The following is a 272,686-nucleotide window of genomic DNA, read 5'->3' as shown; positions in this document are numbered from 1 at the left end:
ACTGAGATAGATAGAAATTAGACATTTTCACAGCTGGTTTCTAAATAGTGAAATGAATGATCTGGGCTCTTAGCACCTCTTACAAATCAAGCCTTAAATGCAGATTCATTTAAAACATGTCACTGGTGATGATTTTCTTCAGGTTGCACTTTGTCTAGGGTCTTGCTGTCTGGCAGTTCTGTCCATTGTACACTCCAGTCCAATTTGGTACTGAATATGCAAGTACTTGTGGGGATTTAGGTTTTGAGAAGTCTAACTGCCTGTAACACAAAGATTTTGACCAAGAACAGGAAGAAGATCCATACAGGCTATGAGGAAAGTTGTACAGATGATCATATGCAGCTTGCTTGTGCTTGGCAGCATGATAGAGTCTGACAGCCTCCTCAATCCCCATAAGGAGGAGTTGCTAATAATAACTTCCAGTATAAAATGTAGTTTTAGCACCCATTATATCTGCATAAATAACAGAAACACTCTTGTTGCCACAGTGATGGATTTCCTGTTTTCAAGGCAAGACCCCTATTCCTTTAGTGCATTTTTGGGGTGGACATCTGATTATCTAATATATGAATGAGGCCCTTGCTGTCATTTGGCTCACAAAACTGTGCGACGCCATTACACAAAACTTAAAGTAATAGAGATATATGATTAAACATTTAGCAGCACTTTGCCTCTGCTTTTCTGGACTCTGTTGATAAGTTCTTGGCATTTTGTGCAGTGTAGTACCATAACAAATTCTAGTACTTTCTGAATTCTTTTCAGAAACACAATATTTTCTGTACTTTTTTTTTCTTTCAAATTAGTGATATTTTATTTTGTCAAAATTTATACCCTTCAGGTCCAGTAGAAAAAAGTTGTGTGGTTCTCACAGAATTATATTGAAGTTGTGTTTTATAACATTCTTTAATTTTACATCAGTTCATTTTCAAATTTCCAGTAATTGCTACTAAACTCTCTTTAAACTCTCTTTTGGAACACATTTTATTTACAGGAAAGCAGGGTTTCCCACACAACATTTGTTTACTCCAGAAGAACATTAGATGTGAAACTGAAGAAGTGAACAATACTGAAATATTCATAGTCAGCCTAAGGCTGTTGAGTGATGCAATTTATATAATCAATTAAACAACTTTGTAAAGCCACTTTTTTTTTTTTTTTTTTAATGTTTTCTTTCATGTTGTGCTGGAAAAAGCCCTGCTGGGTCACCCTGTTGTGGAACAAATTACATTGTTGGATCCAATTGAGTTTGAGTGGCACATCAAACCTTTGAGTAGTCATCTTTGCAGAGGAACCTGGTGTCTTGAGTAGACATCTTGTCTCTTTATCTGATTCTCAGGAGGAGTTAGGACTCAGTGCAGTCCAAGATACCACAACTTCAGGTGACACCCAGCTCACTTTTGAGGCAAAGAGATGCTTGAAGCTGATGTCTGAGGCAAGTAGCAATACATGGGCAAAGCTTTGTCATGTTCTAGCTTGTCATTTTGCGGGATTCTCTGTCAGCTAAAATTCACTGCCAGGAATCTCAACAAAATTAGGTGCTTCTTCTGAAGACGTGAAAACTGTTCTTGGGCTGTGTAGGCTAACGAAGCAATTTCTGTCAACTCATACTCAAAATTCTCAGATAGGGCACCACAGAAAAATGGCAGCAATGGCATTGCTTTCTTCTGAAACATGGTCGAAGCAGCAGCCACACTGGCATTTGAGAAAGAGCACTCACTTGTGATGAGTGAGACCTGCTCAAATGCATTGATTGTTTTTATGTAGCTCCAAATCATAGAATCATAGAATCATAGCATACCACATCACCTACCGTCTCAAAGTTTGAAATCAAATTTATGTGCAAAATATTTAACACAACATTTATCTGGTTGAAGACAAAGAGCAAAAAAAAAAAAAAAAGCCCAGCCCAATATTGCACAGATTTGGACCTGTCTTTGGTGGGAAATGTGTTCTTATTTTGGTTCAAATAACTTTTTAAGATGCTGAATGCACCAGTGAACTTTATACTGCTCTGCACTCTGGAATATTTCTGTCTGGGAGAAAGACACTGGACTATTGAGGAAATCACACACTTAGCTCCAGAGGTTTCAGCTTTGCCGTAACAGCCAATCTACTGTATGAGGCAGAGACCTGGCACCCATGTTTATGCATGCATTTGAACTTCAGGAGTTTGTGTGTATTTATTTTCAGTTAAATGGGAAGGGAGGGAACTGTTATGGCACTGAAGCAATGTGCCTCACACCAAGTTCTTGGGGCGGAAGGCAAAAATCCTCTCCTGACAAATGCAAAAGGGAGGTAGAGGGTCATACTGACTTCCTCATTATTCAAATTACCTTGGATATATTCTGATAAGTCTATGCTAAGTCTTAAAAAAACAGCTGCCAGGTATGTGCCAGTCTCTATACTTTACATGGGGATGAAAAATTAGACAGCAGTTAAAAATCGTGAGGTAGTTTTCTCCAGATTCTGAAGACATGTTTTCAATCCACCATTGACTCAATTCTCTGGAATAATTTAATTTCAAGTTTATTCGGACACAGCATTGAGCTTCATTTTCTGTAGTGTGTGCAACCTTTCAAAACATAACATATGCTCTCTAATACATCTTATTATCTGTGAGAAGTTACAGATGTACCTGTATGCATGTATTGCATATTTCACTTTCTGCTCTGCAGTGTTCCTTCATGATTTTAGTATTAATAATGTAGGCTAAAATAATTCATCCTTATACTCAGAACTGGATAAATAAAATGGTGTTCACTTATGGGCAGCCTTAAGTGCTTTGTGATGGTTTCACTGCAGATAATTTATGCTAATGATAATCTTTTAGGGCTGTTTTTTTAAACGCTATGCAGTACATTTTCCTATAGAATGTGAAACATCTCTTGCAATAAGAGATGTGCTCGATGCTTGTGGCCAGTTGGAGACAATCTGGGAAACAAATCCATCTCAGACTCCATTTAGAAATGCAAGTGATTATCTAGAGAATTGTAATGCTGACTTTTACAATTTACTTACAATTAGATATGGAAAGTACCTACAATATTTTCACTTAGAAAATGGAGTCAGCTTTTACAGGGTCAGAAAAGTGCCTAGAAAAAATGGTACATACAGTTGTCAGCACCATCTTGTTCTGGGTAAAATGAAAGCTGCTAGAATGGCTGTGTTTCAAAGGAGAGGCTAAAAAATGGCTTATATTTGTCCTAATTTTTGTTGTTGGCTTATGTCATTATTTGAAACTACCATTAAAAAAAATAAAAAAAAAATTAAAAAAAAAGAATTAATCCCATTTACCCCAAATGAGCTTTCTGTGCATCTGGAGTAATACATACCTGCAATTTTACCCTAGCTCTACATCTACAAGTGAATTAGAATCTCATAACTGCATGACATTCAGATTAGGCTGCATATCTTTACCAGATTAATTTCTAAATTCACTAGTGACTGTAGAGTAGATATGTGCCAAACCCGAACTAACAAAAAAAGGGGAAATTTACCTTAAGTGAAAACAGGAGAAGAAAGCCAAACCTTCCTGGATGCTTGTAATGGAGATGTTTACATGCGGAGGTAATAGCAAGCTAAGAATTATATAAAATCCACTAGAAACATTGGTAATGAAAGTGCCATTTGCCAAAACTGGCAGCTGTTGCATGTATTCAGCTTACTCCTTTGCAAATCTGGGTGCTCTAGCTCCATCCCACCAGCTCTGCATCCTCAGAACCACAGTGACAATATCACTTGTAACCTGTGTCACTCCTGCCTAGGCAGACATTAACTCACTAGATTAAAGATGTCACAGCTGGTAGAGGACTATTGTTCCTGAAGTTGAAAATGATGAATTTTTAATTACCTTGTTTATAATTATCATATAATTATGATTCTACTCTTTGAGGGAAGAGGGAATGTTTGTTAGCTCTCCAAACACCAAAACCTGTCACAAGCGACAGGATGAACTGAAACCTAAAAAAAAATAAGACTTACACATCTCTTGGGGCCGCCCAGTTTGTCTTCCTGTAGCTGTTTGCTGTGTATTTGATGACAATCCATTCTCACAGATGGAGCAGTTGCCAGACTCATTCCTCCCTAAGGGAGGGAGAATAGGAGGAGCATCAGAAGCACTACAGACTGCAGTGAGCATATCTCATGCAAAAGGCAGAAGAGAAGAAAAGAGGGACGTTTAGGAGAGGGAACAAGAAAATGCTGTTTGAGGAAGAAACAGTATAACCTGACACATACGTCAAGCTTTACACAAGCAACATGTCACGGCCTCCAGGAAGAAAGCAGGACAGCCACAAAATAGTAAGATGTTTTTGCTGTGTGCAACTGCAATTGTGCATGGAGAAGGAATGAGCTATTATTGTATTGATGTGTTTTGTACATATTATTTGTGAACAGCTTGAAAGTACAGAAAGGATGGGGATGAGTTTTCCAGTATTAGAGCAGAGGCTTGCTGCCTGAAATACAATGTACTGTTCTTGTTGCTAGGATCAGAAGGGTGGTCCTTTTGTACCTCACTGGAGACAGTAAGTCTAGGGAGTCCTTGCCAGACATCCCTCATATTCTTAATTGCTTCTAGCCACAGCATTTGCCAAAAGTGAGCTGATCCTCCAAGCTCTCAGATGAGGCTTTCTATACCTTAGATTATAATCAGAATGTGTCTCCACATCAGGAACAGTTGATCTAAATGTCCTATGGATTCATTATAGCAGATATTACGTAAGGTGAGGCTTACTTTTGCTATAGATCAGGCAGTCAGTTAGGAAATCCTATGTCCTAGGAGTGTGTGTAGAAAGAAAATAATTCTTGTGGAGAACTTAGGGGCTTGTGGTTGTTAAACACTGCAAGCACTAAGTTTCCTCAGAATTTCTATTGTTGAAAATTTATAACTATTTAGAAATATTTTACCACAAATAATCCTTCAGCCCCTTTGCCCACCCAGCCAACAAACAAACAAAACCAGCAAGAACAAAAACCAACAACAGAGCAATGCATAAATAACCGTTTTGTGTCTTGAAGAGAAAATGTGCCTAGAGATGTTATTGTGACACACCTGTATGACAAACTAAAGAGATGAGGTTGCTGATAAGTAATTTTTTACAAAGTTACTGTCTTACTTAGCACTTGACTTTTCTTTTTTTTTTTTTTTTTTTTTTTTTTTTTTTTTTTTTTTTTTTTTTTAAAGATCCTTAATACTGAAGATCTAAATAGGCTTAGAAAAACATGGACACAAAGTTTCTGCCATCTGGAGTATATTCGGAAGCAGAAGACTAAGTACTTTAGAGAGCATCAGTCAAAAATAGAAATGTCAGATGAGTTTATGTGCCTCTGTGTTTACATAGTCATTAAATTAAGTGCAAAATGAAATCTGTTTTGTGTTTGAATGTTCAATTCTACCCACATCTTTCTTCAGGAACCTAGAGCCTCAGGGCTTTCTGGGTGGTTAATGATGAGTTTTGATGTATTAGGGCAGTGGAAAAATTCCAGAAGCCTCCAAGAGATTATTGTAGCTATTCCTGAAAAGAGAAGAATTAGCGGATGGTGATGATAACGGTCTCCACTGGGAAAAAAAAAAATAAATTAAACAACAACAACAACAACAACAACGACAACAACAACAACAACAAAAACGTTAGTTCATGGGAAAAAAAAGTCAAATAAAAAGATTATTTCTTCAATAGACTGAAAGAGTGGCTAATAATGTCAATTATGATGTTGTGCTGTGCTTATGATTCTCTAAGGCATTTTTCTTATTGCAACACTGACCTGTTGAGACTAGAACAATACAGAATCTGTATAATGTCCACTTAATGCCTTAAAAAATTGTTCATGAGAATTTGCCAAAGTGTGTAATGCTATTGTAAACAGGAGTTATCACCAAGGTGACCTTAAGATACGGTTCCACACTACTTGACATTTTGACAAGTGACATTAAAATGGAAATATTTATTAAACTTCAAGTTGTTGATGCAGTGGGAGCAGGAAAAGGTTTTTCTGCCAAGCAGTTCTTCCTGTTCCATTGTTTTCATTGGCATTTACTATTATTTTTTTCCACTGACTATAAATAAAAAGCACTTCTTATATGCTCACATGCCACAGGCTTGTGGCACCTTTATGGATTAATTTCTGTCCAAGAATTTAATTACAATCAACCTAATCTCTCAGGCCTACAGACCAACTACTACTCCAACTAGATACAGTCAGTTCAGCAGTGTGCTATAGATGTGATCCTGTAGGATCATGACCTAGGGGAGAAGGGAAGATAACTTTATTCCAGATCTGTGAAAACTAAGGATCCCAGTGCTTCCAGTGCTTTCTATACTCCTTTGATAGGTGACTGGAATCCTTGTCCATCTCCATGGTCTTGCTCACGAGACAGAGCCATACTAACTACATCTTCTGTAGTGAGAAACTTAGACGCTGTCTTTTCATAATGGTTACCCATGCTTTAGCCAATCTTGCTAAATCATTCACACCAAGCACAGGATTTGTTTTGTTTAATGTTAGCCACCTAAATTTTAGGTGACTACTTTCAATTGCCTACTTTCTCATTACAAATTAAGGAGAGGAATGTTGTGAGGAGACAGGTAAACCAAATGTCAATCCAGTATACTCAGTTACCCTGTGGAGCCACTTTAAAAAGAGAATATTTGGCATGCCTTTACTGAGGAAAGCAAGCCATAGGCCAATATTTCATCTGACTTGGCCGTGAAACTCATTCCTGCCAATGTGATTTATATTTTCCTTTAAATTGCATTTACTTTTCAGAGCATCACATTGTTTTTCCTTCATTTTGCTGTTCATTTGAAAAAAAAAAAAAAAGTCACAATTTTCTGGTAGCAGCTGAGTGATGGAGCAGTTGATGTAATTGTTCTGCTGTTAACATCAACTGTAAGTAATGTCCAGCAGTGTGTTGGAAACAATTCAGATAATTTTGATGACAGTATGTTTAGTCACTCTGACCAGTCACAGAATCACAGAATTGTAGGGGCTGGAAGGGACCTCTAGAGATCATCTAGTCCAACCCCATTGCAAAAGCAGGCTCCCTAGACCAGATTGTACAGGTAGGTGTCCAAGTGGGTCTTGAATATCTCCAGAGAAGGAGACTCCACAGCCACTCTAGGTAGCCTGCTCCAGTGCTCTATCACTCTTACTGTGAAGAAGTTCCTACACATATTTGCGAGGAAATTTCTATGCTTTGTGGCCATTTCCCCTTGTCCTATCACCACACAATGCTGAAACAAATCTGGCTTCATCCCTTTGCCTCCTGCATCTTAAATATTTATAGACATTGATCAGATCTCTCTCAGTCTTCTTTTCTCAAGGCTGAACAGACCCAGGTCTCTCAGCCTTTCTTGTGAGAGACGTGTTCCAGGCTCTTTATCATCTTTGTGGCCCTTTGCTGGACTTTTTCCAAGAGATTCCTCTCTTTTTTGTACTGGGGAGCCCAGAACCGGACACACCATTCCAGCCAGCACACCCATGCCAACCATATCTGCCTGCAGAGAAACTGCATAAGAAAATGATGGCCATAAATCTGGGCCAGAAAAGATTGCCTAAGTCTACTTTGGAAAAGGGGGCTAACTTGTTAAATGAAGGGGAAAACATAAATCTGTATATGTATCAAATATAGGTTGAAATTAATTTAGTTATGATGTTAGATAACTGATATTACATTTCCTAATGCAGATAAATCCTCTAAAAGAAATCACTGTGTCCAAATCTAGGTAATCAAGTCTTTTTCAGAAATTATAGGCTTTTACCCTCTGTTTAACAGGATATGAAACTTCAAAAGCAGGCCACATTAGCAGCAATGCCTATTTGCTTGCTTATATGTGATGGAAATATCATCACAATGAATCTGTCTGGGTATTTGGAGAGCTGGTATTGAGAATAAGTTAAAGTGGCTCTGTGTAGAGTCAGAAGTTGCATTCTGTCGTCCTTGTGGATCCCTTCCAGCTTCGGGTGTTCTATGATTACATGTAAAGACTTGTAAAGAAGAAGAAATGTCAACAGTACTGATTCTTTTCTCTTTTGTTTATTGTTATTCTTTATACTTGTGCTGAATTATAGAAATTTTCCATTATCCATTATCCTATTATACTTTTTGTATTTGCTTATTTTTTGCAAAGAAATCAGCTGATGATCTGAGTCAGATTATATTACATTTATACAATTATATTTTTGTGGAAGAACTGCAATTTACTGTACACATTTTTTTAATTATAAAAGGACTAATATCTCAATTCCTTGTATATTCTTCCTGCAATTAAATGCTTGTTGTTATGTTTGAATGGCATTTGACAACATTTATCAATCCAACATTTATATGTGCTGCAGAATGCAAAAATGTATCTGATGAAATTAGCTATATCCCAACAAACGCTTTTTCTGACGAACAAAATCCCTGTACAGGCTCAAGTGATGATCAAGTCAGGCTCTGCCACACTTAAATCACAGATATCTGTGATTACATGTCAGTGGACAGAAGCTTCTTTATTAACGTAAATTGTATTTTTGCTTGCTTTTAATAGAGAAAAAAGAAAAAAAAAGTGAGGAATTTGATCATAATTTGTTTCATTTTCAATTTCTAACTTTATCTTGCAGAGCAGAGAACTTTTTGTTCTCACATATGGGGCTTTGGTAGCCCAGCTGTGTAAGGACTATGAAAAAGATGAAGATGTCAACAGCTGTTTAGACAAAATGTAAGTAGTGCGTTAAATGTTCAGCCTCGTTGATAAGGCAATTTGACCACCTGTATATGATCATTCAGCTATATGTCTTCTGTCTTGTGGGTTCCAGCACTGTCAAGGATTATGGACAACGTGGGGGTAAGGTTAAGTATTCTGACAACAGGAATAATTTATTTGTGAATTATGGTGAGAAATTATCTTTAAATTTCAGAAGAAAAGCGTGAGGATTTTTTTGATTGTTTACATGTTCTTTGTTAACTCTTTGATAGCTAATTAATGAAACAGACTTCTAAATTTCATCTATTTCCATGTACTAATTTTCAACTTCCATATTAACTCTTCTTTTCTACTCCTTCACATCCACATCATTTCAAACTACTCAAGCTTTTTGCTTTTCACACGTGTTTCCAAGTTAACATAGAATCATAGGCTTGAACTGGAAGAAATCTAAAAGATCATTTAGTTTCAATCCCCTGCTGACAGGGCTGTTAGCCACTAAATCAGGCACCAGATCAGGTTGTCCAGGTCATCCAACCCGGCCTTGAACACATCCAGGGGTGGGACATCAGCAAGTCTCTGGCTGCCTGTTAAACAATGCATTTATGTATCCACTGTTCATACAGCCTTCCTTTGGCTTCCCCTTACCTAGGCTGCACTGTGGTTTTCCGACTTGGACACTAAAAAGTAGTCATACAGCAAGGTGTTAGAAATGTTTCAAGTCAATAGACAGCCTCCTTCTTTAGTCATTATACCCTTCCTCGAGGGTATAATTCAGATCTCTCAGTTGTGTGCTCTATTAGATTATGAATGCTTTACTCATAATCTAAAAGCTTACAATGAGGCTTTAGTCCAATAGTTGTCCATGGAAGTTAGCAAAAAATCATTGATCCGATAAAGAAAAGGAATTTATTCACAGACTGAAGAGACAGCATCCCTCAAATTGTAATTTGACTTTAATCCCTCATTCAGCTCTAACAGAAATCATACATTAAAAAAAGAAGAATAAACAAGCAAAGAAACAAAACCACAAAAGCAGACTTATTTCTGATGCTATAGTAGAAATTAGGAAAGGGTATTTTTGAAAGATGCAGAGATATGTATTGCTCCTCATGGTTGTGTTCTTACACCTATTTCTATAAAATCTTCTTGTTTTTCTCATTAAACGGGAAGACTTGATAAAATATTGACAGGTTTCATTACTGCAATATGAGCACTTTTACTACTGTGACAGTAGAAACAGCCCCGCTTTGCAAAGAAATATTGTAGAACAGCAAATCCGTAACAGATGGGAAAAGTATTCTGATCTCTCCCTCTGTATAAATGCACATACACAATCTGTAGTGAGATGAAGGTTTTTCAGTGTATAGTTGCCAAGTAGCTGCTTGTGAATTCATTATGCTTGTAACTTTCCAAAGCTAATGCATAAAATTTGAAAATAGGCTTGTGCATCACTAATGTACACCTTGCTAACTGCTGATTACTTATTTACCAACTTTATTGATATTGATACTTAAGTGATAAAAATTTCATCATTTTCTGATGCATAACATACTGCAATTTTGAACCTCATGCTGCCAAATCCACATTCTGTCTTGTCATCACATTGCACATCAGATCACTCTTTGGCTTGTCAAAGATGTGTTACAAAACCAGTAAGAAGCTCCACTGACTGCAGCCTGCCTTGCTGAAGGTATAAGGTCTCCGGCATATAGGAAGAAACTGAAAATATCCACATGCATGAACACGTGAAAACCCCTAAGATCATTTATGAGTTTGTTGAGATTTTTTTGTAACATTTTTGTCAATTGCATAAACTTTTGGTTTTGTTCCAAAAAATGATTGAAGTGATAATATTTATTATTCACTCTGTGTAACTACTGCCTTCTGTTAACATGTAAGAGCTAGAAATGAATATTTTTTTAATGGAAAATTTCATTAACTTCTGTCCTTTTTTACTTAGTTTCTCTGAACTTGCAGTATTTTAAATACAAAATAAAGATAGGGTGCACTGAAACTGTATACTGAATATCCACTTCTGGATTAATTCTGCAATTATTAGATGAAGAGAGAAAACATGTTAGAGAAAAAAAGGGGATCGTGAAGGAAGAATGAAGACAGAGATTAAAGGATAAGAGGATAAAGGAAGTAGATATTTGCTGAAGTCCATGCCAGTGCAGGCACAAGAACTGTGACTGAAAGGGGCAATTGCTTTGTTCTTCTTCATAGGGGTGCTGTGAGATGAACTCTGAGGATTGTGCAGGAATGGAGAAATCCTGTCCTATGTTATCCTTTAGTGACAAAAATCAGCCTTCATTTGCATATTATTTATGTATTTATATATATTACACTCACATATACAGTTTCTTATATATGTAAATACACATATATGCATGAATATGTAGACAACATTCACATTATGCTTTGCTTGCTGGGGATATCATGCTTAAATGCTTGTTCCCCATACAACTACATGAACTACATCCTACTGTGCTGTAAAATACGGCAGAAAGAAGAATCCAGACTACAAAATCTGATGTCCTTAAAGCCATTCATTTAGAAGTATGCTTTATTATTATTATTATTTTTCTAATGGAGAAAGCACATGAAACATATTCAGAGGATGATAGGTGGGAAAGCTATCCCGTTTTGAATGTTAACTCTCTTTGTTCTCTTCTTAGGGGATATGGCATTGGCATAAGGCTGATAGATGATTTTTTAGCTCACTCAGATGTAAAACGGTGTCGCAGTTATTCTGAAACGGCAGACATGATTGCACAGGTAATTAAGACTTATGTTCTTTAGAGCTTTGTTATCCTCAGTTGTCTTAGCTTTTCCTTCTCCATCAGTTTGCTCCAGAACAATGTTACTTACATTTTCTGCTATATGGAGAATTGTATTATCTCTACAGTCAAACCCATGCTTCACTTGAGTGAAATATAGCTTTTATCTACACTTTCACTTAAGCTAGTAGCTCACAGAGTTTCTTCTTGAGAGAAGATAGCAGTCCCCAAAGCACCAAAACATAGCACAAAAATTGTGATGCTGAATGAGATAAGAATTTTGCAGTTGGTTATGATAATGGTAAGTTTGCTACTGGGTCATCAGAACTGCTGAACTGATTCATGTCGGTAGTAGCACTGTATCTGAGTTGAGGACAGAGATGTCACCAAAATCCAGATACAAAGCTCTCAAAACCAAATGATAGTTTAGAAAGCTGACATTGCTTTATTGCAGCTCTGGGTACCTGGGGATCTCTTTTCTGGCATGTGTACACAGGAGCTAAAGCACACTTATTACATTCAACATATCAGTATTCAGACACTTGCCATGAAGATCCCACCCATTGCAAGAATTCCAATACATATGTTAATACATTGCAAAAACTTGCAACATCTGGTTTCAGTACTTCAGTCAGCAGATAGTGTTTATCCCAGCCAGCAAAGGCAGGGTGTAAATATGCATTCTGCTTATTGTTACCCACATTATTCTGTAGCATGCACAACAGACTCTCTAAACCCTTTTATCCTGTCCTTGCCCAGACTCTCTTATCTTTTCTTGTTTAGGCACACTTATCTTGTCTGCTACAAAGTTTCACACAAAGGAAGCCTATCCTTTCTGTTCTTTACATGCCAACTAAATTGTCTTTGGTATCAGAGACTGTGGGATACAAGCTGTGAGAGGTTGCTGATCCCTAACCTTAACTGACCTTAAAGTCATTCATTAAGCAATAGCTTAATATAAGCTTATATAAGTTCAGAAGCTAATATTAAGTCCTTCTATGAATCCAATCTTTTCTACAAGCCTATAAGGTGTTTTCCATTAGAACAGTGTAATGTTTTCTTTTGTTTGCTGCTGCTTAAGCTGATTTCTTCTGCTCTTTCCACAGAATCTGATAAACAACAAAAAAAATCAGTTTTACTAGCTTCAAACTGTATATTTCCCTCAATTTTTATTTTCTAGGAACTTATATGGGTCAATCAACTCATAACACTTCTTAAAATTTGGTATTCTTATTCTTGCCACATGAACCACTCAGCATATCCATAGTTTGCTCAGATATTTTTTAACCGTAGAATGGTAATATTATGAAGAAGCTGATCAATTTTCTGCAAAATAAAGACTCAACGGCAGAAGAGTCACAGATCTAATGATAAAACAAGCAAACAAACAAACCAGTATAGGTACTTCTACCCTCTGATAGAAATTTCCCTCTTATTGAGTAACCTTTCACACTACTGGCAGATGAGAAGATATAGGAGAAAACTGCATAGTAATAGGGAGGTTTCTTAAGATACAGCTTTGACACTAGGGTAAGTCCTGGGGAAGCTTGAAGAGAAACCCGTAGGATGTCTTGCCCTCCTATAATGCAGAGTCACTGCAAAGGAGGTGGTAGTTCACAGAAATGGAGTTGGCTCAGACCTAAACATGCTCAGATCACTGGTCATGGTTCCTTTTGCCTTTAATGATTTTCAGTGTTGTCAGTGAAGATATGCCTGAGCTTTCCCAGTCAGAAAAATTAATCCCCCTTTATAATGAAGAACTGTTAGCTCAGTGGTCATTTGCTGAAGTGGGGAGAGCATGAACTAATTGAACTGAGATTCATTTCCACTGACTTGTTTTGGGAGATGGAAGTATGTCTGACATACTTGTTGAGAATAATTGAATGTTACCATCAGCTAAATGTGATGTTGAATGCAGAGCTGTGAAACACCAGGCTGTCTACACAGTGAACATGTGCATGCTAGTAGCTTAGACATTTCTTATATCAAAGTGCATTTGGATAGTACTCGGTGGTATGTGATTCTGCTCACATTCATGTGAAACCATGACACAACATGTCGGAAATACCCAAGTTACCTCTGTAATGGAGGGAGAGAATTTGTATTATCATTCCAGATTGCTTTTTTTTGGGAATTCCAGATTGCAGTTTTATGGGAACTGACAGCTATGACAAAAATATAGGACACCTCTGCTGTTCTAATACGACTGTAAAATTAGTTCACTGTACATGCACACATGCATAACATACACACACACCAGATGTGCCAAAGTTTAAAGCAAAAGCAGGTGACACTACTAAAATCCAGTTACCTAGTGGAATTTAGGGGACACTAAATTTTGTCCTGAAGTAAAGTGTGTCTTGGAGTCTCAAATGAAGATGATATACAACAAAGGTCATTTCTAGGCAAAGCTGAGCCATAGTAGAGGATTCATTGGAGGTTGAATGAAAAATGTAAGGCAAGCAACATTACAATCATAATGCCAAAACATGCTGTCATTAGAAGAATGATGCCAGCCTGCAAAATCACATTTTTGTTCACTTTTATTTCTTTCTTTATCTGGAGCATGTTCTTTGTTGCCTCTGTGTGCTCATATACATGGTAGATATCTGGTTTGCTGATTCTTGCATTTCCTTGTTGCTTCCTTTTGTAAATTGCTGTAGTATAACTGAATCATCATTGTCCAGTACAGGAGATTCGGAAACAAAATATGGTGAGAAATTAAGGAAAAATACACTGTTACCCTTTTGGTACTTCAAAGGATGCTTATTTTGCTCAGAAAGATTGGAACAAACTTTAAAGCTCAAAGTCTCCTGAAAATTTATTTTTAGCAAACTGAAAGAGGAGTTCTGTGGAAAGAGTATATCCCTTCTGAGGCAAAAGAGGAGATGGAAAATACACATTTATTTGGCAAAACATTTTTGAACCAACAATCAAGTGCATTTGTCTGACACTCATACCAGCAAAACACTTGCAAGTGATCCAGAAAATAACTGTTAAAGTTGCTGGTTCAAAATTGCATAGCTTTTTACATGTTCTCTTTAAGTCTTCAGTAATGGCAAGGAAAAAAATGCTGAAATATTTAACTCCACTAATTCTTGAGAATGAATGTGTAGGGTAAAAACAGTTAAAAGGTTAAAGTAAGGTTAAGCAGTTAAAGTACTTAAAACCAAACTTTTGTAAACATAGCTGCTATCCTGCAGTCCTTTGAAGAAAAAAGAAGTCTGTAAGGTCACGTCATGGGTATTCACTGCATAAAGTTTCCAAGAGATGAAACAAAAGAGAAAGCATACAGTGAGGAATACAAAGCCAGCCTGCCATACTAGTCAATAAATAGTGAAGGAAAGGTACACCTAAAGCATTCATTTTCTGTGACTAGGGGCTTGAAGCTTTGTACAGTGATTCAGACTGCAGAATCTGGGATTTAGTGTTATTTTATGCAGGACTGGAGGAAGGCCAACATGGGTTGGCAGTCAACCAAACTAAGTCTTTCCACATGAATTCACATGGTCCTCATTGGCTCCTTGTATTGATGCTGTGACTTTGCATAAACCAAACAGGCCACCTAAAGCCAGTCTTCATGCTCACTGGCAAATTGGAATTGAGGAATAATACTACGAGCAAAGCTCAGCTGAAGATGTAACATCTAACACTGGATTCAGAATTTGTGTCTAAGTATAACTGAGGGTAGCTTTTGAAACAGGGATGATAATTTTTCTCTATAATCATATAAAGTTTGCCTCATCCTTTCTCAGAACTCTAGCATCATTGATGTCTTTGAAAAAAGATGTAAAGAGTAAAGAACTCAATGTTCAGATCTGATCTAGGAATTATGTCACCTCCTATGGCACGGGGCCACCAGGGCTGCGACTCCAACCATGTCATCCTCCAAAGCCAGAACTGTAGAGAAATAGATGAGATTCCCTTTCCCACTGGAGTTGTGCTGCACAAGACCACTCTATATTGGCAAATGAATAGCAGAATGACTTGGATTGAAAGAGTTAGAAAAGATCATGTAGTTTTAGTCCCCTGCAACCCCATTGCCATGGGCATGGCTGCCAGCCACCAGATCAGGCTGCCCAGGCCCCCATCCAATCTGGTCTTGGACACCTCCAGGAACAGAGCATCCACAGCTTCTCTGGGCAGCCTGTGCCAGTACCTCACCAACCTCACGTTTAACCTAAATCTTCTCTCTTTTAGTTTAAAGACATTCCCCCTTCTCCCGTCACTTTTATATATGGTAAAAAGTCAGTCTCCCTCCTGATTATAAGCTCACTTTAAGTACCGGAAGGCCTCAATGAAGTCTCCTCAGCACAAGATACCATTGCTTTTTTCAGGCTTCAAGAGCATACTAATGACTTATGTCCAGCTTTTCATCTATCAGGATCCCCAAGTCCTGCTCTCAATGAGATCTCACAGTCTGCACACATAACAAGGATCCAAGTTGCAATCCAAGTGCAATACCTTGCACTTTGCACTATGCCAGCAAAAAGTTACTTTGGTTGTCTTTTCCCTTCTAAGTAGATCAATTAATGTTCTTGATTAATCTTTTTGATATGTCATCTGATTTTATGGTTTTGGTTTTTAAGAGTGTGTTATCACTTACTTCGCAACACTACTTATGCATACAAGGCTTTGTAGAGTTGTAGGGAGGAGTCTCCAATAGTATCAGGAGTAGGGAAGTTAGTGGCCTCCTAACTGCTTTTCATAGCTCTACACTGCTTCTGTGCACTATCAAAATTTGACTGAGCTTTAGACATGCTGCTGAAGAAAGATGGGCTGCAGTATGAGAACCTGAAAAAAGGTTGGGGTACACTTTAAATGCTGACTGCATAAATTCCTTGTTTAATGTTAAGTCCATATAAGCCCAAAGAGTCACATTTTCAAAAGACAGTTCTGCTTGTTTTTCTTCATATGGGTTCAGTGATGATGAACATATAGGCTCATAGATGACGAGCCGATATATTCATCTAAACATATATTCTTTTTAATTTTATTTCATTTCATACAGATGACAATGAGGCAAATTTATAAATGTAGCTCTTGAAATGGTTTATTTATTTCACTTCACTCAATTTTGGAGTCCCAAAGAAAGACTGAGAGGCCTTTGTTCTACCACAAGGGAAGCTGCACATGGTAGTTTTAAAGGAACTTCTCTCCAGTCAGAGCCTGGCTTCAAAAAAACCCACCAAAAACAAAGAACAAAATAAACAAAAAAACCCACCTAATTTCCTATATATTTCTTGAATTACTTATGTATGCACATAAATTACTTGTACTACTGAGACATTTAAAAAATTTGCACTACATAGTTTTCAATTTTGCCTTAATTTTGTGCTCTATTGCACTGCAAACCAGCCACTGGATTTGCACAGTTTCCATGTAAGTTGTCTTTTATACCAGAAATTATAACAATAGAATTTTGAAAGATTTGTCATACCTTAACTCAAAGCCCAGGTGAAACTAAATCAAAAGCATGTGAGGGCCTAGCACATTCAACTAGTCTTGTTCTTGTTCTTCTGGTGTAAGCAAGACTTAGAATTTGAGCAGCAGATAGCAGAAAAAGAGGTAAGACAAATGAATTGAGAAAAGTGGGTTCTCACTGATGGGAAGAAGTGAGTAAATTGAGGTACAGAATGTGGAATAGAAAAAGACCAGATGCTGTCTGTTTGTTTGTGGACTCATTTGACAGGCATCAGACTTAATGCAAAATCTAAGTTTTCTGAGAGAAAATGTCAATTCTTTTTTTTTTTTTTGTCACTTTTTTTGATAATATTGAAAATGATCTTCTGTGGTGGCTGCTGAACTTTAATTCGGTGACAGTGTTGATATAAAACAGCTTTTTGTAATAGCTGCTTTAGGAATGGAGTTAAATTTGCCAAAATCAGATTCTAGCTGGAAAAATAGGTCAAACTGTATTTTATTTTTGTCTGTTTTGATAGAAGTATTCCAAGAACCACATGGCAATTGCATTAAATCACAGACATTTTGGAAATACAGCAGAGCTAGAATAACACAGCCCTGGAAACAAAGTTCAGTGAGGTACTGAGGCTCCAACCAGGCATATGTTGTAGTACTGAGGATTCAGCAGATACTCTTCCAAGGTAGAGACCATGCTATGAGGCACAGAGAAAAAAGGGAATGCAGAAGAAGCAGCCCCCTGCAGCTGGCTGGCCAAAACCACCAGATCTTTCATGCCATAGGGCTGTTAAGTGCAGCCGGTTCTCAGCAGACCAGGATAGAGGACTGAGAGCTGCAGCCAGCATCTCCTTACACTCTTAATACCAATCACCTATGAGCATGCAGCAAAGTGCTCCGCTTCCACCTCCTGTGGAAGAAAAGATTGTCCAAACTGGAGGTGGGACTACATGGTCCTCTTACCTTTCCCTCCTCTTCTGCACATGCTTTAAATTTTGTGTCCCGGATCTTACTGAACAGTAGAGAACTCATTGTTATGTCAACCCAGCTTGTTTCTTATATTCACATATCAGTTCGTTAATCTACATAGTGCACTCCCCGTTTCTTCCTTGCTTGCTCTGGGTTTCTGTGGTGTTGGTGAGGTGAACAGACAGCTTTGGGAAGTGAAATTTAGCAGAACAGTAGAAATAATTTTTCATTCATTAGGCATGAAGTAGAAGCCTGCATTTGATTCTTTTGGAAGGACTGAAAGAAGTTTTGTCTCTCCTTTTAAACTGTGTATAATAAAGACCTTCATCTTCTGCAGGATATAAATCCTACAGGATCAGTAGGAGACTGATTGCATGAATGTCAGAAGAAAATAAGTAAAGAGAACAAATCAAAGGGAATCACAGAATCATAGAATAGCTTACGTTAGAAGGGATCTTAAAGATCATCTAGTTCCAACCCCCTTCCATTACACAAATAAAGCTTAGTTTGTGAACAGTTTTCTGAGTGAGATCAGAAGACCTACGATATGGGCTTGTACAAACAGCATCCTTCCTGTCTGCTGTAATCACACATTCCATTACATACTCAGAGCTTCGTTCATACTCTGGTTGTTTCCTGCCATTAATTTACTGAAGTGAAAGGCTGTGATTCTGTGATAAGCTGCAGGTCTGTCGTACTCTTGCCAGACGTGCCTGCTATTGTGACTTTCATTTTGGCAGGCTTGCCTCTAGGCTTTTAGCTGTAGCACATACACTGAGGTGAGTAACATGGTCTAAGTCTGCTGCAAAGTGTAGCAGCTGGGATAAAAAAAAAAACAGTAAAACTTTTTCTCAATGATCACAAGATCTTCTGAATATGCAGAAAAAAATCTAAGCAGATAGTGGAATTATCTACATTAAAAAAGTAATGGTCTGTAAATGCAGGTAGATTTTTGTTTTCTTCTTAAGAAACACAGTGTGTATGTGAAGAGCTGGGTGGTATATATTGTTTTGTTGATAAGAGCCTGATTAAGAGCCAAAACTATGATTCTTTGCAGACTCAGGGAGACTGGCAGTAAAATTGTGCATAAAAGCCCACCAGGCTTTCATTCCAGGGAGAGGAACTTGGCAGAAAAGTGATGCCTCCTTTATATAGCATCTGCAAAGGCTCAGACACCCTATGTTGTACGTGTTGTACAATTATACATATGTGAGATGAAGCAAAAGTCTGTGGAGTAAGAGGCCTTATCCACAGCAGGGACTGTGCCCCACCTGCCTAGCCTGCTTGCATCTCTGGCTCCAGATACATTCTACATTTCCTATGATGTCAAAAAAAATATAAAAATTAGCCCTCTGCAAAAGTATTTTCTCATCTTAAAACATGGAACTTTCTTCTAAGCCCTCTGCCACATGCTGGCTGCAGGTCTAGTATTCATTGATGGTTCTATGCAGCATCAGAAACGCCCTTCAAAATTATTGGTACCTAAAATTTTGACTGTAAGATTTGTCCCAGTAATTACCTGGCATCTCACTGTTAAGTGAAATCACTACTCTATGTTCCCCACAGACATCCCAGGGATAAGGAGGACCAGTTATCAAGGAGACCATCTGTGGTGTTCTATGTGTAACAGGAGACCAAAGATACTGAGATGCCCCAAGTAGCCAAATGTTTCTGTGCCTCAAAATCTCCTGTAACTGGAGATGATCTGGTAGCAAAACTTTTACTTTCAGTGGACTGTCAGAAAGCAACACACTTCTATTATATTACACAACAATTTCAAATTGCATTGCTTTATAATACCCTTTTGATTTATAAAGGACAGGTGTGCTATAGCACCTTTTACATAGGATATGTCCAAACACTCTCAAAAGTCATTAGGCAATCCTTTTTGCTGTTGTTACTTGATCCAAAGCCAATGATATCAGCATGGCACGAGCCTGAAGTGCTAGTGAATACTGCAGTCTTTTCGCTGTTGTAGAAAAGTAATTTCATTTTATAAAACAAAAAAATGCAAGTGTGAAACTGGGAGGGAATGTGATCATGAATAAAAGGGCCACTGTGAAAAAAAATACAGATAAAAGAAGCTAGAAGTATGCTATATTAGCACAGCAGAGAAAGGCTGAAGTTATATGTGATCTATGGTATTTCCCTTCTGTCTAAGAGGTCATATGTTGTCTCTCTTTCCTCACTGACTTCTTTCTGCCCTTCTTCAACTAGCCTGTGAATTGTGCTATAATGCTGTTTGCTACTGCTGAGAGTGTAGAGCTGGGAAGCATCTTCCCATGCCTGAAAAGCTGGCAGGGGCATAACTTCTGGCTTTCTTTTCTCAAAGAAACACTTCAGGTTTCGCTCGCTCAGCTTGGTGGCATACAGCTGGAAGGTCTGCTCCAGTTGCTCCTTTTCCTTCTCAGCATACACCTTCCAGAACATCAGCTGGAGATGGCTGATTTTCGACTGGCAGCTGGCACAGCAAGTGGTTAGCAGGGAGAAAAGAGCCATAGCCACTATCACACACCAACCTAAAATCTGGGAAAACAAAAGAAAAAGACCTCAGGTTAAAGTCAAAACACTAAGAATGTTTGTCCATATGTTTTTAAAATATTGTTTTTCAGAAGCCCTTCACTCTTTTGCAATTTGGAGAATGAACCTATCTGTTCCCATGTTATACCCTGAGTCATTGGTCTTTCACTGTTTCCTGTGGTGCATACAACTTCAAGTCTTAAGACCCATTTGTTTTTTCTTTCTAGAACTCTCAATTAAATTGCTTTTCCTGCACTGTAGTCTTTGCCTGCATTCTGGTCCTATTTGCCTGAGGAAATGAAAATAAAAACAGCGCTTGGGTAGGAAACAGTTCCAGATGAATACAGTCAACTAACAAAGACTTACAGGCTCCACAGAATGCTTCCTGACATATGCTGACTATCGTCTTTCCATCATTTTCTATAGCACTTTTTTCTCCTTTCCTTCATTTTGGCTTTTTATCTCTAAGTTTCTTTACATTACAAGACAATGAAAACAACTGTAATGCACAAGTATAGCAGAATGTAATCTCAGCCTTGCATTCTCTGGTTTTATTTTAGTGTTTCTTTCTTCTTTCAAGCAGGGCAAAAAGATGCTTTCATCTGCCATCATAAACTTGAGAAATGCAAACAGAAACAAGTTATCTAGACAGTGAGTCACAAATCTAATTTTTCGGTATTTTCATACTGCTAATGATCTAGATTTCCTTACGGTATATATAGTGATATAAAAATAGGAGATGATTGTTATACGGATTTGCAGTGTAAATAACCCATCAGATAGGGTGACCTCTGTTGATTTGGTTTCCTAAACCAAAGACCGGTGCTGGTTTTTTTTTTCTTCAGAGCTCTCTTCTTTCAGAAAGACAGCTTTAAACTATCTGACTTTACTAATCCTTATTACAGTGGAATCCTCCCCCAACCTCAAGACAGGTCATCATTCAAACTGAATTAAAATAATATCAATTACTGAATTTGGCAGGGCTGCATCATAAGAAAACCTTATGTTAAGCCAATGGTTTTGTTTTAGCACCTTCCATAGATGATTCACAGCAGTATTACAAAGTTTAATATCCTCCCACTTGTTTTTCTTACCTGGGAGTGTGCCTGCAGTGTTAGCTTGAGTTCCTCACTCTCTGAAAAGGGCATGGTGCTTTTGCCACAGGACACCTTGTGCAGCTCCTCAAAGCACTTCACAGATTTGTTGTGGCAAATTGCATCTAAGTAGGCAGGATTTCTCAAGCCACTCATGGCACATTCATAAAAAGTCCCGTTGAGCAAAGCCACAGAAAGCCACATCACTGGGGCTACCAGGGCATTTAATGTGATTTGTCCAAAGATAATGAAGAAATGGCAGATATTCCCTTTGGGGAATATTTTTCTGGGGTTCACCCAGCAGCCTGTGAAGAGCTTCCAGGTCTTATTATTCAGGAAATATCCAAAAACAAGTAAAACAAAAGCTGGAGAGAAAAGAAAAACCAAACCATACTTGAAGTTTTCATTGCTGCAGGGGCATCTGAAAGCAACAAGAGAAAATGCACGTTCACTTCCCAGTGTCAGCAGAGCCATAAAGCTGTAGCCAATAGCAGTTCTTCGGTTTATAAAGAATTTCAGGATTGTTCGGAAACCTTCCATGTCTGATACTCACCAAAGAGGTGAAAAAAAAACAACAACACTTATCTTCAACTGGAGCAGCTTGTGGCTGTGTGTTACGGGAGAGCTCTCCACAGACAGAACAACTGCTGTGAACCTGGTGCCTCAGCACCGCCTGGTTCGCACAGTGATCTCACTAAAAATGCATGCATATGGGACCTCTCCACCAGCAGAGCAGATGCTGCATATTTAAAGTAATACTAACCAGTAGAGGCAGAGAAGCAAACCCCACCCTGTTATCAAATACATCCCACTAGTTTTACTCTTTCTTCTTTTGTTTCAGTTGTAGCTTTGTTTATTTATTTATTTGTTTGTTTGTTTTGGCTGCACATGGAGAACTGAGTAAACGCACTCACAAGTTGCAGGAGTTCCTGAGAAGTGATTATCAAAGTTGCTGGCAATGTAGGGCAACACAGAGGCCAGTATAGAGCTAATGGCCCCAGAAGAGCATAACGACACTGAGCGAAAGCATGAGGGATTACAATACAACTGTTTTTTTATGGGGCTGTAAATGCAGGAACATCAAAGAGAGAACAAGCAGCCTTACAGTGTACTTCTCTGGAGTATCACATAGCTCCAAATTTGTGAATACAATGGAACACAAAAGAGACAAATCTAGTATGATCTCAAGACTACTTGTTCCTTACCCTTACTTTCCTGGAGCAAAACTAGTATGTAGGATGTTGCATCCTAAAGTTTCTGCTCTGGTTTGTGCCCATCAGATGTCAAGTGGCTGACTATCCTCCTTTTGCAGGTGGCTTTCAAAATGTACTTGGGGGTCACCCCCAGTGTGAACTGCAGTAGTGCTGCAGGAAATGAATTCTCCTTAATCCTGGACAAAAACCCATTAGTGGACTTTGTGGAGGAGCTGCCAGTGGAACGAGCATCCCTTTGCTATTGCAACCTCCTCTGTGGAGTGATTCGAGGTGCCTTGGAAATGGTAAGGAAGCACACATCCATTTTCTCCATTTTTTGTTCATGTGCAGAGGTGCAGGAATGCTACACATCTTGCTCAAGGAAGCTTACTAGTATTAAATTTCTTTCAGATTTAATGTCTAAACTGTAATTGAAAGGGTCAGGCTGATCCTGAGATAAAGAAGCACACAGGCTGGCTCGCTAAGCACAGTCTCAGCTGGGCTCCTTTGAGGGCTTGTGGGAAAAGGACCCAGCTGACAAAGAACAGGGGGAGCCAAGGTCCTGTTCTGGGCTTGTCATCTGCTCCTTAATCCTATTTCAGTTTTTCTGCATAGATTTTATTGTTAAAAGCATCCCTGATTCTTTCCATCCTTGATGTACGAGGATCAATAAAATTTTCTCATGTCACAGCAATACAACTGCAGCATCATGCGAAAGAGAGAATGTGGATGCAGAGAACTTAAAAACCAAATAATCAGAACTATACTGGATGACATTCCAAATCATTTAAGGCTTTTACAAAAGAACACGCAAAGGCCATAATCTGAATGTCACTGAGCTGTAGAGCTTCTGTCTCATTTTCTGGAAGATAACATTTGGGCTGCATTGTTTTTTTAATGAGTATCTGATTTGTCATATGTCTTACGTTTCAAGAAAGTAAAAGTTGTGTAAGTTTTATTTCTATAAATCAGTCTCAGAATCATAACGTGTGATACATATATGATATCTGACCAATTAACAACAGTGTTAATAACTTAAGTATGTGATCAGGAAATTTTGTGATTACAAAATCAAGTACACATCTTCAGTTCTCGGAACAAAGCAAAGCACTAGACTGATGATTAACATATGCTATTTCTAGTATGTAGGCTTTCTTTCTATTAATTTGGTTTGGAAATATATTTTTTAAAATGTGGAAATCTGTTTTTTACAAAACTTGTAAAAGGGGGTCCCCTTGTGGTAAGAGAGAGATAAGAATACTGTTAACCAGAGGAAGGAGATGAACTGAGTGCTTCTTTGCTTCTTCCTAGGTTCACTTGGCAGCAGAAGTGACCTTTCTGCAAGACAAGCTGAAGGGTGATGCTGTGACAGAAATAGGAATTACGTTTTTAAGGAAGGCTGAAGACAAGAAAGCAAAAAAGAAATAAATGAAAGAAATATTGAGATAAAGCTTTGTTATGTGATGTTCTAGACCTTTTGTTTCTGAAGATGAAATGCAGGGTAGAAATGTTTCCTTGATTCATCTGCACCACTCAGATGTTGGTAGGGTGAAGAAATCTAGAAAGCACAGCTGAGGTCAGAGTAAAAATCTTAATCCTCATGGCACAGGTATGAGTACAAGAGACCAACATGTCTTTGTTCTTGCTTTTCACATAGCCATACTCTTGAACAAAATGGATGCTTTATTTCAGTATTCAGTGCATGCTGGGTGCAAAATATTCATTCAGACACCTAATGTTTTCAGTGTTTTCAGGTGAACATGACTTTATTTTTCCTTTTTTTTGGGGGGGGAGAGGGGAAGTGAAGTTTAAAAGCATGATTGGTAAGATATGCTTTGTTTCCCTATCTGATTGTAGTTAAGAATAATAAATCCTACAATATGCAGTTTCTCACTGTGAGGTGTCTGCTTTGGTATGCAATGGTTTGCCACTCACTCACTGTCCTTTACACTGGACATCCTTCTGCTTTTCACTGAATCACAGAACCATAGAATCATAGAATCCCTAGAGTTGGAAAGAACCTTTCAAGGTCACAAATCCGCAGCAGTGAACAAGGACACCACAGCTAGATCAGGTTGCCCAGGGCCTGATCCAGCCTCTCCTTGAAAGTCACCAGGGATGGGACATCAACCACATCTCTGGGCAACCTGTTCCAGTGCCTCACCATCCTCACCTAAAGTAAAGTAAAAGATCTTTTCCTTATATCCAACCTAAATCTACCCTCTTTATGCTTGAAGCCATTTCCCCTTGTTCTGTCACCACAGACTCTGCTAAAGAGTCTGTCCCCTTCTTTCCTGTATCTCCTCTTTAGATACTGAAAGGCCACTATCAGGTCACTTCACAGCCTTCTCTTCTCCAGGCTAAACAGCCCCAACTCTCTCAGCCTGTCCTCATAGGAAAGGTGTTCCATCCCTTGGACCATTTTTGTGGCCCTCTTCTGGATGCGCTCCAACATGTCTGTATCTCTCCTGTACTGAGGACCCCACATCTGGATGCAGTACTCCAGGTGGGGCCTCACCAGCACAGAGTAGAGGAGCAGGACCTGCTGGCCACGGATGCAGCCTGGGATACAATTGGCCTTCTGGGCTGTGAGGGCACATTCCTGGTTCATGTCCAGCTTGCCATCCACCAGTACTCCCAGGTATTTTTGGCTCAATCCTTTAATCCTCCAGGCTGCATTGGTAGTGAAGGTTGTTTAGAAGTGTTCCAGCTGAGCTGGAGTGCCTTGTGCGAGTGTCAAGTGCTCAAGTGAGCTCAGAGATGTCAGTGTCAGATCTTCCTTTGATTGACAAACAGGTACAATCTCACGGCAACAGCTTTTAGACATCTCTCTTTTAGATGTGGGGAAGTTCTGAAGGTTGCTGCTGAAGAGGAGGGTGGCATCATCCTACAGATGTGTTTGGGAGTAGAAAATGGCAAAAGCCCAACTGGTAAATCTGAGAGGATGAACACAATTCCAGACAGCATTTTCACTGGACTTTCTCATCAGGGGTAGAAAAAAGGCATAACCTTTCTCCAGATGCTTTCAGTTTACCCTGAACAATTTTACTGTGTCTCTATGGCAAAGCCTGGCTCCACCGAGTCAAGAAACATCTTGCTGCTAATTTCAGGGCCATTGTTACCTTCCAATTTACAATACTCCAGAGCAGATTTATTGCCTCCTAGATGTCAGTGAACAATTGAGTTCTTTAATAGGAGAGGTGAACTGAAACATTTTAAGCATAATTGTGCTTCCTGGAGGTACAAATAACAAATTGAACACTTGTTACTGTCATGACCCAACTCCAAACTACCCTGGGAAACACAGTTGTTGCAAGGTTTGGGATACCTTTTGAGTACATGAAGGTGAAATTATACCAAGCAGATAAATGTTTATTCAGTTAAAATGATACCAGTCAGTTAAATGTTATTACATATTGTATGTAATCACATAGTACTGGCTGACATCTTTGCTGTGGATGCTTACTGTTTCACATATGACTTTTTCTTAATGATCACTGACATAAAAAAGAAATAATCCCTTTATGAACCACACGCTTATTTAAATGTACTTAAGCAAAATTATGAAGTTTATTTTTAAAAAGTCTCCCGGGGTTTACAGTATCAGCCTTTAACATACAATTCTCATTGATTTCAGTAAGAGCACAGTATAAAGCTTCTTTTAGATCAGTAAGGTTAAAAGATTACCAGTGTTACAAACTGTTTTTTTTTTTACTAAAACCCTTGCTCATTTACGTGCTTCGTCTACAAACCCTTAAACCATAGGAAATTTGATCTCCTTCACTGAGTGTACTGATTTTGCCTCTGTTTGCATTAATGTATTTGTGTATCACGCTGTAATACTGATCATTCTTACTGAATGCATATGGGAGTGAAATCTTCTGTCAGTCTTCATTGCTGGGAGTCTGAGATGGCGGTGGGTTGGTGGCTTCAAAAATGTAATTCATTTTTCTTTCGGCCAGCTGAGCTGCATGTTCTTTAGCCTTGGTTTCGAAGTGCTCTTGTTCCTTTTCCGAATAAATTTTCCAGAACTTTAGCTGAAAATAGCTACCTGGGGAGCAACAGCGGCTGATACATTTTAAAACGACTGCCACAGTAATGACGATGACTATCAGCAACCATCCTAGAATCTTGAAAAATAAATAAATGTGTTACTAGTGTTTTCACATGGCCCTGTGCGAGAGTATAGAACAAAACATTGAATCAGACATGGAAGCAATGCTTCATAGGCAGAACAAGGATTTGGCTATCAAATAAGAAATCTTTCCTATTTTGTATAGAATCCACACCACTTTTTGGCTCCTAATTTTGCTGAAAGTAGGTCAGATGCAAGAAATGAAGTATATGATCTCATATGTCTTCCATTTGTGTTAGATCAGTCTGTTTCTTTCCGATTTCACTGAAAAATCAATAACAATCTATCTTCCTCAATTTTGCTCCTTTCTGCACTTTTTCAGCTTTTTCTTGAAGAAGCCATATGCTAAATATCTAACAAATTTAAACACTTTGTGTGTGTAATTATTATCTCCTGCAAACTTAACTACATTAATCAGTATTAATGATTTTCCTGAAGAACTGATAATAAATTAACTTTCTTCTGGAGTCAAGAGGAACAAGCACAGAAACAAAACTGGAGTGCTGCCAAATCACTTTGGTTTTGTTTCACTCCAAATGGAAAAAAATCTACTCAGAAGAGCTATTTTTTATTACGCAGCTTGCCTTCAGCACAAGAAGGAGACTGTAACAAGATGCACATATATTCTAACTGTTCACCTACACTATTAGTGTGAAATTAATAATAGAATCAAGCTTTTAGGTTCATGATCAAACAAGTTGCCCTTCTTTGTTTCACTTGTTAGCTCACCCTTTTGCAGTGAGATGTTGGCTTCCTCTATGCTAATGACTTCAGCTTCCTCTCAACTAATGCATATTTACATAAGTCTGAGATTTTTGAAAGGGTAACAGACAAAAGCTTGCACCAGGCATAATCTGAACAAGAAGAAAAGCTGCAGTGGAAGTGCTGATATCTAGGCTGGTCTACTGCCCAGCACTGACAAATGCTTTGCCATTGCCAGTGCCAAGAGATTACTATGCAAACACCAAAAAGAGAAGCTAGCACAAACTAGCCTCTTTTTGCCTTTCTATGTTAGTTTTTTGACCAAAGAATTTTTTGCTAACCATGTGCTTTTGCTAGCAGGTACGAGTGTGTGTGAAGCAGGCAAGGCAGGAATCCTTGGGGGAAGAGCAGAGCATAGAGGTCTTACCTGAGACTGTGCTTGAAAGCTGACAAGTTTACCTTTAGAAGTTAAATTCAGCTTATTCAGACCTCTGACAGCGTTCTCATCACAGGGTATTTTCTCCAGCAGCTCCCAGCATGCTTCAGGCTTGTCCATATCCCTGCACATCTGGTTCCTGATGAAGCTGCTCCCGCTGGCTGCGCACTCGTAGAAGTTTGCACTGAGCAGGGCCACTGCAATCCAGGTGAGGGGGGCCACCAAGATGCTGGCTGTCACTGGTGCCAGCACTTTCAGGTAGAAGTGACCTTTTCTCCAAGAGCCACAGCAGTGTTTCTTCTCCTGAGGGCAGCTGTATCTAAGCAGGAGACAAGTCCTGACATTCACCATGCAGCCAAGCAGAAAGAGAAGGATGGCTGGCGCTAGAAGGAAGACACAGCCATACAGAGTATTCAAATTGTTGCAGGGACACCTGAAGGCCACCAAGGAAAAGATTTGCTCGCTGGCAATTGTCAGCAGCGACACGATGCTGTAACCCAGAGTCTTTTGGTGGTGGATACAAATATTCATTGCTGTGCGCAGTTTTTCCATTTTCTGCTGAAGGCTACAGTGGCCTCACTCTGTTTTGAGGGCAGCGCAGCCAGTAAAAGAAAAGAAAAAAATGTAGTTCCACAAAGCCCACAGCTTTTAAAGACTTTCACAGAGCTTTCACTTTCTTATTCTGCTCTTATTCTGTTTCACTTTCTGTTAGCAATTTTGAAGCAGTTAAAGGAAGCATAGAAGTGCATGAACTCACTGCACTGTGTAACAGTCAAGTAAAAACTCACCACAGTTGAGATCAGCACCAGAACAGCACTGAAATGTCCTTTTCTCCAAGACAATAGCTTATATTTGTCCTTTATAACTAGCAGTGGCTTAAGTTTCAAATTCTTCTCAGGGAAGTTTTTGCATGAGGCATCAGTATTAACAAAACGTGAGAAAACCACTCTCAGTTGTGTTCACTGTCATCTTTCTGCCACAACAATTTACCCAGGATTTTTGGTTCAAATTTATCTGCTCTCACATGAACCAGGAACCTTCTAAGCTATTTCGTTGTGCCAGTGTGATGAATTCATTCTGAATAGAATCTGAATGCTGTTATCTACACAGCACTGTTTCTTAGGGGCATTATCATGGCACGTAGGTTAACCACAAAACCCAGGGTGTGCACTCACAGCCCAACTGGATTTTCATAGAGACTATTTCAAGAAAATTCACCAGGTGTGATGTGGCGGTGGCTGTAACCTTCCAAAGTCTTCTATCTTATGGTTTGACAGATGGTCCTCAAAAGCAAAGTGATAAAGTAGCACAGGGCTTTTTGGGTTGTTACTCTTGCTACAATATTTCTGTGAATGCAAACGGACTGTCATGGTTTTATGATTTTTGGTTATCAGTATTCTACACCATAACATCATGTAATGCACTGGGGGGTTTGGCTTCTGATGCTTGAGTTCCGAATGTTTGTCCAACGGAGAACTACGTTTCCCCAGGAGGCTTTGAGGTCAGCGAGGAGATATAACTCTGTGCAAGGTCACCTGATTCCTTCTTCTCCATCTGCTCTTCGCCGTCTGTGCTTCGCCATCTGCTTTTCTTCATCCGCTTAACTGGACTGCACTTCTCACCTCAGCATTGTGGTGAGGCCTATCTACCATTCAGGCACACTCTCTCTCTGACTGTACTTTGCTAATACTATGTTTAGTAAATTAGTTTGTTCCACCTCAGATTATTGCCGCTGTTTTCAATTATTTTGGGGTCCCCTGTTTCCCTTTTCTGGAGGTGCGGATCCGCAGATCGCTCCGCCCCGCTGGTCACGGAACCGGGCCGAACCAGCCCATAAACCTGTGAGAATCCTTCTTTGTTTTTTGGCTCATAGCTTGCTTCCTGAGGTATTTCTTGTGATAAGACTCTGAATGATTTGTTGAGGAGGCAACTAATGGGTGCTAACTGTGTGACAATCGATATCGCTTTGGGAACATTTGAAAGCCCCTTCCCCCAGAGCTGCTTGCTCTGTAGAAGAGCGGATGAGAATGCTCAGGAGTGTTTACTGGCGGAAGATCTGGCCTGTGACTAAACAGCTCCAGCTAGTTGTGGGAAAATTGGGGAACGATACCATCGTGTTCTGTGAAAAACAGGATGCAGATGGGCATCCCTGCACCCTCTTATCTGCTGGCAAGGCCCGGAAGATGGGAACAAAGGAGTTTCTGCTGAGATCCCAGATCCAGAAGCTGCCACTCAAAGGAGAGCTGACTCAACCACTTTGGATTTGAGCTGTCACTCCAAAGACAGCTGACTCGACCACTTTGAAAGCATTGAAAAGGGGCCATCATCGCCATGGTCGTTGTCGTGCCTCGACGTCCTTCGTTGTCAATAGAACAACAGTGCCCGACGACCCACCGCTACTGAAGATCAAAGACTGAACTATGAACCTCGCTGGATCCATGGTGGTGACTATGTCCCTCTTGCTGCCTATAAAGACTCCTTGCCTCTTCTTTCCTATCTTTTCTATCGCCCTCCTTCCCTTCCCCATTACCCTAATTCATAATAGTGTTCGTCCTCCCCTTCCCCATTTCCCTAATTAAGATTTGTAATAAACTGGTCGGACCAGCATTTGAACTGTTGCTTCTTAATCTCACGCCGGGTATATAGATAATAAAAGAACCTCCTCTCCCTCCTATAAATTGGAGCGAGACAAAACCGTTGACATATTTTGGTGGAGAATGAGGGCAGCAGTTGCTTTCTAGCTGTTTAGAACAAATCTCTCTCTGCTCTCAGAGAGCTTCATTGGGAAAGCTTATCTGATTCACCGCTACTCTCTGAAAACATGACCTTGAAAACTCCAGGCAGACTGCCAGTATCCTAGGATATTTGTAAACCCTGAACTTTGCTATCTTGCCTCTGTAAAAAAAAAGAAAAAAGAAAAAAAAAAAGCTTTCTGTTGTGAAACTGACTTTTAAGAGACTGCATGCCACTGTTTCTTCTTTCCTAATGCTCAAAACATACTGGGCGTTAATTAAGCTTGCCACTTTGCTCTGTGGAGCAATAGGCATATACAATCCATTGAAAACACAGGTGGAAATATGGACCTGGTATGTTCATACAGTGTGGCATACAGTTCTGGAGACAGCTGCTGATTTTACAGGACTGGGGATTTTTAAGCAGGCTACCAGTCTCTCCTTTCAATCTTTTATGCAGTTCTTGAATGATCACCGAGTCGCATTGTTAATCTCCCTGAATGTATTGCTCATCATTTCACTCAGTATTAGTATTTATTGTATTTTGAGGATGTCCTCCCCAAAACCAGAGAATACTGAGTGGCGGGGAGTGTGGAGAGGTCTGGGAGAGACTTTAGATAGATGGAAATCTTCAGTGTCGTGGAACTTCACTCCAGAGCACCTGAAAGACCCCGGGAGCTTAAACAGCTATTTGAGGCAGGAACGTTGCGGCTCGGGCAGATCTGAGGAGGCACAAATGATTTGGGGCCTGGCTAATGCTTATCGGGCCTTATTCAGTACTATTCTGGAGAGGGAGAGAGCTTGTGAAATTGAAAGGGAGAGTCTCAGGGAAACAGTACAAAATGAGCAAGAGAGTCTCCTGCTCCAGAGAAAAGACCTCCAATCTGAGAGAGATGCCCTCCGAATTGAGAGAGACTCCCTGCAATCCAAACTCGACGATCTTCAATCTCAACAAGACACCCTCCAATCTGAGCTAGATAGTGTCATAATCAAACGAGACCGGCTCCAAGCTGAGCTGTAGGATGAGAGCACTGGAACTGACCAACCTGATCAACCGCAGGAGGCACCACAATTGATGTCAGTTGCCCCTGAAAGAGGACGGAAAACGAAACGAATCTCGACTCAGAAGAGAAGAAAGAGGAGGAAAAAGGTCCAGAGGAGTGGCTCTGAGGTCCAAGAGAAGCACCTCTGAGTCCAGGGGAGGGGCCCTCAGTAAGACCACGGTCACCAACGCCTGTGAGGGCAAGAAGTCCTGGAAGAGGAAGAGGTGAGCAAGATATCATTACCTTTGTTGATCGATCTCTGAACATGAATGAAATTCGAAGTCTGAGAAAAGACTTCTCACGTCACCCAAATGAGCCTATTGCTACTTGGTTACTTCAATGCTGGGACAATGGGGCCAACAGTGTGTGGCTAGATAGTAGAGAAGCTCGCCAACTGGGTGGCATTTCTGGGGACTCAGCCATTGACAGAGGTATTAGTACATGCCAGAACCAGGCCTTCACCCTCTGGAAGCAGATGTTGTTAGCTGTAAAAGAAAGATACCCTTTCAAAGACAATCTGATGCCTGAGAAAAAGAAATGGGCTGATGTGGAAGAAGGCATCTGTTATTTGAGGGATGTTCAGTGTTTACCACAAGGGAATTTAGTGCTGGGGGAGTGCAGTCTGTAATCCCACGTGTTAAGCATGATGTAGTGATGTAGAATAAGGGGTGGAATGTCATGGTTTTATGATTTTTGGTCATCAGTATTCCACACCATAACATCATGTAATGCACTGGGGGTGGGGTTTGATATCTGCTGAATGTTAGTCAAACGGAGAAGAACTGCATTTCCCCAGGAGGCTTTGCGGTCAAGAGGGGATATAACTCCATGCAAGGTCACCTGATTTCTCTTCTTCGCCTGCTCTTCGCTGTCTGCTCTTTGCTGTCTGCGCTTCACCGCCTGCACTTCGCCATCTTCTCTTTGCCATCTGTACTTCAGTCACTCAACTGGACTGCACTTCTCACCCCAGCATTGTGGTGAGGTCTATACAATTCAAACAGACTCTCTCTCTCTCTCATTGTATTTTACTAATACTATATTTAGTAAAATCATTTGTTCCACCTCAGATTAGTGCTGTTGTTTTCAAGTATTTTGGGGTCCCCTGCTTCCCCTTTCCCAGAGGCGTGGATCCGCAGATCCCTCCGCCCTGCTGGTCATGGAACTGGGCCGGACCAGCCCATAAACCGTTGACACAGTGAAAACACCAGAATTAGATACTTTCATTTTACAATTTATATTAATATCAATATTCAAACTTCTAGGGAAAAAAAACAAAACAAAACAAAACAAAACAGGCTGTTTTTTCACAACCTCTTACCAGACAAGAGGAGTAGGATGAGGAAGTTTCAAAATTTTAGAAAGCATGACACAGAATAAGTTCTTCTTTCTTTTTTCTTCAATTTGAAGAACTGCCCTATTTTTCAAACTCAAGATAAAAATCCTCTACACAAACTATGAGAAATAATGTCTGTCCCTACATTGATAATGTGCGATTTAGTAGATGCTTATAGTAGGAGGCAATGATTATTGGACATTGAAACTAGAATTCTTCATGTCTGGACTGGTGCTGGGATGAAAGAGAATAGTGCAAGCTCTGGATTTGCTTCTCCATGCACTGAAAGTGATATGCTTATACTGCTCAAGTCACATCTGCAATCACTTTAATCACTAATCACAGCAAAACAAAATCACAGTCACATGTAATCAGACAGATGGCCAGCTGAACAACATTACCAGCAAAAATGTACCTCTCATCACTTCTTATACAGAATTTCTTAAAGTAAAAAGCAGAAGCTGTGTCTGAGAACCACCAGCAGTACAAGGGATCCTGATGACTAGGAGCAGATAATATCCACACAGTGGAAAGACAGCAGCAAAAGGACCCCACAACTTCATTGAGGTGCATTAAAAAGAGCACGGCCAGCATGTCAAGGGAAGTGATCCTCCCTCTCTCCTCTGCCCTGGTCAGGCCACATCTGGAGCACTGTGTCCAGTTCTGGACTCCTTAATTTAAAAAAGTCAGGGAACTTCTGGAGAGAGTCCAGGGGAGGGCCACAAAGATGATAAAGGGCCTGTAGTCTCTCTTGTAAGGAGTAGCTGAGAGACCTGGAGCTGTTCAGCCTGGAGAAGAGATGACTGAGGGGAGATTTTATCAATGCTTATAAATACCTAAAGAGCATTAGTTAGGTGGATGGAGCCAGGCTCTTTTCAATGGAGCCTAGTGTCAGAACAAGGACCAATGGGCACAAATTGGAACACAGAAAATTCCACACAAGTATGAGGAAAAACTTCACTGTGAGGGTGACAGAGCACTGGTACAGGATGCCCAGAGAGGTTGTAGAGACTCCTTCCCTGAAGATATTCAAGACCCACCTGGATGCTTTTCTCTGCAACTTACTCTACAGAACCTGCTTTAGCAGGTTGAACTTGATGATCTTGAGGTCCCCTACTATTCTCCAACCCCTACAATTCTATGATTCTGTGATTCACCTGAGACTACTTTTAGCATTCTTTTACTTCTCTTTAATAAGATATATGATTTCAGGGAAAAGCTACATCTAGAAAGGGAAGGAAGCTCTCTTTGAAAAAGGATTAATCCTCCCCTCTGAGCAAATACATTTTCAGTAAATACTAGAGATGTGGGTTAAGGAGAAGAGGCCACTGGCTGGAAGGAGGGGAATGCTTGTGCCATGGGTTAGGCTGAGGGGCAGCCTTGAAGAACTAGGGGTCTGGAGATGGAAAGGCAGAGGAATTGCAGAGCTGCAAGACCATGCTGCTGTGAGCTTCCTATTCACCTCTGTACATTGTTCTCTCAGGACAGTTATCTCCTGCTCATTGAATTAACACTTCTATCTCCACAGTAGCTGCCAAGCATTAACTGGAAGTGTTCAGAAAAATGGTTCTCTATTAAAGAAACCAGAATTCCAATTTAATGGGTGTTTTTGCATTTATTCACGTTAAATTTTTGTGCCTTCCAAGTGGGATAAAAATAATGCCATGGTGAAAACAGAGAGAAGTTAAAAAAAAAAAAAAAGAAAAAAAAAGGTGATTTTGTTAATTTGAAATATCCTTTTATTTTGAAGTATGCTTTACTGAAGTGAAAAAATCAGCTCAAAACAAATCAACTTATTCAAAGTTTCAAGAAGTTTCTCTTTAATGTTTTAAATTCTATCCCTTCTTTTGCAGCTGAGTGAATCTTGCATACTTTTTGGGAGGAAATAGCTCTAGTCCAACTAGTTATACTGTTATACCAAACGTGTGATACTGTTCTTGAATGCAGCATGTGTGTGTGCATGTTCACTGCAGGATTTGTCAGTAAATATTGAGAGGATCTTGTTTTATGTTACATCATTTTTTGCAAACCATTCTTTTTCTAGCTGTTTCTATGAAAGTTCATTGTGTCTTAAATTTCTGTCATTAGTTTTATCAAGCTCAAATTCATCTTCACTTTATTAACCCAAAAGCCATGGGCAGAATGGATCTTGAGCTCTTCAGTGCTGCCAATGGGTTTTATTTTTATAACAACTGGACTTGTTTCTTCAAGTGAAAGAGTTGTAAGCTGTATTTTCAGTGCCCAATTAAGAAAGAAAGAATAGTCTTCCTGCCCTAGGAAAATTCTTGTAACAGTTTTTGTCTCTGTAAAGCTTTACTATTGGGAACTTTGTCTGCACACAGACCCACACGTTCCCTCCAGGTGGACAGACCTCCCCCGGAGGCCTATTACCTCAGCTTGTGAAACGAAGGAAGTTATTCTGGCTTTATGACTGAACCAGCTCCACATGTTTGTGAAGTGTCACACATCCCGGTAGCACCATGTAAATCATTAGTAGCACTAATACTTAGCAGAGCAGCAGGTGGAGAAGTAGCACTGTGGCTGTGCGTTGTACAAGCTTACAAGTATTGGGGTACATTATTATGGCATTTTAAGACATTGTATTTATTAGGTTTAGAATGAAAATCAGTTTTAGTAGGTAGAAAGGAACCAGAACATCAAAACAAAGCACAGCTCTGAAGGAGGCTCTGCTGGTGGGATCTGGTCCTCAGTATGACACTACAGAGATGTTTTTGATTTAATGTGTTCATAATTGCAGAAGAAGTTTTAATGCCATACCATTTCACATACTAGAGGAAAAAGACCGAGCTTTGTTTTCTTGAAAGTTACTAATTGGCTGCTCAGGGCAAATTACCTGACTACAGATGAATTAATTCTATTATCTGCCTCACCAGCACTTCTTGATTTCTTCATAAAACCTGACAACTTGTACTTTTCTAATCCTACGAAAATAGCATATATTTTCTTATAAGCTCTGCAAATATGCCACAGATCACAGCCAGTGCTTAAAGAACCATGCAGACTTCCTTACAGCACACATATAGACTATAGTTGAATGTAGGTTGAGCAGTAAAGCCCTCTGACAGCTGTAGGCCATTTGGTTACACGAAGCCCACTACTGCTGGTGTGAAAAGCAGCAGGGAAAAACAGCAAGAGAAAACTGGTGCAATGGCTTCTATATTCTCTCTTTTTTTTTTTAATATATGGGAATGCAGAAGAATGTGGCTAGCTTCACATTATGACACCATATCTTGCTGTTTTGATTGTCAAATAGCTTAGATTTCATGCTATTCTCCCATGTCTGTGTCCTAATGCTTTCTCTTTATATGCTACTTCTATTAATATGCTAAAATATCTTCTGTACCTTTTCACTCCATTAATTCTTTCCCACTTTTTAAAGCTTGAACAAATTAACCATTCTATCTAATTGGGATAGTGGGGATATGCCACTTTTCCACTCTTTACAGTTTGCCAACTTAGATTCTTTAGCTGTTTGAATTTTGATACCTAAGGAGTCATTTTTCTAACAGGAAAGCAGTGTAAGAGCTGAGACCTTATCCCTTTCAAAGCTTCCCACGTGTACCTGTCTGTCTTAGTTATGCCGGTAGGTTCAGAAATCAATGCATGAAATCAAGTGAGAAGGTTATGAATGAAAAAAAGGAAACTGAATTCCTAACTTGGGCAATTTACTGTTTGACTATTTCAAATCTGTGGATTCAACACAGAACTAAAAAATTTAAATTTGCACCAATTCTGTCTTTCTGCACAGATCTGAACTTCAGGCACAATCTACAAGGGAAAGTCTTGGGTCTGTGCTATCTGTAAATTTCCAAAATGGCTTGCAGCCATGAGAAGTTGCAAGTATAAAAGAAATGGCACAACTGATGTGGGCTGTAGCCATACATTTGTTCAAGATTGCTATGTGCATACATCAGAGACAATTGGAATCAAATCTTTGAATCTTTTACTTTTGGAAAGAAGTGACTGTGCTCCACTTGAAGTGGATTTGGGTATTAATGGATCTTTGGCCAAAGTATGACAACTTTGTAGACAGATGCTTGGCTTTGCTCCTAAGGGAGCTACCTGTTTTCTGGTACATCAGGAGACATTTCAACTTTTTTTGAACTCTGGAAAAAAAGTGTCCACTCCTGAACATATGCAGCAATCCCTGGCTAAAGGGGATAAAAAAAAAAAAAGCAAAAAAAAAAGCAAGGAGTTAGATGAGTTAGACCATTTTGTTGTTGTTGTTGTTGCTTGTTTGTTTATTTTTCTGGATTGCTTCACCCCAAAAGCATCTCCATTCTAAGCACACTTAAACCTCATGGTCTAGAAGCATCTACATAAATCTACATCCCAGTAAAAGGGGAGTTCTGGGAAATTTAAGTATTTTCTAGAGTGAATACCGAGCAAATCTGAAAGAATGTCACTTTTGAATGACATGTGGAATGCAGGGCTGTGAATTAACCGTGAGAAAATTATTATTAGCTTAGTGTAAACAGCTGCTTTTTTGGACGAAGAGGTAGTTTTCCACTCAACTGAAAAGCAAGATGCATTTTACATTTTGGGTTAAGAAATTGCTACATATCTTTCATAAGGCAGAAAACAAGTGTTTAACAGACTCATCTGGTCTTTAGAATACACAGAGGAACAACCCCCTCTGTTCCCATAAAGAGAGCATTTGATCTTCTTTTTCAGGGAAGCAAGTCATTTCTTAATATGTTCAGACTACTAGAAAACCAGCTATTCATATGGAAGAAACTGCTAGAAAGCTCTGGCAAATTTGAGCTAGCAACTGAACATCAGATTCCTTAACATTTGTTTTAGAACCAATTAGAACTTGATATAAGAAAGAAATAGGAGATAAATCTTGGAATAAGGATAAAATCCCTGTCATCAATAATAAATCCATTCCTTGCTTTCCTTGGAATGGAAATTTCATTCACATTTCTTCCAAGGAGAGTTTACCAGAGGCATATGCATATAGGACATCATGAAGGTGACAGTCATGGGAGAATTCACATCTGAGAAACTGTAATTCTGTAGAAGACTTGTGTTTTCCTTTCTAGGGAAGAATCAGAGAGTAGGCTCTGAAACACAGAGATGAATGACTTTCATCAGGAGGCATGGTTCAAGACTTCCTTACTTGACATGGACTTCTGTTTGACTGCAGTGTACCCCATTCTTGCATATGTTTCTTCCTCCGTTTTGATTCTCTGAAGTACAAAGACCTCAGAATAACTAAGTCATAATTTTTGTAATTGTTTTTCTGGTCCTCACAGCAACAAGCATGGCTTGTTACCACATAATCTGGTTTTAGTGCTTCACATCTGATTCCCAGAGGGACAGCAAAAATGAAGAGGCTGATGCAATGTAGGAGGGATGAATCACAGCTCGTTTAGTAAACACATCTCTGTTGGTGGGACAGAGAGCTTGGAGTGAAGTGTAGAGGGAAATGAGCAGCTGCAGGTCCTTTTAGACCTCTTCAGCAAAAAGACTTGTTCCGACTTTAACATAGGATTTTTCATTAAGCACTTGAACTGAAGTAATGCTCTTAATTGCAGCTTTTTCAGTTGGCAATGCCATCTGCTGGGAGAACTTTTACACTGTCACAGGAGACAGGCATTTAAGTGAGATGTGCACCTTCAAGGGAGCATGAAAAGCGAAGGTCATTCCCCTACAGCCAACTTGACAACAGAATTCAAAAGGATTCTGCTGTGGGGTCAGAGCAGGGGCATTCTTCCTCTCTATTGTTCCATGGTCAGGAAGGAATGAAACCAGGACCACTGTGGTATGGGAGCTTCTGTCTTCACTGAGTCATATGGTCATGCCACAGTTCATTGCTTACAATAGATACATGAAGAAAAAGTAAGTGGCCTCTGCTAAGGTGGCAATGCCCAACTTTTGGGGTGGGGCATACTATCTGTCTTAGAGTACATCTGTACTGGGTTCTTTCCTGTCAAATAACTGAATGTGACACAATTCATACATAGTAGGATAGACACATGCCACAGGTGCCAACCTTACTGCCCATATGCTATGCACACAGATATAAATACACTGCTGCCTGCACACTTGTTAAAGAGGTTTCTAGAGAGGGAAGGTGGATGTAGACTGTCACCACTGTGATGAGTCACAGAAACCCTGCTGGACCAATGTCTTTCCTTAGGGTCTCTCACAAGCAGACACAGCAGGCTACCAGCCAGCCAGGTGGTGGTGACAGACCATTCCTCATGGCTATACTCCTTAGAGACCCCACAGTGCTTTTCTTTCTGTGACTGGGGGATATCTATAGTCCAGATAGATAAGACCACATATCAGAAAACCCTGAGTTAGCCAATGAGCTTTTGACAATGAGCTGAAGAGGTTTGAAGTCACCTTACAGCAAAATAAGTCAGAACTCACCTGAGAACAGTTGAGAAACATACAACTTTCTCAGCACCAAGGCCAAAGAGATATTTGTCTGTCAGTATACAGAGGGTTCCCACAATAATTCTAGATTTGGTGCAGGCATTCTTGTAGAGAGCATGGATATATACCTGACAACAGCATCTCCCCCTGCTTTTTTTCTGCCTTTTGGAGATGTGAATGATCACATCTATGGAAATTAGCTGCATAATTCCATTACTACACCTGGTTGATTTACATTGTTTCCTTCATACTTTTGTTAATGTGAATTAAAGCTGGGAGGATATGGTCTTGTCTGTATGGATTCACACACTCCTTATCTCATGGCTACTGCAGTTATGTTCAGTTTCATTGAAGATGAAATCTGAATTCTCATGAAATTAATTGTTTTGCTGTTTATTAGAGTAGCAAACCAGGCAAGTATGAAGTTAAAGTAATCACTCATCTTCATTAGTTATTATCAGGAGAAAAACTGATGTTAGTTTTTATACTCTTTGAAGTGCTTTGTTTCAAGGTTGAACTTGTTTAGAAAACAGGTCAAGCGCTGAGGACCATATGGATACATCCAGCACTGGATCACACAGGCCTCCTGCCACAGAGTTCTCCTGGAGTCAACAAAGAAAGAACAGAAAATAAAATCTGGCCTCTATTAGCTGAGTCTGACTTAATAGCTTAAAGTTATCCTTCTGAATTATAACAGAGTAGCCAGACAAAAAGAATTAAAGTTAGACAAAAGTGTATATGATCAGAAGTAAGATTTTCAGAGACCCAATAAATACGCTCGTAATGACCTGGTACAAAAATCTATTTTCCAGACAATATATACTTTCAAAAACTAAGAAAAAAAATTAATCACTGGAAAATATGTAGGTAACAGAAGAATTTGATACATTTCAGACATACAGTATTTCAGAATCAACTTTAATCTTTGAAGATTTAAGAAATGAGGTAATCCACTCCATTCCATTGGCTTCCCATGACATTGGCAGTCATAATGATGTATATAACATACACACTGAGTTTTTAGATAATCTCAAAAATCACTTACAAATCTAAGAACCAGATTCCACCTTCAAACATTCACATAGCTACCAATGAGATGAATTCCCAATGACTCTGCTCAGAATGCACTGAACTAGGTTCAGCTTAATTTAGACTGCAGCCCTGAAACAAACTTGCATGAAAAAAAATCAAGTTCTGAACAGAAGTTGAGAGAAGCCAATTGTAGAATATTTTCCTGTGGCTAGAGATGCAGAACATGAACATTTTCAGAAAGCAGAAAGAGGCAGACTAAGAATAGGATCAGAGGCATTTGCCAGAAACACTTTGTAGGGTGACTCCATTTTAAATAGAAGACTAAAGATAACTTTGTTAATGGATATCATATAATGACATTTTGTGGTTCAGTATACCCAGATGAGATAAAACTGGTGTGCCTCTGCCATAGACACACATGGTACTGTGATTGCTGCTCTTTATTTTGAACTAATGACCCAAAGCCAAGAACAGTATGCTCTCTTATGCCAACAGGCATTAAGGACTCCAATCAGCCACTAGAGCTAGCTGAGCTGATGTCATGTTCTTGCTCTTCCTCACTGCACTTCCTAGGAAAACCTAGGTAGATTCTTCAGGGTGCGTTGCCATCTGAAGGCTTGAATTATTTCTTCCTGGCTTTTAACACAGACACTTCTGGCCCATGGCCTAAGGTGCTAATTTCAGACATCAAGGATATGTTTGCTCTTTGCTCCACTTGCTTCAGATTCTGTTGGAAAAGATGAGGGGCCATAACCTGCTGGTGAGATGCTCTGCAGAGAAAGACCTGGGGGTCCTGGTGGATGACAGGTAGGCCATGACCCAGCAGTGTGCTCTGGCAGCCAGGACGGCCAATGGCATCCTGGGGTGCATTAAAAGAAGTGTGGTCAGCAGATCAAGTAGGTGATCTTCCCCCTCTACTCTGTCCTGGTCAGGCCTCACCTGAGTATTGTATCCAGTTCTGGACTCCCCAGTACAAAAAGACAGGGATCTCCTGGAGAGAGTCCAGTGGAGGGCCACAAAGATGATAAAGCGCCTTGAGCATCTCCCCTATGAGGAAAGGCTGAGTGAACTGGGTCTATTCAGCCTTGAGAAAAGAAGGCTCAGAGGTGATCTTATTAATGATTATATTCATCTTCAGTGTGGGAGTCAAAGGGACATGGCCAACTTCTTTTCAGCAATCTGTGGGGACAGGACAAAGGGAAATGGCCATACACTTGAGCACAGGAAATTCTGAACCAATATGCGAAGAAACTTCTTCACAGTAATGGTGACAGAGCACTGGAACAGGCTGCCCAGGGTTGTTGTGGATTTTCCTTCTCTGGAGATTTTCAAGACTCACCTGGACACCTACATGTGCAGTCTGCTGTAGGGGACCTGCTTGCAGAGGCATTGGACTTAAAGAAAAAAAAAAGACTTCTAAAAGGCAACGGTGTAGAAAAGAATAAGTAAAGAAGTACATGAGATTATTTTCATTTCCCTTCACCCCATCACTGGAGGTACACTCACACCACATTTATGTAAAGACAATGCTGATTGTCTTTACAAGCTGCTCTAAGACCTGGCTCTGAGCACAGGGATCTCTTGTACCCACCTTTTCGATTTCACATTGCTACAACGATGCAGAGAAGCATCATGTAAACAAGAGTTAATGTCCATAACCATATCTTACTTTCCATAATTCTGCAGTTTCTTTGCACACACATACTAATCCTGTACTAGAATCTGGATGGCACACTGTATACAGTCAGCCAAGAAACACAGGTACTTCTCAAAATCTTTTTGAACTAGAGTGATGAGAGTTTACCTTTCCATGGCTGACTGTCCAACAAAGCAATGGTGACCTGACATAAAGAAAACATACACAACTGTCAATTGCAGTGAAAGATTTGTATAAATGCCACTGATTACGTTAGTCTAGTAAAGGCTTCAGGTCATCACACTTCTCCATTTTTCTAAAGGCTCAGCAATCTCCAAAGAGGACAAGGATACACAAGTATCTAATACTAAAAAAAAAAAACCAAAAACCAACAGCTGTTTCTCCATATCTTCTTGTTATCCCTGTGCAAAGCCAGAAAGGAAATGTGTACTGATACACAGCTTCTCACAATCTAGACATACTTACACTGTAAGTAACATCATGCAACCAATCAGCTTCCTTTGCCTAGACTAAACGTGTCAAATCTTACTGGTTATATCCAGGCATCAAAGATTGTAGCAGAGCTTCTGTATGTGAACACAGTGCGGATATGGCTCAGTATTTGAAACCTAATGAAAATATTCTGATCCATTCACTAAAAATGTTTAGGCAAGAAAAGCTCAGTATATTTCAGTGCATAATCTCCAGAAGGCTTAAAAATAGCAATGTAGATAACATACCTAAGTGGGTATAAGGAAAAGGAAACAAAGTTTTATGGTTTGAACAAAGAGCTGATGAACATAATTACTGTACCAATAGGAAAAATATTCTAAACAAAGAGAAACATTTTTTTTTTCCGCAGAGAAAATAATATTTTTATTTAACAAATATACTGGAAAAATTATTTTCCCATAAAGACATACAGATATGCCCCATAAATTTTCCATTCTCTCACATAGCTATGATTTCTTGAAATCAGTTTAATGAACAGAAGGGGATATATGTGGAGATGTCAAACTTATTTTTGCTGTAAACCACATGACTCCATTTACCTCTAATCCCCAGATAACTGATCAAGGGGCCACGAAGAGCTTGCAGAACCCTTCCTGGTGCTTTATAGAGAACAGATCGTTCACATTATTTTCACTGTCCTCTGCTTCTAGCCATGTGAAAAGAAAAAAAGACACTAAATACTTCCATAATACCTCTTCTTCCCTACTGGCAATTGTTGAGGTTACCACAGGATTGCTTTGGCTTTTGTATTTTTACAAGTGCATGTAGACGAATATTATTTCTCTACTAAGATGCACTTCAAACAATAGAAAACTTTCGTGAAACCCAGTCTTGAAAAACTGAGAACAGACTCCACAACATTCATCTTTCTGCAGTCAACTCTTGTCTGAAAAAAGTTTATTTTGTTGTTTTGGTTTTTGTTTTCTTTCTTTATTTATTTATTTATTTTTTTTCCTGAGAATTGTCTTCCTTTGTACTTTAAACCAGCTCCTTTTTCTCCTCCTCCTGCCTACTAAACATTGTGATGCTCACTGGTAGGTACTGACAGGACTGACACCTCCAACCATGCCAGACTGTAAAGCATGGGAGAGATGACATGATGGAAGTGTCTGAAATAATTATACAGGAGTGTCCCACAATTAAATATTCTTTGGTTTGGCAGAGAGAAATGGCATCTGCTGCTAAGATCTGCCCTGCATACTTGTGAGTGAATAACCTTTCCTTAAGAGAATGTCCACAAACATTCACAGCAGCCTGGAAATGAAAAGTCACTACATGTAAATCCAATTCCGTATTAAAAAAAAACAAACCCTTCGAAACACAAACCTTAAGAGGGCTCTTCTCACAAAAAAAATTAATTAATTACAGCTTTGCATTACCAAACTCTGAAGAACAATGCATAATGTTTCCTCAGACGTGAGGCCCAACTCAAAATTCAAAGGAGGAGTACTTACTAAGTACTTAGTTTTCTGAGAAATTCATTGCCTGCCTGATTTGTCAATTCTTTCTGGTCTGAAACCAGTATTTCCCCAGCTGTTTTTGGAATGTTTCAGAAAGAAAAGAACATAAACTTTGGCCCTATTAGGGTTAATGCTTTTGCATAGACATATATGACCATAAATTGGTCAACTAGTAGAGCTCTTCTGCTAACATTGTGACTGAGAACAGGAAGAATACAGCCACAATAATATACAGCTATCTACTAAAAGTATTGCATACAGACATCTTTGGCCATGCAGTCTCTTGGCCTTCTGAAAGTATGTGAGCTGCATTGCTAACATGACAAAAAAAATAGCAATGTTGAGAATTAGAAAGAGGCGAGTATAAGAAGCTGATATTGATGGGGCACTACTTCGAGTGGTTGCCACCAACTGTGCCAGCCCTGATCGGCCCTTGATTGAAACTCCAGTTTTGTGCTTCACGTAAGTGATATCTGCAAAATCCAGAAGATCTTTCATTTCCTCATCTTCGTCAACAGGCAACTCTTTTTGTGCTTGAGTCTGTGCCTTCTGTCGCACTTTTCTTTCATTTACCTCAATTTGTGCAAAAATGTCAGGAACAGCATCAATGAATTTGTAACCTTTGGATAATTTTCTATTTTTCTTTGCTCTTCCACGCTGCTGCTGCTGCCTCTGTGAGATTGCAAATATTCTATCAATGGCCTCTTCTGTCTGTCTCTTATCTGAAAACCTCAACAGGCGTTCAGCAGTCTTCCTAAAGCTAGCTGTGTTTCGTACACGAGACAAGATCTGCTTTTCAAGCTGCTGGAAAACAGGCTTAAAATGCTGCAGGTTCCTCTCCACAATCCCAATGTAGTCCTTCACTTCTGGCACTGCAAAGTTCCTAATGGCAGACGTTCGGTCAAAGACAATTTTCTGACGGCCTGCAGTAACCTGTGCAAAGGCAGAACGAGGCCCATCCTCCACCGTCCACAGGTAAACTGCATAGGAGTGCTCATTGGTGGTGACAAAAACATCCAGCTGCCGAGAGTCGGCACGGACAGTGAAGCTTTGCACATCAATGGAGGGCCCAATGAACAAGTAAATGGCTCTGGTGATGGGGTGCCGCAGGAGGGTCGTTACATTCACATAGTTTGTTCCATTATAAGGGTAGCCCCGGGGATACATTCTTGAGGCAATGGTAGCTTTCTCGCTGTGGCCAGTGTCATCCATCCAGTACATCTTATATATTCCATCACGATGTCTAATGAATGCCCCATGAATCTCATCAACAACTGTTTCTTCAAAAGGCACATCCACATTGTGGAAGAAACTGGTTGCTGCCTCCAGAGGGCTGTCATCTTCTAGGTGAATTTGGTCCACCAGCAACAAAAGTTGAGGATGAAGAAGTATGAGGTTTCTTTGCAATTTTCTCAGCTTCAGTTTAGGATTGTATGCCCCCACTCCTTCTCCCCTGATAAAAACCACACCGCTTCTCTCCATGGCAGCAACCACTCGTCCCTGGCAGTCACCAGCCAAATCATGTTTATATTTAAGCCATTTCGAAGAACAGTCCTCTGTAATCTGCCCTTCCCATGGGGAGAAGCAGCTCTTGGACACAGCAGGGGAAAACATCAATACATTATTAAAAAAAGTATATTTTGGCCCATACAGAGCTTCTGTAATGAAAGGTACGCCATTGGGAGCAAAAGTAAAGGAGTTCTGGTCTGGGTGTTCATGGCCAGCGTTAAAGTTCCTCCATCCCTTGATCCACTCTTTGTACTTGTTCTTATGAACAATATCATATATTGCACGTCCTCCCAGCTTTCCTGACTTGAAGGAAAGGAAAGGCCTGTTGATTTCAGCTGGCAAAGCACTTCCGTAGGTTACCACTCCCCAGTCCTCAAAGTAATGCAGCTTTGGAACCCCAAAGTCTGGCGGAGGGATGGAGCGCAAACTTGCATCATACCTGCCAAAATGATGAGGGAAATTGTTTAAAAATCACTTGACTCATTTCACTATCAGCACCTACACAAAATTCAAAAAACAATTCATTACTCGTATCAAAGAACAACCTAACAATATAAAGCCCACCAATGTCATTCCTGAGAAAAAAAACTACATGAAACAAAGTCCAACATTGTTTTTAAGTAAGCAAAACCATTATTCAACTCAATAGCATTTTATTAGATGGTCTCTCATCAGAATTATTTTCTACAGTTAACGAGGAGCCCCATCAAGCCTTTAGCCAACCTCAGCTCATGTGTGGCAAAGGCTTCACAGTAGAGCTCAGGCCTTTATTCTGTAGTTAGCGTTCTTTGAGGGAGATCCTCCTAAAAGCAGACCTTTTTTCCTAAGACTCCAATGCAAGTGGATGTGCTCATCAAAGGAGCAATAATGCAGCACAAGGAAAAGGTAGTTGTTGCGATATTCAGAGTTTTTTTAGTGTGGGATTTTTTTTTTAATTGTGTGTGTATGTTTGGTTTTTTGTCTTTTTTGTTTTGTTTTGACCCACATGCTCTTAAAAATGTCTTTCCTTTTAGCATCAGGAAGAAATTGTAAGTATAAATTTCCAAGATTTCCACAGACAAACAAGAAAAGAAAATGTATGACAGTGGTCACAAAGGAAAGACTCTCTATTTTGCAAATAACAAGCTGAAATGTGCTATGAGTCTGGAAAAAAAATTAATATGCATAACATAAACATAAACTAATACATTCAATGATATTTCTCTTCTAAGAAAGAGAAATAGAGCTATACTGAATCCTCAGGAATGTGTTTTTTCTATGAACTGAGAGAATTTATATGTACATCTGTATGTACAACTTGGATCATACTTCTTACATTCCGTAGAGTGACACAGAAGTTAGAAGAGGTGTAAATAACATGGAAAATATGGATCTAGTAATGCATCATTTTTTTTTTTCTAAATTTGGCCTGCAAATTAGTGTGGTCACACAACTAATAATAACACTATCTTTTACATTACTTCAGCTTTTCAAACAACATTTATATTAGGACTTAGAGTTTTTAAAACACAACTACACTTTAAATATCTGCCTAATTAATCACTAAAAAAAAATAATGGAATTAAACATCAGAATAGAGCAGATAAACCAAAGAATATATGGAGGGATGTTTCCTTTTATAACTGCAACAGACAACGGGAGGAAAACACAAAAGCACGCACAGATAAGACTAAGGCATAATCTGTAGCAATGCGCACTGAACATCTAATGCTAAGAAGTTCTTCTGAGCCTAAAAACTCTGTCCTACACATGGCCAGAATAACATAATCTCTGCCTCTGCAGAACAAACCAAAAAATAACATCTTATCACAAATGGCAAGCAGCCATCCAGTCCTTTTTGAGCCCACACATTTCCTTTCATACCAGAGAAATTCAGTGTGGAGAGTGCACCACCTCTGCCCTTTGGATGGAGTCCCCGGGCCCTCCACCACCCGATTCCTCCTGATCTGGTCTGCCAACCAGTTCCCGCTGCCATTGCGCATGACGAATTTGTCGAGAAACACCAGCTGGCTCTCTGGCCCATAGAACCAGTTGTAATTGGAGTCTGCAATGGCCACAGTCCTCTGAAACCCTTGGGAAAAAGTTAAAAGGAATGTGAGAAAGAACAAATAAACACAGATATGTTTGTAGAGCATGAAGATGAAGCCAAGCAGTACAAACAGACACAAACAGAAGCTGCCTTTTATGATGTTTATACTCATAAATGAGCCATAAGTTACACAGGAGCTGTTTGCTTCTGCTGTAGATAACTTGAATAGTCACCTTTCTTCTTTGGCTATAGGCAACAATCAGTCAAAATGCTACAAAAATATAAAAGGCAATGTCCCATCCACTTCTCACTCAGATCTTGCAACTTTCACTCCTCCTATGTCAATCCAAACTCTTCAAATCCAAACAAAAGAAAGGTTCTCCCAGTAAAAAAAAACAAACCAAACCAAAAACCCCAACCCAACTTTCATCCTGAAATAACTACAATGAGTTTCCTTTGCTCTTTAGGAACCTCTTCCCAGTATATGGTATAGCCTGGATTCAGTGCAGTTCCTTATCTGCGCTGGCATGCTAAAGCAGCAATCATTGTCCTCACAAAATTTTTAATACATATTAAGTTATCATATTATATTTTTAAAGAGGAGTTTAAACAATATAAGCTCCCAAAGAATTGTGCTATGAATAAACAGCACAAAATCATCACTGAGAACTTTCAAGGCTACCCAAAACTGAATCCTATCTGAAAGTTACAAGGAGCTGTGAATATTTATTAGATTATACTGTTTGCATATTTATAGATCTCCATCTTTTAGTCAAAATTAGGATTTCCTATCAGAGATGCTGAACACACTGTGTGACAGTGGATTCAGCAGAAACAGTCTGCAAAACTGACCCACCAGAGGTGCCCAGTATTTGTTTCTCACACTGACAAAAGAAAATAGTTCATACGCCCGACTGATCTGAGAAACCCACGAGTTGAGTCAATTACATTTTCTGTATGAAAAAGATCTTGAAAAAAGAAAAGGTTATAAAAGTGGATTTCAACATATTGTGGGAAACTGTGCGCTATTCAGTAAATAAAGGGGACCTACAGGAAAAAGGGGACAGACCTTTAGGAGGGTCGCTTGGGATAGGACAAGGGGAAATGATTTCAAAATAAAAAAGGACACATTTAGGCTGGATACAAGGAAAAAGTCTTTTACAGTGAGGTTTAGTGAGGCACTGGAACAGATTATCCAGAAGCGGTGGATGCCCTGTCTCTGGAGACATTCAAGGTCAGCTGGACCAGGCTATGAGCAACCTGACCTAGCTGTTGGTGTCCCTGTTCAGTGCAGGGGAGCTGAACTAGACAACACTTAAAGGTCCCTTCCAACTCTAAGGATTCTATGATCCTATGTAAAAATTCTCTGCACTTCCTTGATACTTTCAACTTAGCTTCATGATTTGTTGTTCATTTCATCTAATATTTTTGTGTGATTGCTTTTCCTTTTGGCAAAGAAAAAAAAAATCAGTAAGAATCTCAGTGAGTATTATTTATCTAACAGAAAGCCCCAGAACCAGCTCTATGTCAAACTCTGAAAACCAGAAATCAAGTTCTAAAGCACTGCTTTTTCTCTCAAGTGACATTCTTGTGTTCCGCCTGGTTCTAAAAAAACAGTTTAATGAACAACAGTGTTTAATAAGCAGTGATAAACAATAATGTCATTGTTTCCATGGATGATGAAAGTAGAAGTGAGAGAAGAAGGTTATTTCAAATGTTCAAGTACAAGGTTACTTGAAAATGGCGCACTTCAAGTATAAAATTGCTTCAAGAACTGGAAGATGGATTTTCATTGGTCCAAAAGACCTACCTGGCAGGACAGTCCTGTACATAAATGCAAAGTGCTGCTTGAGCCAGGGGTGGTTGAAGTGATTGATATCAAAGTGCCTTTGGACAAGAAACATGTACTGAAACAGTGACCTGGTTGTGTAGCTGCCATAAGCCACCCCTTCATAGAGGGAGCCATCTGTGACCTCCTGCAGCAGGACTACTGACTTTTCCATGATTGCCAATACTTGCTTGGTCCATAAGTAAGCTTCCTGAAGGTAGCCTGAAAGAAAAGAGGTGTTAGATAGTCTGGTCACAATACTGTAAATCATAGATGACATCACTTGTATTCACACAGTGAGATCCTTCATAGCAATGAATCCATAAGGAAAGCAGCTAGATCTCTAAAATATGACCCATCACTGCAGCATCCCTGTGGTTCTAGGGTAAAAGATAAAATGCTACACTTAAACACAGTAGAGCAAAGTTACCTGAGTAGACAGAAAACTATCAAGACACCTTTTTACTTTTGTGAGATTATGTGATCCACCCTGATGGAAAAAAGTACTTAATGCATTAGAACATGTAAAAACAGAAGAGTCAGAACAACACCATTTATTGCATTTCAAATTAGTATGAAAACAATTTTACAGCCCCCACTAGAGGGCTCTAATAAAGCAAGTATTCTTATCAGTCATTTTTCACCAGTACAATCACCAGTGCAGTGAAAGATTCTCAAGAGTTTATAAAAAGCTGACACTTGAACTGCAGTTAACCAATATTCTACTACAATATGATCTATTTTAAGATATGCTATATTCCACTTATGTTTTCAATGTCTAAAGAGTTATCCAAAATAGAAGTTCCTTCGGAAAAAATTTGCATGGTTTATTACGAATGCAGATTCTTCATTTCTTTAACTTCCGACTAAGTTCCAGCCTTCATATATACAAGCTCTAAACAGTTATATTTCTTCTAAGGAAAGACTTCTAGAGATCTTACTATTTTGATTTGCTCCACACAAAATACGAGTTGGGAAGAGGTTGTCTGAAGTCCTTCTCAGGACTTAACTGCCTTCACCATGGAGCATCTACAGGCATGAGATCCCTAGCAGTGCCTGTATAGACTGCAGAAGGAAGGCAGTGTGTGGATCCCAGCAGACAAAAGACTGCATGCTTTCTCTTATTCTCTTCTAGATCCACTAACAACAGAGGCAGGACTAAAAAGAAAACAATTACCTTGTATGTCTGTATGGCTACCTAGTGTCTGTACAGCTCAGAGTGTCTGGGCATAGATTTAACCCGAATTCTTTCCACTGTATAGTAGAGCTGAACTTTAGGTCAGCTGGCATGCATTACATCCCACATTACTTGGTGAAACAGTGCCTGCTGAACGAAGTGCATGTGCCAGGCTGAGGGAGTATGAGCTACATTCAAACCTGCTACCAAGAATGTTTTGCTTTATTGCCACAAATACTGTATTTATGCTCAGCAGAGTGATGAGCAATTCAGACTTCCTACCAGTCAAGGCTGCCAAATCCTACTCAGTTAACAGAGAGGAAAAAATTGTGAAATCTAAATTAAACAGACAACCTGATTTAGGCTGAAGAAAGAAACATGACCAGGATGGCCTGAGCAGGAGGAGCGGGCTGCACTACTGAGTTCTACCTCCTTGCTCACAGCTGGTGTGACACTGCTTCCTCACACTGATAGAGCAGGGCACCACAGCAGTCCATCCAAACACAACCCCAACTACTTCCACCCTCATTTTTCATTGTGACATTACAGCCATACCAGTTAGTTTTGGACACTGCCCTAACAAGAATGGTGTTTTCCATGGCTCAATGTAGTGCATTCACTGTTGCGCATTAGCACATATGTTCTGTTAACTGACGTAATATTGATGCTATAAATCTACTCACATATGTACCTTAATGATATAATGACACATTTGAATAATAAAAAACGGAAGAAACACTCTGTCAGGCTACACAAAAAAAACCCTCCAGAATAAATCTCACATGTAATGAACAGCAAGTATGTCAAATTAAGCCTTACTCACGTCTCTTTATGGAGTATCTGGGCGTATTTTAATTGAAAGACTGTATGTGGGTACCTAGAAATTATTCCACTTAGTTTCATTTTTCTGTCCTATGAAAATGTTTACATGACTTTATGGTGGCTATTTAGTCTCTGCGTACTTCATTAGCTGAACACCATGTTTAAGATTTTTAAGTGAAGTTTAAACCTTTCAGAATGCTTACACTGGGATACACTATTTGCAATTGCTTCCAATCTGATACAGGTAGAATTTGTTTATTCCATCCTTCACCTTTTTTTTCCCCTTCAGAAAAAGTCTTTCATGTCAGAATGAGAATTTTTTTTTTCCTTTTTTTGTTAAATGAAGTTGCTCTGCATTGAGATCAATTAAACTTTCAGTTAGAAACACACAGTCTGGATGTATTGAGTGATTTTCATTTGAAATATTCACAGTACTTGCTCAACTGTTGCTTATTTTGCTTTTTTTTTTTTTTTTTTTTTTTCCAAAAAAGATATGAAGTTTGCTGAAAGAAATATTACCCAACTGTGTTTGTGATGTTACCATTGTTTGGCACAAAGCATACTTCTGGTCCATACTCTAATGAAAAGCAGAGTCCTCTTGCAAACTGCCAGCTTTCTACAACAACGGAGGATTAGGGAAGGATGGAATTGTGAGGAATTTAGCAAAACCCACTGAATAAACATGGTCTTAGTCTTTAATTTGTGGAAGGCATAGTACGAGGAAGGGGAATAGTTTCCATGCATACCCTTGCTGGTTTTGAGCATATGCACATTAGTGAACACACTTGCTATGACAAGCTCAAGAAAAAATTGACCCCCAAACACAGCAAGTGTCACATTTTTCTAGCACGCATTCTTTGGATGTCTGAAAGTTCCAACTATGTGCAGATGTGCCCTTGCTTCGCAGGATTAAACAGCTCAGTAAACTAGATTTTTTTCTTGACTTGTGGCACTGAGATTTCAAAATATGTCTAGCACATTTTAAATAAGATCTTGATAAAATACTCACACAGTTTTATAAGCTAGAGCTGGCTACATGACCTCCACTTCTCAGCCTAAGTACTATAGGAGTTTACTATAGGATTGCTTTGCCTGCTCTTTCCATGACTTGCACTCTCTTTCAGAGTGGACATAGCTCAAAGGGAAAAAGGTAAAGATTTGCTCATCTCCTTAGCAAAAGATGCTGAAAAGATAGGTCCTGAGCTGTCGCCCATAGGTGGATCAAGTTCCAGCTTGGCAGTCCTCTCAGGGAAACAAGACTGAAGTGCTGTAGCCTAGCTGAAAGTTTGGGGCCCAGGGCATTTCTGACTGCTGACCTTGATGCAGACCAATGCCGGACTGTCTGCAGGCATTAGAACAAGCCCCAAACTGATAATCTACCCTAAAAGACTGCCTGCAAATCTGAATTGGTACTAGTATACATGAGGGAACTGTCAATTCTTAGTAACGGTGAGGCAGAAATATAAAACTAGTTAGGCAGCTACTTATATATTTATCATATATATATACTTATATGATCAGGGGACTGGAGCACCTCCCCTATGAAGACAGGCTGAGGGAGCTGGGCTTGTTCAGCCTGGAGAAAAGAAGGCTGCAGGGTGACCTTGTTGCAGCCTTTCAGTACCTAAGGGGAATCTATAAACAGGAGGGGACCAATTCCTTGAAAGGACAGATAACAGCAGGACAAGGGGAAATGGTTTCAAGCTGAGGGAGGGAAGATTTAGGTTGGATGCCAGGGGGAAGTTCTTTACTATGAGAGTGGTGAGGTGCTGGAACAGGCTGCCCAGAGAGGTTGTGGATGCCCCATCCCTGGAGGTGTTCAAGGCCAGGTTGGATGGTGCCCTGAGCAACCTGGTCTGGTATTAAATGGGAAGGTTCGTGGCCCTGCCTGTGGCAGAGAGGTTGGAGATTCATGATCCTCGAGATCCCTTCCAATCCAGGCCATTCTGTGATTCTGTGATTATATATTCTCCGATATAGCGCATACATATCATAACCTGTACATCTGCCCACAGATTATTGTTCTATTCAATAAATACATTTTTTCTAAGCAGCATAAGAGCAAACCCAATGCAATGGAGGTCTCAAAACACACAAAGCACAACACCTTTGCAGCTGGCTGCCATATAGGCAGAGTACTTAATGTGGAAAACCGCAGAAAAAACATTTATATCAGATCCTGCATGTTACTCCATAAATGGGCAATTGAGCTGATATGCTGTAGAAAAGCATTCCTATGGTTTAGCACATACCTTGATTCATCAGAACCAGGCTTCCAGCCAGCAGGGCCACACAGTTGGTAGGCTGGTGGTTATGGAGATACTGGAAACCCCATCCTCGTCTGTATGATGTTTCGTACATATATCCCGAAGCATTGGCAATTACCTCAAGAAATCTCTCCTGTTGAGTCTTGCTAAGATAGCTGTACAAGAAGTCATAAGCTGTGGCAAAGCCAACTAAGGAGTGAGCCAGAGGGACCTCATCCCATGGGGCATCCTTCACCAGCCTGTCAAAAAAAAAAGATACCAATTAATTGAGTTTCATCTACTCATTTTTCTCTATGAATATATTTAAAGGTGTGTATAACTTAACATCTCCAAAGTTAGTCAACGGATGCTGAATTTAATGTGGTACTAAAATACTTACCAAGTCTTTGAGAGCGTTCTATACTGTCCTAAGTATGGATAATATTAACCTTCAAATCTCATTAATTTTACTAGAAAGATTAAATCCTTAAGTATTAAAGCAGCGTTTGTGATATTTCTAGGATTTGCTAGGAAAAACAAATAATGCAGAATGTTGATTGTACAGAAAAATAATCTACTTGCCTGAGGCAAGATTTAAAGCATTTTTCTAAGAAAGTAATATCTCATAGTTTACACTCTTCCAAAGAATCTGCAATAATCTTTTTCCTCCAAATGAGTCAAATGTTAATAAGTTCATAATGGTGGCTATTGGATTGAAGTTGTCTTTAAAGCAAAATAATTATTAGCAAAATTCAAGAAAATTCATAATGGAAAAAAGAGGTAGCCCAGAACAAATACTTCCTTTAAATCAAGCATATATTGGCTAAAAAAGACCTTACTTTTTTTTTATACAGAGCATATTTTCAGGCCACAGTCACAAAAAAAAAAAAAAAAAAAAAAAAAAAAAAAAAAAAAAGGAATTCATAGTGGGAAGAATCTTTTAAAAGGCTAACAGTCATTAGTAGCTTTCATAATTGTTCTTTTTTTCACTTATTCTGCAAGACTTTTTTACTAAAGAAATGAATTTTAAATTGTTAAGATAGTACCCTACTGTAATTAGTGAGATTTGTGCTGTGCTCCTGAAGATGTGCACCTTCCAGTTTCATCTATTCCGTGATTCTTTAAATACAATTTCATTTTCGATTTGCATAAGCGGTAATATGAAAAGATTATAAAAGTATATGAAATGAACAAGATTATAAGCATATGTATATTCATTCTGCTTTAGGAGCATTTATTTGCATTCAAAATGCATGAACGAAGAGCTGAGAAATTAAGACTATCAGATCAGAGTAGTGCAGCTATGGTAAATCACAAGGTTTGCAAGCAAGGAAAATGATGTTCAATTTTTATTTCAGTACATTTAACTTCATTGGAAGAACTCAAATGGCCTTGACACATTCATACCTTTATAAAAGGGAAACCTCAGAGGGTTTTTTGATTAGTTGAATTTCCAACATTTTAAGCATTTACTTTCTCCCGACTTTAATCCCATTTTATCCTGAGTGAAGTTATAATTTTTTTACTTTTCTTAAATGAATTCATTATTTCAAGGATGTTAAGTTAAATACAAGAATGTATTCAACAAATAATTAAACCTTGTTATGAACCAGAGTTTTTATTGGGCTAGATTAATTTGTTTGTAGATTGTTATTTCTTTTTCGTCAACAGGCAGGCACTGACAGAAAAAAAACTGTGAACAATATTAGCACAGAAAGCTAAAAGTGTGGTAAATAATAACAGCCAAAGAATCAGGAATGAAAGTTCTTAAAACGTACAACTTGTCTTCTCCATATCTTCATGAAACTCTTTGGTGGCCACTGTATGGGACTTTTGTCTGTTGCTTTGCTTCAGGTTCAAACTCATCAGAAAAGTTTCTGGCCAGATATAGTGAAATTTCTTATTTCGGTTTGTGTTAATCGTTGTGGGAAAAGTTACAGATCTGTAGGTCAAAACATTTAAATGCTTTATGTAGGTGCTTATTATTTCCATACTTCCTGATAAACTATAAGAAAATGTAAGTTAACGAGGCAAGCAACGCTTCCCAGTCTCCAGATACAGTTATACTGCATCACAGAGCCAGAAAAACTAAAAATCTCAGTGAAGTGGTCATTTGTCAATCTATTTCTGTTTCTATTCTGCTTTTTCATCTTCAGTTAGCACTGGAAAAACTCTGAAATTGTAATAGGCCATGTATGTAAAAATAAATTTGCATGCTATGCTAGTTATAGGGAACACCCTGTCACTTTGTTTGCTGCCAGGAATCCCTTCAAACATGCATAACTTTGATAAGCTGTATCACAAATCCATATTTCCAACATATTTTTTTTGTTTGTTTGTGTTTTTTTTTTTTTTCTTTTTTGCCAAATCTTTGTACACTCAAAGATCAGAGTTCATATGGGGACAGGAAATATCACTTCAAAGACTGTAGTCTGGAATAATTAACAAGTGTTTGAGGCTAAGCTATAGATTAGTGAGGGGGAAAGAATAATGAGAGAATTAAATATAAGGAATTAATTTAAAACATTTAATTCAAATTTCAGTATCCTTATAAAAACATACAAATTGCTGATTAGAGTGCATTAAAAACTATTGAATGTTCATTATCTGACTTCATCTTAAGGGGGATTTGACAATGGAACCAATGTAATTCATATTTCTTTGTTAAGATATTTGGTTTGATATTAGCTAAGTTTGTATTTGGTTTCAAGAGCAACACAGTATCAAACTCCATAGCAAAATGCTACAAATTAATCTCTGTGGCAACACTTCTGATAAAATAGGAAAAGATCTACACAGGAAGTGCTAAGCTGATTAGTTATGACTGCATTTAAGCTGACTTTTTAAGAAAAAATAAATAATAACAAAGCTTTCAATATAAAAAAGTTTATGTTAGGCTTCCTGGGGCTACACATTGTCATGGTCAACTCCTTCTGTTTAGATAAGACAGTTCTGTAATTATTTCCCTCAAATGTTAATTCTGGGTAGTGGGTCCTATATGGGGTTTAACAGAAGAGGTACACACAAGTAACAGAAACAAAACAAAACAAAACAAGGACAACTGTTTAAAGACCCTTGTTTCTAAACATACAAAAATCACAGCCAACATTTGTTCTTAAAATGAGCTTTCCTTCTGAGAAGTAACTATTTAGCTGATATAAATCAGTGCATCTCCATTAAATGAATCTCAGTGGAATCAAGTAACATGCGTCAAACAATGTGTAAAGTGATACACAAGAAGAATGGTCAGGTAGAAAGCATTAAACGCTTTTTGTATCTAAATTGTGCTCTCATTTTTCAAATAGGTCTCCAGCGTCAGATGTGGTAAACAGCCTGGCTGATAAGCCGTGGGAAAGCATGGGACCACAGGCCTGCACTTACCATGGTCTGTGAATAAAGAGTTTTCAAGGCTATTACAAACTACTTTGCTCTAAAATTTAAAAAAAAAAAAAAAAAAAAAAGTTGTTTGTATTTATTCAAATAAAAATGGGTAAAAACATGCTGGAGAACAGCTATTTTCTAATCCTCTCCAGAGTAAAACATCAGACAATATGAACCACAGCTTAACAGCTGCGTTTGAAAGCAGCAAGTAACTTTTATTGTAGCACTGTAGTAGCCTCTCTTGTCTTTCAAAGGTATCAGACACTACAAAAGAGGAATTCAGAGTAAATAACGTCTACAATGTACAATCTTAGTACAGAACAACCACTTTCAAACAAACACATGCCTGAGATGCTCTTTTAGGTTCTCTTCATCTTTGCTATTTAAAATACTCCTTCTTACTTTATTTTAAACACTGACATAGATCCTCCATAAGGAAATCACAGAGAAACAAAGAGATTGTGGATAACGTAAACAGCTTATTTTTCCTACGTGTTTTGAGAACTCTAGTGTAGTGCAACATGGTTTCTGTCTTAGATTTGCCACCTTCTGCAATGAACAATGAAACCTGGAAGGGGTTATAGCTCAATTCTGTAGACATCACCTTAAGATGCCAAGCACCACCACGCAGGCACCACACTGTCCCAAACTAACAGTGTACACATTACCTTCACTGAATGGGATCCCACGCTCTAGAAAACAACATAAACTGCATAAAAATTTGTATGGGAAGTAACAAACCAATATTGTGTCTCTTTGAAACAAAACCAAGAAAAATCGTGATAAGACTACCCTAACCTCCCCACTTCTTGGCAATACATACAACACTGCTAATGTCCCTTCTTTCAGAAACTGTTAATGCATTTTTCCCCTAATTTCTATATAAATTCCTCATTTCTCATAAATTCCACCTTATCAAAATCCAAACCATTATCATTTCTCTAACAGGTGAAAGCCAAAGAGAAATAAACACTGTCTGCTCTGTTCAAGGCAGGATTTGAACCAAGTAAAATTCTCTCGCTTAAGTGAGATCCCTGATCCTGGCCTACAGGATATTTAGAACCTCCCTTCCTTCACTTCACCCAATTTGTAAAAACAAATTGAAGCAAATAAGAACATAACATACTAACTTAAGAAACAGTGGGCAGTGTGATACCTGACTTCCAACCTCAGTATCTAAAGATAATATGGCATCACTGCATCCAAACTGAAGCATTAAACATGCCCTGACACATGCATTACAAATGTAGACCACATCCTGATTCTTAATGCTTCAAACCTCCTCATGACAAATCGCTTACTGAAGAATAACTTAGAGGTTGAGGGCACATTAAGCTAATGATTGCAAGAAGCATGGCAGAAATCACTCTTCATTAGTGAAACACTCCTTCACATTAGGTTGATGCAAATGCAATGAATCAGGGCCCTATTCACAAGACTTTCAGTTGGAAATTATTCCAAGGACACTGCCTCTGTGCATTTAGGTGTAATCCATCTTAGACATGGTAGCCAGGTAACAGCATGGTTGAGCTTAATGCATGTTAAATGCCAGTGGTGATGCAAATACTGCATGTAATAGGGCCAATTGAGCTCTTAGTCCTGTACCCAACTGCGTAATTCTACAGACAACATCAGTGCCCTGGCACCCCAAATATCCTTGCTATTGTTTGGGAGCAGGAGATACAGCTTTCAACTCACCAGGCAAAGGTGACAAATGTTCTCCCTGATCAGAAGAAGCATATGTACCAAGGGAGAGAATACACACCACGATGAAATGGGAAAATGAGACCACCAGCATTTATTTTATAAACTAGACCCAATGCCCAATATTCTTCTTTCACAGTCTCCAAAATGAAATATTTTCCTGTGCTCAAATTGAATACGTTGTTCACTGACAGAACAATATCTTCCAATTTTTGTTTTGAAGAGAAAAATGAAAATCCTTAAAAAATTCTGATCAATTCAAAACAATCTCCCAACTTTCACCCTTTCAACATTTTTCTGTTTGCCACCAAAGCAAAAATTCCATAATCTGCAAAATGCAAGTACTCAGCCTTTCGCAAAAAGAAATACATTGAGTTTGTTTTTTAAGACCTTGAAAAACTGATGATTTGTATTTCTAGTGTGTGTCTAAGGTAAAACAACACAAGTTTGTTCGTATTCATTTCAGCTCAGTTCATAAGAAGAGAGACAAAGGAGTGCTTAAATATATAAGGCTGAAGTCATAACAAAAAAAAAAAAAAAAAAAGACAACAGACAATGTATTTTTCAGAAGTTTAAGAGCATATCATACAAGTAGGGCCCTACTGCTTAATATGCTGAGGAGACAACTGAAGCTTTACTCCTTCGGAAAATTATTTTCCATTCTTTTTCTCTTAGTTTCCCTATGGGCTTGTAACCATCATTCTACTGATTCTCAAATTGCTTTTATATTCTTTTCTTCCAATTTTGCCTTTGATCATAGGAGAGTCCCTTTCAAATTTTACTCTTTCTTAATATTAATCATGACCCTTCTATACTGACATATTAATCAAATCTGTTTTAGTAACTCTCAGTAGTATATAAAGCAGGCAAAGAAATGTGGTTATGTTAACCCTAACTCTTTATTGTAAGTTTCAGGTTATAGCAAATTTTGGACTAGGAAGGTAAGCTCCCTATAGTCACCACTGAACTTGAGTGCTGATTTATCTCCAGAAAACCAGGCTAGAATCCTATTTTAAAAGAGAAGATATAGAAGAAACTCTTAACACTTCAGCTGCAGTTTAATTTCAGAGTCATGCACAATTTCCACTTTTAAATTCTACATATGAAAATGATAAGAACTCAAGGGTTTGATATTTCACTCACTAACATAATGTATATTCCAGATACTGAATTCATCCTCCTACCATTCTTTTTCTTTCTCGCTCTAGGAGACTACCCTGACAGCATCCTCCAACCTTTTTACATACTAATGCAATGTGCAAAAAACTCAGCAGTCTTACAAAACCCTCCTCAGTATTCTTTGAATGTGCCAGACGGTTGATTTTTGGGAGTTAAAAATAAATGCTGAATCCGTGTTGTCAGCACAGTCTTCAATTCAGCACATGAACTTATTCTATTTCTACATTTAAATATTTGTATTCATGCATTTTTATTGTACAATTCATATTGTCCAACACTGAGCAATATCTGTACGCTAACAGCAGACTTCACCATACTCCAATACTTTCAATAAGCATAGGCTAACAGAGGGCTATGGGATTGCCAGATAATAAGGAATACCAGGAGGGTCACAGATTTGTTATATTGAAGACACCTGTTAGTTTCTGTTTACTTGCTGCTATTTCTTTGGAATGTCTGCACATGTTTGACAGCAATTATTTCCAATATGAAACCATGAAGTCAGGCTTGCTGTCAAATCCCATACCTTATCATACACTGGTAGCATATTTCTGTTAAAAAATAGTGCATGAACTGTGTGTCAAAAAGAACAGTACAGAAATCCCTTGTCTGGCAATTCTAGGCAGGGAAATCTTTCCAACTGTGAAAAGGGTGCAGAAATTGTGATCTTCTGTTTGTAGAGAAGACTTTGTATAAAAAAATAACAACAACAACAAACCACCACAACCTTTTCTAACTGCTTTGTCCAAACAAAATCTGACTGGGCTCTTATTTCTGCACGGTGTTTGACTCCAATTACATCACTTCACTCTGTTCTGAAAGAGGCCGAGACAGCATACGGAAAGAATCACTAGTGCAGATCCCTCAGCCAACAACGCACGTCTGGTAAGGGAGTGTGCGAGGTGACTCGGAGATAAAATGCCAGAAAAATGATCTATATCCTCTGCTCTCTGTAATATAAGATGCCTTACATAAGGACAAACTTTCCCTATGGTTTTAGGCGGCATTTAGATTGAATTCCAGGAAGATCAAGAAAGTTATTTAACAACAGCTTTTAATTTTTACAGGCAAAACAGTAGAAGTTCGTCTATTTTTATGAAAACATTAATCTACTACATCTCCCTCCTCCTGCTAGGCTCCAAAACGTTGTCTGTTCCCATATTATTTTGATTATAATTATAGCTAGCTATTAGCCACTGACCCTTTGTTTAATCTAAATGTAAACCTACTCCAGGATGTAGCAATTACGGATGCTCTGTTATGAGCAGCATGCCTCTCAGGAGCGGTTGTTATGACAAACAGCTCAAGCTGTGTTAGCCTACACAAATGGGAATTCAATTAAGGGTGCCTTTTATTATGTGATACAAAATGACTACTCTAATGGTTGAGGAAAGACACAAGTGCTTAACTACATGCCATTTCCAAGCATGTATCAATTACCAGTAGACTTTATCATAACTATGCCTTGATATGTTGAACTGTATTTGGACTACAGAGGATTCTCACTAATGTAAAGATGAATTTTTAAAATGTTAGTCAGCTTGGGGGGTTGGACTCGATGGTCTCTGGAGGTCCCTTCCAACCCCTACAATTCTGTGATTAATGTCTTGAGATTCTGAACAATTAATCAGTGATGCTGGAAAGTTGATATATTCTATCCAACTACTGCCCACACTACCAAAATACACTTTTACTTACAGTCACTACAAAAATTAGAGGCAAACTACCCAACTCAAGTTTTTTTTTGTTTGTTTTTTAATTCTAGAGTTACTTTAGAGTCCATGTCATTTAAGTGAAAGTCAAAAGAAATCTAGACTATACTCTTGAAAGAATTCAGCTGCCAAAAAGTAATTCATATGATAGCCAGATCTAACTTGCCAATACATGTTGACTACCATCAGAGATAAAAAGACAATTTAGGGCAAATTACATGCCATTCTAGGTACTTACATAAGAGAATAAGTTTAAGGAGAGAAGTTTCTCTAGATTTGCTTTACTTACTAATACATCTTTGTACAAGCCTTCTTTACTCTGACATAAGCAGTTTTGACACATAAGTCTCATAACATTCAAAGTCCTAAACTTGAGTACCACCAAAAACCTTCTTTCTTCCCATTCTCCTGTGAAGAGCGTCTACCCTCGAATTAGTAAATAAGGATAATATTCTTAATTTAGCAGTCAGAATAATATTTTCCTCAAAGTCTGACAGAAACTAAACACGATTAAACAGACTGAACAATATTGTTTTTTTAATAGTTCCATTACTGTGACACTGCAAGAATTGTTCATAACCAGTCTTATTTAGGTAGGGCTTATCTCCAGAACATCTAAATATCTACTAGTAGCAATCAGACAAGAACTGTTGTACATGCCATCTTTCCTCTCCTAGTCTAATCCTAAGTGGAGAATTGTGTGCAGTAACACATTTTGCACGCACTTTTTAATTATATTTCTCAGATTTACGAAATCTAACTGTTCAGAAGCTGTAGGAGTGAACATGTTGACCGATTTGAGCAAAGTCAGACAAAGTAATACATGCCCCAGGGGTGGTAGATTGCTACAGCCTTCCATAAAGCCACTGCTGGATGAGGGAGAGAACTTACAGAGCTACAGAGTGAACTTCACGTTGAAAGCATGGAGGAAAAAAAAGGGAAATAATCAGGTATGAAAAACAAAGGAGTGTGAAGATTGTGCTTCAACAATCAAACAGTGTCTTAATGCAGCCTGATTGAGTGGGTGGCAGCCCTGCCTACCGCAGGGAGTTGGAACTAGATGACCTCAAGGTCCCCTCCAACCTAACTCATTCTATGTTTCTATGATTCTATCTTAGAGTTCCAATCAGTAAATTCACTCAACAGTGAAAACACTAACTTCTGCCCCTGTAAAAAAAAAAAAAAAAAAAAAGTGTGGCACAGTGAGGACAGAATAATGCATATGACAACTCATATCCAAATGAAGTTAATGCAGGTCATCAAAATGCTAGACACTTCAACAGCTGCAGTAAAACACTTCAAAAAAACAATTATTTTTTCATGACCTACAATGTCTTTAAGGGAAGCCTGGGAAATGCACAGCAATGTGGAGTTGCAAGCCTTAACTAAAGCTCAGACAGATGTTAGAGCATTCATAAAACACTTGTTTGAGGAAACTCTGAGTGTCACTTGTACCTAAATCCTACAGACACCGTTTCACAGGGCAGTCTTTTCTGAATTCTTCCTAAGGAAACATTACCCAAAGGAAATGTGCTAGTCTGGAAAAAGAGTGGAAAAAGTTAACACTACATTCTCACTAAAAATCAGATGGTAAACCCTGACTTCTGATGTGTGGTGGTGGTTTAGGATTTTTTTTTTTTTTTTTTTTTTTTTTTTTTTTTTTTTTTTTTACTTTAGAGTGAAACTTCAGACACGAAGGGTCCTGCCTCTTCTCTTCGCATTAATTTACAATAGGGTAGATACAGTGAAGGTAAAAAGCTATGTGGCACTGCTGGTTCAGATGAGGGTAAATGCGTTTGGCAAGTTAGTTACTGTCAAAAAGAATGTTAAAACAACTGAAACAATTCAAGTAATTTACTAATCTAACTCACTTTTCCAGCTGCAGGCAGTTTATACAATAATGACAACTTTAAAAAAAAAAAAGATAAAAATCTACCAACTAGGCTGAGCTGCCATCCTCTCCATGTAATCCTTGGCCATGCCAATGGCTTCAGTGTTGTCAGGATAGAGAACACAGAACATTGCCAAGGCCCCCAAGTTGTTGCCGTAAATCTCATTCCACCGAGCGCTGAACTCCTTTGGATCCCATGGCGGGAGGTACTCCAGGGGGTTTGACAGCATTGTCTGCACTGCCTCCATCAGCCGAGCCGTGATGTGTCGGTGTGTGGTTGCTGCCTGGAGACGCAGACCCTCCACGTCACCCTTGGAAAAGTAGAGCATGGGATAACTGTCGTAGTTGGCATTGACAAAAGGAACCATGGCATCCACGTCCTCCCTGATGCCGCAAGCGAAGGCGAAGCACATCACATGTATGAAAAACACACTTGGGGCTCCCCGGGTGTGAGTCCTCATTGTGGCATCAGATCTCCAAGTCCCAGTGGGAGCCAAATCATCTTTGAAATATCCTATGGCAGACAGATGTAAAAGAGTTAGAAAAACAATCCGTAAGGCAATATAATCAAGGATGCTTTTGAGGAAATATGACTCCAACGAGACTTAAGACATGTGGCTTTCAAATCATTTCTCCACAAATCATTCAGACTGAGCAACCCATCCTAAAGAAAAACCTACCTGCTTTGAAACCTATATACTACTATCAGGAGCTGATACAAGGAGAATGAACACACTGACAGTTCAAGTATTTGGGACTCACTGAAGTTTCAATTCACTGCAATAGTGCCTAACTCAAAGCACTGCTGTCTTACTGGGAAATAGATGAGGGAGAGAGAGGGAAGGAAGGAGGAGTGGGGACTGCCATTGAGATGGTGCTAGCAGCAGCCAAGCCTGTGTGCTGCAGTGGCTGATGTTAACAGCTGGAGAACGAAGGATGTGGAATGCTAGAGTTTGCGTAGAGGTCATTTTATACTGTGCTCTGACACGTCCTCATTTTCAAAAAAAAGACGGAACGAATAAAGAGAACAAGGAACAGGCAGAGCCTTAGAAAGGCAGCTGAAATACCCAGCCTTTAGGGCATTTAGGTATTTTGTATCTTTTTTTTTCCCCTAAGCGGCTCTCCATCTTGCATTTGGAGATTTACTGCCAGCTACCAAGGAGGCTGAAGGTTAAAGTAAAGTACATATTTTCCTACATACACAACTTCTCAAAATGTGCCCAAATGGCAAATCTATACTGAGGTTAAATGGAAGTATTTAAACATAGTAAGCTACTTAGTAGAAAACACCAACTATCTAGCCTTAAGTCTCAGATAAAACATGGCCAGGATCCCCCTGAGGAAAGCCAACAAATTCCTCAAATTCTTCACAGGGGAAAGGTTACAGAAAGCAGACTGAAGAGAGACAGCTTTATGTAAATAATGAACAGTAGTTTTCAATTATTGAAAAAGAAATAGACAGGAGGAAAGAAAACCTAAAAACAAATATGAAATATTTTTTTCCATGGAAAACCTGTTTCATAGGATTCAGTAATAAAACTCATAAGAGACTGAAGTACAAAGCAACCTTTTATTTCTCCCCACAGTTCCCTATGTATAGATGCCAACATTTCCTAGCAGAAACTTAGGCTGCTAAAACCATGTTTAGAGACCCACATCCTGATTCCACAATGTCATTACTGCATGCACAGTGAGGCAATCTCATTGGACTGCGACCCTCAACAACTACTGGGTACACAGACCCTCAGTCATTTGTGTTCTGTCAATTTAGAAGAAAGTAATTACGGCCAAGAAGTACATGTCCTTTTTTGCATTCCTCCTTAGGGTAAAAATAATGTTGTACTCTGTAACTGTCTGCATTTATGCATTACAGAGCATAACACAATTGCTTTAACAGAGAGTAATGGAAAATGACATTTTCATAGTACTCTAACACATTTTGCAGGTAAGTTTTGCCATTTTTGGGATGTAAACCAATCATTACAGGACACATTACACAGATCAAAGTGTGGTTTAGTTGGTAATACTTGTACTATGTCTACAGATTTGCTCACCACATACACAAACACGCACTATAGTTTATCCAAACACACTCAATTCTGTTGGTATCCTCACCTATAAATAATGAATACATACAGGAATATATTTTGAAAGGAAGGGTAAATATATTTTAAATAAAAGTTGAAAAAAGCCTTTTGAAATGCAGTGTTTTTTTTTTTTTAAAAAAAAAAAAAAAAAAGCTCAACAAGAACTGTTGAGAACTGCTTTATCATGACCAAAAAAAAAAAAAAATTACCACATCGCTTAAAAAAACATTTTATGATCCTTTAGAAGTGGTGAGAAAAGGAAAAAAAAAAATCCCACATAGCAGAAAGGACTCCATGCATTCCTTGCCTTGGTTTGATTCCTGTAAGGACTCTCGCACATCAGTGAGAAATTAAACATACTTGAATTTAGGGATGATTTTAAAGTCTCCCTAAATTACAGTCTTTCTGACCAGGGTATATACTGCAAAGTTTCCCATGACATCCCCCTTTGAAAATTTGGACACGTTTCCCAGCACTAAACCAAAAACAAACACCTCCTGTGTTGTCTAAAATCTATAGTTCATATTTTATGAATTCAATAACCTCCCTCCCCATCTTTTCCTGGTTTGGCAGAAAGTCAACAGGCAGTGACAAAAACAGGACTACAAAGCCACTAATTTGTGATCAAATTGCATGAGTACAGAGTGACCTTCCTCTCCACATGCACCTCTGCGGAGGCCCTAGCCACAACCACAGAGGGGGACTGGGACAGCGTGAGCATGGCCAAAGCGATGCTACAGGAGGAAAGAAATGTGTTTAGGTGTTCTGTGTTGTCTCAGTTGCAGTGCCCTTAAGAGCAGGACTAACAAAACTGATAACAAAAAGTCACAGCCGTGGACAGGCAGCCTACAGACATGCAGTAGGCAGTATCAGCCAGAGAGGAAATACGGACTAGGTGGTTACAGACAGAGCCCTGACATACCAGCTCCACAGGGGCTTCAAGTAGCTGAGCTGCCTTGAACCACATGCAGAACTGAGGCCTTCCCAGACTAGGATGGGCTTGACCACATTTTACTCATTTACTGATCTCTCTCAGTAATACCACAGGGCTCTGAGGTGTCAGCGCTCTTCCTCGCTGCAGTTGGTTAGAAACTAAACTGGCTTGTAAGGTATCTACAAAACCACTTCAAAAATTATCAGACATGAGATGTAACAGGCTCCAGAAGAACCAATTCACCCTTGACAAGAGAACCCGGCCAAAAATAATAACTTTTAGAGACTATTTAAAATTCCATACAATGGTACAAATATCCTTAGGGAGGAAGGGATGACAATCATTAACTATTGAAGCATAACGCATAAGCGTTAGATGTTGAACTCCATATTCTGATGTTTCTTTAGCTAACTTACTTGCCTACTGAAACCTAAAGAAACATACTGCACTGTTGGAAACATGCATCTGAAACCCAATTATCTCCATAACTTAGGTGAAATCAAACATGGACAGACAATTGGCCACATAAACCCCAACTTAACAGTTGTGGGTGAACCTGCAACAAGTTTGCTCAATACACAGGGTGAAATGAAAAGGAGCCTGGCTTTCTGATTGCTTAAATCTCACTCACAATACTACTTTTTAAAGTAAAAAGAATTCCTTAATATCATATTACACTACATCATCACCAACCACATCTTCCAAGAAAAACTTTATCGTGCAATTCAACCTTTTCTGAAAACAGTTTTTTTATTCTGTTTGGAAACCATAACCTGATAAAGTATTAAAAGTAAGGAGAGTAAAGGATGCTTACCCTCTGAAGAAAATGTTAATATACCATATACTTTGAAGGGTTGTCACTCAGTCCTAGACTGAAAAAGCATTTGCCATGATTTCCACTCCACTGCCAGCAGAAACAAAACAATAGAGGAACACCATTTATTCTAGGGGGAAAAAAAAAGAATAAATTTTAACTATTTTCATTCTCCTCATCCACAATAAACACTGGATATTCTACTGGGGAAAAAAAAATATTATAAAACTGATGCCACTAACTGAATTGGACATTGTTATACACAGTAGGTCCACCAAATAAACACTGTCTAAAGGAAAACAGAGGCCCTGTTAACTCCAGCTGCTTGTGCATTGAAAGACAGCTCCAGCAGAGAGAGCAAAGGAGCAGGAAGGGGGGGGGGGTGAAGGGCTGTGAGGAAAGGACAGCACTGGTTGGATCAGCAATACTTGAAGCACCCTGACATTATGGATTATTAAAAAAAAAAAAAAAACAAAAAAAAAAAACAAAAAAAAAACACAAAACATTTAGAGACTAGTGACTTCAGTTCTGAAGAGGCACTTTGGGGACGATTTTTGCTGGAACAGCTCTTGTATCTTCTCTTAGAAAAAAGAAATAGTGAGCATCTCTGGTAGCATCTTCAAGACTCACCCATGTCTCACCTCTGACATGATATCTCATCAGTATGTACATCTATGACCAGCAAAGCTGGCACTTAGGATTTCTGGTGATTAAAGTTTCCACCAGAACAGCATGGATTCTTCAGGTTACTGAATGAGAGGCTCCCACCATGGTTGAGGGTTGCGGCACACACAAACCAGCCCTGCCCACCCAGTTTCACCAGGAGTGACTGTCTCAGCACACAGCTCTTGCCTATGCTTGCTGAGGCTATGGGCCCTCCTCCTCACGGTGGAGAATCAGCTTCTATAAAACCAAGTTTATCATTTGGAAACAGTGATGTTTTAAAACCATGAGCATGTTAACTGGAAAGTTATTTTATAGAAGAATATCAGCTTTAGCACTGATTGAGTATTTTGCAAACAAAAACAGGAATGTAATCGAGTCATCTAACTGAAACTAGTTGCATTTAAGGACAAAATAATGCAGCTAGAGTCCATGGAAACAGATGAAAAAGTCAATAGAGACTAATCCCCATATATTGCCATTCAGTTCCTATACTGACTCATGGATCTATCTGAGGGCAAAATTAGGCAACACAGTGGGACCAAGAAAAGTACAAACTTATCTGCACACTGTAGTAACCACAACAAATCCAGTGTCTAAACTCTCAAGCCTAATGGCTAGAGTGCTAATGTTCCACATCAGCAGGTACTACCTAGATCCTTTCAGAGCTGCAAGGCTAGACAAGAGTACAGGAGATTGACATGCAGCTGAGAGTCCTTCCTCCAAACTCAGTGATTGATTATCTGTCCCTCCAGTAACAATGCTGGGAAGGTGGAGTACCACTGCTCACAACTTGAGTAAAGCCTATTACAACCTTAACCACCAGGGGACATTACTTTGCTTCTTCCTCTCATTTTTCCATTGTGAGAAAAATGCTACACCGTAAGTATGTGATCTGAAAAGTATTTAAAAGCTTAAATATTGAAATGCAAAACATAACTCAGAAATCATCTGCAATAAAGAAAGTACCACTCAGGTACCTGTGTGTTTGTTTTGCACTTGTTCTAATATGATCTAAAATAACCTTAAAGGAGGCTTTGCATCAGCTTGCATGTCTGAGCGATTGCTGTAACTCTGAAAACCATGAAGGCAACCAGAAGGAAGTAGTTCCTAAACTAATTACCCATCTATGACATCATGTCAGCAGTCAAGATTTAAACTTGTGCCTATCCTTTGATCTATGCACAAAATTCAATGGATCTATTTAGTACAGCATGCAGCTGTATGGCTATCATGATGGGTTGCACTCAATTCTGCACTATGCTGCAGACAGAGCAGGAGTTCACTGTAGAACGTGTAAGTTATCAGCCATGGAAGCCCTGCCTGCACTTAGCCTTTCTATTTAAAATCGTATTTGTTGTTTTTACCACCATATTTAGAAATCAGCATGGCCTACACACACCCAATGCATAACCTTTTCTCTGCCTCAAGCAAAAACAGGATTTAAATTTTCTGCATGCCCAAACCATAGCCTGGGAATTTGGAATTTTCTTCTATTTTATAAGTTATTCCAGTACACAAATGCTTTCTCAATTTTTCAGTTGTACAAACATTACTACTCTTAACTCTCGCTGGGATCCTTTAATCTATACTTCGCTGTCTAGAATGAATAAGAAAATAATTTTGATATGCAGCACCATAAAGGCAGTAATTCCCAACCAGTTTGGACATGCCTGCTAAGGCATTCAGTGAATAGAAGCTTAGTCACTTCTACCATCACAGACTACATGACTATGAACCTCCACAGAAAGATCTCTTTGAGAGCTCCAGAACTTTTTATTTTATCCTAAGCTGAAAAAAAATTTAAAAGGCCTTTTATATAATTAGAAATAATTATTTTTCACAGAAGCTAGCACTAACAAAGGCAACTAGAAAGTATTAACTGCTTTTGTCCATTCCACTGATGTCCTAGAGGTCAACCTGCAAACCACTTGTCCATCCATTACACAGTTCTAACATGTAGGAAACTTCTGGGGACTAGAACTATCATCATAGCAGTGCAGAAACTCAGAACAGAGGAACCTGTAACAGTTCAGGTTATTTTTTTTGCAACTGCTAAGAAGCATAGCTTTTTCTGACCCGTTCAGCAGGCCTGGAAGTGTGTGAACAGTTGGACTTGGGGTATCAGGAACTACACAGAAGGTTTCCTGTGAAAGCAGCCTCCTGGCCAGAAGAGAAACTGTGTCTCACCACGGGAAGTAAGCAAAGGAAGAGATTATTTGAGGTTACCCAGAGCGTGATCTGTGCACGGATCAAGCAACAGAAGTACAGTGCACAGGAAAAGCTGCAACACACTATGTGACTGCAATGCCCAGGAGGTGCAAATAGAGGACAGAAAAAATTAATCATACATGTAAAAGGGGAAAGGCAATTTTACTGCCGTCAAAACAAAAATCCTCCTTGTGCCTAATCCAACCTGATCAGACTGCTGCGTGTGGAGCTTCCCTTCCTGCTTCAGCAGGCCAGTTATCAGAAACTTCTGACACTGGTGTTTCCATCTCACAATTTAGTTCCTATTCCCTTTTCCAATTAATATCTTTTTATTAGCCTTCTTCTTTACTCCTTCTTTTATTTGTAAATGTTTCAAGTCCCCTGGCTGGTTGTTCACCTCTACTATGTATAATTGACAGCTTTAAACTTTCCTGCTTATTGTTTTAATTGCCCTCCAAGATGAATGGAGACAAATGCCTCAGCTGGTGTTCTACAAACTCAGCTTTTTCTCCAAGTATATCTGTGCCTATTTACAAACTTCAGCAGTTGAAGATATCAAGTATTTATTTTTGTTAGCATTTCCACAGAATGTCATATCAACAGATGGGAATGCATCATATCCTTTGCTTGCTATGCGATCAAAGTGCATTTTAACTGTCTCCCATATCCTATTAATGACTCAGTTTTGCATACAAAGCTATCCTACAACTTTATTTATATTATGCTGACATGTAAAGAACATTGGTAAAAACCAAAGTAGTCTATGCTAGTCAATTCATGAATCTAAAAAGATTATCATCTGACTTAAATCAACGCTTGGTTTTATATTATTTACATCTACTTTTAAGACATGCATACTCACATAGAACTACTCTTTCATTTGCTATAATACAAACATCTCTATGTTTATTGACTTCAGTTGCACCACCTCACCTGACAGCCCCTTCTCACCTCTACTCAATATACAGTTCATAATTATTGGTACAACTCTGTCATTACCTGTGCTACATTCATATTTCATTGCTATACATCTCTATCTCCAGTTTCTATACATAATAATGTATAGAGAGCACATAGCTTCTCTATCTATATAATATGTATGTACCAGATGCACCCAATGTTTTTCAGGGTACAAACTTGGAGAGAACATAAAACATATTGCTCCTTTGAGATTGTGCTCCTTTGAGATTACTGCTATCTTCACAGCCGTGATAAGACGAGCCAGTTATATTTACATGGAAAGAAGCTTCCAATACAGACACAGCTCAAAGTTTCACTACTCCTGCAAAGTTTAGCAGCTCATGTTTGGCATAACCAATTTTCTTGAGTAGGCTTCAACATTACCATTAAATTACAGGTTAATCTTTAAATTTAGAATTGCAAATACTAATTTTTCTGGCTTTGAGCTGTGCAGGCATGGCTCTCGCAGCTCAACCAAAACATTGCGTAGCACTTCAGCAAAAAATGTGGTATACCACAGTTACAAGGATCTGATCAAAAAGCTTTAAAGTAACTTGGCATCCACAGAAACATCCTTAGAGAATTTCTGAAATACTTCCATAGCTATAGCAAATATTTCATTGAAAACTTACGATGGCAAACATGGTTTCTATCAAACATTCAGCATACTTATCATCTCTGATAAAAACAAACAAATGAAAACAAACAAGAACATAAAGAAAACTGTGGTGGAAGAATCTCTAATGTTAAAATTAAGTTTATCTGCTACTGAAACACAATACCTAACTGAGAAAACTGACCAGAATCCCTGAAGTCCATTGTCTGCTCTAAACAAGGCTATTGCCAATCCCTATGATACTCTTCCTGAGTCTGAGCTAGGAGGAGAAAAAAGAAAAGAGGACCAAACAGAAGTAATTTCAGACCATGTAAAAATAACGGCCTCACTGCGACTGAGTTTTAACACCTGACTGCATCCCAACGGCAGTGAAAAAGTGATGTCAGCATCTGATGGGAGAAGCTATTCCCAGTGCTCTGTCCTTCATGTCATTCCCAAAATGACCAGACCTCATAGGTCAGGTCCGTGTTACCAACACCTTGCTTCTGCTGAACTTCTGCTGGCCAAGCATTTGTGAGAAAGGACCCACATGACATCAGCAATATTTCCTATTTCCTGGCAGGATTTAATCCCCTTCCCTGCTCCATTCCCATCCTGAGCAAAAATCGAGTCTGGAAAAAGCGCAGTGCACAAGGGTCTGGGGCTTTTGCTAATGAAGCTGTCACACCTCATCATGTCCCCACCATGATTAGCTGTGCCAACAGACACATAACACGGGTCTCACATGAGAAAACGTTGAATCTGTGGAGTGAATAAATCCTGATATTTGCATAAGGTGAGCAGGATCTGGCCCTCTGTATCGCAGTGAAGAAGAGCTGCACCTTGTGCATATCTGGAATGTCATCCCTGGGTCATGGTCCATGCTTTGGCACAAAGCACACCCACCCAAACAGGGAACAGTTCAAGGGATGGGCTTTCAACCAAATATTAAGCCCAAGTATAATAAAGACATGACTACAGCTGTGAACACAAACTGGCACTGCGCTGTAGCAGCTTTGGGAGTACAACACTGTAACCAAACTCCTTTATCTAAACCAGCTGAAAGGAAGTGCAAACAGGCAGGACAAGCTTGCTGCTGAGATATCCTATTTGCCAATTAAATGCAGCTCACTAAGAAAAAGCCGTATCTTTTACTATCCTCACACTTGGATTACCAAGTCTAAACCAGGAAACAAAAGTTACAGAAAGTTGTTTCCTTGTTTATACTTCTAATCTCTGCAAAAAAATAAAAATAAAAAGGGGAAAACAAACCTTATTTCTTGCAAAATATCCAGGAACAATAGCAGTAGTAACTGAATCACTTTCTGCTCATTGCTGGAGTATGATGGGGGTTCCAGATGTTCAAATTTCCAAACACAGCCGTAGGAATGTGACTCAGTTCTAACTAAACTAGTGTGATTGCAATTAGTGAGAACTGAGTCACATTCCTGTGCAGACACTGCTGCTGCATGGCCTCACTTACAGCCTCACTTCACCCCACTCTCATGGCCACTGACAGATGGGATCATTTCTTCACCTGCAAATAAGATGGTGATGCTCATTTGCAAACCACCAGCTGCCTGCTGGGGGCAATAATTTCCTACCATCACTGACCCAGGTTTGAAAAACTTTAATCTTTTCTTTCTTAATTTTTTTTTTTTTTTTTTTAAGTGCCAGAAGAAGGCACTGAGTCACTGCTCATAAAGAAGTAGCTGAAAGCTAGCTTCAATTTTATTACAACTGTATGCAACCTATGAAAACAACTTCTAACACTTAGCCAGGTAATTAAATGCACTTCTTTCTCCACTGTAATGTAGAAATTTACTAAATACCTCATTAGAACAATTAAAATAAACTGTGATGACATTTGAGCTCACTTGAGTGACTAGAAACTATCAGCTTTTACCACAGGTAACCAATCTGCCTAGCTCTTCCTTTGCAGCACATACTTTCTATGACCTAAGTGCTGGGGTTAGAAGTGGCTGTACAGGGATACAGTGACAGAGCCACTGACCTCAGTGTCTTCTGAGGTCAGCATCCACACAGGATGCAGATACAATTATAAATGTATCTTGTTCTTATATTAAATAATACCTTTTTTTTTTTTGTTTCATGGCAATACCAATCAGTGCTAAGTATCCCAATACTTCCAGCAATAAAAGCAAACTTATTCTGAATAACAAGAAAACATTTTGTTAAAGCACTGGCAGTCCTTCCCCAGTGAGACAGCCTATTAGAAATATATTGTAGCTTTGTTTGCCAGCAAAATTTACAGTCAAGAAAATTCCAATCCAGAACTGGCACTTTGTTGCCTTCCATTAAAAACTTCAGCTAATGTAGGTCACAAAAGAAACCCATAGGAGCAGTGCCACACAATGCAAGAACCCCCAGCTGGAGTAACACTTAGCGCTTCTGTTGAAAAATGCACCCAGGGATCTCTGAGCAGTTATGAACTCAATTAATTAATTAGGGCTCTCAGCACCTCCATGACGCAGCGGGCACATTTATCTGCTTTATGAGTAGGGGAAGCAGAGGCACAGCGAGGTGGGGCATGCTGCCCGAGGCTGCCCAGCGAGAGACTTTCAGAGCAATGAACAGAATCTGAGTTATTGATTCCCACTGCTGCCCTTCGCTGTATTGTTCCTTTTCCCAAACCCCGTGCTGAGTTATGATCATTGTTGGCGTGATAACCATCGCGTGGCAATGCTCAGCCGAGATTTGCTTGCTCTTTGTTTGGGCCGTATTAAAACTTGAGTGTTATTTAAACTGCAATAGATCTTCTCGGGCTGAGCAAACCCTGCAGCTACTCGAGCAATAATTCCTGCATTTAATTCCCAGCTACATTCGCTTCCTACGTTGTCACTGTCCAAAAAGGCGACTTGGGGAGCAGCACAGCTTTACGTTGTTTGGAGAAGGGATGTCATAAAGAGGCGCAGCGCGGCTGCTCCCGGCGCCGTCGGGCCGCACTCGCGGGGCGTGCAGGAGGCACGGAGCGGCCCGAGGGCCGCCGGCATAGCGGGAGGTGGCAGCCGCGCTCCCAAGCTCACTCCGACTTTTCCAACAACCACCACCAAAAATCAAAACGGCAGGAAGTTGCATCGGGCAGATCTCCCTTTTCCTGTCTCTGGGCTCCCCTAGGCGCACGATGAGGATGCTCCCACTTACCTCTCACACGGGCACGTCTGCGAGGCTCCACTCAGCGCCTGCGGACGGCTCCGGCGCTGCTGCGGGGGTGGGGTACAGACCTAAGCACCTCCAGTGCGCGGGGCCCGACCCGCGCCCCGTCGGCACCCGCAGCGCCGCCGAGAGGAGCCCCCGGGCCCGCCGCGCCCAGCGGAAAGACGGGACGGGACGCGGAGACGCGACGGTGCGGGGGCGCGCACTTTCTGCCGGCGGCCCCTGCTCGGCGCAGCCTCGCAATTCCTCGAACCGCGAGTTTCTGCCGAGCAGCCCCGGGGCACGGAGCGGGGGGGCCGTTTTTCTACTCAGGAAGAAAGCGGCTGCCCCCTCCCGCTCCACCCCCTCCTCCCCGCCCTCCTTCCTTACCTCTCCCCGTCCTCCGTCGCCTCCTCCCCCTCCCCGCCCCAGCCCCTCACGCCATGGCGGCGGCGCGGTCCCGCTCCGCCTGCCGCCCCCACGGCAGCCCCCGGCCCCGCTGCCGTTCCCGCACGGAAGCAGCGCGGCCGCCCCTTGTAGCGGGGTGCGCTTGTTGGAGCGCCGGCCGCAAAACAAGGAAATGCGCACCCGGCCCCAACCCCGAATGTCGGAATTGCGGGTTCTGCACGGCTCTGCACGGAGTGTGGAGATGAAAGCAGCCAGGGGGAACTCACTCGGTGTCCATCTCACCGTGCTGCATAATCATAGGATTATAGAATATTCCGAGTTGGAAGGGAATCTTAAGGATCATCAAGTCTGACTGTCAGTCTATCACCACCGCATCCACTAACCAGATTCCTCAGCATCTAAACATTTCTAGAACACTTCTAGGGACAGTGACTCCACCACCTAACTGGTCAGCCCGTTCTAGCACCTGATCACTCTTCTGAGAATCAATTTTTTCCCAATATCCAACCCAAACATCCTCTGGAGCAACTTAAGGCCATTACCTCTCATCCTGTCCTTGGTTATATGGGAGAAGAGGCCAACTTCCCCCACTCCACAACCTCCATTCAGGTAACTGTAGAAAGTGACAAGGTCTCCCCTGAGCCTCCTCTTCTCCAGATCAAACAATCCCAGTTCCCTCAGCTGCTTCCAATAACACTTGTGCTCCAGGCCCTTCACAGGTATGTGACATGCTTCTCTGAACACGCTCCAGGACTTCCATGTCCTTCTGGTAGTGAGAGGCCCAATGGAACATCTCACCCAAATGTCCCCTCAGAGTTCTTTTTCCCCACAATGACACAAAATGTCAATTTGTCCACGTGCTCTTTGAAATGTGATGTGACTATATTTAAGCTTACACAAGTAAAAATGTGAAATATCAGCAGCATCCACACCAATCATCCTGACTTTTATGCAGCCACTCAAATGAAGATGCTTGGGAAGGTAACGGAAAATGGGACAACATAATCGATCCTTGGGAACAGCTGTCTTTGTCACTGATAACCAGGAAAAAGTGAAAACGAAGATTTTCAAATGTTTGTTGGCTATACAAAGCTGAGTACGTTTCATCATCTTGAGACTATGGCTGGGATCCAAACAAAAACATTTACATGCAATAGCTCAGGATGCTGTACAGTCTCCTGGGGTTTCAATTTCCCAAAGCTTTTTCTTAACCATCACTTTAGTAGCGTTACTGAATCACTGCCTGGGCTGTAAGTGTACATACAATACAAAACTGTTTTTCTGAGGATAATTCTAAGCAAGCTTCATGGTTTATGGCAGTGTGATTTCCCTCTGTTCTACAAAGACTAATAAGCTTTAAGTAATAAGTAATAAGTAGAAACTAGGAAAAAACTAGAAACTCTACATTTATTTTTAATCCTTCCCTTTTGAGGTATTTCTCTGCCTATTGACAACCTTACCGGAATCCACCAAACTCAGAATAGTGCCAGAGCCTGGAAAGAAGCCTTGTTCTGTACTGGTAGTGACATGCTGACAAGAAAGGAGTGCTTCATTTTTAGTCATGCAAACACCAGATTAAGCGTTAGAAGATGTGTTTCTAAACACCTATTTGAATGGTATTGGACTATACTGCACTGATAATGCAGTTGTAAAATATTGGTGTTGTAACATGAATGAGCAAGAGAAAAGCTGCATCCACCGCCAACCAGACATGGAGCAGAGGGAAAGTGCATGAGAATTCCCAGAACTGTTGGGATGCCTGAAGTGATCAGCAGGGAGATGTCCACGTACTGGTCATATGTTAGCATCACATTAGTAGGTATTTAAATATATTGAGTCTAAGTAACACAGCATTGTTAACTTGCAGTTCTGAACAGCGTAACTCAAAACCTCATTTCTTGGTAGTACCTATCTGTGTTTCAGATAAACTGCACTATAGTGCTTTGAATACCTGGGCAAGACATGCTGTGATCCCATAGAGCCTATGCACTCAGGTTCCTTTCTCAGAGGATGAGTTGAGATGTGCTTGGGTATTGCTCTGACATCAGTAGTGGTGAAGAGCCACAAAGCCCCTGTGCTTTATGTCTTCTTGTATAAAATGGGACTCATTTTACTGCTCAGTAACGCATAAAGTGCTTGTCAGGCTAAATAAATACAATGAAATTTATATGCAGTCATTCAGAAAAGCCCGACAGGCAAGAAATTTCCATTCTAGTTTAATTTCAGCTTTATGACTAATCGTTTTGTTTTTGCATCCTGAATGCGCTGCTTACTTCACAGTCCTCCCAAAATCAAGAAAGGCTTTTTCCAGAATTTCTGCAGAATTCTTAAGTTTTTCATTCATTTGTGTGTAAACAGAATAATTACATATCAGGCTCAGAAAAAAATCCTTCCACCATAAGCAAATAAGTCCTCAGATGGACTGCTGTGGCCTGCTTCAGCCACTACATCATTTAAAATTGGAGAGATGACAAAAATGAGAAAGACCCCAGTAGTAGACATTATGTGGATGGGGAAATGGAAAAAATTATCTCAAGGAGGAGAGGACTGGAGGAAGATATGACAACAGCCTCCAGCTACATAAAAGATGGTGAAAAGAAGAGAATAATCTCTTATCCACATCCACTGGGAGCAGCCTGCAAGTTGCTGTAAGAGAATTTTAAGCTAAGTAGGAAAAAAGTATTTTTAGGGGTAAATAAACTAGCAGAAGTAAATGGCATCTCTGTCCCTGAGGGCTTTTAAGAACAGTTAATCATACATTTACGAGGAACAGTTCAGATCTAGGAAGTCTCATGGTGCTTGCCCTTAGAGTGAGGGCTGCCTTGCTTATGCCCACACGACCTGTCCAGTCCTCTTAATATGGTTAAGTTCCAAGTGTGGCTTGCCATACCTTGCAAACCATTTCCAATCCAGTCACATAGGGTCCCTTTATAAATGCAGAGAGACTAAGTACTTTCAGAACAGAATTCATCTGACCTGTTTTAGACATCTTCTTGAGGAGATGATGAATCATGCCCCAGAGCTGTCTGTTCTTGCCACCAACACCGGGGCTGGTTTAAATGACCAACATGTCATTGTACAATTTCCAGTGCAGTGGTGCCTCTGTCCCTGAGATCTTTCACTTCCTCTCTGCTCCCGAGAGTCAGGAGCCCTTTTTATTTGTTTCTTTTATTTTATTGTAAACTCCCATTGAGATTAGTAAATTCTGTAAATAAAATTTTCTTAAGTTACATCATTCAACACTGAGATATATAGCACATTGACCTTTTGGGTGGCATTGCTCCAGAACAGACTGAGGAGAGGAATTAAATTTACCTATTGGAGCTGAAGACCATTGGCTCAGTCATTGGGAAGAGCATGTTCCATGGAAATTGTCTGAAAACTACTCAGGTCAGAAACAACTCAACTTGTATGTCACACACTATTTATATTTCCTCGGCCTTTCTGGTAATGACAGCATTACCAGCAACATGAAAATCCTGGTGCCTTTGTGCCTAAGAAAAATGTATGACACCAGCAGGTTTTAGTGTGCACAGAGGAGTCACTGCACAATGACACAATGGACAATGAAGACAGTGAGGTAGGGCTCATCATTTCTGGAGGAGATACAAAATGCCACCTAATGCTTCATACATGTTAAAGCTCTTGGTTCTTACTTAGCGTGAAAATGTGGGAAAGATTCATTTGTTTAGGACTGGAGATGCTAGCTTACAGAGAGAAGCTGTATGTCATTCTTTCTGTTTCACACACATGGTCTTGGTCATTTTTTGTCTTTCTTCCTCCCAAGTCAATGTAACAGTAATTTTTCTCCTTTTATTTTTCCTCTGTGATTTTTTTTCAAGCTTCACCCTCTCACTGCAGACCTATTATGTGTGATGTGTTCAGTCTCTAATTTCCATGCAGGGGCACTTCTACTTTGCCCATTAAGTAACAAAACTCTTCAAACGAAAAGAGAGAAAAGTACCAAATTCTCCAGATTCTTTCACTAATTCTCCAAAACAATTGATTTCCTTATGACTGTAATCCTTATTTTCTCTTCATCTCTTGTGCCCAGCTGTGATGATTTCTGATCTTAGCTCTGTGAACTGACATCCTCAGGATAAGGGCATTGGGGCAGCCTCTTCTTGTCACAGCAGAGTCACAGATCCACGTGCTTGCACAATGCTCATCTTGCCCTCCTCGCTCTGGGCTGCTCTGTCTGGTGGTTCCCTCATTACTGCATTAACATCACATGAAGGGAGCCCTAATTTTCACAATTTATCCTAATTCCATGTGGGGGAATGTTGGATATGGCCTCTTTTCCAGGCAGGGTGTGGACCAGACAGTGTCCTAACTCAGTTGTTACTGCTATGTCCTTCAAGTTTATGAGAGTATTGCATGATTCATACCATTTACTACTTGGGGATTTTGGGGCCTGGCTCGCAGCACAGGCAATGGGCAGAAACAGTCACAGCTCCAAAGCCAAGTAATTGAAGGAGTGGCTGAAAACAGCCCTGAGAATCAGAAGGAACTGGAGATCTGGAACTCTTTCCTAACTAGCTCAGACACCTTCCAGGATCTTGACACACCGTGTGGCAAAGAACAATTTCTCTCTCAGGAACATCTGGCCTGATGTTCCTATGGGTCTGTCAGGTACCAGGCACATTTACAGACCAGCACAATGCCTTAGTGCAACAAAGGCTTCTCTTTCCTTTGTCTTCTGCTACATCTACACATGTGGGCATGGTGCTGTCTGTCCCACAGATGGCTTTTGCTCCTTCATAGACAAAGTACTGGTAGGCAGCTGGAAGGGGAAGGCACCAGCGGTGTTTCCTAAACAGTACTTTTTTATATGTAAATGGAACATCTTTCTCTGCTTTACATTTCCTTTCCTTCCCTCTCTCTGGCTCTCACCATGTGTTCAGTCTGGTTTAGCCTGAGGCCAACAGACAAAGTCAGACCAGAAGAAATTCCTGCAGATTTCACAGTGAGTGAGTAACTGTGAGAGGAACCTCAGCAAGGATGGAAAAGGCAGTGAGTGGGGACATTCGTGCTCCTCAGACACCTCCAGAGGGAAGCAGCCATAATGCAGGTACAAAGTTGGATATCTTGATAAACAGAAGAAAGACGTGGCTCTGATAAAAAATGCCATGTATTCTCTGGTCTCTGCCAGGGTGCATTAAGAAGTAGAAGGACAGTATTGTTATTGCTTTTGCATCTCTGTACATGGGCTGTGTTTAGGAGTACCTCTGCCCAGCAGCTGCCACATTGCCCTGCTACCAGCTCCTTCAGCGCTCAGCCCTTGCTTTTTCTGAGGGTGATCAGAGCAGGCTGGGGGTCCCAGAACCATATGGCTGCAGAACTTGCTGTTACTGAATGTTCTCAGATGTGAGATCTTTCTCAACATGTCAATATCTCTCCTTCCAAATTTCTGCAGTGTTACAAATCAAGCACTGTCCTCAGGAGAACAAAGCATCAACGCTCGTTCCCAGAGAAACCTTCAGATGGGCCCCATCAGCACTGCCTCGCAGTCGCCTGCCACGTTCTCCTTCTCTGGATGCCAGATATGTCGCAATAATGTTTTCCATTTGTAACATGGTGTTTTCAATGAATAGAATCCACCTATTTTATGATATGTGGAAAGCCAAGCAGACAACTACACAACTGCTGGAATTTGTGAAAATATTTAAACGTCACCTACTTAGACTCCTTCCCTCTCCGTACTTGTATTTCATGCTCCCATTTCTCTCTTCTCCTTAGCTAGAGATGTCAGTGCAAAAGGTGTGGCCCAGAGATTGCCTTTGGGCATGTCGCTGCCTCTCTTTTCCTCTTCAGAGCCCTCTCACCCTGATTTGCTGTGCTCCAGTTCCAGCTGAGACTCAAAGGTGGGACTTTCAATCAAACACAGGCACAGGCATTGGAGACTCATTTCTATGTAACGCTTGCATGAGCAGCATCATGGTATACCACAGTAATCAGTTCTGTACACTTGATTCTGAAGAGCCCAGCAACAATATATGTAGAAATATATATACATGCATACATACAAATGCTATAAACAGCAATTTTAATAATACTTTCCTAACTACTGTCATATTAATGGTTGTTATCAAATCCATTTTCTTAAACTCATACAGTTGTCTTTTTTTTTTTTCCTTGCAACTACTAATCTAGAAGTTCTTCTGCTTCCTGCCTGACTGAAACATAAAAACAAAAACACCCACAAAACCAACTTCCTATGAAATGCGGATCGTTCCCTCATTCCCTCTGTCTCTGCATTCTCAGGTCATGGGATCCTTGCCCTTAATTGCTGCCAGTTTATGTGTATATATGAGTGGACATTACCACCTTGTCCCTGGCAACTTTGAGGGAGGAAACAGAGACGAAAGTTCACTGCTGCCATCACTCTCCAGTATTGCAGCAGCTGTGATTCTGTGATTCTGCTCCAGCAGCAGCCCTCCAGTAGTTGTTTCAGAAGTGTTTTGTTGGTGTAAGATAAAGAATTTCTGTCATTCCATTTCACAACATAACATTTCTTTTCAGGAAGCTTGAAGTGCCATCTCCTTTCTTGGGATTATCACAATATGCAGATTGCTCAGCAGCTAGGGGCATCCACTGAAATTCTCAGAAGGGGCCTGAGGTCCCAGGGAATGACATTGCAGGAAAACTGGTTTCTCAGGTTTTATTTTGAGATAAGGCAAGTATAGAGTTATTTACCTATTTACTTTTATTCCTCAGGGTTGGTAGAGCCTTTAAAAGTTGATCATCTAATAGAATTTTATTAGGCCCATGGAGTCACAGTTTTCAGAGTTCCATTTGTGTTGTTACAGAACAAGACCTACCAAACATTAATGGTCTTTTTTCCCTAAAAGATATCCTCAAAATAACACTTGCATGTTTTGGACAGGACAATCTAATTTTTGTTTGTATCATATACAGAGTTTAAGATATTTTATGATTGTTTTCTTCACTCTTAAAAAGAAGCCAAGTTCTTCAGACTTTTGAGAGGAAAAGATCTGTTTCTTATCTGTGGCTGGTGCCATGTGGTTCCATTCTGCCCTTGTGTGGCCCCATCTGGAGCACTGTGTCGAGGCCTGGGGCCCTCAACACAAGAAGGATGCAGAGCTGTTAGAGCAGATCCAGAGGAGGGCCATGAAAATGATCAAAAGGCTGGAACACCTCTCCTACGAAGAAATACTCTGTCTGCTGGACTTGTTCAGCTTGGAGAAAACAACGCTTGAGGAAGACCTCATTGTGGACTTTCAGTATTTAAAATGAGCCTGTAAACAGGAAGGGGGACCAACTTTTTGCACAGTCTGATAGTGATGGGACAAGAGGAAATGGTTTTAAACTGAAAAAGAGGAGATTTAGAGTAGATGTCAAGGGGAAATTTTTCATGGAGAGGATGGTGAGGCACTGGCACAGGCTGCCAGAAGAAGAAGCTGTGGATGCCCCATCCCTGGAGGTGCTCAAGGCCAGGCTGGATGGGGACCCAGGCAGCTGAGCTGATGGGTGGCAGTGGCAGGGGGTTGGGACTCGATGGTCTTTGAGTTCCTTTCCAACCCAAAACATTCTATGATCCTATGATTCAATATTCTTTGATTCTATGATTCACTTGTGCCACTGTCATTTTGTGCCTCACATCCTCTAATTTGCAGAAGGATGGAAGCCATAATGTGGTTTTGAAGTTGCTAGGTTGGTTTCTCCCCCCAGTGCAATATTTAAAAGTTGTTATAACCATGTGTGAGAGACCAGTGCATGAGCCCTGGTAGTGCAAGTGGGAAGCACACAGGGTTTTTAGCAGCTCTGATTAAGTCAGGTTAGCTCTGGTGGGGGCAGAAGTTAAGGTGTGGTGCTTCGGATGTTCACCCTTCCGTGGACTGTGACATCTGGTCAGCTGCAAACCTGCTGTGGTCTTGCCATGCTGTTAGAGAGCTGTTGTGGGCATTCAGTTCATCCTGAAAGGTTTCCCTTAGGTTTTTATCCTACATTTAGGAAAATGACCACTCAACCTGACCACAGCACTATTTCATTGGCCTGCATACAGGAATCCCCATTTTGCCCTGTAGAGTTGTTGGCAAACATTCCCAAGTCTGTTTAACTTCCTGGATTCCATTTTATTTTGGCCCTAATCCATGCTCAGTTTTCAAGTAGGCATTTCTATTTATAGTGCTTACAGAAAAGCAAGATTTGTTCCTTGCAATGGAATCTTTCCAAAAACTTTTTTTTTTTATTTTTTTAATAATTTTTTCTTTCTTGTGACCTCCTAAGGAAGTTTGATGTTCCACTCACTCAGAACTGAACAAACACGGTTACAGGAGATGGGGCTGATTAGGGGATCGAGCCTTTTCCAGGAAGCTCTATGCCAGCTAGATGGAGGTGGTTTTGTACAGTTAACACACATCTTATGGCTCTATCATTATCACTGTTGTACCATTACAACTGGTGCTCTGCAGAGGTAAGGTTTCTGTAGCTTAGCCAAGTGCTTGCCCTTCTAACTGTGATGAACTACTCTTCAGATGAACTACTATCTGCCACAAAGCACGTGTATGAAAGAATATTTTGTTTTAAAAGTTGATTGTATAAGTGTACAAGGTGCAAATAGCTACTTTATACCTGCCAGAAAACCTCATACCCTTTCACCATAGAATTTTGAAGACAATCAAGATCAAGGCAAAACCCTGGTCAAGCAACATCTCTGTACCAGATCCCTTGTTCCACATGCTAGTGTGTGACTTTCATCTTTTTGTACAGGACTTTATTTCTAAACCTTATTCTCTGAGAAACTATCTCTACTATAAAATATCAACATTGTGTACAAAAGTGTATTTTAGACTTACAGTGTTCTTGTCCTCTGTGGTGACAAAAGAATAAATGGAATGTTGAAGGTCAGTCATCATATTCTGATTTTTGACACCTTCATACTAATCTATATGTCTTTACGCTCTGCTGCAATTTACCTTGATATGATTTAATGTACATGTGGACTCGGGAGGAAAGGTTTAAGGTACAATATTTACTCAGTATATGATTGAACAAGTCATGGCCAAACACTTTTCAAACAAAACCACCTTGAGGAATGTAAAGTCACATCTCTACTGATGGTAAGTAAGGATAATTACCAATTGCATATCATCCCACACAGCTAGAAAACATGACTGTGCAACCACAGGAAAGAGAATGACTCCAAGGGCACGTTGGAAACCATTTTTTTTTTTTTTTAATAGGGCAATAAGTGTTGGACCTACCTGACTCCTCCCTCAGGTTAGATTAGGACTCCTGGAATAAAGAGAATTGTGGTTTCTACAGGAGCGTGACTGTTTGGCAGGAAAATACAGGTGAACAGTTTTGAATTAGAGCAATCTCAGTTGTGATCTGCAGTAACTCAGCCTTTACTGGAAGTTACATGGACCTGGCTGCAGCCAGATCTGACGAAGCATGCCATGAGTCTTTTCATATCCTCAGAGACCTACTGATTGCATAGTTGTATCAGAATCCACCTTGTCATGTTACCATGCCCCTCTTTAATAGGTGGTATTTCTCCTGGCAGGTTAGGTTTCCAGCTGTTATGCCAGCCAGGACAACAGCTAGCTGTTACCTGTAGGCTTAGACCAGTTTTAGGATTGCTGGTTTCTGGTGCCTATCACTAGCATGGTTATCTCAAAGTATTGCTTATTCTATATATTCTATATACATATATATACATTCTATATTCTATATATTCTATATAACAAGCAGATTTTCCTGGGAATTCCCTCAGGAACTGAGCCAGCACTGGTGTCCCACCACACCTTGGATTCTGGGCAGCTGTGGGACCCAAGCAAGGCAAGGAGCCTCCTTTCTGCAGCCTCAGGTAGTGCTGGCCTCAGCAAGGCCCTGCCTGCCAGTCTACCGCAGATAAGTTATCTGTATTTGTTTGACTTTTACTCTCAGGGGACTGGGAAGCCTTTACTTTCCAGGAACAAGTCCTATTCAGGAAACACACAGGACTCTGCTCATTGTCTATGCTGATTTTCCTATAAGTATTAAAGGTATTAATTTATTAAAAGTGTTAGTTTATATTGTGTTTTGGTTGATTCACGCGCTTGTTACTTGGAGTAGGTCAAGTTTTGCTTTATTGGAGGTTGCATCACTAACCTCTCCTTGCACTGATTTGGGATGACATAGTTCCCCCTTTTTTGCTGTTCATCTATAAAGTAAATTCAGATATATATATATATATTTTAAGAAATTCTTTTTATTTTAAAAGTAAAACACATATATTTGGTATCAAAGAGGATGACAAAAGAGACTTGTCGGTCAAGTTTTATGCCAAACTGCGGCTTTCAGGACTATGTAAACAGACATGTTGATTTTAGTGACTCTTTTCTTTATGTCTCCCTGCGGATACTTAAGATAGTTTTCAGAGATCACGGAATCACAGAATTGTAGGGGTTGGAAGGGAATGCCAGAGATTATCAAGTTCAACCTCCTTGCCAAAGCAGGCTCCCTAGACTGGGTTGCATAGGTATGTGTCCAGATGGGTCTTGAATATCTCCAGAGAAGGAGAACTCTACAACCTCTTTGGGCAGCCTGTTCGAATGCTCTGTCACCCTCACCATTAAGAAGTTCTTTCGCATATTGGTGCGGAACTTCCTATGCTCCAGTTTATGGCCATTTTCCCTTGTCCTGTCCCTGCAGACTGATGAAAAGAGGTTGGCCATGTCCCTTTGTCTCCCACACTGAAGATCTTTCTAAACATTAATTTTGCAGGCATTTCAGTGACCTTTCTGTCAGTGGTCCAAGAAATCCAAGAAATATCTGAGATTTCCAAAAGTTCAAATAATCAGGGAGAAAAAAAACACAACAAAGATCGTGTCTTTACAGTGCCTTGTTCAATAGGGGCTAGCCCCATAAATTTTCTTCCATCCGCATTTCTTCTCCCTCATCCCCATGACATCTCCATTTCCAAGGGCCATCCTGTCCACCTCCCAAAGGTCCTCCATTGCCAACCTTCACTCCAGCAGCCTCTCTCAGCAATGCTGACCACATGGTGAATCCTCAGGCTGGTGGTCAAATCAAAATACACTAGGACAACAGATCTTTTTGGGAAGGTAAGAACAATTGTCTGAGATTATGAAACCATTCAACCTTAACTAAATGTTCCATTTCATTTTGGAGGGCTTTGTAATAAGACTTGTAATATCTTCAGAGGTTCTTTAATAAGAATAGTCATTATGAGGGTCTTTATGTACTGATTTCACGGGAACTCTGTTTTTAATTATCCTGCAAATGCTTCAACTATTTTTCCAATATCTTCATGCAGCCACAGACATGGGGAGTCACACTTCCAGTAGCATTTGTGTTCAGGCCATTCTTAGAATTTGTCACCTTTCCATTAAAAAAAAAAACATGCTGATACCAGGAACCAGGGTCTTAGAAGACTTCATTTTCATTAGGCATTATATTTTAATTTTCTTTAAGAACAACACGGAACAAAACCAAGAAAACCACCTCAAAGTGGTCACCTACATAAATAAAATAAAGGTAGGAAAAAGCATGAAACAAAGACTGTTATTTCTGAAATGAGGTGGAATGGCGTTTGCCTCTGCTTCTGAGACAAAATATTGTAATCAGTGAAACTGTAATACAGACGTGTCAGGAATAGCAGAAGTCAAATCCATTCTGAGAATTTCACCATTGGTTGGACACTTGCAGGAATAAAAAGCATGTAGCCAAGGCTCCCAGGACTATAATTCTGTGTTTTGCTGACTAAATTTTGTTCACGTCTCTTTTTGGCTATGATGTATCTTTCTCTTTGTGCCTCAGTATTTCCATTTCTCCAAGAACAATTGCTCTCTGCTTTGTTTAGACAGCAAAAGAATAACTTCCTCATGGCTTGCAGAACACTGATCTCCTGTTGTAACTTGAGCTGCCAAGGTAACTCTTAATGGAGTAGGCTGAGTCTTTCATGTCTTTCCTGGGTTTTGCAGCAGCAAAGGCACCACCATAAGCAGAGATAGTACTGAAAATGTCCTCGAAAATTTACTATGTAAGTTGAGATGAATTGTTAACAGTACATTTCTCTTAAAGTATCTGGGCAGTGCACGGAAAAAGCCAGTTACTGTGTGAAATGTAGTCCTGATAAGGAGATTTACAAACTATGCAATGCTCACCTGTCCCATCTGGACTAGAGAAACAAGGGAAATAAATCTACACAGGAGTCTGCTTTAATTCATCATTCTATTTTATGAAGCATCAAACAGCATTTTCACCAATTAGCATTTAACAGCAGTTAAGAAAGGATCACAGGGTTATTGAAGGAAAAGCCAAAAACCTATTTCATAGTCACTGATTCCTCACTTGGCAGCAATGCTCTTGGAGGGCTTGGGTAGTACCCAGCAGTTGCCGAGCTATTTGAGGAAAATCGTGTAAATCTATAATCCAGCGGTAAATCTGAAAGACAGAAATATACCACATCTGATTAGCAGCACAGTCCATATCACATAAAAAATAAGCCTGTGGTGAATAGCAGTACTTCTTAAGCCCTTGAGCTGTTTGCTTACTGGCATTAGAAACTCAATCGGATTGCATGATTACATATTTATTTGACATCTTCAGCTGTCCAAGGAATTGACTTTCAGAGTTTATTCAACTGCAGTAAAGGATATTCAGTTCCTTGATTGCTGAAATAATGCTAGTCATAGAGAATGACTAGATGAATACTAAATAATCAAACAAAAATCTTTTTCAAGCCTAGGTGGAATTTTCCAACTAGAACAGATTCAGGTTCTTTGAGCTGACACTCTTTTATCTCAGCAATCAACTGATGAGAGCCCCATTTAAAACAAATAAGTCCTTTTTATATTTTTGGGATTGTTGTAGCAAGATTCCCAAAATGAACCCACTTTGGGACTTTTTTGAAGTTCAGTGTTAACACCATCATTTTGTATGAAGCCTTCTTGGAAATTTGCACTCGTAACTTGGCACACCCATTGCATCCACTCTGTTAAGGACACTGAATACATTTAAATAGGTCTGAACAGTCAAAGCTTTCTTTCCTTTCATTCTTTTAAAAAGACTTCACAAGCAGCAGTGCCTCCTTCTACAGGAAACTGATACTTCTCATACTTACTTCTTATTCAAAGTTCAAGAAATCAAATAAAATAAACTCCATACATATAAAATTTTATTCAACAATCCTATTAAGTGGGGAGGCGGGGGCGGGGAGGAGCAGAGAGGGGGGGAGCTCAGATCCTACCTAGTTTTCTGTTTAGAACCAAAGCAAAACAAAAACTAAACTCATCTGAACCTTTTTTGGGGGGGCGGGGGGAGGGAAGGATTTGAAATATATTTGGGCTGATATTTAGATACTACAGGCTATAAAACTTTTTGCATTCAGCTCCTTTAGTGAAACAGAAAAACACAGTCTTAGCTGTTTCAGATCTGAACAACTGGAAATTCAGGTCTATCTCAGCAGCAACTCTTATGCAGAACAGCAGAGCAGCATCCAAGCCTGCAGCTTTAAGACCACATAAAACACAGCTGAAGCAAACAAATCAGAATCTAGATCCAGTTGAGAAATCAGATAAAGACTGGAATAAAGAAGTAATGGGAGGATACTTGATTGCAAGTGAATTACGCTCTATTAAGTGGATTACTTCAACTTGTCAAAGAAGCACATTTTCTCATTCTGTCTTAGCCAAAGGGATTCTCTAGGGCTCTTTCTGAGCACAACAGAGCAGGCAGATGTTTTCTACTCTACTGAGCAAAGAAGCAAAGATTCCGAATATCACTGTAAACTATAAAATTTACATGCCTTTTTTTATCTAAAAGCTTTCTTTAGCTTTTTATTCTAGTAGACTGGAGTCTCCCAGGAGCAGTTTAACCAAAAAGCAGCAGCATAAGTGATGCAGACTTGCTGTGGATTTCCTTATCTTGAAGAAATGAACAGTTACATCAAAATGGCAATTCTGTTGATATTTCATGGTAAACTAGCTTTAAACAATCATCTTAGATGCCGAACCAATTTTGAATACAAAGTACAGAGGACTCCAACAGAGAATAATCTATTTTTACATATTCAAAATCCAATCTGCCCATTTAAATATTGCTTTTGTCTGAGCAAGTTGACTGGATGAACAGAAGGTATCCATATGTAAAAATGTTGTGTAAGGCATCACAGAAAGTTACATGAAGCAGCTACTATTCATCACCTACAATGCTGATTTTATGTCACAAATATAGAAAAAAATCTTCCTGTATTTTCAGGTTTGTTTTCATCAGTGATTTCATTTGCTGCATCTGCCCTGCTTGGAGTTGGGAACACTTCACACTAATTTATTTCAGTGTGATATATTTATGTGAAAGCCCTGCACTGATCCAGAAATACGTAATTGGAATCCTAGCAGCTACATATAAATCAGAGTGAAGACGAAGGGTAATTATTCAAAGAAAGAAAAATGAAGATTGTTATTGAGGGGGGATACACAATTATGAAAAAATGGAAATCCAGAAAACATCAGAGAGGAAGTGTGCTGTAAGTTCTTTTAAACTTAGCTCTTCTGAAAACTCTGAAACATCACACAAATTGCAGTTGCCTTGGATGGCGAAGAATTCATGTTAACTGGACACCAAAACTCAGTCCAACTTCTCTGGATGCAGATGGCAATGGTATCAGCAGTGCTGGCTCATCAGCAAAGAACTATGGTAGAGGTCTTAAGTTTGCCTCCTGGACACAGCAGCAATTGATTTTGCACTTGGTCTTATTTTCTACTGTCACTGGTGGCATAGAAGAGAAATGAACACTGCTTGCTTTAAAAAAAAAATTATAAAATAATAAGAGATTCATAATTTGATAATAAAGCAAGCCTCAGTTAGGAAAGAAATGAGTGCTCATTTCCAAAATGATTGTTTCCTAGTATTTTTACCAATAAATATCTTTAGGCTCTTCTACCACACACGTTCACAGCTGCTGCTGTCTTGGCAGAGCTTTACATCTGGGCATTCTCTTCTCACCCAGCCCTGATGGAGAACTGTAGATTAGAGGGGGGCACATACACAGCTCTTTCTTACCTACAGTGGGGGTCTGATCAGTGCTGATCAGCCTACAGTGACAATGGATTCAACACAAACCTCATCTCATATTGCCACTCACCTAAGAAATAAAACAACAACAAAAAAACAAGCACAAAAGAACCCCATACAAACTAAATAGATTTGGGTTGGAAGAAAGATCTAGCTGGCTTTACCCAATGAGAATCTGTAGGGACCTAAATTCTGGGAATTTTCTATGGTATACGGGTAATTCCACCAAGACTCATCTTGTTCCCAGCATTCACTTTCAGTGCCTAGCCTCCTAAAAGTCAAACATGGAGTGCCTCTATATCCCTTTCTAGATCTACAGAAATTCTAATTGCCAGATGTAGCCTTGGGAATATTCTTGCTTCCAAAGCAGAGCCTCAGTGTTGGTGAGTGATAAAAGCCAGCTCCCTTCACAGTAGCTGTTCAGGCAGAGTATCCTGGTGCTTCTCAATGGCTCAGCTGGTGCTCAGGGCTGCGAGCTACTGATCACAGAAGGTCCCCAAGGTACCCTGCCCAGCCCAACCTCAGTTGCAGTGCTTGAGCAGCTCTAGTTTAAATAAAATGGTGAATGTGATGTCTGAACAGTAACCACTGCCAGGTTTATTCCAGTCACTAAGGTGCTGTGTTCCAGCTGCTAAGATCCAGCTGTTAAGTGATATAAATTATAATGCTGTGCTCTGATGCTTTGGCATATCCATATTCATACATGTAGGTGATAAAGATGGATTTATTTTGTACTTATTACTTGACTACGTCCCAGTTACTACTCCGTTATTATAAGCCAATAAATGAAAGCCAAAAGCTCTTATTGGGAAAAAAAAAACACAAGAGTTGTAGCCACAGGGTAGGAAGGGAAAACCACAAGAAGAAGGGAAAACATAGTATTTTAGATGAGTAATCAGGAAAATATTTGAGTAACTGAATGAAAGTCAGTTATAATCTAATCCTGACAATAGCCTTGCTTGATAAACAATTCTCATATTTAATCTTTCTCTGAGATTTCCTTGAACAAATCAATACATGAAACAATTATAATCTTAACTAAGGTCTTTAGGTGGAAGATATTTCTCCAATTAAAAGCACAGTCCAAGCCTAACGCAGATTTCTCTCAAAAAGCACAGAAGAAAAATCACAAAGAATTTTGCAATAGTGACCACAAAAAGGAGAACAACATTCTTTTGCAGTGACAGCACAGCAGCATGCTGGTGATGCATGAGAAGCCCACAGACGAAGGATTTCCCACTCCTGGAGGCAACAGGGCTGCAGAAACCTTGTAGTAAAGAGAAGGGCAGGACTGACTGAACCCATGTGTGAGCTTCTGATTGCTATCAAGGGACATGAGGGTGTGGGGGAGAAGCAAAAAGCTCTTCAGCAATATGATTCAATTTTGAAAACCTTCAAACTGCTTAATTGTAGCAAATATCAAAACACAACAATCTATCACGTGGCTCAGCATGCAGGTAGCATAGCTATATGGATAATCATCACCCAATATTAATTATGTTGTTTTTACAGGAATTCCAGTAATTTACTGTAGCTTAGGAGCTTTGCCATAGAACTTTGCTTCTACTGAAAAGTTGTTGTTGAAGAAAAAGGAAAATATTAATTAATATTAACAATTTCTAAAATAATTTCTTAACAGAAGAGTAAGCACACTTTTGGCTGCGCTGCCAAGAGAACTACACTGTGGCCTGCCAACCTACAGGTAAACAGTACTGAGTGTTTTTGGAAATATGCAATATTTTTATCTTCTGACCTAGTTCTTTTTTATAAAAATCACAACAGCTCTTGCAGCAAGAGCTCGGAATGTAAAGGAATGCACTAGTAGCAAAAACAAAAAACCCCAGCGATGCAATTAGATTTATCTGATAGCAGTTATTTTTAGCAAGACATCTCAGGCAGATTTTCCTAAACACGAGATCAAATGTTTTCTGTATTAGCTCAAAGCTCTTGAAATACTTAAATGAGCATTCCTTCTACCAGTTACATGAAAGTCACTGCTGCTGTTTGCAGGCTCTGCAGCTGAACAGAAAGAGGAGGAGGATACACATCTGTGTGGGTGTTTGTTTGAATTGAGAGGATCAGCAGCAGCAGGGGGTCTAGAGAAGGAAGGTGATAAAGCTTCTCAGCTTGGATGTAACTGGCACTCGCAATGTGCTGTTTCAGCCAGCGCAGTTTATGCATCCATAGATAAAGACTAATATTGCTTTCAGTGAAACTGCAGAATTTCTGCTTTAATAGCAATCCTTTAACAGCTTTTCCCATTGTGGCTGCACTGTTTGGAGAAAATGCCTGCTGCTCCGCCACACAGAATCATAGAATTTTTTGAGTTGGAAGGGATCTTTAAAGGTCATCTACTCCAACTCATCTGCAACGAACAGAGACACCTACAGCTAGATCAGCTTGCTCAAAGGCACATTCAGCCTAAACTTGAGTGTCTCCAAGGAAGGAATACTTGTAATACACCCCTGGCAGAAGAGCTATCCTGGCACCTAGCCATTTCCAGTTGCTGTTCTGCAAGTGATCAAACTGTTATGCTATAATACTGTCAAATATTTACATAAAGACAATGTAAAAAAAAAAAATTTCTAAGACAAGATCCTAATGGCATATATTAGCCTTTCAGGGATCACTCAATTAATGTGTTTGAGTGACTCATCATGAGTGTGAGGACAAAGCCTGCCTTGCTTTTTTTTTTTTTTTCATGCATTACCATCTTAATCCAAAGGGAATATGTTAGACACCAGACTACATGAAGGTACCACCAACTTTTTTTTTTTTTTTATATATATAAGATTGCAAGTTATATAAAATTTGATCTAGTTAAAGAAGTATTTCCAATAGTTGGTGGCTTATCTACTTGCACTTCTTTCCACAATCAGAAATTATCAACATGTTATATTACCATCAGTGTTTTCAAATAAGAAACCTAAACCCACCCCACAAGCATGCGATCTAGTCAAAACCCAATTACAGCTTTAATTGCAGCCTGCAAATGAAATTATGCTGCTTGAGTTGAAGGATAACTTTAAAGTAGAAATGACTGAGTGGTTCCACCTTTCTTAATGAGTTGCTCATGAGTGCTCCCTTTAATCTTTTAGAGGTAGCTGTGCTTTGACATTTCACGGAGTAGAACAGGGATTGCAGGAACATTTCTGTCAGCTATTGGCTAGGAAGTAATTTTTTGGGTTCTGCATGACTTGACGCAGCCTTCAGGGGCACAAGTCAACACACCTTTCTGGAGGAGCAGTGAAAGGCAGACCAAAACATTGCGAATCATCCGTTTTATGTCCAAAATTACTAACAAGATATTTGATTAAATCTTTTGGAAAAGTTTTTCTCATACCCTTTGGCCAATACCGGGTCCTGAAGACTATTTACAAGTATTTGTGGTTAATAATATTTTTTTATGGTTAAGATGCAGTTTCTTGTCAGTTTCAGTTGTATTTTGCAGCTGAAAAAATAAATACATTCTATTTGTCTGTTGCATTGAGTGCATTGCTCTGTCTCTCAAATTCCGAGCACTGAAACTAGTTTCCTGGAACAGTTAAATCAGATTTAAATTATCTAACATTTTTCAATTTACACAGAGTCGGAGGAAGATGCTGCTAAGACAACCTGAGCACATCTCCAGTAAACTAACTTTGCTACCAGTTTCTTTGTACCATAATAAAAGAACCAGAAAGAGGTTCAGAAACCACATTGTATTATATATATATATATATATATATATAATAAAAAAAAATATGCATTTCTTTCAAAAAAGGTTTGTTATAAAAATGATCTCTAGGGTCTTTTAATAACAAATGCTTTTTACAGCAGCTAAGCCCACAAGGAAGTCAGAATTGCCCAAGCATTTTGTTAAACTGAAATCTCTAGAATGTATCTGTGAAGATACATTCTTACATTGGAAGTGTTAAGTAAAAGCATGGTTGTAAAGCTTTACATTTTAATGTTTACTACTATTAAAAAGTAATTTATAATATACATACTTCTATATGTGTAAGTTATGTTATATCATTATTACATTATTTGAATAAGGAAAGCGTTTGTTATTATCTCTCTGGTTACAGGAAAGTCCAATTTAATTTTAATAGGAGCTAGATTTGACTATATATAACATAATTTCAATGAAAAATCATAGAACAAATGTATTAAAATATGGTGGTTCATTTTTTTTCTGTTGTTTCACTCTAGTAATAATTACACATGATAATGCTCAGGATATAGAAATTATATATCGCCACATGCTTAGTTAAATTCATGACTTCCACAGTAATAATAAATTCCTCATGGACATTCACGTTTAAAACACATGTTGAATGCAATTTGCAACCAGTGTATGGTGGGCAGACCCGTGTATCTGTGACACACACTTTGCTAGCTCCAGTGTCCCAGCCACAGCTGCCTTCTGCTTTCCATTGTGCAGACAATTTGCAACTCTAAGCAGAAACATGAACTCCTTTGCTACGGTTCACTGGCAATTTCAGCATTATATTTATACAGCAAGCAGACCGACGACTCAAACTCCTGCAGAAAGAGGCATGAAGAAAAACTTATGTACTCTTATGGGCAAAGCATGGCAAGATTTCATATAGCTCACAAGCTTTAAAGAAACACATGATCCTCATGTGCAACATAAGTTTGGTTATTACCACATCTCCAAAATGTGAAATAAACTGTACCCATAAAATACTTTTGCACTAATCCTTTGTGTGCAAGTGCTTGGAGCTGACACATTGCTCATTTTGCCTGCAGCATCTTTTTAAATGGCAAACCTCACCATTCAGAGGTTATGAGACAAGTTCAGGAGCCCAGATTAACAACCACGACGTTTTATAAAGTTTTATTTGGGTTATCTGTATTAGGATTTAAGGCCCACTTTCTCAAGCTTTTTTGTTGTTGTTGTTTTTTTGTTTTGTTTTGTTTTGTTTTTGTTAATGCAACAAAGCGAAGAAACTTACCAGAATTCTCCAAGAATTCTCCCATAAGCTTTGAAATGAAAGAGTTACTTATCATGGAATTTTTTGAAGTGTTACTTTCATAAAAAAAATATTAACTATGATAAGATTCAAAGTAAAAGCCTGAAATATGTGCAGAATTTTTTTTGGATCATAGAACTGGCAATCAACGGTCGGCAATTTCACTGACTTCTGCAAAAGCTTGCTCAGTAGCTAAAATATGATCTGTATTTGATATTTTTGTAAATGAGGGAGATCTGCCAGTTACTGTTGGAATATCTGCATGATGCAGGGCCTATCATTACTCACACAAACATCTGGTAATTCGATGGGAATGCCACAGAGTATCAGTCAAGTACTTGACGGTACCATTCAGGTTATGCAGGTATGATAGATAAGCACATCTGCCTCTGCTTGTCACAAATCAGACTTTCTGAAATTGAAAACCATATAGTCGAGACTGTGGTTTATGCAAAATGCCATTTTTTTTCAGACTGGTCCCTACACCTTTTAATTTCTATGTGTGAACTAGAATGTAACATTCCCACGGTAATGGATCCTGCTTTGTAAAATCTGGCTTACAATATCATTGTGCTTGAAAATGGTCAAGAACTGTGAGGGAGCTGTAAATGAGGAGAGATTTAATAGCAGAAAAGTGAAGAAACAGATGGACTTGTGAATGAGGCATTGAGAACAGGAGTAGGAGTGTTGGCTTCTAATATTTTATTAACCATGTGCATGTCAGTATAATTGTGAATCTTCAGCGTTCAAATTCTTGAGAAAAGTCTTCCTGCTCACTGAAACAGGAAAGGAAAACTATCTCGTAAATGAACTTTGAACTGTTTAGAAAACTTTCAGCTTAACTCATTTCCTCTTAATATTACAAAGATACAGACTTACTACTTTGCAGTTAAACTTTTAAAAATATCATCTTAATGTCAAAGTAATAATATCTTAAATGAAGAGTTTTATTTTACCCCTTTGTGATTTCCTCTCCAGAGGAAAGTATATAGAATTTATTACAGAAGACACTTTCTGTCCTTTGGGTGATTTTAATGATAAAGAAAATGTTCTTTTTAATGCCCAAGGAAAATGTCAATTCCTCTTAAGAGACTGCCAAGGGAATTGAGATGACAAGCTGTGGCGTAGTAATCTACAATCTCACTAATACTTTGTTTGCTACAGATGTGATTAGAATTCAAAATTTCTGATGCATCTTTGAATGCAAAACCTTTTTGGGTCAGATACTGAACTTTCAACTAAAGATGGGGACAAAAGTGTAGAACAACTACATTCATTCAGCACAGAAAGGTAGTGAAAAATGAATTGGGCTGTTTTTTAAACAAGCTGTGATTTTGCTAATTAGACATACAGTTTGTGTATATGCCCTGTTATTTTATACTTTGAATGGAGAAAATCTGCAACAGCAGCGTTCCCTGTGAAGCCCTTTCCTACAATGCTCTTTGGTGAGTATCAAGTTGTTCCCTAAATTTAGGTATATGTTTAAATTCTTTACGTGAAACCATTAGAAGGCATCTGCACCAAACCCGCAAGAGGTTGGTGAAAAAAGAGAACTGTCAAAGTTGTCTCTATTCCAACTTTTCAATCCAGAGCTAAGACCTTCATTCTTCTTTTTTTTTTTAAAACACATTTCATGCATTAAAAAAACTGAAACGAGCTCAAAGACTTTTATTAACTTCCCCCCCAGACTTCTGATAACTCTTTCATAACAATTCTCATATGAATTTTGCTTAAACATTGGTGCTTTTTGTGAAACACCACTAGTATTTACTTCTGTTGAATCATGTTGAATAATTTTTTTTTAATAATATTTTTCAATGACAAATGAGTCTGGAGAATTAAATCAGGCTGTTCATTATGTACATTTTGCAGCCAAACAAGAAGAGTTAAGTGTATTTAAAATTAGCCTAGCAGCAGTTGTTTGGATCTCACCAAAGATTTTTGCAGATCACAATCTGTTAGGGCATTTATTCGTATGTGGTACTGCTTATTGCTCACACAGACATCCTAAACTGAAGCTGGTCATGGCTAACAGTGGTTAGTGGTTGAGCTCAGAGCTCAAACAAGGTTGCCTATCAACTCCAGGACCATGTCAGCTGCTCATAGAGCGCTTGCCATATGGTCAGCAAAGTGCAACTCTGAGGAGCTTGAGGAAGAGTCTGTTTGTGCAGCTTGGCTGAGGGAAGTCCTCTGCTGGTGATTAAAATGCATGAATAGGAAAGGAAAAACTGGAGCGCATCAAACTCACATAATCTGTTTGAATCTCTTCTAGTGAGTTATACCAAAATAGCTGCAGCTATTAAGCTATTTAATCTATGGCTTCAAACTGCAGCCAAAAACTTCAGGGCTTGGTGAAGTGAGGGCTCACAAGTTAAACAAGGTATTCTAGAGGAGTAAGGAATGCCTTAACCTCCGTAATAATGAACATCTGTGTTTAGCACAAACAAACAAGACCAACTTCTCTCATTAAGAAACCATAGATTGCTGTACGTTCAGCTTTGAGGCTACTGTTCAGGCACACAGCTGCAAGTTAAAAAATGTTAGTTCTCCACTTGCTGTCCTTTAGCTGTGCGGGGATGCACACAGCATCCTTCCTGATGGAGGCACAGGGTTTGCAAGGGCTCCACAGCTGATAAACTGAGAAAGAACAGACAGCTATACTGCTCCTGCACTTCAAGCAATAATTTATGCATACATAACTTGACTGTTCTCACCCCTTCATCTGTAGCTGGAAAATTCCTGATAAGTTTGCGGTCTACAGCATTTGCTAGCTGTGCAGAGCAAGCTGTGGTTTGGGGAACTGGTGGGATGGAAGATGTTCACAGAACATGGCTGACCCTGCCAGCCTCTAGGCCAACACTTTCAAAGCAAACCACAGAATAATGCTGGAAGAAGTATTAGAAGGGACTTTTACAGAAGTTACCTCTGTCTTGGCAACTTTCCTTGTTATACACAGGCCCTGTACTTCTAGGCTGAACTACAGACTGCAACGCAGTAAATATAGGAAGCGTAAATAGATTTTGCTGCTGTATCAATTTTCAACTCTGAGATATCCTTATCATATACATTGGTTCGTAGAATTTGGTTGCAAAGAGAAGGTCTACAATGTGTTCTGCCAAAGAAATAGCTGGCATATCTGAAATATCCCTCAGAAGAACTTTATTCATTAGTCTTCTGCATGAAGTAAGCCACAGATGCTGAGCAGAGGGGTTAGTAACTAATCGCTGTGGTCTTTGTAGAGCCAAATACATAATTCATTTAATATTTTGTTTATTCCCTTAGATATTGTGTATCAAAGTTCAGTAAGGAGAAATGACAAATAGAGACTACCTAGATAGAGGATCTTCACCACCACTGCATAATCAACTGATATGTACAGCAGCTGCAAAGCTTTTGCAGTATCAGTGCTACAGCTATTGCTACCAACCACACAAACCAAAGCATGGTCCTTCCAGAGATAAAGACTAGTTAAATGAAAATAAGATCTGTCATGATTGTATCTCTGGCACAGCTCTGATGGAAAAAAACATAGAAAGTCTGAGTAATTTCTCAGTTGGATGAATTTTTGGAGAACAAGACACTGCTTGTTAGGCTTCTTTTTCCCAGATAAGGAGTAAATTTTAGGCTCAATTTGTGTCCATGATGGTGCAGTTTCAAAAGGAATGAGAGAGAGAAAGAGAGAAAAGCACAGTTCTAAGCGTTCTTGGCTTCAATACATTCTTGTGTTTGTTCATCTTCATTTCAACTGTAATGGCATAAGCGAACTGATAAGATAATGAACTAGATCAAAGGGGAACACATTTTGAAATCTTAAGAAAGCTCCAGTAATCTTGCATGCATTTGTTTCCTAACATAACTCACCACCAAAAGCAGAAAGAGCAAGATAGTGTGGGGAAGACCTGAACTCCTGAAATGTTGCATCCTGTTTCTAACATGGGGCAAATGAAGCACCTAATCTTTGCAGACACAAACAAGAAACTAGCACAGCAAACACTACAAAAAACATAAACATTAGGTGCTGTGTGATAGGAACAGAATATTTTGAGATATATTTTGGATACATGGAATCTCAAAAATAAATCTGTGGCATGACAAAATTACTATGAGTACTGTAAGTTCATGAAGGTAAAAAAAGCCCCTTTCTTACCTGCAATTGCTTCAAGACTAGGGATTGCAATAGTGCTGTAAGTACTAATGCATTTACAGGACCATGTACGAACTAAAGTTTCCTCTGCATTTTCCAGACCTGGTAGTCTGTCCACGAAGAAAGAACCCCACTGCTCAGATACAGAGTAGGGAATTTTGGGCTGATATCCCTGAAATAAAAATGAGAAAACATGTAAGCTTTCAAAAAATATCTTTATGCTTTATGCAACCACAAGTATTAGTTTAAGAAGTCTGTAGTGTTTTTCTCATTTTCTGGGAAAACTCTATTTCATCTCAGGAACAATGTGACTTAAAAATACTGCAAAAAAGAATAATAATCATACTCTGATAAGGCCCCTAACTTTGATTTAAACAATTTCCCTTGGGTGAAAAAGTTGCCTTTAACCTTTTCCCCAAATACATCTGTCTGTAATTCTATTTCAGATAGCAGGACCAGCTTGCTGACTTTCTCTGCCACAGCATCTGAGCAGCACGACGCAGCCGGGAGTTCTTCCTACCAGACAGAAGTAACTCCACCAGATGCTGAGCTGAAAAGGATGTAGCGTTTCACCTGTGCTACTTTATCTGCTTCTCAGCTGATGAAGGAGAACAGAAACATGGAAACCTCAGAGAGCCACTCAGTTGCCTAACAAATATGAAAAAAATTTTTTTTTCCATGTTTGTTTTTCAGTCAACGATATACAAACTCATTAAAGCAGTATTGGGAAAACTGATCTTTATTTTCTGCAGTTCATCTTGAAACCTGCTATATATTGCCACGAGCAGCCAGAAAAAGCTCTATGAGGCCTTTGCAGAAAGATTAGAAAATGTAAACCAAAATTGCAAACTACATTGCAGAAAATCTGTTAAAGTCATTTGTGTGCAAAGAACATTTTCAGACTAACAGAGCACAGAACAGACATCCTAGCGGGTGCCTCCAGATTAGTAAACTTTTGTACTCTATTTTCCATTTAACTCCTTTCTTAATAGTTTTGAGAAAGTGCCAAAATAATTTATGTTTATGACAGAGATCCATGGCTTTCGACCGCAACAAAGCTGTTGAACCAGCCAAACAAACCCCATCAGTAAACACAGAGCAATTGTTTCAGTGGTTCTGAGTAACAGTTCTTTCTCTGAGTGCAGCTGGGGGACGGGGCAGGAGCTAATTCGGATAAATACAGACATTGATTTCTGTCTTCTGATGTAAACAGGTTGGAAAAAAACCTATATTTAGTATCAAAAATAGCAGTTCAGCTGCTGTTCAGGAGCTGCATTTTCCCCTCCCTCTCACACAGGAGCAACATCTTAGTATTTTTTGTCTTCCCATGCACATCCTGGGACTTTACATCATTTTTAATTAAGTGTAGGTAATGAATTAAACTCCATTTGCCAGCTGAATGCAGAAAACTCTTAAGGCCTTTCTAGCTATTCAGGTGATTAATCAAAAAGCTCCATCAAAAGTACTGGACCACATAAACATTTAAACGAAGACAAGGCCTTGTTTATTGACAAGTGAAACAAATCTGAAGCTCATGCTTTTTAAGATGTGTCTTTGTAGTAAGAGGAATTGCTTTGTTCTTTTTCAGAGATCTGATTCAGAGATCTGATCTTGTGGGAAATTCTTAATTGTTAAGGAGGAAGAAGATAAATTCAAGATTTATAGCCCAAGCCCTTAATAAAACCAAACTCAGACATAAATATTGTCATCCAGTCATCTGGAAGTGGACTCCTGATGTTTTGCTGCTGGCTTACCTCCACATCACAAGTGCAGTTTGTAGAAGGCATTATCCTCATCCCAAATGTGAAACAAAAGCTGTAAAATGTTGCCCACGTATTTAAGAGGCATCTGCTGCCACTCCATGTATCATTCCTAACCACTGCCTACAAGATGTCTGTATCTCACCTGAAGCGTACATAGCCCACAGTGAAGGTAGGACGCTATGCCACAAAGCCTACACATTTTCCTACATACCTGGAGATGTGTTTAACACATGAGCGCTGTGAGTTCCTCCAGCCACCCCTGTAGTAACATCTCCTTGCATGGCTACAAATCCTGCCAAGTGCTTCGCACCCTCTTCTTTGGTATGTAACACCTCCCCCTCCCCACCCTGAGGGGTGGTTTTGCTCTCAGGCATGCCAAGCAGACAGCAGGAGGAGGTTGCATATTGACGGTAACAGATCAGGGCACAAAGCCTTACAGACTACATCTAGACAGCAGGGAGAAATGATTGTACAACTGTGCTCCAACACTCAAAGCTTTCCACTAAATCAAAGCACCTGGGATGCTTATTATCTCCCTTACTTTATTAACTGCAGATAAATAGGGCTGGCTAACAGACCAGACAGGTTTAGTTAATGGGACCCTTGGGAAACAATGATTTGCTGGCTTACAAATTGCCTGTAGAAAACTGAAATGAACAGGGAGCTGAGCTCTGAAGTTCTACCCTGTTTGGTAAACAGGAGAAAGAAAAAAGGATGGAAGGGAGACGAGTGAAAAGTAAAACTGTAAAGCATTGTACATTTTTTAAAGGCATTATTGAAATGAGGGTTTGCCATCTAAGCCATTGTCTTTGTACTGAGCAGGGGTTACTACAATTGCTTCACTGTATACCGTATCCTGTGACACTGATGGCCATATGCCTCATGCCAAAGCAATAAAACCACCACTGACTCTTAGAGCTTATAAAAACAATGCTAAGAATACAGTTCTGCCTGTGTAACAGCAGGTTTTTGAGGTACTTCCACCAGCAGAACAGTGCTGGTAAGGGACACAATGAACTGATGTACCTGAACAAAACAGCCACGCCATGTTAAGGATATTGCTTTAAGGATATCCCTCTAACTGGCTGGGCTTCACAGCAGCCCATCAGGTTGTTCCTGGAAGTACCATTAGATTTGTGTTGAAGATAGTAGGAATACAGAGAGAAACAGAGCCAAGAGGCCTGGAGCAATCAGCTATTGGCTGAGGTCACTCAGAGTCCTGGAAAGACAAGCCTCAAGGGCTTGACCTCCTGAATAGCCACTAGGCAATACTGTGAAAACCAGTTTTCCTTCTAACTGCAGAAATATCAGAAATATTGTCTATATCTGCCAATGGCTTCTTCCCTTTTTACTCCATTCACTCCTGCAACCTTGTTTTTTATATGCTGACTAGCTCCTCCATAATGATTTCCCTTGAAATCCTAGGATGAAATCCAGCTTTTCCTAGAGATTTCACTGATGAAATTGATCACATATTTAAAGAACAGAAGAAAAAAACAAACCTCCAGCCAAGCAAACAGACCCCTGAATCTGAGGGGAATCTAATTTCAACACAATACTTGCTTTTTTTTTTGTTTGCTTCTTTTTATCTTTTCTTTCCTTGTATGCTGCCATTCACTTAATAGCTGAGTAATTGCATAAATAGTTTTGCTCTTCCCTTGCTCATTTGCTTATGACTCATACACTCAAAAGAACTGCAGTTGTTTCCATAATTTCGCAGTTCTGTGTATCTGGCTTATATCAGGCATTTAACTGAAGTGGAAAAGACAAAAACTGTTAATGAAAATAGAAATTACTTCCAGTTAGAGTGTGAGGAGGGTTTCTTTCCCTCTCTCTGTTAGTGGTGAAATATCATGTAATGCGACTGAAAACAGTTTTTGTTATTTCAAAATTTGCAATTGCAATTTAGAGGCAGTATTTCATTTATTTAATAATATTTAGTGAAGATTGATAGAAGGGAGGATTGTGTCTTGAATTAAATTTTCACTCCCTCTTTGCACACCCAGCATGGCATGCAAAATCTGCAACTGTATTTCTGGGAAATGAATGAATGGGAAGGCAAATGAATAATACCAAGTCTTGTTTGCTAGTGTCTAATTTTCCTAGAACATCTGACTTTGTGCAGTCCTCTGAGTTGGCTTTCCTCCACTCATAACCAGAGGGTTAATGGGAGAAGTTGATTAGGGGAATAAAAATAAAACTTCCATGGGCTTGTAAAGGGAATCTCTTTGAACTAGTCCTGTTAAGTCAGTGGTGTCCAGTCAACTGCAGAGATATGGATGTGACCTGTTGTTCAGACTCCAGTGAGCAGCATGGTAATGAAATAACACCACTGACCTACATGGCCCTCTTGGTTCTGATTCCTTTAATCAACACAATTCATTTCTCCCTTGCTTACTTGCTGTCACTGGTAGCGGATGTAAAAGGAACAGGGGTTTTCTGTGGCAGAGGTGTTATCTCCTTGAGTCTATCATGACTGCTACAGCTTTAGTGAAATGTCAGACACCTGTATAAAAGTCTCACTTTCCTACTTGATAACTGCAGTGATAGAGAAGATACTTCGACGAGATGTATTGCAACAAGATAAAAAAATAAATCATTATCAAGGGCTTAGAAACACATCACTCAGTAACTCGTCTTTTGTACTTCTAGAAAAAGAAACATGTTCTGGCTGCTTGTTTAAATACACCGGCTTCAGAAGCATACATTGAGCACGCTTCAGAACCAATGGCTGAGATAAAAAAAAAATCTTAGGGAGATGTGTGTTCAAAGGAGCAATGAGTCTCCAATCAGAGGGACTCCAAGATTTATGGAGGATAATAACTTATTTTTACAGTTAATTACATCAAATTTTATTAACCTATGTAACTCCTCACATTTCCTTTATTCTTAGTTCTCTTTTTTTTTTTTACTGAGGAGCACATTTATCTTGATAGGAGACTGCACTTTGTTTGCTTTTTTTTCTTTTTTTCCCTACGCTTCAGGAAAAAGCCCAAACATTAATGACTACATTTCCTTCTTTATTTCACTGAGTGAAATGTCCTAGTCTGACCTCAGTTTAGAAATCAAGACAATGGGGGAAAACATTAGATAGAAATATTAAAAAAGCAGAGAATTACTAAGAGGATGAATTTCCTTCTTCTTGCTATCTGGTTGCAGAGTTCCCTTGCTGAAACTGGACTGTAGTTCCTCAGCATGGCACACTGGAGGTACAACTATACCATCTAAGTGTTGTTCCTTACCTACTTAGTTCTTCAGCAGTGGAGAGAAAGAAAAACTGTAGTAAAATTTCACCCTGAGGAGCACTTAGAATGGTACTAATGTTAAGGGCCTGCTTCCCAACTGCGATCAACGTGAAAATTTTACAGTTTTTCTGAGGTAACAATCAGTGGTTCACATCTGACCATTCTTAGAAACAGTTCCTCCTATCTGAGTGCAACAGTCATCAAAACAAACAGCCTCTGCGGGAAGCAGCAAATGAAAAGTTCTCTGTATATAAGGAAAACACAAGCAAAGCATATTTCAGAGAGAGAAAAAGAACTTTAAAACAACCTCATAAAAACTATGGCCATGCATGCAGGGAATTGTCATGAACTCAGCGAAACTCAGGTGCTGGACCTGATAAGCTTCTGTGAAACTTCTTGCAGGACACAGAACAGGTTCTCGTTACTAGAAAGGAGAAGACTGTGTTAAGAACAAGGGACTCTTTTTCTGAGTTATCTCAGGGTAATGAAGGCTCTGTGATGCCCATGCAATGCCAACCTGGGACAGAATGGTGTGGTCCTGATGTCACCAGGAGTGTACGTCTGTGAGGCTTGGAGCCAGCAGCCTAGTGAGATAAACAGGCTCATGCTCAGCACAGGTGGCAGGAGGGAGGCTTTTCTGCAGCTTACTTTCTTCTCTTCTAGGAAATATTGGCAAGGAACCCTTACCTCATATTTTCCTTTCTTCTCCAAGGGCTCAGATTCAGTCTCTGTAGGCACCATAACTTTGTCCCCTAGAAGCTCCTCCAAGATGAAGACAGTTTCCCAGTTGCTATAGTGACGAGCTGGGAAAATATCTGAGTGCATGCTGTCACCAAAATAAACAACCTATGAGGGAAGCAGTGAATTAAAAGTTCTTTGTATTGGAGGAAAACACAAGCAAACTGTATTTTGCAGAGAGAGAAAAAGAGCTTTAAAACAACCTAATAAAAATTCCTCTGTGTTTACAGTTGGCCACAACACACACAAATCTTATTAATGTTTGGGCTTTTATCTTCAAACAGTTCAGTAAGGAAAAGGCTGCTCCACATCCCCTCCTTGCTCTGATTCTCTCGGGGCACTGCCTGGGAATGCCCACGTAGGACTGGCACACATGATGGCAACTGAGATCTCTGACTGACAGAAATAGTTTGCCAGGAAGCAGTGGAAAAGACTTAAAAGAAAACGCACAGACCAACTGGAATGCTTGGAACAACTTTGGAAATGGGAAAACACAGAATATCTTGAGGATTCAGAACTCTTCTCTACCCAGGTGGTAGTCAACCCATTACAGAAAAAATACTACCACCTTCAAGTAGCCTTTTCATCCATGCTGAGTTGTCATTAAAGTTATCCTAATTTTCACTGATGTCACCCTTTCACCTATTTGATTTATTTCCTCAGGGAGATGGATTTTCTGATGATTATCTGATTCTACATGCAACTTCAGAAATGCATAACAAAGCACCCAGAATAAAACATCTTAGCTAGACAGTTTAAATATTCTAACAACAAAAAGACATATACACTCTTTCCAGTTCTGGACTGCAGTTTTGAAACTTGCATCCACCAGGAATGGTACAACATTTTAGATTCTAGAACAGGCCCATAATTGCTAAATAAATTATAAATAGTTGGTTACTGGAAGACAGTGAAGGAGCAGGCAACTTTAGCTGTATTTTGTCATTCCTGATGCAGCTTTTGTCATACATCCGAAGAAGTAGTAACTGCATGCCCTGCCTTCCTTTTAGAGCAGGGAGTGTGCACAGACCTTTTCACAAAGAGCAAGATAGGAAATACTGTGTGTTGGAAAAGATATGGAGTAAGCTAACAAAGGTGAGTCTATCACTTTGTGCATTGATAGGTCATTTCACTAAACACCAGCAACAAAAATGGATGCAATAGTCAAATTTGATACGTAATGGAATTGTTCTACCCCAAAGCAGTGTATACAGAACAAAAATTAATGATTTATCACATCATCAACTGTAATGCAAGATCATCTGATGATATTTATACGGAAACAGAATGTCTTTACAAAGATTTAATTCCACTTTTAACATACCTTGGGGTCCAACTTTCCAGTCATCTTCTTCAGTAGTTCATAAAGATGGATAGCATTACCTTGGGAATACCAGCCGGGCTTGTCCAGTGATAACAGAGCCTCTTGCTCTTCATCATTTTCTGGAACCACCAAGCAAAATTGCCTGCTGTTAGTAAGAGCAGCACAGGCTCCTGTATTTGTAAGACTTGTGAGAAGCTGCCTGCACACTGCTTAGAGAATGTAGTCTAGCATGACATGAAAACAACGCCAGGGTCTGGCAAGAGGTTCAAGTCCTGGTACTGACTGTGGGTTCAGTCAGATGTTTAGTAGCTGGGGACAACTTGGATATAAAGTCACAGTTAAGATATGATCTTATACACTATCTTGTTCAGCAAGCAGGAAATAAAAAGAAGTTGGAGTAGGCTGACATCTGTGAGGAAAGCAGCAGTTGAGCCTGATCTGCAAGGGCTACAGAAGAGCTAAGGAATCAAAGCCATGAGCTTTGCCTCCTAAGGAAAGCAAGAAAGGTAGAAAATCACACTGCAGACTGATGGAGGAGATGCTATAAATCTAAGGCGAAACTCTGAGAGAGGGCAGACTGTAAGAATGTGTTCCTTTCCCAGAATTAGCCGCCACTTTCAAACACTGATATAAATGCAATGAAACAGGCTGAGGTAGTTCTTTCAGACATTAGCCACCCTCAGCACATGCAATGAACAGTTTCAGCCATGATCCAGTTTTGGGCAATTTACAAGATGGCTTTATGTTTAAGAGCACTAAAGACGTGCATGGCAAAGTTAATTGATCCTTCTGAAAGAGGAAAAAAGAAGAACAAAAAAGGGAAGGAGATACATAGAGAAAGACAGCAAATAATCTTTTAATATTATACATCTAAGAATTTGAATAAACACAAGATTTATTCTCAGACAAAACAGTTGTATATTAAGGATATCTTATAAAGTATGAAGAAATAAGGAAATTCAAAGTTGATGCTAACAGTTCATGTAGAATGTGTGAAAATGTCTTTTCCTTCGTTCTGTTTGAGAAAATTGATATTAAGTAAAATAACGGCCATTAAAAATTCTCCTTCATTTTACAGTTCTTATTTTTAAATTACATTTGACCAAACAAATTTTCATCAAATGGAAGCTGTCAGATTCCAGCAAATCTGCTTTATTTACTATGCATTTTCAGACTTTTCTGTTAGGCTGGCTGAATGAGTAGACACAATTTTCAAACAACATGGATGCAGAAAAAGAGCATTTCTCAAAGCAACTCTTTTGAACTGCCACCAAAGGTTTCTATAGCTATCACTATCTATGACAATGATCTCTCCATTTAGTCAGTCAAGAAAATAGAAGACAAAAACAGAGATATTGATGTGAACTTTTTAGAATAACTGCAATAGTGAATTTACAGATATAAGCTCTATGAATTGCAGCAGCACCAGGTGGCTCTGGAAAAAGGCTCTGCTTTACTGATTCTATGGGAAGACATGGGCAGCATGGGCTGAAAAAATTGACTCTAATTACAAGGTAGATCTCTCACTCTCTGAGACCCATTACTGTCACTGTTAGCTATGGGATTCATCTCACTTAACTTGATGCATCCTGAAGTCAGACTTTAATTTATAGTTACAGTTTAAACTAGTTGGCCAGGCTTCCTTGGTAAGCAAAAGAGTGCAATAAGCACTTTCTAGAGGTGCCAGCTCTGTAGAAGTAAAATGCTTAATTAAACTAGAACTTCACTTTTAGACAGTGAAATTAGGGGAAATTACAAGGCTTGGTTTCCTCAGTTTGTGGAGGCAGCAAACAACATCTATGTTTAATTCATTACAGGAAAAATCTTGATTTTGGAAAGAGCTTTAGAAAGCTGAGAAATTACTATAATGTATTTGAACAGGCAGACCTTGCATCTTGAACAATGTCTGCTTGTGCTCAGACAACTAGCTCAAATATGCAGCAACTGCATCAATTGTACTTCTGTAATCCAAAAGGAGAAGAAATGCACACTTTAAAGGTGTTTCAGCAGCAGCAAGTCACTAATGAGAACGGTTTCTAATCCAGTTCCACTTTCCCTGTGGCAAAATATAGTCAGGAAAATTATTCTTTAGCACTGGCTGTTAAGGCCTCTTGTGGTAGTTCTGCCACGTGAAAATATACAATAGCTTAAAAACCATTAATGACACAACTGACTCTGGCATTGTATTATTTCCATGCAACAGCAGCTCCATGACAGTGCTTAAGAAATTTATATACTTCCTGCAGAAGTGCAGCATAAACGTGATTATGATAGTTCCAAATTTATACATCTCAGATATTCCCAGTGTAACTTTGGCTGAAGTTAGACAAGAGGAAATCTGCTGCTGACCTTTCTTCTATCTTGCTGTTATTGATTCTTAAAAGTTCATTCAAAGGTCAGAACACTGCTATGAGTATTACTGCAACAGGAAGCCACACACACATAGGCGGGGATGCTAATGCTTCAGGTCTTAGAAGTTGGGCGGAAAGGGAGATGTCCTGACAATTTCAAACAGACTGGATAACCAAAAAGAATTTCTTAGATGATTTAGATAGAGCAACTTGCTTCCTTCTGAAGTCTAATATATCACTGCAGCCTGGATTCCTGGCTCTGGCTGCAGACTAAAAGCATGCCACAACAAGAAATGGAAAAGCATCAAGAAGGTAAAATTAAAATTATTAAAACCAGAAAATTATTCTAGTAATACACTCACCCAAACTTCAACAATGATTCAGAGCAATTTTCCTGAAGGGCAGATAATGTTCCTTTTTTAACAACGGCAACAAAAGCTTTACTTATGCTGGAGCTATATTAACATTGCAGGAATGGCAATTTGAATATTGCTGGGTCTCACCTTGGGAAATATATTTTGATTCAGAAATGTAACTCAGTCACCATAAGCAGATACGGTTCTTCAGATACACCAACTCACTAATATGACTCAGTAAACTACTTTTCTGATTTTCTTAAACACACACTGGAAGTTTATAACATGGGCTGAGGAACATCTGGTTCCATTCTAAACAAATATGCAAAAAGTAATCACTGAAGCTTATTCCCACTTAAATGACAACTGTCGGTAATTTACTTTGGCGCAGAACGGCTTCCTTGGAACGACTGCTCATGTTTGCTCCCTGCAGCATGCTCTCTGTTTATTGGCCCTACCTGCCCAGATGGGTGCCTGAACACATGAGGTCTTGAGGTTATGTCCACAATGAATGTGAACTCAGGGTGTGGGCCTGCATTGTGGTGGATTCCCACCAGCTCACCTGCAGGGCCACCCCCACACTGCTGCTTGAGCTGGAGGCCACACGGTGTGTATCAGTCACAGCCGGACAACAACCTTCCAGAGAGTTGCCAGGGAGCCCATGGATACTTGCATTCTGGATCGTGATGCCAGCCTCAGCTGTGCTGAGGTTTAACTGCAGTCTGTGGTGCAGCTCCCTGACAGCCTGTTCCTCTGCCTTCTTGTCTTTCTCCTGATACTCATAATTGGGAGTTTCTGTACAAACTTTGTTAAGCTCATTAAGCTACTGATATTTTTTGTTCCTTCGAACTGTGCAATGGAATGAAAATGTCAGTGGGCTCTGTTGCCTCTCATGTATATGCTTGACCTGCCTTCTCCTTATGAGGAGCAACTCTCACAGGCTCTCACTACACACAGGCACTTAGCACAGATGCGTTTACCAAGGCTCTGGTTACAACTGCAAGGGACTCTTATAAAAAATGCATATTATGACCCACCACTGTCACATGTCCCTCTGCAAGTTAAAACAATGTCATTCTGAGCCTTGAGGATATTAATATAAGAGCCTAATTATGTTCCAGCTTGGCTTTCTGGCACAGCCTAATCCTGGATGGCATTTTGAGTTCACTTAAGAAGTACAAGGCCTCCTTTTCAGCAGGTATCTCAGAGCAGAAAACCACATCACAGACAAGACACGGCTAAGTAAAATCCCTCTGGTGGCTTCTTCCAGCTCTAAAGGCAATGAGATGGGATGAGATAAACTGTAGACTTTCCCTACAGACCACATCCTCCATGAAGAATGCTGGTACAACTTCATCCCCGAGGGACACCATGGGTGATGGACAGTGCAACAGCACCTGAGTAGTCCTTACCAAACCTGCTAAGGATTCAATTATATGGCCCGATAACATGAAAGTAAAAGAAAATATGCACTTTCAAATTGTCCTGGGCATTTAAGAACCACAGGCTCCATAGAGAAATGAAACACATATATAAAATGCTTTACATTTCCAGTTTCAAGACAGTATTTTTATTTTTTGATTGAAATCTGCATTGGTGCCAAAGATTAACTGTGCTAAACATTACAATATGAAGAGACAAGATTGAAGTTTTCCTTGCTTGTAAGAAAATCATTATTTCCTTTATAGCAAGTAAGTTTCTTTTGAAAAAAAAAAAAAAAGATTATTGTGCTACAGGAACTGAAAATGTATCACTACAGATTTAGCAATTTATTTTCAAATCTGTCAAAGCATTAATTTTATAGCCAGAAATAGTCTGGCTAATGAACAAAGCATTTCTATTTAAAACATTGATATGATGAAGTACAAGCAAGGCCTTTTTCCCTTATTTCTGGAAAGCGATTCATCTGCAAGTTCATTTCTAATTATAGCTCAGGCAAAGATTTGCTGAAGCCTTTTCATAGTTTTATGAATTGTACTTATAACTCAGAGAACTTTGTTTGGAAAGATAAGAGAGAAATAAATGCATAATTCAATTAACTAAATAGGGATTTTTGGAGAGGTGCCAAATGGCAAGATAAGAAATAAATTTCCACCCCAGAATTGTTGTATTCTGAAATCCTACATCTCATTAGTTTTGTAAGAAGATTCCCGAGATTCGTACATGAGAAACTTGGAACTCTCAATATCTGGATAAATGTCCTCAAATGTCCCTATCAATATTATTATTGTAGTTCTCCTGCAGATCCCTACATAATTATGGAGAGAGACAAGATTTTCCAGGAAGTATTCCAAATTCAAATAAGCTAGGAGAGATATTGTAATTGAGAAAACAAAACAAAACAAAGCACGCAATAATTTAAAGAACATACAGTTTAGTTCAAGCAACTGACTATAATCTTTCTTGCTAGAATGTACTTTACAAAAAAAGTTGGCATTTTTTTACCAAAAAATCACCCAAAATTTGGCATTTGCAAAATATCCTTTCTTCTGCTGAAATATTGGGTGTCCATGTTACAATCAATATGAACTAAATTAATTCTCAGGAAATGGGATTTCAGTAATGACTCATTTTCTACCATGTTCATGTTCAGAAAGAATCTGCTTCAGCCACGGAAAATTTGCAGGCTGTATTGCTCTCTGAGGAAGGGCTGCTCCAGGATGCTGCAGGCATAAAGAAAAGTAAAGACAAAGGACCCTTGGCCCAGTTCGGATGCTAAGAGGTGTATTTGGGAATATTTTCAAAAGAAGTTCTTTACTTTTGAAACCACGCTAATCTAAACCGGAGTGGCTTAACCAGAGCATTGTGAGAAGACTGATTTAGGCTATTTTGGACTGTGTCCACAAGCGTGGAGTTGGGCGGCTGTGGAGAATCATCATTCTTCTCAGGCTGATGTTGTGGCTGACAGTATTAGATTTTGGCTAAGCAATATGGGAAAACTCAGTTTTTAGGGTAAGATGGCCAAGAAAAGCATTCCTTGAAGTTTTCAGGAAAACTGGAGGGAAGCACCAATGACAAGATGAGGCCCATCAGCCAGACATTCTGATCTGCAAATACACACAATGTATCTTCCTTGCAGACTGCAATCATGGAGGCTATCATAACCCTGTAAGTCCCTCTAGCAGCATCTAATAAAATATGGCATGCTGGGATTTGACTTTGGAGCATACTTTTCTACACAAAAAATTGACGCTGCAGTGTGATGGGGAAAGGTTTCCTGCCCTACATTTATTTGGGCCACAGACATTAAAAGAAGAAGGAAAACTATTAATAAAAAGACCAGCAGTTCTTTAATCCTCAATTTCAGCAAAAATATTTTTTTCCCCTATATTTTAATATTTCAGGTATAAACTATATCAGATAAAGTAAATAGACAGTTTGATTCTGAAGAAGCATATCTCCATACAGCATACAGCAATATAGAAACTGCTGCAAGGGCTTTTGATTTTTATTCCTTCAAAATCTCTAAAATATCTGCTTTTAAAGAGAATAATTATTGAAGTTGAGCAGCTATACATAAATACTGTTATTAACGCATAAGTATGTGCAAAAAAGAGGAGCAGATGGGATACAAACTACTACCTTCTTTAGTTTATACTCCAAGTAGCTAGTAAAAAGTTGGAAGGAAGACCTGCAGACACATCGTATGCCTGTACAGCTTATTTCAGTGTGAAAAGATAACTAGATCTATACAAATTGGGAAACATGAAAGAAGGTATATAACTGACATACAGAAAATGAAGGCAAATTCCTCATCACAAACATAGTCATTTTCTATTGCCCCTGCTTTTGTGAAAACTTATATTACTTGTATTAACTCTTTTTTTACCTCCTGCTGAACTTCTTACCTAGAAGTCATAAACTGTATGCAAAAAGCAAAACAATTGATAGATCTTGAAATAAATAAATCTGCCTGTTAATATCTGCTGAAGCATATGATGGCTACAGACAGTGGTTATTAGAACCTGACTCAGGCTGTCCCTCTGCCTCAGCAATTACAAAGAGAGCAACCCCACCCAAACCCATGGCAGTTTCCTCCGTGGCTGTCAAGGACAGCTGCCAACAACAGTGACCTTCCTGCACCCTTATGGGCAGGACGTGACTGACAGTAAGGTCAGTTCTGAGGTCTGGAGACAATGTTATGGCCTTGTGGACATATGTGACTGGATGAATTCACAAGAGAGGCAAAGAAGGTGGCAAGGTTATAACAACTGACAGAGATTTCAAAAGCTTGTTAAGGCATGCTCCACAGCCAGATGTGTGTCTTCAACAACAGGGAACATTAGGATGATAAAAAATGAGAAACTCTGTTCCTAAAAACTGTATTAAACCTACTGAGATACAGTGTAACTTATAATTTAATAAACTAAATGAAAAAAAAAAACCCAAACATTAGGAAACTGATGTTCTAAGAGGTGAACTTGTATTGAAGAATCAATAGATTGAAGAATTGAACTTGTATTGAAGAATCTGTAAATCTCAGAACAACATAACAGAGTTGGAGATGATAAGGAACAAAGGAAACTACTACTTTCTGGCAAAGTAAGTTTAGGCACGCCAGTGGGAAGACTGACATGAAAAATTTGTAGTAATGATTTTTTTTGAAGATGTGAAAGAGAAATGATTCCCATGGCACTTCCTATAATTCTGCAGTTCCTTGTCTGTGCACTTTGTGTGGTTTGCAAAACCACCCTGTGTCTATATGAGCATGCGATTTACCTTGTTTCTCAGAATCAAGAGCACTGTGCCAGATCTCCGTATGCAGGAATTTCACAGATAAAATCACCCGCTACTATTAGTGCCGAAAAAATAATCATCTTGGAATGCTCAGCATTAGTCTGGCAATATCACAGAGACACCTGGAATCTGTGGACAGTAACAATATGTAAATTCCTTTTGCAGCAGATAAGAATCAGTTCAGAATGAATACATTTACTGACGAAGAGAAAAAGTCCTGGGATTGCTAACCCTACCTGGAAAGACATGCAGTATACACATGTAAGTTTAAGATGTCTGGACTCCTACATGAGCAATAGAGAAAAACTGAAGAGCAAAGAGGGTGAAGAAGAATATGGTACAACACTTTTACCTTTTCCTGAGCTTTCAGCTCTGTGTTCTCCAATATTCTATTTCTCCTATACAAGGAGGTAGAAGCAGAGCTACTACACAGCTAGTCAGTTCTCTACCCACCTAAATTTTCCCCAATGTACAGTAAATCCATACCTGCTATTTATTGCAGTTTTTACCTCTTTGCAGTTGTCCCACGCCCTTCATAAACATTAAGTAAGCCTCAGGAATTAGAAGTTGGAAACTGGGGCAGAGATTCAGTGTCATATCAGAAGATGATATAACATATGAAGATGATATGACATACAGTATGACATATGATATATGAAGATGTTCAGGGGGCTGAAGCACCACTGCTACAAAGGCAGGCTGAAGGAGCTGGGTTTGTTCAGTCTGGAGAAGAGTGCAGAGATACCTCATTATAGCCTTCCAGTATTTAAAGGGAGATTATAAACAAGAGAGAAATCAACTTTTTATATGGGTAGTGATAGGACAAGGGGGAATGGTTTTAAACTTAAGGAGGGGAGATTCAGATTAAATGTTGGGAAAGTTTTTCACTGAGAGTGTAGTGAGGTTCTGGAACAAACTGTCCAGAGAGGTTGTGGATGCGCTGCCTCCGAAGGTGTTCAAGGCCAGGCTGGATGGAGCCCTGGGCAATCTGATTTAGTACTAGAGTACTAGAGGCTGATGACTCTGCCTGCGGCAGGCGGGCTGGAACTTATGATTCTTGAGGTCGCTTCCAACCCAACTACTCTATGATTCTATGATATCAAAGCAGACCAGATCTCAGGCTAGGCTTTCCTCATGATTCACCTTAGTGCTCTCACTAAACTTCCAGGTCTTCTAACTAGCTTCTTTCACTGTTTGCTTCCAATAGCAGATCTGATGCCTGCAGTACAAAAAGCAACATGTGCTTTCCGTGAAAAACAATTCTACAAACTAACCTTAATAAAAGCTTCAAATTTTGGAAAAACACATAAGAGAACTCTAAAGCTTCTTAATGAAAACCAGCACCTTCATGGAAACTACGCTGAAAGGAAGCTTTCTGCAGTGGTTGCCAGTCCCCATCTGCCAGGAATGTACAATACACAAACTTCTATTTTTGCTCTACTTCAAGCTGCCTCAATCCCAATTTCCAAACTGATGAAAAATCAAACCACAAGGTAACTTTGAAGTTTTCTGTCTAAGAAGAAAACAAAGAGAGAGAGAGAAAAAATAATATAAAACCTATTTCATCAGTTTTGTCTTACACATATGTAATCTATGCCAAATAATTATTTTCCCCTGTTAAGTCATATTGGTCAATCTACCCATGATGCAAGGAATCATCTGAAAATTAACTGTGGAATTCCAGTGGCTTAGGGACTATTATGTGAAGGTTAAGCTAAAAGTCCACCAACCAAACTCACACATTTCCTCTGAGTCTTAAAGCAATGGTAAATTTTACAATTCTGCAGGCATGAGAGTAGGCTTGCACAGATCACAACTTTCTATTCAGCTTTGAACTCTCTGGTTCAATTCAGTTGCTAAACTACTGGTATCTAGTGGGATTTGAGACGCTCTGTTGTGCCCTAAGATCTTAATCCACTTGTAAACTTAAAAGACATGGTTCTTACATATAGCCTGTGCCACTTCTGCAAGACTTGTCTTTGGGTTCCTTGGGACTTTCAGTCAGCCCTGGAGGCCTATGCTCAGGACACAGTGCCCCATAGCTTGGATTCCGCTCCAGATGCAGAGACACAGCATAAAGGGTCTACAACAAGAAGCACAGCCACTGCAGACTGCATCATTAAGTCACGTATGGGACTAATGTACCCTACAGTGTTGGAATTTCCATTTGGGCAATTTGTACAGCTCTCCACTCAGTGTTAGTTCTTCATTGTCAAGTTAAGTAATGTAAAAAAAATGATGGACAGCTGGGTTAGTTTCCATGTATACTGGTTTCTATATCCATTCCTAGTATTGATTGATTTGTCTGTTCTTTCCTCCCCAGAATAGATCTCTGTGATTTTTAGCCTAGGGAATCACCATTTCAGTGTAGTTATCTGACAATTTTTGCTTAAGGGGGAAGCTTGCAACTGAATGGCAAAAAAATCTGAAAACTACCCATCTCTCAGTTACAGGTTTGGCAAGAAGAGAAGCCAACTAATACATCAAGGGCATAATATTTAATTTGTAAAGTGAAGTAGAATCTGTGTGAGGCAAGCTTTCCACTTGGACCTTTTCTATTCTGTGGACAAAATAAAACATGTTTGTTCGACCAACTTATCAGAAATGCACAGAAGAGCTCAGAAGGAAACACATATTCTCCTAATCCCAAAATAGCAACTGATTTACATATGTTTTGTTTTCCTAATGTTCCTTTCAACCCTTTGAACTTTCTAACTTAGCTCTGACTTTGCTGCCCAGTTCTGGATGGATGCTCTTATGCATGCTAGGAAGTAGAATGAATATGAAAATAAATATTTCATATAACCAGAAGGAATATTTTAAAAAATAATAATTGTTCTATTCTAGAATTCCTACTCTGAGAACTGGGTGGTGTCTGTATACATAATCCATACACTTTCTTCAAATATTTTGTTATTTTAGCATGAGCCCCTGTGTATCTGATGTAAAGGGGCCACAAGCTACTTGATCATTAATAATACATCATAATATTCTCTTCAGTAAACTAAACTGAATGAGCTTACATTTCAAACCTTCAGTATTTCTATGGAACTGTAAGAATAAGTACTGACAAGGCTGTTTCAGAAAATGTCCAACTAATGTTGCAGAAAGAGTTAGTTATGCAAAGCCCACTACGCTACAGAATGCATTGTGTCTTCACAATCAGTAAGGAGTTCTCATAAATCCCAGGTCTTTTTCATCATCATATATTGTTAGACTACAACCACAGTACATATGTGCTTTAAGTTGAGTAGAATCATCAAATCCTTAGAGTTGGAAGAGACCTCTGATGGCCATCTAGTCCAACTCCCCTGCAATGAACAGGGACACCACAGCTAGACCATGTTGCCCAAGGTCTGTTCCAGCCTTGCCTTGAATGTTTCCAGGGACAGGGCAACAGCAACATCACAAGGCACTGGAGCACTGACAAGTATTAGAGTACTGACTACTTTGATTCTAAATCTTGCATGTGAGTACTTTTTCTCAGATACCATGGAATAAAAAATTGTCTCCTCTTAATAAATCTATTCAGGTGTTGGAGAACAATTTATTTAATGCACAGAAGTCTGTTTGCTGAGCATAGTTGTGTTTGAAATATGAACTGGTCATTAAGGTATTTTTGGTTTTGGCTTTGAAAATGCAGACTTAGTTATGATCAAGTTCTGTGGGGATTCAATATCTAAAGAGAACAGGGCTGACAGGCCCTTAGTAGCTCATCTTGCTGTAAAAAATACCTTGAATTTTTTTGGATGAATTGGGTTTCCTATGCATGAGAACTTTTGTACCTTATCTCCCTAGTACTAATGGTACAGTCCAGATGGGACTGTATCACAGTTCCATTCTCTGATAAAATTTTGAAATAGAAGAAAATAGAAAATGAGTTCAAAATTATGATTGAGAATTTTTCTATTGATTCTGATTTCTAACAACCTTCCTACCACATGTTTTATGCGTTGAAATATCATTATATACATATATTTCATTCCATTTGTAGTTTACATCATCACTGTATGTTATTGTTAAAACAATCCTTCTAATTGCTTCTTCTAAATACTGATATCACCTCTTTATCAACCACATTTAAAGCATCATTATGAGTTAAAGACTGCAAGATAATTCCTAGAAGTTTGGTAAACTTTTCTAAATATACAAGCTTGGGAGACTTCATTCATAAAATCAGGAATATAGTTGTCACACTTCTCTACGAAGACAGTTACTTCCACTAAAATTAAACCTAAACATGACTTGATAACCAATATCCAATTTTAAGAAATCAGGGATTTGGAACTGTCTTCCAAAACAAAATGGTACTCTAGTCTACTGCTTTCAGTAACTTGAAATAATTACTAAATAATTATTGCATTGTTTGAAAAAGTCAGTATAGAACACAGCAAGTTAATAGTACCAATTCCTTAAACTTATAAGGATATATCACTGAACCATAAAAAGTAAATCCACCAGAATTAATTGCAATTCTATTCTATCTTATTTCACCATTCTGAATCTTGGAAAGGGCTAAAAGGATTTTCACAGTCAGGACTCTGATGAAGTTCTTATGCAAAAAATTTACAGTTCTTCACTGCTTCTGGATTAGGACATTAGATATTCAGATCTGCCAGAGATATGATTATGGGTAAGTCATTCAATCTTTTTGAGTTTCAGTTCCTTGGCACTAACAGAAAAGCTTGTACTTTTTTTTCAGCCATCTGTTTATATGCCCTGCCCGTGGACTCCATGAAGACAGAGGCTGGCTCTTATCAGGTGTTTGCACAGTACCTTAAAGAATAGGGTTTTGAGTTTTTTTCAGGCCTTGAATATGATATAATATAATCAATAACTAGCATTTTGCAGTAGTGCTAATCACTGCAGCTCCTTTTGAAAAATGAAAACACACTTTTCACAGACAAAGAACTCTGTTTTTTGAGTACTTGGCAACTATGCTAAACATGTTTTCCATATTTAACAAAAGGAATATTGTTTATATCCAGCTTTTGAAAACAGGAGCTTTAGCTTTCTTTGAAATAGCTTTCAGTAATATTCTTATCAGTTTAGTGCCAAACATAGTATTTATTATCAAAAGTAATCAGCTAAAGCAACCCCTGCTGCTACAGAAGCACTTTGCAGCTTTCAAACAAAAATCAGTGTTCTGATTTTTGGATGAATAACTTTTTATTCCTTTTATCTTCTGAGCTGCTTTGAAGACTCTACAAATATATGAAGAATTTGGCTTGACACATTTACTCTATTTTTTCTTTTAGAGAAGAACAGGCATTGGAGAATGTATCTTACAATTCAGCATTTATCTTCATATTCAGAAACAACAACAAAAAAAGCGCCTTATTTCAAAGAATATTTATTAAAAAAAAATTAAATAAAGAACGTGTTGTTTGTGAACTGTGGTAGAAATAATGGGGCCTATTTTCCTCTGAAATTATGTCTTGCAGTTGAATTCACTGAATGCCAATGGGGTACAATGTCTCATGGATGCATTTACACTAGATGGGTCATCTGTCGCTAGGCTCTCCTGTGTGACCTCTGCTGTCTAATAAGGAATAAGTTTACACTGCAGTCTTTCCCTGAGCTGGGACTGACTGACCAGTTCTTTCCTTTCTGGTATGTAGTGTCTGAGAATACTATATATCCAGCCTAAAACTCCGTGAATGTTAAGCCATACTCAAACGTGCTAGAGATTGCATTGTTCACAGAGCTCTGCAGGACAGACAGGACAGAAATTCCTACTGCCATGGGATTGCATAAGTCTCAGTCTAGGGAAACAGACTAAATGTTGAAGAATTAGCCTGGTAGCTCTTCTGGCTAGTACAGTAGGGTTATCAGACAAAGATGCTTGAGAGACAGCATCCAATCCCCTATCCAAAAGCTGAGACAGCTGATAGCCATGCATGACCCATGTTAGAAGGGGACATCAGCTGACATTCCAGCATGATTTAAGCTCCAAATGTACAGCCTTAGTTAGGGCAGCGCAGTGCTGTCCTTGTAGAACTGTAGAAACAGAAACTAAACTTGGCCACAAAATTGGCAGGTATGTATAAACAGCTCAGTGACAATCTGGCCTCCCACTACTTCTGAGGCAAATATTAGTAAAGCCCATTCCCGAAAAAATTTAAACCAAATCCCTCCATTCCTTCCCTCAGCAGAAAGGAATGGTTCAGATTACCATGAAAGGGAGTACTGTCATGGAAAATTTGGCTTCCTTGTTTCTTTGGCTATCATCCACTACTACTCAATGGCATTTTACAGGAATTACATAGGTTTAACTATGTCATTGTAATAGTGGTTACATATACAAACAGTGCAAACTGCAGCATTGCCCCTTGCATCATTTTATAACCACAGCTATACTGACAGGAGTCCTTAGGAATTGGATGCAGTGACCCTTGTCCATTCCAACTGATCCTTTCCAACTTGAGATATTCTGTGATTCTATTACATCCTTCCAAGTAGCAACAAAAATTACTTCCTCAATTTCCCACTAACCTGATATCCCTACCATGGAATCAAAATGTTCTGAACACTTGTTTTTCTGAGGCAACAACCGCCAAAACTTTGAAACTACCAATCTGGCATTGATCAAGCTGCAAAGAGGGACTTCAGCTGAAGGCATCGTCTTTATGAGGTACTGCCACAATCTCTTCTGGTTTTCAGAATAAAAACCAAAAACTGTCAGAATGTATAACTGATTATGAAGATCTCATTATTTAAAGCCTTTCATCATTTATTTAGGCAACCAAATAGTTGTCTAAAAACACATTCTTCTTTCTACAGAAATGATGGATAAAATATAAATCTCCAGTCAAGAAAAGAGTAGGAAATTACTTCTTACTGGTGTCTTGGGTATAGAACCAGATATTTCATCTCTTAAAATAGCTGACCCCCTTCTGCCAGCAAGATACAGGGTGTGTTTCTGGTATTAGAGAATTAGGAGAGGCTCAATCTTCATATCATATTGTCAAAAGGTATAAAAAGATCTAAATTTGAAAATCAGAGATTAAAAATAGGTTATAAGTCAGTTACAAGTGCCCTTTTCCTTTACAAAATACCCAGAAAATATGTGGTGAACAGTGGCAATGCACTACATAGAACTTCTAAATGAGACCTGCATGAAAAGAATTTTATTACTTTCATGAACTATGTAAGTGAATGATGCTAGAATATTTGAAAGCTATATTCCTTTATAAAGGTGCAATACCATCTGTTTCAAAATTTCCACATTTTTAATGGTTTAATTTAGTTTTACTAAAAGTACTGAAAATTATTTACTGGGTAGTATTTTGCTATTCTCCTGCCTTTAAAGAAAGAAGTCTCAAATAAAAAGAATGACATGAAAAATAATATGGCTTACACATTTAACATCCAGGGAAATTAAGCCACTTCCTTCCAGATTCCGCTACTCGGGCCTGAAATGCCTTGCAATATAAATACATAAAAATAGCTGTACAGGCTCAATCCTGACTCTCCACCCACTTCTGCATCCCACCTTTGGCAGTAATCAAGCCCAGATGTTGCAGAAGAAAGCTTAAAATGCAGACATGGAACCATGTATTTCTTATGAAGTCTTGCAGGCCATAATAATTAGACTGTCTTCCCCCTACAAGTATGCCATTTTATATCCTGCCCCTTATTTTTTTTTTCTAATTTATCTTTTCAGTTCTTAGCATTTTCCTATATTTTTAGAAGGATTGAGAAGAATTACTGAAGGAAGCAGCTGAATTGTTAAAATGGCAGTTACAAACAAGAGAATTGGAAAAAAATAGAGGACTAACAGACTTTGCTAAGTTGGGGGCTACATCATGTACAAGAAGGAACATAAACAGGACAGGAATTCAAGTGCAGGAATAAGGTAGCCAGGTTAGAACTGTAACTGAAAGTGGGCTATGAAAACCTAAGACTCCCTGCAGGAAGGAGGAGAGTTGGTTTGCTTCTCTGGGCACTGGAGAAAGGCACACAACCTCAAAAATATATTGCAACCACTGCTACTCCATATGCAGGATTTTTTTTTGCCTAGCATGTTTATGCACATATATATATGAAGATATATCGTCAAATACACTCCAAAATATTCATTGTACAGTCAAACACTGAACATATAACAATACCAGCAACACAACCTTAGCTGATCAAAAAACCTGACCAAAAGACAGTAACTGTTTCTGAGCTGGAAATAAAGAATATAAATATTCTATTCAGGATCAAGTGAGAACACCCTGTACTTACAGACGGTTTTCAGTGAAGTTAGGGCTATCTTTAGCATTTCCATTTTAACTCTGCATTCCAAACAATATATCTGGCAATATCAGAACTGGCCATCAGGACAGTAATTTAACATTCGTTAGCAAGCGATAGACAGAAAGCTCTGCTGTCAAACGTTACAGAAATCTTGATGTTTTGCAGTATCTCAGATGATCCACAGCTATATTTGCTATTTGTATTCCTTCAAGCCCACCACGGAATTTTATATTATTTTTAAGACAGATGTAGTAATTGAAAGTAAAGATAGAAAGTTCTGCACTCTCAGTGTGGGATTTACACAAACATTACCAACCAGATTCTTAGATTTAATAGCTCAAGATGTTACTAGTACTTCCATGACTCAATTAAATAATTTCTCTCTGTAGAAGAAAAAGCAATCTTCTGAATAACAAGTACCTCGGATAAATTATGGAGTATTTGCATTATGGGAACAATTTATTTACATAATACTGTTCTCCCAAACTATGTGCTTAAGACACACCTAAGTATAAAAACTGTTTTTCCAGGAAAAACTAAATGTAGCTGTTAAGAAAGCTAGAAAGATATGTATAAGCTGTTCCTTCATTTAACAGAATGGTGCAGTGAAAGATAACTATGCTAAACAAATAATGAAATACTGTGCTTTTCAGTGCCTCGCTTTAACAAAAAGTAGTCACATGATTTTTTTAAGACTTCAAACTGGCGCGTGTCTTGAAACTCAGATGAAGTAGTGATGCATTTTTAATTGCACAGTTAAAATCATTTTCGTTGTTCTAAACGGATTAGTTTTAAAATGATTTGCCAACTGAAAAACAACAACAACAACAACATTTCTGTGCAACAGTTATCCGATCTCACATCTCTAGACAATGACTACTTTGTCACATTGTCCGGCTTCTTGTCCTCCTTCAAATGTTTACTGAACACAGTCACCTGTTTGAAATCATTCACAGCAAAGAATTTACTCTCTTCTGTAAGCTTCAAAGACTTCCTCTTAATAAATCTGCAGCAAAAATCCTTTGATGGATGAATGAAATTCATCTCCAGTTCACAATGCAACACTTGAGGTGTTTGAAATTAAAAAACACATTCCATATTTTTTGCCTTAAGTACATTTATAACATTTGACCTTGTAATAGACGGGCAAATCAAAGGGGTGAAATTATCAGTGCCTGCCCTGAAGCTGTATGTTCATTGTGAGGAACACAAAAGGAGGGAAGCAAAAGATACGTTATAAAAGTGTATTATTATTTTGGACATTTCCTCACATAATTATTCTATTCATTAAACTTCACGTAGTCTTAAACAAGCATTCTGCTGTTTTAAACCGTGTCTCTAACAGCTTGTTCTAAAGTATAATTCTTTGCTTTAAATGCTCAGGTTCATTTTTCAGAAGAAGCCATTTACTGTCCATAAAATACAAATTTATTAAAAATAAGTCCACTCACAGCTTATTATTTATCTGATGGCTTTATATACCTTTGTGCCACTTATCTATTAGTATAGTGATACATTTTAATGAGTGAGCAACCCTCACTTAAGCATCTTTGCAATGCCAGAACATAGTGAATGAAAACTAGTGAGTCAGCAAGAGGGTTCCAGGGAATGCTACTTCTGTCTGAATGCAGGAGAAAGAATTCATGGCTTCATGAAAATTGGTACTTACAGTCACACAATGTGATTAAGCTAATTCTACACAATATTTCTCAAAGGAGACAGAAATGCAAAGTCTTTTTCCCCTCTTCTGACCTTGTTGCAAAGAAAAATTTTTGCCTGTCTGTTGAATTTACTGAAACTGACCAAAAGGTTCAAACGTTGCTAGCTGGATTACCGACAGCAACACAGCAGGACTTCCTTAGGAAATGAGGCTAATAAGATTGTTTAAAATATCCAAAGTGGATTATATTTTATTTTCAGTTTGCATTATATGAAGTTAAATAAAATGTTTACAGAAATCAGCTTTTTTTTACCCTTTATATTTTTTTTATTTTCCTCATTCCATAGTAACAGTTCTCTAAGTATATTTTTTCTAGAATTGTCAACTTGCAATTTCCTAGTTGTATTAAACCTTTAAAGATTTCATTTAACATCTTTATTACTAACTTTCCTATGTGGATAGAAGAAACATTTAAATGCAGCTTTAACATATATTTCCACTGCTAGTTTTAGTTTTACCATAAAAGTTCCACAGTCAGTTTTTCTTTTGGTCTACAACAGCTGATTTTCCTGTCATAAAATGCTAAAATGTATGCTGGTGTATCCTATTTTGGATACAAAGGTTAATTCTTAAGCAGCTTTTAATCATTTTGATGTTGAAGAGAATATGGAAAAATTAACTGGCTTCAGCCATGTTTCTGTTCTTACTTACAAACACTGTTTGTCAAACTTTTTTTTACAACCTTAATTACCTAATGGCTCTTAATTAGGTTGTCAAAAGTGCTAAATGTTTCAGAACGTTTTGACTGAATTGAGTACAGTAGCACTTCCATTTGCCTACTGTGTTGTGATTTAACCAAAGTACACACATTTAATACTGTCAGATTTCCATCATAAATAATTTCCTCTAACCTTGTAATTTTATTTGTAACATTCTTAAATCTTTAAATATTTCTGTTATATTATGCTCAGCAAAGAATAAGATTCTTAGTTTTTTATTAATGATGCACTATCTGAGCATCAATACCATTTTTAATTGCTGTCACAGATTTGCCTTTTCACTCTAAATCTTAATTTCTCAGCGCTCCTCAGTCTCAACAGAATTTTTTACTAATATCTTTAGAAGAGTCTTGTGTAGAATCCATTTTATGTATTAAGCTACATTTTCAAAATATGTTGTTCAGACTATTTGTTCGGTTCAGTCTTCTCATATGTTTTTCTTTATAACAGATGTAAGAAGGTGAGAAGGAAGTCATGGCTGCAACTTACCAAGAGTTCGGAAAGGTCTTTGGTTTGGAGTATGGGAGAAAAAGCCAGGTTTCAAAGCATTTGTGATCACAACATCAAAATATTCTTCAAAATCATTTCTGGAAAGCAAAGGAAATTAAATTCAGTGTTCACACTTCAGGATTTGACAAACTAGTACAACACTTCACTAAAGCATCCTCTTCTGTTGTGGTTGTTTTTTTTTTCTGTATAGAAAAGTGTGATTATTATTATTTGTTATTAAAATATTTAAATATTTACTAAATATTTAAATAATTATTATTTAATTATTATTAAATTCTCACTGCTGATTTTAGGTGGACAGCAATTTCTTTGCAAAAGGGGAACTTTTTCAAGAAACTGAAAATACGTTAAGAATAATATCCTTATCTTCAAATTGCTAAGTGGTGAAAACTTCACACATATCTCCACTTTTCATCTTTTTTTTTTTTTAAATGTACTATTAATTAACTGAAAAGAAATATTGAAAAAAGGAAAATGAAGCAATTCACAAGGGTTGATGTAAAAAAATAAAATGCAGTTAACCTGGCAAAATTAAGGTTAAGAGAACAGATAGTATATATGAACCTAGACTGTATTCTAGTGGTACAAAAAGCAGCTAGTGAAAGTAGAGATTCATCATTTGATACAGGAGGCATGGAGTAGATAAGAGTAAGAGAGTGTTTAGAATTACTTTCAAGACAAAAAAATACTTCAGTAAGATCTAATGGACAGTGAAGTACTTATTACTCCAGAAGATGTCTGTGAAGCCATTTTTGATCAGTCACTGGAAAAGATGATTTTAGAATATCATATACTCATGAGAAAAGAGACAAAGTGATCCAGTATTCTTCTAGAAGAGTATCTCTTCTGTCTTTTGAGAGGCACCCAATCTTCTCTATCATGTTTCAAGTAGGATCTCTACTGCTGCCTTCAGAGCACTGGAACAGGCTACCCAGAGTGTCTGCAGAATCTCCTCTGGAGATATTAACAACCTGCCTGGATGCCTTCCTGTGCAACCTACTGTAGAGAATCTGTTTTAGTGGGTAGGGGGTTGGTCTGGATGATTTCCAGAGGTTCCTTCCAACCCCTTTGATTCTGTGAAAACTGCTGAAACATATTTCACCAAAGAAAAAAGCCAAAATCATTATATGTAGCTAATGATTTTAGTTTTATACCAAATTTTTGTTCAGAAAACCACTAGACAGATCTACATTAAAAAGTTAATTCACAAACAGCTTTCTCAATAGAAGAATTTTTTTTTTTTTTTGCAAGGAGGTGGGTTTACCTCATCAGATGACAATGCACAATATTCATACAAAGCAGTGAGAACTGGTACAGCTGATGCTTCATTTAGCCCATAGAGAACAATAGACAAGTGATACTGGTGGGACTGGTTTTGGGAGGTTGCTCTGGTTTCCAGTTTACCTGTTTTTTGTTTTTTTTTTTTAAAACTGTGCTGCTGTATTCACTTTGCTGCTTCCTTGCATATCCAGATAGTCAAGATTGGCTCACATTGTACTACTTTTGTTTCTTCGATTCACTAGTTTCACCATGTCACCTGCCTAACCATCACTGATTAATTCCTTTCTGGAGGTGTAAGTTCTGCTTCATTTCACTGAATGTGACTTGACCAGTTGTGTTAAAAAAAATACAGGTAAAAAATAGCTATTGTCAGCAGCTGCAAATCTCAACCGACTGCCAAGTGCAATCAACTACCTGTTTTATCTTTTGTGCTGTGATCTGCAAATGCACATTCCTCATGCACAGACATCTTGTGGAAGCTATTATGAGGAAGAAGTATTTGTTTTTCCGTGCAGATTTAATGTGAAAAGAAGAGAAATATAACTACTGCTGGCACTTATGATGAGAGAGGCACAGATAACGTTGTAAAAATGGATGGTATTCAGATGTTGCCTTCCATTAGGTGTTGGCCTGAAGATATTTCTTGATGTCTTTAAATCCATCATGATGCCCAGAAAAGATGTAAGATATTTATGCTGTGGGCCAGATGAAGCTCACAAACTAATAAATGAACTACTTTGTCTTGAGTACCTTGCTACTAGAGATAGACCTACCAGAAACTTAAGTTAAAAATAATTTATAACAAATAAAGAAAGGAAAATTAACCTTCCTGTAGCTCAGGCTTATTTCCATTTGGCATCTGGAAATATTATTTGAAATGGACACTGCACTTACCCAAGAATATATTCACACAGGAGCCTGCAATAGTCACTGTGAGAACTGGTAATTAATAGCAGAATCTTCCCAGCACTCTTCAGTTGTTTCAGCCACTTTTTTACAGAATTGGGACATCTTCGTAAGTATTTTTCTGGATGATTTTTCACTTCTGGGAAATATGTCCCACAGTCCTCTAAAAATTAAAACAAAATAATATATTAGCCAACCCTAGTCACAAACCACTTAATCTGCACAACAAATATCCTTTCATGTGCAAACAATAAAATTTAAAAAAGGCAAAACAAAGTTTAAAGATTTCCCTGGGTTGTAACTCAATATAAACAAAAAACAATGATGCGTTGTAGCAGAAATAATTTTCAGTTATTGTATTTGATGCTCTTTTACTCATGAGAGTAAATAATGCATATGTTACAGGTTATAGTCTTACACAACAAGTAACGGCTTCCATTGCCTTTGCTCAAATTTCGGATACTGTTTGTGATTTAAAAATGAGTTTAATGTTCAGAAAATTGTAAGAGCATGAAACTCTCAAGAACATTGTTCAGTTACTTCTTATGTCTTATGTTAGTACTGTCTGATGAGTAATGCTCATCTTAATATTTCTGCTGTTTCACAACTAGCATTTTATGTGCAAAGAGCTGATCAGACAAGGTGGCAAAGCTCACAGGTATGTGGAATACTAGGAACAGATACAAAAAACAACCAAAGTTCCAACATCAATAATGCTGTTTTTTCTGAACACTGCAGCAACAAAATTTTGTAAATACACTTGAAATGCAAGATTTTAAGAAGTACAGAATTACATAAAGTTAGCAATAAAATGTATCTATTAATTAATATCATATCAAGTAAATAAAGATATACCTTGATATAACCCATAACCACTGTACCAAGACATCAACATAATACGAAAGTTAACGTTTTTGCATCATCTCTATGACTTAAGCTTACATATTTCCTCTCTGATCAAATCCTCTATACCTAAAAATGTCAAGCTAGTTAAAGGTCTAAAAAGAAATAGCAATGCATAAACAGAAACAATACCAAGTGTTTGGTTTTCTGTCTGTGTGTGTGTTATAGTATTATGAACATTGCCAACATGAGATTATTTTTCTTCCAGCATTTGTTCTATATGCAACTGTCTGTGGTCAACTTTGCTGAATGATTTAATAAATCCCAGACATTACTTAGCTTTCTGGTATGTGAATAACGCTATTTTCATGTAAGAAAAAATAAGTTTTAAACCACTTGAACTTTAGCTATTTAATGAAAGAGAACATGTACAGTTGAAACAGTAGTATCAAAGAAAGACTGAAAGATACATACTGAGTGCTAAACATAATACCATTTTGTGAGTTAACATATTCAAGCATCTACAGATGGTAGGAGAAAAGTCCTCCATAAGGAGTCCCAAATTAAATGCCATCACTGCAGCTAGCCAAGAGACAAAAATCTCTTATTCTGTACTGTAACTTGACAGATACCTGTCCAAAAGCTACAGAGTGGACTGCTATATCTCAGGAAAACCCCTTAAACAAAACCTATCAGCTTCTAATCAAGTCACAATTTTACTCCATAGTATTTAGGTCAAGACATGTAACAGCCTTCACCAGAGGAATATAAGCATGTTCCTGCAGCTAGCTCAATGGGATACCACAATGTTTGTCTTGAGAGCCAGCCAAGAGCATTGGCTTTTTTGATTAAACAAAGCAGATCTACCAAGGAAGGTTTCCTGTGGAAAATGTTTTTACCCCGTTTCCTGGAACACGAATACTGTTTGGGATCAGCAATAAAGTTTTTAGTAGCAGAAGATGCCTTTCCTCTTCAGAATAGCTGTATTTCATGAACTATGCTATGACAAGTTTTCTTCTTTCGTTCTCTCCCCCTCCCTCCAGAAAATACATATTAACACAAACAAATGGAGACACAAGCAAAGCAGTTTTGACACTAGCTCCCACAGGTTCAAATAATCAAAGAAAGATGGTAAAGTTCATTTAAATATACAGTGATTTTTTATTATTATTATTATTTTTTTTTTACCCTGAGGGAAGAAGGAAAAAACATATGAACTTCAGTGCTGGACATATTTCATTGTCTGTTTTCCCTACCAAACGTCTCCCACTCTCATTCTTTGATGTGTAACCAATGTAAAGCCTTTAAGTAAATTTAAATATCACTGTTCTCTTCCCCCATACACTGTGAAGTAAGTGCTGCATAATAAATCTGTGATACCTCATCTTTTAGTTTCATCTTAAATGGAAAAGGTCAACAAGGCTGTATTCAACATATGAGCTGAAAGAGTCTTATTTTACTTTTCTGTCCAGACCCTTAAGCCCAATTGTTAATTGCAGGCAGGCAATAAATCAGTTCTCAACACTGGGATCTGGAATTTGCCTCTGGGCTGCTTGCTGTTAGGCAGTGATACCTTGGAATAACCCTCATTAACACACACTGTACTGTAAATAGACAAACATGGCTCAGAAAAAGTAGAGTTTAACTTTATTCCTAACATAGTATTGAATCTGGTGAAAACACGTTCCTTGAATATATACTCTTAATAGAGAAGTCTAATCACAAAAGCTTGCAAGACTTTATTGAAATCCAGGTAAAACAAAAGCTGAAAAACTTGTTCATTATCCCAGGCCAAGGGCAAGTACTGAGGAAGGCAGCAGAGCCATAGACACCTTGCTGGCAGAGTTGAGAAAATTTAATTATGTGATGAAGAAATTAGCATCATGTTAAGCCATCACAGTCAATTGAAATGTTTTGATGGTGAGAAATGAAGCATTTTTTTCCAAGTACTTCTTATCACTATACCACACATCATACTTTATTTTTCTTTAGAAAAACCTTAAAAGAATAAAAAATTATAATAAAACTCTGTTGAACAAAGAGTCAGTAAGCAATCAGAAAATAATTGATTTTATTGGTGCTAACACACGAGAGGAGAAAGTAAGCTAATTATCATAAATGGTTTTCTGCTACTATCATGCAACTCTCTTCCTGAAAAGCAGAAAAATAATTACTAGACAAGAACCATCCTTGAGAAGTAATGTTAGCCTGCAGTAACTCTTGTGGAGCATCCAAGTTTCAAAATTCTCTTAAAAAAAAACAAACCTATGAACATGGAACTATGAACATCCTTTAGAGAATCATTGGTGGTCCTCAAATTCACTGTCATAATGGAGGACTAATGGTGACCACTAGATCTACAACTGACCTCTTGCTACTTGCACATGGCCTAAAATAAAGTCTCCAAAATTTTATCCATTTTATAGACATCACTGAACATGGGGCTGTATGGATACTGACATGTATTAATATGCATGCAAAAATTAATGAAAAGAAACAACTTTTACCTCAAATGTCTCTATACAGTTAGCAGATTTGTATCCATGCAAAAGCCCATGCTAATAACCACACTTTGACAGTGTGAAGACTTTCTCAAAATATAAAGTGGAATCAAGAGGACTGTAATTATCAATGTAATAATCAACATATTTACCCTCCTACGACTTAATAAAAGAATTTATTCCAGTTATATGGAGTAGGAAACAAACCTCTGTAGACTGTATGCATGACTTTGTAATTTATTGCTGCTGCTCTGCAATGCAAGGGAATGAATGCCATTTTTCAACTTCCATTCTTGTTTCTGAACAGCTTCGTGAATTCTCTGGAATACAGCCTAAGATAATGCATAGGCAATTAACCTCTGCAGGACTTTATAATCATCTGCCAAATACCCTTTCAAAAATAGTAACAGGCTTCTCAGTTCATTAAGTATCTTTTCAGAAAATATGTTTTCAAGTAGAAGATAGAAATATAACCAATTAAAAGGTTGTCTAGAACTGCCACATCATAAAATGCTGCCAGAAACTGCTTCAGACTCTCTCAACAGATCTACTTAATGTCATGTTTTCTAAGTAACATAATTTCCTCTACGTATATTACCAAAACTTCCTCTAGCATCTAGTTCAGGGTTTGTTTTTTCTTGTCTAATCTGATCTTGATGATTGATCAAGATGTCCTTTGCAATTCTTGCCATGTAAGTTAACTGCTTGTAATACAGCTGTTATAATAAGCATGACAGGAAATCTATATATCCGGAATGTGAAATCCTCAGACCAAACTCAGAAAGAACAGTGCTTGTAGGGACGGGCAGAAGTCCTTAAGCACAGACAAAACAATCCAGGCTTTAATTCAATCACCCTCCTCTAATACAGTCACAAAGTTATGATATTCAAATATACTATTTGATGTTCCAATACAATACATTAAGAACTGTGTTTCCCCACATTACGTTCTCTTGTGCTCTTCACTATAGCACTTTCCTTTGGCAGGGTCAGTTTGCACCCCACTAGTTCTAGATTATTTTGGGCTCAAAGGCTGTAATCTGCATTGCTGGGACAATGTAGTTTTTATCTCTTAACTGTCATTTGGGTTATTAAAAAAAAAAAAATATTGAGGAGGTGCATTTCTGGCAAGGCTTCATTCCAGAACTAAAACACAGAAATATAGCACATTTTTCAAGATTGTTACTAATTCTAAGGGGCAGCTACTTGACTGAATATAAAAGAATTTAAGCACTATTTATATGGTTTAGCTAAGCAGAGAGGTATGAGACTGAAAATATCCTTACTATTCAGCCAAGAAAAATAAACTTTCAGCTGCCAATTTGTAGCTTGTATTTAGTGGCTTTATAACTAATCATTCTTACAAAGGAAGTAGTATTTGGTATGTGACTTTACTCTGTTTTAAATTCAAAGGCAACTTGATAGCTTAGCTATCAATACCAATTGCTAGATTCTCTGCAACCCTGAAGTGAGGAAAGGTTTATACCTCTTTCCCAATTTTAGTCTGAATGCTGGCTTGTACATAACAGTCATTTATTTGATAAACAGAGAGGAGTTGAAGTAAAGTCTTACTGTAGATAAATGATGAGGCAGACAAGGCAAACAACTATGTTCACTGTATACTGCTTTCCACTATATTGTGTATTGCTTTTCTAGCATCTTATGGCACCTCAGGATATCAGAGTGAACACAAAGACAATTCTTTCACTATTGATGTTGGCTTCTTTTCTTGTCTAAACATTTCCAACATCTAACATGAGCATTCAACATATACACAAGAAAACTGCCTTCACTACAAAATAATTTGCAAGATAATTTACTTTCCTGCTAATGAAAGGAAGTATAGGAGAAAGAGCATGCTTGCTAAATCTGCATTAGCCAAGTCATCTTCATCTCCTTTCCTTTAAGATGGAGTAGGAGGAATAGCAGAAGCAGGATGAGAGGCAGAGAGAAAGAAATGTTAGCATAAAGTAAGATAAGAAGAGTTAAGTGCAAAGCAAGGATGATGGGGTAAAATGTTATATTCTGGAGGCTAGGCCTCAGGCAGGTATCAGAAACAGAGAACAGCAGGAAGCAATAAATCATCCTTCTCTTTCCCCCAGAAGACAGAGATGTTTAAAAACAGTGAAAGGATGCAAGTTCAGCAAGACAGGAGTTATAAAGAAAATGGCATAGGAGCAAAAAAGAAACAGACAAAATATTCTATATTTTTATGTTTTCTGCAATTGTCTCAATTCCTTATCTGAGACTGTGCAGTTCTTTAACAGACCAAAGGTTTAGACACCCTGGCCTAGGAAGAATACTAGCTATTTACACCTCTTAGTTAACTAGAAGCAGACATAAAAAGAGCATATTGAGTTTGGAGGTAATGGAAATATTATTATTACAATACCAAATCTGTTTTTCAAATGAGAAAAAGAGAGAGAAAAAGTGTTTCAAGGACAGAAGGGAAAAAGAATTATGTCTAGGCTGACCATCAGAGACCACAGACTCCAAATGACACCCAGGCAGGTCACTGCCCACCATGAAAGTGAACTTGGAGTATGATGATCTTCTGCTTGTCAAAGTTAAGAACTGTGTTCCTGGATATATGAGAAGCTGCCAAAAAATAAAAATAAAAAAAATAGTATCTTGTATCTTTCAAATGACACTTGAATGAGGGAGGACAAGACTGAGGGAAAAAAAGACAGACTACAGAGAATCTAGGAAAATAGAAAGAGAAACAAAAAATGATAAGTTGTAGTTTATTAATAATATGTTTCCGAAAACCTCTATTGGCATATGCCTGACTCTAGTCAGGCAGAAATGGAATAGTAATAAATAAAATATGTTATTTGCTAAAATAATAAACTATTTTCCAGTGGTGACAAGTGCATATGTTCACCTTGATTAATTTTGAGGGGGTGACTATAAGGGAGGAATCTGTGGTAGGCTAGAGAAAACACAACTATTTGGATTAACAGTGACTGCAGAGCTATATAAATATTTAATATATTGAGCAAAACACTTCAGTAGAACTCACACAAAACACCACTTCTTCAAACATTTCATGGTTACTTTCTCTTCTACTTTTTTCTACTCCTATGGCCTACGAGAAGCATACTACAAAAATTTAAATGCTCTGGGATCTGAAGATAGTTTTCAAACTAAAAGAAGGCTGAATGCCTAGATATTCTCTAAAGGAAGCCAAGAGCAGCTGTTGTTGCTCTTGGGCTGATTGAAATGTTGGTACATATTTGATGTCTTTCAGACCATAACTTGGGTCAACTCACGCACTGTTAAATATATTTCCCTAGTAAAAAAAGAAACAATTTAGGACAGAAGGAGGAAATTGTTTTGTTTAACAGACAAGTGCAGGAGAATACAGAGAAGAAGCTGGGAAATGAATGCTGCGGTGGTCAGAAAGAAATGCTGGCACCTAATTTGACAGGAATTCAAATATAGAGTACAGTATTTACTTATATAGCTGATGAGGCTTACTTGAGTGTGCTGGCTTGGCTGAGACATGCTGCTACACTTGATGTTGAAGTGAAATGCGTAATAAAGAAATAAAGTACACATCATATATATTTTATAATAAAAGCACAATTTGCTGACAAATCTAAACAAACTAGAAGTCCTACTCAGCAGTCCTGCTCTACCAACAGGACATTACAGGTTACTCTGTAGATCTCGAATGAAAAAGGCTCCAGAGATGAAAAGACAGGTACTATGAGGCACTTATTACAGTAAGAATGAAGTTAAATTTCTCATAAATATCCTTCCTGGAAGCATTAGCAGTTTACTGCAAGCAGTAGTAGTTTATAGTCTTCTCTAAGAAGCTTGCACAGCTGCAGGAAGAAAAACCTACTTCTGCACGTAATTGTTTACCATACAAACAGTTAATCCACATGCTACTGAAGAGAGAGACCAGCTTCACTGACTGAAAACTCCTCCCTTCAGGCGTTATTTCTCAGTTCCACTGTGCAGCTGATGCCATCTAGCGACAGGGGATACCGCCCACCAGGAACTCGCCCGGCCCAGGGATATAGGAGGGCTGCTGGCTGGGTTCCATCTCCCCTAGATGTAAGGCAGCCCCTCTGCTGCCAGAATGACCGAGACAGGGTTGTCCCACCCAGAGGCAAAGATCCACAACGGCCAGAAGTCACAGCACATGCATGCAGAAGGCTCGGCTCCTGGCCATCTGGAAAAGACTGGATGATTTGTCTGCTTAAAGATAAAGCCAAATAAAAAATAATGCCAGTCTTCAAGCACATAAAAAGCTGCTTAGAGAGGTAAAAAAAGAAAAAGGGAATAATGTCCCCCTAAGACGAAAGTCAATGAGTCAAGAAGCATTGAGCTTGTGCCTCCAAAAGCAAGATAAGAATTTTTCCAATTTCAAGGGTATTGATGCACTGGAAAAGTTGCCTCAGAGGTTCTATAGGACCCATAGGTATAGGTCTTTAAAAAGAGTCTGGACAGCTACCTGCCAGAGAGAGAATACCTAACCCATCCCTTTAGTACTGGTGAGGCAAAACCAAGATAACTTCTATAGTTACTTAAAATAATATGATTACGTATTACAGATGAATTTGCAGCCTGTTTTCCACTTGTTCTTTAATAAATAGGGCAAGAGTTCATATTCAACCCCCTCATCTATGGATAATGATGCCTAGGATTATGTTCAAAACAAAGTTTGCTTGTAGATTGGTGAAGGGAATGAATGCAGCAAGCAGCAGAAATATAGCTTTTGACTTGTTGCTGTTAATAACATAGTTTTCATCAAAATGAACAATACACAAACTAAGGGACCACACAGTTATACCGAAATCGCTGTTGGAAACCCCAAGCCCATCTACAAGCATTTTGGAGGTTAGAGGCTAGGGGAAATCTGTATTTTAAAGTTAAGAAAAACTTTCCATGTGTTCCACCTGTGATCCTGCAATGTTTTTTCTCCTAGCTTGAATTTTCTCTTTTAGCGTTATCTAAACAAGGGCCACAAGATAAAAAGTAAACCTGTAAATATCACTTAATGTAAAATAGGTCCCTAGTGAGCAGAGTCTGGTTGAAATTAATACCAAGAGTGAGCATGAGGAAAATGGTTTCTGTAAGCAGAATTGTGAAAGAATCTTATTTTTATCTCCTAGGTTTCTCTAGGATTCCAGAATGAGGAAAATTCTACAAACCCCTAAAAAAAAAAAAAAAAAAAAAAAAGAAAGGAATAAAGGAGAAACACTCGTGTGCACATGCACACAAACTGGCAGTCGCTTACTGTCACAAGCCTATTTTGCAAGCCAGGCAGAAGCACTGTCTCTGCCTTGTTGGAACATGGTTCCAGTCTGCTGAATCCTGGTGCTGACATGATTTTGTTTTTGTGCTTTAATCTCACTTATCTGACCCTCGCCACTTCATATAGCAACAGAGACTCAAACTTTACAATAGCTCTGCATACAGGCATCCTAAGCATTAAACCTGGAATTAATATTTGGTTCTGTATTTCAAGCTCCTCCACTGGAAATCTCAGACCAAAATTACAATCTCAATCTGGCAAAAAAAAAAGCAATCACAAATCTGTGCCCCATAAATGCTTGAAGAAGGATACTTGCTATGTTTAATCTCTCCTTTTCTGTTATTTTGATTGGAAATGAATTGTTAATGCAAAATCATGCACTCTCATGGTCAAGCTCCACTGCCATATACTTGTAAGAAATATCTCAATTTTTATTCAGATTTCGTTCCTATGAAGGAGCTGAATTGATTCTAGCAAGGGTAATTCAAGCTAATAGCAATCTAACATGCAAATATCAAGAAACACATATTAAAGTGGCTACAATTGCAATTAGAATATTGAAATTCAAGCTTCTGGAAGCCACATTTGGATGTGTGCTCAAAGGCACTCTGGCTTTAAGAGACTTCTTGCAAGAAGCAGATGGTAACATGCTTGAGATAGATCATATGCATCTGGACAGACATTTTTGTCATTTCTGGCCACTTACAGCCTCTAGCAAGTGAGAACTCTTGGCTTTCTGGGGCCATATCTGTATGGATTTTTGCAGCTAGTAGCAGGAAGACCTGGAAATGTAAAGCAACCTATATTCTTGATAAAAAATATGTAAGTTACTACAGAATTTCTCTTACAGTATGGTTGAAATTTGCTGTTGCTACTACTGTTAATGCAAACTTCACAGAGCTCAATCTCTCAGATTTCTTTAAGTCATATAGTAACTTCTCATCAACTGAAAATCCATGTCTTTATTCACTTCCCAAATGAATCTGCCTGTGGTTCATCTGCTGCAACAGCATACAAAACAAGTTTTTTTTGTTGGAAATGATTCTCTCTTGCAAGCCAACAATCCCAAACTGTTTACATCTGAAAACCTCAATTACAAAGGATGTGAACTAGCATATGTTTGGAAAATATGTCTATTAATCGGAGAGCTTTAAAAGCATCAAGAAATGTATGGTGCCCTCAGACCAGTAAACTACAGCTGTTTCATCCCACCTTCAGTGTATGCTGACAATGCCTTAAAGCTCACCACTGCACTGCCATGACGTGGGTGACTCACACCACTCACTAAGCAGTGCCATTCTGGACATCCTCCTGCTGGGCTCCTTGCAAGCAAACTGCAGAGGGAGCTGCCATGGGCCTTCACCAACAGTCCAATTCACGCCCCCTCCTGTTACATCCTCAGCAAAACGCTTCTTTGGTGAGGAAAAAAACCAAAAAATAGAAGTTATGCCTCCAGTCCTCACTGGGCTGCAAGAAGAAAGTCCTGCTGCTTATATCCCATGGGCACAGGGCTTCATCTGTGTGACCTGGGATTTATGGAAGGGAAACACTATGGTAGCAATTTACATTTACAAATATGGCATGCTCAAAGCATTGGTAGACACATTTTCCACAGAGCAACAAGACTCTTCACTGAATATTAGGAAGAAACTAGGTGCCACACAAACAGCTCTTGCTTTCCAGGCAGCCAGACTAAATACTAAGTCCCAAAAAAACAGACAGGTAAGGAGAGCTTATTTCAGCTTCCGGATTTAAATCCCTGTTCATGTTGAAGGCAAAGACATGTGGACAGTAAAGTTTGCTTGCAGCTCTATACCTTCTCCAATAAGTAGAGTTAGCATTTTTTTTTTTTTTTTTAAATCCTTCTTTACTTTTTTTTTTTACTGCCATTATATGAACACATGAAATACTTGTGCTTATATCATGTATTAAGGTCTTTCTTTTATTACCTCCTTCCTACTAGAAGATACAAACTAAGCGTGAAAAAAAAAAAAATCACTACAGTGATAATGGGGTACAAAGTATAGACCTCTTCTTTTATCATTATAATGCTTCAATGAGGATAAATCACAAATTGCATCAGCACCAGCAGTTCTGTTGCAATTGCTTTTTAAAAGAACTTTTCCTACTGCATAAGAACTTGGGAAAAGCAAAAAGAAATAAGCAGAAATAAGGTTTTCTTTTATCTTTAAAAGGGTGGAAATTTTCAAGCATCAAAAAACATTTGAGCTTCAAGTATATAACTCTGTCTAATAATACTAGATCAGCTATCCTTACATGCAGATCTTTCAGGAAATTAGCCCTATGTGCATTCACTGGTAAAGGCTGTTAAGTAGCAAAACTGTGTGAGTGTAAGATCATTTGCACAGAGAGATAAATACACTTGTAAGGAAAATGTCATTATATCAGTATAAATACAAGTTTATGGGCAAGTAATAGACTTCATCACTATCTCAAAGAAATTCAAAATTATTAGGTCTCTGTATACAACACTTTTACCAGTCTTTAGAAAAACTACTATAAATTATTATGTCCTCATGTAATTTCTAGATACTTAAGGCCTTTTCATACGTAAAATTTCCAAGAAAAAGTATTATTATTGCTAAAGAAAAAAAAAATAATACAGAAAACAGAACCTTGGAGACAAAAATATGTTTAGTAAATTTAGTTGTATATTAAGATAACTGTAACATTGAAGTGTTGCTGAAGAAAATTTCAAGTCCGTATAGGCAACAAAGAGTTACTATAATAAAAGGCATTAAAGGATACCCATATAAGAACATATGAGAGACATTTAAGAACACTGCCATAAGATGGACAGCTTAGTGCAGACAGAGTCAGACCAAGAGATAAGAAGCACATTTTGGAATGCCACAGGTATGTAAGCATATTGGAATAGGCTGCCCAGTGATGTTGTGGATGCCCCATCCCTGGAGGTGTTCTAGTCCAGGTTGGATAGAGCCCTGGGTAGCCTGAACTACTGCTTGATCTAGCATTTGGCAACCCTGACTGTGGTAGGGAGGTTAGAAATAGATGATCTTTGAGGTCCCTTCTAATGCAAACCATTTTATGATCCTATGTTAGAAAAATTACTTGGAAACCTAAAGTCCTCTGGATGTGGTCCTTGGGCAACCTGGTCTGGTGTCCCTGCTTCAGCAGGAGTTGGACCAGATACTCTCCAAGGGTCCCTTCTAGTCTCAGCCATTCCATGATTCTGTGGAAAGCATACAGTAAAGTTGTATGGTTCTTCAGTAGTACAAAGTACTCAATTGTCAAAATTGGGTGTGTAAATTGTGATCATACAGTTGCTTGTAAGTGTGTAATCTGCAATATCTTTTTTTGTTTTTTTTAATCTACTGTTTATATTACTACCTTGGGCTAAGCCAGATAATCTAGTTTAATGCTCCTATTGCTCATTTCCAACACTTGCTGCATGCAAGAAATAAGATTTCAAACAGAAAAAAACCTAAGTGTTTTTGCCATTGGTTTTCTGTACTACTATAATTGAATATAAGGTCTTGAAGCCAGGAAGAACACACACTACTTGAATTCAGTTGTTAGAATTTGCCTTTTACAGAAGTTCAAGCTGTGGTAACACAATGGTACTATTGGCTAGAATAACTGAGCAGACAAAGACTTCATTAGACTGCTAGCAATTACAAGATAGCCAAATAGAAAAATACATAATAGAGAAATAAAATACAATGTCATAAGTGAGAACAAAATCTATTCAAGAACAGTCTACTTTGTACAATTTTGGTACAGGCAAGACTGGAATAACAGTCAATATTGGGTTAATTGCAAAATGACTGAGAAAAGCATAGCTTTTAAGCTGCCTGTATATCAGTTGTTATTCAAGTGCTAAATGAATGTTCAGTATAATTACAGTGCTGCTCATGAAATCAGTAATGTGATTATAATTGTAGCATATATTTATAATTATTTACAGAAATGCATTGTTAGAAAATGAGTACAGTATCACACGCTATTATGAATGGAGGCATATAGAAAAGATGCTGTAGCAATTGGACAGATCTATACAATGGGAAGTGCGTTACAACAAAGGTGTGATGATGGAAGGATCAGCACAATAGGAAGGTGCTATAAAGGAAGGGAAGAAGGTTGCTCACCCATAGCAGAAGATTCCAGGTTCACAGGGGAAAGCTTCATCAAGAAGGGATCTCCAGAAAGAGATTCTTCCCCAGTGACAGTCAGCCCTCAAGTGGGGTCTAAGAGAGGTGCAGCCAGGCTTCACCCCTCTGGTCACACAGGTGAATTACCTTCACCTGTGCTCCCAAGGCTGATCTGGTCCTTTCCCCAGATGATCAATCACTGGTTCAGGCCATGACTCAACAGTTCCCATACAGATGCAATATACTTTTTCTTGGGATTTTTATTTAACCTTGTTCTCTTTCTTGATTAGTTCACCACAATCACTGAGTTAATAAAAGTCTTTCTTTGTTTATCCTGGATGGATAGTAGCTTTCTTGCACAAATATTTTTGCCCAAACAGCAGAACTGCTATATAGAAACAAAAACTATCATCTAGCAGGCTGAGTAACTTCTAATAATTTCAAGCTACATATACTTTGATAGCTGTGTATCCATCAATACTTGAACACAGTTGACAATGCACTACTAGAAGATACTTCATAAATTGATAGAAGCATGCCTTTTAAGTGTTTGTTTATATTGTCATTGCAAAATCTGTACTGACTTCAATGGGATAAGAGACCTCAAGTGTTTTATCCTACCAGATACTATAAGAGAGCCAGATATTAAAGAGAGTTACTAAAGTTTCACCTGTTCAAAAGACACAAGCTGGTTTTGTTCTTACTTCTGCCTTCAATTTACTTTCTAAGGGAATTTTGCAGGTTGTTGCAAGTAATAAAATGAACCAATCTCAGCAGTTGCCGTCTGACAGCTGCAAACTTATACTCGCACATCTGCTTTCTTTCCTTCCTTGTTTAGGCTAATGTTTTATTTCACAGTGGGGACATGCACATACAGAATCAGTCACTTCATCTCATCTGACAGGCAGTAACTTCTAACACCATTTGCAAGGCCAGGAACATGCCTCATATAAAATGCCAATCCAGAAACACCTTTCATAGTGCCCATCTGGGAAGATTTAAACTCTTTCTTTCCAGCTTCTTTAAATGCCCCTTGCAAAACAAAACAAAACAAAATGGATACAGAGATGATTGCGGGACTCCAAGACAGGAAAAAGCACTCTGGATTATGAAGTGCAGAGAACTAAACCAAAGAGATTACAGTATTTCCCCACAGCACTATAAGCAGGGTGTTTGAGTGAGTTAAAATCTTGGGCATGCAAGAAACATTTTAATTGGTACACACACAGTTTGTCTATACAACGTGTCTCATATATTCCCGAGTCAAATTTATTTGAGTTGTAAGCTCATATCTCAATTCTGACACTACAGAACTCCTTCACTACATTTCATGATAAGAAAATAAAATTAATTTATTCAGAGCCTTCTGCCATGTTTAGGGTAGAGAATGTTTTGTCCCTCCAAAATGTCATAATACGAAATATCAGCTTCCTGTGTATTAAGTAAGAATGTTAGCACGTTACTCCGAAAGTAACACCACCTATTTTGTTCCACAGAAATGACAACAGCTACAAATAGCACAATAACACTATTTGATAGAGTAAATTCTCAGCTACAAAACGTGATTTTCAACATAGTCAACACCATTAGCTGTGCCCTTTTGCCAGTGATGAAGAAGAGTCTGCACGCCATGCTTGTAAAAATCTGCACCAGTGAAGACAACCCATTGTTGCTGAAATGCACCATTGCTGAAATGCACCACCTATTGCCTCACTGTGCTCATCTTCACTGTTAGGACTCCATAAATGTTCAGTAAGTGTCAATGATTGTCAGTGGATACCACTTTTTTCCACACGGAGGAACTCAATAACAAACCTTTGCTTCATATGCACTTCCATGTCAGACACCAATTTGTCAGACTGCCCTTCTGCTGCCATCTGCCAAAAGGCAACAACATGTAATGGAATACTGGAGGGAAGGTTCAACCTCTACTCCCATATTACCAACACAGGCCTCTGGCATTGAAGGTCAGAATAATAAAATAGGCATTACTTTCAGAGTATGTACATATAAACAGAAGTCTTGGAAATACAATATAATAATATAATCAATAGATTACTTAAAAGGAAGATGAGACTGACTTCTAGAAGAGCTCAGTGCCACGTGGGAAGGTATGTGCATTGCTCTTTGTATTCACTGCAATTATATCCAAGTGTTTCCATGAAAATTTTATTTTACCATAAGATTTTACTATAATTTTACAAATTTCTTAAAGAAAAGAAAAAAGTGTCATTGCTTTGATGTGAATATAAACTTGTATTCGTAATTTTTTCCATGACCTCTACTTTTCTTCAATCACTGTCCCTGTTAAAACACCAGAGGGAGCAAGTATCACAGAGAAGAGAATGCTTTGCTGGAGTCTCCTGGCCACTGACAGTACTTCATCATTTAGTAGAGTGTTGGATTAGAGTCAGATTACCTGGAATAGCCAAGTATACTCCAGTGAAGCAAAGTTCTTCAGCTTGTGAGGAAATATGTAACAACGAGACAGGAAAGAGCACAAAAAGTTAGGATGTACTTCAGTTGCACAGGGGCAGAGTCTTGTACAGTTTAAAAATCCTCTGAGTAAGGGATGAAAAACTGGCAGCCTTGTTGTCTTCTTCTAGAAAAGATTGCTTTGGTATAAATAGGGCTTTTTTTGCGTGTTACTTAGGAGAAAAAAAAAAAAAACAACAAAACAAACAACACACTTTAGTCATCTATTAGGGACTAAACCTAGACAAGACCCAAAAGCAGCAGCCCCCCAAATCAACTGTCTCCCTGATGATTCATGTTTACAGAATTTGGAACAGAAACAGAGATAACCTTACTTCTGAAGCCAAGAACCAGAAGCCAAAACTGAAATCTTTATATTTCACTGTGCCCAATTTAGCCAAAATTTGTTGCCACCCTTTACATCCTGAGGTCCTACCTGAAAGGACTACCATTATGCATACTCTCCTTTTGCTGTTGGGCTGTTCCTGATTGACCCAAAGACTTCTGAAGTCAGGTGCAGTCCTTCCATTACCATTGCCATCAGTGCAGTTTCTCCTCATGGAGAATTTAACTTTCTTAACTGTTCAGATTACTCACAGTTATATGTTTGATTTGTAGGGTTTGGTTTTGTTTTGCTTTTTTAACAATGCATTATTTTCATTTTAATTCATTTTCCTCCTGAAACTTGTTACAGGTTCTAAACCAATGCCCTCTCTCAAACAGCAATAATAAAATTCCATTCCGTACTTAAAAATATATATATATAGTTCAATTTTCATCAAAATTAATTTAGAGAAATAGGTTTATACACAAAACAGAAAATAGTCTTTGTTTGCTGGGATTAGATGTCCAAGAGCCAACTGTTAGAGTGTCTGGTATCTACAGAGGACAGATGTGATTGTTGCTGTATAGAAAGATTATTAATCTCCTTAATTGACTGTGTCATACAGATGTCTAAAAATTAAAGTTTGACAATATTTTATATAGCCTCTCACATCTGCTGGCATTTCCCTTAGAGTCCTGACATATGATGAAAATCTTTCAGAAGTGTTCAAACAGTTTACATAGGGAAATGCTCCCTTGGAAGCAGATCACAGGAAAACACAGCACACCTGTCACAGTTCTGATACTGTGGCTGGACAGAAAGATGAATGATGCTCATCAGGAACTACTTCGCTCTTTTGGAAACAACCTCCATCTTTGAGATTAATGTACTAATTGTATGATACCAGAATGCTGCATCCATTAGGTACTGTACTCACAAGAGTAGTGAGTACAATGTACTAATTATAATTATATTATTATTATCATCATCAATGACCATTTATTTTCTTTACAGCTAATGTTTAATGTGTTTGATAGTAGTATCATTCTACCTAAATAAATCACCTAAATAAATCTAAAAATGTGACTTTTTCAATATCAAATCACGGCACGATTAAGGCTCAGAGGTCTCAGAGAGAGAGGCCTCTGAGAGACAGAAGAGTACATTCTGAATTTTTCTGTATTGAATTATGTTTCTGTATTGAAGTAGTATTGAATACTAATTTCCCATCAATTAATCTGCAGTCAATTAATTAAAGATGCCATACATTATTATTTCTAATTTAAGGATTCCACTTTACTAGTGTGAATAAAAGTAGTCCCACAATGCTTCCCCAAACCCATTTTGCAGATGTTATAATCTAAGAAAATCCAATGGAAATTCCTAAAGACATAGTGTTCGCCAACTTATCAACTTTATCTATCTATCTCTCTAAACTAACGTACTTACAGGAGAAGGGCAAAACTGTCTTTCTAGAAGAATTAATAGAAGCATTTTTATGGATGCTCCATCATCAGCACATACCAAGTCGAACACACAATAAATTTTTAGCTAAGGATAGGCTTGAAGTAATATACACTTTCAAGCCATCAAATGGCATCTAATAAGGTGAGGTACTGAAATTATATGAATCGAGAAACAACATATTTCAGAGTGCAGCAGACTGAGGTTTCTTCAATGTTCACAAATTTAACACAATGTTAAAATTCTCATACTCGTATAATGAATTTTTACGTCTAGTTGTTGGCCTGATCCAATAAATTTACAGGAGAATTAGAAAATACTACACAACTCTAACTTTTAATGCTCAACAAATAAAGCTTAGTAAGAGCAATATATTTAGTGTCTAAGAGTCAAAACCATCCCTAAGTAGCTTAGAGACAAGCTACTCTTGTTAAACTAATCATTCCGCTATCAGCCACTATTACATCCAAATTCTTAAGATTCTCTGTCTTGCTTTTTTCACATCAAATACAACTTCTATATAATTTTACATTTTAAACCAAACCAAAAGTATTTGAAGAAAATTTACTCTGGTGCCTTTACTCTCTGGCAGGACTGAAGAATTGATGCACACATCATCTTATTCTTCTGTGCTCTATCAGATGAATAATACCTGGTCCAACATGTTAGCATGTCATTTGATACAGTATGCAAAGGAAAGGTAGGGTGGTAAACAAAAGTAAACATTTCCTGATGTCTGCTTTCAACCTAAGAATCATTGGTTCAGAAAAGAGTAAGAGAAGAGGAAGCTTCAGGGCTAAGCCTGGGAGGAGAAGAAGGGGCAAAGAACTACTTCCAGAGTGAGTAATTCCGATGAGGGAGCAGCAAAAAGAGCAGAAAGCAAAAGTCATGGCATATTTATCGGAGCTGATCTAATTGGTATTATACTAGTAAAGTATTACATTGTCTCCAAATACTTTTTGACCATGCAGGAGAAAGCCACTAATCCTAGGGACTTGATCACTGTCCTTATGGCAAGAAATAAAGAACAAGAACCAAGATCTTTTCCTTACAGAGCTGCCCTTATGACTAGTTTGAAATACTGAGTTTTGCTTTGTAGCATTTAAAACCTACAGTACATGGCTGTTGCTGTCCAGTGTGCAATGTTTCAGCTCCCACGATCAATACTCTTTTATCCTCACCACATCTTTCTAGATGAAGTACCAAACTCAAGTCTTCCCAGGAATTCAGGAAGGTTCTGCGAGTTTAGCAGTTTATATGGGAAGCACTTATATTCTCTTTTTCTTTGTCTTATTGATTACTTTGTACAACTAGAGCTCTTTTGTTTGCTCACAGATTGGATACAGGGGCATTTTGGGCTGAGAAGTCTGAGAGCCAGCTTCCTTTCAGCAACTCTAATCCAACAAAAGGCCACAAACACCACAATGACCTCTGAGTAGGAAAGACTGCCAACAATGCACTTTTTCTCATGCATCTTTTTCTCTGATAAATAACTTTGTGGTTACAGTTTACAACGAGCAAGACTCCATCACAAGATTGGTTTGCAAAGTCTATAGAAGAGAGATATTTTAAGGGCTTGAGAGTACATTTGAAAGAAAGAATTAAAGTTCTAATTTCATAAACGCCACAAAGCTTTTTCTCCCTGCTGGTGAGAGGCAGTGCGGCCACTGTAATGAGGGAGTTTGTACTTCACCTAACCTTACTGGGTAAACTTATTAGATGTTGGATCACTTCACTTGCCCTTTTCGAAGCCTACAGTAGAGACTGCCTGGCACCTATACATGAGACTGAGCTCCAGCAGTAGTGTCACTGCTCCCTGCCCAAACAGCCCTTTCCAGCAGTCCTGCATACCACACAGGTTTTCAGTTCAACTGTCAGCCTCTCAGAGACCACTAAATACTTGGCAGTCCATCAGGTTTAAGATCTTTCCTGTTTGGTTTTGCTCAAGGCTCTATACAGCAAATAGAAGGTGTAAAAGGTCGAGGAGACTTAAAGGATTTCAGCAGTGACATTCACTTGCTGGGTTTCTATTTCTCCTGTTCCCAATGCAGCTAGATGGCCACTGTTTGTTTTTCTCTAAAATACATATTAATGTTATATATTGGTTTCTATGCTGGAAAGAGGATACATGCCATATCCCCTGTGACAGGACATGCCTTACACTGTGTCCAAATTTACCAGCAACATAGCTCAGTTCACCTTCTAAAGACTGGTAAGGCTACCATTACCATCTGTGCTGAAGTAGTTATCTCATCTGATGACCTATTTTCTTAAAATTATTCTTATAATTCTGCAAAATAGTACAAGAACAGGTATCATATTTTTTTTTTCTTTTGAATTTTGTCAGTACTGACAGTTATCTTATATTTATCTGTTTTAAAATTAAAAATATTTGAAACTGTGTATTTCAGCCTATTTCTGATTTATTTATTAAGAAGTTCATCTCTCTGCCTTAATGTTTAATAACTTTTATAATGTAGCTGGCATAGCACAGAGGAATATAAATATCTCAGAGTCAAATCCCATATCAGAATTACATGCTGCATTCCACCAATATTCTTTCATTTTTAACCCTGTTATGAAGTTGTGCTTCACCAATTATACATCTAGTTTTGAAGAACTTTACATACAAGAAATTCAGTCCAGCTTTATATTAGCAAACAAGATTATATTTAGCAAGCAAGTTTATATTTAGTAAATCTCTACTTTGGGCTGGTACAGCAGTTTTACTAACTTAGAAATATGTAAACAAACAAACAAAAAAAGTACCTTGAAGTGCCTATTTGATATAAAAATACATGTAATTAACATTTAGTATTTTAGGAGGGGAAACACTTATATTGTTCAGCTTTTCCAAATTGATTTTCCTTATTTATTAAGACTGAAGCACATCCAAGTGGTCACAATAACACAGGTGCTAACTCTGTAGAGGGAATATCACAGAAAGTTAACTGCTCATGTGTAGCTACCAATCAGTGGCTTCTGCTTAGGGTAGTAAATAGCAAACTGAAGAGCACCAAATACATTCAAATATACATATTAAAAAATTCCAAGCAAATCACCTTTTAAGATTTTACTCTTCCCAAGAAATCCTGAAACAATTTACTGAACTTACCCGAGGAGGACATAATTTTTTTTCCCCAGTTCATGAAGTCAGGAATAAGTTGTTGGCAATCAAACAGACTTTTTATTATTGCTCTGTGGGATCCATTAAGTATTTTTTCTTGAATGGTTTTCTTTTCCAGAACTGGGAAGTATTGGTTTCCTTCTCTTCCTGCTAATGACTAAGGTGCAGTGACTTTACTAAATTGGTCAGAGGCAGGGAGACAAGAACAACGTGTGATGCCTTCTGCAGAGATCCTTTTCTCTGGGCAATTTAAATGCGGCATGAAAACAAGTCCTGTCCAGGTCATCTTTAATAGGAAGGAGGATTCTAACCAGGGATTGTGGCTACCCTCAAGATTTCATTTAAATATCTTGTGAGCACAAATATAAAACTCCATTAACAGCTTGCTATATTTTAGCCTTCAAAACCAAAGACCAAGTGTGCTCTGTAACACCATTTTCCCCAGGAATTAGAACAATATTCGCTCAGTCAGAAAATCAAAAAACAAATGCAGTTACAATACAATCGCATTTGTCTTCTTAATATCTTCACCAGGTAGTTTCTCTCTTCTAGCATCCATCTCTTTTCTTAATGATTAGCTTACTCCTTAGAATAAGGTGATAGACTCACTATGGTGTAACAGGATAAAACCTAAGCTCCACAGACAGTTACATCAGACTTGTGCTTTAGCACATCATCTGTATGCACTATGTCAATTATGGGAATGGTCTTTCACATTTCCCAGTGCACACTACAACAAGTGCTTTATGACTTTGTGCTGGTTTTATTCTAGAGGCAGATCAAATATCTGATCCTTCAAAAAGTTTGAGTGACAGAGTCTTTGAAGAAAGTCTGCCAGGACAAAGTTAACATGATGGTATTTCTGGAAACAAATTTTATCAGCACAGTGAATTTACTTGGCACCAGTGCTTTATGTCATGTGGAGCTCTGGATCAGGCATTAGGAGCATTAAGCCAGTTTCAGTTCACTGCTGAACCTAAGAGCACACACTTAGGTTCAACATTCAAAAGAAAGTGCTTGAAGTTGTTCAGACACTAAGGATTTTTCCAAAATGTACCCTTTACTGTTGTATATAATTACATCAGTTTTGTAACAGCTATGCTGATTTCTACTTGGTAAAAAGTACAGTGAAAAAAGACTCAGTGAAAGCTTTGCTTTCTTTGGACTCCCATATCAATCAACTTAGTCTGCTACAGTAACATTTGCAGGTGCAAGAAGAATGCTGGCAAAACCCTAAAAATACATGAGAGTAGAGAAAAGCAGTGCTGGGGGCTCCTGTCTGTCTGCCAGTTCTTCCAAAGCAGATTTCCATTCCCTTCATCACTGTGCGTTGAAGAAGAGTAAAAAGGTCCCAATGGAGTCAGTGCCAGTACTGATGAGCTCCTTCTGTAACAAGTCCTACCAAAAGCATTCCATGTGCAATCTCAGCTAGGTGACACTGCAATTGTATGGTAAACAGCGAGAATGATAAGTTTCTCTCTAGGATATGGAAATTTTCAGTCTCACCAAGAAGGTGAGAGTAGTATTCTTTTGGTAAAAACACAGCTTTATGCAAGAACGATCATTAAGGATGCCAGTCACCCCGTCTAACTTCAGAGGTTGACAATCTCTAAATCTGTTCGGGATGGCAAGGCTTCTTTTACAGTTGATGAAGACTGATGGGTGTTTCTAGTTCGCTGTTCCTCCCATCTCAGTGTACACAGATGTCTAAAATAGATCATGTGAGTCACAGACTACAAATGCTTGCTTCTTCCCTTTACTTAAAAAAGGAATCTAGACAACAGACGCCTAATTGTCAATGTCCAGTGAAGAACCACACAAAACTCTGTCTGGTCAGATGAGATTTGCTAAGCTGTGCAAATTAAACACAAACATTTCTAAACAGGAGAGTAAAAAGTGGTTAGGAAAGAATGAACTGGATTAATGAATACCAAAAGATGAAATACATAAAAATGAATACAATCTCCTTTTCCATTCTCTTCTTGTTTCATTCATTAATTTTTGACTATGTAGGTAAAAAGAACACCGTGAAATCTCAACCATCTTCTGAAAATATCCAGAATTTGAGAAAATAAGATACCTTATTTTGAATACGAACTGTGGGAGAGGGCACAGAGAGAGGAAAAAGATAAACAATGATATATGAGGTTTTATCCCATTTTCCTGCATTAAATTTTCTCATAAAACTTTTAAACTAAGCTGAATGGAAAAATAAAAATAAAAATCAGGGTCACTAGATGATGCCAATCCTAAATACAGTGTTCTGGATCAATATTCAAGGGATAATAACACGTTTCTTTTTCACTCAATTATCTGCCTTCAGAAACTGGTAAAGTGAACATTTTTCAAAAGAATCTCACAGTGATCTCTGATTGTCAAGGAGAGCCTTTTTCCATTCAGCATATGGCACAGAGTATTCCTAATTATGATAGTAAGAGCCTCCTTCGGTGTTTGCAAAGAATATTGACCTTTATTTTATTAGCAACTTTCCAAAGCCTCACTGATTAAACATTTGAATTGATATTATAAATAATCCTCTCACTCTCCACTTAATACAATAAACAAACAAACAAACGGAATTCCCTGAACTGTAGCCATATTGACAGAAAGACGATTTAATATGAAAATATTCAGTTGTGACATTCTTTGCATCCCCATATTCTTCAAGATGTATTTCAAAATATTAGTCCTGTCAGACAACAAAATTGCTAAGGAGACCAACAAGTCTGCAGAGGACACCTGAATTTCTTTATTTCAAATGTTCACATACTAATTGCATGTCAAGGAATGAGAAATCCTTTCATACGAAGTCTCCAGATCCAAACAGACAAATAATTATATCTGAAGAAGTAGGAAAGAAGTAGAAATACCACAGTACTAATTAACATGTGATCCCCAAAGTGAATGAACACCTTTGGGGAAGACAAGGGTCTCGAGATAAGAACATATCTGTAGTCATAGATAAGGCACAAGCAAAGCTTAAACATATTAACAAACTCGAGTCTACTTACAAGCCTATTTTCATCTCAGAACTCTGAGAAACAGCCATCTCATACAGATACAAAATAAGTCAAAATTTTAACATGATTTGTGCCCACATCAGGGAAAAAAAAATGACTCCGAACTCTTATTTTTATCACACCTCAGCTTTTGTATTTAGTTTAAGATAAAATTTTAAGGAAAGAATAAGTAGCAGCTTAGAGGTAAACAAACAATAGAATAAAATGTAAAATAGCTTCAGTAAAGGTCAGACTAGCCCGATTTTTTCCTTTGATTGGATACCTTATTTTCCAGACAAAAGAACTGCGCAGGGAGATTAGATTTTATCTGAACTTCAGCAGAACACTTGATAAGGTGTCACACCAGAGATTATTAGGAAGACTGGAGAGAAAAAAAAGATTACAAGAAGAGCCCAACGATGCTAAATAAAGTTACTGTTGCAGAGGAAATAACTATGAACTGCTCTGAATGCTAGACTGAAAACAAATTACTCCAACAGTTTTCCTCAGGGATTAGTCTTGGTATTCATCCTGTTAATTATTTTAACTTTGTGATTTCACCTCTAAAATAGAAATTAATGCAAGAAGATGAATAAAAAAGACAGGTTTTGCCAACATAAAGGAGAAAGAATACCATATGAAGGGAAAAATTGACTGAAACAGTAACAGGTAGGTATTAAACAGAATAAATTACTGGATCCTGCAGATAAAATGGGATTCACCTCATGCAGCCCATCTAAAAAACTTTTGGTATCTTCACAGCTGTTGAGACTCAGTCTATATAACAGAAAGATGTGAGGATGCGTTAGGGTAGCATGAACAGCATGTCAAAAGATCAACTAGGCAGCAGGTGATTCTCAACCTCTATTTAGAGAGATCTCATCTAGAAAATTACATCTGGGTCTGGGATGCCCTATAAAAGTGGTATGGGCCTGTTTGAGTAGGCCAAGGAGGAACATGAAAATTATCAGAGGATTGGAATGCCTCTATGAAGAAAGGTTAAAAGAGTTGGAGTTGTTTACCCCAAAGAAGATAAGGCCCTGTAAGATCATGCTTACAAAAAAGACAGAAAAAGATATTTTAGCAGTCCCTGTAATTATGGGTTTAAACTGAAAAAAGTTAGATTTAGATTGAATATAAAGAAGGAACTTTCTATGGTGAGGTTGGTGAAGCACTGGAGCAGGCTACTCTCAGATGCTGTGGATGCCCTATCCTCAGGCTTGATCAAGGTCAGGCTTTGGGCAACTTGGTGTCTAGTGGAAGGTACCCCGGCTCATCGTCTTTAAGGGTTCATTCCAACCCAAGTCATTCTGTGAATTCATGTATCAGCTTTGCAAAAAAAAAAAAAATTGCAAGACCAAGAATTATATGAATGTCACCAGATGTCCCTGCAAGGGAGAAGGCTTTTTAAATTTGCATTATTTAAATGAATTACAAATAGAGTAACATAAAATGATTTGGAAACTCAAAATGATGATTTCAGCATGTATGTAGATTTATTGTTTGCAAGGAATAGTATTTTTATAGACCTGTAAGACAGGTTTTTTCTAAGTTTTGTAACTTCAGCACACAGAAAAACTCAGTGAGCTTTTTTTTTTTTTTTTTTTTAAACATAATCAGTTCAAGTGTTTTATGTTTCAGTAACAATCTAAAATACATGCTTCTGAAATTTGCATTATGGATTTAGGCAGTTATGTTCTCCCAACATTCCATCTTTCCTGTGACTCTTCAATTCCCACACAGCAATTCTGTTCCAGCTTGATTAATTCATTATTCCAGTGCAGGAACTCAACACACCCTGTTTCAAGTCTCCTTAGTCTGAGCAGAACCTTTCCTGCAATTCCTTCTCCCCAGCAGAAAAGCAACATCATGTCACATCCATAGCTGAGAGGCTCAGTTCTCAGTTACCTTGGTAATCTGGAGAAGAAAATCCCAGAAAAGATCGGTCTTGAAGACCTCAGGGAGGGGGGAATTTGCAAAGAAACAAACATGGGAATGCAAGGGAGGTAAAAAAGAAAGGATTAACCGCAGAACTATGATTTATTCCATCTTGGTGCTATCCAAATTAACTACTCAGAAGAAACACATGAAAAGTCAAGAAAACAGCATTCAAATATAATAAATGAATTCATCTCATATCTGGGATTCCATGACCCAGGTGTGGGACCTTTCACATGGTCTTGTTGAGTTTCTCATGTTTGTCCTGGTCCCTTTGGATGGAATTCCTTCTTTCTATTGTATCAAGCGCACCACTGAGCTTGGTGTCATTAGCAAACATGCTGAGGGTACACTCAATCCCACTGCCTAGGTCACTGAGAAAGATATTACAGAACACCGTAACTCTACTATAACTACAAGGTGTACAAACGACACTCCAGAGACTGTAGATAAAACTAACACATCACAGAACAAAACAATGATTGCAGAAGAATAAACAGCTTCAACCAAGGAATCGGATGACTATTTACACCATCCACCCTTATCTTCAAGATTTAATTTTCTAATCTTTTTCTTTCTTCTAGGACTGTGGTAGAGATTGAAAATAATCCTAAAATCAAAGTTTCCCTCCACTTATAAATGAGAAGTTTGTGCTGGATATAAGCATCATATAAGAGATGTTTTGTCAATAAGATAAAAAAAAAACAACAACAACAAGAAAATGGGATGAAATTGGAATTCTATGATGTATAGAATGGAAGAAGCATTTAAAAGATGAAATACTCAAATCATCTAAATAAGACACTTGAATAAATTCAGGAGTGGTAACAGAAAGAAGAAAAGATCTTTATTTGAGAATATTCCTTTGGATTCCTGACAAAACACTAATTCTTTGGACTTATGTATAATTCCCTACTTAACAGGGAAAAACAATCAGATGTTATATCTTGCTTTTAAGTGTGGAAGATATTCAAGAATTGGAAAAATGGGTAACAGGTATGAAAGTATTTGTAAGCTTATAGCCCCATTTTGAAATCTGAGTTTTGCTACAGCAATATGAATATGCCCTTTTTGTCCTAAGAAGCTTTTTGTTTTTATTACAGAACATATACAGTTTTTTGTTTTTATATTTTCTAAGAAGCCTATGACATTAAAAAGACATACCAAATACATTTCATGCTCCTCTAATACAAATAAGCAAGAAACCAGGGGTTAAGAAAGCAAGAATCTGCAGTCCCCTTCCACCTCTCATATAGAGCCGTTTTCCTCTGGAAAACAAAAAATTACTCCCTCCTGGAACTGAATCAGAAGGCAGATCTGTCATTCAGTAGCCAGCATATGATTCAACTCAGCTTTTCAAAAAGTTAAAAAGACCAAAAGCCACCAAAAAAAGCTTTTTGAACCAAGAAAGCTGCATCATTTTAACTCTTCTGAAATGCCTGCTGCGCACTCCTGTGAATCATGCCTGCTGCAAGAGGAGCACCTCTGAGTTAAGAAGGCAGTTGACTTTCAGTGACAGCTGGCAAGCAGACACTCCCTCTACCAAAGGGACAGCCTTCATTCAACTGGAAGGTAGGAAAACATGCATTCCTGTAGATAGACTGTAAAGATATTAGATCCATGATTAAAATATGTAGCAATTACAACCCTCCCTCAGCAATATTGTTTTTAAAAGAAGTAATCCAACATAGTACTTTCTAAAGAGAAAAATATCTAAGCATGTAAAACAAGATGCTTTATAAAATATGCTTCTTGATCAGATTTTATGCTTATACTAGCATACGTTGAAAAGACTCAGTAATAAACATTACTGCAACTTGGAAAAAGACATTCCATTCAAGTCTCAGGAAATGATACAAAATATTAAAATAGCACTAAGTATTCTACTCATATAAAATTCAATGCTAGACTTGCAGAATGATTTAGCTATGCCTTCAAATGCTTTTAATATTCCTTCACATAATGTATACAATCAGAAAACCACTTCTGCGATAATTAGATAATTTTCCAAATTTTAAATATTAATATTTAAATAGGAAGTTTTGTCCCACTTGTTAAGTCCACCCAGTGAAGTATTACCTGTTTCCCAAATTAATCATACATTAAATTACCCAAGTAACACAATAGCAGTTTGCAAAACTGCTTGAGCTTAATAAAGTAAAAATGCGTACTGCACAAACTTTGAAAAATTAGGTTGAAAGCAATTTTATTTAATCTGTTTTGATGGTTCCATTAATGACTTAAATACTTCAGAAATGCAGCTGTATAAAAAGTCTAAGAACAGAATTACAAAAACAACTGTCTTCTGGACACAGCATTAAAACTGCTGCATTGAAAACTGTATTTTTTTTTTATTTTTTACTTTGAATTAAGAGCTGGCATACCAGGTTTTTTTTAATTATTTTCTTTCCTTTTCTTCTCATGGTCTAGAATTTCCTCTAAATTGATTTTGCTATTTTTAGTCCAAAAAAGGAGATAACTGAAAATTGAGTAGTTTTTAACGTATACACTGTACCTCATAAGTTGCAATTTGAACTTCACTAACTGTAATATTGGCTCCATTAAACTAAAAAATATGTAATATTTGAAGGCTATCTTGTGAATAGACAAAAATGAACTGTCACTGCAGATTCCAGACGACCCTCATCACACCAACTGCTACTGCTTCAGTCTGTGAACGCAGACAAATCTGAAACATTTTCGAGTCAATCTTGAAGAAAAAAATTAAAAAACAGTTTTTATAGGAGAGTTTTCATGTTATACATTTATACAAGAGAGCCCAAGTTTGGCTTAGGAAGGCACCAGCACTTTTTCTATTACCTTATCTTCAGATCTTGTCTTCCAGCTCACACTGTAAAATGTAAATATGGGTTCACCTTTGCCCACATGCTGCCTTCATACCTGAAATTATGCACAGTGATGATTTAAAAGAATAGACCATTCAAAATCATCAAGAGTACTTCACACCTAATCAACGCATAGACAAAAATATTATTATTTTATTATATTAGTTTGCATTATTATTTTTTAATATCATGTTGTACCTCTAGTGTATTTCACCAAAGTGGTTTCATCTACCAGGTCCCTTTGTGTTTTTTTTTCTTTTTTTTTTTTTCTTTTTTTTTTTTTTTCTCCTTTACTTTCCAGTAAGTAACTACTCTTTCCAGTTACTTTACCTCAACAGTTTCCTGGGGCAATTAGTTCTACAAAGGTAATTGTGTTGCACAGGAAACCATGCCTCTAAATTTCTCCCACCACCTTCCACATATCACAGGAATTGGACAGGAAGGAATAAATCTGTCAATAAGGACGGATGTGTCAGAAATTCCTTTTCGATACAACATGCAGCCTTCCTAAAATTAAAGACTTAAGACTCAGTGGTCAGCATGGCTTGCCATGCAAATCAATCATTTTGCCTTCTAAAAGCGGCTTGGAGACAGAAAAATATGCATTTTAATAATCTTGGCCTAAATTATGCTGTTGTATGAATCAAAGTAGAATACCCTTAAGTATTTCAGATAAAGGAAAATAGAAAAGTACCAAATAACACTGTCTCGCCTGAACATACTATTGCTGATTGAGCTTCAATTTCTCTTAATAGAGAATTACTGACAGTAATTTTGAAAGATTCAACACATCTTCCATTTGCAGTCTGAAGGAACTCCAGATTGTATGAATGCACGTACCAGTTAAACCTTAATTTTTTTTTATCTTTCTATTCTGCCACAGCTTATTTGCTGTTGATTGTCACTTCAATCTGTTATCCAAAGATGTAATTATTGATGTTAAGATATTTATGGGGTAGACCAACATAATAGAACATACCTTATAAAGATCTTAATTTAATAATCACCAAATTACAATACTTGCATGAAATATGGTTTATCTTTGAAGATGTTTTTTACAAAACATTCTTCATTACAGCAATTGGTGTTCAGCGTGCACATATTTTTCACAGGTTCCAGAACACCTTGTTATGTTTTGGTAATTCCCTCTCTACTTCTATAGTTAGTAAACTGAAGAGAATCATCTGCTTCCTTCCGAGCTTGAGGCCAATTGGCACAAACTGTTCATAGTCTCACCAGTAAATACTAAAAAATGCTAAAATTCTCCATACAAATGCCTGCTGGGAAAACTTGCTATCCTAACAAATTCCTCAACTCCCTAAGCGTGCTTGAGTTTTCTAAGATATCACAGCCATATGTTTGAACCAACAGGATGATAAGGAGAGAATAAGCTATAAAGTAGACAACAGACTTCTGAGGTCTGAGCCTGGGCCTTGGTAGAGATCAATTTACAAATACAGGCATAACCTACTGTTACTGTATCAATGACTTTTCAAAAGTGTCAATCCATTTGCAGATCACCTACAGCATAAAGGAGTTAGCAATATCAAACTTACGTTGCTGCTTTACTGAAATTAGTATGAACAGCTCATGAGCACATTATGTTCTGCTCTAGACTGCCTGATGTGGCAAGCAAATCTTGCACTGCAGACAACCTAAATCACAGAATCACCTCTCCTTGTCGTGTCCATGTCAGAAATTATCTTCCAGACACTGCAGGAACCTCCTCGACTGTGTGTGCCTGACAGTGCTGCTTTTCAAGCAAATATCAGGGTGACTGAAATCCCCTATGAGAACCAGTGCCTGTGATCATGAGGCTACTTCCAGATGTCTGCAGAAGGCCTCAACTTTCTCCTCCTGATCAGGCTTGTAGTTAATACCTACAGTAGTGCCACACATACAAGATTGCCCCTTAATTCTCACACATAAGCTCTCCACTTGTTTATCATTCATCCCTAGACAGAGCTTGATACATTCCAGTCATTCTCTCACAGAAAGAACAACTCAACACCTTGCCTTGGTGGTGCCTTACCTAAAAAGTACATAGCCATCGATCACAGCACAAACTTTCACTGAGCTCAAGTCAGAGTAACTCTGACAGCAAATAAATATATTCTTGGTTCCTCCAGTACCAGAACTGCTTTTCAGCTTCTTTTCAGGCTCAGTGATTTTCTGCAAACATATCAAAGATTATATATCACCAGCCTTTTCCCCATTATGACCATTTTCCAGTGGACTCAACCTGATCTTTCAGTTATGAATCATATGTCAACACCTCATGTCCAATTCTCACAAGACAGTACATCACTTATTACCAATCACACCAGTGGTTCCAAGTGCTTAATTTTCAATTTTAGTACTTTCTAAGAAATAACATTAGAACTATTTATGCCAGTAGCATTAGAGCTAAATGACTTTTCATTTTCTGAAGCAAGTTCAAAGCAGAAATGTATTTCATAATTCTGCCCCAATATTATTAAAGATTTGATATGTTTGTCCTCTTCTGCCAAATTTAAAGAAGATTAAGGACTGAACTCATTGCTAATTATTTGGGGGATGAGAGAAAGACTAGTTGCTTACTAAGCCGATTAGAGTCATTCAGATTCACTGCTTTCCCCACTGACTTAATAGCAATTTTTCTTCAATTGTTAATACTCTGAAAGTACTCATTTTCTTATTCTCCCCATCACTTGCAACAGTTTAATTATTCTTCTCCAAAATTCCAATTTTCATTTGAAAAGTCTACTTTCATGTTCGTTCACAACACAAATCAGAGAAAGGTTACTTTCAAACCTTTTTATAAGGTTTCTCAAATGACAAAGCATCATTTCAAACATTCCCGCTTTTACAGTACTTTTTGAGTGCCTTGATTGTAGAGGTATGAGAAATTACATCACTGAAAAATCAGTTGGAACCTGGAAAATGTTTAGTGAAACCAAAAACAACTGAACTTGAAAACACTGCAATAGTACCTCACAGTTATGCTTCCAGTACCTGCTGCTAACCTCCAGCCTGGGTTCCAGAACTGGTCCACATGAGCTATGACACAGTTATCCCCTCACACTGCAAAGAGGAAGCAATTTCACAGCAACTTTTTTCATTTTACATTGAAAAAAATAAGTGCACATAAGTTCCATCCACAGTCTATTTTAGATTGATTGGTTCTCACTGTAAGTTCAGAAAAGTGACTTAACTATGAAACAGATCTTCAATATTTGCAAAGTTTGCAACTTCTGCAGTCCACAGTGCAGATAATGCCACAGCTTGTCGTCCTCCCTTGCTGTGGCATGAGCCACACACAAGAGGAACCAGCCGATGTCATGTCCAGTATCATCCACCTCATGATCTGGCTGCCTGCAGCTAGCTCTACAAAGAAGGGTGGCTACATCCTGGAGTACTATGTCTGCAGTGTAAAGCTGGGTACTGGATTTGTCCATTTGCTGCTATGGTGGCTGTATGTACTCATGGATCTACAGGAGAAAAGAGGAGCTGCATCAGCTAAGTACTTGACCCCTCCTCCTAACATACATTTCTCTCCAGTGCTATGTTTTCCAGTATGAACAGTTTGAATTTACTGGCTATCACAGCTCTGAACCTAGACTCATTTGATCTACTGCACAACAACACATCTTAATTTGATATGCTTCAAACTATTAAACTGATATGCTTCAAACCATTAAGCAATCTAAAATGAAGAAAGTCTTCAAGAAGGAAGCCTTAAAGGCACAGAAACTGGCTGTCCCCCTGAGCCACAAAATGAGTTGGCGAGACCAGCATGGATGAATATATTCTTGAGGCTCTGGGAGAAAAAGAGAATCTACCTCCTGTGGAAGAAGGGATGGGCGACTCAGAAAGAGTACAGAGAAGTTTTGAGATGTGTAGAGAAAAAATCAGAAAGGCAAAAGCCCAGCTTGAACTCAACCTGGCCACTCAGTTAAAAAGGAACAAGAAACTCTTTTACAAATACATCAATGGTAAGAAAGGACTAAGGAGAATCTCCATTCTCTACTGGGTGAGGCTGGGAAAGTGACCACTGAGGATAAGGAAAAGGCAGAGGTTTTGAATGCCTTCTTTATGTCTGTCTTTAAAGGTCAGACCAGTTATCCTCAGGGAACTCCACTCTCTGACCTGGTAGTCTTGGCTGGGGTGCAGACTGAACCCCCCGTGATTCAGGAGGATGCAGTCAGAGACCTGCTACTCCAGCTGGATTGTCATAAGTCCATGGGGCTGGATGGGATTCACTTGAGATTGCTGAGGGAAGTGGCAGAGGTAATAGCTGAGCCGCTTGCCATCATGTATCAGGGCTCCTGGGGGTATTGACTGATGCTCAGCTGAGTGTGAGCCAGCAGTGTGCCTGGGTGGCCAAGAAGGCCAATGGCATCCTGACTTGCATCAGAAATGGTGTTGCCAGTAGGAACAGGGAAGTTGATTGTACCTCTGTACTCAGCTCTGGTGAGGCTGTACCTTGAGTAATGTGTCCAATTTTGGGCCCCTCACTGCAAGAAAGACATTGAGGCCCTGGAGTGGGTTCAAAGAAGGGCAACAAAGCTGGTGAGGGGTATAGAGCACAGGAGCGGCTGAAGGAGCTGGGATTGTTCAGTCTGGAGAAGAGGAGGCTCAGGGCAGACCTTATTGCTCTCTATAACTACCTGAAAGGAGGTTGTAGTGAGCTGGGGGTCGGTCTCTTCTCTTGTGTAACTGGTAATAAAACTAGAGGGAATGGCTTCAAGCTGCACCAAGGGAGATTTAGGCTAGACGTTAGGAAATACTGTTTTTCTGAAAGAGTGGTCAGGCACTGGAATGGGCTGCTCAGGGAGGTGATAGAGTCACTGACCCTGGAGGTGTTCAAGGAACGGTTGGATTTTGTGTTGAGAGATATGGTTCAGTGAGTACTGTTAGTGATAGGTGGATGGTTGCACTGGATGATCTTATAGGTCTTTTCCAACCTTGGTGTTTCTATGATTTCAAATACTTGGACTGCACTGCCACAAACAACCTTTTAAGGTTACAGCAAATAAACAGCACCATTACTTATTTTCAGGAGACCTCAATTCACTTTTCATCACATAAAGACACAAATGGCTCTGTTTCATAAGCAAGACGGGGGTTTAAATAAAACGAAACAACACACACCTATTAGCTAAACCATAGCAACTATCTACTGTGGTCACAACCACAGCCTATTAATTTAAACTAAAAATATTGGTTATGAAACATGGCATATGTGACTCATCAACCTGTTCCTCTCCTCAATCCTTCCATCTGAGGCTGTTCAAACTGCATGATTCCCTTCAATTGTCTAAAATGAGAGAAAACAAAACTAGTGAATGAAGATAGCTTTAACTCAGATAGTTACAACTAACTGTCTAGTTTAAGCTAAGAAGAACCTGACAGTAACCACACATGGCATGGGGAAAGAGTATAGGATGGGGAGAAGAGGAAAGATAAAGGGAAAATAAGACCTTGTGGTGGAAGCAGCTCATTTGATGGGCTCAGCTGTGAAATACAATGCTATAAATTAAGTTTCATAAATACTATATTTAGTTACATAATTTTACATTTGCCACAGGCTACTAAGCACACATTCACTCATTACTATTTCGCTGCAAAATAATTTGTTATACTGTATGTCTCAAAGTTAAAGCACAGAAATAGTGTAAAAATAAAAGTGCGCCTTGGATGCTGTATTAAGTATTATAAATTGAAAGTTATTTTCAGATTAGTTCACCTGCCATAACTTGCGGACTTCAGTCCTCAAGCAAGCAAAAAAAAAGACCACATAATGAACAACTGCACCCAACTGCAGAAACAGCAGTATCCTCCCAGGCTAAACTCAAACCACTATGATTAATTCAAATCATTTCTCCACTGAGAGTGCTAAGATGAATTTTCCTGTTTTTCATTCACCAATTGCTAAGTAAACAAAATAGGCCTAGTGAGGAGGGCACGTTCAAATAGTTCTGCTTATAACAGAAGATAATTTATTTCTTGTTAGCCTACAAATAATCGACAGCCATCTTTCAATGGAATCCTACATTCTCACTTAGGAAAAAATGCTCTTTGTAGAGTACTATAGAGTACTAGAGACAACAGTTACATAAATGTGTGTGTGTGTGTGTATACAAATAAGAAGTACTAGTCTTCCCTACCTACTTTAATAAGCTAGCTTGGCATGGTCCACCTCTAAGCTCCTGTATCCAAAGGAAACATGTTGCATTTCATGCGGAAAGGCCAGTTTTGAAAGAGATTTTCAAGTTGACCATATATAACAAAGTTGGAACGGCTAAATCAGTGATGGCAAAATATTTGCTAATTTTGTCATCTTTTCAAGATTGAAGGTTGACCTTTATTTCTCTCTCTATATACATATGTCACACACTCATATAATATTCAATTTGCTTTCAGTAAGAGCAAATAACATACGAAACATGATGAAACTGAGCCACAGACTTCCTGGCCTTTCATAACAATATTTAGATGAAGCAGAGTTTTGGAGACTAAGATATTAAAAAGTTTTCCCAACAAAATATTTTTTTGAATTATTTTAGAACGTCATATAGATTTCCTTCCATTGGGGAGGGCAAAAGAAACACAGTTACTGATGAATATAATGCCAAAATTTAATCGCTAACTTTGCCTTACTAGCACTGTAAATGATGCTGATTTGGAAGTTTTGACTAATCCCTGACAAGGTAAAAACTATGCATAGCTGAAGTGGAAATTATTTTCAGAAAAAAAAAAAACTAGTTAGCACAGTGATTGAACAGGTATTAAGTTGTAGCAGCACTGAACAATTTGGACATCTACTTTTTATTTATTTATTTTCATATCAGTGCCTACAATGGCATTGGCACTGAGTTAAGGAGACTAGTATTAAAAAAGACCAAAGTTTTAGCTGATGTTGCAAGTATGAAAGTTTGCATGGTGACAGGTATTACCCATTCAATCACTTTTCAAACATATATCTGTACGTATTTAGTTAGTTAGAAGAATTAAAAATAAAGCTGTCAAAGACTGACTAGCTTGGATTTTTTTTTTTTAATTCACTTCTGAGTTCCCAAATTTTTACCTTATAGTAATGTTGGCTGAAGTGATAGTAGTTAATACTCCTCCTAGCTCACATTAGGAGGCTCCTACTGTCTCACATCAGGCCCACAATATTGCTTCCATCATTACAGCACTGAACATTTTTAAAAGATAAAAGAAACTGCTTTCCATGACTCGAGCTTCTTTACAGAGGAAAAAAGCATCACCATACTAACCAAAAAGATAATTGTTCTCCGAGTCATGTGAGTGGTTTGTGTGATTACATGGGGCTGCTTGCATGCTGTAAACAGAACTTGTCCAGCTGAATCAGTAAATAAAAGCATGAGTCAACTTTTGAGCTAAAGAAGGTGGGTCTTACACTATTATCTGAACTAGCCTTTTTGGGAGACAAAGGGTAATGCTACCTACTGTCACTTACACAAATATTTAGCTGTTCACATTGTCTAGTGTGTAGAGAGCAGGGCTTTTGATATACTTACATTTCCAGAACAAACAACATCTATTTAAAATGAGGAAAGAAAACTGCACTAGCATTTTTCTTGGTGATAAATCTGTTTTTGTTTGTTTCTTTTTAAACATCAGTGGAGGAAAAATCTCTGTTGATAAAAAGGAAGTGTTCATTTTCTACACAGAAAAGCAGCTTTTATTCATAAGGATTCTCTTCCTCTTTTCAGCCTTTACTGTTTGTAAAAACAGTAGCTCTGATTTCTCAGAAGCTACTGCTTCATATATAACTACAACAGATGTTCTTTGCTTAAAGGAAAATATCTGCTTTTCCATGGGTGTGGAAATATTTATCTTTTACTTTCTTTAAAAACACCCAATCACCAAGTGAAGTTCTAGGAACACAGTGTAACAAATACCAAGATTGCCCTCTCCAGATTCGCTGCTTCATAGGCTATTACTTAATAGATTATGCATATTTGCTACAAACATTAGCATTTGCCACATACTAACTACTACAGCATTAAGAACATCTTCTGTTCAAAATTCTAAGTACATACAATAGGATTTCCAGCCTCCTCAATCATCCAGATCCAAAGCTGCTTTCCACTAAGCATCCCACTGAGAACTGCTGCATGGAGGATGTTCTTGCCAAGTCTCAGATTTATATGCTCTGGCATTTTGATGGAAATACTTTAGTGCAAAAGTTTTTTTTTCCTTTTCCAGCAGCACTCTTTTTCCACTCTTCTTTTATTCTATATAACAGCATCACTATTTCCTTTTGCTGTAATTTGATAATTCATTTTTAGGTGACCAGAACTGGCAGTTCTACACAAGGGCTTGAACACAGCAGAAATATCTGCACACGCAGGTGCAAGCAAACCCTGTGTCCAACCTGAGCTGGCTGCACACATGGCAGTGGCACTCTGGAAGCAGTTTGGCTGCACTAGCACGGATGTCGCCCAGCTAAGGCATGTATCGGTGCATTGCACCACTCCTGCAGCTACCAGTCAAGGCCTATTTTTCTGTTGCCAGCTACATAAATATGTCCAATGTCCCAAATATCACAAGGGAGGATATGCTTTTGTGCAGGTGGTCAGAGACATGAAATATGCTGAGTGTATCCTCCCATAAATCTGCAGCTGCTGAAGAAGTGGCAACCTCCTGGTAATTCATATGGGAGCCCAGCAAGCCTGCTGGAGTCAAGTGGAAATTTATACTGGAAGATGCACTCATAAAGAGTGTTAACAATGACACTCAAAGGAAAAGTACAACATGCTACCATAGTCTGAAATAGAAATCAGCATCCCAAATCCATTCGTGTGTGTTTGGCAAGTAACAGAAAGGGTTTTATATTCACTCTTCTGGCTGAAATAAAAAAAGTTGTTTTGGTGACTCTCAGAACTTGCCAGATGCAAGTTCAGTCAAGCATCTGTCAATAGAAATAGTGAAATACCTCATGTAGGTCATGTAGGCTTGGGACCTGCCAGTCTTCACAGCATTCCTTTGACGACTCATATTTACTACCACAGCTTTATTTCTACCTTAGTCCTTCCTGTTTAAATTCATTTTCCAGCTTGAAAGAAACACCTCAGACTATTTTAGCAGACTATCCTAATAGAAAGCCTTTGACATGGGCAGGACTTTCGTAAACATGGACAAAGTCAGAAACCAACAAACTACTTGCAAATGCAGGGGGTCAGTCTAGACATCTTTTCTAGCAAGCAGTACAGTTTGTCACTTTGCTTTCCACAGTTTGTACATGACATGAGTTTTAGTGAAACAATTTTGGAACTACTTCTAATTTTGCTTTTGACAACAACCTTCTTTAGAGGCACAACAAATGAGCTAATGGAGATCTATACTTAAAAGCATTATTTAAGAATACTCAAGAGATTATTACATTGCTCAAAACTGCTTTACTTTGTTTTCTAATGTTGGACCAAACACATTATTAAGCAAGATATCCTGCAAGGACAAAAAAATCTGAGAACATTTTGTCTTTTTATGAGGCTGAAGTAATCCATCGTAGACTTTTTATTATTTTTTCTGGTGAGATGGAAGGAATACTTGAAAATGCAAAGATTTTGTCACACCAGAGAGTAAAGGCATGAGAACAGTTCAGGGCCTAGCCATCGCTGCAATTTATCAGCCAACTATGTTCATCCTAGATGGATCATTCAGACATTGGACCATGAGGACAAGAACCAAAGCATAGAACATATGCGAAGGTTTGAAAAGAGGGCCTGTGTGAACGTAATAAGATTAAATCAGGCCAACTGCAAGGTATTGCACTTGGGTCAGGGCAATCTTTTAAGATGGAGACCTCCGTCTCCAACAAAACATTATATGATAAAACACTGACCACTGCAAATTTTTGCAACATTTTCAATGACCTATCGTACCATTCACTCAATCAAACTCAGACAAAGAGGGACCAAATCTCCTGACATAAACAGTCAGGTATCTAAACACTCCTATGGCCTGGGGCCCCCAGAAAGAAACCACATATGAAAACCAAGCTCTGAGAAAGTTCTAGGAGCAGATCTGAGGTACAAGATCGCACCTTTCCTACAGAAACTAATTCCTGGAATATGAATATGGAGTAAAGTGGTTTGTTAACTGTGGAGATTCTTCTTTCCAAATGGAGCTGTGGCGTGTCAGGTTATTCTCAGATGGGTGCGTACATTGACCTCATGCCAGCCTGCAGTTGGATAGCAAATTTGGGTACAAGTAATTACAAAGTCCACAGCTGGGTAGGGGTCTTGTCAATACAGAACCTGAGGGGTGGAGGAACTAGTTCTAGTATGCACATTGCAAGAAGCAGACTGGCACATCCACATGAGGTAGAAGAAGAGCTCCAAACTCAAAGTCTTCTCTGCACACTGCACATTTTGGGGTTCCTACCACTACTATTCCAGTATTATTTGAAAGGAAAGAGATAGGAACAGTCTGATAATACTAGCTTTGGTTGAGTTATAAAGGTTGAAAGAAACATACACTTTAATAACTCTTTGGACTTCCACTGCTTTCCAGAGCGCAGAAAGATTCCGAAACAAGTGATGATGGTGTAACCTTCTAATTTAAGCTTCTGTAGCTTAGCTACAAAAGTTCCAGAGACTTAGTCTCCTAAATAGAAACAAGACAGTATAATTAATTTTGCAAAATTAAAATACTAAAGCAGTACTGCACAAAACTCTAATATCAAATTCAAAAGAAAAAAAACAAACCTATGCCATACATCTGAAAGATGGGATGGCAACTAATCTAAAAGTAGCTTCTCTGTGTGATGTGAAGTAGGAATTCTCTTCTTGAGAACCAAGAGCAGTGTGCGAAGAAACCAGAGCAATACATAGCTAAATAAAGGCTAGGATGTTATGCCTTTAAACATACATTCTCATTTAAAATACAAGCTTCGGGCAGATAAAGAAGTTACTGGACAAGCTTTGGTTTGTGTTACAACAGTCAGAATGGATTATTGTAATGACCCAATATCACTTTATCCATTGCAAATACTTAAAATTATGCTTTGGTCAAGGAAGAACAAGCTGGATACACATGCCAAGATTCTAGAGAATTACTATGAAACCTGGTAGTGAATTCTCAGGCAGCAAGAAGTCTATTCACTCTCACCAAGTTTAAATCTAAAAGAAAACAAGTGACTGAGCAACTGCAAAAAGAAACCTCATAAGAGAGGCACACAATAACATCCACATGTTTTTCTTGCTGGAAGAAATTCCTGTCAAGGTCAGGGACATAAACAAAAGAAAAACGCCTTGAATTCCAAAGCTGATCTAATGAACAAACAGCATTTTTGTGCTGTCATCACAGCAGCAACACTTCACCAGAAGCATGAGCCGCTCTGCAGCATCTCAGATCTCAGAGGCAAGAAGACTTTTCTTTTGTGTGCACAGAAATGAAATATAAAACTTGATTTTTTACACCATACATCCAGACCAGTACTTAAACTCAAACTGACCTCTCATTTCTCTAAATGAGAAAGATACGCTTCTAAGATTGAACAGTCTGATAATTGTCTTCTTAGCATGAGAGGAAATTATAGTAACAAATTTAGAAAATATAAAAACTTTCATCTTAAGTAGGTAGTTTCTTACATTTTGGGATTGTTGACTTTTCATAAAATTGTAGAATGGCTTGGTATGGAAGGGACCTTACAGCCCATTCAATTCCAAGACTCTGCCGTGGGCAGGGCTGCTAGCTGCTAGACCAGGCTGCCCAGGGCTGCATCCAACCTGGCCTTGGTATCTCCAGAAATAGGGCATACCTTCTCTGGACAACATATTCCAGTACCTTACAACCCTGTAAGTGAAAAATTCTTTCTTTACATCCAACCTAAATCTTCTTCTGGCTTAAAACCATTTCCCCTTATTCTATCTCTATCAGACTATATAAAAAAAATGGCTTCACTCCTGGTCAGAAGCTCCCTTTAAGTACTGAGAGGTTGTAATGAGGTCTTTCTGGAGCTTTCTCCAGGCTGAATGAACACATCTCCTTCAGCTTTTCTTTGCAGGACAAGTGCTCCAGCCCTCTAATCATTCTTGTGTCTCAGGTTGCAATTTTATAGGAACACATTCTTAAGTGACTCAGCAGAAGAGTAGCATCTTCTGTGGTCTAATACTAAATATTGAATTTAGGATATACCATTTTTAAATGGGTGTGTAAATAGACTAAAATAAGTTCTAAACGTGCTAATTAATTCTAAATGTGCTAATTAAATTGTTCTATTTAAAAGTAGCAATTCCATGTCAGTGGAGTCAGACAATTCACAGCAAGAGTATACTGCACAATGCAGCAGTTTCTTACTATTTGAAAGTCTTTTTTCCAACCAGAACGCTTTAAAAATTGACCTCCTACTCCGCCCAGGCTTGTCTTCTCAGAAAAAGACTGTAACCCTACTTATGCTGCTTGTCTCAAAAGAGCTTCTGAAGTTTGAAGAGCTCATAAATGGCACAGCAGTAAATTCTTTCACTCATGCCATACTAAACACCATAGTTAGAACACATTAAATAGTACAAGAAAGAATCAAATACATAGAGAAGACGACAGCAAGGCCAAAGGTGTGGAAAACGGAAAGAAATACATAGAAAAAGATAACTGAGAGGCAGAGAAAATACTTCATTTCTAAAACATATTGCTTACGTGTTCTGTGCAAGAAATGTGTAGCACTTACATTTCTAGTTAAAAGGTAATAATCTATCTATTGATGTATGATCACCTGTACTTACCATTTAACTTACTGCCATTAAAACATCAGTGTTCATATAAGAGACATTGGCATCCAAGATTCCCAGCATAAGGGCATGAAGAAAAGCTAGAACTATGTACATATGAAAATAATATCTGCCTAATGACAATATCCATGAGGAAACAAAGGGCAGAAAAAAAAGAGAATAAACAACAGAAAAAGGATGTTGATAAGAAGGATATCTAACCCTAAAAAAAAAAAATGATGTCTAATTCTGATTTACTTAAGGAGAGAAGTCATATGTGAACAGCTTTAGAAGTCTGATCCCTTCTATATAATTAAATGCTGTAATGACCACATCCCAAAAACATCTCAGAAATTGTGTTTTTCCCCTCACAGGGATGCCCCCATAGAGACACTGATACCTGTAACCATATTTACAGTCCTTTTGAGATTATTCTGAAACTTACATAGAAGTATACAAAAGTAATAGTCCACTCAGCTTCAAATTGTAACAATATAAACACTTCTAAGACCTAATATTGAAAGACAGTCACTAAAATACAAGGCAAATATTTTGTTACAAACTAAAGAAGGCAAACACCAGATCCTGTGAAAACAAATTAAAACACAGTTCTTACTATCTTTGCCATTGTTTTTGTACTTCAAAGGTAACACTTTTTTTTTTTTTTAATAAAATAAAAAACATTGCTGGAAACATTGCAATACTTACCTCCAAACCACACTGTAGATGCAAAATTCATAAATGATTGGGATTAAAAAGATAAGAAACCCTGTGGGGAAAAGACAGCAAGCCTGAAGCTGCTGTGCTTGTAAATTAAAACTTCTCCAAAGCACTGGTTTAATTTCTCAGAGGATGGCAAACATCACTGAAGACAGAGAACGCAGAGACAAAGAACAAAAGAGATATTCTTACAAGCCTTCCAGGTACAGTCAAAAAGGGCAGGCACATGACATAAATGCGCAAGTAGATGCTAAGCTATTTCCAGTTGAATAAGATCCTGAGTTCTAAAAATCATTTATTCTTAAGTGACTGACTGAAAGATAATATCATTGTAACAGCTTCTAATCAAGTTCTCCAGAAACCACAGATTGCTTTCTTAGATAACACAAATCTTTACAGTGAGGTCTTCCTTTCTGTTTCTAAAATAGGATCCAGTATAAATTTAAATATTGCAAAGCAGTTCTAGAGAGAACATGACAGAATTATGTCCATTATCCCCATTATATTTGTAAAATTAACATTCTTTTGTCAATGCAATTTTTTTTCTGATCTTTTCTTAGCATTCCCAATCCCCCGATACTTGGAGAAGGTATTAAAAGTGTTGTATATTATTAAACAGTTTTTTTTTGTTTTCCAGGGATTATTCCACATTTTAAAGAAATTCCTCTCATGCTCCTGCCAGCTCCCAGGTTTTCAGCAGAGTTGACACTCTCTGCATGACTTGCCTAAATATATTTCCCCTAAAGTATCTGTAAACAATCGGTGCACAAGCAAACAAACAAAAAGGCAGTTCTAGATGACTTGAGTGCTTCAGGGGTAAAGTACTGCAATGAAAGTCTGGAAGAAAGAAGTCTGCCAGAAACTTAGCAAAGTTCACATAAACATCCTGTGGTTGGTCAGCACATCCCAAGGTGGAATCCACTCTAAAACCCAATACAACTTATGCACACAGAGCATTCCAGAAAAAGCTCTTGATTTAGACAAGTATAAAAAGGAACCAAGAAAAAAAAAAAAAAAAAAAAAAAAAAAAGCTACTAATTTTAATTCACTTACTAATACTTAGGTAAGTAAATACATTCCACCATAGGTTACACAGGACATTTATTTCCTGAAACAATACACTCTCTCAATGACCTAAAATGCATTCTCGGTGACCTAAAATTTCAACTGGCAAACAGTGTTATGTTTAGGTTCTGAAGAAAAACAGAGAGAGTTTAAAGGTACTCAGCTTTGTATATAAATACTTCAACTTGGTAAATGAAAACTGAATTCCAAATGTCATTCCTGTAACTTCCATTAAATTTGCTTATTTCTGCAAATAAGGATTTTATTTTATTTTACAGACAAATCTAATATTCAAGTTTATTCCTCAGTTATGTAAAAAAAAAAAAAAGTGAAAAAAAATCTTTAAAAACATTACACATACAGGATGAGATTGGAATTATAAAGACAGAATTTTACTTTGCTACTAGTACAAGATCAAATAACCCAATAAAGCCATGCAATGGCAAGAAGGCAATGCTTAATTGACTCTACCAGATTTAATGTTAAACAATGGAAGGAAAGTAGCTGAATAAAGTGTAACAAAAGCAAGAAGTAAATAATATTTTATGTAACAGCATTACTTTCACATCCAGCTTCCCAGATCACACAATTTACTTTTTTTCTTCAATCCTATTGTTTTTGTTGAAAAATATAGACTAACACAGATGTCTCAAAATCCTCAGGGTTAATATATGAAGGTCACCCTGAAAGCAATGCCTCGTATTTATTTCTATGGAAACTACAGGATATGCAGAGAGAACAATACTAGTATTTGGTAGAGAAAATTTTCTAAGCTACAAAACACTGTTTTTCAACATAGTCACCACCACTAACTATGCACTTTTATGAGTGATGAACAAGAGCCTGCACATTGCACTTATAAATATCTGCACCTGCAGAGGCAACACACTATTGCTGTCACTACTGCTGAAACACATCACGTACTACTTCATTGTGCTCATATCCGCTGTTTGGTTTCCATCAATTTTCAGCAAGAATCAGTGAATGTCAACATGTATCCATTTTTTCCACATTTTTTGAGGAATTCAGTGATATATCTTTGCACCATATGCGTTTCCATGTGAGATGTTATTTTGTCAGACAGCCCCTCTGCTGCCATCTGTCATATAGCAACAAAATGTAACGGAATAGTGGTGGGAAGCTACTGTTCACAACACCACAATCTGCCTCTGGCATTGTGGGCCATCATAAAATTGGAAGTATTATTTTCAGAGCAGCCATTGTACATCCCCTCTTATTTTCTACATATTTTAAACATCCTTCCTGATCATCACACGGCATTTTCTTCCTCTGCAAATACGTATCAGAACTAGCTTTCTAACTGGAAGATACAGCATCATCTGGAGAGTCTAAAACATGCAAGCAAAGTCAGATGCTTGTTTAAGTGGCTAAGGTGAATCTGCAAAGAACACCATGATACTTGGAGATCGCTACAATAAGAAGGATTCACCGAGCACCCTCAGAAATTTACATAATCTTTAGGATAATCTCTATATTTCAGAGGAAGATGATCAGAGGACTGAAGAACCTCCCCATGGGGACAGGCTGAGGGAGCTGGGGCTTCTCAGCAGGGAGAAAAGAAGGCTCCTGAGGGACCTTATAGTGGCCTTCCAGTACCTGACAGGGGCCTATAGAAAGTCCGGGGAGGGATTTTTTTTTTTATAAGGGCATGTAGTGACAGGGCAAGGGGAAATGGCTTTAAACTGGAAAAGGCTTGATTTTGACTAGATATTAGGAAGAAACTCTTTACTGAGAGAGTGGTGAGACACTGGAACAGGTTGTCCAGTGAGGTTGTGAATATCCTCTCCCTGAAGCATTCAAGGTGAAGCTAGATGAGGCTTTGAGCAACCTGGTCTAGTGGGAGATGTCCTTGCCTATAGCACCGGGGTTGGAACTAGGTGATCTTAAAGGTCCCTTCCAACTCAAACCTTTTTATGATCCTATGATTTCAGTGCTATAGCTGCAACAGTTAAGATTTTATTAAGCTCTAGTAAGAAACATAGAATATAATCTGGATAACAGACTTCCTTTGGTAAAGATCTTCTGAAGTTGACTTTCAAGAACTGCAAAGTCCAACTACATCCATTCAGTAGGGAGAATAAAATGAAATGAAACCCTAATAGTTTCAGACTCACACAATAGCGAGTTCTAAACAGTGCTGAGATCTGTCTCAACATTGTAATACTTAACAAAATGAGTATTCCTAGCTTTCATTTCCTCAGTACACAATCTCATACTAATTGTAGTCAGAGATTGCTCATTCCCACAGCAGCTTGGAGCTGAGTGCAAGCTGACCACAAAGCCTTGCCTTTCTCTCTGGTTTTGCAGCAGTTCAACACAGGTTGCAGCCAGGTTGCTAAGCAGAGTAAAACTTCTTTAGCTTTCCAGCACTAAGGTCCAACAGCCCGCACACTGCCAGAAAGGCTGGGATTTGTGCCCTTTTAACGAGCCTACACTTAAAGTGTCTTAATTTCTTGCTCAGTTACACTCAAATTTCATTTATTTCTCTTGAATGCATGCACTACAAAGATTCACCTACTTGTTTGCCTAGCATAGCCAAATACTCAGAAGCCTTCACTATTTCATAAAATCATAGAATCTCAGGGTTGGATCTCTGAAGGCCATCTAGTCCAACTCCCCTGAAATGAACAGGGACATCCACAGCTAGAAGGAAACAGAGACAGTGATGTCTAGGTAAATGCTACTGTACCAGGAGCTGCAGTGTCCTCCCTCTTCTTATAGCTTATGCTATTCAAGGAATCCACAGGTTCTACAAGTATTCCTTAAGAGAGATGTTACATGAAATAACAGTCAACTTCAGACTCTGCTACTCTTATGAACAGATAAATGACTCCTTCCTTTCCACTCCTATCCTACTGACTAACTCTCAACCCAGTTTCCACGTCCTAATTTCAACTTTGTTATCGTAGGTTGGTAGAAGACATTTTCCACTCCAGACTTGCAGTGATAGCATGTTAGAAAACGTTCCCTGAAATTGCTTGTCAGAGTTCTGCAGTAGCACATGACATCGGAAGCAGCTGCTGACAGCAGAGCAGCCTACTCCTTGCTTATGCACCATAAGCTGCTCAGACTCCCAGTAAATTTACCTTCACCTATATCCCTAGCTAAGCTACTGTCAGATAAACTACTCCAGGAACAAAAACTGGTTATTACAGACCACACAGGTAAAAATGGCTCATAAGTAAACAGACTGGAAGGTGACCTGGAATTTACAGATTCAGTTCTCTGTTTCTGACTTCTCTGATCTTCAGATCAGAGAATTCATTAATGCTCAAGCACATTCACATCAGAGCACATCAATCACATATAATTCAAACAATCATTGCTTGCTTACATCTCACCATCCATGGATACTAGTGACATTCAATACCACCTCCAGCAAGAATTCAGTTTTTAAGGTTCTTTTCCTGCACCACTTACAGCAGCAACAGTATCGTCAGAAAGTATCACCACTGGAAACAAGTTGGCATTTCTGCCTGGGCACCTATCCTGAGCTCAGGAGCCTCTATCCATCCCTGATACCTGGATCAATTTAGCCAGTTTGGGAAGTATTTACTCACTCCTTACCTCTAAATAAAAGTCGCTTTGATCAAATCATAATTCAGTTCTCAAATTATTGAATGTGAGAGCCTACTGGCTAAGCTTGAAAAAAAAATTATCTTTGCACTTTCACTTTTCTCTTACAGAATGTAAGATATATTGAAACTTTGAGACTTGAGTCAAGTAATACAGTGACACCTATAAAATTGCTGCACTGATGTGTCTTCCGTAACATTAAAAGCAACCATTTTACTAACCCTTTATTATAAGCAGATAATTATGACTGTCCTTGATGACAATATAATGCTTTCACAAATCCTATCTCAGGCTATTGAAACTAAAACCAGTCCTATTAATAGCCATAATGAATAATTAGATTCCATACACTCAGACTGTGGGTGGGTTTTTTTCATAAACAAAGTAGTCAAAGTTTGTGTACACCCACAAACAGAACTTCCCCATGTCTCAATTCAAATAAATGAAAGGGAAACAGCAATACTTAAGATGCCAAATATTGTTAACAAAACAAACAAATCAGTTATTTTTATAGTAAATTCAGACAACTTCTATTTGTTCTGGCTGGAGAAGTCTAGATTTATTTTTATTTTTTCCTCACCTTTGGTACCTGTTTTTAACATGAAAGCTTAAAAACAGCTCTATGCCAATTGTCCAAACCACAGCAGGTGGTAAGGTCAATGAAAAGGATTATTCAGCAGACTGCTCCAGTGGACATGCTTAAAAAAGTAGTTCACTTACACTTATTTTTCACTATTTGGAAGATTCCCTAATTCAGAGGAAGCTGCTTGAATTTGTTCAGCTTTGGGAAAGTAAGAGTGGTTTTCACCCTTCTTTCATCAGTGATCTTACTTTATTTCTGTAGTATGAAAGAGCCCAACAGGTACTGAGATAGAACAAGATACTAACACTAATTAAAAAAAAAAAAAAAAAAAAAAAGAGAAAAACAAAGCATAAATTAAACAAAATAAAATAAATGCACTCCCTGCAGTGTCATCCTCATCATCCCACCACCACCACCACCCCCCTCCCCTGACAAAAAAAAAAAAAAAAAAAAAAAAAAAAGAAAACCAACATGGTGACATGGTGACTATTTAACAACTTTGTGTTTTTATTGAATGCTGTTTTTGCTGTCACACATCAGGTTTGGTGGCAGTAGGCTGAAAAACAAGTAAAACATCATGGTCACAAAGAACTTACTGGGAAAAAAAAAAAAAAAACAACACAACCAACAAAAAAGAACACTTGTAATAATTCAAAAGCAAGTATGCATTTCAGTTGCTTTACATCACTTAACACGTCCTGTGAAATGATCTGGACTTACAGAAAAAGCAGCCTCCCTCCTTCCAGCACTCCTATTGAAGTCTGATTGCATTTTATTCAAAATCAAATTCTTATTAGTTCAGCTTACAGAAAAGCTTCATATTAATACAACCAAGAGTGCAGCCAATATCACAGAAAAAGCTGAAAATGAGCATTCATGGGTTAAAAGGAACAGGAAATCTCTTCAGATGGCTTTGTTTAAACAGAAATAGTTTCATGGAGCCCTCCCCTAAAAATCCAAGGCCAAATTCTCTTATTTGCTTGGATCATTCAGCATTCAGACCCTTTGATTTCTTTTTTTCTTAAAACTGCACAAGGGAAAGTGGATTCTCCTTTCTGCCCTACTGTCTGAACTGCACTGTCAGAAAGACGAAACTGAATTTCCTGAATGCACTGTACTGATTCAGAAATACATTTGTGAGAAGAAGTATGAGTATACTTGTGTAAAAACAAGTATACTTGTTTTTACTTTCTAAGGAAGGGGGAAAGGCCAGCAGCATATCTGAGGAACTGAAACATCTTTTCTAACACAGTATTTCTTTTTGGTATACTTCATTCAAGTGTTACAAGTTTTCTTAGTTGAAAATTGACATAGTTTTCACAGAATCACAGAATCGTAGGTGTTGTACGGGACCTCCAGAGATTGAGTCCAATCCCCCTGCCAAAGCAGGTTCCCTACACGGGGTAGCACAAGTAGGTGTCCAGGCAGGTCTTGAACATCTCCAGAGAAGGAGACTCCACCACCTCCCTGGGCAGCCTGTTCCAGTGCTCCGTCACCCTCACCGTAAAAAAGTTCTTGTGCACATTTGTGCGTGTGTTTTATACAAGCACAATGAAATGTAACCACAAATATTATAGTGAGATTAAAAAGTATTCATCGATAATATTATCTGAATATGAGGAATACGTAATACAAAATCCATGTCAGTCTCAAAATGTTCTCTACACATCACTTCCTGATGTTTCAGCATGTTTGTTCAGTGTCTGTGCAGGTTAACTCATCAGAAAGCAAACATAAATATTTAACTGTCATCTATTTAAATGTATTGCTATACTAATAAAGCTCTCGAGATGAGCATACTTGAACACAACATACAATAGACAATTTTGCAGTACCAGAACAAATAAAGACCATCTTTCCATTACTGCTTAAAAGCAGGATGCTTATTCAACCACAGTTACGCTCTTTAAAAATATAAAGGCTTTATACCTATAAAAAGATTAGCATGAAAGCATAGGGCTAACACAACAGCTTTCATTTGATTTGAAGAGGGAATTCCTTGTTGTATCTGAAAAGTACTAACAGGGAGAGAACTACATAGCCCTGTAGATTCCCTCAACAAAGCACCCATGCATTTTGAAACTCACAAGAAATCCTGGTTACTTTGTAACCAGAGAGGTAAATAATTTCTTTACCAAGATGTTTTCTACCTTACTGAGTCCAAGTAGGTAACGTTGGAATTTAAAGTAGCCTCCATGTAAATACAAAGTAGCAGCAATGATGAAATGAAACAGTGATGACAGAAATGAAACAAATAAAAGCTACACATTTAAAACAAGCAACAAAAAAGAACCGCACAGATTTCCATCAGGTATCGAATTAAAAAACAATCCTGTTCCTATTTCTTTCAGCGTGATAGAAAGGAGAAAGAGTTCTGTGTTAGTACTCTCCATTTAAAAAGGTACAAGAGAACATTTTGTTCCTCCGCAGATCCATTTACAGCTCACCTGGCCATTACTATGTGAACCTGTGAAGATTGTCCAGCATTATGTGATGGAAAAGGACAGCTGGACAGTTTTAACCCATGGAGCTGAGATCACTTCAGAGCATCATAAGTGCACCACAAACTAGAAAACCCAATTACTTATTTCATGGCAGGCTTTCAAATTTCTCCTAGAAATTCATGGCTGTCTGTGCTAATAGAATTTAAACTGGAGGCTGGAGAATTTCTTCCCCAGAGACAACTTAGTTACAGACCACTAGGGCTTCCACAAGTTTTCAGTATAAGCACTCTCACACAGAAAATCTCACCACAGACTATGGCAGATTTTTCAAAGTTCACTTCAGGCAGATAACAACATTGGAACTGACTTACAAGAGAAAGCACTAGTTTGCGGCTCAGTGTCTTTAAGTCAAAACAATAAATCTAAGCATATTTACAATGAAAATGTTAAGCATTAGGAATATACAATGCCAATTCCTATTTGGTGTAAAACCTAGACTAGCCATTCTCTGAGACTTGCTTCAGCAGTTTCAGGTGCTTCTGTGCATCTGCATGTCTATGTGAGAAAAGGAAGTAGTTGTTTTAGTCCAGTTTATGCTTAATTCCACACGACTTTCTTGTAAGTGCCTGCTTACTGTGTCACTCATTCTCTTCACCTTTTGAATAACTTGCAGGATTGTAGTGATATCAGTTCCCACCTCCCAAAGCATAGTGCCATTCCCACAAAACTTATCCATGTGTTTCCATTGGCCTGTTGGAGCAAGAAACAGATTTCTGGAAAGCATATGTGCTTGTTGATGAACAGGCAACACTCAGCCAGCATTAAGGACTCTGGGATTTCAGTGCCTATTTCATACAGTCCACAGAAATTCTATTCTGAGTCTTTTTGCAGTTAAGTTCAGCAATGACATAGCTGAAGTCTGACCTTGAAGAACTACTAAAATGGCTGCTTTCACGTGGAATGAGGGGGCCAATACCAAAGTAAAAGCAAGTTCTGGAATGGTACAGTGGTTAAAGGTGTCCCACAGTATTCCTGAGTGTTACAGTAGTGGGACAGAGGGAGGAAGAAGAGTGAAGACTCCTACACTCAAAAGGAAAGTGCATAGCTACAAAACAAAAACATCTGAATAGTTATACCTTGACAAGAGGTATGAAAATAACCTTTTTTAAAAATGTGCAGTTACTGTAAATAAGCATAGTGTCTACTATACGTATTTTTGCACATGCAAATATACACAAAAAAGCCAACCTTCGAAGGCGTGCTTGAGAGCTAAATGCATATTACTGTTCTGCCAACAGGAAACACCCACAGCAACAAGGAATACATACAAAAGAAGCATATTCCAATTCCACCTCTATTTCCCACAACCACAAAAAACAAAACCTCAAACCAAAGAAGTAGCACAAGATAGTACAATAGGGTGGAGCTCACATTAAAGGACAACAGTTTTACCTGTATGTACCTTTTGACCCTATAATCATTGCTATTTACACAAAGACACAGAGATTATTCACCTCTCTCCCCAGGAGGAGACAAGGCAGGAAGTGAGACTGCTGAACAAATAGGGGTGTACATTATTGGTGCCTTTGTAGTATAAGTGTGTCTGCCTTGGGGGTATTTATGAATTAGGCTAGAAATTAGCATGAAACGGTATGTGCACAGAACTGTTGCCTGCTGTTCCTAACTTAACCAAATATTGTCAAATTAGCAACAACCACACTTCCCATTTAGGGCTATATATTTAAATGTTTTAAAATCAAAAGTTATTTTTGGATTTATGTGAACCAAAAAAAAAAGATTGAAGTTGCTTTTCTGCTGCTTCTGTTAGGATTCTCACTTGAATTTATAGAGACCAATATTTAAAAGAAGGAGCTCAAGGCATTACACAAATGACTTGTGGACAAAGTTTCTTTCTTCAAAACATTAAAAGGAGCTAAATGCACACATAGAATAGAAATGCAATCTCAGACATACAAATATTCTCTGAAAACCAGTGACTGGATTGGGCACACAAGCTGAATAGGGAAAACAGTCCAGAGATCTCCTCAGAGGAAAGGGTTTATTTACAAAATTGGAACACAATGTTGTTTAGAGGATGGCTAGAAAGAAGAATAGAAGAAAAGAACTGTTTAACAGTACTTTAAATAAATTATTGCAGCAGTCTTTAAATCAAACTGTAATACAGTCCTCTAATAAGCAAATGTATTAGCACAACTGTAAGTAGAACAGACTTGATGGTCCACTGGTCTCTTTCAGTACAGTAACTTGTGTTCTAGGATATTTGCCACAATACATAGAAGCCAAAAAACGTTGTCACTGGGAGAGGGTGGAATTAAACAAAGACAAAAAGCAGGTAAAATTCAGCCCAAGTTAACCTGTCATTCTGCAAGATAGCTGCACAGTTCAGGGCCAATAGCTCAGTCTATTGCCTGGAAAGGTAACAGATGTCCCTTCTGTACCTACCATGCATGAGAACTCATGGTAGCACAGATTATTTGCTAGTATTCCTAGAGTAAAATAGATTCCTATAATATGTATAGTATGTAGTATATGTAGTATCCTTTTCATAATTAAAATATTTGTACCATTGGTATTAGGACATGGGTACACGTAATCTTCTGCAGAGATATTACTCTCCAGATGGCTTCCACAAATGATTAAATAAATGCAACTTGGCAGTTAACTTCATCGCAGTAACTCGTAGCCTGTGCCCAGTTTACTCTAGCAAAAACAGATACTACATTTTTCCCCCACCAATCTTCAATACAAGAGAAACTAAAACTTTCAAACACACCCAAAAACTTAGCTCCCATAAGACTGAACATGATGTAACAATGTTAAAACATATATATATATACACACACACATATATATGTATAAACAGAAAGTATTAAAGATGATGCTAAAACACTGTCAGATTCTACTATTTATTCAGAAAGAAATCACAATGTATGGATACCGTCTATTAAGCAAAATTGGTTAGAATCAATCTATAACTTAAAGGAAAAATAAAATAAAAAAAAGCTGTAATCAAGTTTGAGCCAATGCTAAAACAGCCATAGCATAAATTTACTAAACTGAAGTAGTTTAACGGGAACAAAATGCACCTGGTCAAAATAGAGCAGTAATTACAGTTGAATGAGCATGTTTTTAAAAAATAAAATAATAAAATAAATATATTAATTGCAACGGAAAAGATCAAAGAAGTCCCATCAGACTCACACAGCAGCTTGCATAAAACTTCAGCAGTATGGATTTCAATACATTTATTACAGATGAATATAATAGTTTTCATAGTGTAATGTAAGCTTACATCTCAGAAACATTACTTGCAGTATACATAAAATAGATAATATCATACCTACAATATCAGAACAGTTACAAGCTTAGAAATACGATTTTGGAAACAATCTCTGAATACAATAACTGGTTACAAATAATGTTCAGATTCATACACAACTCTCAAATTAACAACTTAACTGATTCTAAGCTCTCTATTTGTACCTCAGTGAATAACTATTCACATAATCTCAGACGAATACTTCTGAAAGTAACACCTCGAAGTTCAAAATATGTAGTTCTTCACTTCAGTTAAAAACATTCACAGAAACATCCAAATGAAGCACCTAAAATGATAAACCTTACTTACAAGTTTTTCCATTGTAACCTTTCTCATTTCTAAAACCAGAAAGGATGCAAAATTTTAGAAAATACGAACTATAGGCAATACAATTTCATCAACAATAAGAGGTCCAAGAGAAGAAGAAGAAATTAAAAAAGGCTTAACAGGACCTAAAATCCCTACCAAAAATAGCTTCCCCCACCCCTAAAAAACACACATATGCACACAGATAATTACTGCTTACTGGTTCTTGGGGAGGAGCTTATGCCCAGCAGTCACCAAACTAGGGTGAAAATCGTATAAATAGTCAAGGGTGACACTTGAAATCATCAGCTTCTGCTCACTCACCAGTGGCAGAAGAACTCCTCACTAGAGGGGGATTTGCCACTCTACTGCCCTGCATTGGAGCTCCACAACATTTGGTATGTTATTATTTCATTTCATTCTGTATGGTTTTGATGCTAAAATCCATAGGATATGTTGGTTGGGGTTGCAAGAAAGTTGATATTTAATGGCTAGCATCAGCCTCCTTACTGCTACTGGGGTTATTCAACAGGTTGCAAACAAAAACCTCACTTCAATGTGAGATTTTTGCCATGGATGCTGAAGGAGCCAGAACTTTATACTTCATGGAATTTACTATAGCATTAGACAGGGGCAATAACATCATGGTATATAGCCTATGTATTACCAATTAAACCTTTTCTTCATTCCAGGAGCTCTGATATATGTGACTGCTGAACTTTGCTTTTGGGTCCTGGAGTAATTAGAAAAATTACTACTGTTTCTGAAGTCAGTGGCTTCAAGTAGGCTGCCACTTATTTAAAATGATTATTTTTTCTAAAAGTGAGACTTCTGTCTCTAAGCCATCTCTTTTGTATCTTAGACATACAAGAACTCCAAATCTTAAGTTAGCCATGTTGATTCTATTCTCCTTACAGCACTTTTCACAGACAGTGAAAGCAGGAAAAAGCAAGCACAAAATAAAGAAACATTTAACACCAATAGCTTAAGAAAACCAATTTATGCGAAAGACACTCATCAACTTCTACTGAAAACATTGTTTTCTTCCCTTTCTAACAGTGGACGGATTTGGAAACATGCATTTACAAATATCCTTACTGCTGCTGTTTTGTCTAAACATCGTCCATGGTAGTGATGGATACTTTTCCGAGCGATACCAGAAACAGTCCAGCATCAAGGGGCCACCACACTTTCTCCCATTCAACGTAAAGAGTCAAGGTAAGTCTACTATTATTTTTTTTTTAAATAATAAACTAGCATAAAATAAGTTCTAGTGGGTCAACACAAAAGCTCACTGTTTGTACAACTGGTACTAAACTAACAGTTTAGGCTTACTTTAATAAGTTCATCATTGCAGAAAGAATTAGCAGTGACACAGGAAGTTACCTCCCACTGATGAAGATGCACACTTGCACAAACTTTCTGTGACACAATAACTGCTGAAGGGACACTTCATTAGAAAAAGAACATTTTAAGTCTGCATTAGAATACAAAAGCAGACCCAGAGAGCAGAAGATTAGCTCCTCAGGACACAGCATCCATATTATCCTTATTTATGAGCTTTCATTTCAGAGTAGCTCTAGCCAAATCCTATGGATTGGATACACAACAGTAGTACATACTGAATTCAAAGATGCTGCTATAGTCTCACTCAAACTGCCTCCAGGCCATGTTTTCCAAAAATCCTCTCTAGTGGGAAACAAGTGAAAGTAGCGTGGTTGGGAAACTTACCCACTCAAAATGCTCTTCTGGACTGCACCAAAACACTATTATAGCTTTATCTCTTGCCTTCACCACAAGGAATTTCTGTAATCCAACCAGCACTCTCAGACTGAATTTAGGTACATGAATAAGTACTGCCATGACTTACTAGCTGGAGTTCCCAGAAGGTTAAAGCTACTCTTTCTCTTCCCAGTACTTGATCACAGTGTTTTTCAGTGATTTTATTCACTATTGTATAATTTTTCATATGAAGTATATTACGTACTTTATTATCTTCTACCAAACTTCACTTAATTCTATTCTTCTCAAGGCAACTTTTATGTATTTATTTTATAAATCTAGAGAAAACACTGGGAAAGGGGAGGGGGGGGGGAACAGAAATAAATTAACAAATTAAGAAGAAAAGGAAGGTTCAAATTAAATAGGAAAAAGGGGTAAAAGGGAAAAGAAACTGTCCTAAACTAATATTTCACATTATGTTAACAGAGAAACTAATCTGCGGTAAGCCTGTTAACCTAAATATGATTATATATACCTGTGACAATTGTAAGATGCTGTCTATTGAGGAAAGGGAGCAAAGATCATTCACCACGCTACAAAAGTGGCAATAGCTTACAATTTTACAGACTTAAGATACCAGTCATACAAAGAGACCTGACAAATCCTCATGTTTGGTGACAAAGTATCAAAATGAAAACTACACAATAACTGCTGTTTCTCAGCCTGGAAAACAAGCATCCTACAGATACATTTTAGAAGAGATTTAAGAGGGCTCACTATCATTGTTCATAACCTAAGATAATAATCGAAGAACTAAACAAGAGACCGCAAAACCAAATCAATACCTCTGAATGTGTTGTCTAGTGAGTTGCTCCTTATGCAAGTAGCTCAAGTAGCACTTGTCAAGATCTTAATTACAGCTTATTTCTCATATTTGTTCACTGTACATCATCTTCTAGAGATTTAGTTACCAGCATGTTCTTTTCCTTTCGTATAGCATTGCCAAAAAGCTACCTGGAATCAAAATTTCAGACTGGGCCTAAATTAGTGACCCAGGACAACATTTGCTAGGTGCTTGATAGCACCTAACAGAATAGGATGGAAGTTCCATGCTCATTTCTGCAGGTGGCAAGTTCATATTTTAATAGATCCACCTCAACATCAAACTAAAACTTTCTTTGTAACTCTCAGCTGTTTTTTCTCAGCAACATCAGTATACATATTCAGTATACATATATATTGTATATAGATCAGTGCAGGTGTGAGGGCCTGCTGTGCAACAAATGTAGCTACTGAAAAACTAACCTTTACTACAGCCACAGCAGAACCAACAGAAAAGACAAATCATGGAGTGAGACATGGATAGCCAGCAGCAGGGAAAAGTTATAGAACTTGAAACTGCCTCAATTTATTTGCATACTCCCACTTCCATATTAGCACTTAGTAATTAAAAGAACATAGTATAAGTGCAGAACTAGAATGTAATATTTCTATACTCTCTACATTCACTTTAAAACAAAGAAAAATTCTAAAGGTAAGATTTTCCATCACTTGATTAAAAATGCCAGATCTGCAAAAGACATTCTTAGATCCCAAAAATACAAATAATATTTTCTTTAATTTTAGATTAGCAAACAAATGCAATATTGGATATAATTCCAGAAAATGCTTATCTTGGCAACTGAAATCTATTAAAGCTTTATCTAAATTGAAGAAATTGTAAAACAATTTGATAATTTTTCTTGACAGCTCTCCTGTCAGAATATACTTTCTTTTCTAGTGTGGGTTTAATATATATATACTAGTGTATATATATATATTCTACTATACTAATATATATATATATATATATATTAGTGTAGTATTATACTAGTATATATAATAGTACATATACTATTAGTATAGTAGAACATTATCCTTTACTCATTGCCCTGAACTCCTTGTGAAAAGTCCTGGTTGAGAATAATCATAGAACTAAATCTAACAGTCCAGCAATGTTTAAGCTAATAGGCCTTTACTGCAGGTCATGCTGAAGTCTTGAAACTTAGTTCTATCCAAAAATAAGGTTTGACTGCTCTTGACAGGTCTTGATGTAAAGTTGTTTTATACATCCAAGACACATAAAAGAATAGTTAACCACTGCTTCAATTTTCTTGGTAAAACCTGTACTTCATTAATGCCACCATCTGTCTTCTACTATCTCTAAGACAGTGCAATCACCAGATATTTAAACCTGAAACAAGCACATTTTTCAGCTCCTCATAGAAAATATCCACAACAACATTTGCAAAAGATACTGAACCTTTTGCTAAAGGCAGCACACATCACTTTACAAAACTAAGACATACAAAATTGACCTAAAACAAACTGAAAAACAGTAAAGAGAAGCATTCTGAAACTGATGTCTGAAGAAATTGCTTCCTCCCACCCCCCAGTTAGGTCAAGAGTAATAACAGCATGTTACCTGAACACTGCTGAATGATATCAGTGCTACTTCACTGCAGAAATTCAACTCTAACTCCTGAAGAACAGAATTCACTTGGAAGAATGGACATAGCTCTCTGAATTATAAAAAAGTACACCTGGATGGAGTTACAGTTGTCTGCTAGCAAATGCCAGGTTTTAAATTCGGTAAAGTAGAATTCAGGCTACTGATATAAAAATGTATTCATGTTTTTCTCCATTTTACAACCAGAACATCACAAGGTCAGCAACTCATTGTCTGCATCAAAATTTTGCTTTGATTTACCCATGTTTTCTTAACTCTGACTTCAGAAGGATGAGATAGGAATGTACACAAAACAAAACAGTATGCATTTATGCTGCCTTTACGCATCAGCAAAAAAAAGTTACTATCTGCAGTTGATAGGTAATAACTATTTCCCTAGTAATACAGGAAGAAAGCAACCTTGCAGGTACATGAAACACATTTGATTTGACAGCTTTTCTTATTATATTGTTTAAAAAAGAAAAAATATTTCTACTTCATCTCATTTGGTTCAAAAGTAGCCACAGATTAGATAACAAACTCTGGTTTCCTAAAGACAGCAAAATATTCATTGCACACACCTTCATACATATATATTATATATATATACACACACAGATATGCTTTGCTGTTTTTCTAAGACTCAAATAGAACTTTAGCTGATCAACTATTAATGAATCTTTTCTAAATAAGCAATGAACTGAATATGTTGCCATCAAAAAATCAGAATCCAGTTTATTTTTATACACCTCAGAGTCTGATTTTTGCAAGCCTTCTTAAATCAGTGTTCATAACTGTGGTATTTTGTTCTATAGTGGTATGAGCTGCTGCAAAACAGTAAAATAGCTCACAGTATGCATGTTGATCTTCTCTGTAGTATGCTACAAATCATCATCCTAATTCTAAAATGAAGCAGCAAATTTCCCATGAAGTACAGAGAAAACAGTTTTGAGCTTGTTTAATCCTCTATTTGTGACATTCAGCTAAATGGCTCCACCTGCTGTTGACAGCTAAGACAAAAAGGATCATCATTTGTTCTTTAAAAAAAAAAAAAAAAGGAAAAAACAACTTGAGCTCTGACTAACTACAGTGAAATATCACTTATCTTGTAACTGTGTGAAGCTATTATAGCAAACAATTCTTTAAGATGACAATACTTTAGAATATAACATTCATATGTTTACTAAAAGATAAAACAAATAAAATCAACACAACACCATAATTACGGCTCACTGTGGATGGTAAGAAGAAAAGGCACCAAGTAGTTTAAGAAAAAAAAGCATAGTTCTACTGGAAACATCCTGTTTTCTTTTATCAAGATGCAAGTCTTAACTTGCTAAATCATTTACATGTTTCCTCTGCTTCTTAATGCTTTGCATTCACTTGTCCACTATATTTTGATTTTTTTTTTTATTTACTCTAGATGTATTGATGTAAAAAAAATTATAAAGCCATCATAGCTCACATTACAACTCCCAACATACTTGTACTTGTTACATATTCATATGAGACTCCTAGGTCACTTCTGCTGTGAAAGTCAGCTCAGGCTCTGAGTGAACAACAGTGTTAAACTCTTGATTTCTGTGAAGTCCAAATGAAGCTAATTCTTCACCCTGCAATAAATGTGCAAATCTGGAAGGGCTTTTACAACTTACATGATTCCACAAAATGTTATGTTGACTTTGTTTCTTCTCATACAGGTGTGCAGATGAGGGGTGAACAAGGTCCCCCCGGTCCCCCAGGCCCTATTGGACCAAGAGGACAACCAGGTCCTGCAGGAAAACCAGGCTTTGGAAGCCCTGGTCCGCAAGGTCCCCCTGGTCCCCCAGGACCACCTGGATTCTCCACTGTTGGAAAACCAGGCATGCCAGGTCTACCAGGGAAGCCAGGAGAAAGAGGATTAAATGGTGAGAAAGGAGAAGCCGGACCTGTTGGGCTCCCAGGAGCAAGAGGGCCACAAGGACCCCCTGGCATTCCTGGCCCTGCAGGACTGTCTGTCCCTGGAAAGCCAGGACCACAAGGACCTCCAGGAGCTCAAGGGCCAAGAGGCCTCCCTGGTGAGAAAGGAGAACCAGGTGTTCCTGGTATGAATGGACAAAAAGGAGAAATGGGATTTGGTGTTCCAGGCCGCCCAGGTAGCAGGGGTCTTCCAGGCCCACAGGGACCCCAAGGCCTCCCTGGCCCTGCTGGGATAGGGAAGCCTGGAGAAAATGGCCTTCCAGGTCAGCCAGGTATGAAAGGTGACAGAGGTCTACCAGGGGCACGTGGAGAAGCTGGTACCCCAGGCCCCCAGGGTCCACCAGGAGAACCTGGAGAAGTTGGCATTGGCAAGCCTGGGCCAATGGGACCACCAGGACCAGCAGGCATCCCTGGAGCCAAAGGATTCCCTGGACCTGCAGGCTTGCCTGGATCCCCAGGTCTCCCAGGATTTGGAAAACCAGGATTGCCAGGGATGAAGGGACACAGAGGACCTGAAGGACCTCCTGGTTTTCCAGGACCTAAAGGAGACCAAGGCCCAGCTGGTGTGCCAGGAGAACCAGGTCCTGCTGGGTCACCAGGAAATATGGGCCCTCAAGGACTCAAAGGCTTGCCTGGTGAGAATGGCTTACCCGGACCCAAAGGTGACATGGGTCCTGCAGGCCCTGCAGGATTCCCAGGAGCCAAGGGTGAAAGAGGTCTACCAGGATTAGATGGAAAACCAGGATACCCAGGTGAGCAGGGTCCTGCTGGTCCTAAGGGACATCCAGGTCTCCCTGGTCAAAAAGGTGACACTGGCCATGCTGGCCTACCTGGCTTGCCTGGTCCAGTTGGACCACAAGGAGTTAAGGGAGTGCCAGGTATTAATGGTGAACAAGGCCCAAGAGGACCTTCCGGAATACCTGGGATCAGAGGCCCCATTGGTCCCCCTGGCATGCCAGGAGCCCCTGGTGCAAAAGGTGAACCAGGAGCACCAGGACTGCCAGGCCCAGCAGGTATTGCTACAAAAGGTTTAAGAGGACCCATGGGACCACCTGGACCTCCTGGGCCTAAAGGCAACAATGGAGAGCCTGGCTTGCCAGGTCCCCCAGGTCCTCCTGGTCCCCCTGGCCAAGCCACAATCCCAGAAGGTTATGTTAAAGGAGAGTCTCGAGAGCTATCAGGAATGTCTTTCATGAAAGCAGGAGCAAATCAAGCTCTGACAGGAATGCCAGTGTCTGCCTTCACTGTCATTCTCTCAAAAGCCTACCCTGGGGCAACAGTCCCCATCAAATTTGACAAAATCCTGTACAACAGACAGCAACACTATGATCCCAGGACAGGAATCTTTACCTGCAGGATCCCTGGACTATACTACTTCTCCTATCATGTACATGCAAAAGGAACAAATGTTTGGGTTGCACTCTATAAAAATGGCACCCCAGTCATGTACACTTATGATGAATACCAGAAAGGATACCTTGACCAGGCCTCTGGCAGTGCTGTCATTGATCTCATGGAGAATGATCAAGTGTGGCTCCAGCTGCCAAATTCAGAATCCAATGGTCTCTATTCCTCTGAATACGTTCATTCTTCTTTCTCAGGTTTCCTATTTGCTCAGATCTAACAACATCCCACTTACAATGTCCTGACACGCTCTCCTTCAGGACGTTTTAACTGGGCACTGATGTAATATGTCCCTAGCAGGTCATGTAACTTCAATTTTGCAACAGAAACTGAGAACAGTGAAAAGGTAAAGCAATTGGTTAAAAACTAGTAGAACAATATTCTATGTTTTTAGAAACTTGTCATGGGAAATTTGTTTTGAACAATGATCAATTGTCCAACTAAATGCAACATTAAAATTTTATGAATTAATATAATACACCTGTCTATCTCTCTTCATTAAAGGGGGGGGGGGGGGGGGGAAAGGAGAAGGGGGGGGTAAATCAAAATTTCTAGCTATCATTTCTCATTAACAGGTAAAGTAGCCATTTCAAGACTCCAGACCACACTCAAGTACACTGAATGATACCTTCAGTTGATTCAAAAGTAAACAGTTTCAGACGCAATGTGGTCATCATAATAACAAGCTAATACACTTCTTTACCATTAGTCTTCTATCAAACAAGAGTCAAGAAAACAAAATTTGACAACAGTGCATAATATGTCACTTGTAAGTCAGTTCAGCTTTTCCTATTAATGAAAAATCAACCTTAGAGAAAGGTAGATTTAGAAATCATAATGCTACTGAAGGTCTAAGACCTCCAACAATAGAGAAAAGCAACCAGACTTGAAATGTAGAAATCACAGAAAGATTACGGACAGGGGGGACATCTTGAGGTCATGTGGTCCAACCCCACTGCTCAAGCAGGGACACTTACAGCAGGTTGCCCTGGACCAAGCCCATACAGCTTTTAAAGATATTCAAGGAAAGAGACTCCACAACTGCTCAGCAAACTATTCTGTTGCTCCATCAGTTACAGCATACTATAGTAAAGAGGTGTTTCCTGATGTTCAGATGGCACAAAAATGGATCACAGGAGATCCCACTACCTCTTGTCCTGGCACCAGGCACCGCTGTAAAGAGCCTGGCTCTATCTTCTTTGCACCTTCCCTTTAAGTTTTAAAGAATCATAGAATGGCTTGGGTTGAAAGGGACCTCAACAATTATCAAGCTCCAACCTCCCTGCTGCATGCAGGGCCACTGTGCATCTCTAATCCTAGTCCAGACTGCCCAGAGTTTCCATCACAGCTGTCTGACACATTTTGTAAATTACAGTAAAAAAAACTAGTTCACCTTTTTTAAGCTCCTAATTAACACGATGATAACTGGAGTACACTAAAACTAACATGCATGCTGATACAAAATCAAAACAGCTTTACCACCCCTGAATTGGAGACAAACTTTGCTCGTAAGTTGTGTTTTAAAGAAATACAGTATTCAGAGATAAAAACAATAGTCTTGGAATTATTTTTTACTTACACGGTAAAAGGATCTCAATCACAGTAAATTTGTCTGGAGGCACACTATTTGCTTAGCGTGTCTACATACACTCATGTCTCTCAAACACTACATAGTATATTAGTCTGTTATGGTACAGTAAAAAGTTAATGGTATAATGTAAGCTCAATAGCATTAGTGTTTATAAATTATCAAAACACATCTCTTCAATGACAAGTTATTATTTATATGCTTTAACTGTTTTACATATATATATATATATATATATCCAAAGATTACCAATTCAAACTGTTATTTTAAACTTTTTAATGGATGTTTTTAATTATTTGCACTGACAGTAAATAGGCCTGTTTGAATTCTTTTGTGATACCATCATTTCTTCATGAAAGGGAAACCCGAGGCTTATTATTGTGCATTTGAAACAGTTTCCTAAGTACCTGAAAATACCTTAGGATTAATAAAAAAGTGAGAGCACCTTTAGGCTGATACATCGTTAGAAAAACTAAATACTTTGGAAACTTTAAAGAACTTCTAAGAAAGTAACTGCAGAATTTCTTTGCTCCTTTTATTAGGTGCTACTGGATAAGGATGCAGAAGGCTTAGACTAAACTTTTAAGTGCTAAAAGAGAGAGTAATACGAGATCATCTTATTTTGGGGGCCAAGTAGGCTTAGGCAAGTAAGCAGGTACTACCATTATAAATATTCTATGTTTGCATGAAAATAATGCAGTGGAGAGTACCACAGTTTATAAGTAGTAATCCCATAATAATTTTCTTTCAAACTAAACTAACTCTCCAGACATTTCAGTGAATTGCCTGTCCTCGTCTATTAATTACAAGTCTCCTAAGAAACACCTTTTTAAAAATATATATATATATATATATAAACCACTCAAACAATTTGACACTCTTATTTCAGAAAGAGAGATTATGAAGCGAAGCTTAAAACATGGTAGTTCCCAGTCAAAGTGTTTAAAATTGTTGGAAACCCTTGGTGCTCAGCCTGTGATTCCAATTTGATAGCACAAGAAACTAGGCCTCAACAGTATTCTTAAAAGTTAGGTTCGCTTATCTTCATTGTCTGCCCACTTTAAATCAGGTTTTGTGTTTTAACGTCTCTGTTCTTCAAGTGAGCACAAAGCAGTTCAAGTCTATAACTTTGTACCTCAGGCCTGTTTTTTTGAAGGCTTTTCATAATTGTCCAGATGTTAAGCCATTAACAAAACCACTCAGCACCAAAGAGCTAGCAATTACTCTTCACACTGTGATAAAAGCAGAATTTAAAGATTTAGCTCTGGATTCACTGTTTAGTGAATTCACTGTTCAGAGCTTCCCCTAAACTCTGAGAAAGTGTTTAAGACTCTTATTAAAACAAAAGCTAATTCACATTTTCGAGATATGTACTTCAAATAAGTTAAATCTGTTTAATTACACTATACTTCTGTATAGGAGAAGTGAAGTATGTTGGAAAAGAATTTTATCACCAGTGAATGTCAGGCTTTGGAAGAGTTGGACACAATCATATAATGCAGATGACGGCCGTGCAGAACAGCCAAAAGGAAAAACTGGGGGTTTCTGTAGCACACTTTTTTTTTTTTTTTAATATTTTCTTCATATGAAGATGTAAAGACAAAGCTCCTCCAAACATCACATCTTTTTCCAGATGTGGTATTAGAAGAAAATCCCATGAGATTAAAACTAAAATATAAGAGCCTGTAATAGTAGAAAATTCTCTTCCAAAGGCTTTGGGGGAAAAAAAAAATTTAGACAAGCCTCATTAGTTCCTAAATAGTCAGATGTGAAGTATCCAAATGATCACTTATAAATTTACCTGGAAGTCTCAGAATAGATGTATAACAAATTTACTAGCTTATATCTTTGCCACCATTTTCACAATTAAGAAAAATGCTCATCTTTCTTCACTGGACTACATTAACATTAGAAATCCTAGTGTTACAGTCTTTTTTGAAGATTCCTCTTTTTTTAATCAGAAAAGCATCTTTCCTCTTTGTTGTTTCTGAAGTCACATATAAAGAACATAATGCAGATATCATTGACAATTCAATTATCTTCTACCTAGACAAAAGAGCCATAGCATAGAGTTGTGATCAAAAACTTGTCTGCATGCACACGTTTAGGGGAAAGAATAAAGTATTTCATAAAGATCCAGAAAGGTTTTCTCCCTGAATTATAGAGAAAGTATATACTTTTTGTAAATAAGCATGCCACTTCAGAATATTGCTCAATTACAAAAAAAAACAACAACAACAAAAAAAAAAACTTAAAATGCAAGTTACTAAACAGCAGGTTTTTCCATCTAGCACTTTCTTCATCTCCTGTATACCTTTTAAACAAAGACAATTTTTTCACATGCACCCCTGAGAGCTGACAGCATATCCCACCAAGCTTTTAAATGTGCTATTTATAAAGTTCTAGCTGCTATGTCAGGCATGATCCTTCTAATTCCAAAATGAAATACAGTGTTACAAACTGATTGAAAACATTACAAGTGTATTATTCTCCCTACATAATCACAGATGCTACTGTTACAATTGGGAAATGATGGGGAAAGACAATCATGCAAGAAAAAGAAAGCAGTCTTTATGAGAAGACATTTTATAAAATTATGCTCTAAGAAACTTTTGTAACTGGCAACTTCCTCCTGCAGGAACCATCAACTTTTCTATCAAAAGCACAAAATCTGAAGTTTTTACATATTTACATAATATTAATTATAATTTCTGCATGACAATTCCTTTGAATTGTTCTTTACTGATGTCTATAACGAGAATATAAGCTAAATGGAAAAAAAAAAGTAATACTAATCATGTTAAAGATGAAAAATATTCCAATAATGAAGATTGGTAAAAAGGAGTAATTTATGCAGAGGGCATTCTTGCATGTATTGTTAGGTTGAAAAAAATGACCTGCCTGAAAATAAAAATGCCTGTGTTCTTTGCTGTCTGACATCATGTTTTTACCTAATAGTATTTCTCAATAGACTGCTTGAAATTTTTGGAGTTCGAAAAGCAAAATTCAAATAAAACAAAATGACATGGAACTTTCTTAGGCCTCTTCTGCAAGCTTCAGTTCTTCACTTCTTTAAGAAAAAGTAGCAGAGTGAGTTGATATCCTTCATAAACTGAGAGTCATGACAATCATGGCTATCTAAAATAGCCATAAAAAGAAAAAAAAACATAGTTGGGCCATTATCTAAGGCAATCACCATGGCTAAGACAATGAAAAGCAAAATCCATCAGACACCTGACTAATGATCAAAGAAATCATGTGATAAAGAGAAGGGACAAAGATAAACAAGGGCGTGCTGACAACAAACCAGAAACAAAGTGACATGCAAACATGAATTTCAAATAAATAAAACGGTCAGTCGTTCTGCTCCATCACTGACAATGGCACTAGCAAGATGCTATTTTAACTTGGGAACTTGATGTCTCCCCAGGTAGCCATTTAATAAGCTTGCTTAAGAAAGTTTACTTTGACTAACTGCAAATGAGTGCTGCTTTTCTCTAAAGGGTTAAACCCTTCACAGGGCACTGAAGGAACAGAGTTAAGTCAAGACATGGTTTATGCTTTTTAGTCCAGGCTCTGGGCTAAGAAAAAACATGGGGCTTCCTGGTATGCAGAAACTGGGATGGAGCCAGCTTTAAGTTTCCTCAGAAAGTTACATTAAGCTTGCACCAGAGGGAAAAAGTCTTTGGCATTAACTTGTCACAGAAGATTAGTACCATTATTCCCATTTCACAGAGGAGGGACCTGAAGTAAAAAGAGAATACTTCAGGCAAATATCAAAGGTAAGCCAAACAGGAAGAAATGATATCCAATTCTTCCATCTTCCTGTTCATCCACTGGATCACATTATTAAATGGAAAACAAAACCACTGCAAGGCCTTTCAAAATGATGCATGACTGAGTTTAGCACTTTCATGCATTAAAGTACCGTGTACAATCTGTGTTGTCTTACTGCTGATTTTACAAAGCCCTACCTATTTCCATCCCACCCCAGAAAAAAACATGCTTATCACTTAATACTTTCTCATATTTCACCGCTGCTGTGCACATCCCTCATAACCCTTATAACAGAAAATTATGTGTATTAAATTTGATCTGAAGTTTAAAAGAATTAAGTCACATCACACATCTGTATGCAGATTACACACTTACATATACAAATATGAACAATGTGTAGGTATATACTTATGTGTATACATGTACACACAAGCAGACACTCCTACATACGTAAAATTGATTATTTACATGATTTCAAGGATCAGGCTTTAAATTATGTTCCCAAATAATAACTTACTGTAAAATTTATTTTTTAAAAAGGAAGCTAACTACGCATGATTCATATGCAACACATAATGAAAACTAAAGGGCTAAAGAAAACCTATTAAAAAATGTACCAAACATTAGTTTCCTTTCTTTTCAGCGCATATCTGATGTTATTCATAAATACAAGAACACCAAGAATAGAATAAAGTACAGTGAAATAATGCTGACATTATTGTATGAATCAAATATTTTTCTTCTAAAGTCAGTGAGGTAATACACCAAAAGTTCTACTAAAAATATCAAAGCAGCTCCAGCTGAACAAAATACGAATACCAATATAGCAGGATTAATGTGTAAATAGAACAACTTAAAAGCCTGAAAAGTAAAAGCTACGTTGAGTAACCTACAGTATGGTAGCAAATGTATTTTTTTCAGCAAGTATATGTAATATTTCTGGCTATTACTGTAAGTTGTTGGTGAACCTACTTACCTTTAAAAGCTGATATTTTATAATTATGCTGGATAGCAGCCACCATGTCCTTCCAGAAGTCATATTTTTTCTGACCATCATGCTGTAATTGTTAAAGGAATCTAGTCACTACATAAAATATCAGCCATTTCAAGCTTTTATACTCAAACAGTGGGAAGAATGCCATTAACAAATAAAAATATTTTGAAAATGGAGTAGAGCAGTCCTAGACAGTAGGAATCAGGACTCAGGACTCAGCTGTGAACTCTGAATAATGGGAGGCAGATCTGCACCCTGCTTTTGAATTACTCATATTTATAAGTAGCCTAAAAACCTTACAGCAAAAAGGGGCATTAGAACAGCAACTTAATGAACGAGCTACCCTGCTGACTTCCAGGAAAAATTAATGCCTAGAGCTGCAGACATTGTACTAAATTAATAGGCTGACATTAACTACAGACTGGCACTCGTATCACCTTCCACCATTGCAACTTGTAAAAACTTTCACTACAAAATAGTGACAATGTTCTTCTGCCAACAGCTCCACCCTAAACACCACATGAAATGCTTAGAGAGAAGCCAGACCAAGCAACACTACCCTGCACTGTGCTTTGTAGATTGCCAAACCCCTGCTCTGGCAGGACAGGGGAAAAAAAACAATCTTCAATGTGATCAGTCTCCCACTTTTCCTAGAAAGCTGTCCAGGTGCAGAATCACTTCTGCTGACCTCAGTTACCCTCCCAGTGTCTCATTAAGATAGAGAAAAAGCTTCACAAGCAGCTCAGAGTGCTCTGGGACTCAAACACTACAAACTTTAAAAATGTTGAGTTAAACACAGGTGCAATTACACAGCTAAGCATATTATAGGGCAGAGAATTAGTTACTGAGCTTGTAAGAGGTGCTCTGTTACAAAGCACAGAGCAGCAATAAAGCAGATGTCAGTTTCTACACCATAGAAAGTATTTTGTAGTGTTATTGCAGGTTTTGTATCTACCTAAGCTTAAGTTTTGATGCAACTGTGACAGATTTTTATGGCTTTGTCCTATGTCCTAAACCTGTCAGCCTATCTCTGCACTAGTACTTGAATAAAGACTTACTTTGTAAGTAGAAGGCATTTTCTTGAGAAGGATGTATTTCGAAAGTGAAAATGAATTTAAAATGTCTAAAGACATGCAGTTTATTTGTAGCAAACTGCTATTTCAGGCTTAATCCAACACAGAGGCTTCAAAAAAAAAAAAAAAAAAAAAAGTCTGCCCTTAATTTCATCTCCATCAGGTAGCACTAACAAGGCCTTTCACATGTGACTGACAAGCACTATTGGTAGCCTACTTATGATCCGCCACTTTAGAGATTAAGATCAGGAAAGATAATGTTATTGCTTCCCCTGTCATCCCTAAATCCATTATTCCAGCAAACTACTGCAGATATATATAAAAAGGATTGTCAGAGAGAAAAGGTACTGTGTATGTCAGTTTAGTTAACTGCTAAGCAAGGTCATTATCTGAAGTTGTACTCATGAGATGTCAGGGAATGCCTGTCTAGTGGTGACAGCAGTAGCCTGTACTACTACCAGCCCTTAGACAGATTCAACTCTACGTATACTCCACGTGGCTGACTCTAGCCTTGTTTTTTCTTTCATTGTTTTGTTTGCTTGCTTCTTCTAAAAATCGGTGCAACGAGCTAACAGTTCCTCAAGAGCATTGTTCTGAGGACAAGTGCATAAAAGTTTAAAAGTGGTATACTTCCCTCAAAACCTCTGGTTTTACAAAAGACCAAAACGACTATAAAACTACCCTACTGCAAATCCAGAGCTACTGCACATAAAAGAAAAATGACCAATTCCCTGAAAGCAGAGAGACAACTATGAGCATGCCTGTGTAGTGATTTCATTAGATGAAGTATCAGACAAAAAGTATTTTGTGTAGAGCTTCAATGCAAAGATGCAAAATGTTGAGAAGCTCTTATTTCCTGAAAATATACACAAATTCATCAAATGCTTACACATCTTTAACAGAGTAGAGCAGTGCAGCACCCAGCTCTTGTCTGAACCCATTTTGAATTGGAACCTAGTTCTCCATCTATTTCAGTAGGAAACTCTCCAAATCCTAGAATGTTTTCTGGAAATTTTAAGGAAAAGTAGCCTTTACTAATACAAGTTGCAAGAAGAAGAAATACAAGCCTACAATTCTGTTTAGGAGTTAGAAGGAATTAAAATGCAATGGTTTTGATACCATATGAAAATAGCTTAACAACTGCAGCATGCATCCAGAGCACAAACGCTGGAGAGGCCTACAACCTTCTGCCTTGTGTCTTCATCATCTGGCTGATGGTAACATCTCACAAAACTGCTGCAGTCCCTGTACCGAAATTGAGCTAATATGCAGTTAAATATTCAAGAAACTCATGAAGAACATTCTTGAACCATTTCTAGCAGCTCTGTGGAAAAATAGAGCGTGGGTTTCTCTCTGGATAAAGACAGCACTGCTCCAGGGACAGTGCTCCAGCTAGTAAACTAGTAACAGAACATGTAAGCACACTACACGTGAGCTGAGCCACATTTTAGCACCATCCTCTTTCTCCCCATCACCAAATGAATTGTACCAAGTCTAAATTAACTGTAAAATAAAGCAACACAGTACAGGTGTGACATCTGAGAGAGGATTCCAAGCTGTGAGTGAGCAAGGAATGAGATTAATCAGGCACAAAATTAAGACTCTTATGACGTACCTGTCCTCAGTGTTTGCCAATGAGCTAGCTTTAGATAACTCTTCAAGCAGCAGCAGTTGGACTTAAAACAGCAATCTGCTCAGCATGCTATTTTGGATCTAAGCCTAAAACATCAAGTCAGGTGATACTCCAAGGGACTGCAGATACCCATCTTACAATTCTCAATTCTAGTCTGCAGACAAAGCGCTGCATTACTTTAGTACTTTCAGACAGTAGATTATATCCATACCTCATTGACACTCAGATATTTTACTCAAAGAGAAAAGCTCTTTTTTTTTTTAGCTACCTAAAAGTTAAAGTTTCAACTCTTCTTTGACTCAACTGAATCAAATGATAACAAACATCAAAGGTAGCATCTAAGCTACACTGTATATCTAAGAAGCACTGAAAAAAGTTGGACCAATTTCATTTTCCACCTTTAAATGTAATTTATTGCTTAAAGGAAAAAAAAAACAACTGGAAAATCACAGTATACCATAGATTTATTTACATCTACACATACAGATTATCACACTTAAGACACAAAACACATTTAAGAAGAAAGGCTGGAATTAAGCTTTCAACCATTTAACATCTCTTGCAAACTAGCAAACCATACTATTCTTCAGATTTAATTCAAGTACCATCCAGTACAATTAAAGATTTTTAAGAAGAATATTCTCCATATCACAGAATAAACTTGAGTAAATAACTCATTTGTTCTTATCCTAGCTATTTGTGCCCTCTGGTGGAAGTACATTTACTCTGACCATACCAAGTAAGTCACAAGTAGTTTGGGGGACAGCTTTAATACACTGATAAGTCTGGCACGAAAAATTTCAAACAAGAAAGAAGAGCTAAAGAGCTTAACTTCACTGAATGTTATTACTTGCATGCATTACTGAATGCATACAGCAAGTGAGGCAGAAAAGGATAAAGATAATGGAACATTTAATTTCAGAAAGTCCAGTTCTTACCTGATCTAAACTGTCCACAACCCTTGCACACAAGAGGGCTCCTGGTAGATCAAAATAATTATCATACAGATAGTATTTGGCTGGAAAAAAAACACAAACAACACCTCTAGTTTTTAAATATGTATTGTATAGTTTACAAATTAATATATTTAAATAGTATTATGAGCTGTTACTTGAATTTTATGATAATAAGCATTATTTGTTTCCCAACTTAATACATTTGTTAGGTTTTATTTCTATTTATTCTCATAACTGGCCGTTGGCAACAGTTACCTTACACCAAAGCAGTAAGATTTTTAGGAAACATTTTAGGATTCTAAAAGTTATGGTGGAAGAGATGGAAATGAATGAGTCTTAAAAGCCAAAGCAGTGTTGCTCAGCTATTCCAAAATATCAGTTTTCCCAGCAATAAGAAATACTGTGAGTCTGAGAAGTTGTTTCAGAAAATTTGACAGGTCTTACATAGAATCATAGAATTACTAAGGCTGGAAAAGATCACTAAGATCATCAAGTCCAACCATTAACTCATCAAACATGTGGGCACAAGAGAGATCAACTCTTACTGACTACAGCCCTCCTTAAATAACGTCTGAATTTAGGGTATTAATGGGAATTGAAACCATTTGGCAGGTTTTTTTTTGTTTTTGTTTTTTTTTTTTTAACCCTTCTCCTCTGCACTACTGAGAATTGCACTATATTCCCCTTGCTGATCTCACAAAGTATTTCCTTTCAATAACACTGACCTAGTCTGTTATGAGACTGTTGAATTGCTTCACTTCAGTGATAACAGTGGTTTTATTTTGAAAATGCCACAACAATACAATTTGTCATAAAGTGAAAGACAGCGTAAGAAATGTCAAGTGACTTTGAAAGCAGCATCTTATAAAATACAAGTCAAAATTGAATGAACCGAAACGAAGTGGACAGATGCATTTTATTTACCAAATAGGATTATTCAAGCATCATTGAAACAAAATGGGAAAATAAAAGCAATGTTTCAGCATTTCTCAGTGATGTTTTCCAGCATCCCCAGATTTCAACGAAATTGCATTTCTATCTGTAGAACTTATCTAAAATGTCCTTCCTATTCTGATGTTATAGTTGTTTATAAGTGGCACACTGTACAAGTGTCTCATAACCTGTTTAACTTTGGATTTTGTCTTTCCTTCATTGTCCAAAACAAAAAAATTTGCAAGGAAATTCTTGAATGTCTAACTTCTGGGCAAGAAGGCAGGATCCTCTCTGGATTCATTTCACCCTTGGGCGGTGCTTAGGTATTTGGCTTGAATCATCTAATACAGAGGCTGGGATGGATTTCCTATAGTCCTGTCCTTTGAAAACACATGCTAAAGACAGAAACTTAGCCCAGTGAGAAGCATGCTCACATTATTCTATGATGCCCCAAAACAGAACAAAAAAGTCAGAAGGGCGCAAACATTTCTCCCAGACTAAGGTCATGTTCAGCAATTCTTTTCTGGGAGTAAAACTGATTTTAAAGTAAATTTAGATTAAAGTAAATTTAAAGTAAATAGAGTAAAATAGGTGATGCTTTCATTGTATTAATAATCTTGTCTGTGCTGTCTCTTATGAATACCACATAAGTCAACAAAACAAGGACTAATATTCATGAAAGAACTAAATAATGAATGCAAAACATTTCTTTTGTACATATAGCTGAGGTACTTTTCTACCCAGCTGCAAAAGATTACCTGCAGTTTAGCGTAAGGATGACAAAAGAGTTTATGACAGCAAAATGGCAAAGAACATCTCTATCACACAGGACAATGCAACTATCAGCGAGCATTTTTCCCTTTATGTGCATCACTCACAATTACTAATCTTAAAGAAAATTTGAGATAAAGTACAAGGTGGCTAGTAAAAGTGGAAACATAATCACAGTGCCTTCACAACATGACTCCCATCTTAAAATTAAACAGCTGCCACCACAAGATGAGCAGTTGTGTTTCCATACCTGCTCTGTTAATTGCACTTCCAGCTAGGCCTCCAGTAAGAACACTGACAGCAACACACCATCAATTAAGACAAACTTGATTTTTTTAAAAATTATTCTTAAATGAGATTGAGATTATGAACTTCACTACTTCAAGAAACAATGTGCCCATCTCTACAACCAAAACACACCTGTACTGTTAGCTTGTTCATTACTTGCCTTATAATTGGTGATTTAATTTTAAGTATTAGAGGTTAAAAATATAAAAACAACCTTTGCCCCAAACACTCAAATATTTCAGTAATTCTCATCTCAAGTATTTTTTTAAAACAGATTTAGGATGAACTAACACTACAATAAACACTGAAGGGGCCAAAGCAGTTTCATAGACCAGGACATTCTGAGGTAGAGCTACCTGAGCGGGAAAGCATTCCACTGACTGTACTAAAATGCTTCCATTCCCTCCTTCCATAAATCTCCAGGATCTCTTCAGATGTCATACTCCTAGTGCCATGGCTTGCCCTGTTTGATGCATTATAGAGAGAAAAACAAAAGGTTAAAAACATTCAGACTACATCTAGAAAACAGTAATGAACTGCAATTGAATACCAAAGTGCATGCAAGTTTATCTTCACTTGAGCTCCCAATTTGAAGTTTGCTAGGACCTAAGCTTTTAACTTATGCACTACAGTCCCCAGTATAAGTTTTAGTTCACAAAGGTCTGGTTGGCTGAGGGCATGGATACTGTGCCTCACCTCCTAACACAATCACTCTGTGTTGCTCGAATGTTCTCAATTGTATGAGGACATTATACTTGAACTTTCAATATACACTGCACAATAAAACACAGAGCAGGAAGCCTATACACCATTCTGAAGCCTGGTAACATTCACAAAATGCAGGGCAGGACTGTGATAAAATTCTAGTTTGAGCCCTCAAAGCAGCTATGTAATACAGAAATAGGTACAAGCCTTTTCAGGAATTATAAGTCCACTAACTTGACCATCAAACTGTGCCCCTAAAGAACATACACAAACCAGTTTTGAAGGAAACAGGAAATGCCAGGATAACTAATACTGTAACACTCTTCCCTTTACATTAATATATCCTCTTGTCTTGAATTCCAAACCGAGCTCTTTGAAATTCATGGTACTAACTGAATTTCTGTACGCATAAGGAAGACTCACAGATATTTCATTCCTTATTTGATAGAATCATAGAACAATTTGTGTTGGAAGGGACCTTTAGAGATCACTTAGTTCCTACCTGCCCTGCCATGGATGGGGACACCTTCCAAGAATTCAGTGAAATCTGATTTTCCCTAGCATCTTCATGGTTTTGGAAAAGACGGAAAGATGAAGTAAAGATGTACTAAAATTATGACTCAAGGGAAAATTTATTTTTAAGAGGAAAAAAAGACTTCCCCAAGTGAATGTGTCAGTTTCTATACTTAATTTACCTCAGGCTACTTAAGCTACATGTAGCAAGTCTGCAAGAATTCTGAATATGTATGGTACAAAGACAATTGCTCTGTCATTAACATTAGTCATTAGCACTTATTGACTCAAGTTACTCAGAATTCAAAGAAAAACCTTACCCTGGATCTTAGCAGAATTGGACAGAGTACATTGGTAGCCACTGAAAAAAGTGAATTTAGTTTCAAGATCAGTATGCACTCAATCTTAGATGTTTATAAAAAATTATATATTCTTCCTAGCAGCTAATATGGAAATATTATGAAAATACTAGGTTTATAACATTAAGAGATACTGAACACTAGTTTACCCAAGAGTATTTAAATTTTTACATAAATGAATATATATTGAAACCAGTATTTTAGATGTTTAATAAAACTGAGGTGACTTTCAAAAAGAGGATAAAATGTTCACGTTTGTTTAACAATAAACACACGTAATCAGTATTACCTCAAAACTGTTCCGTCTTCCGCGAGCTTCAGGAAGTTTCCATCTTCAAAGTCCAATGCCAAGCCTTTACAACTAAAAATAATTGTTGTTGTTTGTTTGTTTTTTAAGGAAGAAACAAGAAAAATGTTTTCAGAAGAATGCCTCTTTGTATCAGAATAGTGAAATGCAGTTACAGAAGCTATATAACAATGCCATTTAAAAGCAACAAATCACAACCCCTCAAGCACTCCCATGTTTGAAAGTAACGTATGCAAATACATATCATTACAGTGAGGGCTGGATTTCACTTACATAGCAAATTCCTACTAAATAAATCCAGTTCCATTGTTCTGTGAGTTCAGTGTGATTATTCATATAGATAGGGTTGGGGGATTAAGGCCTGAACATATACAACTAAGAAATGTGATGTTCAAGCCACTATTAAAGAAAATTACATACACATTTTGACTGTACCTCCCCTACTTACTACTGCAACAGTAACACCAATATTAAGGAAGAGAGAGATAGAACATCATTCCCTGCGAGACAACAGAGTATCTAAAGAGCATGTGAAGAGAGGCATTGTCAGGCTAGTCTGCACTCACAAGGTGAAGGGTACACTGAGTAGGACAGATGTGCCACAGTAGTTCCTAACTCACCTAGTAAATTCACAACTTTCAGAAAAATGAACTCACATTTACTTAGGCTGTTTGAAAAATGAGATCAGAGTTCAATTTCTAGAATAATATTGGAAAAGATGAAAGAAAATGCAAAAGTAATGCTTTCTTCATTCTGTGTTACATGGTACCCAAAGGAAAGACAATGTGCTATGAACCTAGCTGGCAGACTATCCTTTCACACTCGACACCTGGGTGATTAGTATCAATGTGATGCTACCAGCACTATGGGCTTGCAGATCCTCATTAAGGAGCCCCCAGCTTCAGGATGGAACCAAGGTAGATACATCTAAACGTTAACTAGATTTCAAGCCTCAGAGTCCTCAAAATATGAAAAATACAGAAACCCTGGTTATCACATGATATTTGCAATCAGACATGTTTGGAAACTCACCAGTCAAATACTGAATTGTAAAAACAACTTGAAAACAAAACACCTGTGCTTCTCCTAAGGAAAAACAAAGCCAAAACAAACAGCAATAACCTGACCTTCAAGTCCCCACACTCTTGCCATAGATTATAACCTATAAAAGTTGGAACATCAGTGATTCACATTAAAGTTCCACCTCAGATACCACTGAATTCAGACCAGAAACTTGTGTTTTAGTTTCTTACATTACAGCTTTGTGCCTAAAGCATCACTCAAGGGCTACTTCTTGGCATGTCACCTTTCCTCAGTTCCTGAGAAGACTGTTGGGATTATTCTGCCTTACACAAACAAAAACACATCTGTAAAGAGAAACACGGAGATATGACTAAATTCTGATGGTTACTGTATTTACCAGTTAAGGGTAGAAGAAAAAGGAGGTGTATCTCAGCAAGTTAAACCACAAAGTTTTGGGGGAGTTCATAGAAAGCACAAAGCAAGCTGAATATTCAGTTGTCTCTTCAAAACATCATATTAGAAGTATTTCAAGAGAAATACTTATGGTTTTAAATACTTGTTGGAAAAAAATTGAAGTTACCTATTTGGTCTGATAGTCTTAACAAATGTCTAAGAAGCTGTTTTCCAAGCTTCGTGAAAGTATACTACAAATAGTATAAAGGAAGTTATGAAGAAAGTTTGTTATTTTCAACATACTTACCAGAAGTCTAAGCTTTCTGGATTTAGAGTCAGCAAGTCTTTGTCGTAACCCTTCTCCGTTACCAGATACTGAGCAAAACTATCATATATTAGCTATAGATGGGAAAATAAAATAAAACAAAAAATTAAAATGGTATTAACTACATTGATTAAGGTATCTAAAGATAATGCTTTCCCTGGGAAGATGTGAACTTTAGTACCACCAAAGGAAGAGGCAAACAAGGAGCACGGGGGACCTGCTCCACAGCATTTTACCAGTAGTGCCTGAGTTACTTCTAGTAGGCTGGAAAACAGCTCAAGATGCTCATGCAATAGCTCTGGGGCAACTTTCGTAACACAGCCAGATGTATACCGTTCTACCTTACTGCCCTAGATCTTCAAGACTACTGGGAAACAAAGATGCTAAGCACCCAAAGCCAGTCACTACTTCCCCCTTCCAAGTCTCTTTTTTTTTTTTTTTTTTTTTTTTTTTTTTTAAATGTCAGGTTACCCTGATTCAACAAGTAGCACCTGAGCCTATCAACAACTGCAGCTAGTAAACACAGAATAATTGAATCACAGAATGGCCAGGGTTGGAAGGGACCTCAAAGATCATCAGGCTCCAACCCCCATGCCACAGGCAAAGTCACCAACCTTCACATCCAGTACTAGACCAGGCTGCCCAAGGCCCCATCCAACCTGGCCTTGAACACCTCCAGGGATGGGGCATCCACAGTCTCTCCGGGCAGCCTGTTCCAGCACCTCGCCACTCTCTCTGTAAAAAACTTCCCTATGATATCCAACCTAAGTCTTCCCTCCCTCAAATTAAAACCATTTCCCTGTGTCCTGCCATTATCTACCCTTGTAAAGAGTTGACTGCCCTCCTGTTTATAGGCTCCTTTAGGTACTGGAAAGCTGCAATGAGGTACCCCACAGCCTTCTTTTTTCCAGGCTGAACAAGCCCAGCTTTCTCAGCCCACCTTCACAGGGGAGGTGCTCCAGCCCTCTGACCATCTTTGTGGCCCTCCTCTGGACTCTCTCCAACAGCTCCTTGTCTTTTTTGTACTGGGGGCACCAGACCTGGACTCAGAACATTTTAAACATTCCTGATAAAACATATTCTGAAGAAAACAGCAACTACTAAGTAAAAGATTCATAAGGCCAGAAAGAATAAGTGCTAAAGCCTAGCACAACATTCAGCCAGTTCTTACTGTAATGCATTAGTGAGGTTGCACAAGTAAATCTAAGCAGATAATGCCAGGTCCCTTTTTCTCATAGTTCTTTCATTAAAACTGTTCTCCCAAAGCTGCTCTTGGAATGACTTTGAATAGTGAGAATGACAAACAGTAACAACTGTATCTTCTGGTGCTCATGCCAGCACTTTAAAGTGCTTTATTGGTCACCAGTAAGGATATGAGCAAAGGGCATGTGACAACCAGCCACTGCCTTGTGAGAAGAGTGAACAAAATTTCAGAAGTCTTTTTCCGTTAGAAAAACGCCTCTCTGCAGGATATCAAACACCATCTTAGAAAGCAATGCAGTTTCACAGAACAAGGTGCATTGCACCTTTGTTAGACTTGTTTCTATAAAAAGTTATTTCTGTATCACACTTAAGAACATCCATGGGGCATGAGACAGCTGTGCAGCATTCTGACCTCAACAGAAGGGAGCCCTGCAGATGGAACACCCGAGACTGAAAGGGGCCAAGCAGAAAAGAAGTGCTGAGGCAGAAGGTGCAGCGCATGCCATCAGGCTCTGACAGACAGCAATGCTGAGGCAGAGATGCTGAATGCCCTCATGCTCACCGTTCTAAGCACGACAAAGTTTGCCTACAGAAAGCGCTATGCACTTCGAACCGCCTGCTCCGGCGCTGGGGGACTCTGCCTTTCTCAGCACCACTCCAGGCAGAAGAACACTTCGGAGGCGCCGTTTCCAAGGCAAAGACACGGCAGTGCCCCCCGGTCGGGCTGAGGCCTGCCGAGGGGGCGGGCAAAGAGAGAGGCTCCCGCTTCTCCCCTCCTCTCACGTTTCCCGTCTCCCCGCGGGACACCCCTCGAACCCGAGACCCCCGCCGGCCCCGCACGCCCTCACTCGCACTTCCGCTCGGGCGGCCGGAGCGAAGCGGGCAACCCTGGCTCTGCGGCCGCGCCGTGCCCGCACTCACCGTCGCGCTCTGCGGGAGGTGGTAACGGCACAGCGTGTGATCCAGATCGAAGCCCATCACCTCGCAGTCGGCCAGAGAAAAGTACTGCTGCATGGCCGCGCCACCACCGCGGGAGGCGGGCGGAGGCGGAGGAGGAAGAGAAGGAGGAAGGCGCACGGGCGGTGCTTCCTGCGGTGCGGGGCGGTGCGGCCGCAGCCACTCCGCCCCGCCCCGACTCCGCCCCGCCCCGACTCCGCCCCGCCCCGACTCCGCCCCGCCCCGACTCCGCCCCGCCCCGACTCCGCCCCGCCCCGACTCCGCCCCGCCCCGACTCCGCCCCGCCCCGACTCCGCCCCGCCCCGACTCCGCCCCGCCCCGACTCCGCCCCGCCCCGACTCCGCCCCGCCCCGACTCCGCCCCGCCGCTCCGCGGCCGCCCTCACCTGCGCGGAACCCGGCCATCAGCAGCAGAGCTAAGAGGCGCAGGATAGCCTTGTTCCATCGCTGAGGTTAAGAAAAGCCTTTCTTGCCGAGACCTCGTGCGGCTGGGAACGGTGAGGATCCCGCTGAGTTCTGAAGGCGTAACGAAATGCTTCGCTGGGTGTAACGAAATGCTCCATTTGGAGAAAAGCAAAACAAACGAGAGCTGCACTGAGTTAATTCTGTTCTCTGTGGTTGGATCTGAGTGTATTGTCTGTTTGAGGCCAAGGCTTGGGATGCTTAGATAGCTGCTCTTGAACACTTGTGTGCAGATTTTCTTCGCTCCTCTCTAGAATTCATTTTCCTGCTTAGATACAGTGATGTCATCAAAACACAAGAATGCTATTAGTTTGCTTCTTCAAAGGAATTCAGAGTATCCCAAAGATATTATTATCCATTCTAATGCCGTTACATATATGTATGTGCACCATATATTACAAATACTCCATATATCGTATACATACAGTTCAGTATATACATGTAAGTTGCTCTGAAAGTAATGCCTCCTATTTATTTGCATGAAAACTACAACACAAAGAACCCAATAACACTATTTGATAGAACAAATTCTCAACTACAAAATGCTGTTTTTGAACAGAGCCAAACGCCATTAGCTACGGATTTTCGTCAGTGTTGAACAAAAGCCTGCGCACCACACTCAGGAAAATCTTCACCAGAAGAGGTAACCTTCTGTTACCGCTGCTGGATTGAATCACCCAGTGCATTGCTGTGCTCACATACATTATTTAGTCTCCATATACAGTCAGCAAGTTTCTGTGAATGTTGCCATTCTGTCAGACTGCCCCTCTGCTGCCATCTGTCACAGAGAAACAAAATATAACAGAATGCTGGTGGGAAGTTTCAACCTCTACTGCCAAACCACCAACATCCACCTCAGACATTGTGGGCCAACATCATAAAGTAGGAGGTATTACTTTCGGAGCAGCCTGTTTACATAATGACACATGAATATATTTCAGATATATATGCTTAAGTACATATATGTGTATATGGATATATATACACAATCATATATGTGTGTGTGTTTTCCAAATTAAATGGTGTGAAATATGAGCAGTGTGAAATATCTGCAGAAGGAGAGATTCATCCAGGATCTTGCACGCAGCAGTGGTCTCAGCCGTCAAGATGAGGGAACTCTGAGCAAGAGGTCATTTTTCTTCCCCAAACCTCTCACTTTAGGAAACATGGAGCATATTCCTGCCCCACTGGAGTCAATGGTGACAAATTTCTATTGACTTCAGCAGATTCAAGTATTTATGCTGCCCTCATATTAACTCAGTTTATCTGACTTGAAAATTGTAGCAATAGATCATAGAATCATAGAATCACAAGATCCTACTTTGGGAATTCTCCTGTTCCAGAAGGTGGTTTGTTTTTATTTTTGTTTTCCCAAAAGGCCTCATGCAGCTTAACAAATTTTGTGTAGATCATAGCATTTTAAATTTATAGTGTTGTTTTCCATGCATGCATGTTTATGTAAGCTCACTACAAAATCAATTTAACATGCTATAGTATTGGAACAGCTGGAGTGATCACTGTACTTGCCATCAGAAGCAATTATGAACATCCAGATTTTGTGAATACTGCACAATAATAGTAGCAGTAATGAGAAGCTATCTCACAATTTACAGCACAAAAGCACTTTAATTCTAAGTGACTTCCAGTCATTTAAGCAATGGAGCAACTCATCAAGTTAAATTTCAGGTATATGAGGCTGAAGGTTAAATTAGAACTGTGACAACAGAAAATACAGAAAATGTTGATTAAGGGGATAGGTTTTCATATCTGGGAAAGAAGAATACAAATCAAAGAATATCATCTTCATCTTCAGTATCTCAGCACCAACCTGATAACAGGAAGCTCCTAACAGTTTACTTTAACCAACAACCCAAGGTTTGTTTCTTTCCCTTTTGTCTGAAAAGCTTTCCAATGTCTCACAATTTCTTGCTTTCAGATGAGTCCTTCAAATGTCCTGACAGCCCACAGTAGCACCTTTTTCAGAATGATGCTGTATTTAATTGAAATTCCCCGTAATATTTGAGACATCTTAATCTGTTAACAGCATCCTTTCAAATTATTTTTTCAGTTCAGTACTGACAGTCTGATGGCACCATGGCCAGATCAGGTGTGCCCACATAACTCTTCCAGTGCCTCACCACCCACAAAGTAAAAGATTTTTTCCTTATATCCAACCTAAGTCTACCTTCTTTACACTTGAAGCCATTTCCCCTTGTTCTATTACCACAGACATTGATAAAGAATCTGTTCTCTTCTTTCATCTCACTCTCCTGTAGAGATTCAAAGGCCACTATCAGATCGCCTCAGAACCTTCTCTTCTCCAGGCTAAACAGCCCCTACTCTTTCGGCCTCTCCTTGAAGGAGAGATATTCCATCCCTTGAATCAGTGGCTGTTGTGGAGCCTCCCTCCATGGAGATATTCAGGACTCATCTGGACACCTACCTGTACAACTTATTGTAGGAGACCTGCTTTAGCAGGATGTTTGGACTCAATGATCTTTTGAGATCACTTCCAATTCCTGAGATTCTGTGATTCTGTGATTTTGCCTTTCTTTGTGCCTCCCCCTACTTTCAGCACAGGACAGGCTCCCACCACTTTGTATGTTCAGAGGGTGGGGATAATAACATGTTTCCAAACAAGGGGATCGAGTGCACCCTCAATAAGGTTGCAGGCAACACTAAGCTGGGAGGAAGTATTGATCTGCCTGAGGGTAGAAATGCCCTACAGTGGCATCTGGACAGGCTGGATAGCTGGTCTGAGGCCACTGGGATGAGGTTCAACAAGACCAAGTACTGGGTCTTACACTTGGACTACAAGAACCCCAGGAAATACTACAGGCTTGGGGCAGAGTGGATGGAAAGCTGCATGAAAGAAAGGATCGTGCTGTATTAGTCAACAGCCAGCTGACCATGAGCCCGCAGTGTGCCTAGATGGCTAATGGCACCCTGGCTTGTATCAGAAATGGTACAGCCAGCAGGAGCAGGGAGGTGATCGTCTCTGTACTTAGCTCTGTTGAGGCCACCACTTTGAGTACTGTGTTCAGTTTTGGGCCCCTCACTACAAGAAAGACATTGAGGCCCTGGAGGGTGCCCAGAGAAGGGCAACAAAGCTGGTGAGGGGTCTGGAGCACAAACATTATGAGGAGCAGCTGAGGGAACTGGGATTGTTTAGCCCAGAGAAGAGGATGTTCTGGGGAGACCTTATTGCTATCTGCAGTTATCTGAAAGGAGGCTGTGGTGAGGTGAGGGTCAACCTCTTCTCCCATGTAACAGTGATAGGACAGTGGAGAATGGCCTTAAGGTTCAGGCTGAATATTATGAAAATTTTTTTCTCAGAAAGAGTGGTGCGGCAGTGGCGCAGGCTGCCCAGGGAGGTGATGGAGTCAACATCCCTGGAGGTGTTCAAGAACTGTGTAGATGTGGTACTGAGGGACATAGTTTTGGGGCATTTAGGGATGGTTTGAGGTTGGACTAGATGATCTTAAGTGACCTTTTCCAACCTTAATGATTCTGTGATTCTGTGCCTCAGAGTACAAAAGCAACCAGGTTGAGTCCAGTGACATACATAAAGGCAAAGGAACCCTGCCAAAACTCCTGCAGTTAAACCTCACTTGTTTTTAGGCCTCTGATGAGCCTCCTCATGGTCTTCGTGTCCTTTGTCGTAAGGGGGCAGCAGTACAATGCAGTGAGGGCCTCCTTGCCGTCATTTGCCAATGATCCTCGCTCACGCTACTCTGCTTTACTTTCATCAAACTTCGGCTTTACTTTCCTGAAGCTGTGTAGGTTGACTTTGTGAGTTGTTTGATTTTTTTTTTTTCTTCCCTAGGTATGCATTTCCATCCATTTATATATTTAGGTTATAAGATTTTAATTTTAGAAAAAGGAAAAATCCCTCATGCCATGCAAGGGTGTACAAAAGTGATATGCAAATATGAAACAATGATTTGAAGAAATGATACATTTTCATGTTAGACAAGTAGCACTTGCTTACACAAAAGTAAAGTCAAAACATTCATAATAATGGCTATTTGTTTTTTAAAAAACAAATGAAATTACTTTTATAATAGAATAAGTCAATCCAAAGAGAAGTTTTGTTGTTGTTGTTGTTTAAAAAAGAAACAACAGTAGATAGCACACTGCTAAGAGCAAGAGCTTGAATTTAGCACTTGGTTTAGCTTTTAACTCATTCAGTAATTCTATGCACAGATAGTAGTCTGCTTTGCAGTCCTGAACTTGAGTATGTTTCAGCCCTTCAGCATGTCCATCACTGTGGAGATGTGATGCCTGGACTCTTCACAGCACAGTTTCTCACAGACCTGGGATGACAGAACGTCACTGTTTTATGATTTTTGGTTATTGGTATTCCACATCACAGCATCATGTAGTGCACTGGGAGTGAAAGAGTTAATGCTCCAGGTCTGGATACCTGTTCCGGAAGAAAACTACTACATTCCCCTGAAGATTATTTGCTGTTCTGTTATCATTTCAGCTCACGGGGCACAGATAGAAGGCCTTGATATGTCACCTGACTTTCTCTTTTCCCTTTTTCCATCTTTCTCTCTCCTCCCTGCTGCTTGACCTGACTGCGCATCTCACCTCAGCATTATGGTGAGGCCTTTCCACATTTCAGACACTCTCTCTCATTATATTTGATTTGTTAGCCCCAATTCTAATTATATTATATTGTATTATAGTGTTATCTTGCATTCCAATATCTTATTTAGTAAATTAGTTTGTTTCTCCTCAGATTGTTGCCGCTGTTTTGTTTTGGGGCCCATCTCTCTACCCTTTTTCCCTTATCCCCTTTTCCAGATCCCTCTGCCCCACAAGTCACAGAACTGTGTTGAACCAGCCCACAGCCCACAAACCATTGACACACAAGGTCTGAGCTGAAGGCTTAGGCTCATCTGAGAGGCTACTGAGAGCTCCCATTTTCCTCTCTGCAGCCTCTGGTAGCCCCCAGACAAATGCTGTTATTGTTCTAACTTCATTCCCATGTACTCATGTAGACCCACGTATCATCTTCCTCTTATATATGAATCGATACTCAAGATTCAAATAGGATGAGTTGTTTTGCAATGAGGCTGCTATACCTATTTAAACTCTAAGTGCCCAGGGAACTTTAAGCTGGACTTCAGTCCTGACTCTGCAATCACACCTTCAAAATAAAACTCAAGAGTTGTCAATGGTAGTCACACATTTGCCATGTTTTTTGAGGATTTTCAGTGAAATGATACTTCCAGTGGAATTCTTCAGGATTAAACAGGGTTGTAGGATTTGTTGCTATGTTTTTAAGATTTGCACACTTAGAAGGAAGCAGATTTTTTGTAGAAAACTATGGAGGCGTAGTCTAAGCATATACAGAAGAAGGCCTCTGACTTTCATTGCAGAGTAATGCTTCAGTAGGCATAGATCTGACAAATCTAGCTCTTCTCAAGGATGTCCTAGTTTAAAAGAAAGAATGCTATGAAGAATAGATTTATTTGAAAAGCAGCCATTAGTTTTTACTATTACTTTAGCAGTCTTTAATGTTTAGCAAAATATCACCTAATCTACAAGGCAGCCCTCTGTGATGCACTTGCTGCAGGTAGAGAAGACTATTGAACATATTTGTCTGTTGATCATAATCTAAGATTTGACTGAATTGCAGTGATTTCAGAAACTTTACTGTATTTTGGATTATTTAGTAGCCTTTTTATACGGCACAAAATAAAGATGCTTAAGCTTTTTTTTTTGTGGAATCAAGTACATAAAATATCTAACATCTTGCTGGGAATAGGACATCTAATTACATCTAGCACCTCAGTACAGCACTGGTTACATTCTCTGCCTCACTACATGGAAGTAAGACTCACACTGCTAAAGAAACAAGATTCTCCAAAGCTAAAACAACAAGTTCATTAAAAATTTATAAAGGCTATAATCCTCTAGACACTCAGAATCTTTTTGCATACCTCGAGGAGCCTTCAGAAGCTTGCTTATGGTTCTTACTGGCCCTCTCAGATCTTGTAATCCAACTCAGGCTGTTCCCAAGCAACATGAAAGAAGGAAACTAGAATCAATTATTTTGCCAGGGTGATTAATAGCCACAGCTGATAGCTAAACTCTTAGTAATTGTATACTAAAACTATGAACAGTTGTCTAGCAGCACTTAGAGAGTTTGTTCTTTTTGAGCTGGATGGATGCTACATTTAGTCAAAAAAATCATAATGAAAATAAACACTTTTTAGGAAATACCGAACTATACTTCCAAAGTATGTATTTTATGACAAGAGAAATATGCAGCTCCTATGATTTATGGAACTTCATCTTGCTTCTTCTATATTTTCTTTCTCAACATGCCATTATTTTAGTTTTACAATTTTAAGAATGAAATTCAGAGTGGGATTTTTAACTTCTCTGTCTACATTTCCTATTAATTCACAGTGTATTCATATGCATGTACAACTTAATCCCTTTTGGTTTCATTTTCTTCGTCAGTGAAATTGAATTAAATCTAGTTCAGACATTTGGAGGATTCTTGCATCAGTACATCACAAGCATGTGTTTCAAGCCTGATACCTTTTCTAATAATCACTTAAAAGGCAAATATGAAATATATCACTGTGTGTACAGCTAGTAGGAAATGCCACAACTGTAAAACTACAGATTTAAAGATAATAGAACTATGAAAGACCTAAAGGCAGTCATCTTCTTGCCCTGCGGTAGGATCAGTCATCCCTAAAGACATCCCTAATAATCAAATGTCCAACCTCTTCTTAAAAAGGAGCAAACAGCCATTGAGAAAATTTCTTACAGTGTTTAGCAATTCTTACATGCAAAACATTGTGAGTTTTCTTCCCATTTAGCTTCCATGTCAAAACTAAGTCCTTGTTGCTGTAATGCACCGTTTTTATTACGTTTGGTTGTATTCCTAGCAGATGTAGGAATCATATCAGCATGCATCAGTTTTCTCTCTGTCTGAAGGCTGTCATTCTTTGCGTTCCCACAGTCTTTTTGTTTTTGTCCTGTCCTTCCTTTAAGGTTGAATTGTTTTGAACCCTGTATCTTTCATTCTCAAAGTGGATAATATTCATTCATTATCAAATTGCTCCTTATCTCTTTTTTTTTCCGAAACACAAGATCAAAAACTGAACACATTTCTCCAAGTTATCCCTTACCAAAGCTGAGTACAGCAACAACAGATACAAAGTAATTTTACACAGCTATTTGTGTAAAGTAATACATGATCTACTTACTCATTACAATCATCACCCCATTAAGCTTTTCAAGATCAAATTCCAAACTATTACTGTGATGAGTAGGGATATATTTTTTTTATTCATCTTTTAAAAACATAATTTCTTAATGAGTGATTGATGTTCTATTTAGGATTTTCTTCTGTATGTGTTCATTACTGAGTGTACTGGACACAGAGAGTGATGTTCTTCAGAGCTACAATAATAAAATGCTGATAGCAAGGCTTATAAATCTCAAATGTAAGAGGGTATTTTGAATATAAATTGCATTTGATATTTACTGTTCTACTTCTGCCTCTAGAGGGTGTCTAGTAATTATCTGATAAAAGGATAAAAAAGGTATGTTGAATTTTGATAGCAAGGAGAAGAAAAGGATCTAGAAGAGTATATTCTAAAACCCTAAGTATACACTAAGCCTCAAAAGATTCTATCATATTTATGTAATTTTTAAAGGATTTTTAGTCTGCTTTTTTTGTCAAGCCTGTGAAGAAGGTCAGTCATCTCTTCTATTTTTTTTTTTTTTTAAATGATGTGCGCATTTACCTATGTTATTGAGCTTACTGCAATTCTCAGAGAGAGGAGGAATTTTGATAGTGTCTAAAGCTGTGCAAACAAAGAAGAATATTAATTTATAAAAATTTTGTCAAATAAAGAGGTTATATTGTTTTGTCTACTGTAACAGAAATATCTGTCACAAGTGCTCACTATATGTGAGCATCACTAAAGGCACTTACTTTCTAGCCCTTTTTCTTAGTCTTATAAAGACCTCGTCTTCTATGTTGGATGTTTTTTGTATAGCATCTTAATACATATCTGAGAAAGAAAGAATACAGCAGAGAGAAAAGAAGGAGGAAAATACATAGAGATGATAAAACAGGTTGAAAAGAGTATGGAAACAAAAGGAAAAGAGTGAGGTTTTTTTTTTTTTCTTCACGTTGCTTCAGTTTCATTTATAAAACTTTTTATTTTGAGTGAACTGAGGCTACACTAATGAAAACATAATAAATCCAGAATGTTCACACCTTTCCTATCCTAAAAGACACTGCACATCACTTTACTGGCTGAGGGCTGTATCTTGAACTTTTTCTTTGATGGGGTTTCTACATATCACCACTCCATGGACTGCTGTTTTGACTCTGGTTTGTACTGATGATACTATATCTCATCATTGGCAATGATACAATCCAGGAAACTGTCACCTTCAGTTTCATATTGGTGTTCTTTCTGTTCCTGTGTGAGCATTCATACAACCCACCAGGCACAAACTTTGTGATATTCCAATTTTGCCACCATCATTTTCAATGCATTGAAGCAGATATTCAGGTCCATACACAGTTCCTTGATCACAATCCATTGATTCACATGGATGAGCAGATTGAGATCCTCTTCATTTCATGGTATGACAGTTGCGCATGGCTGTTGCACAAGATTGTGTGCTTGTCTTTCATGTCACTGCTGTCACTGATGAAACTCACCACCCACTGCTTCACTGTGCTCACATCCACTCTTTGGTGTCCATAAACAGCCAGCAGTGTTGATGAACATCAATGAGTGCAATATTTTTGCATGGAGGAATTCAGTGGCACATCATTGCTTCATACACATTTTCATGTCAGACACCAATTTGCCAGACTGCCCGTCTGTTGCCATCTGCCAAAAGGCAACAAATTGTAATGGAATACTGAAGGGAAGTTTCAACATCTACTGCCATACTACCAACATCCACCTCTGACATTATGGGCCAACATAATGAAACAGGAAGCATTACTTTTGGAGCAGCCCCCCTATATGTCAAAACTACATACAAAAATAGTGATGGTGCATGAACTAAAAGTAAAAGAACCAGTGAGAATGTTGCCACAGACTTCAGACCAAGAAAGAAGAAAGGATGTGAAATCAAATATAGAAATTAATCACCTAAATCTTGGTATTTATACACCCTCAGATTGTACCTATGCTTCTGAAGATAGATATTTAAGATAACTGCTAAATAAATTGTATCTTTGGCCATGACTAGGTTACAATGTCTAAGATTGTTTCCTAAATGTAACAATTGCCTTGTCTGCTGCTTTTCAGTATGGATTTGAAGTAAACACCAGGATTACAGCTTCCTTTTCTCCTTGCCCTTCCTTTTTCATACGAAAAACATGTAACTGCACATCCTGAGGTTGCTATAAGGTACTTTGATCCAATGTGGATGGTGAATAAACAGTGTACAGGCTTCATTCTGTTCATTCATATATGTTTATATTTAATATTTCAGTAATTTAAAGTAATTTACAAGTTGTGCCTCTTTATGTCGTACATTGATATATTCTAGTTGCACTTTTTTAGCTCTTCCTCATCCTTCCCTCTTGCAATGGAGAGGCCTCAGGAGAGGCTACTGTGTTTTTTTTGTTTGTTTGTTTTTTGTTCTTTGTTTTTTGTTTTTTTTTTCAAAGTTCACAAGTGAAATTATGTGTGTAATGCTTTGATACACTATCCCTTTCTATCTCTTCAGACTTCTCTGCTTCTCTTGATGCAACTGTAGTTTCTGAAGAAGGAGATGGTAAGTCATGCTCAGAAGTCACCCATGGCATAGAATATAGAGTTATGTGAGAGATGAGTGAGACCTATGATAACAACTCCATAAATCTTTCCCACCCAGAGATAGATTTGATAAGTATTATTTTCCATGCCTTAGAAAGCTGCAGAATGGTTTTACCCAGAAAGATTTTGCTTTCTAGAAAGCAAAATAACTTTAATTTTTAACACAATATGCTGTACATCATTTAGAATAAAACAGAATAAAATGAAAAATAACGGCTCAGATCTAGTCCCATTTTGGGTAATGGCACAACTTGTATTACATTTAAGCAGAGTGAGATCTGATTGAATAAATAGAAAAAGTCTCTATTCTGTCACTCTTTGACAGAGTCTTATTCCTCTGTGTTCACTTGTTGTCAGACATAGCCTATTTTAGGCCCCAGTTCAGCTAACAAATAAGCAACTCACATCAACAAAACACTTGAAAATGTACTTTTAATGGTTTCTAGAGTAGAGATGGATTACTGGATCAGCCTTATGAATATAAATAGCCAGAATTTTCCCATTGTAGATGCAAAAGATTTAAGGTTGGAAAATACAGAATCTAATATAAATCTTTGTAGATCTATGGTTTGAGATAATATACAAATCAGGAACATGATTAATCATCGAGAGTAAACAGTTTTGTCATGGGTAAGATTACACATATAATTTATTTTCATTACAGAAACAAAATGGAAATGCTGATTAAAAGGATTATAAAAAAACTATGAAGTGATGGTAATGTGTCCCATCCTAGTGTGGAAATGGAAAGAAATGTTGCTGAAAAGGCAGCTGTAATAAAAAAATCATTCCTATTCAGTGATTCATTCCTATCAGTGTCTTTAAAAAAAATCAATCAAACAAACAAACAAACAAACAAAAAAACAAAAACAAAAAAAAACAAACAAAAACAACAGCACCACTTTAAAACGTTTAATCACTTGAATTATTCCTGAAGTACAGTTTCAGAGCAGTGTGCATTAGCTTTTCCTCTGATTTCTTTAAAGATCACATTATTTGAATATTTCACTTTGCTGGAACATTCCATTTGCTTTATCATTGTGCAATAGATGATTTTTTTTCCCTACAACAGCTATATTGTGGCAAATATTTAGATTAACATAAATTAATGCAACAGCATAAATAGTGACTACCAAAAGGTTATGTAATATAAAAAGTAATGCTATGAGCAATAGTTCCATACACTATTTAATTACAAATTCTGTATTTTATATCTTTATTCTTCAGTTTTCAATGTGGAAGTTTGCTTGTATGTTTGTTTGTGTGTATAAAATTTGAAAAAATTTAAGATGAAAATATTTACTTCTGTTGTGACCTCATATTATTAACAGAACAAAAAGCTCTCTTTTTCAATTTCCTGTTTAAACCGACTCATATTTCTTAACAAAATTGTCAGTTGACTCAGCTTTGAATATTCATTTTCCCCAGCAGTGAGTACAGATCTGACTGTAATTCTTCTCTGCATGGCATAGGAAAATTATTTGAAACAGCATGTGTCATCAGTACCAAAGCCTAGTATTTAGTGATGTTCAATTCTTGTCTCTGAAGCATAGAGCTGCATGCTTATGAGATGCAGAAAAGTTCCTTTTTTCCTAAATCTTCAAGGTATTATGTAATTATACCAATAGTTCTGTGCAGAGAATGTACAATTCTATGGTTCTATGATTCTATGAGTTCAGTAAGCGTAGGAAATATCGGTAATGAAGATTAATACCAAATGGTTTTTGAAGACATGATGTACAAATAAAAACTGTTAAAACAATCCTTTTGAAATATTGTGGATTCAAGTTTTATTTGTACTTATTTAATACAACTCTGTCTGATGCCTTAATTCATACACAGTACTATCTCATTCCAAGAGCACTTCAATTAATGTGATTCAGGTTAAGTTTGTGCTAGGCTTACTAAAACACATCATATTAGTACATTATTTTTATGTCCATTCAGGCAACCAAGAGAAATATGTTTCACTACTGTGTTTAAACATGATTGTTTTGTAGAATAAACAAAGCCTAAAGAATATTGACTTAAGTTAATTAGAATTTGATTAAATGTATTCAGAGGACTGCAAATTAATCCTTCGGGCAGGGGTGAGGCTCCTTGCAAGAGCTTTACCTGGGGCTTTGTAAGTGACTCACAGTATATAAAAAGCAGTTTCAGATACCTGCCATTCTCAAACATATAGCATCAGAAAAGGCCTTTTTTCTTTATGGAACAATGAGATCTATTTTAGTGGGGAATTACGTAATTTACAGAATTGCAGAATTGCAGGGGTTGGAAGGGAACTCAAGAGATCATCAAGTCCAACCCCCCTGCTAAAGTGGTACAATAGGTTGCACAGATAGGCGTCCAGGCAGGTCTTGAATATCTCCATAGAAGGAGACTTCAAAACCTCTCTGGGCAGCTGGGCAATTTGACGGAGAAATGCACTACTTGGTTGAAGTTTGTATGATCCTGTCATATGCTGAATATAAATGAGCCATCTTTGTTTCAAGGTGTTGCATATTTCAAGAAAATACTCATTATATCAACGAGCTTTTAAAATATATTAATATAGTGATCAGAATACTAAATTTTAGTACCCAGTCTGTTAACGTGCCATTTTAGTCCTAATAAATTCATCTTTCTCTATAGTTACTGTTGGTTATAAGAATGAGGTGAGACCCTTGTGTTCTTCTCAGAACATTCCTGCTAATAAAATTCTTCACATATCTGGTTAAAGTCTTTCACAGTAATTTACAGCTGTAGCTTATTTCTTTAGACAATTTCTGGTCTGACAGTCAGCCTCCAAAAATGGATTAAGTAAATGTTCAGAGTATCAGTAAGTAATACCGATCTGTTTGACCCCCTAATAGGTGCTGCAAATATTACCCTGTTAAATTATATGTAATACCAGTGCCCAGGACTCAGACAATAGTTTGTACTGAAAAGCTAAGGATAATCGCGTATTATCCTAATTTGTTCCAAAGCTGTGAACATGAAAATTAAGTTTATGGGACTTATCAGATTTTATTTTTTTCAATAAAACTAGCAAGAGCATTTTTATTATATGTTCATATTTTTTCTCACTTGAGATAAAATTATATAGTCTCTAAAACATGAAGAGTACTTCTTTATTTTCAGAAATGCAAAGAATTCTTAATAAAATCGCCAGGATGGGATTGAAGACTTTTGCGCAGGTAACACTCCAGTGTGGCCACCACAGCTCAGCCAGTATGAAACAGCACAATTCTGCCTCACATGGGCTCTGGGATCTGCTCAGCGGTTCTCAGCAGTCCCATTACTCTCTCTCTCTTCTGGAGTTTTTAACCTGATTAATGAATTCCATTACTATTTATTAAAGTCTATGTGCTTCATAAACAGAACTGGTTCTGAAGCGTTGGAGAAAGAAAGTAATTTGATTTAAAATTATCGATCCCTTTCAGAAGAAGTCTTCCTAGTTTTTAAAAGATCGTAAACTGGGAGAGATTAATTTAATGCTAGAAGTTATTTGAGATAAGATACTCATATACACAAATGCTTGTAGGCTTAAGCCCCATTCTAGCAATGGTTGTATTTATCTATATGGGTAGTCTTAGTGAAAGCAGTATGATTTCTGATGTGCATATGTATTGGTACTTGAGTGTAAAGATGGGTCTTGCTCCTGGAAACAGCTGTGCATGAGATTGATTCTGTACATGCAGGTGGCTCCATTGGTGTCAGGAGAAGACTCTGTCCAGTAAGCACGTGTGCAAATCTTTGACAGATTAAAGCCTATGTTGCAAGAACCATGAAACATTACAGGAAAAAGAATCTCTTTAACAATCAAACTAGTGAAACAGATTATTTAATTCATCATTTCTGCTCTCTCTGATTTTACTGAATTTGGACAAATGGAGGCCATTTTTTTGTTTTTTTTTTTCAACACAGGCCTTTCCTGTCATTGGATATTGTCTACTACACTTACGAAATGTAAATATCGCTTGGATATATATATGTATTCTCACTGGTCTGGGTAGTAGTGATTCAAAATAATCTCCAGTGGTATTTCATAAACTAAATATGCTTTTTATAACCAGAAAAAACAATATGCCATCTTTTGGATCAGGCACAAAGAGTTATCAACAGATTATAAGGTTCAGTGATCACTCAATGTGTATGGTCCCTTTTCCTTTATGCAATTTCCTTTGCACCACTGCAGAAGAAGAGAGAGAGAGAAGTTTGTCATTACTCTCCAGTGGAGATGCTCCTGACAGTAATAAGCTTTCAGGAGAGATTTCTTTGAGTCATCCAGCAGTCCCTGCTCCATCACTAGGCTTCTGCCTGTACCAATTGTCTCATCATTCAGTGAGTGGACTGGGAAACACAGTGAATAACAGTGGCTTTGCTTTATATGTTATTAATTTTTATTTATCTTTTCTTCTTGTAAAGCAAATCAGTAGAAGTCAGGAACTCTAAATGGAGCTAAGAGTCATGTGTGCATAATTTAGGAAGACACCAATTATCCCACCAGCAATTATTATTTGAAGGACAAAAAGCTGGACATGAGCCAATGGTGCACGCTTACAGTCTAGAAAGCCAACAGTATCTTGGGCTGCATCAAAAGAGGGATAGCCAGCAGGGTGACAGAAGCAATTGTCCCTCTGTTCTCTGCCTTTCTGAGTACCACATCCAGACCTGGGGCCCCCAGTATAGGAAGGATGCAGAGCTTTGGAGCAGGTCCAGAGGAGGGCTGCAAAGATGATCAGAGTGCTGGAACACCTCTCCTATCAAGAATAGTTGGAGAAGAGTAGGCTCAGGGAGACTTCATCACAGCTTTCAAATACTCAAAGGGAGCTTACACGTAGGAGGGAGACCAGCTTTTTAACGTGGGTAGATTGTGATAGGACAGGAGGAATGGTTTTAAATTAAAAGAGGATAGATTTAGGTTAGATGTTAGAAATATATGTGTTACACAGAGGATGGTGAGGTGCTGGAACAGTTTGCCCAGAGAGGTTGTGGATGCTCCATTTCTGAAGACATTCAAGTTCACTTCGGATGGGAAACTGGGCAGCCTAATCAGGTATTTGGCAGTCCTACCCATGACAAGGTGTTGGAACTAGGTGATATTTAAGGTCCCCTCCAGCCTAAGCCATTCTATGATTCTGTGCCTCCTGACCAAAGGAAAAAGGAAATTGTTGAACCCAATTTATTTATCACCAGGAAGCTATGGGTAAGTGAGTGGGTTTTATTTGACCTCTTACTGAAATGCCAGCATGCTGTACAGACAGGCTGTCCTCCTTGCTTCATACCCTATCTCCATGCATTATGTGAACCACTGGCTGGTGATTTCCAGCTGCTGTAAATCCTGGTCTGCATGGCTGAAATGTGGCAGATTGTTCCAAAGGCTGCTTTGCCACAGCAGCAGTCAGACACCCATGCTCTGTCTGTTCAACACTTTACAGGTGCCTTAGGAAGGGAAGCATTCTGGTTAATTTAGCTTCCGCTGGCTTGCTCACTGGCTGGAAAACAAATTATTTTTATATGTTGTTAGTATTAGTTAGTATAGTATTAGCCATCCACCTAGAGCAATTGGCTTGTGACTTTGTTTTCTCAAAATGCACAATACAGTATGTAGTAAAATAACTTTTTTCCCCTCATAAGAAGTTTCAAAACTAGATTAAAAAAAAAAAAAAGAGTGGGTGTGTAAGAGCGCAGAAGCAGCAGGTGTGTTCCAGGTGAGGTCCCTGGGCAGGCATAGGCTGCTCCGTGAACAGAAGCCAGCACAGACCAGGAAGCAAAAAGAAATAATCAGGCTGCCCATGCTGGAGGCTGAGGAGACACGCAGGTCAGCTCGGTTAATCATTACCAAGGACTTAAGATATAAGAATACCCCATCAGAAGCATAAAAAGCTGAGAAAACTTCCCAGAACAGATTAGATTTTCTGAATGTATTTTTGCTGTGTCAGAGGAGGATCCATGTTCTTTTGCTGTTCCAAAAGTTCAGCCCAAAGGCAGCTCGTGTGTTGCTTTCCTGTTCCGAGGAGGAAGTCAGAAATTCCCTCCACATCTGCTCTCACGCATGAATTCTCCGGTTTCACTTCTGAATCAGGAGCTGCCTGAATGAGTTCTCAGCAGTGCTCAGAGAGGAGCTTCCCTCTGTGCCACGAACAGTTTCATCTTGTGCCAAAGGAGGAAAAGAAATCCTTCAAAATGCTAAGATTTTATGGGGCAAAGATTTCTTTAAGTATATTTCAGCTGTGAAAAGTGAAAGAAGAGAAGGAGCAGGAAGGCACAAGGAAAAAGAATGGGAAACTTCTGTCAGAAGTACTGTGGCTGTTTGGAGCCCTGTGTTCCTTGCTCATTATCAGGGAAAGAAGATGAGCGGGAAGAGGATGTTGGCCAGGTCTTTGCCAATCCTGCTGTGGTAAGGATTGACTCACAGGCAGGAGAGAAGGACGAAGTGAATAAGACAAAAGGGAAGCCCTTACCTCCACTGCCTCACCAGCGTATGGTGGACACGTGCAATTTTGTGGCACTCTTCAACTATGAGGCTCGCACAGAGGATGATTTGAGCTTCCAAGCTGGGGATAAGCTTAAAGTGCTGGATGCATCCCACATAGGCTGGTGGTATGCTAAGCTCCTCCTGCCAGAAGGGTCAGTATGTCCTGGCCGCAAGCTCCAGGGCTACATCCCTGCCAACTACGTAGCCGCTGAACAGAGCATTGAAGCTGAGCCGTGAGTAACCCATGCAACACACACCACACATCTTTTCTGTAGGGTTAAGTGGGTTTGGAGCAATCAGTTGGGGAATTTTCTTTTTCTGATTAGTACCTTGTAGCAATGAATGTCCAGTAGTTCTACCAGTGAGAGTTTGAGTCCGTGTGTGTGTGAGGAAAATACACTGGGATTGAAAGAAAATTAATGTTAAAAGGCAGAGTGTTGAGGGTTTTGTGGTATTGTAAGTAATATATACCCCAGTGAAGAAGCATTTGGAAATATTCAGGCTGGTTACCACTGTAATGGTTCCTACTGCTATTCATGTAATATTGATTGTGGACCAGTTGCTTTCAAGGTACAACCCTTTACCCAAACAGCCCTCAACATAACCAGTTGCAGAGTTATCATTTAGTTACAGTTTCAGGAAGTTCCACATTAAATCTTGTTGCATAGGTGAGTCTCTAACATACAATTTTTTCATGGCTTGTTTCTTCTCTATAAGCAAATCACTCTCAGGACTACTCAAGGTTAACTAAAGTATAGGAAATGGAAAAAGACTGGACAAAGCAAAGGAATGGACTGTATTTCTTTAAGTTCCACAGGGTTTATCTATTCAGCCTATGTTCTGTTCCTTCAGAAGTGGTCTGATCTTATTTACCAGTCAGAACATAAGAAGAAATCACATGAAATCAGTTATTTGGCTTTCTAGTGAGGATTAGTAGGGTCTACGTTCGTCTGGGATGCAGAATTACTTTTGTATGCTGCAGTCAGAGGCAGCATGAAATAACACTGATTGCCAAGCAAGAGGTGTGTTTTGGCAAAAAATTATTGCCTTGGAAAACGACAGTAGAAATAGCATTATAACTCATTTTGGTTTTAAAGAAATGATACTGCAGATTTTCAGTTAAATCTCATCTGGATCTGAAATATCATCTCCAGTCTGATCTGCCCACTGTACTGCTTATGGCTAGGAAAATTGGCTTACATATGATTATACCTGCCTTTTATCCACGATAGGATTTGGGACAGAGAAATCTTAGGGCAACTGTAAGATTTCTGTCAAAACTGAAGACCTTAATTTTTGGAGTCTGTCCAGCTGTTGCTATTTCTATATTCAGGCAGATAACGATTTCAGTGGTCATGTTCAAAAGAATTCTTCCAATTGCAGAAATCAATCTGCAGGGAAGACATTTTCTGAACCACTAGAGAAAAGATCGTGGGCTCTAATTCAACTCACCTTGGCCTTTGCTCTCTTCCAAGAAGTAGTTTTATTACAACTCATCTAAGATTGCCACTTGCAGTTAATGTTTTGAAAGTAATTTTCCTCAGTTATACAACAGAGTCTCAGCTTTTAGCTTCCTCATGTCATTCTATATCTTCAGTATCATATGTGGAGTTAACTCGTGTGAAGTGCTCTACTGCATAAACTTGTGTTTTTTGTTTTTCTTTTTCTGTATGCAGAATCAATTTTATTTTCTTACACTCTTTTTATATACCTTGCTCTGTTTAATAATCAACACACAGTTATGAGAAAAGTTTTATGCAGTTGGCTGGTTGTTTTCTTTAGTTTTTTTTTGTTTGTTTTGTTTGTATTTTTTTTTCCATATTTTTAAAATAGCGAACAGAAGGAATGGAGAGCTTTTACAGCTATCAGACAAAGTAATTCCTCCATAGTATTTAACAAGTTTCTAATTTCATACCAAAACAATTCTGGCTGGACCTGCTGTCTTTCCTCAAATTTCCTTCTAAGTCAGTTGGTTGCAGTGACCTTCAACAAAACTAAGTACGCAACACTGTCTCCTGTCAATCCGTACAGATACCATATAGATACCATTTCCTATAATTGTAGGCTAACTCAGGCTGGAAAGGGTCTCTGATCTGAAAGTTTCAATCAGCCCAGCTCAAACAAGGCAAAGATAAAGTTAGACCCATTTAATTAGAGCAATTTCCTGTCAAGTTTTTCACCTTATGGTTGTGATTTTTAGACTTGTATCTAGTTGTAACATCTCTCACTACAGGTTCCTCCACGACCTCCATTTCACCCATCCCATGTATTTCACACCTCTATTATCCTATTGAAATAGTAAGAACAACAGTTGTGATGGTGTTTTAATGGATAAACCTTGCCTAAATTACAAGGACAATGAAAAAGATTTTATAATGTCTATTTATTTAAAATTCAATGTTTAATCACATTCTAGGAACTGGGCTTGTTTAGATGGGAAAAGAGAAGTCTGCAGGGAGACCTCATTGTGGCCTTCCAGTACTTATAGGGAGCATATAAACAGGAGGGGAAACAGCTGTTTACATGGGTGGATAGTGAAAGGACAAGGGGGAATGGTTTTGAGACGGGAAGATTTACATTAGATGTTAGGAAGAAGTTTTTCACTCAGAGGGTGGTGATGCTCTGAAACAGGTTGCCCAAGTAGGTTGTGGATGCCCCACCCCTGGATGCATTCAAGGCCAGGTTGGATGTGGCTCTGGGCAGCCTGGTCTAGTGATTGGCGACTCTGCACATAGCAGGGAGGTTGAACCTACATGATCTTTGAGGTCCTTTTCAACCCAGGCCATTCTATGATTCTATGATGATTCTCGGCCTGAAATTTAAATTGAACTTCTTTCACCATTGCATTTAAGTTTTAATTAGCACTCACTTTTGGTGTTGGCCAATTGCTTACAGCTATGATGTAGACATCTGTTGAAATAGGGTAAGTTTCAATTACATCTTTTCATCCTTCGTATTGTTCTTCTTGGTCCCAGCACAGAACTAATAGAGAAAGATTTAGTCTCTGTCATGTAGCACAATCTAGCTCCTGAACACCTGCAGAGAGAATGGACATTTTAGTTTATTTCTCAAGTATAGCTCCAACTTTCTAGAACATGGAAAACATGGAAAATTCCTGTTTAGGGAAACAGATTTGATAATTACAAAAATAGCCTAGGTCAGTGTCCGGTGCACATAGAGGGACTTATGAAATTAGTGATTTTTTCACAGTTCCTGAGTCTCAACTTTGTAAATTAATGTCTGTAATTAAGCTAGGCTAAGATGCACATTGGCAGACAGTAACAAGCATTGATTTGATGACAATAGATGGTGAGTATCTAGTACTCAGGCAGGGTTTTCAAAAAAACAGCAAAGTAAAATATGTAGTTTGTTATCTCCTTGCTGACAGCTCAGTATTAAGATACAAAATTTACTCAATATGACTTGCATAACTTCAGTAGTAGAGGAAAAATTAGATTTTACCTTTTTTTTCCTGGATATATTGAGGCAGTTTCATAAATTCTTGATATGCACACAGATCATTCTGCTCAAAGACATTTACATTGTCGTTTTGCATGTTTGTTTAGGTTTATAAATCAGAGATTTATGTATTTTCTTTAGCAAGTGAACATAGCTTATAAAGCAGGTTCTCTTGAAAAGCAACTAATTTAAACACTTACAATTTCATGAATGAGTTCTTGGAAAACTGGCAAATAAAACAAACTGACCATGTTCTTTAGCAGCTGATTTCAAGATGATTTTATATAAACATTCAGAAAATATTGATACCCAATATGTGCATGGATATCCCATAAACTCACTTAAATAAAGGGACATAAGGACATTAAACATTCTATAAATTATGGAAAAACGGAGTTGTCAGAGTCACTATGTAAGTTTAGTCAGTATATGTTCTCATACAAAACTTCACTGCTTTTCCTAATCATTTTAATTTTGCCTGTAGACATCGAGATTATTAAGATAAAGGTATATATAGTCCTTTTTTAATTAAATTTTTGACATGATCTGTATAGCAGAGCTAGTTAGGGATTGGTAAATCCATTTAATTTTGTGTTATCCATCCTGGTAGAAGATAATATTAGGCGATTTCTTGTTCCCTGCAGGTGCCACAGGAGACCATTTTGTCTCCTAACTGAAATGTCTGGGATTCTTTCCTTGACAAAGAGTGTGACTTTACTTTCCCTGTGTTCCTTCTGTTATTTTGTTCTATAAACAGGAACCATAGTAACACATTCACCTGCCCTTACCTTATTACTGCCACTTGTTTTAACTAAACAAGGAAAAGACATAGTGCCAATAGTTACGTGCAGCAAATACAGCCCAGCTGGACAGTTCATTTTATTGAGGAAAAATAATAATTAAAAGAAGTAAAGAAAACTGTTGGAATGACATGAACTCTTCTACGGAGGAAAGGTAGAGTGTACTTAGAAGGTGTTCCCTCTCACCTGCTATCCTGATGGACCTGATGACTGCTTATTGAAAGTCAAATTCATTCCACATATTCACCCAATATTACTGACATAACAGTGCTGTGCTAAGGGAAGTAAATTAATGCAAATTCCTGGTAGATTAGGTCAAAGAAGAACTCCACAATTACTTTTAATGTTTACTAATTTCAGAATCATTCCTCCCTTCAGAGAGGTTTCTTGAATTAATACTTCTCAGCTGGTGGAAACTGAGTCCTTGACTTAATCAACAAAACCTTGCCAGTCAATTCCACAATGAGTTCCTACACTACCCTTTGAAAACGGGTGATTTATAGGTTATTTTTGTCAATCGTCTCTGTAATTCCTTCCTTTCTGTGACTTGACTTTGTTTTATATGTTGATGTAGTCTGAATTACTATGTATGAACAGGAAATCATTCACTGTGTTGACCTGTTTCAAACTTTCTGCAAATTCAGGCTTGTGGGGTTCCTTTCATATATGTGGGTCATTTTATGAAGTAGCTTACAGTTCACAGCTACAATGGCTAGAGGTTGTTTTTTGAAGTGAAAGCTTAGATTTTGCTGAACAATTCAGAAATCCAACTGTGATCCTCTGTGGTTTCAATGTGCTCTCTCTCTATCATTCTCACAAGTCCTTTCTGTATTACCGTACAAAATCTCGACACTACCAGAAACATCAGTAATCCTAGCACTGAAGTGGACTTGTAAAAATTGTGACACTAAGGAACGTGTATTAGTGGACAGTATTAGTGGTAGGTGGGCAGTTGGATTAGATGATCTCAAATGTCTTTTCCAACCTTAGTGATTCTGTGGTTCTATGATTCTATGTTCATTAACAGGGATGCCTGTATTATATTTCTCATTATCTCAGAAGCTGTCACATTATGTATGAAAGCTATTCTTATCCAGCTTTTGGTAGAAAAGGATTATTTATTGCCAAAATATGCATTTATTTTAAATAACAGATATGGCTGTATATGAATTCTCTACCAATGAATGTATTTCAGGTATTCACTTGAACATACTTCATATATATGTGCTTCTGTGTGTACACATGTGCAGAAAGTACAGAAGACTGATGCTCTTAAGACCATGCAAAACAGCTTGGAGATACAGGCAAAGCCAAAGCCCAAATGCTTTTGATGTTTTCTTTACCATATGTTCAAAGCATCTGAAATATCTACTCAGTTTTGAATCAACAAGTGTTTTCATGTGCTTTTCTTGAACTTAAACAATTTAATACTGGAACAAGACCCTGAATTTTATTAACTTCATTGGTCTTGTCTCAAAATTGCCATGCTAGCTTCAAGTCTATCTCAAACATTTTCTTCAGCTCTGCTTTTTTCTTAACTATACAGTGATAATCCAAAGGAGACTGTTCACAGAAGTATGCAACGTCAGATTTTATCAAGTGTCAGCAGTATTTATACATCTGTCTGTAATGCAGAAAAGATGTATTACCTCTCAAAAAGATCAAAAGAATTTGTAAATGTAAATGAGCAGTTTATACAAATTTGTCCAGTTTAGGCCACCTATTTCCTGTCAGCATGGTATTCTAAATATATAACATTGTCTGTTCAAATGGAGAAATGAAAAAATCCTTTCCTACCATATCTTTATTTGAAATTAGGGTGTACTTTATGCATTATAATTAGTATATAGCAGTTTCTATTACCATGCTGAGAAAGATTTGACAGTGAATTGTGTCAAAACCTGAAACAATATCCTGAAAACTGAAAAATGGGCAGTTTGTTTTTTTATGGCGCCATGAAACCCACGTGGCCCTTGCAGCGCATCTTTGAAAAACATAGACAATATCCTAGTCAGAAGAACTTAACAGTCTTGTTTGATGTTTTATTTGTTTTTCCTTCAGATTCAGTAGAAATAGATGTTGTGTGTTCTGGCCTAGGTTAGTTGATTTTGAATGATGTTAGTAAAAACGTTCTCCAGGTAGTGTACAACTGTTATTGTTCTCTATACAGTCTTCTTTAGTAGTTGTGTAACAAAGCACAGAACACTGCAGAGCTTACTAATCTCTGAACAGGGATAGGAGGAAAAAATAGTAACCAGAAACTCAGTCAGACTAAGAAGTCCTAAAGCTATACTGGTTTTAGACTATCTAGGTCAGATATCTCTGCGAAGAATTGCTTTGTAATAAGTGAAAAACACTGTTGGTCATAGAAGACTGGGGCTTTTCTTACACAAGTGAGGGAGCTGCACTGAACAGATTAAGTCATAAAAGCGTACAAGATAACCTAAGAGGTCCAGCCAAGGACCCTATATACCAGTTTTTCTGTTTCAGAAAGGATCTTTCAAAAATTGCACAATCCTATCCACTTTTTTGTTGTTGTACTTCAGCAGAGGTTGGAACGTTCTTACAAGCGACATTAGAGGGTACATCACTGCCATGTCTGATTACAAACCTAACGTCAAGTCTATTTAGCAAAGACACAGGTTGACATTGCAGAGCTCTTTATTTCTGTTTGGAGATGAAGACTAAGCTATTAAAAAAAAAACACAAAAACACACCAACCAACCAAAGGAAAAAAAAATCTTTCATCTCTACAGAAAGTTTTACATTCCTAAAATAGTTTTTGGCTTTTCTTCTCCATCTGGTAATTGTTTAGTGTAGAATGACTCAAAAAAACCCCACCAACATGCTTTCAAAACTAATGAGGAAGTAGCAGTGCTCTGAGGTCTACCTGCCCATTCCTTTACAAGCCACACCTGCCTATCTCTGTATGCCGTAATGCTCATGAGTCAGCCTGTGCTGCAGACGTGACTTACCTTACTATGAGAAGTTTACTGTTAAGTTCATATTGAATCTTACTGAAGATAACAAAAATTAGACCAGAATGGGTCATGCTATTCTCTTACAGTTTAACAGAGATGCCTCTTACAAACATTATATTGAAGATACAGCCTTCCAGTAGCCTGAATTAGATAATAAAAATTTACTAGTGCATTTTTTTTTTTAAAATAGATTAGAAGAAAATGTATGATTGTTCACGTTTCATATATTTATTTGTAATACAATATTTTGCTCCTTTTCAAGTCGTGGAAGTGAAGTCCACATAGCAAAGGAAGAATTTATTACGTGATACTAAAATAAGACAAAATATTACATGCTTACTACTTTCTTAGTTACACATGTAAGATAAAAGAACAATATGCAGTGTTGCTCAAATAATATTCTATGGAGCATATGTAAGGGCATCTTGCATTAGAACTTGACAAAGCAATGAAGCTCCTTAGTTAAGAAACTTATTATTCATGGGAGTTCTTAAATGTTGACATTCAGGTTTACAACTTGATACTGCATATGAAAGCCATAAAAGTAACAAGAAATTTGAGTGGAAATTGACATCTTTGTAGTTTTCAATTCTCCAGATATGCTGAGGAAGCAGGTTTGTTGTTTCTTTTTACTTCAGAAGATCAAACAAAATATTGATCATGAATAAATGTCTTCTTTTTATCACTTAAACTACATAAAATATATATTTTGGACACTTATCAAAGAAAATGGAAAAATAGAGCAGTGAATTCAGTAATAAGAGATGGATTCAGAAAGGATTTACTAATTGACATTTTTTTTACTTCCATGCAGATTACTCTCTAACCTGTAATTGCTTACCTTATAGACATTATCTATCTGCAGTAATGTTGGTAAGCATTTTCATTAGCTTTCTCTCATTAAAGCAAATACCTTGCTAGTTTCCTGAAACACTTTTTTTTTTTTTTTTAATAGCACAAGAAATTTTTCAGGAACATTTCAAGCCTCAGCACAAAAGAAAAGAAAGACAAAAAATTTTGAGGCTTACTACAAATTTCAGAAATGATGAGAACTCCCAAAACTTAACCTCCCTTTGGAAACTACAAATCATTTTATTTAGCAAAAGTCTCTGTGAAGGTATGCAGGATTCTCTATTGCTCTGATGTTTTCTGGTCAAAGGATCTATACAGAACAGACAAGCCTGGCTCACACGCGATAACGGAGGTGGTGAGGAAAACAAGCCTAGTCAGTGGCACTAATTGATAACAGTACGTGGCATCAGTTGTACTAATTGATGAGCCTTCAAAAAACAGGCAATCTGAGACTTTGCAGGTGAGGAGATGCAAAGCTGGGGGTCCAGGAGATTGGGGAGTTTGGTGGGACTGTGCCAACCAGTGAGGCAGTGTGCATAGAAAGGATGTTGGGGAGGTGAAAAGGTAGGAAGAGATGGAAACGGGTGTAAGAGGATCTGGTTGTGAATATTGTGTGCTTGTGAACCTGGGGAGTGCTGTCCTGTGCACCACTGTCAGTGACCCGGTCTCTGCCAGCCCAGGAAGAGGAGGTGATGAGGTTGTCTCCGTTCACATAGAAGATATTCTATGTGAGTCCTGCATTTGGGAGCTGTGGAAAGTAGTGCTTCTTCTGTGACTGTTTGTGTGACTGGCCACATCCCTGTTCTCTGTGTGGATAGTTATTGGTTTTCTGAATTCCTGTAAAAAAAGAAAAGATCACTTATTTTGCTCTAATTTCAGAGTAAAAATGATTTAAAAATTATGCAGGCACATACACTGATGCTGAGATACCTTTCTGTTGTAGTGTTGTGCTCTCTTATGAAATAAACCATATTTGTCCATCTTGGGCTGATAATACATGCAGATGTCACAATGATTGGATGTGCAAGCTTTTCTTCTGGAAGACAAAGATTTCTTTAGACTGTTACCCTCCTCATCTCTCAGGCTCTTCTGATTACCCCTGGAAACTGAGTGACCTGATCATTCTCCACTGAAATTTGAACTGAAAGGTCACAGAAGTCTGCTACTGTCAATAGGGTGTGGAAGTATGTGCCTGCATGAATGCCCAAGAGAGAGCTCTGAAAGAAATCTGTGGGCAGATAACATCAGCATCATTAACAGCCATAGGGGTCTTTTTGTTTCTGAAGGCTTCTCTTTTACTTCTGTGCTGTAATGATTTTACTTGTTTGAAAAGAAAATAATTTTTCAAGAATTATTTTTGGAAGAAAATCAATTCACTGCTTTTCAAGGCTGTAATGTTTCAAGTGAATGTATGATGAAAAATTTTCTTGTGCTTCTGAGTTTCCCTTAATGTTAAATCAATTGATGCTATTAGTGTTCTCTGTACCACTTTAACATTAAGGCTACCTCATGGTTTCAGCTTTGTTCCAAAGTTGTTATGAATAGCAGAGTTATTGCTACATTAAGGGAATGTTATAACTGTATATCAGTACTTTTGTTCAGGTATATGTTAACAAATGTGCAGAGATACTGGCAGTGATCCAAGATTTTATAATGCTATTTTGAGAATTGGACCTGTGAAATACTTTTCTCATTTGCTTGGTTGATTGTTGTTTTTTTTTTAAGGCAACTATGTAGCTATATTTCACACAAAAAGCCCAAGACAATGCCCATTATAGACAATGGTAACCTTTCATTTATTCCGAAGACAAGTGTTTTAGAACAAGTTTAAAATGAAATAAAGTCCTTATCCAGGTACAATAGCACTACTGGGAACTAACTTAAATAGTCAATTCCCCATCATTACAAAGCTGAAGACGGGATGGTTTGTTGACCTGAAGCTCTGTCTCAGAGGCATAGTGATTGCTTTTGCAGCAGCCACGCTTTCCCCCAAGAGACTCCTTTCTCAAATGCCTGGAGGGGCCAGGGGAAATCTTTGGTGAAAAAGGGGAGGACTGTGAGCATGGAGTGGGTGAGCCTGGAAGAGAACACTTAGGGGGATCTGATCAATGTGTGTAAGTATAGCTGAAGGGAAGTTATCAAGAGGATGGGGTCAGACTCTTCTTGGTGGAGCTCAGCTACAAGATAAGAAGCAACAGGTACAAACTGAAACTTGGGATACTCCTTCTGAATATAAGGAAGCAATTCTATACTGTGAGGGTGACAGAGCACTGGAACAGGGTTCCTAGAGAAGTTGTGGAGTCTCCTTCTTGGAGTTATTCAAAAGCCGCCTCAAAGTAATTCAGTGCAACATGTTCTAGGTGTCCCTGCTTGAGCAGAAGGTTGAATCAGAGGTATCTTCCACCTCAGCCATTCTGTGATTCTGTGAATGTGTCGGTATATATTTCAGAAGTTGGAATGGACTCAGACGTGTGGCATAGTAGGGGTATGACTTCACCCATCCCCTTAGTTTGAGGAATGTCTCCTGAGCGCGGTGTTCATGGGGCATGATGAGGGATGAGGAGAAAAACTAATGTGGAATGCTGCAGATTTTAGCCAGAATGTTGCCTGCAGATATGTAATTCACAAACAGGGTTTGCCACAGGGCAACTGACAGGGCAGCTGGGATCCATCAACTGTTAAAACATAGGAAAACCTGAAGCACATACCACATTTATAGGGTTTGAAAAACATTTTGCATATCTCCTTATTCTGTTGCCCTAAGAAAGAATTTTCATTTCCTGTAGGAGGCATAACCTCCTTGCTCCAGTTTTGTTTGCTCCCTAAAACAGGCAGCAGAGCAGATTCAACAACACATTTGCAGCACAATCAACTGTTATTATCGAGAAGTGAAAAATTAAGATAACATTATGTGTAATCTCTTTTAACAGGATTATACACCAGTGTAGTTATGTCCTACTGCAGTAAAATGGTGTATACCCAATGTGTCACGGACCTTTGTCTGACTAATCTTTGTATTTATGTTTACAAGATTATGAGTTTGTTCTAGTCTGTAAGAGGAAATGCCAATCTCTGTGGTGGGTTTTACCACACTCACTGTTGAACATTACCTTAGCCAAACAATCCCACGCAGTTCTTTACTGTAAAAGTCCCTCTGACAGACCTGTTCTTTCAGGCATAGCTTACAACAAAAACAATGACAAAACAAAGCAATTTCATGGCTTTTTTTTTCCTGTCTAGTAAACAGGAGATCCTGGGTTCGAATCCCAGTGGTACCTAGGATTGGGGCAGTGACGCTGTAATACCCCGTACACTACATGATGTTTTGATGTGGAATACTGAAACCATTAAAAAAAAAAACAAAAACATAGAACCATGACAACCACAACAGACTTCAGGTACCTAGAATACTTTTTTGATACCCCTGCTGCCGCCTTCTCTTGGCTTGAGAGTGAATGTAAGGTATCATTTGGCTGTACTTCTTTTCAGACAACTTAATTTTTTCTGAAACAAAACAAAACAAAACAAAACAGTTTATATTTCAATAGAAACTCCATTTGAGAACAGAAATAAGAAAAAAGTTTAAACCTGAAAATCATTCAATTTGAGTACCTCCAAAAATAAACATAATATTTTGTTTAGAAAACATACAGGGAAGTATAACTTCATTTTCTTTCTTTTTTCTTTTCTTTTCTTTTCTTTTCTTTTCTTTTCTTTTCTTTTCTTTTCTTTTCTTTTCTTTTCTTTTCTTTTCTTTTCTTTTCTTTTCTTTTCTTTTCTTTTCTTTTCTTTTCTTTTCTTTTCTTTTCTTTTCTTTTCTTTTCTTTTCTTTTCTTTTCTTCTCTTTTCTTCTCTTTTCTTCTCTTTTCTTTTCTTCTCTTTTCTTCTCTTTTCTTCTCTTTTCTTCTCTTTTCTTCTCTTTTCTTCTCTTTTCTTCTCTTTTCCCTGATACCTCTTATATTTTTCATCTCATGAGTCATAAGCAAGTCCACAATAAATTTAGTATTTTTAGAAAAATGTCAATCCATCAGCTATAACCTGTTGACAAGAATGTCAGTAAAAAGTTACCCAGAGGCCAAGAAAAAATGTGATCTGTTTTTTCCAAAACTGTGTATTCCTCTTTGTAATCATTATTTTGTGAAAACTTGTAATGTTGTTCTCAAAGTATGGAAAGTAAAATGGGACTTAATATACACTGTCCAAAAATATCACTTTCAAAAATACAGGCAGATTTCTATGTACTTGTGTAACATAAAATAGTTATATGCTGTTGATTTTGATAGAGCTCTTTCATTTAGATAGTACAGAAATGAGCCTTTGTTTTTTCTGAACTATTCATGTATTCTGTGTTTTCCCACATGGAAAGAATATGCAACTTACTCCATCCAGTGTCATTGTTAAAAGACTCAGAAGCTTTCGGTCCATCACAAAGTACATATGGATAGTCTTCATTTCACTTCTGATAAGCTACTCAGCAGCAAGGATCTGAGCAATATACATGACTCAGATCTTTACGTATGAAGCAAGTGCATTGTGGTTGCATAAAGGTGCTGCCTACCCTACCCTACCTAATCGTCCCTGAAAACCTGAATTTCGAGTTTCCTTGGAGGAAATTGCTTTCTGAGTATTGTAAATCAGTAATCAGAACTGAGCTGTGTCACTGCAGAGGTGCATTTTAAACACATTTTTATTTCAAGTGTTGTCAAAGTGTTAGAACCTTTATGCAGCATACTAAGATTTTAATTCATTTTCGAATATAGGCTGTAGAAAGATTTTGTTTCTTACATTTTTAAAGTCTAATTCTGACTCACTTGTTGATGGCAGTACTTTGGGAAGTAAGATTTATGTATTAATGTATTTAACATTGAGCTGTAGTCAACACATGACTAAAATGAATAGTGAATAGTGAAGTATTTTTTGTACTCCTGGTGAGTACAAAAGCGAGTGATGAAGTCAAGAAAGCAAAAGATCTGTAAAGAGCAACACTTACAGTGGGAGTTAGTCTGTGAAACTATTTCCCCAAATAGGGGCAGGATAATCTGGAGACAAACATTTCATGAGCAGTTTAGGCAGCAGTAGTTTATAGATCCTGAGCATTAAATGAAATCCTCAGGTTTTTCATGTCCTTATTTTCTCTTCATGTTCTGTTAGGTCCAAGTTTCTCCTTTTCCTCCATCTCCTTAATGGTATCTTATGGTCCTCTCTATATTCACTTTTTAATATCCTGTTTCCCCCACTCCTGCATTGTTCTATGCATTTCTTTACCAACAGTTTTAAATTCCTTTCTTTTATATTTTGTCCCATGCATTCCTTCAGTATCTGATTATAAATGGCTATGAGAAATACATGGTATTACAGATAATCCCATGCAGGCCTGTAGAAGGTAGCAAGGAAGCAGGGTTTGGTGTCTAAAAAAAATTAAACCTAAGTTTTTCAGCTTCTGCTTACTCAAAAGGCTGGAAAATTTGTACTGAGGAGAGGCTCAGAACACTTTTTTGTCCAGTCTGGAGACGAGGAGGCTGAGAGGAGGCATCACTGCTCTATGCAGCTCCTTGGGGAAGAGAAGCAAAAAGCTACAAGCTCTGCTCCCTCTGGGCAACCAATGACAGAACACGTGGGAATGACACAGATTGAATGAGAGGAGGCTCAGAGTAAGGATTGGGAAAAAAAAAATCACAATACATACATACAATGAGGGTGGTCAAACACTGCAACAGGCTTCCTAGAGACGTGGTTGATACCCTGTGATTGTCAGTGTTCAAGAGGTATTTGGATAGTGTCTTCAATGACTTTTGTTTAGCCCTGAAGTGCTCAGACACTTGGACTGGATGTTCTGTGAAGATCCCTTCCAACTGAACTGTGCTATGCTATGCTAAGTTATGCTATGCTATTCTATATTAAAAGAATATGTTTTTGCTCTCAAAGAAAACTTTGCTTCATACTAACCAAGCATTTGGAAATAAAATTGCACTTTATATATTGTAACCAAACAGATAACAATTGTCAAATTCTAATGAGCCTTCTTCTCAGCACAGAGGGGATGCACTGGGGCCTCCCAGAAGTAAACTTCTGTCCCTGCTTCTGCACTGATGTTTACCCACAACAGACTGCAAACCTGGCATGGATTAAAAGCTGGCTCAGCAGCACTCTTTGTCCTGCCCAGAAAACAGCAGTAAAGAGTCGCACACGCAAGCCTGTTCAGGTTTCCATGTGCTGAGTAAGGGCAGTGATCACAGGATGGTCATGTGATGAAAGGAATTAAATAAGAACCCAGGATGGTCATATGCTGAAAGGAATTAAATAAGAACCCAGAGGATCTGTCTCTCTTTCTCTCTCTCTTTTTCTTTCTGCACACCTCTACTTGTCTTATGTAAAACAGTTCCTGAAGTTAACAAATATTTGTCCCTGACTAAATTACTACATACAGTACAATTCTGAATTATCTGAAAGGTAAGCCCTAGGCATTTCAAATTGGATGTTCAAAATTAGTAGAAAATTTTTATGATAATGTCCTATTGCCTTAGTCCCCTTTTATAGTTTTTCTCCACTGTAAATAACAGTTCACAAAAAAAGTGCCACAAAATAAATGAACATTTGTAAAGTATGCAAATAATATAATTATAAATGCTATAATAGAGGTTTCTAGGAAATTAGCCATTCATGTAATTTTATAACTTGTATTGAGAGCAGAGACTAAAATACACAGTAAGTTAGCTCTATCTATGCACTGACAAAACAAAACACAGGATAACTATTCAGTGAGCAGTACTCATATTCAGCCTATAGGAAGCAGTGGATGTAGCCATGTAATTGGAAGATGATATACTGGACCTTTCTGAAAGTGGCTGACTTGATGCCATGAAAACAAGATGAAAATCTTTTTTTTTCATCACCTTCACTTCAGAATTCTTGATTTTGCATCTACAACTTTCTATAAATGTAGACGCTGAGGCATTTAAAATGTATAATTTAGGCCACTGAAGCTTTTCTTCAATGATTTTAGTTATTGTATTAGCTTTCTGCATTCCACAAGAAAAGTGCAATATATTTGGTTCCACTATATATAACATAATCTATTTTTCTTTATCTTCATCCAAGACTTTTTCTCTAATTACAGTGATTCTTTATTCCTTGTCTCAGAAATCTTCTTCTCATAGCTTAGCACTATCGATCCAGTTAACATATTACAGTTAGTGTGCTGGAGAGCCAGCTAACATATTTGTCATCATTGTTTCTTCTGTAATGGAGATTTCTGAGCAAGAATCCTGGGTATGAAAACAAACCCTCCAAGTTGCTGAGATTTAGTGGCATCATGAGATTTACCCTAATATGAGAGTGTAAATTCCAGTTGCAAACACTTAAGAAAAACACTTAAGAAAAGTGGGATGCCCTTATACCACAAAGTGCTGATCAAGGGTAGGATTGTGCTGTCAATTTTAACATATGTAGTTCTTTTGAAAAACAATTTAATGTGACTGATTTCCTGCTATTTTTTCTGTTATACTTCCACACTCTTTGAATGATCTTGCCAAGTAGTCCTTCTCTACTGATGATTTGTCCATCAGGATTTTTCTTTTTAGTTGAGCATTCATAAAATTCAGAGTATGTTATGGACCTCTGCCTTTAGCTTTATTTTACTTCCAGTACTTGAGTGAAAAACAAATAATCCACTTTCATCTCAGACAAAGCCAGTTATTAAAACAAATACAGCCCCTACAGATATGATGCTGTGGAGCTGATTTTGACTTTGCTCCTATGCATATTAAATGTAGGTGAAGACAGAGAATAAAGGTAGGGAGCTGTACTCTGATGAGCTCTACTGATAATGAGTGTCATAACCTGAACTTCCACATCATTTTCTTTAGACTTTAGTGTGGCTAGCCAAGAGCAGGGAGAGATCTGGCAAAGTTTTCAAGAAGGCAAAGGATGACAGCTGTTAATTCAGAAATTTTTGGTCAGGTCTCAAATGGGTATGACACTCCTAGTCTTTAGTTATGAGCTTAGAGTTTTTGTTGGAGTGAATTTATAAAGAGACTGCCCAAAGAAAGGATATGCTGCCAAAAAATTTCTCCAGTAAAATTTTTTAAACTTCAATCATGGTGGGGGAGGGGGTGGATCTTCGGCTATGGGTCCTCCCATGCAAAAGCAACTGGTAGAATTAGGAGAGAGGAGAGTACTAGTGTTGGAGAAATGTGGCACTCTAGCCACTCAAAGAAGGTGGAGGCTGTAGAAATATGTATCTTCTCAGGACATATTTGTCTAGCCCTCGCCAGTATCTTTGGCTAAGGCTTTGTTCACATCTTGCTTTACAATTGGGAAAGAGACAAATCCTAGAGCATTAATTGGAATGGGGCAAGAAAAGGGGCTTGATACGGCTTAGCTAGTAGCGAAGGCTGCAAACAGATTTGTTTCAAGTATTCATTCAAGTTATGATTCGATATTTAGAATGAAATAATATATGGATTGCTACTTCAACATGCTCCTGAAATGCTTCATATCAGTGGAGATACACAGATGTCAGAGAATGTGCTGGTTAAGTAACCTGGGTAGTGGATGATGCTTGATGTTTCAGTTTTGTTTTTCCAAGAGTTGTGTTTCAAAACCTTCATCTACATTTCTACCTTCATCTCAAAAACAAATAGATTTACTAAGGATAGGGCATTGTTTTGGTCCAACTTTCCCATTCCACAGAACAATATCTCATGGTGAGCAAATACTTTGATTTATTATATTCCTTAGAGTACTTTTTCCTCTGGAATGCATGCTTTTAGATAAAGTAAAAGCCTACTGAAGCATAAGCTCAATCAATAGAAATAAGCCCTTACACCTTTTAAAAAGGAACTTAAACTTCCATTTATAATGAAAATAGACTATAATTTTGAGTACATTTATTAAAAATGTGAATAGCAAATTAATTTATTTGCTTTGAGTTTAAAGGGTTATTTTTATTCTTGCAGAACTGCTTTTGATACTGGATTTTTATTATAAACTCAGCGACTTTGGACTAAGAATATCATATTCAGATGGAAGAAATCATCCCTCTACTCAAAACTGTATCGATTCTTTACAATCATATTGTTTGCTAGTTTTTGGTTGTTATTCTTGAATATGTGTACTGAGAAATTTCAGAAAGATTATCGTTTCTAGTTTTTAGAGCAGATAAATTTTCTTCAGGATTTGGATGTTGTCAAGCTTGTACTCTCAGTGCTTTGATGAGAATGTAAGATGAGAATGTAAGGATTTGAACATTTATTGATTACTTAGTTTTCTAAGGTAAATTAATGAATTAATTAAATTAATTGAATTCAGATATTTACTAATTAAAATAGCTACTAAAACATTCTAGCTTTTTAATTAGGATCTTTTCCTTGCCAAATATGTATCAAGTCCTATGTTATCCAAATCAACTTCAAGTCAGAAGGCAGAAATGAGGTCTAGAGTATTTGTGCTTCATTTTCTTTTGTTAATGTAGCATACCTGGCATACATTAGCACCATCTGTTTTACCTCTTTTTATTTCTTCTTTATTCATACAAAAACATTTATCATTTCTCATGCTTGCTCAGCCAAGGTTTCACCCAGTGTTCTGATTTATTTCCTTCATTTCTCTTAGTGATTGGAAGCATTACAGTTACTAAGGTAATTTGTTGATGACTCCTCCTTTACTTTTCGCTAGCAACTGACAAATCACGTAGCTGAGTAGGCAACTTATGTGTCATGTGATACATTGATTTATCTTAAAAGTTTGCATAATAGGTTTATCTCTGATTAATTTAAAAGAAGTTTGCCTGTGAGTATGTGGCATGATTTTGATAACTACATATCACAATTTACTTCAAATAAGGGGCAGAGCTAATCTTTGAAAGTACTTTGTATGCTTGTTGGATGAAAGCTGAGTGCCTTTTTGAAAAATGCTGTTTTGAAAATGCTGTTGAAAATGCTGACTCATTCTTATTTCAATTAAATTTACGGTCAGCACCATACAGCAAGAGAGCTAACTACTTTTCTGCGGCTCACATAAAAGTTTGGAAACTACAAGTGTTAGTGATAGAAAAGAAGTCTCACAATTACTTTGAAAGAAGTAGAGAGGAATAATTTTCAAAGCATATAGATGCTCTGATGTTTGCAGTGACTTGAGACTGTTTTTCTTTGTTGAATAGCAGCAGAGCTGAAAAATTGCCAGTAACTTATCTGAGATATCAATACAGAACTAGGGTAGGGAAGGTCATAGAATAGTTGGTCACTAGGAACCTTACTGCATCTCTGCAGCTTTGGGGAAATTTGACTTTTAAAACATCAGGATTAAGTACTTTCTTGCATCTCTACATTGTTCAAATGGCATCAGTTGACTTGGCATCATTTTCTGTTATGATAGCACTGGAAATATTTCTTGGTGAATTTTTATTGAGACAAGATCAGTCAGTCACATTTGAATTTTCTTCTTGAAATCAGTAGTCCTTTTCATCAGCTGCAGAATCCAGATTTTAGTCAAATGCTTAAGTGTTGTTTTCTAACAGTGAATTTCTATTTTCTATGGGCTTTCCTGTAATCTGTTCTTCCACGCCATTGGAATTCTAATCAGCATTATTACACGTTATCTTCTAGTAAATACATAGCAAGTTCATAAAACCTAATTGTCTTTCTAGTATGTTTTGCTGAATGTTAAAATTAATTGGTTTTATTTGTTAAGATGGTTTTTTGGACCAATCAAGCGAGCAGATGCTGAGAGACAACTGTTATATTCTGGAAACCAGGCAGGAGCCTTCCTAATCCGAGCAAGCGAAAGTCTGAAAGGCGAATACTCACTGTCAGGTATATTTTAGCTTTTCATCTTAACCTATGTTTTAAAATTGTCTCAGCTTATTTGGACTTCTGCATTTTTGTTAAACAATGTGCATGGAAATGAAATCAAAATTTGTGATGATATTTATTTCCCAGGAGATATACAAAGAAAAAATTGCAAGAGTCATTTGAGGTTTTACTAACTTTTCTTTTCTAGAGCTTCTTTATTAATAAGTTCAGAACAAAAAATAGTACTTCCAGCCTTCAGCTGCCTTGAAATAAGTAATGTTTTCATAGTTTATGCCAAAAAATGCCTTATTGCTCTACACCATGGTGCTGACTGGTATGCAAAATAAAAATTAAACATATTGTAGCAAATGTCCGGTGTTCAAGAAAATGGGATTTCTGTTGCCTCAGGGCCATGCTTGCTTGTTTTCAGAGGCAAAATGATGGAAGAATTTCAAAGCTGTACATCAGAATCAGTTATACTTGATTGAAAAGTTGCCTGTAAGCATTGGTAAAAAAGAGTTATTACGTTATTATTTTTTTTTTAAATATACGTTCAGTCTGTTATTTTGATCCAAAAGACTCAAATAAGAATACTATTATTTTATTTTCCTGCATAAATATACATGCTATCTTTTTTTGCATAATATATATTTGTCAGAATAGATGGGAATTATTGTAATTGGTTCTTTTCTGTGGGCATCTTTTATCAAACCTGTCTTACCAGTGTGCATCAAGAGTGTAAAGATGCCCCTCAGACAACGAGTTTCTACTCAAACTTTCTAATGTGCTCTACGTTTTTAATTCCATAAGACAATAAAGAATCTTGATGTCCATGAATAAATCGTGGATGCCTCATCCTTATAGACATTCAAGGTCAGGCCCAACAGGATCCTGAGAATATCTAATTGTAGGTGTCCTTGTTCATTGTAGGGGAGTTGGACTAGTTGGCCTTTAAAAATCCCTTCCAACACAAATGATTTCATGATGATTCTATGATGAATTATGTCAGCAAAAGGAAAGGCCTCTTGTAGAAGCAGATGCTTTCCCATTTATTCCTTTTCCGCCTGTATGCTTACGTTACTCACCTTCTAAGCATAACTAAAAAATGCATTAAGCAGCTTAGTGAACTTTTGTTCACTAAGTCTTTTGTTCACATTGTCTTGGTTTCTCTTTCTGCATCACAAGGAAAGGGAGTATAGCTGCACTGTCTTATGGTAGTCTGGGAAGGTTGCTTTTTATTACAAAGACAAGGAAAATATATTGACTGAAATAGAGAATTTGCAAAATAAATATGATATGATCTGCTCTGGCACATTTACTTCCACATTTTTCATCTGGACCTCAAAGAACTTTGTTCTTGCTAAGAAGCACTGATATTAAAACTAAAATAAACAAGTTATTAGTTTGCTCCCAAACTGTGACAGAACTGACTCACTGTGTGCACACCCTTTTATCTGAAGATTGTATTATAGCCACAGGCTGTTCAAAATGCTTTCCCTCTATGTGCTAACTTTTTCCTGTCTTACATGGTTTCAGCTTCCAGTGAACTGATTTCATCCAAGGACTGGGCTAGACTTTTAACAATATGGTTAGGAAGGGAAGGATAGCTATGCTTTTTTTATCTGTTTAATTCTGGTGTTTGAATACATGACACCTTAATAAATATTGATGAAAATTCTTATGATTATGCATCTAGGGGATGGAAATGCAATTTTTTTTTTTTTTTAATTATTACTATTCTACAACTGTAGTCTGCTAGAAAAAGTTCAAAATACCTTAGCCTGCCTCCCAACTACTTCTCCAAGATGAAGGCAGCAGTGCCTTATTTACAAAAGAAGTAGCGCAGAGAAAAGTCAAAGAGAATGAAAATACATACCAGTGCAGCATTTGTGATGGGATAAGACCATCCTTTAATACTGCTAGTCATTTTTTTCCTGGAAAGATAATATAACATATTTGATTTTTATATTTAATTCAACTAAGTAAGCTTCTAGCAGACTTTTTTTCAGGCTTCTGTGTAAACTTCTTTGGGAACAGATTTGACAATGCCTTATAACAACAAGATATGAAACCATCAATATGGAGTTCTTCCATGCTGGTTTGTTAGATGAAAGAACAACTGAAGAACATTATATATGTGGAGGTGAGGCTCCAGCTACAGCAGACAGTCCTTCTTTGAGCACGTGTGGGTTGTCCACTGAGCATGTAGGCAAGTGCCATCTCAGATTTATTAAATATTTGTAGTCTTTTAGGAATAGAAAGAAACTAAATTCTGACACAGTCTGTAGACAGTATTAATGAAGCAATTTAGCACTGCTGCTAGACTTTTTAGCATCTTCCCAGGCTGGAATGCAATTTAGCCTCAACATGCTACTTCATCCTGAAGAAGTTAAATATTATTTGCTGCTTACTGAACAGACTTGACTGAATGATGCCTCATGTGTGTTGTGCTATTTGTTTCCTTCCACTGTAATGGTATACATAGTGGTTGAGATATTTATATGTCCATAATCTCATTCCTTATATCTACTTTGAAAGATCTAGTAGATGATCTCCCAAAAGTAAGTGTTCAAGTGAACTGTACTGTAGGAAGAGGTAATTGGATGGAAAGTTGTTCAGATCCCTGAGATACTAAGAAATAAGCAATTTTTCTGAATTCCTCTTATTTATTCCATCAGAAGTTACCAAACCCTCAAAGCTGAAGCACAAAAACACTGTTTTCGTGAGGAACATGAGGAATAGGGATTCAAGACTATTTATTTTAGGAGGTCTTTGATAGCTCAGATATCTCTGTGCTAGCTGTTATACTGACCAGGGAGAAATCACAACTCAGTATTTTGGAATATCTCTCTAATATCTTTTCCCATTTTTTTCTGCACAGAAAAACAACAACAGCAAAAACAAACAAACAAACAAACAAAACCAAAAATAAAAAAAAAACAAGAAACAACAACAACAATAAAAAACTGAACTAAACCTCAAGATTCCATCCTCTATAGGACTCAATGAGTTTACTCTTTCTGCTACTGCTGCTTTGATTTCATTCCAGAGAAGATGGTGATAATGGTTAAAGAGCAATAACCTACCTTCCAGAATTAAAGTCTATCAGAAAGTTTTTTTTAAATCTATGTCCAGTCTTACATTTAAATATAATAAATCTAAAACATAAAAGAAATAGAAAAGAAAGAGAGATTCTTACCCAAGCTTCCAAAAACTGATTTCATGATATTGATGTCTGATATCACACTCATATGGGCAAAATATAAGAGACGTAATGTTAATAAGAGGAATAAATGGATATCTTTAGAAAACAAACAAACAAAACAGGAAAAAAAAACAACAAACAACGCAATAAATCAATGAAACCTGCTTTTCATTAAAAGGAATATTTTCACTTCCTGCTTGCCTTAATGGGATAACTCATATTTTGTGAAAGATTTTAATTATAAACAACTATTTAAATTAATAACAAAATGTGATGTTCAGAAAACTTTTTCATAGCTGTGAATAGTTAAATGGAAAGCACATCAAACTAGATCGTGCACTGTGTTACTATCAATTTAAAGTGTTTGACATTTTAAAAATAGGTTTTCTCATTTTAAAAATGCACATGTTATAGACAGATTTTTATGTTGATGACTCCAGCATCTGCTGTGAAATATATTAACTTTTCAACATGTTGGTGCCATCTTATACATTGCCTCTTTTTAATTAAAAGCCATAATTTAGATGTGCTCAGCTTAATTGAGTGTCATTGCCAATGATAGCAGGAGGCTCTCTATTTCATCCCTTACTGAATAATGTTATCTGATGGCATTAAATGACAATGCATTTTTCCTCCTCTTGCTCCTAAAAAAAAAATTGTGTGATTTCCACTAGTCCAGATTGCCTTTAGGCATAGGGAAAACAAAACAAAACAAGACCATAATCATTTAAGGAAGTAAATTGATCGGAGTGACAAAACCATGGCTGTAGTAGGAAAATGCTCTTGGAGCAGCCACTGTACCATCTCTGTACTGGTGGGAGTGATCCAAGCAGCTACTTTGCTCCCAGCCTCCCCTGGGTCACCAGGTCTGTTGTTAGAGCTCCTTCTCCTTCTGGGAAAGGATAAGAGAGGATTAAGGTCTGTGGTCCCCAGGTTGGTTCAGTTCCCACTCTCCCTTCCTGCTTGTTACTCTGTAGTGTGAGTGCTGAGGGAGAGCTGCTGGGACTCTAGCAGTATGATGCCTTAGTGTCTCCATTACTTATTTGGTGAGGATATAGACTTCACTGGTGCCACCATAAAATTTACTTCTGCTTCCGTGGGCAACAAATTATTTTATTAACTTCCTTGGGGTTGCAAAATGTATTTCTCCATGGCCTAAACTGATGTAGAAGGGAAGGGAGGGGAGGAGGGAGAGGAGAATGTTTTTGTTAAGCCAAAACCATGAAGAAATCTAAGGAGAGCCATAATTACATCAGAAAGGGCAAGGAATTAGATGATAAATTCACTGCAGTCTTCAAACCTAGTTGCTGTCATGCTGTGTAAAGCTGAAGTCACAGACACATCCTGTCTGGCTTGTGCTTAAGGAAGACTGGAAGCATTATGCGGTTATGGCTGCCTCTTTCCAGAATTCCACATTCTTTCCATTGCGTGTGGGCTGAGAAGTTGCGCTATGCTTCAGCTCTGCCAATGAGATGTGCAGGACTCACACAACCAGCTTCAGCCCTGGAATGTCAATGAACAATTCCCTCACAAGTGCTGCACCAGCCCTTCCCTCAGCTGCTTATCACAAGTAAAGACTGTGTCAGCCCAGAAATTTTCTCTGAATTGTTCACACATCTCCCTACTTCATCCAGAGGAAATAAAAGCTATGAAATTACCATAAACAGCAATGTCACAAGAATGTGAAGACAAGTATTATACAGTAGGCTAACTCATTATTTTCCTTGACAGCCTTAAGAAATTTTCTCTTTGGCCATTTCTAAATGTTATGGTTATAATAATGTTTCTCATTATTTCCTTGTTCAGATCACACTCCTTGGTTGAGGTAAAAAGGTTAGACCTACTGGTTGGCAAACACTGTTTTATTTCAATTTGATATGAAGAGCAGACTTTGGCAAGATAAGATTTAATATCACCTTGAGGAATACAATCTGAATAGTAGCAAAATATCACTAACCACGATAAAGCATTTTTTATCTACAAAATCCAGTATAAACAGGTTCCTGTCCAGCAACCATTACTCACAACCTTAGAAAACATAAAGTCAGAAGTTTGCACTGGTGTGGTCTGCTCTATATGGACAGCCATAACGTTTCAGGCAAGTCTCCTTTAAAAAAATAGAACACATGTTTCAAACCAACTTTTACATTAATATTAGTTGCTTTAGAAGTAACAAATATAATATTTCTAATGAATAAAACAGATAGACAAACTACATACTCTCACTTTATTCTACTAAAATGGGATTAACACAGCCATCCTGCTGGCTTTTTTGTTCAATTAATCACAAATAGCAATTCATTTGGGTAGTTTAATTTTACTTTAATTTTGAAAAATTCATTGCATTTTCAACCTGTTGTTACTGAATTTCTGTTAGAACAAAAAAAAAAAAAAAAAAGGCTACCTGAAAATTCTGATTTAATTATCTTTATTCTCAGGAGCTGTATTTAAAAAATTCCATTTTATGGGCCTTATGCAGGTCCTTATTGAACTGGTTACCAATCTCTCTAAAAATATTACTTGTGGCAGATATAAAATCCTATAACATTTTTAATAGTTCCTAGATGCCCTCTGGTGGCTGGGCCTGACAACTGCAGAGTTGTCAGTAGAAAAATTGTTACACATGACAGTAATTATGGAAGGAGGATTTTCTTATTATTATTATTTAAACAATGGAATGGTGAGAGAAATATACTTTATATCATCTTTGTTAATCAAAAGCAACCAGTAATATAAGCCATCTGTTTCTATGTGCAATATGTAGCTGTGCACACTTCTACCATTGCTAATGTGATTAAAAATTAAATGCTCAAATATAGCGGTAAATAGCAGTAGGCCTTTTCCATGTACTTTTCTTTTCAGTTTTGTCTTGTATGAGGGCCTTGAGAAGGGGAAGATAATGGTAATCTCCTGTACCAATGGGTGTGAAAGGAGCCACCCAATCTATGGAAAAGGAGTAGCGTTGGGTGAGGATGACTAGCAAGGCAATTGAGATGCCCTGCTTCCCATTAAAGCTCTCTTCTACTCATCATAGAAATGTACCATGTTGTTTCATGAATGGAAGAGAATGACAAGCCTCTGTTTCTCCTCTCTTGTTTTTACCTATTTCTGACTCTTTCAAAAATGTGATGTTTCTCTTTTAGAGAAACTCTGCTCCAATATTTCTCCTCTTTGTTATTCCTCAAAGTAAGTAGATATTTTCCGTTTTGTCTTGCTTCTTAATCTCATAACCCCTGCTCTAATTGGGCATCCTGTGTCCCGTCACAAGCTCTAACATGTGGAAAAAACAAAGAGAAGAAACCCCATCCACACTTTCAAATACTTGTTTCTCACTTAATGCCATTGCACCTTGGTAATTCCATGAGCTCAGAACATTTTTCCACCTGAAACTCCCCACATCAGGAAACCTTCTACCCATGCATGTCTCTTCTGTTTGGGATGCAAAAAATATATCCTAGTGCTTAAACATCTTTCCTGTTAAATTACGCATTATATAGTCAAAATTTCTCTTTAGCTAGGTTCATTTTAGAGCACTGTTAATATTAGAGCCAAAAGCTATGGCACTGATAGTTAAATCAACTATCCTAACCAAGGCTTGAGTTGAGTGCATTTTTCTCCATCTCTGGACTACTGCTGCTCCTCCCTCTCACCAGTCCCACCCTGCAGAGACATAGCTCTCCTTTTGATACTATCAACTTCTGCTGTGATAATCACAGAAAAGGACACTGAACATCGGGAGATAGACCTAAATAAGATAAAGGCCTTTTTGTTTACAGAAGTGTAGGTGAGAATAAACCACATTTCAATGGTAAGTATAGTTATCAGCTACTCAAAGCAGAGCATTACCAGTCTTATTTTTACATATTCCAAGCACACACAAAACTCAATAAAATCCATGGAAAATATGAGTGCTTTCTAGAAAACCATGGAGCACAGTCTGTACATTTGTATTGCTCTAAAAATGCCTGCTGATCCAGAAGATGCTACTTGGAATGCTAACAGTAATGAAATATTGTATGAAAACCAAAATATTAAAAATTGATCAAATGATTACTTTGAATTCTAGATTCTCTTGGAAGATTTGGTATTCTAAAAGACGGAAAACATGAACTGTCTCAACAATTATGACCTTAAATATTTTTGTGTCACATCATAGGGTGATTATAAGAATCTCCAAATCTGAATAGTTAAAGACTGGAAGACTGGAAATGCTAAGCTATCTAAATAGTGATCTGTGGTTTGGAAAAGAATTTGTACCATTGCCATCTTTGAAACTAAAATAATATGTTTTAATTTCTTCAGTACAACCTCTAGGAACTAATGCCTCTTTTGCTGATTTGGTCATAAACTATATTGTACTACTGCTTTAATACCTGATAAATTAATATATCTAAATCTTCTTAGTGTTCGATGGTGAATCAGTGAAGCACTACAGGATCAAAAGACTGGATGGAGAAGGTTTTTTCTTAAGTAGATTGAAAACTTTTGAAACTCTGAATGAGTTTGTTGACTATTACAGTAAGAACAGTGATGGCCTCTGTGTGATGCTTGGAAAGCCCTGTCCAAAGGTAAGAGTGAATGTGTGCACATATTTTCACAAGCTAAGTCTTCAATATCATTTAGAAAGTGCTAGTCCCATATCTGCTGGCATAATTGGAATGGTGATTATTTTCTTATTTTCAGAAAGTTCAGATAGCAATACACTTTCATTCTTGAAGTTGAAGTGTTAATTTTGAACAGGTGAGAGGAGAAAATGTGCCAAATCACAATTTCTTAATACCAATTTTAATAGATGTATATGGTGATAAAATCTTTAGATTCATAACTCCAGCTGTCTATAAGTAATTATGGAGGCAAAACCACAAGGTTCAGGCAAGCAAGACATGATTATTCAAAAAGTTTATTAGGGATTGACTTCTAATTTTTACTTTCAATGTCAGCGTATTTTCTTTAGAATATTCCTTATTTCTGGCTATAAACATCAAATTTATTTTATGTTCTCAATTTACTTCACCTGTGCTGTCAGGAAACACTCATGTCTGTTTCAACTTAACATTGTAAAAAAAAGGAAGGGATATCTAAATATATTTTTTATTTTCTTTTACCAGGTACAAATTCCTACTACTTTTGATTTGTCATATAAAACTGTTGATCAGTGGGAGATAGACAGAAAATCTCTGAAATTCTTGAAAAAGTTAGGATCTGGTCAGTTTGGTGAAGTATGGGAAGGACTGTGGAATAATACCACCCCAGTGGCAATCAAAACATTAAAACCAGGTATGTGAATTGCTCTTAAATGTTAATAATGTGTAATGTTGCCAAAATTGCTTCTTTATTTTTTCACTGCTACAAAATATAGATTCTATCCCTATGTGTAGCTGTTTTAAAATCACTGTATTTAAACATATAGGCTAATGAATCTCAGTGTCCAGATTATGTTCGGTATTTGGATGTCAGGGGGAAGTTCTTTACAGACAGAGCAGTGAGGTGCTGGAACAAGCTGCCCAGAGAGGTTGTGGATGCACCATCACTGGAGGTGTTCAAGGCCAATTTGGATGGGGCCTTGGGCAACCTGATCTAGTACCAGATCAGGAGGTTTGTGGCCCTGCCTGTGGCAGGGGGGTTGGAACTAGTCTATCCTTGGGGTTCCTTCCAACCCAAGCCATTTTATGATTCAATGCATTAGAATGACAACATAATATAGCTTTCTGTTTCTGTGTGAGCTAAAGTAATTCTTGCATTACACAAAAATTCTTATAGTACACAAAAAAGAAACCCAGCAAGACAGTTTACATTTGTTGGTATGCTACCATATTGCTGGTGTAGAATTAAGTGACCAAGTATGATCTGTAGGTGAAGTAATCCATTTATTTCTGGTTTGTCATCACTAGAATTTTTCCTGGTAAGTAAGTGTTATGTTATAAAGCTTCCTTGGTGATATGGAATATGCGCTGTGTTAAGCTCATTGTATTTAAGAAGTACTTCAATTTTAATAATGATTAAATACATTCTAGCATGTTTTGACACACAACATTAATATCCAGTATTTGAATATAATATAACCTTGTGATTAAGACAGCTTTGAACATTTTTTCTTTATTATTTTTCATTACCTTTAAGTAATCTATGCATTTTAAATAGACAACGTAAAACATCTGCCAGCAGATGGCAAGAATCCCATAGAGAAGAAGGTAGCGTGAGTGGCATTTATGTTTTTTTAAAGATAACATTAAAATTTGTTGTTACAAACAGAAAAAGCTCATTTCATGATTCAGTTTCAGGAAGCAAAATAGATTGGGACCTTTGATTTAGAAGAATAATTAGATATTCCTGAGTCCTACTTGACAAGAATGATTTCCTGAAAAGGGAAGAATCTAAAAGCACATTTTAGGTCTATCTTATATTACAATAATGTTGATTACTTTTGGACTTGCAAATTGAAAACATTTAAGAAACTTTTATTTTCTGTTAAAGAAGAAAAAATGTTCAGATTAAAGTCTTTCTATAGTTAGTGCGAAAAAACAGCATACATTTTCAGTGAGCTGATCATCTCCACACTGATCTAGTAAACACAGAAATTGTTTTGAAATCTCTGTCCATTTCCCTGTTCCAAGACATTCGCAGTGCTAAGCCATTTTGTGGCAGGGATCCATCTGAAACAAGAAGTCTGAACCCAGACTCTTTCTCCTTGAATCTACAGACAGAATTCTTAAAGTAGCTCAGATATTTTATGTGTCCCATTTTTTTAAGACAATCTTCACTGGGCTTTTTGTATGTGCTAACCAATTTTTTTCTAGGTATGATGCCAAAAGAGAGAACAAGTCCAGCCTTGTAAAGACAGGGAATTGGTTCACATTTCTTACATGCTAGCCGTCCATTTAACAGCCCAGTATAATTTTTGTTTTCTTATCCAAACTAATTTCTTCATGTTAGTTTACTTTCTTTTAAAGATTTAATGAAACATATGGGCAAGTTTGTTTTATAGCAAAAGATGGAACGGTTCTTTCTAAAGCATGAAATCTTGTAAATAATATTTAAGGAAGGAAATTAAGTAAACTGGAATGAAGAACAAGGCTCATCTTAAGTTTTCTTCTACAGATTTTCTTCCATCTTCAAGAAAATATGAGGCAATTAGCGTTCTACGAAAAGATTTGTTTCTCATCAAACAAAATAAGATTTTTCACAAATTGCAGTTCATACATTTCTACTTATTTTCTCTATAGAGAAAGTGCAGCTGACATTTATCTGGTATTGCATGTGCGAAATGCTAAACTAATCATTTCAGCTCCACTTAATAACTCATTTCAAAACTCTACTTCATCTTCTCCTTCTGTGCAATGGGAACTGTGCATATTTTCAGTTCTCTGTGAAACAAACTCCTGTTTTAAAAATGGACTCAATCAGAACTGACAAGACTACACAGAAATGCATGAATCTTGAATGGGACAGTAATACCAAGTTACAGTTGAAGACTGCTTATAATACTCAGCCTGAAGAAAAAGAAAAGAATTAGAGATATCAAACTTTATAACTGAAGCAAAGTTTAATATGTTTAAAGCCAAACTGAACTTTGGAAATCTATTTATTTGTTAATCAATTCATTACTTGTTCCATGTCTTAATGATAAAGGAAACAGAGAAGACATTATTCTAGAAAAATTCGAATTCACCAAAGATTATAAGATAATAAAAATGATATATTTGTTAGCTGAAAATGAAGATTTTACATCCAAATAAACATATTATTTACCAACTTGCTTACTCACAGTCTAGTGCACTATAAATGAAGAAGCTCCTTCAATGGTGATACTCTTTGTGTTATGGTAGTTTAGCTGGGTAAAATGACTTGATTAATCACGCTGCACAGGAAAGCATTAAGGCAGGTTTTGAAGATCTCCAGAGAAGGAGACTCCACATGCACTGTGAGCAACCTGTTCTATTGCTCTGTCATCATCAGAAGAAGTTTTTTTCTCATATCCAGATGGAACTCTTTGTATTTCAGTTTGTGCACATTTTATTGTGTTACTAGGCACCACTGAAGAGCCTGGTACCATTCTTTTGATACCCTCCCTTATACATTGGTAAAATCCCCTCCCAGCTCTCCCAGCCTTTCCTCATAAGAGGAATACTCCAGTTCTCTAATCATTTTCGTGGTTCTTCACTGGACTTTCTTCAGCATGTCCATGTCTCTGGTTCTGTGGAACCCAGAAACGGACAGAACACTGCAGATAGGGTCTCACCAGGGCTGAGTGGAGGGATAGGATCACCTTCCTTGACCTGTTGGTGACAGTACTCCTAATGCAGCCTAGGATACCTTTGGTCTTCTTGGCAATATGGACATATTGCTGGCTCATGGAAAGAGATACTCCTTCAGAGGAGAATTCCATGAGTATATTTTCAGATATCTACAAACACTCTTGGCAGTATAGTAACATAGAATGAAAGGCAGTATAAGCTGCAAATTTTGCAGATGCATGACTGATGATCTAATTATATCAAGCTGCAGCTAAAAAAATAAATAAATCAGCAGCATAGGTTTTTTTTTCTGAGTCCACTGCACTATGGAGAACTACTTTTCCACAGTGAGTAAAGAACTACATTTTGTAAGCCAATGGCATTCTCCTTCATGCTTCCAGAAGCAATTTGCTCAAGTGTTTCAGCAGCACTCTGAACACAGAGTTCAGCTGGGACTAAGCTGGAAACAATAGTTTTTGTAGGCTGCAATGACCAAAATTTATGGTTTCTAATCTAGAAGGAACAGAATTATAGATCTTTGATACTGTGGCTTTAAGAAAAAGTAGTAGTAATGTCATGCCAGCACTCAGATAGTTGTCTGGCATTTGGTTCATTCTGCTTTGGCTGCATCTGTGACATTTTAGCATGCAGGAAAAAAAAAAAAAAAAAAAAAAAAGAGGTGGATTTATGAATGAAAAAAAATCAAAGAGAAAACAAGAATTATTTAAGGAACGTAATCTCAGACATCTGAGTTGCTGACCCACAATCAAAGATGTGTAGAGATCAGAGATAAGAAAATGCTCTGAAAGACAGCAATTACTTTTTATGTTCTCGGATCTGCACAGCGATGTCTTGCTATAGGCCCCTGATCCATCACTTCACATTTTTGTTTTTATTTCCTCACTGAGACATTATTTTTTTCTACTTAAGTGGAAAATGTTGCAGCAGGGATTTACACTTTGTCCTATGCTGAGCATGATGGATTTTCTAGAACTTATTTCCTGGGCTTAGCTTGCTTCTCCAACTGTCAGCACATAAAGCAGGCATCTATCATCACCAGTTAATCATATCTCTGAAAGTTCCTTATGCCTGCTCAAGCTGACAGATGCATTTGTCATTATCATACTGTAAACTATCTCCCAAGTTTCCCTCTTTACATGGAAGCTTCCAAAGCAGAGTTTGTTTAGGAAGCATTCTCAATAGTCGTAGGGTTGGTAGCCTTATGAGAAGCTTTAGTAATATTCTCAATTCTTTAGCATATAATATATTTAATGCATATACAGTGGAAAAAAAATTGCATGCAGGAAATTTTCAGTTTCCCTGAACAAAGATATTATTTTTTCTACTTATTTCAGTACATATCCTTACATTACTTTATAAGTTTACTTGTGTACAGTTTACAGTGTACAGCAACACTGAGTGTTGCTGGATACCTGTCTCCTCCTGTTGTGCAAATCTTACACTCAGTCTCTTTTGTTAATAAGAACTTGTAGTTTAAAATGTTATTTATTTATATATAAACTTATTCAGAAGATCACAATAATGCTCAACGTAATCTCTACACAAGTTCATGGTTTATAAACATGCAGAAGATAACATTGCTCTGAAGCACAAGGGTACTTTGAAGTCACTTTTGAAGGTTTATTAGAAGCTGCAAATTCTGTCCGGAAGGGCTTATCAAATATTTAAGGACCACTTACATTTAGGCTACTGGAAACTAGATAGAAATAACAGACCTTTAACGCATTTTCAAGAAATCAATGTTTATCTTATAATGTGAAGCTTCCTCAACTCTAGAACAAGTAATTAGTACTGATACACCTTCTTTAAGTAGGCTTAAATTAGAGGAGATTTCTGCAAAAAAAAAAACACAAAAAACACAACGGAGACTACATCAAATAAACACATGCTAACATTTGTTTCTTAGGAAGGACTTTGGTGTTTAACAAGCTGTTACTCATTCAAAAAAAGAATTATCTAATGCATATTTTTTTCAAATAGTAATCAACCTACTCTCAAATTGATGTCTTATGAAAAAACACATTAACTAGCTGCTTTTTGATCAAGTGGTTTCTACCTACAGTACTTTGCTGTTCACTTTCTGTTTGCCAATTACAGGTGAAAATAGATACTTCTTCAGAAACACGTAACTCAACAACAAACTTTAAAAAAAAAGTAATTTGAAACTTCTTTTGGCTTTTTTATTTTACACATTTCATTTACACAAGCATCCTCAAAGAAATGTAGCTTTCTTGTTGCTATTATGACAGGTTTCGTTTCTTTTTCTTTTTTGTAGCTGGCACTCAAACTATTCATTGACATACGCTAAAGATATTAGCTAAGAAAAATGAAGGCTAAATACAGTCTTTAGAATATGCAGGAAATACTGATCTGGTCACTTGTGTATCATCACTACTGTTACTATTATGAATATTAACGAACAGGGTAAAAAGGATTTACTATTATTCAGCTAGCAGAATACTTCCCTCTTGATCACTTTATTGGAGGTTGACATATATGAAAAACATATTGCTTGGTTTGAATTCATAGGAAGAAGTTTCTAGTATGATTAAACTGAGAGATAACCTGTAGGTAAAATTTGACATTAGAAAAAAATCAGACTATCATTTTTTATGATGTGAAGAATCTCTTATAATGATCCATGAAAGGCAAGCAGTTTCATAGACTCCAAGTTAGCCTTACTTTATTCTTTTGAAGATAAACACAGCAAATTTTAGCTTTGATGCTAAGTTATGGTTCAGGTTTATGCGTGCACCTAAACAACCAGAGTAACTCACACTTCTGTGAGAAATAGATACAACTACACTGTATACTTCTCTTGAAAAATAAGCAGGAATATACCTACTGTATATTTGTATACTATATATATAATATGGATATAATAGAGTGATGTATAAGTAACCTAAGAAGATTCAAGACGACTGGATACACTTGATTATTTAATGTATAGAGTGTAAAGTTAAACACACACACAGGAGGCCATCACTCTGAGTCACAAGGTTCAGAATGGACCCCTTGCTTTCAGAACTCCTTGAAAAGTAGCTATAAGATGTAGCTAGATCTTCTCCTAGGCCTAGACTTGATCAACAGTATTTTTTAAGGAATTAACTGTGCATAATCTAAGATACGATCCTATCAAACTTAATAAAACCTAAAACACACTATTAGTCACTTACTTAGGAACTATATCATCAAGGCATCTTGATATCAGGACATAAAGATCTCTATGGAGGTATACCCCTGCAATACATTGCTACTCAAGAGAAAGACTGTTGCACAGCTACTGTTATGCTCCCTGATTATGGGGTAAGATGATTGCCTCATAAGTACGGGTTGCTTTTTAGATACGAGCTCAATTATTTCTCAGCTGGTGAATTAGGTGTCTGCTATCAGTTTATTCAGCAGTCTTTCACTTGAGACAGATTTGTGGTTATTGTCAGTACTGTTGGCTATTGTTTTCCTGTGCTAGTACAGGCTTGAAGGAAGCTGAGGGAAGAAGAGGGCTATGGCATGAGAAACACGCTGTAACAACCACATAGCTTCTATTTTGGCTTTAGGTTCGTTTCCATGACAAATTCATATAGTTTGAAAAGAGGAAGCACATGCATCACAGCATTAAAAGAAATATCAAAGTAAGACCAAGGCCTATAAAAAGAACTCTACATGGTTGGTTTTTCTTTTTTTTGTTGTTTGTCTGTTTATATTGACTGGAGATGTAGGATCTGTGGTAGATTAACGTAAAGATTGTGCTGCCCTAAATAAAAAAGGGACATAGAGTAGCATTACAGATATTTATTTTTTTCCACCTGACTCTCATCATCTCTACTTTGTAGAGAACATCCATCAGTAATCTACTTTTCATCCAGTTTCCATTTTCCTCTGATAGTAACAAAAAGAAATGTGTATAGCCTGTACCAGTTAAAGGGATGTATTATTGGCTTCCATCCACGTATTGATGACATGGAAATCCATTGCCTTTCACCATCTCCTTCTAATGACATCCTGTAAAATATTGTCAAATTGGAGCCTGTGAGATTGCCTAGCAAAGTATGAGAACGCCAGGAAAGAGAAGCACTTATCCCTTGCAACACTTTTTGCTCTCACAGGTTGCAGTGTCAAGTGGTTTTTGTTTTTTTTTTTTTTTTGCCTTCACAACGTCTGTCAGCAGTATTTTTCAGTCATTTCTTTTGTACTGATGCAAGGATGTGAAACCAGACATCACTGTTATGTTTTGGGAAATAGGTTGAAGAACTGCTCAGGTGGCAGAATTCAAGGTAGGTATTGGGTGAAGTGACCCAGACTGATATACCAGTTCATTCTGTAGAACAGATTTTCTGGTGGAGTTTTATTACTGAGCCATTTAGCTTCCTCACAGCATTTCACTCCATTTAAACATCCATGTTTGAAGCAGAGCCAAGCTCCCAAATGAACCTTGTCAGTTACCTAATGCTAATGTTAAAGAAAATGAAATAAAGATTCTTTCTCTTGCATGCCTGGTTTGTTAAATGACTCAGTCTGCCTACACTAAAAAAACAAAACCTGTTTTAAAACAAGACATAGAACAGACTAAACTTGAATTTTTTTTTGTTGTTTGTTTGTATGTTTTGTTTTTGTTTTCAAATACTTCCCTATAGTCTGTTCTTAATGAGTATATTTTAATTTAGTAAGAATAAAACATTTAAGTTGCTGAATAATTTCACATTTGTTTTTACAAGTATGATGAAGAAGGTGTTATTTACCATCTTCCTCAAAACTCTGAGTGTCTAATCACTATTGGATAATCCATAAACATAACACTTTTTTCTTCATTTATACGTATCTTTTCATAATCAATCCTCCACACAGGACATATGAAATTTAAGCCTAGCTTTGCCACTTACGTTCATTCCCTGTGCCATTTCTATGTTGTTTCTTTGTTATAAATTGAATCACTGTGTATGTGAATAGAACTAGAGGTAGTATGACTTTATGTAATACTTAAAAATTTAGGATCATTTGGGATATCAGTTAAGATAACTAGGCAATAAAGAGAGTATAAAATTAGTTTTACACATTCACATGGAAAATGTACATATACATTTATGTATTTCTATATTGGTAAACATTATAAGTAGCTATTTGCATTTATGTATATAAATTGCATGGATCTGTTCCTTATATACTAAAGTGTTTTCAACGCTTTCATTGTTTAGTTGCTGTAGCTGATAAAAATAGTGCAGCAGATTCTTACTGCAGCACTATTTTTTCCCATCAGAAATTCTATGTTCATTACTATTACCCCAGTTTCTGGGCATTTTGTTTACTAGATGTAACATAATTATTTGTTTAAATTGTATCATTTAACATTCTACCCTCATCTTTTTCCACCTGGGGGAAGCCTGGGGGAGGTTAATCTTAGCCCTTCTATTCCTGGGGGCCAGAACACATATGTTCTCTGTCCCTGTGCAACTGGCATATTTCACTCATTAAGTTTATTTCAGCTGTGCTGTCTGTTTTCTCTGGAAACTATGAAGACTTGAGATGCTAATGTACTTTGAGAGACAGAAAACAATTCCGGTTATTCCCTTAAGACTGCCAGGCTGGTAGGAATGTACTTATAACCTTAGCTTACATTTTGTTGTTTCAGGTTCAATGGATACAAAGGACTTTCTGAGGGAAGCACAAATAATGAAGAACTTGAGGCATCCAAATCTTATACAACTTTATGCTGTTTGCACTTTGGAGGACCCAATTTATATTGTTACGGAGCTGATGAAATATGGAAGTCTTATAGAATACCTTCAAAGTAAGCACGTCTATAAACTCATTTCAAGGAGTATCACAGCTTTCAGTTTGGTAAATACGCTTATATGAAAGACAGAAGTATAACACTGATTTTATATGAAAAACTGCACTATTAGCTATACTTGGGGATGAGAGAAGAGGAAGAGGTTTATGAATTTTTGACAAAGTATTTGAGAAGTAGAAGAGAATGACACTCAAAGTTTGAGACACAAACTTCACACCATCTGAGACACATTTTTTCACCAGTTCTACAAGTAGATGGGAACATGCATAAACAGGATAAAAAAATAGGCATGGCAAAAGAGATCATACTTGACACAAAATGGAGGCATTTCCGCAAACTGTACTTAGCATCTTTGAAATCTATTTTCAAGCAGAGATAGTCTTTCCTTTTGAGTTTGTTCCTTAATTATGTTATCAAGTCTTATATCTAGAGCACTTAAATGTACTCTTCTGAAAGCAAATAATAATTACAAATGAAGTTCTACAGCCTGGAACAGACTAACATATTGATTGCTCTTTAAGTTCACCCCAGCTACTGAGAAATGCCTGATTCCAGTACTGTTCCTCATTTTAATTTATCAGATGACTGAACGTTAAATGTCTCTAAGGCTGTGATGATCTCTTGAAAACAGATCTTCAAGATCTTGGTAAATTTATTAGTCTCTCTAGCCCATAGGGCAAAGATCTAAGAACTACTGTAGACACTATTTGGGTTAATACACTCCTTCCCCCACCCTCTATGTGGAACAGTTTCTTAAGTAAGGCTCAGTCCACAGAAAATTACAGCTAAAGAAATCTCTAGTAGAGGGACAGCCTCTTTAGAAATTAAGCAGAGAGGGACTGCAAGGAACTTGGGTCAGATTATCTGAAGGTTTGGGTACAATAGTGAATACTAATAGTTGGAGACTGTGAAGAACAGATTTCCATTCGTATCATATTTGGTGCCTTTATGTGCAGATTGCTGCTTATCTTACCAAAAGAGCCTGGCACATCAGAAAGTGATTGCTGTACAAGAGAACATTTATTGCATGGGTGAAATAACTCTGAGAAAGCCAGGATAAATCACAGCTAACACAGAAAATTGGTTTCTCTTACATGGAGCACAGTATCTTAAGGATACATTAGCTCTGCAACCTATATGAAAATTAGTTGCCAGCATATGAATAGCAACTGCCTTGCTGTAGACAGTGAATGTATAAAGCCTGATTTGTGCACTAATTCCTGCAGTCTTGCACCAGAGACTATTGAAAATCATTTGGTCTCCAGGCAGCCAAAATGGCCAGTACAAACCTGGTGTATTTTCTCCATTTCTGATGGCCTATGCACTAGGAGATAAAACAAAACTAAGAGATATGAACAGAAATTCAGACACTTTATTAGGTATTGGTCAGAGAACCAATTGCCATCAGTGAGAGTAGTAAGAAAGCAGATTTGAAGCTTGAGTAAAGCTCTGTGTCTGGAAGTGATCCACATTCGTTGAAGGTCAACGCATCGCTCCTGATAAGCATTTTGAGACTCAGCCACTTCAAAAATCAGGAAAATTTTCCAAAAGGCTGCTGTTTCTATGTACTCCATGGGTAAAAAAAAAGTCAAAGAGAAGGAAGGCCTGGAGATAATTTTTTGGCTAAATTTCAGATGCTAGGTATGTTTTTCCAGTTTTGAAATACCTTGCTATTACATGCACGGTGGCTATGACATTCCACACTAATGACTACAACTTAATAGTGATAAACATGTGAACTCCTCATGCACTCTGCCACTACCAATATGAGAAAAAACGCAACTGAAAACTTTTCATTATTGAATGCCAAGGTAATTTTCATAAATATATGTGTTTATTAATTCTGATAGACCTGTGTTTTTTTTCTGGCAAATACCCATCTTGAAATTGATGAATTATTACCAATGAAATACTCTCAAGTGGGCAAGTAGTTATGTATTTATATGTTTATTGCCAAAATGCTGTAAAAAGAATATTTACCTGTCTTTCCTTAATGAGATACTGTGATTTTTTAGAATGTGGTGCAGAACCTGAGCTGTCTTTGATATTTTCTCTGTTAAAATTTGCATATATGAGGGATAGCTGTGTCAAAAATATAAGTAGGGAAGGACATAGAACTGCTATGTTTTCTTTATAGGATAAGGAGTAAGCCATGAGAAAGTTTTATAAATTCACAAGTAGCTCTTGGTTTTGGATGTGGAAGTTATACTAACTTCGGATTTCTTTTTGTTGTTATAGATTTTTCTTCTTTAAAACACTTTAAAAAAACCCTAAAGCACACCTATACTGAGATGAACGCTGCTGCACACTTTTCCAACCTGCTCTGAATCTCACAGACGGGAGCTGGCTCTAGTCTGGAAACTTCTGTAGCAATACTCTGTAGTGAGGGCAAGAGGGCACATGTGATCTCTTTCACTCCACTGACACATATGCTAAAGGCTACTCCAGGCACCCACCTGGTTTGGATTCCCAAAAAGGACCCAAAAGAAGGAGAAGTCTTGCAGTAGCAATTCCACATACAAAATTGGATCTTGTCTGTGTCCTTTAACATGGTGCACATGTATGTCCTAGAGGGGAAAAAAAAATAACAAAACACCCACAAAGAGAATTTAACAGCTCTTATTCCTGTTCTGCACTGAAGCAGCTCATTAAACATGAGAAGTTGTGCTTTCTGCTATGACTATTCTCTCTGTATTGGAGAAAACTTGCGTCAGGACAGCCTGGAGCATCAGCAGAGCAAGACTGAACCCGTACTCAAATCTGTCTGTGTCTTAGTCTGCTTTCACCAGAAGGTAGTTTGCAGTCTGAGCAGATGAAGGAACAGCGTGAAAGGGAACATGGAAAGAGGGTTTTGAAATCAACTTGTATAAGCTAGTTTCTAAAACCCATGTACCCATGCAGGTACTGGTACATCTTTAGTTATTTTCTGATTAAATACAACTTAAGATTCATTTGTGGATTTACCTTTGTCCAGCGAGATAAAAACAATTGATGCCTGTCAGTTCTTGGAACTGCAAAACTTCAGAGTGCTTTATTATTCTGTGTCCTGATTATATATTTTCCTGATGGTTAAGCCTGATTTTTCTCTCTCTCTTCTAAAGGTTAAGGCAGCATACGTGTGAGAGAGGAGAAGAATATCTGAGTCAACAGTAAAAGTAAATAATGTCAGTGGTAGATTATAATGACAATCAGCTTAGACTCAAAAAGGAAGGAGGATAATACACACAGAGAGCAAATAAAATCGTTCAAAATTCATTCCTTTTACCTATTTATCTCAGAACATTCAGGTGAGCAGGAAATTCAAGACCTGGAGATCATGAAATAGATTAGTAAACAGTGGTATTTCACACTCTTCATAAGGAGTAACTGCAAGATTAGATCAGATAAAATGCCCTGCTGGAGGAAGCTATGCAAAACAAAGACACTTCTACTGTGAATAGATCTAAAATATCAGTTATAAATGTTTTATTTCTTTAAAACTGAGGCAGTAAGGAAAAGTAATCATCCTCAACTGAAAAATGAGAACTGTGAAGATATGTAGCAGCAAACACTTAGCTTTTTGTTATTGCTGTTCAAATTCTGAAACAGAAAGTTGAAGCTATTTTGAGTACTGCTACAGAAGTAGGCACTGATGTTTTGGTGCTGCAGACTTTGGTTTTGGGTGTCAGTGATGCCTTAGGAAAACACTGATTTCGCTTAGCTAGATTACCTTGGAGTACAAATTATTTCTTATGATGAGTTCATCTGTTGTCAAAATGCCACAAAATCCCTGGTGTTGAATTTTAAAGTATTATACTCCAGTGGTACCTTTTTGTTACCTGTCTTACTATTTATGGCTGCTATTTTTCGTGTCCTATGGACTCATTATTTATGGAAACAAGTTTTTCTGCTCGAAGTTCTTTTCCTACTTTGTTTGAACAGCCAATCTTTGATTGCAAATCTCTATTTCTGAGATTTGCTGATTTTACAGTAATGGAATGGCATGCACATTGCTTCAGAAAGTTCTACCAGGCAGCTTGAAAGCAGCCCAAAGAGTCCTAGTGTTGAGGAGCAGAAACAATGATAACAGCGTGAAGAAGTTAAGTGGACTGGAAAGTGAAAATGAGAGTTACACTTGACAGCAGATGGTGTATTTGCTAGTAAAAGTCATTGGAGAACATTCAGAAGGGCTATTTTTGTGCTTTTGACTCTTCAGACAGCTTTGGCTACATCCAGTGTGTATTGTTGACATTAACTCATACTTGCATTTTGGGATGGGTAGGGCACTTTTCAGAAAGACAAACATCTGCACTGCTATCAGCAGATAAGTCTTTGTCACCAGCTCCTTATAAGCCTAGAGCAACTAGATATTTAGTACTGTTTCAGGAAAAATGGGACAGTCCTTGTCACTATCATAAAGCTAGCTGTATGACTTAAAATAGTGTCATACACTAATATCTGTCATGTGGTTATTGCACTACATGGTTGCCTTGATTTATATTGGCTATTTGAACCTGTAAACTGTTATGTTATTAAAATATGAATATCACAAATATTATCTTTGTCTATCTCTTTTAAAACAGATGATGCAGGCTCCCATATCTCCCTGCCACATCAAATAGACATGGCTGCTCAAGTGGCTTCTGGCATGGCTTATCTTGAATCTCAGAACTATATCCATCGAGATTTGGCAGCCAGGAATGTTCTCGTTGGTGAACACAGTGTATACAAAGTGGCAGATTTTGGACTTGCAAGAGTTTTTAAGGTGGGTCATGAGAGTAAATTGACTCCACCTCTGGAGGAAAGTTAGAAGGGGTCAACTAATGGATGTACAGTAGCTTCTAAATTATTTTCTCTCTGCATGTGCAGAGAGAAAAGGATTCCTAATGTGTTCCCTTGTATCCTCTACTTGCATTATTCCATGAAAGGTTAGAAGCCAGCCTATGTCATTCTGTCAACCTGAAGACGGACTCCTGTTATGCACCTCCCAGCCTCCAAGGAAGGAACTTGACAGGCAATACCTTTTGCTGCTCAGCCTTTATACACAACACTAGTGTCTGGCACATGGAGAGAGGCTGTAGTAATTATATTCCTAAGCCTGTAAGAGAAGACATATAAAAATATATTCACAGCTATTTTCTCTGTTTTTAGTTTCCCACTGCCTTTGTGATGCTTGGGAGTGCAGGTAGCAATCATAAATGGATCTTATTCTTCTGCACAACTAACTATGAAGCTCATAAAATGTCTCAGACATTTAAATCTGATGCAGTTTCACATTCTTTTCCATTATGCTCTTTTTTTTTTCCCCTTTTTTTCTTTTTTTCCTCTTTATGCTCTGAGGTTGTGGAATACCAAGTAAAACTGGGGAGGATCATCTCAGCAAAGATCTGTGGGTTAGAAAAGAGATTTTCTACTTCTGAAAATGATTTGAGTTGGGAAGACTTGATTTGCCATATTTTATGGATTTCAATATGTAACCCATATTTTCTGAAGTCTTATTATTGCTTTTATTGATTTATGCTCTTCCACTGAGAAGCAAAACAGATAAAAAAGCCCTCTGCTTCCAATTTGATTTTTTTTTCCTTTTTTTTTTTTTTTTTTTTTTGCCATTCAAGCAGCAGAAATTTAATTTCATATTTATTACATTCTGAACTGCAAAATAATTTATTGACAATAGCATCCAAGAACTTTGAAAGTACTTTTTGCTTAATTTTTTTAATTTCTTTTCCAGTTGTGCATGAAATCAAATTGTACATTTTTTAACATGAACAAAAAATATATTTTTAAATGAAAAGTGCAGACTGTAGGTAATATTTTATAGTGGTTGACATTTCTTGTTAGAATTGAACTTCACTATAATACTCTTTCATAGAGTCACCTTGGCAGACTTAGGAATATTCTGTCTCTTAAGTCAAAATGCCAAGTGTATCAGCATGTAGACACAAGACAAAACAACAATTTGTTCAGTACTTTAGGTTATTGTAGCTGAAAAAGACTCTATATTAAAAAACCAAAACCCACCCCCAAAATTGGTGTGTACATTTGCCTGAATTTGTATGTGAAAAATTTGACAGAGACTTGAATGTGGCTGATGTACATTAAACTCCATTTAAAAATAAAGAAGAGGATAAATGTTCACAAAGTCTAGGTGCCCATGGTATAAAACTTTATCCAAATGATTTTGCTACCAAGTAAAATTAACTCAAATTCACAAGCAAATAGTTTTCCTTTCTCTATCTGTATTTCCTCTTCATTTTGCATGAATTAATTGCGGCCCTTGTAATCTAACGCTAATTTGAATAACTCAGAGATTGCTCTTTGGTTCTGAAACCTGTTTAAGTGATTGTTATTAAAGATAATGGCCCTTCAACACTGAAATAAATCAAAGAACAAAGGTTCCAAAATTCATTAGCTCTTGCTCTTCCCTTCTCTCTTTACTGATGACAGACACAGAGACATTTGGTCTCTAGTGTCAGCAAGATCCATACACTGCCATTTCTGACAGACTTCTGAAATCTTGCATGCCAGATCCAGAACTCACTGTAGCGGGTTATAATTAATCACAAACCACTCCAGTGCTGCGTTCCTGCTTGAAATGATAAATGCTTTAGGAAGACCTCCAATGAACAATAGCATTTCTAAACTGTAATGCCCAATTAAACAAAACACTTCTGTAAGTGCATGCTTTAATTCCATGAAAGGCAAACATTTGATAAGTTTAAGCATAAGCTTAGCTTGGTCAGGTGCTTTGCTCCTAAATCTGGCTTCTTTGTTTCACCCATGACAGGTAGAAAATGAAAAAATATATGAAGCTAGGCCTGAAACAAAACTCCCAGTGAAGTGGACAGCCCCTGAGGCAATCCGCTATAACAAATTCAGTGTTAAGTCAGATGTGTGGTCGTTTGGAATACTTCTCTTTGAAATAATCACGTATGGGAAGATGCCCTATGCTGGTAAGTATTTTTTACCCACTGACTGATTTCTTGTTGCTATCTTGCTTTAAGGATGACATAAAAAAGTGAAATGCTTGTACTACAAGTGAGCTGAAGGGTTTGAACCTGTCTGTAAATACAGAAAAGTGGCTGTTCAGACGAGATCCATTCATTGGCAGATCTGTCTACCCCAGGCTTCCTGGAAACTTTCCAAGGGGTGTAATTAGCAGCCATTCAAACTTCCTCTTGATTGAGTCAACCAGCATTTCACAGACACAGAAGACAATTGCTTATTTTCATCCAGCACCTCATCAAAAATGCTGTAATTTGGAAAAGGGGAAGCCTTTTTGCACCCACCTACTTGCACCTTTGCTTTTCTTCTTCTTCTGTGAACATTACATGAAAGCATAGACTATCACGGGTGAAATACTGCACAGGTACTTCAGGAAGAAGCCATCAAAAAATGAATTGGAGTGATTTTACTTCCTTCCCTCCTATTTGACTATTGCAGTGGAAAGTTTTCATAAAGAAATAAATCAGAAGAACTAGGAATAAAATTTCACCAAACACAAAAGTAGATTCAATGGTGTGGGAGCAGCCAATGTACCTAGCATTCTGAGATGTCCTCGTGGAATACTGGCTCCAGTAACACTAGATATTAGTGAAAATGACTGACTGTGACATATTTTGTGCTGGTGAGGAGAAAACAAAGGCAAGATTGAAGCAAAAAAAAAGTTATGCTTTATCCTGACCTGGCCTATAAGCTGATACATTCACTGTAAACTACATTTCATGGAGTCCCACAGTGGTATTTACAATAAAGGGAAAAGTTGATTTTGCCTTTTGATTCCCACCCTCACCTCCTGTGAAAGCATGTCGGGGAAAAAAAAAACCCCACAAACCCAAAGCCTCAAATCCTCAACTCATTCTAATGTAAATTGTGGATGCACATATACATCTAAACAAATTACTCAAGTATAAATTATATATAACACCATGATTCTCAGCATTGTCTGAAAATATGCTTAGCAAAGCACACAAAATATGCCTTGGCAAAGGCATAGTTTGCCTTTAACTTCACAGTAGAAATAGTTATTTGCTTTCTTGATGTTACTTTCAGGACTTTGTCCTTAGTAATCAGTTAAGAGATAAGGTTATGTTGAACCATGGTGGCAATGGGTAATGTACAGAGGAAATATAATTCAGAGATCTAAGAAAAAAAAGTAAAGATTACATAGCTGAGGATTTAGTTTAAAGAGTAGGAAATTAAAAGGGAATGGGACAATAGCCTTGATACAAAAAAGGTATAGCAAAGATAAGAGAATTTCTTCTTCTCCACGACCCACAGTGATAGAGCAGGATGCTACAGGATAACTGCACCACAGGAAAATTAGGACTGATCTTATTGAGAACTTTCCAAATGTGAGGAAAATTCAAAAGCAGGACAGATTTTCTTGGGAGGTTTAGGAGCTGCTGAAAGCAGAGGGATTTATCTTTAGCTTAAATTTAAATAGGTGTCAAAATAATTCAGGCAAAAGCTGGTAGTAGAGCAGAAGCCTCTCACCCAGACAAATCCATTTGAAATGCCTCAGATGGGTATTGGTAGTTAGAGATGAAGGGCCTGGAATGCAATGGATGTGCTTTTAAACTGCAGTTTTGGCACCCTCAGTGGTTTTTGTGGCCTTTTACTGTTGCACGGGACCTGCTTGCTCCCAACTCTGTTTTTAGTGGTCCTGCAGGTGGGGACTGTGATCTGTTGTCTTGTCTCAGTGGGAGACAGGGACACACAGGTAATCTGATTAATTCTTTCTGCCTTGAAATGTTGGCAGGCATGCCAGGACACCAGGTAATCCAGATGCTGGACAAGGGATACAGACTCCCTCAGCCCGACAGCTGCCCGAGGGAGCTCTATGAACTGATGCTGAAGTGCTGGAGTACAGAGCCCAGTGAGAGGCCCACTTTTGAGACTTTGTACTGTCAGCTGGAGGACTACTTTGACAATGACTCCTATATGAACAAGCATGCTACCATTGAGTGAACCCCAAGGCAGGGACAGAGGAAGAAATTTAATTGAATGTGTCCAAAGGGAAACAAAGTTAACCCCAGATGGAGAGTTGGATGTGAAGATAAGGAGGACTGGTACATTTCCACACCTGTGCTGGCACGTGAAGACACATCATGATTTTACTGGTGGCAAATGTTTTGCAAGACTAAGCATCAGGAAGCAGGAAAGGTGGGGGCTTCTAAAATATAAACAACCTTCTATTTATTTTTTAAATAACAGCTTACAAGAATGAATAAATGAAATAAGTCTGATTCATTAAAACCGTAGTAATTTGTAGTTTCCTTATTAGAATAATTACGTATTTACCATTTCTTAGATTTTTGATCCCTACTAGCTTGTCCTTGTGGAGAAATTTGATTACTCTGCACAGCAGGATCTGTGCTTTGAAAGTTCTCTTATACTAAAACAATATAGAAATTCCATGACTGTGATGATGTTGAAATCTAGATTAGTTGCCTTGCTTAGACTTGAAGTACTCCTGCTTTTGCTGTATCAGAAAATAAAAGAGATGTTCATGCAAGGAGAAAGGAATTATTTTCATATTTGGATGTGAACAATGATTTTTACTAGTTTGTACAATGTTCTTTTACAACAATAAACACAATTATTAATAGATTCTTGAAGCGGTTTGTTTTAAATGTTAGTATTTGACTGACTATCATCTATTGAAGTGTAAGGACTTGTTTTTTATTTCTAAAGTCTGGGAATGTTGGAGAAAAATGTTTAAATCATGACCGCCTTAGCTTTTTAGAGTGTTCCTTAACCTATGTCAGCATTCCTCTCCAACAGGCCCATGGCAGATCTAGATATTTTGCAGAAGAACTCACAATCCATGCTTCCATCTTCTCCAGATATAAGTTTGCTATAGAAGATTTAAATAATTGATCATCTATTTTATTCTGTTCCATGGGGAAATAGGATCCAAATGTTTCTGCAAGCAATCTTTACAGCTATGGATTTCATAAGTTTGGTTGGGGTTTTTTTTTCAGATTTTCTAATTAACTTCAATATCAGTTTTGCTAAAATTTAATATCACTATGACATTTTTATGTTCTCAATTGTGAGGTTTAGAGAACCAAGTTTCAATTATTTATTTATGATTAATCAGTTAATTATTTTACAACATAATCCAGGAATTAAGAGATGCTCAGTGTTAACGTACTTTGAACTTAGTACAAGTGTGTTACCATTTTTCCTCTAATATCAAGAAAGGGTATAAATAAAAGAATCATTACTTTAAAATGGTATGTTTTTTATTACCTCTTTTCTTTATCAACTCTTTTCTTCACTTTATAGAAGATTCATTCATCTCAATTCCTTGCTTCCAATTTTTAATTTCCTTTTCCTCTCCTCTACTTTTTGGAAGACAGAACTGATTTTTTTTTTTTTTAATTTCCACACACATCTGTTATGTACTTTCTACCCAGAATACCTTTTCTTATTTATGTTTTCCTCTACCATTCTTACATTTGTAGAATTTCTAGTGTTCTCTGTTCACCTCCATTTTTGTTCAATGTTTCTCCTAGCATCTCTCTACATACTAATTACATTTGTAAAGAATTCAGCAGTAATTAATTAGCTGTCCCAACATTCACATGATTTTGGAAAGTCATTACCACTCTGAAAGAAGAAGTGAAATGTTTTTGCCAAATCGATCCTGGTAAGAGTTAGCGTGGCATTATCTGAGACAGACATAGGCAAAGTCTTGTGCAGTAATAACATCCTGGTGTGTTTTTAGACTTATGTTAACTGCTGGCTCCTGGCCCAAGCAAGATATTATTTATGATATCAAATCTCCATCAATCCTTGTTTCTCTCTTCTAGCCAGGAGCTGTGTTTAGCCCTGTTACAATATGATGTTAGCAAATCCCACAGGGAAGTTTTATACAGTAAAAGTAGGAACACAGTTATTCAGAAAGACCTATGCATTAAACTCGCAATCTTGATGTACAGGGTCTAAAATTTTTTCAGACTGGGAACATTAAGAATATCGCAAATAAAGGTGAAGTTTTCCCAATTAAAACAAAAAAGCTGATAAAAGAAATATAAACCTTAAAAAGGCTGGAAAAGTGTGTTTCAGAGAAGTCTGCCTTTCTTTTTTTTTTTTTTTTTTTTTTCCCAAAGGTGATTTGTCAGGAAACAAACAAACAAACTGCAGCCATCATAGGGAAACAGTAAAGTTTTCAGAATTTCAAATTTTACCAACTTGTCAGAATGCTCTGTGCTGGCTTCTGTCCTTAGGTGGAGGCAAAAAGGATCTTGTAGCAGTGTTAGCTGAAAGCAGGAGATAGATCCACTTTGATGAGTCTCATTATAGACATCACATCAAATGAATTTATTTGTTTTCAGCATTGAAGCAATATTTGGTCCTCCCATTTGACATGCTGTAGGTATACCTCACTGCTGTTGCCAGCAACCAGCCAAATCTTTTTTTCTTAGCTGAAGAGGAAATCAGGGAAAGGTAGGAAGCCATGTAAGTGATGAGGTCAGAATGTTCATTTTTCTCCAATAAATTTCGCTGAAAACTTATACTCACAGATGCTACTATGAAAACCAGTGATTTGCCATTCTGGCTTCAATTTGTGTGTTTGCATTTGTTTCCTTATTCTGCCTGACCCTAAAGCCAGCCCTTGTTGCACCAATGATATGCTGCCTCACTAATTTGAGGTTTAATTTTTCACCTTCTTTTTTCCCCTGGGCTGACAGAGGAACAAAGGAGAGAAAAATCATCAATGCAGTGGAATCAACAAAGTGCTGGAAATAGAGTGTAATGTGGAAAATTAAACATTCTTTTCCTCAGCTCTTTCACTCCATGTATTTGCAGTCAGATGGATCCATTACCAGGAAAGAGAGGAGGAAGAAGGCAGCCAAGGGTGATGAACCTTCATAGAGTTCAATTTGCTTATGGGCAATGTAACAAGCAAAATTATTCTTTTCCAAGACCAATCCATTTTACAATCATTTTATTTATACGATAGATAACAATTATAGTCAAGTCTTTCCTATGATTTGATTTAAATTAAACACCAAGGTTATCATTTCCAGTTATAGTGCACAGTATGATAGGTTTAACTTATTCCATTTGAAGCCTCTTATTTTCAAGGTTCTGCCAGAGCCATCTATTGCACTTGTTTTTACCTGATGGATCATGGAGGGAAAATAATGGATTCAGTTATGAGAAAGGGTAATAGATTTTTTTTGAGCTGACATAAACTCCTATGCTTAGATAACATAAAAGGATCAGGAAGAGATAAGTTGAATTTTCTTCAATAGACCAGTTCTTGAGAAATACACTTCACAGAAATTGTACTGAGACATCTTTATGTAATGCTTTATTTATGTAATTCAGTTATTCTTTGAGAACCAAATCATTTTACACACTCTTACAAAAGATAACTTAAAAATTCCCAACCAGAAAGGATTTTTTTTTTTTTTTAATGCTCACTTTTTCAAGAAGTTATGGAGCACTGCAATTGCATTTTGATCTCTAAGTATTAAAGACTTTTTGGTTTTTAATTCTGATTCCTATTGGAGAACACTTTCTTGCCTTATTTTTATTCCAGCACATACAGACATACAAAACACACAACAGAGCAATAGAAAATCTTCCATCACTCATAGCTCATACTTGTCCCCTGAATGTTTTGACTACGAGCAGCAATTTTCTTTCTGCGGATGTGTAACTTATGTTATGCAAGGAAATAGACCATCAGAGTTTAACATTTCATTGTGGTGTAGACTCAGTAAACTATCTGTGCATCAAAATGAAGCATCCCTCATTTAAATGATTTCCTCCTCATACTTCTCTGTGTGCTACTATTTTACTCATTTAAAGCAGTGCAGACTCCTGTCTGCCTAGTGTTCCCATGCCCACTGCAACTCGCTTTTCAGCTATTTGTAGTGTATGGATCTTGGAGAAGGTAAAACTGCTGCACTCTAAGCTTTTCTCTTACAGATACAGAATTTTGGTAAATCTTTAAGAGAGCTGTGTTGGCTTTTGTTTTGTCTGTTAACACCTGGAATGATGTGTTCTTCAGCATGTGACTGATCTCTGCCTTAGTTACTTGCCACAAATTTTACTTAGAAGAATTCTGTATATACTTGAATGAAATGCTGAACTGTGAAGAAGACTTCCAGTCTATCCATGCTTACTATTAGTGGATACATTTAATCTATTTTTCAGTTTCAGGCATTTCGGGAATGGCAAACAAATATGAGAAATGACATATGTAAGTAAGCTGTGGAAATCAGTGAAAAGTACTTAGGCATTTTAACCTTCAAAGCCAAATTGTACTGAACAATTCACTCCTTTATTAAGAGGTAGATAACTCTAAAATACATAGTTGAAGAATTCAGCATTCTAGAAATGAATTCTAACCAATTTCTGTATCTACATATCACTGTCACTGAAGAACTTGATAAAAATTGTGCTTTGCTTCCCATCAGTATTTTCAACAAAGTAAATTCTATTAAAATTAGGCAGATATGTGAGAAGAGAGGTGCATAACAACACATTTGTTTCTTTACGCGAAAATCCCCCTTTGCACCCTCCTTCCAGTTCTTTATCAGTGTTGTTACAGGAGGATTAGAACTCCCATAGAGTAAAAGGACTTCTTACTTATGCTAAGAATAAGATTTTTTTCTTTTATTTCCTAAAGTAAAAAAAAGAAAAAAGAAAAAAAGAAATTAAAAACTAAGCCCTGAGCACTTTTCTCAAAACTACTTTTCAAAATAAACAATAAAACCAATCAACAAAATAGACCAACCAAAAAGAAAGAACGAAAGAAAAAAGAGCAGGAGAGAGAGAGAGAGAGAGAGAGAGAGAGAGAAGAAAATAAAGAAAGATCAAAGAAAAAGAAGAAAGAAATGTGGGAAGTTTATCATCCATATCTCCTGAAAATAGATGGGAAAATTATTTCAGAGCAAAGTTGCTGCTCAATTTAGACTCCTCAGATAAGCTGGTTGTACTATTTACATTATAAAAGAAAAGAAAATTATTGCACTGTATTCTTTTCTCTAATTATTTTGGTATAAGTATTTGAATACACTGATTGGATTACTGTCTTTTGATGTGCTATAGAATCCAAATATGTATACACAGAAATACCAAAGCATACTTATTCTAATTCCCTGTCTCTGAAGCTAGATATATCTCTCTGCTTAGAAAAATAGTAACATTTTTGTCATTGGTCATGAATGTTTTTCCACAGAATTTTTACTCTTTTTTTTCTTAACATTTTAAAATTTTTACTCAGATGTTTTTACACTATAATCAATTTTCTCTCCCAAACAACAAAACT

General features: G+C 37.9%; 7 protein-coding genes across 10 annotated transcripts; 3 read left to right on the top strand and 4 right to left on the bottom strand.

Annotated features, from left to right (window-relative positions):
- Positions 1–3,408: 3,408 nt before the first annotated feature.
- TRAPPC3L (trafficking protein particle complex subunit 3L) lies at positions 3,409–24,549 on the top strand. Its single transcript, XM_048937140.1, has 5 exons — positions 3,409–4,299; positions 8,605–8,702; positions 11,369–11,468; positions 22,784–22,969; positions 23,976–24,549. Exons 1-5 carry the CDS (start codon positions 4,258–4,260, stop codon positions 24,090–24,092), a joined length of 543 nt encoding a protein of 180 aa, XP_048793097.1. The 5' UTR covers positions 3,409–4,257; the 3' UTR covers positions 24,093–24,549.
- LOC125689671 (calcium homeostasis modulator protein 5-like) lies at positions 16,479–22,773 on the bottom strand. Its single transcript, XM_048937139.1, has 2 exons — positions 21,472–22,773; positions 16,479–20,383 (listed from the first exon to the last, which is right to left on the bottom strand). Exons 1-2 carry the CDS (start codon positions 22,009–22,011, stop codon positions 19,994–19,996), a joined length of 930 nt encoding a protein of 309 aa, XP_048793096.1. The 5' UTR covers positions 22,012–22,773; the 3' UTR covers positions 16,479–19,993.
- Positions 24,550–26,117: 1,568 nt separating the features above from the next.
- Positions 26,118–28,597, bottom strand: LOC125689193 (calcium homeostasis modulator protein 6-like). Its single transcript, XM_048936083.1, has 2 exons — positions 27,929–28,597; positions 26,118–26,794 (listed from the first exon to the last, which is right to left on the bottom strand). The coding sequence occupies exons 1-2, from the start codon at positions 28,487–28,489 to the stop codon at positions 26,549–26,551; spliced, it is 807 nt and encodes a 268-aa protein (XP_048792040.1). The 5' UTR covers positions 28,490–28,597; the 3' UTR covers positions 26,118–26,548.
- A 14,979-nt stretch (positions 28,598–43,576) lies between these two features.
- DSE (dermatan sulfate epimerase) lies at positions 43,577–75,326 on the bottom strand. 4 transcript variants are annotated; one of them, XM_048938409.1, is made up of 7 exons: positions 75,002–75,325; positions 67,408–67,537; positions 63,618–64,086; positions 53,712–53,965; positions 49,443–49,682; positions 47,467–47,674; positions 43,577–46,042 (listed from the first exon to the last, which is right to left on the bottom strand). In XM_048938409.1, exons 3-7 carry the CDS (start codon positions 64,031–64,033, stop codon positions 44,281–44,283), a joined length of 2,880 nt encoding a protein of 959 aa, XP_048794366.1. In that variant the 5' UTR covers positions 64,034–64,086; positions 67,408–67,537; positions 75,002–75,325; the 3' UTR covers positions 43,577–44,280. The 4 variants fall into 4 exon arrangements, with proteins under 4 accessions (XP_048794366.1, XP_048794367.1, XP_048794368.1 ...); XM_048938410.1 differs by lacking the exon at positions 75,002–75,325 and adding an exon at positions 73,109–73,400; XM_048938411.1 differs by lacking the exon at positions 67,408–67,537 and having other exon boundaries at positions 75,002–75,326.
- A 10,340-nt stretch (positions 75,327–85,666) lies between these two features.
- Positions 85,667–205,724, bottom strand: NT5DC1 (5'-nucleotidase domain containing 1). The gene is made up of 12 exons (XM_048938414.1): positions 205,495–205,724; positions 203,353–203,444; positions 201,612–201,683; positions 200,102–200,208; positions 197,736–197,815; positions 194,074–194,155; positions 127,451–127,625; positions 125,255–125,352; positions 106,639–106,757; positions 105,264–105,422; positions 99,572–99,740; positions 85,667–87,814 (listed from the first exon to the last, which is right to left on the bottom strand). The coding sequence occupies exons 1-12, from the start codon at positions 205,585–205,587 to the stop codon at positions 87,696–87,698; spliced, it is 1,365 nt and encodes a 454-aa protein (XP_048794371.1). The 5' UTR covers positions 205,588–205,724; the 3' UTR covers positions 85,667–87,695.
- Positions 153,049–188,041, top strand: COL10A1 (collagen type X alpha 1 chain). Its single transcript, XM_048938413.1, has 3 exons — positions 153,049–154,108; positions 181,219–181,377; positions 186,070–188,041. The coding sequence occupies exons 2-3, from the start codon at positions 181,236–181,238 to the stop codon at positions 187,950–187,952; spliced, it is 2,025 nt and encodes a 674-aa protein (XP_048794370.1). The 5' UTR covers positions 153,049–154,108; positions 181,219–181,235; the 3' UTR covers positions 187,953–188,041.
- A 16,224-nt stretch (positions 205,725–221,948) lies between the features above and the next one.
- FRK (fyn related Src family tyrosine kinase) lies at positions 221,949–268,000 on the top strand. The gene is made up of 8 exons (XM_048936381.1): positions 221,949–222,514; positions 241,063–241,184; positions 248,773–248,936; positions 249,477–249,645; positions 258,250–258,408; positions 262,974–263,155; positions 265,178–265,343; positions 267,152–268,000. Exons 1-8 carry the CDS (start codon positions 222,084–222,086, stop codon positions 267,358–267,360), a joined length of 1,602 nt encoding a protein of 533 aa, XP_048792338.1. The 5' UTR covers positions 221,949–222,083; the 3' UTR covers positions 267,361–268,000.
- The last annotated feature ends 4,686 nt before the right edge of the window (positions 268,001–272,686 follow it).

The sequence above is a fragment of the Lagopus muta genome, chromosome 2 (assembly GCF_023343835.1).
Source record: "Lagopus muta isolate bLagMut1 chromosome 2, bLagMut1 primary, whole genome shotgun sequence".
NCBI lineage: Eukaryota > Metazoa > Chordata > Aves > Galliformes > Phasianidae > Lagopus > Lagopus muta.
Note: the sequence above shows the minus strand (reverse complement) of the source record. Positions and strands in the feature narration are given on the sequence as shown.

Excerpts from the sequence above, each read along its gene's own strand:
- TRAPPC3L (XM_048937140.1), top strand. The coding sequence starts at position 4,258 with ATGTCACGGCCTCCAGGAAGAAAGCAGGACAGCCACAAAATA. Across the intron at positions 4,300-8,604 it reads AGCAGGACAGCCACAAAATA|AGCAGAGAACTTTTTGTTCT; the intron begins GTAAGATGTTTT and ends TTTATCTTGCAG. Across the intron at positions 8,703-11,368 it reads AACAGCTGTTTAGACAAAAT|GGGATATGGCATTGGCATAA; the intron begins GTAAGTAGTGCG and ends TTCTCTTCTTAG.
- LOC125689671 (XM_048937139.1), bottom strand. The coding sequence starts at position 22,011 with ATGGAAGGTTTCCGAACAATCCTGAAATTCTTTATAAACCGAAGAACT. Across the intron at positions 20,384-21,471 it reads CACTGCAGGCACACTCCCAG|ATTTTAGGTTGGTGTGTGAT; the intron begins GTAAGAAAAACA and ends TTGTTTTCCCAG.
- LOC125689193 (XM_048936083.1), bottom strand. The coding sequence starts at position 28,489 with ATGGAAAAACTGCGCACAGCAATGAATATTTGTATCCACCACCAAAAG. Across the intron at positions 26,795-27,928 it reads GCTTTCAAGCACAGTCTCAG|ATTCTAGGATGGTTGCTGAT; the intron begins GTAAGACCTCTA and ends TTATTTTTCAAG.
- DSE (XM_048938411.1), bottom strand. The coding sequence starts at position 64,033 with ATGAGGACTCACACCCGGGGAGCCCCAAGTGTGTTTTTCATACATGTG. Across the intron at positions 49,683-53,711 it reads CCTGGTTCTGATGAATCAAG|GCTACCTTCAGGAAGCTTAC; the intron begins GTATGTGCTAAA and ends CTTTTCTTTCAG. Across the intron at positions 46,043-47,466 it reads CTCCACACTGAATTTCTCTG|GTATGATGCAAGTTTGCGCT; the intron begins GTATGAAAGGAA and ends TCATTTTGGCAG.
- COL10A1 (XM_048938413.1), top strand. The coding sequence starts at position 181,236 with ATGCATTTACAAATATCCTTACTGCTGCTGTTTTGTCTAAACATCGTC. Across the intron at positions 181,378-186,069 it reads ATTCAACGTAAAGAGTCAAG|GTGTGCAGATGAGGGGTGAA; the intron begins GTAAGTCTACTA and ends CTTCTCATACAG.
- NT5DC1 (XM_048938414.1), bottom strand. The coding sequence starts at position 205,587 with ATGCAGCAGTACTTTTCTCTGGCCGACTGCGAGGTGATGGGCTTCGAT. Across the intron at positions 197,816-200,101 it reads TGGAATGCTTTCCCGCTCAG|CCAAATACTATCTGTATGAT; the intron begins GTAGCTCTACCT and ends TTTTTTTTCCAG. Across the intron at positions 87,815-99,571 it reads TAGTCTTGAAGCAATTGCAG|ATTTACCGCTGGATTATAGA; the intron begins GTAAGAAAGGGG and ends TCTGTCTTTCAG.
- FRK (XM_048936381.1), top strand. The coding sequence starts at position 222,084 with ATGGGAAACTTCTGTCAGAAGTACTGTGGCTGTTTGGAGCCCTGTGTT. Across the intron at positions 222,515-241,062 it reads CAGAGCATTGAAGCTGAGCC|ATGGTTTTTTGGACCAATCA; the intron begins GTGAGTAACCCA and ends TTATTTGTTAAG. Across the intron at positions 248,937-249,476 it reads TTGGAAAGCCCTGTCCAAAG|GTACAAATTCCTACTACTTT; the intron begins GTAAGAGTGAAT and ends TTCTTTTACCAG.